This window comes from Chenopodium album, chromosome 8 (assembly GCF_948465745.1).
Source record: "Chenopodium album chromosome 8, dcCheAlbu1.1, whole genome shotgun sequence".
Classification (NCBI taxonomy): Eukaryota; Viridiplantae; Streptophyta; class Magnoliopsida; order Caryophyllales; family Amaranthaceae; genus Chenopodium; species Chenopodium album.
Genome location: NC_137841.1, coordinates 25,895,702 through 26,184,059, shown reverse-complemented (window position 1 = coordinate 26,184,059; position 288,358 = coordinate 25,895,702). Strand labels below are relative to the sequence as shown.

The 288,358-nt window shown below is 35.8% G+C and overlaps 9 protein-coding genes, 4 long non-coding RNA genes and 2 pseudogenes across 20 annotated transcripts; 10 read left to right on the top strand and 5 right to left on the bottom strand.

The window, feature by feature from the left end:
- Positions 1–9,200: 9,200 nt before the first annotated feature.
- Positions 9,201–20,212, bottom strand: LOC145555967 (polypyrimidine tract-binding protein homolog 1-like). Of its 2 annotated transcripts, none has more exons than XM_081617672.1 (10): positions 19,778–20,212; positions 19,395–19,604; positions 16,569–16,631; positions 16,416–16,489; positions 16,111–16,206; positions 12,816–12,873; positions 12,639–12,743; positions 12,472–12,553; positions 9,807–9,919; positions 9,201–9,657 (listed from the first exon to the last, which is right to left on the bottom strand). In XM_081617672.1, the coding sequence occupies exons 1-10, from the start codon at positions 19,958–19,960 to the stop codon at positions 9,280–9,282; spliced, it is 1,362 nt and encodes a 453-aa protein (XP_081473798.1). In that variant the 5' UTR covers positions 19,961–20,212; the 3' UTR covers positions 9,201–9,279. The 2 variants fall into 2 exon arrangements, with proteins under 2 accessions (XP_081473798.1, XP_081473799.1); XM_081617673.1 differs by having other exon boundaries at positions 9,523–9,657; positions 9,854–9,919.
- An 8,176-nt stretch (positions 20,213–28,388) lies between these two features.
- LOC145556921 (small nucleolar RNA R71) lies at positions 28,389–28,486 on the bottom strand (annotated as a pseudogene).
- Positions 28,487–77,467: 48,981 nt separating this feature from the next.
- On the top strand, positions 77,468–77,566 carry LOC145557121 (small nucleolar RNA R71; annotated as a pseudogene).
- A 17,310-nt stretch (positions 77,567–94,876) lies between these two features.
- On the bottom strand, positions 94,877–99,758 carry LOC145641789 (KH domain-containing protein At4g18375-like). Of its 5 annotated transcripts, XM_081692750.1 has the most exons (10): positions 99,625–99,748; positions 98,466–98,553; positions 98,280–98,324; positions 97,735–98,192; positions 96,856–97,281; positions 96,513–96,770; positions 96,146–96,406; positions 95,857–95,921; positions 95,375–95,443; positions 94,877–95,213 (listed from the first exon to the last, which is right to left on the bottom strand). In XM_081692750.1, exons 3-9 carry the CDS (start codon positions 98,302–98,304, stop codon positions 95,398–95,400), a joined length of 1,539 nt encoding a protein of 512 aa, XP_081548876.1. In that variant the 5' UTR covers positions 98,305–98,324; positions 98,466–98,553; positions 99,625–99,748; the 3' UTR covers positions 94,877–95,213; positions 95,375–95,397. The 5 variants fall into 5 exon arrangements, with proteins under 5 accessions (XP_081548876.1, XP_081548877.1, XP_081548874.1 ...); XM_081692751.1 differs by lacking the exon at positions 98,466–98,553 and having other exon boundaries at positions 99,625–99,758; XM_081692748.1 differs by having other exon boundaries at positions 97,735–98,324.
- Positions 99,759–100,876: 1,118 nt separating this feature from the next.
- On the top strand, positions 100,877–103,301 carry LOC145642856 (uncharacterized). Its single transcript, XM_081694018.1, has 3 exons — positions 100,877–102,082; positions 102,269–102,581; positions 102,664–103,301. The coding sequence occupies exons 1-3, from the start codon at positions 100,877–100,879 to the stop codon at positions 103,299–103,301; spliced, it is 2,157 nt and encodes a 718-aa protein (XP_081550144.1).
- A 139-nt stretch (positions 103,302–103,440) lies between these two features.
- Positions 103,441–104,373, bottom strand: LOC145555966 (uncharacterized). Its single transcript, XM_081617670.1, has 2 exons — positions 103,796–104,373; positions 103,441–103,716 (listed from the first exon to the last, which is right to left on the bottom strand). The coding sequence occupies exons 1-2, from the start codon at positions 104,114–104,116 to the stop codon at positions 103,588–103,590; spliced, it is 450 nt and encodes a 149-aa protein (XP_081473796.1). The 5' UTR covers positions 104,117–104,373; the 3' UTR covers positions 103,441–103,587.
- An 8,374-nt stretch (positions 104,374–112,747) lies between these two features.
- LOC145555964 (uncharacterized) lies at positions 112,748–113,748 on the top strand. Of its 2 annotated transcripts, none has more exons than XR_014091642.1 (2): positions 112,748–113,057; positions 113,299–113,748. It is a non-coding gene; the product is annotated as an uncharacterized LOC145555964 (long non-coding RNA). The 2 variants fall into 2 exon arrangements; XR_014091643.1 differs by having other exon boundaries at positions 112,748–113,180.
- A 1,294-nt stretch (positions 113,749–115,042) lies between these two features.
- On the top strand, positions 115,043–115,499 carry LOC145555965 (uncharacterized). Its single transcript, XR_014091644.1, has 2 exons — positions 115,043–115,100; positions 115,204–115,499. It is a non-coding gene; the product is annotated as an uncharacterized LOC145555965 (long non-coding RNA).
- Positions 115,500–115,909: 410 nt separating this feature from the next.
- Positions 115,910–147,548, top strand: LOC145555963 (uncharacterized). The gene is made up of 8 exons (XM_081617669.1): positions 115,910–116,039; positions 142,654–143,336; positions 143,524–143,640; positions 144,023–144,112; positions 144,214–144,283; positions 144,698–144,920; positions 145,213–145,305; positions 147,001–147,548. Exons 2-6 carry the CDS (start codon positions 143,326–143,328, stop codon positions 144,824–144,826), a joined length of 417 nt encoding a protein of 138 aa, XP_081473795.1. The 5' UTR covers positions 115,910–116,039; positions 142,654–143,325; the 3' UTR covers positions 144,827–144,920; positions 145,213–145,305; positions 147,001–147,548.
- Positions 125,296–127,858, top strand: LOC145555962 (uncharacterized). Its single transcript, XR_014091641.1, has 5 exons — positions 125,296–125,587; positions 126,575–126,676; positions 127,190–127,259; positions 127,347–127,445; positions 127,549–127,858. It is a non-coding gene; the product is annotated as an uncharacterized LOC145555962 (long non-coding RNA).
- A 20,075-nt stretch (positions 147,549–167,623) lies between the features above and the next one.
- LOC145555961 (pentatricopeptide repeat-containing protein At5g15280, mitochondrial-like) lies at positions 167,624–171,702 on the top strand. The gene has a single exon (XM_081617668.1). It carries the CDS (start codon positions 167,675–167,677, stop codon positions 171,431–171,433), a length of 3,759 nt encoding a protein of 1,252 aa, XP_081473794.1. The 5' UTR covers positions 167,624–167,674; the 3' UTR covers positions 171,434–171,702.
- A 14,928-nt stretch (positions 171,703–186,630) lies between these two features.
- LOC145555960 (NAC domain-containing protein 92-like) lies at positions 186,631–188,550 on the top strand. Its single transcript, XM_081617667.1, has 4 exons — positions 186,631–186,666; positions 186,855–187,074; positions 187,220–187,497; positions 187,735–188,550. Exons 2-4 carry the CDS (start codon positions 186,882–186,884, stop codon positions 188,248–188,250), a joined length of 987 nt encoding a protein of 328 aa, XP_081473793.1. The 5' UTR covers positions 186,631–186,666; positions 186,855–186,881; the 3' UTR covers positions 188,251–188,550.
- A 4,127-nt stretch (positions 188,551–192,677) lies between these two features.
- LOC145642855 (uncharacterized) lies at positions 192,678–193,427 on the top strand. Its single transcript, XM_081694017.1, has one exon. The coding sequence runs from the start codon at positions 192,678–192,680 to the stop codon at positions 193,425–193,427; it is 750 nt and encodes a 249-aa protein (XP_081550143.1).
- A 73,707-nt stretch (positions 193,428–267,134) lies between these two features.
- Positions 267,135–273,274, bottom strand: LOC145555959 (uncharacterized). Of its 2 annotated transcripts, XR_014091640.1 has the most exons (3): positions 273,115–273,272; positions 268,233–268,737; positions 267,135–267,566 (listed from the first exon to the last, which is right to left on the bottom strand). XR_014091640.1 is itself a non-coding variant. In XM_081617666.1 (2 exons), the coding sequence occupies exon 2, from the start codon at positions 268,665–268,667 to the stop codon at positions 268,296–268,298; it is 372 nt and encodes a 123-aa protein (XP_081473792.1). In that variant the 5' UTR covers positions 268,668–268,737; positions 273,115–273,274; the 3' UTR covers positions 267,718–268,295. The 2 variants fall into 2 exon arrangements, 1 of the variants encoding a protein (XP_081473792.1); XM_081617666.1 differs by lacking the exon at positions 267,135–267,566 and having other exon boundaries at positions 267,718–268,737; positions 273,115–273,274.
- Positions 273,275–281,357: 8,083 nt separating this feature from the next.
- LOC145555958 (uncharacterized) lies at positions 281,358–281,977 on the top strand. Its single transcript, XR_014091639.1, has 2 exons — positions 281,358–281,611; positions 281,817–281,977. It is a non-coding gene; the product is annotated as an uncharacterized LOC145555958 (long non-coding RNA).
- The last annotated feature ends 6,381 nt before the right edge of the window (positions 281,978–288,358 follow it).

The window sequence follows — 288,358 nt, the reverse complement described above, 5'->3', positions numbered from 1 at the left end:
TAATACTTGCATCCTCTTCTCGTGGAACTTGGACTAGTTTCTTTTCATCAATCATTTTCTGAATTAAATCCTTAAATTTAAAACAGTTTTCGATGGTGTGACCCCCTGATTGATGATACTGATAGTAATATCTATATGTCCTTTTCAATGATTCGAATGGTCTCGGTTCGAGAGGTTTGATCTCGCCACTCTCGAAGAGCATTTCGAACATTTGTACATATGGTATCCCAATTGGAGTGTAGAGTCTATTACACTTCTTGGGTTTTTCGGTGACTTGTAGAGGAAAACGCTTTGCCTCATAAGTCGTTCCCATGGATGTGAATTCTCTCTTAGGTTCATCTTTCGAGAGTGGAACCTCGTCATATTTCTTCTGAAGTTCCTTTATAGCCTTGAGAGTTTCACGTAGCAAATGCGATCCCTCCATCATAGACAATGTGAGCGATTGTATGTCTTCTTTACTTGCTGGTTCTGGAAGGCTATCCATGGCATAAAAGGCAACCACGAATATATGGTTCGGAACCACGAAATGAGGATCGGGGATGATGGTACGAAGTGAGTCATGGAGTCACATTCGTCCGTATTGGCCTCTACTCGATTCTTATAGTGAAAAGTGATTCCTGCGATCTCAAAGGCATACAGACAAAATATTCAATTTGCTCCAATCTATTATTATGCTAAATTGGTTGAATATTAATGCAACACATTATTCTAAAATATCGTGATCACTTGATTAAACAACAAGATTAAAAAGGAACCTAAACCGGTTGTCCAAATTATCTTATTAGGCATGATTTTCAATTACATATTCCCTTTAATCATGCAATATAGTGATCAATAAATATAATAAAATAAACATTAACATTGGAAGCAATTTAACAATAATAGCGTTAGTCAAATCAAATATAAAATAACCTAATCATGATACTAGCAATATAAAATAAAATAAGAGTAATTAAATTAATTAATTACTTACATTCAGCACGTTCCTTTAAATTGCTAGATCATGAATAAACTGTTAGTAACTTCAATAAAAAAAATTTAAAGTAAATGAAAATTAAATTAAATTAAAAGTAGAGTTGATTTGGTCCAAACCCTCAGTTATTTGTACCTTTCACGCCTTGGTTTAAGGACGGAACCTCGGGTTAAGTATAGACTCCTTGGAGTGCTTAGGGGAATTGTTATGAAAGAATAAGGAGGCTAGAAATTAGGTTAAAGAGGGAGAAGAGAATGATTTTTGGTGTAAGGTGAGAGAGAATGATTATTGGTACCCCGAACTGCAGAAAGGGGGGTCCTATTTATAGGGAAAATGAGCAGAGGGAACACGCGAACCCTAAAAAGATAAAAAAAAAACCCTAAAAAATAATACTGTGTCACGGAAAAGAGCACCGTGACACAGTGACAGGCACCGTCAGACGGGGGAAGATCCCGTGACACGGGGAAAAACTGAGTGACGCGGGAAATAATTAGGTTACGGGAAGTGAAAACGCGTTTAGGGATTACGCGGAGAAAACACGGAGCAATCCCGTGGCACAGGATGTGCACCATGACACGGGAAGAAATGACGTGACACGGCATTATCCACCGTGGCACAGTGCAGTATGCCGTGTCACGGTGTAAAAAGTACGCGGAAATTACACGGAATATCCCCGTGTCACGGAATGGGCACCGTGACACGGGAAATTGCACCATGACAGGGTGAAAAATCCCGTGACACAGGAGAAAATTGTGCAAAATTACAAAAATGGGCACCGTGTCACGGGAATAAGCCCCGTGACACGTTAGCTTTTGCCGCGTCGCGGCATTTTTGCTGTTGCGCGGTAATTTCAGTTTTTTACCCGTTTTTAAAATAATCATAACTTTTGATCCGTAACTCGGAATAAGGCATATAATATATCATTGGAAATCTTATCATGTCTAATTTCCAACCCAATTAGAATCAAGTCAAAATAATATTTAGATTTTAAGATATGGTCGTTTTAGTGGAAGGGTGTCGGTTTTAGGCCGAGTTTAGTGTTTTGCTCATATCTTTTTCGTTATAGCTCGGAATTGGGCTTATGTTATATGTTTGGAAAGCTGGCCTATCCAAAAAAATAATAATTGGATCAAAATTGTATAGCCATAAAATCAGTTTCTCTCAGTTTTGCGATGTGGACACGAAAAGTGGAAAATAGGTTATGGTTTAGGGAAATGAGCTAGAAATTGGATTGGTTCATGAAATATATTGGATAGAACATGGATTTAAGCACTCCAAAGATTAAGTACTCAACTCGACCAATAATGGCGGTGAAAGGTGTTCATCAACGGGTTTGGTTTTGGGGAGACATTTTTAGGTGTCTACAGCGTCTGGCGCTAGTGTTGGCGCCTGACGCCAACAGCCAGCGTTGGTGCTGGTTCTATTTCACGTGCGCCAGACTCTATTTTGATATTTCTATCTTTTTGGCTAATTTTCTTTATAAATAACGTCGTAAAAACTCCGTTTTCATTCACCTACAACCAGTTCACAATCATCAATTCTCTCTCATTCTTTCTTTCTTTCTTTTTCTAAACTAGCTTTTTACATACAAAATTCCGCATTCATTAGATCTAGAAACACCAAGCCATATTCGAAGTTGCCTTCGCCCTAGACGCGAAAGGTTTAATTTCTGAGGGTTTGGTCCCAAATCTCTTTTTCCATTATTTAATTTAATTGTTTTGATTATTTTCCCTTGAAGTTACTAACGTGTGTATTTTGTTATTAGAAAGAGGTACGAGGCATCAAAGTAAGTACCTTAATTGGTTTTTATTGATTTTATGATGTAGAGTTCATGCTTAGATTGTTATTATGATTCCTAGTATCATGTCTAGGGTAACTTTAATATCAAGTATGATTAAAAGTATGATGCTTCCTATGTCCTTCCTAATATTTATGATTGTTAGTATCATGTTAGGGTTAAAGCTTTGATTTTTAATGTTTAGTGACATGCTAGGGTTTGTTATTAATCTTGTTAGTATCATGCATAGGATCTTGCCATGCTTTAACATGATTATAATTATTATTAATATAATTGTTATAATTATTATTGATTATTTTTAATTATGATTGTTATTATTATTATAATTTTATTATTTTTTATTATTATTATGTTGCTTGATATACATTTATTTATATTGTTATTGCTTGATCACACCTTTTATGCATATTTAAAGGGAATTTGTATCTGTAATCATGCATAATAAGATGATTAATAATCTTGTTAGGGTTAATTTGATTATAATTCAAGTGATCGCCAATAATAGTTTTATTTGTGCATTAATATTCAACCAACATAGATAAACAGGTTTAGGGTTAATCCTATTGATTGCATGTTAGTCAAGAAGCGCACATGAATACGATCAGAATAAAGTAGAGGCCTATTATTAGGGCAAGTTCAATCTCTTTTAGGTTGGATTTGTACCTTCATCCCCGAACCCTATTTGGTTCAAGACCTTATGGAGTTGACGATCTCTTGGATCGTTAAGGGGTGTAACCTTCACCCTGTGAACGGTTTACAAGTTCCTAAAACTTGTTGGCGACTCTTTTGCTCTATCTTCTTCCCTTTTGGACGCCACCGTACTTTAGTGTATGATCACAGTGGGGTTCAAGTTAGGGGTTAATGCTTGAAATTATTCCCTACACCAGCAAACAGATATTGGCGCTGGATTTTAGCTGTAGCACCTGGCGATAGAACTGTCGTCTGGCGCTACAGTTAAAAGTCTGGCGCTAATATTCTGTTCGCTGACGCTAATTCCTACATGCCTCAGCATCTTTCTGTGCTCGATAAATTTTTCCAGTTTTGGGCAGGATTATTTCGGTCCTAGTTGTGAAAGATATTTCTCAAATTTCCTACGTGTAAAATCCTATGTTTTAACTCATTACGGATGGTCTTTCTAATGAGATCTTTTTTATGCATATGACAATAATGTTAATCAAAATTACGCACATGAAATACTTAGAACTTTTCGAGTCTCATCCACTCATTCTAAATCATTGCCGAAATAAATTTCAGGAATTAAAATAGAAATCCTCCCCAGTGGAATCGCCAAAAACCTGTAGGGAATATTTCAAGCGTTAACCCCTAGCTTGAACCCCACTGTGATCATACATTAAAGTACGGTGGCGTCCAAAAGGGAAGAAGATAGAGCAAAAGAGTCGCCAACAAGTTTTTTTAGGAACTTGTAAACCGTTCACGAGGTGAAGGTTACACCCCTTAACGATCCAAGAGATCGTCAACTCCATAAGGTCTTGAACCAAATAGGGTTCGGGGATGAAGGTACAAATCCAACCTAAAAGAGATTGAACCTGCCCTAAAAATAGGCCTCTACTTTATTCAGATCGTATTCATGTGCGCTTTCTGACTAACATGCAATCATTAGGATTACCCTAAATCTGTTTAATCTATGTTGGTTGAATATTAATGCACAAATAAAACTATTATTGGCGATCACTTGAATTATAATCATATTAACCCTAAACAAGATTATTAATTATCTTATTAAAAATGATTACAAGTACAAAATTCCCTTTAAACATGCAAAGGCGTGATCAAGCAATAATAATAAATATAATCAAGCAACATAAAAATCATAATAACAATCATCATAAAAATAATAATGTTAAAGCATAACAATAGCTAGCAAGATCCTAGGCATGATACCAACAAGATTAATAACAAATCCTAGCATGTCACTAAACAATAAAGATCAAAACTTTAGCCCTAACATGAAACTAACAATCATAGATATTAGGAAGAACATAAAAGGCATCATAACAATCATACTTAATATTAAATTTACCCTAGACATGATACTAGGAATATCATAATAACAACATAAGCATGAACTCTATATAATAACATCAATAAAAACCATTAAAGTACTTACTTGGATGCCTCGTACCTCTTTCTAATAACAAAATACACACATTAGTAACTTCTAGGAAAATAATAAACAAAACAATTAAATTAAATAATTGAAAGAGAGATTTGGGACCAAACCCTCATAAATTAAAACCTTTCACGTCTAGAACGAAGGCAACTTCGAATATGGCTAGGTGTATCTAAGTCTAATGAATGAGGAATTTTGTATTTGAGAGAAGGCTAGTTTAGAAAAGAGAGAGAGAGTAAGTAATCAAGAAAATCTTGATGAGAGTTGGTGAAGAAAAAGAGAGAATTGGTGAATGAAAACGGAGTTTTTAGGAGATTATTTATAGAGAAAATCAGCCAAAAAGATAGAAAATCGAAACAGAGTTCTGACAAAAAAAGCCAGATTAGCGCCAAACGCAGACCTTAGCGCCAGGCGCCAAGCGTAGCGTCAGGCGCTACAGCTGGCGTTTGGCGCTGACTAAGAAATCGATGCGTTTTCTTAAAATCAGATAGAAATTGCTGTACAGGAGGATAAAATCGTATTTGCCTCAAAAACGTTCTTTGATTCTGATTAAAACTCTAAAAAGTCAACAAAAGTCAATTTATCAATGCTAATCGAATTAGGAATGAAAAGAACCTTCTAGAAGAATCTAGAAGACTAAAAACATTCCTAATTGCATTAGGAATGATAAATCCATATTAGGCCCTCCTCTAGATCATTGGGCCGCATATAAGGCTCAAACCAGCCCAGTTCAGTAATTTGGCCATAACTTCCTCAATATTCATCGGAATTGGGCTTATAATATATCGTTGGAAAGCTCTTTTCAAGCCCCATCCAACTACACTATTATTGGACCCATATCATGGACCAACTAAACTGGATTGGCTGCTTTCTTAAAATAGGTTTTCAAAAAACAGAGAGAAGAGAAAAGAAATTAAAACTATCCGTAACACTAAACTTTCCACACTTTCACTTCATTCGATTATGATTCGACGTGAAAGGTACTCATCACTGGGTTTAGTTTTGGGGAGACACAAATAGGTGTCTAGACACATGCACCACCAAACCGGCACTGCTGCCAAAACCCACACACACCACCACCTGCCAACACGCACCACCACCTGCGCAAACCTGTTGCTCCCCTGTCCAATACAATTACTAATATTATATTCAATTCTTAATTAAGACCATCTCCATCATAATAATACCAGTTACAACTTTGAATTGGGAGTACATATAATCGCTTTTGTGACAAGCTTATAAGTTTATAAGTTGAAAAGTGACGTGGCGAAATGAAACAAAAAATGTTACACATGGCGAAATGACACTACTTATCTTGGAGTTTTAATTGTAACTAGCCTTCCGGCCCGTGCAATGCACGGCTTGTTCATAGAAAATTGCATTGAGAGATGAGTGAGGAAATACCAATAAATAATTATGAGTGTAATATGTAACTGAAAACATAATTAAAGAAATAAAATTTTGGGACTTTTTAAAATAAGACTTAATAGAAAGAAGATGGAGGGACTAAAATCAAAGAGAGAAAATAAAAAGGTTGAATTAAAGAGGGGAGATGAAGATAAAGTGTTTAATGAAAGAGTAAAGAAGAATTGTATAATTAAAAATATAAAATATAAAATGACATGTGGCACATTGAGTTGAAGAAAATGATAGTGAAGTGTAATAGAATGATGACATATGTTTTTTTTGGTTTGGTTTTTTAAATACTAAGTATAGATATAGATATAGATTTGTTTGAGTGCAGCTAGACACATAGCTCCTATATGTTTACAAAACTTTTAGGAGGGCAAAATTGTAAATTTGACAAGTTTTTGGAAAAAAATTACTCTATAGTATAATTTATACCATTATGTACTATTATCCATGTATAATGTACTATTAAAATATAAATTGTTTGAATAGTACTTTTTGTATAGTATTATGCATTTAGTGGTACTTTTTACCATCATGTTGAATATTTTCCCCCAAATTATTTATCACCCATCACTTATTATACATGTAATAGTACATTTTTCATCTTATATATTTGCTAAATCCATAGAAGCTATGCGCTAATGGTTAATCAATTTGTTTACCAAGTTTATAAATTGGCGTGGAGCTTGCTCGTTTGTAATAACAAATAAATTTTGCTTCAACTATTAAGGAACAAACCAAGCTTTTCATGGTGTTCGAGGATCTTGATGGTTTGGGGATCGACATAAAACATTGAAAGTTTATGAAAGTTAGATTTACCGTCGTATGAGACAGTGACGAGTTGACGACTGACGACCAGGTAAAAAGAATTGTTCGCAGAAGTCACCAAATTTGAAGCAACGGGTTGTTATAAAATACTTGCTTCAAATTAAATGGTCTCGTAAAAAAATAATTAAATAAATAATTGGTCAATTATCTCCTACTGTTTCTTATCAAAAAAATTAAAAAATTATCTAGAGACTAGAGTAGTAGTGCTCAGAATAATTAATCTAGTGAGTCTGGCACAATCCATACGGTTTGATAGTTTGGTTTTGGTTCGGTTTAAAGATGAATCAGTATGAAATTGCTTCAAGCGCCTTATATATTAGTTTCGATTCGGTTCAAATTATTATTGATTTGGTTCGGTTTCGGTTTATTCTTAAGCTGTTATAATTCGGTTCGCTTGTAAACGCTTCGAGTAGTAAACGGTTTGGTGCAGACAGGTTGCGGTTTGTAAACGGTTCGGTGTAAACGGTTTTTATCTGGTTCAACAGTTTCAAGTTGGAAACGGTTTCGGGTTAAAAATGGTTCCGTTCTTTTTCAATTCAGTTAGAAAGGGTTCGGTTATTAAACGATTTAACATTATTCAGATCGATTCGGTTTGATTTCATGATACTACATTATGGTTCGAGCCGATTTTTGGTTTCATAAATCAGTTGTTAATCGGTTCAGTTTTCATTAGGGTTGGTTGGTTTCGGGTAGTTAAATAGTTTGATTAATAATTACTTTATTTTTGTATTGACTTTAATTTGTTTTTGAAAGATCAAAGAATCATCTCATTTTAAAAATTTCGAGAAGTACAATTATACATCATAAGAATTTGATTAGGGCAGCTTTGGTCTAATATAATTCCGAACAAAATATAAAGCACTTCGATGATGTCATCAAAAGAGAAGACGAAGATTATTTATGCTCAATCCATGATTACATAAATAAAAGTCCGGGAAAACAATAATGTACTCCGTAGGAAACATGTGTGTATAATTAGATTTCATTTAAAATTTCTTTTAACGTGATTTTAATCTTTCTTTTACAGTAAACGGTTTGTAAACAGTTCAATTTATAAGCGGTTCGTTCTTAAACGGTTCGTTCTGTAAGTGGTTCGTTTTATAAACGGTTCCATTTGTACACGGTTAGGTGCAAACAGCTTGCGGTTTGTTAACCGTTCAGTGAACACAATTTTTATCCATTGTTCAAACGATTTCAGGTTGGAAACGATTCGATTCTTTTTTTTTTTTTGTTCAGTTGTATTTCAGATCGGTTTAGAATTGTTCGGTTCGTTAATGAGTTTGGTTCTTATACGGTTAAACATATATTATTCGAATCAATTCACTTTCGAGTTTATTAAAATACAATTTGGGTTAGTTTTCGATTTCAAAAAATTCTATTTTTAATCGGTTCGGATTTCATTTGGATAGTTGACAAAGCTAAGTGAGACATATCAATATTTGTTAATTAAGATTATGCTTATTGATTAAATCCTGTTCTTATGTATAAGAGAATAATTTCATGTGCTTTTAACTTTAGTTTTATTTGTTACTTCGATATATTTTGTCCTTTGTTTCTTGTGGAATTGCAACTTAGCTTGGCACATCTGATCTATATTGTATTTCTAACTGTGTGTCCCATATTTGATTAAAAAATTGTTGATTTATTTCCCTTTTTGCCATTTATTTTCTCCATATCTAAGTCTAAGTTGTAAAGATTTCAAGACAACATCCTCCAGTCAATGGCTACAACACATTGTATAATTCCACATAAAAATATTGGAGGAGCTTTCTCTACATTTATAGCGGTTCCCTTAAGAATTATAGGAAAATCATTTATGGAAACATTCAGTAGAATGCTGTAGAAAGTAATCTATTACTTTTTTTTGGTTTTAATTCGAACGAAGGAACCAAACATTAGAAGTAAGCTCCACAGACGGATAAAATTCAATCTTACAGACTAGACAAAAATATCAGTTATTCGATGCCTTACTCCCCTTCTTCGGGGAAGCTTTAGGTGTGTCAAGGAAACCTATGAACAGTAGAAAAGCTGCCTCATTATAAGAGAATCTAAGGATATAATGCAAACTTCACTCCAAAAATTCATATAATAAGAGATACCAAGCAGTTAGATAACAATTTTAAAACAAAAACATGTTTACGAGTGATAAGATGGGCTAGCCCGTGAAGCACCAGGTGCAGGCATTGGCATAGAAGTGCCTGGGGCTGGTGAAATTGGAGCAGAGGCATACGCAGGCATAGGAGATGATGTATATGTCTGACCAGGAAACGTGCTAGGTACTGAAACAAATGTTTGCCTACCATGCTGCATCGATGGGTCCCATGAGGGTGCAGGTGCCGCATGATTCTGAGGCGGTATGTTAGCACCATTACTGTATCCATTTGAAGGATATCCCGCACTTGTTTGAGGGTTCATCCATGGTGCTGCAGGAGCTCCAGGATAACTTGGAGCCTGTTGCACTGCTAGCATAGTGGGTTCTGGGATTGTGTAATCTCTACTTTTGTCACTATGAGCCTATGACAGGGGGCAGAAAAACCACCACATAAATTAAGGATTTTTCATTAGCAATAAATTCAAGAAGCATGCACAAATGAACATAATTCTACAAAGTATATTCTAACCATTGTATTGCAACTCTCTTTAAAACAAAGCACATAATATACCTTTACATTGAGATCAGTATGACGAGAATATGTTAGATGAAGCTTACAATAGCCACCATCATAAATGCAATGTCCTTCCAAAGATTCTTTCGCAACAGAAGCCGTACTAACATCTGAAAAAGAAACAATACAAATACTTAGAAACCTCAATGACTTCCATAACTAGGCAGGGAAGATGCAGGACACTAAAGACCATCAATCTTTTCATAGTAGACCATCAATCTTTTCAATTTTCATAGTGTATAAATGAAGAATTATTAGAAGCAAAGATCACAGATTACGATCGCCAAAGCTAGCCCCCCAAGTTTTATTATTATTTTAATATTATTATTATATAAAAAGCCCAGTGAAAATTCTAACCAAGGAGATAGTTTGAATCAAAAAATTATAATATCAAGACTATCGATATTGTCTTTCCATCCAACTGAATCGATGAAACAAATACTACGTCAGAAACAAGAATTTTAAGACCAAAAAAAGACTTCGATGTCAATAATAATAAATATAAATAATTAAAATTCTACAAGATATAAGCATCAAATGATAAACATAGACACATGGCTGAAGGACAAAGAAGATTGTCTAACAAAGTCACAGAATTTAAATGCATTGACCAAATCATACTAACAACTTGGCTTTTAAGACAATTAACATGCCTGCAGCTCATTCAAGAGACCAGAATTATCAAGCATTTGCCCTTGGAAAAATACAGTTCATAAAAAGGATTATTCCAATATGTTAATTGAACCATACAACAAAGGATGATTGGATGAATCATGAACATCTTCAAAAATTAAAAAACCAAAAAAAGGGTTTTTCTAAGCTATATCCTTGAGATCGTTGAGTTTCTAAGGTGTTGCCTATGCTTTTTCAATATTATAAGCTGGGCCCTCCAACTTAAGGTATTTAATCAACTTTACCTTTGACGTTAACTCAAAGTTAGTAATTCTAAGAAAATGGGAAGTAATAAGAAGCGGATGAGAAAAGAGAAAAAGTACACCGAGAACTTGACATATCAATGGCTGCATTAAGAAGAAAGAAGAAAAAGTAGATGAGAAAGCGTGGAAAAAATGCATAGGGGCCGCCTGAGGGTAATAGCCATAATATTGTCTGGGTTAATTAATTATTATGGGCTTTTAAGTATACCTGGAATGAGGGTAATTATTCGGGCCTGTAATTTATCCCCCCAAAACAGGGGTAAAACATTACACTGCCCCTCTAGGGTAATACTTTACAGGTTAAAAAATCAGCCCAAAAATTACATCATCTCTTTCCTATCTCCAACCTTTGTACTACGAACCTAGCTAAGGCGGCTGAAGCTTTCTCTCTCCTCCTCTCCTCCTTCGAACAAATTGACTGAAGAATTGGATTTGAAGTTGCTTCCCTCTTTGTAAATTGCCCCAAATTGAAGTTTAATTTAAAGGTTAACCATTCTATTTTTGTTATTTAATCTGTGGATTTTAATACAAATCCATTAATTGATGTTTGTGATTTATTCTATGATATGTTATTTGATTTTTGCGATTTTTTTGGTTTTATTTTGTGATTTAATCTAGGTTTGTGATTTAACCCTTCAATTTAGCCATAATTTATGAAATTGAACTAATTATTACTTCAATTTGTGCGGTTTTTGGGATAATATGAAGTAGTTGCCCTGGATTTAATACAGCCAAGCTTGTTAATAATGGACTGGAATTGATTAACCCATTAAAACTCCCAAACCTGATTAATATTAGCTCTTGAAAATCTTATACTCATCACTTTTTCCTTAATAGTTGGTGTGTTAAAAATCTACCCCCAAATGATTACTTGTAATCCAGGCAACCCCTTAATGTCAATCCCCTTATATAATTCTAACTCATTTTGGGCATGAAAATTCTCTATAAAGTGGGATAATCAATAGTTAACCTAACTACTAACGTTGGGTTAACATCAGAGGTTACAATTAAATAAACATCAGAGGTTACGATTAAATAAACATCTTAAGTTGGAGGCCACATCTTGTAATTTTGAAAAAACATGGGCACACCTTAAAAACTCAACAACCACTAGGGCATAGCTTAGACACCCCCCCCCCCCCCCCCCAAAAAAAAAAAAAAAAAAAAAAAAAAAAAAAAAAAAAAAAAAAAAAAAAAAAAAAAGTAACAATCACCATTACTTTCACTTTTCTTTAATTGATTCTGTCCATTCAAACCACAAAATCCCCCCACCCCCACGAAAAAAAAAAGGATGATTTGAGAATGTCACGTCAGTAGCATAACATTAAAACAAGGTATCCATGCAAAAAATTATGTTAATAACATGTTACAATTTACCGCATTGAAATCCCAAATATTATAGAGATGCAGAGAAGCTATACAGCCTAGGAATGGGGTATTACTCCAAATCCAATCAAGAATTAGAAAGAAGTACAGTAGAGCATATATAACGAGGGAGGTGTTTTTCAAAGTGTTTCCTAATAAAAACAGAAATGTGACCTTTTCTAACAGTCATATATCTTTCAAAAGAGGCAATTTAGTTAACTACATACAGAATGTAAGGTCCAAAAAGTATCGCAAATTGGAAGAACAGCCAAATAGATCAAATATATCCCAGAAAAAAGAAACCAACACAACACAAAGATGATAAATTACTTATGAGGTGGTGGGAGTGGGCAATCTCTTACCAGGATACTGAATTAGAGCCTGTGTCTGGCCATTTTTTTCAAATATAGCTATTTTTTGAACAGTGCCAAACGCAGAAAATACCTGTAAAAATCATTTGATAAGCATAACAATGAATAGAACTCGCTTGTAATAACCAAAATGTGATGCTGATGATACAATTTATTACCGTATGAAGAACATCAACAGTAACAGCATATTGCATATTCTCGATTGCAGCAAGAAGTACATTGCTCTCCTGATCTTTTTTAACTCCGTCAGCACCAACAACAGGCTAGACAAAGACACTTAGTCAGCATATCTGTAACACTGTAAGTTAATTCACTTGCATGATATAGAAACGCACCTGAACAAGACCTTCAAAAGCAGTAGGGTTCACAGGAAGGTAAGGATTGGTATAGTCCCTGCAGATACATAAGAAATTTTTAAATAAATTGCACCATTCCAACAGTAGCAAAACCAGATGATTCATAATTTGAGATAAGTGTGAAAGAAAAATAAAATTAAACTGTTTAACATATAAAAAGTAGCATTATCTGGCAGAGCTGAATCTACTCATCTAGTAGCTATTAAAGATACTGAGGTAATGCACATTCATAAAGGGAGCAGTAAATAGGATTTATAAATCATGATCCACTTTACACCTCAAAATTAACATAGCTAGAGAAAAATGCTGCTAAGAGTGATTAAACGAATCCACACACATATTTGAAAATTAGGGCCTACATGGGATTTCATGACTGAAGCGAATTTGCTACAAAAATCATTAGAATTAATACAAATTTTGATGTTATAATGAAATTAAATAAAGTAATTTTCATAGACTGATGATGAGGAGTTTCTAAAAAATAATTAAGATAATACGTTTTCTGATTATACAGCTATATTGCATGGTTAGTAATGACTTGCTTTCTTATACTCTCCCTTGTTTTACAACATTTCTGAAATGAAAAATCTTTGTATTCATCAGTATGTCACAAAATATTTCTGCATATATTGATGTTGGGATGGTCGTTTTAAACAGGTGGTATATCATGTCCTAACTCCTAAAAGTATCCATAAAAATAAGGAATATCATATTTAGTGTCTACTTCAGGCATCAAACCAAACGTTTAAGTGTCCCAAAATGTCAAATACAACACATACTAATTCACGTGAATCATTAAATCAACTTAGCAATCCCACTATATTATTAGCGCTGCATATACTCCCCCATCATACAAGGCATGGGCCTCATTAAATTGAGATGTAGCCAGTTAACCTATGGAGTTTGCTAGACAGTTGCAATATTCAAGATGGCTGCGCTTTCTAATATTGAAGTAATTAAACTGAGAAATAAAATGGTAGGGTAAGTATGCTATAACTTTCTACATCACGCTAATTCACCACTTAACTTAAAATGCTTTGGGTACACCCTAGGTGCTAGGTACATAAAGGCAATGATGTCTTCTCCTCAAGAGACCCCAAGAAGAATGACCTCACTGGGTACAGAGGCAGCAACAAAGTGACAATGATGTCTTAAAATGCTAAATCACCACTTAACTTAAAATGCTATGGGCGAACCCTAGGTGCCAGGTACATAAAGGCAATGATGTCTTCTCCTCAAGAGACCCCAAGAACAATGACCTCACTGGGTACAGAGGCCGCAACAATTCATTAAAGTGACAAATTATGAGGCTAGACTTGTTTGAGATAAAGAGGAGAAGAAAATAGTAGAAACTTGCAGTACAGTTCATGTTTCCTTCAAATTAAATCTTAATCTGACATTATGATCCACAGCTGAGCAAGAGCCCTAATTCTAAAATCACAAATCATAATCATAAGTTGCCCATTATACTATAAACCAACTATCGGCCTTTCACCTTGGGACACAGCTGTGCTTAATCTGACATTATGATTCACAGCTGAGCAAGAGCCCTAATTCTAAAATCACAAATCATAATCATAAGTTGCCCATTATACTATAAACCAACTATCTGCCTTTCACCTTGGGACACAGCTGTGCTGAACACACTCCGTAAGGGTCTATTCTGTTCACCTAATTTTCACTTATTTCAGGTGTAATAAGTTCATAATGTTTTGTTAAGTTCAAATAAGTTCAATTCAGGAAAAATAAGTTCTGATAGGGCTACCCAAATACAAATTACAACTAAAATAAAATTAAAATAAAATCTAATAAGTTCTGGTATGATAAGATAAGTGAAAATTTCTTGAATAGAACACAACCTAAGCCATGAATACAAGCCAATCCCAATTAAGTTCATGAACCTCCGGCAACACTGATTAACATTTAAGTACTATAAACCTGAACCATACACAACAGCACTCAAAATTCTTTCCTCAATGGCTTAATCCGAAACAAATCAACCCAAAATTTAATTAACCAATATAAATTGCATTTTTTACACTATAACAGTCGGATTCCCTTCTTCCTTTGCACCAAAAGGGAAATCTCTAAGAAGAAACCTTTGCATGCCATTTCAATTTACAATCTACTATCCACACCACCAAAAAAAAAAAAAAAAAAAAAACCTAAGTCTCTTGGACTTCGTAGTGGGATTTAGTTGAGTTCAGTTGTACGGGTGATTAGAAGATAAGGTAGTCATCATTATTTATTGTTTTTAAATTCAGGTGAGAGAAAGTAGGGACCACAATGATTTAAACAAGTCAGTACAATAAGAGCCAAAAAAAATGAGGGATTCTAAAAGATTATAATTAAGAGGGCAAAAGGGGAAATGGAAAGTGGGAAGGAGGGAGTAGCTGACAATAGGTCTTAAATCACAAAAATACTCAGATTCTGACACCTATGTGATTCTAGAAGTGAAGATCAGAATATTAACAAAGAATTAAAAAAGGAACCACCACAGCATGAAGACACAAGCAAATTGCTAGGAAAAGTGCAGAGAAATATAAGCCTTAAAACAAACATACATGAAACCAGATTCCCAATGTTAATCTAAGAAGCAAATAAACACATCATCAAAACTTTCCACACAATATCATAAAAGTGCCAGCAGTTCTTTTCAAACATTCTAATATCTAATTGATCCTTAAGCCTCACTAACAAGGAAAAGGATTAGTCACCCAAAATAATCTCTAATCTTAAACATGATAATATACATCATGTGGACCTCCTTAGTGATGTCTGATAAGTGTGATTTGCTCCATAAACAATTTCTTCTGTATCTGTAGTTGTAGTAATTGTAACTAGGCTTCTATGGGTTGAGATCAACATCCCTAGGACTACCTCCAATAACAAAAAAATCTCAGTGTCCCAAGCAATGGAGTGACTCCAGTCACTACAGCTTGTTAGAGAGAGAGAGAGAGAGAGAGATTCAAAGTTTCCATGGATTCTTTAATATTATTATAATAAAGTACACAATTAAAGTTGTTCTACCATGGTAATGGATTGCTTAGAGGCAAGAATCATTTTTACACAGTTTATGTCATAAGAGAAATAAAGACTGGAAATGATCGTGGGGATTCCCAGTCCCTTCACTAAATAATGCTTTTGCCACTTCTCCCATACATGCATTGACATAATAATTTGGCAATACATAATTCTTATAAAACGAAATTTTAAATTCAGCAAAAAAATAGTCAATGAACTTTCTCAGTGATGGATCAGCAAAGTAAAGTACCTGCTCCTGTGTGATTGAAACTTAATATTCAGGTCTGTGTGCGCAGAATATGAAATTCGCAGATTACATGAACTCACATGCTCCGGAAGCAAATACCTATATCAAAATGTTTAGTCAGTATCAGAATATAAGAGAAGAAATTGACAGGCAGAGCAAGTATATAGATATTTTTTTTCCCAAAACACCATACACAATTACACAGCAACCTCTAAATACAGGTTATATACTTGGCAAATTGATACATCATTCACGAATTGAAATGAGGATAAGGAAAGGGAAATTAAAAGGCAGCAATGACCTCATACCTGGGTATACTTCTCCCATCCAATGCATCCTTTGCTGCACTTGCTGTGTCAACATCGCTGAATTGGATTAACGCCTGCCATTCCAAATTAATAAAGTGAGACAATAGCAAAGGGAGAACACTACAGTACAAGGTGGAAGATCAAACTCTTTACCTGAAATCCAGCTGCCTTTTCAAAGGTGGCAATTTTGTGGACAAATCCAAAGGCAGAAAATACCTTTCAAACACAGAAAATCCAAAGGAACAATAACTCAATAAGTATAGGATGAAATAAGCAAATGAACAACATGTGGCTCATCTCGATTCTCATCAGCAACTATGAAATTAGCAATAGACTAGAATCAGGTGCAGAACAAGACCTGTATATTTAAGCGTGACGATAGACCATAGAAAGCAGTATGACGCACATGATTTTAATTCCAAACTCTCTCCAACAAAAGAATTTAAATAAGAACCATCATCATCTGTGATTCAATGATGCCAATCAAAATTCACAATTACAAAGAAGACAGCCTATAAAAATTTAAGGACAGTCAATTACATTGCTGTAGCATAAAGCAACTCATACAGAAAGAACATTCAATATTAATGGCAAAAAAAGAGCACCAAACAACAGGAGGGCAGAAAAAGATACGAACAGGAGGGAAAGATGACAAGAAAAAAGATACTGAGAGAGAGAGTTGATGAAAGATGATGGGACTTTTCCACAAAAGTGAAGAAAAGGAAAAATTAACCTATATGAAAAACTTTAAGTGAGACCAATCTGAATACATTGATCTTCGAGCTACCAGCCTAGCTATTACGATAATTCACCAAATGCTGCAAAATAGATCCAGCCTTGGTGTAAGCAAAGCCATTTTGTGGGCAAAAAAAGCTGAAATTTTGTCCTGGTGCAAGTAGTTTTGATTTTGGGTCTTTTGAATGTATGAGTTTTAAACCTGATGTGCCAAGTATTCTACATACATATGTTCATTTTAATATTGATAAGTCTCACTTCTTCTGAAAAGCATTTAGAGAAGCAATGTGTCGAAGGCATAGGGTACTCAGTAAAGTGCAGTCACTTTGAACCATAGTGAAATAGAAATTAGATCAGTGTCCATAAAACAGAGAGAATAAAGATAACAAGGAACTTAACACTTAAAAGATAAAAAAAAGAATTCAAAGCATTCAAACTATTAGGTCACAGCTAGAATAACATAGGCTTGTTTAAATCAACTCAATTTAATTTATCTTACGTATTTCGTACATATTCAAACATAATAAGTTTTAAGGACAACTTCAGACAAAATTTAATCAAACAAAAGCATGTAATTTAAGTTACTAAAAAAAACCCTACATACCCAAAGAATTCACAAAATGTTGCTGATACATGGGTAAAGATATCATACCAAACAACTCACTTTCCACAACACCCATCCATAGAGGCATCACCAAGCAATATGGTTTACCTCTTCTCATAGACAGAGTCTTTCCTGCTTCAATGGCAATTAGTAACTTCCCCAAAACAAACAATTCTATGAGGCATGACTCATGAGTGACCCGGGGACATAAACTCTGTGGTCTATAGTAAAGCGAGAGGCGCTAAGCAACTTTGGTTGCAGAAGGAGGGGGAGAACGGAGGCAAATGGAAGAAATTAGATGAACAATTTCATGAGGAAAAGGAGCACCTTCTGTTGACAGTCTAATTGTGGAAGACAGGTATCTTTCTCTTTTTTCTACTGTTTCTGTTACAAGAAACTTTATCTCATTTTCTTATCTTCATTTAACACATCAGCACATTGTTAAGGCCAGTACTTACAGCAAATGTTCCAGCTCTCCAATTGGCATCATATTATTTCTTTTATGTATAGACACCACTTCTAACTTTCCCAATCCACACTCTGAGGGCACATACATTGATAATATTAGCTTGAGTTTGTCAAAGAACAAAAAGGGTGAATAACATGATTGTTCATAAGGAAATAAATGTCCCGATCATCTCACAGCTACAAAATTTATGGTACAAAAAAATTTAGGGTTCTGCAATGCAAATCAAAGTGTTTTGACAATGGTGTCTCTTTTGCAATTTATTTTGTGTGTGCTCCACATGATAGCAATGGTAAAAAGTACACAAGAGCCAGGATTCTCTTTAAGTCTGATTAGCCTTCACATACTACCACTATCAGACAGCAGGAAAAAGAAAGACCACGTGATTGCTCCACCAGAATTTCATAACATAGCATAATGTTCTAACTCTCTTCAAAAAGGCTTGTAACTTTTTTATCCCGTACATAATCCTTGGCATCCCATCCTTATGCCATAATGCCTTATCAATACTTTAGTTCTCTCTTTCCTTGATCAGTTGAACCTAACATAAATTGTCAAACTATCAACTTCGAAGCACCCCCTAAATCCAAGGTACAATATGCCCCTAAGTCCCAAGGACAACTAATTTACCAATCAGGCTCATAACATCAAATAAAAGCCTATTTATTTTAAACGGTTTCCTTACCCATTGATATAACAGTAAATATTAAGATCATGTTCTAGACCTTAGAAATATTGTACAATCCTACAATCTAGCAATTACAAAATGACGTAATTTTAATCCGACTATTACAATAGTTATCTCATATGATCATTCGGACAGTGAATAGAAATTTTGACACGGTTATTAAAGATCATAAGGCATTTATAAGGGGTGGGGGACTTTCCTATCTTTTTCAATATAGCACAATACAATACTGTTTTATCACTATACAAATTCAAGCGATTTAGATGTATTCCACATATTACTATTTTCAAAACCTAGGCATAACTATGTTCACAAGTCTAGTGATCCTAAAAACCTAGTGCACAACATATAAATAGGCGTTTCGTTTGAAAGTCAATCATTGACATGACTCAGCAGTTTCAACATATCATCATCAGTTTCATCACAATGTAAAACAAAATGAAGAAATCATTGCATTGAAATTTAGGCCTTCAAGGAAACACTCACCAAGTGAATAACTTCAATAGTCACGTCACCAGGTTGCACCCCTTCCATAGTAACTAGCAACACATTCCCCGGAATGTCACCGGGGCTCTTATTGTTCACGATTTCGTGTCTATTCGAATACTGAATGTACACAGTTTTACCCCGAACTTGCGCCGGTTCTGAAGCCGACGCAAAATACGAAACCATAGAGATAGCCTGATTAAGGTCTGCCTGCAATCATACATCAAATTCCAAAAATAATCATTACACAACAATATTATCATAAATCATCCCATTAATCCCACCTACAATTCAAACAATTTCTATCATACCCACAAAACTTAAAAGCCCTAATTTCACAAATTAACCAATTTAAGACTATAAATTCAAAATTAAACACATACATATTCGACGAAAGCTTGATTACGATTGGCGCCGACATTGCACTTGGTATTGACGATCTTACCAAAGGGTTTACAGAGCTCAACAAGCTCCTCTTCGGAACACTCCCATGGAAGATTGCGCAAGTGGAGAACCTTCGATGGTGTCTGGGTGTACCTAAACTGATGTTGCCCAGAAGATGACATCGTAGAAAAAACTAGGGTTTTCGATGACTTTTAAGATTTCAATTTCACAAAATTGATCGAAGATAGAAAGTAGAGAAGAAGAAATTAGGGGTTTCGTTGGAGTTTTTGGGGGAAAAGGGTTTTTTGATGAACGATGAAGATGAATGAAGTTTGGGTTTGTGGGATGATGAGATAATTTAACCCGCTATCTGAGATTGGGATATTTTCGTCTACAGCTTTAACAGACAGATTTTTCTTTTCTTTTTTTTTTATTTTTTTTCTTTTTTTGAGGGTTGTTTTAATGATTTGAGAGATTCTTATGTAGTGATAAATCGGATGTGTCTAAAGGTAAGGGTAATTTCTAGTTTTCTACCGGTTTGTTACTCTTTGCAACAAAAAAATTTGAAATGAGCTAAATAAAAAAAAAAAAAAAAAAAAAAAAAAATTCACCCAAAGTTGCATTTGTGTAATCGAATGTATAGAAGAATGTATGCTAACGTATTTATAACATGTACAACTCAATCTCTTAGACTGTTTATAAAAAAAACATACAAAGTAAAACTTAACTAATTCTCGTCATATTATTTCATCTATTCCACAAAAGCACTTTACAGAATGGGCATATAGTTTAAGTCTATAATGAGATTTTGAATTTTGTCGACAACTTGGATTTGTTATTGGTGGATGTATATATGTGACGTGAGTAGAATCGAATCGGGCAAATAACTACAAATATCATTGAAGAGGGATATTATGTACCAATTCATTGAAAGAAACTTTAAGATCATTGATGACAACAAGGTTATTGCAAATTATGACTAAGGTTGAAAATTTAATTATTTTCTTTAAAATGAAAGAAGATTCCATTTTAGATAGTCATTGCTTTATAGGATGAGGCAAACCCATTAATAAGATTGGTCACAAAACTTGGTTCCTTCTTTTTACCATAATATAATCCCAAGTTCTTCTTTATTGATTCTCAATTCCACTTACAAATGGTAACACACCCGTTGAAATTTAGTTTAGCATTGTAATACTACTGCTTCTTTATTGCTACCACACTACGGCTTTATTCTTTAGAGTTGTTCTGATCTACTCTGCTGAAATCTTTTATTCTGCTTTGAGCCCAGGAATTCAATATGCTCTACTCTGCTAACATCTGTTATGCTCTACTAAAATCTCTCTGATCTGCCCTACTCTGCTGAAATCTTCACTGCTCTAACAGAAGCTCAAACGAACAAGGCATACCACTACTATGGAATTATTGAGGAATTCAATGTGTAATTATTACTTCGTATTATTATTTGGTTAGCATAGAATTCTTAAGGAATTTAAGGTATGTAATTTAGACTTATTAATCTTGGTTGATTATTATGCCACTGCAAAGCCACTTGAATTTGATGACTATGAGACTATTTATATATTGAATATTTGGATTAACTTGAAAATTCAAGTTTCTCCCATAATTTGGATTCTTTGGATCCATAATAAAGACACAACAATAAAGGGAAAGTAACTATATTATCTTTATATTAAGGTTAAAGATTAATATAAGGAAATTTTGAATTTTGGTATCTCGAAAATAACCCTAGTTGAATTTTCACACCCGTTTAAAACTTTTTTTATTTTGGTACACATCAAAGTATCAAAGTGTAAAATTATAGGTTTTTGGTACCTCAGTCCGTGTTCCGTTAAGTTTTCCGTTAGTGGGGTACTGCCACCTTCCACCACCCTTAGCCCCTCTCTCCCCCTCCCTGTGCGGCTGTCGGCAACCCCGAGAAAAACGACCTCCTCCCAGCCATCCTTAGCCCCCCTCTCCACTTCCTGTACGACTGTCGACAACCCCGAGAACAACCTTCTAGCCACCAAAACACCAATTACCAGGTGCACAACCCACCACAGCAGCCTGTCGCAGCGACCAGGCATGCATCCCAGCCATAGCTGCCTACCATCATGGCCAGGCACGCATCCACCGAACACACTCCAGTTGCCATCACCACCACTCGAAACTCCCTAATTTACCTCCCCATTCCCAAAAAACCCCCCAAACACTCTTCCCCCACTCCCAAAAAACCCCAAACATTTATCCCCCACTCCCGAAAAACCCCAAACACTCATCCCCCACCATCGAAAACCCTAGTCGTTAGCGTTTCGGGGTGGGGGAAGGAGTGATTCGAGGTTCATGGGAGGGAGGGAAGGGTTTTGCGGTGGTTTAGGTGGGTTTTAGGGAAGGGGGAAAACAGGGGTTATGGCTTACATTGGAGGAGGGTAAGGGAGGGGGTGGGGTGGCCGACACCTGAGAAATTTGGCCACCGACAGCCGAAAGCCAGTACGGGGAGGGGGAAAGGTGGCTAACGGGGAGGGGTGGCAGTGGCCGGTGGTTTTTTTTAAAGTTTTTTTTATTTTTTAAAGTTTTTTTTAATAAATTAAATTATTAAATAATTAGATAACGGGCCCCACTAATGAAACATGAACAGAGGTACCAAAAACTATAATTTTACACTTTGATAGGTACCAAAATAAAATAAAATAAAATAAAAAATTTAAACCGGTGCGAGAATTCAAATAGGGTCATTTTCAAGTTACCAAAATTCGAATTTTCCTTAATATAATATAATTTGAAAAGAGTGAAAAACTATCAATAAATTAATACTTCCTCCGTTTCTTTTACTTGCAACACAGCCTTGTGGCACGTGTTTTGAGGTCGGGTTTATGTAATGTAAACGGATAAATTATTCATTATAATTTTTACAAATGATACTTAACCCTATTCTAATCTTCGTGTAAAAATTATATTGATAAAATCGCTCGTTTATCCTCACTAATCATCTCCTAAAACTGCGTGCCTAAAAGGTGTGTTGCAAGTAAAAGAAAACGGAGGAAGTAATAAACATTGACATTCGGGACACTAACTAGTTCACATCAAAAGCTTGTATTGTTGGTGATAGCGGAGTTGGCATCCTTGCCACATCAACTTTAGTTTATTATAACTAATTATATTCTGTTGTAACAGAATTTGGAAGCTTCAAGATTTCAGCTTATATTATTGAAGGGAATATTTCAAGCATCCCAAACTTGAGCCCCACTGTGATCATACACTTAAGCATGGTGGCGTCCAAAGGGAAGGAAGCTAGAGTAAAAGAGTCGCCAACAAGTTTTAGGACGGAACTTGTAAACCGTTCACAAGGTGAAGGTTACACCCCTTCACAATCCATGAGATCGCTAACTTCATAGTAGTCTGGAACCATGACTGGATATTCGGGGATTAAGGTACAAATCCAACCTAAAAGAGATTGAACTTGCCCTAAAAATAGGCCTCTACTTTATTCTTCTCATATTCATCTGCGCTTTCTGACTAACATACAATTAATATATTAATCCCAAATCTGTTTAATCTATGTTGGTTGATTATTAATGCACAAACAAATCTATTATTGGCAATCACTTGAATTATAATCATATTAGTCTAAACAAGTGATGAGTGTCATTTATGGCACTCATTAGGCTTCTTTTAGGATGATTTTACATGGTTTTTGTATCCCTTTTTACTTTATTTTCTCTAGTTTTACTTACATTTTCCTTACTTTGCTATTTCCTTAGAAGTTTTCATATTTTCTTGCTTTTCTAGTATATTTTGCATTTTCTTCTTTACTTGTTTGATTTTCTTTGTTTATAGGAAGTTGGCGAGTTCGAGAATCTTAAGTGTATTCTGATTTGAGTTTTCAAGTCAAGAGAGAGGTCCCGTTTCTCCATTTGAAGCCCAAGAGCAAATGAGTTCAAGAGCTTGGTCATTTAAGTTGCACCTTCATGTCGTGTGGGCATGAAGGAGTGGTGTCGAACCCACCAAGAAGTGCTCAACTTACTGCTTATTGCATCATGGCTCATCCGGAGCTTACGAGGACAAGCTCGGCCTCACCAAGGGACTTCCCTTGCTCTAGCTTCGCGGGCACGCACGAGAGAGGAGCGACCGCGCCAGGCCTATGCGTGGCCGCCCGCGACCCTAGAGCGGCCACACCCCTTCCTTCTCCCTGCTCCATACCCTTTTTGTAGCGGCCGCGCATACTTGTGAGGGGCCGCACTCTTTGAGGTTATTTTTGGAACGTCTAACTAACTTCCTTATAGTTAGTTTTTCTGTAAATAGAATTAGCTAGATTTTTGGAAGAGAAGTGACAGGGTAAAGCCGTATCCCCTAATAAAAAATAAATACGTAAGTCCTCTAACTAAGGCAGATAGGGAAGTAGGGTCGAACTCCACAGGGAAACAAGTCTTTCTATTCCTAATTAACTAATATAATCTAGATTATGAAGTAACCAATATATAAGTCGAATATGAAACTAAACTACGAAGAATGAGAACAAGGAGAAAACAATATATAAAAGGATCTAGGGGATAGGTTCACCAATAAATAATACTCCAGGGTAAAACATAATAATCAATCATTAACATTGCATAAATAACATGATTAACAGGCTCTCGTAATTTATTAATCAATATAGATCTAACAGGCTCTCGCAATTTACTAGATCTAAGTTCCTATTGAAAATAGCCTTTAATATCAAATTAACATCTGCTCGATTCATCAATTCAATATTGCTATACTTTTACAAGCCCTAGAAATAAAACTACTCACACATAATAGAAACTAAACTAATCAAAGCAATAAAGTAAGACATAATTAAAGGAATAGAATAAATAACTAAGATTAAGAGAAGAGAAATAGTTACCAAACAAATCTGGAATTAAGAATGGATTAAGAACAAAAGTTTAAGAGAGAGAGAATCTAAGAAAACAATTAAGAGAGTAAAGAAAGTGTAAAAGGAAAAGAAGAGAGAGAGCTAAAATCGTATTACGGAGGAGTATTTATACTCCGTACAAATCCTAAACTAAAACAAACTAAAACGACACTAATCGTCTCCTAATAAATACACGCGCCCGATCGGGCGCGCCTTTTTGCTTCCTAATACTAATCTCGCGCCCGGCCGGGTGCATCACCGGGCGCCAACCTTAGCTTCTCCCGCCCGGCCGGGCGCGCCTCCGGGCGCCAGCCTCTTTGGCCGGGCGGCTCACTTGGGCCACTATTTGGACTGTGATTGGGCTCCAATTCTTTGGGCCAATCTGGGTTTCCTCTTCCGGTCTTGAATACTCGGTCCAAATGCCCCGGTATCATCTATACCGAGCCCTTAATCACCGATTCGATGGCTCTAACCGGCCCTGGGCTATAGAATCTGGTCGTGCTTCTCCAATGTTCGTGATTGCTCCAAAATATCTCGGGAAAATACTCCAAAAGCATAAATCCCTGCAAAAGTCAACCAAATCTACGAAAACACTAAAAAACACCAATTAGTAATAAAAGTGGCTCTAAAGAGCCAAAAACACTACTAGTTATGACCAAGGGATGGGGGTAAAATACTATATAAAATAGACACATCAAGAAGTTTAGAGAGAAAGAATTAAAACTAGATTTTGATTAGATTTTAGAGAGAGAAACTCTTGATTTTGTGGTATTGTTCTTAGATTTTAGAGAGAGAAGCTTGATAATTGATGATTGTGCTATTGAGATCTTCATACCTCTTTGATGTTATCAAAGTTTTGTAAGAATTCTTTACTTTTAAATGCCATTTGATGTTTGATTTCGTTATACTGTTGAATTTCTATTATTTAGCTTGAACTTGATTGTTGAAGTTGAATTACAATGTTGATGATTAGATTAATGATTTCTTTGGTATTGCATTTCAATTTCACCATTAGTGAGTAGTTGATTTACTAGGGAATGTGGTGAAGCATCTTTTGGTGATAATCTAATGCTAATTTTTGGGGCTTTTGATTGAATTGTTGATGTGATTAAATTGGTTAATGAAACTTGTGCATGTGCTTGGTTTGAAAAGGAGTAGCTAACTGATAGGCTAAAGTCGTAATCACCTAATAAAAAATAATTCCTAAGTCCTCTAACTATGCCAATAGGGAAGAAGGGTCGAACCTCAGGGAAACAAGTTAGTTTATTCCTAATTAATTAAGAGTAATCTAAATTATCAAGTAACCAATTTGTTGTTGTAAAAAGAAACTATACTACGGAGATCAATTTTAAGGAGAAAATCAATAATAAGGAAGCCTAGGGTCACAGGTTCACCAATAATTAATAATCCGGGATAAATCAAATCAACCGATAATTAACATTGCATATATAACATGATTAACAGGCTCTCGCAATTCACTAGATATAAGTTCCTATTGAAAATAGCCTTTAATATCAAATTAACATCTGCTCGATTCATCAATTCAATATTGCTATACTTTTAAATCAAATCACATCTGCTCGATTCATAATCTAATTGTAAAGAATTAAAACAATCCAATAAGAAATTATCATGCAATGTCAATAATCAACGATAATAAATTAACCCTTCATATTAATTATGGATTCCCCAAAACCCTAGAATTAAACTACTCACACATAATTAAATCTAAACTAATCAGAGTAATTAAAGGAAACATGATGAGGATCAAAGCAAAGAAAATAAATAATAAAGGAGAGAAGAGATAGTACCAAAAGAAAGAAATATAAAGTTGCATAAACTAAGAGTTTAAAGACAGAAACAAAAGAGAGATAATTCTAAGAGTTTAATTAAGAGGAGAGAGAGAAAAAGAAAAGAAAAACTAAAACTAAACAAATTAATAAAACTAAAACTACCTAATCTAAGGCTAATCCCCCTAACCTACGTACTACTACTCCTTTAATATCTAATGGAGTAATAGGAAAGTGAGTTTGATAGAAAGTCAAACTACAACTCCTAAACCCACTAAAACTAGTTCCTAAACCGACACAATTATCAGCAAACGAAACCAAGTGACCGGCCCAAAATTGCATAAGCCCAAGAAGTAAGACAGCCGAACTGTTGTAGCAGCCTAACGTGTTGCTGGACACATCAGCCCGATCGAGCCCGTCTATCTGGCAGCGAGATGGGCTTCTTCACGCGCGGGCTCGAGTGTTCTCCTTGGTATTGGATCCTCAAGCTTTGAGCCCAATCTCCTCTTTTTAACTAAACTTGATCATGATATTAATTTGGGACCTCTTCATTTAAATGAGCCCTTAATCACCAAATTAAATTCCTCTAACTCGGTCTTGGATTTAAAGTATATAGTCATAAAATACGTTTCGACTCTAATATCTTCATAGTGGCTCAATAAGCTCAGGAATTATTATAAATCTGCAAATTCCTACAAAATAATACCAACTCTACAAAAGCACTAGAAAACGTATATTAGTAATAAAAATAGCTTCATGAAGCTCAAATAAGTACAAATATGACCGTAGGACGGGGAATAAAAATATATATAAAATAGACTCATCACTAACCTTTAGGATCATGCTAGATTGCATAATAAATTTCAATGACACGAACAATTTATTTGAGTGCTATTATTATCGTTTGATCTCGATTTGTGATTTTCCTATTGAAGTCATTTGTAGAGAAATCTAGCTTGGCCATAGGAAATAACCTTTTGAGTGATTATGATTGCTTGTTCAGAGTTGTTCTATTTTCCCTCGCATCGCGTTGTTGATTGAATCCTCACGAATTAGCAAGATTGTTAGCAAGCATGTAGATCCTAAGTTCCCTAGTGCTTGATATTGAATTCTATTTGATTTAGCTTAATTGAATTGATTCCCATTAGTATAACCAACCCGCCCCCTAGCTTTCGGAATAGCTTAGCATCGACCTTAGCACTCCCTCTTTCCCTTGAGATTCGACCTAGACTTACCCTTTACCTCGGGTTGGTTTAGTTTTATAAATATTGTTTTGGCCGGGAAATCTAGACCCCAACGACCTAGGTGTACCCCACGTTAAAAATGGCGTCGTTGCCGGGGAAGGCATGATGATTGCTATTGATATTTGCTTTGAGTTTTTGTATGCGTAGGGCAAGAGGACGAACTCTAGTGCCATTTGATCCGGAAATTGAGAGAACTATAACAAGGATAAGGGTTGCTAATCGTTCTTCAAGTCCAAGCTCTCCAAGAGAGGAAATTCATCAAGAAAGAGAAGAAGAAGATCGAGAAATCATGGGAGCTAATCCAAGAGTAGCATTGAAGGAGCTGGGAACTCCCGGAGCATATAGATTTGAAAGTGGGATTGATCCACCAACGACACCGGAAAATGATTTTGAGATAAGGCCAGCAATGATCACTTTGATTGAGAGGCGACAATATAGTGGTGCTAAGCATGAGAGCCCTCTCAACCATCTTAAAGAATTCGAGAAAAATTACAATACAATCAAGGTGAACGGGGTTTCTCAAGAATTCATCTGCCAAAAGCTTTTTCCCTTCTCACTTATTGGGCCTGCCTTAGAATGGTTGGACAAGGAGGTGAAGCCTAATTCTTTGAGGACTTGGGATGAAGTTACAAAGGAATTCCTATCCTGTTTCTACCTCTAAAAGAAAAAGACCAAGGTGAGAGCCCTCATTCAAAGTTTTAAACAAAAGCCGAGCGAGAGTCTTTATGAGGCGTAGGAAAGGTACAAGGAGTACCAACGAGAATGTCCTCATCATGGGATTCCAACCTACCTAATCATTCAAATTTTCTATGGAGGATTGAGTCCTCAAGGCAAATCTTGTTTGGATGCCGGTGCCGGTGGCCCTATCATGAATAAGTCGGAGGAAGAAGGTGTGGATTTAATTGAGAATGTGGTGAGATACCATATGGATTAACAAGAAGGTGAGAGAGAGTCGACGAGCAAGAGTTGTTCAACGGTCTATTCAATCGACCATCTCAATGCCATCAATAACTTGTCCTCACAAATTTCAAATTTGGGAAAGGAGATGACCTCAATAAAAGCAAAACTTGAGAGTGATTCCTCACAAACACCTTTTCTTCCATCCCACAATAAGGGGAGAGGTATATCTTCTAACTCTACTCCTCTTTCAATTCAACTTCAAATAATATGTCAAGTGGATGTGTGTTTTGTGATGTTTTTGGGTCTTATGACCACGATTCTTCTAATTGTCCACATGCATTTGAGAGTTGTGATCAAGGTGAGAGCAATGATTGTGAGCAAGTGAAATTTGTTTCCAATAACAACAATGGAACAAGGTTTGATGGTCCAAGACAATTTGGGAATAGAAATGCTCACCAACAAGGGAATTTTGACAGTTATAACAATGGTGGCTATAGAAACCAAGGAAACCAAAATTTCCGAGGTAACTATAACAATCAAGGTTATAATAATCAAAATCAAGGCCAATACCAAAACTAGGGTAATTGTAATAATAAAAATCTGGAGAATTTTCAAAATAACAAACAAAGGGGACCTCCACCCGGATTTGCTCCAAAGACCTAAGAAAATGGTGAGAATTTCTATGCTCAACCTTCAAATTCCAAGAATACCTTGGAAGAGATCATCGAGAACCAAACCAAGATTTTGAACACTTACATGTCGGTGAGTGACAAAAAGTTTAATGAGATGAGGACACACAATAAGATGATTGAAACACAAATATCTCAATTGGCTAACACCTTGAAAGAGAGTGTGAATGCTATTCCTTATTCTTTACCCTCACAAGGAGTTGAACCTAAGAAACCCATGTATTCAATCACCACAAGGAGTGGGAAAGTGCTTGAAAAGAGAGTTTCTAGGAAAACTAAGGAAGATGAGAGGATGAGTGATTCGTGTGAGGAAAAAGAGAATAATTTGTCAAGAAGTGTGAGCAAGGAGGAAGTTCAAGAGAAAAAGAAGAGTGATGAGTCTAGCAAGGTGAGTGAGAATTCTAATGAGAAGAGTGTTGAGAAAAAGAGGAAACAAGATGAGGATTTCAAACCGAGACTTCCATATCCCCAAAAGTTCAATAGGTACAAGTTGGATGAACAATTGGGAGATTTATCGAGATGCTAAGGAAAATCCATCTTTCTATTCCTTTCACTGATGTTTTGGGAGAAATGCCTAACTATTCTAAGTTTCTTAAGGAAATCTTGAACGGTAAGAGAGATTGCAATGCGGTTGAACCGGTGAGTTTGGGGGAGTGTTTTAGTGCTTTTATCCATAATGACTTACCCCCAAAGATGAAAGATCCATGAAATTTCTCCATTCCTTGAAAAATGCACTTTGTGATCTTGGTGCTAGTGTTAGCATCATGCCTTACTCTGTTTTCAAGAAACTTAAGTTAGGTGAGCTTTTTGCAACAAACATGACCCTTTAATTGGTCGACCGTTCTATTAAGTTCCCAAAAGGTAGAATCGAGGATGTGCCCCTCAAAATAGGAGAGTTCACTATTCCCGTAGATTTCATTGTGCTTGAGATTAAGGAAGATGACAACATTCCTATCATTTTAGGGAGGCAATTCTTAGCAACTTCGGGTGCTTTAATAGATGTGAAAGATGGCATGATTACTTTGTGTGTTGGTGATAGTAAGGAGAGTTTTAAGCTCAAGTCAATGCATGAGTCTCTATCTTATGTGCAAGGAATTATGTGCATAAACTCTTTGTGTTCGAATGCTAATGATTCTATATTTGTGTTTTCTACTAACAATATGCTTGTAGCTTGTGATGAAGTTCCTAAAAGTGTTGAACGCAAGGTTGTTACTAAAGAAGACAAGGATTTATCAAAGCTTGAAGATGAGTTTGAGATGCCATTTTGGTTTGATCTTTCTTTGAAGGAAGATTAAAATAGTTTTTCAAGGGGTGAAAATGCGGATCTCAAAGATCCAAGGAAGAAGAGGCCAAGGAAGAAGAAGAGATTTTCTAAGAAATACAAGAGGAAGTTGAAGTCCGAAGAGTTTGATTTGGTATCCATGATTCAAGATGACATGGTTCATGAATGACTTTGCACAAGCTTTGCAATGGTTTTATCCTTTCCACCACTTTGGATAAGGTGGTGCTTTTTGACCCTCCGTGATTTGGAGGAAGGGTCGAGCTTAGGACCTTAAGCAAGCGCTTCCCAGGAGGCAACCCGGTTTTCTAACTTTTTTCTCTTGATTCTATCTTTCTAAATTTCTTTATTTCACTAGTCTTGTTGTTTGGATTAATAGGTTGTAATCATCGGAGTTGGATTATCCCGAGCGAGCTTGAGCGTAGTGGGAACTTTTTTCGTGGTGTTTGGTAAGAATATGCTCGATATTATTAAATTTTGAGAGGAATGGGTAAGGTAATGTAGGAGGTAAGTTAGGAAAAGAGGTGCTAAAATTTAAAGCAAATATGAACTTGGTGGGTTCATTATGGTGCTCTCATTAATTTGGAGTGTTGAACCCACTGAAAATGAATTTAGTTACTGGTTATTTTAGTGGGTTCGATAATCTTGGAATGATAAAGATCATTGTGCCCATACATGAACGCACTAAGAGAAGAAGTTAAGCAAAGGAAGCGAAGCATTATCTTATTAAGCGTGATTACTAGTACAAATTCCCTTTAAACATGCATAAAAGGTGCGATCAAGCAATAACAATAATAATATCAAGCAACATAACAACAATCATCATCATCATAATAATAATAATAATAATATTCAATCTCAATAAAGCATAATAATATTAGCAAGATCCTAGGCATGATACTAACATGATTAATAACAAACCCTAGCATGTCACTAAACAATAAAGATTAAAGCTTTATCCCTAACATGATACTAACATGATATTAGAAAAGAATAGGAAGCATCCCAGAAATATACATGATATTAGAAAATAATAAAGACATCCTAACATGATACTAGGAATTATAAAATTATAAGCATGATTTCTATATCAAAAGAATAACAAAGTAATTAAATTACTTACTTGGATGCCTCGTATCTCTTTCTAATAACAAGATCCACACGTTAGTAACTTCAAGGATAATATTAAATCAAACAATTAATTTAAATAATTGAAATAGAGATTTGGGACCAAACCCTTAGAAATTATCAACCTTTCACGTCTAGGGCGAAGGCAACTTCGAGCTTGTCTAGGTATGTCTAGAACTAATGAATGTGAAATTTTGTTTGAGGGAAAGGTTTAGAAAAAGAATAGAGAGATAATAAGCTTCTAGCTTTAGAGAGAGAATTAGAGATTGTTGATGGTTGTGAATCATTTGAAAACGGAGGTCAAGGACCCTATTTATAGAAAAATAGTCCGAAAACCGATAAAAAAGAAATCAAGTTCCATTCGAAATAAAAGACCTCCTGTCGCGAACGACAGGAGCCAGCGCCAGACGACAGGCACCAGCGTCAGGCGTTAGACTTTGTCGCCTGGCGACAGGCTTGTCACCTTGTGCTGAGTCAGAAATAAAACGCGCTTTGCACGCGAAATCCTCTTCTTAATATGATTAGGCAGCAAATTCCTTGTTTATCAATTAAAACCGGGTTTATCATAAAACATTTATTTTATTCCAAGTAAAACTCTTTAAAATATAATTATCAATCCTAATTTCATTAGAATTTAAAAGAACCTTCTAAATATTCTAGAAGATTAAAATTAATCCGAATAACTTTAGGAAAAATAATTAATAGGCCCTCCTCTAGGTCATTGGGCCGCATATAAAATTCATTTCGGGCCCGATTTAGTATTTTTGCCATAAATTCCTCATTATTCATCAGAATTGGGCTTATAATATATCATTGGAAAGCTCTTTTCGAACCCAAATCCAACTACACTATTATTGGACCGTTATCATGGACCAAACTAAAATTGAATGGCTATTTTCATAAATAGAGCACATTTTCAAAAACAAAAAGAGGGATATTTTAATTAAAAACAACCGCATCACTAGACTTTTCACACTTTCACTTTGTTCGATAATCAAATGACGTGAAAGGTATTCATCACTAGGTTTGGTTCTTGGGAGACACATTTGGGTGTCTATAGTTATAAATAGGCTTAGCTCTTGTAAAATTATCATTCACAAAAATATCTTGCAATAATATCTCCGTGATTAAGCATAGATTGTTTTTCATTTTCTCTTAAAGTTTTTCCAGATTTTACTTCTTCAATCAGAAATTGTCATGTGCCACTATTCAAGGAAATATAATGATGATGCATAATTTTCCTAAAGTAACTGAAGCTTTCAGGTTGTTTGCTAAAGAAGAAAGACAACATGATCTTACTCGAAATGTAGAGAAAAGTTCAGAACAACAGGGTAACCTATCCATGATGGCAGGTAATCTTTGTTTACTTTCTTAAACTAATCTGAAATGCATTTCAGATTAAATAACCTTTTCGTAGTGATTATTTTAATCTTTAGCATCGATTGTAATTGCAACAGAAAGCTTTCCCAACGAATGGTCATTCGATACAATATCCCCCGTTGCCTTAGCCTTTGGTAGTGGTTTTCAATATCGCTGGGGTTGGCCTCAATAATCGATACAAAAAACTACATCCAATCGTGGTGATTATTGTAGCAATTACAATCGCTACAAATGTTTAACTCATTTTCTTCAAAAAAAAAAAAAAAAAAAAACATGCGTATGATCTTTACAAGATTCAAACATGCAACCTCAAACTCTTATATTAAATGTTTCACCAATAAGCTATGACATATTTTATGTGTTATTTGTCAAACAATATTTATATATTTAGTGTTGATTAGCCTTTTCGTATCGATTTTTAGGATTTAGTGGCGATTGTAAATGATACGATTTCTCTAAATTATATAAATATGTAAAAATAGTATGGATATGTATTATTATGTTTTCCGTATCGATTTTATATGGGAAAATCATGGCGATTGTAAAATGATACGACTTCCTTAACTATTTCACAAACATGCTTGCATATTGTAGCGAATGTACAATCGCTACGAAATAATCGCTACGAAAATACATTTTTCTTGTAGTGATGGCTGCTAGATAGTGGTACTTCTGATCATTGTTGCTATGATTTGAATTAATTTTCCACATATAAACTTGTAGAAAATGATAATAGTTTCATCACTATTCTTGATGGGAGTAAAATTGCTATAAAACATATTGGATCTATAGTGTTGAATGATTCAATTACTCTGGAGAATGTATTACATGTCCCAAATTTCAAATATAATCTGATTTTAGTTCATAAACTCTTTAGAGACATGAAATGTGAATTACATTTCACTTCAAATTAACGTTTTCTCTCATGTCAGAAAGGGAAATTGATTTCTCTTGGTAGTGTGAGATATGGTATGTACAATGTGGGTAATAAGTGTAGACACCCAAATGTGTCTCTCCAAAAACCAACCCCAGTGATGAATACTTTTCACGTCATTAATTTTCACGTCATTGATTATCAAACGAAGTGAAAGTGTGAAAAGTCTTGTGATGCAGTTGTTTTAATAAAAAAATTTCCTTCTGTTTTCGAAAATCTACTTTATTTATGAAAATAGCCAGTCCAATTTAGTTTGGTCCATGACAAGGGTCCGATAATAGTGTAGTTGGATTAGGCTCGCAAAGAGTTTAACATTGATATATTATAAGCCCAATTTCGATGAATAATGAGGAAGTTATGGCCAAAATACTAAATTGGGCCTAAAATAGTTTTATGGCCCAATGATCTAGTGGAGGGCCCATTAATTATTATTCCTAAAATTATTAGGATTAATCCTAATCTTCTAGAATAATCTAGAAGGTTATTTTGAGTTCTAATAGAGTTAGGATTGATAATTATATCTTTGAAAAATAAATAATTTGATTTGAAATAAAACAAGTGTTTTATTATGATAAAATCTGATTTAAAATAAACATGGAGTTTAATTACTTTATTATATTAGGAAAAGGATTTGTACAAAGCACGTTTTATCTTTTAATTAGCGCCAAACGAAAAGTCTGTCACCAAATGACGGACCCTGACGCCAAACGTGATGGTTGTCGTTTAGCGCTGGGTCCTGTCGTTGACGACAGGAGCCAATTTTATTACGATTCAAATTCTAATTCTTTTCTATCGTTTTCGGACTATTTTTTCCTATAAATAGGGTCGTATTTCCCATTTTTTATTCATCAACAATCAACTAATTCTATTCTTTCTCTCTCTCTCAAGCTAGAAGCTTATTCGCTCTCCCTCTTTCTAAGCCTTCCCTTTACAAACAAAATTCCGCATTCACAAGTTCTAGACACACCTAGTCAAGCTCGAAGTTGTCTTCGCCCTATACGTGAATAGTTGATAATTTCTAAGGGTTTGGTCCCAAATCTCTATTTCAATTATTTAAATTAATTGTTTGATTTAATATTTTCCTTGAAGTTTTGTTATTAGAAGGAGATATGAGGCATCAAAGTAAGTAATTTAATTACTTGATTATTCTTTTGATATAGAAATCATGTTTATAATTTTATATTAATTCCTAGTATCATGTTAGGATGCTTTAATTTGCTTTCTAGTATCATGTTTAGGATGCTTCCTATTTCTTCTATCATGTTAGTATTATGTTAGGGTTAAAGATTTGATTTTTATTGTTAAGTGACATGCTAGGTTTTTTTTTATTAATCTTGTTAGTATCATGCCTAGGATCTTGCTAATAATATTATTATGCTTTGATGAGATTGAGATTATTATGCTTTGATGAGATTGAGATTATTATGATAATGATTTGTTATTCAATATGTTGCTTGATATTATTATTGTTATTGCTTGATCACACCCTCTCTTGCAGGATTAAAGGGAATTTGTACTTGTAATCACGCTTAATAAGATAATTAATAATCTTGTTTAGGTTATTAACATGATTATAATTAAAGTGATCACTAATAATAGATTTGTTTGTGCATTAATATTCAACCAACATAGATTAAACAGGTTTAGGATTGATATATTGATTGTATGTTAGTCAGAAAGTGCACATGAACATGAGAATAATAAAGTAGAGGCCTATATTTAGGGCAGGTTCAATCTCTTTTAGGTTGGATTTGTACCTTAATCCCCGAATATCCAGCCATGGTTCCAGTCCACTATGGAGTTAGCGATCTCATGGATCGTGAAGGGGTGTAACCTTCACCCTGTGAACGGTTTTCAAGTTCTTAAAATTTGCTGGCGCCTCTTTTCCTCTAGCTTCCTTCTCTTTGGACGCCACCATGCTTAAGTGTATGATCACAGTGGGGATCAAGTGTGGGATACTTGAAATATTTACTACAATAAGAAAGTGATAAAGTCAAGTTTTTCTCAAGATATCAGCTCAAAGTCAACATGCTTGTAAGAAGATGCAAAGCTTTAGCACCTTAGACTAGGGAATTTGCTTTTCAGCCAAAAATTGCTTAGGCCTGAATGTGATGATATTGCTTATACGCAGAACATAGTTTGTCAAGTGTGTCCTGCTGCAAAGCATACTAGGTCAAGTTTTCATGTTAGTTCAATAAAAACATCTACACCTTTTGAATTGTTGCACATAGATTTGTGGGGTCCTCATGTTGTAAAGACTCTTTCTGGTTGTAACCAACCAGTTCTTGACCATTATAGATGATTTTTTAAGATTTACTTGGATACGTTTGTTAAGAAATAAGAGTGATTTAGTTCAGCTTATGACTGATTTTTTAAAATTGGTTCTAACACAGTTTGGGGTTATAGTTAAGTGTGTGAGGTTTGATAATGCTAAGGAATTGTGTGAGGGTGGAATGAAGAAATTGTATGCAAACCTTGGGATTTTCATTCAGACTAGTTGTAGTGATACACCCCAAAATAGAGTTGTTGAAAGGAGGCACAAGCATCTCTTAGAGACTGTTAGAGCACTGTACATACAGTCAAAGATACTAAAGAGGTTTTGGGGTGAATGCGTTCTGAGTGCAGCTTACTTAATCAATAGAATGCCTCTTAAGGCAATTGATTCTGATTCACCTTATTTCAGATTACATAAAAAGGTTCCCCAATGTGTCTCATTTAAGAACTTTTGGGTGTCTTTTCTATTTGTCAACAAGTAAAGTTGGGAGAAAAAAGTTAGAAAGTAGGGGCTAAACCATGTGTTCTAAGTGCAGCTTACTTAATCAATAGAATGCCTCTTAAGGCAATTGATTCTAATACACGTTATTTCAAAATGGCTATTCTAGTTCTCAAAAGGATACAAAGTCATGGATATTGATACATATAATAAGGTTCAGATTTCTAGGGATGTTCATTTTCATGAAAAACATTTTCCTTTTCATCTTTACAAAAAACATGTTTCTCCCTCCTTCATTTATTCAAATGCAATCTACCTACCTGCTGTTGCCACTTCTTCTCATTTACATCAGTTTGAAGATTTAATTGTTCTAATCCCGAGTCAGTTTTCCCTTCTCATTCTCCTTCTCATCCTCGGTCTCATTCTTTTCCTGATTACTCTCCTTTTCATATCTCTATATCTTCTCCATCTTCTCCTTTTCCTTCTACTAATACTGGTACATAGTTAGATTCTGCTTTTGCAGATAAACTTATGGACTTGAGTACATAGTTAAAAGTTGATGGAACCTTAAAGAGGTGTAAAGAAATATTGGTTGCATAGGGCTTCAATCAGAAATATGGGATTGATTATGAAGAAACTTTTAGACTAGTTGTGAAGATGAGTACAATCAAATGTTTGATTGCTTTGGTTGCTAGTAATCACTAGTCATTGTTCTAGGTGGATGTCAATAACGCCTATTTACATGGAGATTTGAAAAAGGAAGTCTATATGAGGGTACCTGAAGGTGATGAGAATCCAAGCAACAAAGTGTGCAGATTGATCAAGTCTATATATAGCTTAAAATAGGCTTCCAGACAATGGCATGAGATGTTAGTGTCTACCTTAGAGAAGCAAGGTTTTATCAAGCGTAAACATAAGTATAGTCTATATTCAGAAAAGATGATGTAATTCTCACTGGCAACAATATTCAGAAAATGGAAGATTTGAAAGCTTATCTTCGCTAGGAATTCAGTATCAAAGACTTGGGAAGATTGAGCTATTTTTTAGGTATTAAGGTTGGATACACTCTTGAAGGGATACTTCTCAGTCAAAAGAAGTTTACAAGAGAATTATTGCATGATTGTGGCTTTGATCTCAACAAGAAAGCTGTAACACCTTTGCCTCATAATGTTAAGCTTCTTGTAGATGAAGGTGAAATATATGGGATTGCTGAGCATTACAGATCTTTGGTGGGGAAATTGAATTTTCTCACAACACCATACATGACCTCTCTTATTCGTGCAAACTCTCAGTCAGTTCTTACAAACTTCAAGAGTTCCTCACATTCAAGCATTACATCATACTCTCAGATATCTTGCACATACAATTGGACTGGGCATTTTACTTAGAGCCTCAAATACTTTGAGATTGTAGGCTTTTTCAGACTCAAATTGGGGTTCATGTCCTGATTCAAGAAGATACATTACAGGGTATTTCCGTTGGATGGTTCACCCATCTCTTGGAAATCCAAGAAAAAAGGAACAACATTAAAATCATTTTCTAAAGCATAATATAGAGGAATGACAACAACATCTTCTGAAGTTACATGGTGGGAGAATTTGCTGGAAGAATTGGGGGTTAAAAACTTGAAGCCTGTCACTCTTGATTGGGACTACTAGTCAGCTCTGCATATAGCAAGGAACCTAGTGTTCCATGAAAGGACAAAACACATCGAGATTGATTGCCACTTCACTCGAGATAAAGTCATGTAAAGGCTTATCCAGCTCATTTATCTTCCTACTCAGCATCAGCTTGTTGATGTTTTTACTAAGCATATTTCTACAATTCAATTTCAGCTTTTATTATCCAAGTTTGGATTGTATCCAGATCCTGCCTTGAGGGTGGAGGGGCTGTTGGTGATAGCTGACTTAGAAGATTTGCCACATCAGCTTTAATTTGTTATAACTAATTATATTTTGTTGTAGCAGAATTTGAAAACTTCTAGATTTTAGCTTATGTTATAAATAGGCTTAGTTGTTGTAAGATTATCATTCACAAAAAATATCTTGCAATAATATTTCTCTGATTATGCTTAGATTGTTCTTCATTTTCTCTCAAAATTTTTCCAGATTTTACTTCTTTAATCAGAAAATTGTCAAGTATATATCCATTTCATTACTTCTTATGTCTCATAAAGACTTTTTTCAAATGGCCACATAATTTTTGTTGATGATAGATTTTTAAAACTTGTTTGACAACTTGGTTTTCATATTAAATAGATGTATTACTCCAAAAATAAACTTGAATATTGTTTTTTGTAGGTAAGATGAAGGGCCCTACCATGCCGGAACCCCTCATGGATCAACCCGACCCGGGTTACCAGGCTAGATAATTTAGGAGAGTGGGGGGAAGGTAAGGGAATCCCACTCCCAAATTGTCACTATTGAAATTGAACCTCCAACCTCATGGTTGGAAGGTGCTCTCCTTTCCACTAGACCAAACTTAGTATGGTAAAACGGGTGCAACACAAGGACTTCTTAGGAGGTCGCCCATCCTAGTACTACTCTCATAAATTTGAGAAGAACTGATGGTAATTACTTTGTACTAGTATAAAGTTTTGCTTTTAACTTGTACATCAATTTTCAAGATTTTACCCGGTATTTCAACTAAATTACGATAAGATCCACTAAAATTTTCTAAACCTAGTCTTACTTTGTTGACATGAAATCATGGTGTTTTGAGATTAGATTGTGCAGTGCAGTTTTTATTTTTAGCGGCAAGGCATAAGCTTGGCCTTGTGTGAAATCAAGATTGTGAGAACAAAACAATGCAAATGGGTGTTTGAATCTCAAATAACACTCCTATCTTTTTGGCGATGAAGTGGGTCAATTGGGGCTTGTGATGACGGCCAAGCTAGTCAAGATAGGCATATGCAAGATTGATTCACGTTTTTTGTATGGAACCTAATGAAATTGGGTGCTAATATGCATGTGACAACATAATATTTATTAAGGTCTAAAAACACACAAGCAGAAAGCGAGGCTACGCTTTGTTCAACACCTTGAAAAAAATGGCTTTCTTTCCACCAACTATTACACACAATATTAACAGGGTGAATTGCCCAACATAGCATAAAAGTTGAATAAAAAAAGAGCATTTCAACATTATACCCCTATAGTATTGGGTTTCATAAGTTGCACTCAAAGATTTAGAAATATAAGTAATGTACCCCACATGTGTAATAATGAGCACACCCCATCCTTTTTGCAATGATTTATATTAACATACGTTAAAAATAATCAAACCACACCACCTCTACTCGACTCCCACTATAACAACCACCACCCCAACTGCCTCATTTCTCCTCTTCCCCAACCCCAACACCCTTTGAGTATTTAGGTTTTGATGGTTGTAAACTAATGATGATTATCTATCTAACGTGTGTGTTAAGTTGTGCATAGAAAGAACAAGTTATGCTTGTAACAAGATAAAAGGAACCAGAGTATTGACAAGTATATATATATAGGAACTTGAGCAATATAAGATAAGCAATATAGGAATTAGAACAATGATGAGTGTTATGGTTGATAAGCATGATGATGGAAAAGGAACCATGAAGGTAACTATGTAAATAGGTGTTTGCATATGTTAGCTTCATGAGGTAAGCACTCTATGCATACATGAGTTGTATATGCGTAGGAGTATTTATGTTGCTTTAAGTTTAATTAGTTCTCTTACTTGAAGTTTGTTTAATTATGAAAAACAAAATTCAAACTAATGTTCTCTTAAGTGTTTATGTGAAGACAGGAACTGACTTAGGTGAAGTCAATTGGTTGGAACATAGAAGACTTCAAGAGAAACAAAAGAGAATGAATAAACCTAAAGCACGTTCTCCGATGAGAACCAAACCACGAAGGAACCTGAAGGTATTCTCTAACGAGATCTAGAAGGAACTTTCGGCAGGATTTCCCACGAGAGTCGGAGCATGTTCCCTAATAGGTACATGAGGTTTTCCCTAACATGTACACGGTGGATAGCTCCCTAATAGAAGTGCAAGTGACAACAAGTTCCAAAAAGGAACCTAGTCTGCAAGTTCCAATAAGGAATGAACAAGAGTGACAACAAGTTCCAGTTTGGAACTTGGACTTGACAAGAGGAAAATGTATGTCGTTATCTACCCTTCCCCCAAGTCAAACTAAATTTGTAAACACCTAACCAACCTTATATGAATATAGGGCAAGTTAAGGGTCGATCCCTAGGGAATGCAATGATGAAAACTAGAGTCTAAGTCAAGCTACCTCAAAGATGGAGTTGAGATTATGGTTGGCACTATGGTAAACTAAAACAAGTCTAATCAAGTAAATCAAAGGTCTAAACACTAGGGATATGGGTTCCACATGCAAGTTCAATGATAATGCTAATTTAGAGCTCAATCAATTAATTCAAGTATTGCAATGGACAAACAATAGTAGCAATCAAGAGAGTTCAAATGCTATCTCCTATAGGCCAATCTAGGAATCACTATGAAAGGCAAATCAAGAAGAATCACAAACAAACCCAATCAATTAGAGCAACTTTCAATTCAATTGTTCATGTCATTAAGAGTTGCAATGCAATCTAGATTAATCTAATAGGTTGATCACTCCTAGTCAAATCAATCACATGCAAAACTATGTCAACCAATTTAATTGCAACAAATCAATCAATCAAAGAGCATCAACTAGCAATTTCATTAATCAAACATGCTTCCCCCTTTCCCTAGCAACTAATCTACTCACTAATCATGGTGAAATTCAAGAACAAATAACTAGAAATTGCATTAATCTTCATTCTATATCAAAATCTAAGAGAAATACAAATATTCAACAATATCAAATTCAAATCCAAAGAAAAACAAGCAACAAGCATAAATCAATAGCAAGTAAGTAAGAGATGAAAGAAGGAAGAGATTCTCACTAATATTGATGATTGAAAATGAAGAAATCCAAACTTGATTGATCAAATGTTGAGTTACAAATCCAAAACCAAGAACTTCTCTCTAACTTCTCTCTAACTTCTCTCTCTAAAACTAAGCTAATGAAATATTATAAAAAAGTTTTATTTCAAAAAGGAATTACAATTCTATTTATAAGTAAAGAAGAAACCGGCAAATCCCGCGGCCTCTCTCGATGAATCCGCGGCCGCGGAGAAATGGGTACAGAACCCTCCGCGGGCTTTCAAGGCAACACCCGCGCCCGCGGCCAAAGATGTCGCGCCCGCGGCTAATCCCCTGCTCCCAAAACTCAATCAGGGGGTCGCGGTCTCTCTGTGATGGAGCGCCCTCTCCAGATTTCCCGCGCCCGTGGAGAGCCCGCGGGGCAACCGCGGGAAGCTCCTGCCAAAATCTTGCAATTTTCTCTTCTTGAGCCCGCGCCCGCGGCTCCACTTACCCGCGCCCGCGGCCTGTTGGAAATACCTTGGAGACCTCTCCGAGGCCTCTCCAAGGCCTCTCTAAGCCCTCTCTAGCCAAATGCTTATTCCTTACTTGGTCATTAAGGCCCCAACTTGATTCCTTTGCAAAGGTGATTCTCCAAATACCTACACAAGCAAACAAAGAAAGGAAATAAAAGGGAAAAGGAGCCAAATGAAAGGAAAACATGAGAAAAACACGAGAACCATAAAGAAAAGAGGAGAAAGAGAAACTAAAGGAAAAAAGGACCAAAAATAAGAGAAGAAAGCATGAAAAAGGGAAAGAAATAACCCTAAAAGACTACCCTATGAGTGCCATAAATGACACTCATCAAATTCCCCCAAGCTAGACTTTTGCTCGTCCCGAGCAAAACAAAGGCTAAAAAGGAATAAGAAGGGCTTATTCGAAGCAAAAAGAAAAAGAGGGGCGAGAATTTACACTAAGACTCACTGTCGTAGGAATCACGGTTGTTTTTAGCTACAACAAGCCATTTAAACCCCTAGATCGCCCTAGAGGACGAGTGATGCTCTCGTAAGGGTATCCTAAGAGTTTACCCATAACTCTCCACCAAATCCCCAAGAGGCAAACCAAAAAAGGAAAAGAAAGAGGAAAAAGGAAACAAAATCTTTACGAAATGGACTTTACAAAGAGACTATAATTCAAATGAATAACAACCTTTCTAAAGTGAATTATGGTATGCACGTTATAAGATACCTAAGGTTGATTGAAACATAAATATGCTAAGCATAGGAACTAGTTATCCCATTCCACTTTCATCCCAAACGGTCTTACCGCGTTCCCCCCTACTAATCTCATGTCTCCCCTTAGTGAGAATCTCATAGATTCCGCGAAGGAACCGGAAAAAGATCAACATTTTGGGCTACTCGACATCTTGATTTCGCATCCCCTTTCCTTAGTCTACAACCTATGATTCCCTCCACCGATGAAAGACTCAACTCCTAGGTCCAAAGGTTTTCCCAAAGGTTGTAACGTAAGGCAAGAAGGGTTAAGGTAGGCTAAAATTTAAAATTTGGTGGTTATCCTAAATTGTGAAGCAAAGACCGGCCAAATCTCAATACCAAACTTAAGTATTCACCAAACAAAAACGTATTAACACCCCCAAGCTTATTCAAAGCAACAATCTACAATCATTAGAACAAAAAGCGCAAGCGCTTTCCCCCCCCCCCCAAGCTAAAAGAAACATTGTCCTCAATGCATAGAGAGGAGAAAGACACTTGAATTTTTATGGTTTTTCTTCTTTTTTTTTTTTGCATTTTCTCATTTATAAATTTGTTTGTATTTTCTTGAACTCCTTAAAATCATTAGTCCTTGCCTTTTTTCAATTCGAACGACTTTTTCAAATATGCATTTATTAACATCCTTGCCTCTTTTACTAAGGACGACTTTTACATAAGCATTTGCCATTATTTACCAAATATAAACAACTCAATTATGTGTACCAATTCGAACCAAATTCCAACTTCATAGACCACAATCACCAAACATTGACCCTTGCTTCACAAAAACCAAAAAGAAGGAGAACGAAACAAAAGGCTCAAGATATCTAATTATGCGGCTTGAAAAGAGGGAAAAAGGTATAAAGGGGTAACAAGTAGGCAAATGTATCCCAAACCAAAAAAAAAAAAGTAAACATAAAGGGAATATCCTAGAAAAAGAAAATACCTCCACGAAAAGTTGCCTTTGTCCTCCCTAGGTAGTTCGGTCACGGTCTTAGGAATCATACGCTAAGATTCTAGATTAGGTTTGCGAAAATCAAGGATCCATACCGCTCATGCAAGAATTTGATGAAAGCTTGAACAAATATACATCTCACATGGTTGTAGCAAAAACTCACTAAGGTTGTCAAATCAAAGATAGGGAGAAACTACCAACATGCCACAAACGAGTAGAATCCGGTTTCATGATCCCCTTAGTTCTAGACAACTATCTTAGCATGCTTTATCCTAGAATCAACCAAACGTAATCTCAAACCGTGCATACCATTATTACCTAGGAAGACTATTATTCAAAAGCAAAAGTCCATTGCATACAAGTCCAATTTTCAAAAAGAGAAAGAGTGAAAATAAAGCCTCAAAAAGTTATGCACACAAACAAGAATAAAAGAAAGGGAAAGAAAAGAAAAGAGAAAATGGAAAACTTAGACAAGGACAAGAAAGGGAAAGAGGAAAAGGGAAAAGATGCAATCATAACACGCTTATCCCAATCGACATACAAGCGGTCTAATGGCAACATCGCCAAAGACCCCAAACACACTAGGTGTTAAATTCATACATCCTCGAACCATTCAACTTCTCCTAAATCTAATCCTAATCTAAGCAACCAAGAAAATGAAGAAGTGAAAATAAAGAGGTAAAATAAGAAAGGCCTCACCAAGCATCCGTGTTAAATTAAAGTACGCAAGGAGTAGGAACGTGCTTCTCCAAAAGGTTCCGCAATCCAAAGCATAGGCTACGAGCAAGGTGAGGTAAAGAAAAAAAAACTATATATACAAAATGAAATTGTTAGTAACTTCCAAACAAAAGCAAACGATAAAACACTTAAACACAAACTATATACAAAAAACCTAGAGACACCATCATCATCAAAATTTTATTTATTTATTTTTTTTTTGTCAAGAAACTCCCAAAACATCATGAAATGAAACAAAACAACAACAAGCAACAAACCAACGAGACCATTAGCAAAAATCCACCAAAAGCCTTATCAAAGACTTCCCACCGAGCCCCAGGTGCCTCCCCAAACCAACATAAAACATCCTTTTTGACCCTCCCCCCTCACAAAATGAAGGCATCGACCACGATGCCTACAAACATGCAAAATAGGGAAGGGGGAGAACAAAAAGGGAAACAAACATGCATAAGGGGACTATTGGCCACTAGGGTCGGCACCATCATCACCCGTATCCCAACCTCCGATGTAACCGGGAGGAAATCCAAAGTGACCCTTGAATATGTCAAGTTGGGATCGGGTCAATTGGTCGTAGGGCTCACGCTGAACAAGGGGCTTGGGGTGATGGGGGTGAACATAGTAGTATGCGGGATCACCCCGATAATCACTCCCCCCCGAGACCCTATAATCATAAGGTGGGAAGTCGCGCCTTGGCACATCGGGGTCCTCAATCCCGGGCCAATATGGGTACGTAGGGAGGTTGTCACCACCCCATGAAGGTACCAGCCCTTGTTGGGGCGACACATAAGGGTAGTTGACCGGAGGTGTGACCTCCCCCCTACGCACACTAGCGTCATACAAGGCGCTAGTTTGATAAGACAAAGTTTGGTGGTCCGAGTACATACCTTGCATGCTCAATTGCATGCGCTCCATGTTGTCTCTCATGGCCTCCATCTCTCGGAGATAAGCATCTCCTTGGAAATCTTGTTGTTGTTGTTGTCGTTGATGTCTCCTTTCTCTTCTTCTTCTTTGAGCATCATCATGAAAATGCTCATGTTGTTGTAGTGGCAGTTGTTGTTGCTCTTCATCATATTCTTCTCCTCCTCCTTCCTCCTCATCCTCATCATTCTCATCGCTCCCATCAATCTCATCATCCTCCTCCATCTCATCTTCAATCCTCCCATTGTCCCTAGGGACCATCCAAATGTTCCTAGCCTCACGAAGGATGGAGGTGGCGGCCGGGTTAGGGAGTAGGTAATGGTGGGTATTTCTCACTAGCCAAGAGTAAGTGCCGGTTCTCCTAGTGCTAGTTATGAAACGCAAAGTGTTAACTTGCTTCAAACTAATCCACGCGTCTTCACTCCTTCCAACCGGAGTGCAAGACTTCAAGAACCCCTCTTGCTTGAAATACGACATAAGACGTGTCACCATGCCCCTACAATGAATTTCCCCCGTTTTGACCCCATGCATTATATCTTTACAACAATTCATGAAGATATAGCCAAAATTAATCCTTGACCCTAACTTCGGCTTGGTAGCCATCCATAACACCATAATCTCCTCTCGAGACAACTTCCCCAAATCTTGCTTATTAAAGACCGAATACCCAAGAGTTCTATGAAGGATCCTAAGGGCCGGATGGATAATCTCACTAGCAAGAGACTTCTTCGAATCAAACTCCCTCTTGTTGGCTATGGTTATCCACCAAGAAACCTCATTATACTCAGATTGGACTAGGGAGATAAGGGGCTCGAAGATATCACCATTGGGGTTGAAACCAAAGGCTACATTGAACTCGGCTAGGTTCATGGTGTGTTTGACATTGAAGAGTTGGAAGGAATTAATAAAGTCGGTTTCCCCCACCTTATTGAACTCAAATGTGGAGAAAAACTCAATGGAAGGCTCCAAATAGGTTCTAGGGATCGACTTTAGAATCTCACCCAAGCTTAGGTTATTTAGAAGGATGTCAAGGTCATTTTCAATTCCTAGCTTGGCCATATCCTCACGAAAGTAATGGCGGGAGGGTCTAAACTTCTGGTCTTTCATTTTGTTATAGATGGGGGTTTGTTTAGACCGGTTCCAAAACTTGAGAGGGGGGAGAGGAGGAGGAGGAGCATCATCTTGAGTTGTGGAATGCGGTTGGGGTTGAGGGTTAGAGGATTGGCCTTCAGAAGATTGGCCGGGGGATTGGTTTGAGCGCTTCTTGCTACTTTTGACTCTTCTTATCAAATCCATTTAAACAAAATTCACACAATTCACAAGAACACAACAAATTCCCTCAAACAAAACAACTTCCACCAAAATTACTCACAACCCTCCTTACAAATCCAACTAAACCACCACAAAACTACAAGGTACCTGTTCCAATCAACACAGCAACCAAAATCCAACAACAAACAACAATATCAACAATCAACCATCAATATAATCATGAATCAATAAGAAAAAGTAAAATCACCCAAATATACCAAATTTCCCATAAATCAACCATAAAACACAAAAATCATGCTCAAAATCAAGGTAAACAAACCAATGTAAAGAAATCAATTGAAATTGACAAGAATATTACAAAGGTTAGAAGTATACCAAGATTGGAGACTCAAATTAAACTCAAAGCACTTCAAAGACCCGAAAATTCCCGAAAAACCACGAGAAAGTAGAGTAGGAGTGATGAAAATGGAGGAATAATATGGAAGAATTTGTGAAAATTTTAGGCAAAACTTGAAGAAATTTGTGAGAAATTGATGTTTTGGGGTTAGGGTTTGAGAGGAGGTAGAGAGAGAAAGGGGAAAAATAAGGAGAAGAAGGGAAAATAAGAGAGGAGAGAGAGAGAAGAAGGGCGCGCCCGGGTTTAACAAACCCAGATCGCCGCACCCTCTCCCGAATCTGCCGCGCCCGCGGCAACTCTCCCGCGCCCGCGGAGAGACCGCGGGGCAACCGCGGGGAGCTCCTGGAATTTTTGTGATTTTTATACCTGACGGGGGGCCGCGCCCTCTCCAGAAAAGCCGCGCCCTCTCCAAAACCTCCCGCGCCCGCAGAGAGACCGCGGGGCAACCGCGGGAAGTCACTGGAATAGATTTCCAAATGAGCTTGAATTTAGGTCGCGCCCTCTCCAAACATGACGCGCCCTCTCCAAAACCTCCCGCGCCCGCGGAGAGACCGCGGGGCAACCGCGGGAAGTCCCTGGAATGAAATTCAATTTTTGCTTGATATGAGGGCCGCGCCCTCTCCAAATCTTCCGAGGCCTCTCCAAAACTTCCCGCGCCCGGGGAGAGACCGCGGGGCAACCGCGGGAAGTCCCTGGATCGAAATGCCTCAATGAGGTGAAGAGGCCCCCGAGGTCTCTCTAAGCCCTCGGGGAGCCCTCTCCCCTGCACTCTAAACTCTTCTTCAAACCCCTTCTTTCCAACTAGTGATGATAATAGGCGACCTACAAAACAAACACAAAACCAATTCAAAATAAAATAAAAAACCAATCAAGGAAAAATAAAAGAAAAGAAAGGAAAGAGAAATGAGATGATAATCCGGGTTGCCTCCCGTAAGCGCTTTTGGTTAACATCGTTAGCTCGACGTGCACCACCATCTCAAGGTGGCTTAAAAAGAATCGTTTTGTGAACAAGTCCAACAAACACTCCATCATAGTACTTCTTGAGCCGATGACCATTAACCTTAAATGAAGATGAGGAGTTCAAAGGAGAAATCTCCACGGCACCATTATCAAAAACATATTTCACTAAGAATGGTCCACTCCATCATGACATGAGCTTTCCGGGGAACAACTTCATCCTTGAATTGTAGAGGAGGACTTTGTCACCTACACAAAACTCCTTTTTCTCAATCAACTTGTCATGAAACTCCTTGGAGCGAGCTTTGTAGGTGCTAGCACAATCGTAAGCATCAAGTCGAAGTTCCTCTAACTCATGAAGATCCAACCACCTCTTCTCCCCCGCACTAGCTAAGTCAAAATTTATTTTCTTGATGGCCCACAAGGCACGATGTTCAAGCTCTACCGGGAGATGGCACGATTTGCCATAGACAAGGCGATATGGAGTGGTACCAATAGGCGTCTTGAAAGTCGTCCCATAAGCCCAAAGAGCATCATCTAACTTGTCCGACCAATCCTTTCTATTCCTTGCAACCGTCTTCTCAAGAATGAGCTTTATTTGACGATTGGAGACCTCGACTTGGCCACTCGATTGAGGATGATATGGAAGGCCGAACCGTTGATGCACTCCATGTTTCCTTAACATCTTTTGGAAGGCGTTGTGAACAAAATGAGATCCGTTATCGCTTATCACAGCCTTAGGCACGCCAAACCTTGGGAAGATGATTTTGTTGAACAACTTCAACACTACTTTGTGGTCATTAGTAGGGTAGACAATGGCCTCTACCCATTTAGAAACATAGTCCACAACCACAAGTATGAATTGATTACCATATGAAGATGGGAATTGTCCCATGAAGTCAATCCCCCAAACATCGAACACCTCTAACTCAAGAATGGGCTGTTGAGGCATCTCATTCCTCCTGGAGATATTACCAACCTTTTGACATCGGTCACATGACTTCACAAAGCCCCATGAGTCCTTGAAGAGATGCGGCCACCAAAAACCACATTGAAGAACCTTGGTAGCGGTCTTGGAAACACCCATATGCCCACCACTAGGGTCCGAGTGGCACATCCTTAAAACACTAGGCACCTCTTCATTTGGAACACAACTCCTAAGTAAGCCATCAACCCCTCGTTTGTATAAGATTGGATCATCCCACAAGTAATGTCTTGCCTCCCTTTTGATTTTCTTCCTTTGGTTCTTTGAGAAGGAGGGTGGAAACTCCCCACATGCTAGAAAATTCACCAAGTCGGCATACCATGGGAGTTCCTTCACCTCTATGGCATATAGGAAGTCATCAAGCATTCTATCCTCAATTGGTGAACCATCATCATGAATTTGATCACCCTCAAGGCGAGAAAGATGGTCCGCCACAACATTCTCCGCACCCTTCTTGTCCCTAATCTCAATCTCAAAAGTTTGCAATTCAAGCACCCATCGAATCAACCTAGGCTTGGACTCTTTCTTGGCAAAGAGATACTTGAGGGCCACGTGATCCGTGAAGACTATGGTCTTGGAACCCAACAAGTAACAACGGAATTTCTCAAAAGAGTGCACAATTGCTAAAAATTCCTTTTCCGTTGTTGCGTAGTTCTTTTGAGCCCCATTGAGTGTCTTGGACATATAGTAAATCACATGAAGCTTCTTGTCTACACGTTGTCCCAAAACACTTCCAATAGCCCAATCACTTGCATCACACATCAATTCAAAAGGAAGATCCCACCTTGGGGCTTGAACAATAGGAGTGGAGATTAGGGCCTTCTTCAATCTATCAAATGCCTTCAAGCATTTGTCATAAAAAATGAACTCAACATCCTTTTGAAGAAGGTCATTTAGGGGCTTAGCAATAAGTGAAAAATCCTTGATGAATCTCCTATAGAAACCCGCATGACCAAGGAACGATCTCACACCCTTGACATTTAACGGAGGTGGAAGTTTCTCAATAACTTCTATTTTTGCCTTATCCACCTCAATGCCTCTATTTGAAATCTTGTGCCCAAGCACTATACCTTCCTCCACCATGAAGTGGCATTTCTCCCAATTCAAAACAAGATTGACCTTAACACATCTTTCCAAACACTTCTCAAGGTTCACAAGGCACTCCTCAAATGAGACACCCCCCACCAAAAAGTCATCCATGAAGACCTCCATTTCCTCCTCCAACATATCCCCAAAAATACTCATCATGCACCTTTGGAATGTAACGGGTGCATTGCATAACCCAAAGGGCATTCTTCGATAGGCAAAGGTCCCATAAGGACATGTGAAGGTAGTTTTCTCTTGATCATCGGGGTGGATGGGGATTTGGAAGAATCCCGAATATCCATCGAGGAAACAATAAAACTTGTGCCTTGTTAGTATTTCAAGCATTTGATCAATAAATGGAAGAGGGAAGTGATCCTTATTGGTGGATGTGTTTAGACGTCTATAATCTATACACATCCGCCAACCCGTGACCGTCCTAGTTGGAATGAGCTCACCCTTCTCATTCTCAACCACGGTCATGCCCCCCTTCTTTGGAACGACATGCACGGGGAAGACCCACCTTGAGCTAGAGATGGGGAATATTATTCCCGCATCCAATAGCTTGGTGATCTCCTTCTTTACTACATCTCCCATTTGGGGATGTAGTTTTCTTTGTCGTTCGATAGAAGGAAGGGCGCCTTCCTCAAGTGTTATGTGGTGTTGGCACAAGGCGGGGCTTATACCTTTAAGATCATCAATTGTGTATCCCAAAGCACCTTGGTGCTTTCTCAAAACACCACATAACGCTTGAGCTTGGCTCACGCTCAAGGATTCACTAACTATCACGGGGTAAGTGGAATGAGGGCCCAAGAACTCATACCTAAGGTGTGATGGTAGAGGTTTGAGCTCTTCCATAGGCACACCATTACCTTCCTTTGATGTGGCCGCTTGCAAAGCTTCTTGGCTTGAGATTTTTAAGCATATTTTCTCATCCACTTCCTCCATACTTCCATTAAGCAATTCCTCATAGAAAGCCACTTCCTTTCATGGTGTACCTACTTTGTCCTTGTTCAACAAAACATTCTCAAGAGCATCGTTAGAGGTGAGCAAGTGCTCATGCATGGAAGACACAACATGATCAAGTGAATCAATCATCATGCAATTTTCTTGAGAAGAACATGGATACTTCATGCTTTCATTCAAATCAAATTCAATGACCTCATCTCCTACCTTAAGGGAAATCTTTGCACTCCTCACATCAATCATAGCACCCGAGGTAGCAAGAAAGGGTCTACCTAAAATGATTGGAATGGTATCATCTTCATCCATTTCAAGCACAATAAAATCCACCGGGAACACAAACTTCCCAACCCTCAATGGAACATCTTCTACCTTACCTTTTGGAAACTTGATTGACCTATCGGCTAATTGCAAGGTAATGTTAGAAGGTAAGAGTTCCCCTAGTTCAAGTCTTTGATAAACCGAATATGGCATTATGCTCACACTAGCTCCCAAGTCACATAAGGCATTATCAATTTGCATCTTGTTAATGGCACAAGGAATGGAGAAGTTTCCGGGGTCTTTCAATTTGGGTGGCATTTTGTTCATGATGATAGCACTACAATTTTCGGTCAAGTTGATAGTCTCCACAACCTCACGAGTCCTTTTCCCACTCAAAATGTCCTTGAGGAATTTGGCAGAATTTGGCATTTGGTTGATCACATCGGTAAAAGGTAGAGAAAGATGAAGTTGTTTTAGCATATCAATGAATCTCCCAAATTGTTCATCCAATTTGTGTCTCATGAATTTTTGTGGGTAAGGGAGCTTGGGTTTCACAATTTCTTTCTCTACTCTCACCTCTCTAGGTGTCTCAACCACAACCTCATCCAATGATGCCCTATCCCCCTCATTCTCAACCAAGGCTTCCTTAGGAATCTCCTTATCTTCACCCTTCCTAGGCAATCTCTCCTCAAGAACCTTACCACTCCTTGTAACAATAGCATTCACGTGTTTCTTGGGATCAAGACCTTGGGAAAGTAAAGAAGAAGGGCTTGCATGATCTTTCAAAGCATTAGCAAGTTGAGAAATTTGATTTTCAAGCATTTTATTGTGGGTCATCATTTCATTGAACTTTTTATCACTAACGGCCATGTTTGTGTTCAACAACTTGGTTTGATTCTCAATTATTTCTTCCAAATTGGTCCTAGGTGAAGAAGGTTATGAATAGGAATTTTCTCCTTGAGTCCTTGGAACAAATCCGGGTGGGGGACCTCTTTGAGCATTATTTTGAAAATTGCCCCTCCCTTGATTGTTCCAAGTACCCCTATTTTAATTTTGACCATAACTTTGATTATGGTTACCACCACCTTGATTATGATTACCACCACCTTGGTTATGATTTCCATAACCTTGGTTTTGATTACCATAATTTTGGCTTTGATTACCATAATTTTGGCTTTGATTTTGGCCACTATAACCTTGATTATTATAGCTACCACGAGAACCTTGGTTCCCTTGGTTTCTATAACCACCACCTTGGTTATAGTTGTCAAAATTGCCTTGGTTTTGGTAATTCCTATTCCATTGACCTCTTTGGTTATAAAACCTTTGAACATTATTATTTGACACATAATTCACATGCTCACTCTCATTGTTATCAAACTCATCAACACATTCATTAGGACAATTACTAGAGTCATGATCATACGATCCACATGCATCACAAAACAAACAACCCATAGGCATATTATGTGAAGAGGGAGGGGGTTGAGAGTTAGAAAGAGTACCTCTCCCCTTAAATTGGGAGGGAAGATTCGAAGCTTGGGAAGAAGAAGAAGCGCTCTCCAACTTGGCTTTGATTGCGGTCATCTCCTTTCCCAAGTTTGTCATTTGGGAGGAAAGGTTGTTGATCGCATTTAGATGGTCCACCGAGTACAATGAAGATTGCTTGCTTGAAGAGTCTCTCTCCCCATCTTGCCAATCTCTATAGTACATCACCACGTCCTCAATAATGTCCACCACTTCTTCTTCGGTCTTTTTCATGATAGGACCCCCGGCCCCCCCATCAAGGCATGACTTGCCTTGGGGACTTAAACCGCCATAGAAGATTTGGACCACTTGGTATGTTGGGATTCCGTGGTGAGGGCACTCCCTTTGATACTCTTTGTATCTCTCCCATGTTCGTAAAGGCTTTCATTTGGCCTTTGCTTGAACCCTTGAATCAAGGCTCTTGCCTCCGCCGTCTTCTTTTGAGGGTAGAAGCGGGACAAGAAGGCCTTTGTAACATCATCCCATGTTCTCAAGGAATTGGGCTTCACCTCTTTATCTAGCCACTCTAAGGATCTTCCTACGAGAGAGAAGGGGAACAACTTGAGGCGGATGAACTCTTGAGAAACTCCGTTGACTTTGATGGTGTTGCAATATTTCTCAAATTCTTTAAGATGGTTCAACGGGCTCTCATTCTTAGCCCCACTATATTGCCTCCTCTCAATTAAGGTGATCATGGCCGGCCGAATCTCGAAATCATTTGCCGGTGTTGTAGGCGGAGCTATGCCGCTCTCAAACCTATAAGCACCGGGTATTCCTAGCTCCTTCAAGGCCACTCTCGGATTTTTTCCCATGCCTTGCTCTTCTTCAATCTCTTCTTCACTTGAAGAACTATACCCCAAGGATCGATTAGCTATTCTTCTCCTTGAGAGAGTTCTTTCGATCTCCGGGTCAAAAGGCACAATGGATCGATCACGAGCTCTATGCATGCAAAACTCAAAGAAAATATTAGTAGCACGGCTACAAGTGTAGCCTAAAGAAACAATATCTTTTTGTAATTTTCAATTAAAATGAAGTAGACTCAACAACAAAAGCTAAGCACCAATAGCATTCCCCGGCAACAGTGCCATTTTGACAAGAGGAAAATATATGTCGTTATCTACCCTTCCCCCAAGTCAATCTAAATTTGTAAACACCTAACCAACCTTATATGAATATAGGGCAAGTTAAGGGTCGATCCCTTAGGAATGCAATGATGAAAACTAGAGTCTAAGTCAAGCTACCTCGAAGATGGAGTTGAGATTATGGTTGGCACTATGGTAAACTAAAACAATTCTAATCAAGTAAATCAAAGGTCTAAACACTAGGGATATGGGTTCCACATGCAAGTTCAATGATAATGCTAATTTAGAGCTCAATCAATTAATTCAAGTATTGCAATGGACAAACAATAGTAGCAATCAAGAGAGTTCAAATGCTATCTCCTATAGGCCAATCTAGGAATCACTATGAAAGGCAAATCAAGAAGAATCACAAACAAACCCAATCAATTAGAGCAACTTTCAATTCAATTGTTCATGTCATTAAGAGTTGCAATGCAATCTAGATTAATCTTATAGGTTGATCACTCCTAGTCAAATCAATCACATGCAAAACTATGTCAACCAATTTAATTGCAACAAATCAATCAATCAAAGAGCATCAACTAGCAATTTCATTAATCAAACATGCTTCCCCCTTTCCCTAGCAACTAATCTACTCACTAATCATGGTGAAATTCAAGAACAAATAACTAGAAATTGCATTAATCTTCATTCTATATCAAAATCTAAGAGAAATCAAAATATTCAACAATATCAAATTCAAATCCAAAGAAAAACAAGCAACAAGCATAAATCAATAGCAAGTAAGTAAGAGATGAAAGAAGGAAGAGATTCTCACTAATATTGATGATTGAAAATGAAGAAATCCAAACTTGATTGATCAAATGTTGAGTTACAAATCCAAAACCAAGAACTTCTCTCTAACTTCTCTCTAAATTCTCTCTCTAAAACTAAGCTAATGAAATATTATCAAAAAGTTTTATTTCAAAAAGGAATTACAATTCTATTTATAAGTAAAGAAGAAACCGACAAATCCCGCGGCCTCTCTCGATGAATCCGCGGCCGCGGAGAAATGGGTACGGAACCCTCCGCGGGCTTTCTGGGCAACACCCGCGCCCGCAGCAAGATAAACCCGCGCCCACGGCCAAAGATGTCGCGCCGGCGGCTAATCCCCTGCTCCCAAAACTCAATCAAGGGGCCGCGGTCTCTCTGAGATGGAGCGCCCTCTCCAGATTTCCCGCGCCCGCAGAGAGCCCGCGGGGCAACCGCGGGAAGCTCCTACCAAAATCTTGCAATTTTCTCTTCTTGAGCCCGCGCCCGCGGCTCCACTGACCCGTGCCCGCGGCCTGCTGGAAATACCTTGGAGACCTCTCCGAGGCCTCTCCAAGGCCTCTCTAAGCCCTCTCTAGCCAAATGCTTCTTCCTTACTTGGTCATTAAGGTCCCAACTTGATTCCTTTGCAAAGGTGATTCTCCAAATACCTACACAAGCAAACAAAGAAAGGAAATAAAAGGGAAAAGGAGCCAAATGAAAGGAAAACACGAAAAAAACACGAGAACCATAAAGAAAAGAGGAGAAAGAGAAACTAAAGGAAAAAAGGACCAAAAATAAGAGAAGAAAGCATGAAAAAGGGAAAGAAATAACCCTAAAAGACTACCCTATGAGTGCCATAAATGACACTCATCAAATTCCCCCAAGCTAGACTTTTGCTCGTCCCGAGCAAAACAAAGGCTAAAAAGGAATAAGAAGGGCTTATTCGAAGCAAAAAGAAAAAGAGGGGCGAGAATTTACACTAAGACTCACTGTCGTAGGAATCACGGTTGTTTTTAGCTACAACAAGCCATTTAAACCCCTAGATCGCCCTAGAGGACGAGTGATGCTCTCGTAAGGGTATCCTAAGAGTTTACCCATAACTCTCCACCAAATCCCCAAGAGGCAAACCAAAAAAGGAAAAGAAAGAGGAAAAAGGAAACAAAATCTTTACGAAATGGACTTTACAAAGAGACTATAATTCAAATGAATAACAACCTTTCTAAAGTGAATTATGGTATGCACGTTATAAGATACCTAAGGTTGATTGAAACATAAATATGCTAAGCATAGGAACTAGTTATCACAATCCACTTTCATCCCAAACGGTCTTACCGCGTTCCCCCTACTAATCTCATGTCTCCCCTTAGTGAGCATCTCATAGATTCCGCGAAGGAACCGGAAAAAGATCAACATTTTAGGCTACTCGACATCTTGATTTCGCATCCCCTTTCCTTAGTCCACAACCTATGATTCCCTCCACCGATGAAAGACTCAACTCCTAGGTCCAAAGGTTTTCCCAAAGGTTGTAACGTAAGGCAAGAAGGGTTAAGGTAGGCTAAAATTTAAAATTTGGTGGTTATCCTAAATTGTGAAGCAAAGACCGGCCAAATCTCAATACCAAACTTAAGTAATCACCAAACAAAAATGTATTAACACCCCCAAGCTTATTCAAAGCAACAATCTACAATCATTAGAACAAAAAGCGCAAGCGCTTCCCCCCCCCCCCCAAGCTAAAAGAAACATTGTCCTCAATGCATAGAGAGGAGAAAGACACTTGAATTTTTATGGTTTTTCTTTTTTTTTTTTTTTTGCATTTTCTCATTTATAAATTTGTTTGTATTTTCTTGAACTCCTTAAAAGCATTAGTCCTTGCCTTTTTTCAATTCGAACGGCTTTTTCAAAGAGAAAATGGAAAACTTAGACAAGGACAAGAAAGGGAAAGAGGAAAAGGGCAAAGATGCAATCATAACACGTTTATCCCAATCGACATAAAAGCGGCCTAATGGCAACATCGCCAAAGACCCCATACACACTAGGTGTTAAATTCATACATCCTCGAACCGTTCAACTTCTCCTAAATCTAATCCTAATCTAAGCAACCAAGAAAATGAAGAAGTGAAAATAAAGAGGTAAAATAAGAAAGGCCTCACCAAGCATCCGTGCTAAATTAAAGTACCCAAGGAGTAGGAACGTGCTTCTCCAAAAGGTTCCGCAATCCAAAGCATAGGCTACGAGCAAGGTGAGGTAAAGAAAAAAAACTATATATACAAAATGAAATTGTTAGTAACTTCCAAACAAAAGCAAACGATAAAACACTTAGACACAAACTATATACAAAAACCTAGAGACACCATCATCATCAAAATTTTATTTATTTTTTCTTTTTGTCAAGAAACTCCCAAAAACATCATGAAATGAAACAAAACAACAACAAGCAACAAACCAACGAGACCATTAGCAAAAATCCACCAAAAGCCTTATCAAAGACTTCCCACCGAGCCCCAGGTGCCTCCCCAAACCAACATAAAACATCCTTTTTGACCCTCCCCCCTCACAAAATGAAGGCATCGACCACGATGCCTACAAACATGCAAAATAGGGAAGGGGGAGAACAAAAAGGGAAACAAACATGCATAAGGGGACTATTGGCCACTAGAGTCGGCACCATCATCACCCGTATACCAACCTCCGGTGTAACCGGGTGGAAATCCATAGTGACCCTTGAATAGGTCAAGTTGGGATCAGGTCAATTAGTCGTAGGGCTCACGCTGAACAAGGGGCTCGGGATGATGGGGGTGAACATAGTAGAATGCGGGATCACCCCGATAATCACTCCCCCTGAGACCCTATAATCATAAGGTGGGAAGTCGCGCCTTGGCACATCGGGGTCCTCAACCCCGGGCCAATATGGGTACGTAGGGAGGTTGTCACCACCCCATGTTGGGGCGGCACATAAGGGTAGTTGACCGGAGGTGTGACCTCCCCCCTACGCACACTAGCGTCATACAAGGCGCTAGTTTGATAAGACAAAGTTTGGTGGTCCGAGTATATACCTTGCATGCTCAATTGCATGCGCTCCATGTTGTCTCTCATGGCCTCTATCTCTCGGAGATAAGCATCTCCTTGAAAATCTTGTTGTTGTTGTTGTCGTTGATGCCTCCTTTCTCTTCTTCTTCTTTGAGCATCATCATGAAAATGCTCATGTTGTTGTTGTAGTGGCGGTTGTTGTTGCTCTTCATCATATTCTTCTCCTCCTCCTTCCTCCTCATCCTCATCATTCTCATCGCTCCCATCAATCTCATCATCCTCCTCCATCTCATCTTCAATCCTCCCATTGTCCCTAGGGACCATCCAAATGTTCCTAGCCTCACGAAGGATGGAGGTGGCGGCCGGGTTAGGGAGTAGGCAATGGTGGGTATTTCTCACTAGCCAAGAGTAAGTGTCGGTTCTCCTAGTGCTAGTTATGAAACGCAAAGTGTTAACTTGCTTCAAACTAATCCACGCGTCTTCACTCCTTCCAACCGGAGTGCAAGACTTCAATAACCCCTCTTGCTTGAAATACGACACAAGACGTGTCACCATGCCCCTACAATGAATTTCCCCCGTTTTGACCCCATGCATTATATCCTTACAACAATTCATGAAGATATAGCCAAAATTAATCCTTGACCCTAACTCCGGCTTGGTAGCCATCCATAACACCATAATCTCCTCTCGAGACAACTTCCCCAAATCTTGCTTATCAAAGACCAAATACCCAAGAATTCTATGAAGGATCCTAAGGGCTGGATGGATAATCTCACTAGCAAGAGACTTCTTCGAATCAAACTCCCTCTTGTTGGCTATGGTTCTCCACCAAGAAACCTCATTATACTCAGATTGGACTAGGGAGATAAGGGGCTCGAAGATATCACCATTGGGGTTGAAACCAAAGGCTACATTGAACTCGGCAAGGTTCATGGTGTGTTTGACATTGAAGAGTTCGAAGGAATTAATAAATTCGGTTTCCCCCACCTTATTGAACTCAAATGTGGAGAAAAACTCAATGGAAGGCTCCAAATAGGTTCTAGGGGCCGACTTTAGAAACTCACCCAAGCTTAGGTTATTTAGAAGGATGTCAAGGTCATTTTCAATTCCTAGCTTGGCCATATCCTCACAAAAGTAATGGCGGGAGGGTCTAAACTTCCGGTGTTTCATTTTGTTATAGATGGGGGTTTGTTTAGATCGGTTCCAAAACTTGAGAGGGGGGAGAGGAGGAGGAGGAGCATCATCTTGAGTTGTGGAATGCGGTTGGGGTTGAGGGTTTGAGGATTGGCCTTGAGAAGATTGGCCGGGGGATTGGTTTGAGCGCTTCTTGCTACTTTTGACTCTTCTTATCAAATCCATTTAAACAAAATTCACACAATTCACAAGAACACAACAAACTCCCTCAAACAAAACAACTTCCACCAAAATTACTCACAACCCTCCTTACAAATCCAACCAAACCACCACAAAACTACAAGGTACCTGTTCCAATCAACACAGCAACCAAAATCCAACAACAAACAACAATATCAACAATCAATCATCAATATAATCATGAATCAACAAGAAAAAGTAACAATCACCCAAATATACCAAATTTCTCATAAATCAACCATAAAACACAAAAATCATGCTCAAAATCAAGGTAAACAAACCAATGTAAAGAAATCAATTGAAATTGACAAGAATATTACAAAGGTTATAAATATACCAAGATTAGAGACTCAAATTAAACTCAAAGCACTTCAAAGACCCGAAAATTCCCGAAAAACCACGAGAAAGTAGAATAGGAGTGATGAAAATGGAGGAATATGGAAGAATTTATGAAAATTTTAGGCAAAAGTTGAAGAAATTTGTGAGAAATTGATGTTTTGGGGTTAGGGTTTGAGAGGAGGTAGAGAGAGAAAGGGGATAAATAAGGAGAAGAAGGGAAAATAAGAGAGGAGTGTTGATGTTTAAAGGTTTTGATGATGAGGAACTTAAGTTACAGCAAACTCGTCTCATAAAGATTCTTCGAGTGTTTGTGTAGCCTAGGTGAAATTGATCTTGGAGATGGAAGAAGTAACTAAAGCTGAGAAGACTTGAAGGAGTTCTTTATCAAGAAAGTTATTCAATATAAAAGAAGAGTTCCCTAACAGGAACTGAGTGCCCTCACAGGAACGTTCCTTTACAGGAACATGAAGATTGCTGACTAAGGTCTTTGGAGGAACTTAGTAAGCGTGGAGCCCAAGTAAACTTACCGGAACAAGAGCGCAGCGCAGCAATGTTTTAGTTAAGATTATCTTCTAGATTCGTTGTTAAATATGTTAAGTAGAATATGCATGAAATTTATTAGAAGCGTGACAATTAGCTTGGCAAATAAATTAAAATCAGAAAAGATAAAAGATAGAAATAGAAAAAGATTTTCTTTAAATATTTATCTTTTAAAATCAGTTTGTTAAAAAGATATTATGCTTTTTAACTCAATATTTCTATCTAATTTTCTGAAAAGATTTTCTTCAAAAGATTTACTTAAAAAAACCGTGTTTTAAGATAAGTTAAGTTTTACTTATTTATCTTTATGAAAACCTACTTTCTATACAAGTAATACTTGTATAAATAGTAGAGAATAATAGGAGTTTAGGTTTTTCGTGAGTTTTATGTGTGAAGAATTTACAGAGCTACAATCGTGTAAGTTTGCCAAGATTTTCACATTGTCATATTAGTTTCGGGTTTCATGCATAGCTTGCCTATCATATAATAGGTGTTTGTACTTGTAATTGGTTGGGGTTATTTGGGTGAAAGAGTATTTTTATTATTGCATACAGTGAGAGAGCTTCTAGTGAGAAGGGGAAGATTTGTACTTTGGGAGTACGAGTGAGTTTGAGTGTGGGACTCAAACTGGGTAGAACAAGGTGTTGTTCTATAGCAAGTTCATTCAGGAACTTGTGAGTAGACGCTTAATTATAATAGGTTGAACTTGGTGTTTGCCCTATTATAGTGGAGATATTTGTGTTTGAAATCCCTAAGGTAGGGTCGAGGTTTTACTTCTAGTTGGGCACTAGAAGGTTTCCTCATAAAATCCTGTGTGCTTTGCTAGTTCCCATTCTGTCACGTTTTATATTTGCAAAATTAGTAATTAGGAACTTATCTACAATTCACCCCCCCTCTTGTAGTGTTCATCTCAATTAACAAGGAGAGAGAGAGAAGAGGGGCGCGCCCGGGTTTAACAAACCCAGATCGCCGCGCCCTCTCCCGAATCTGTCGCGCCCGCGGCAACTCTCCCGCGCCCGCGGAGAGACCGCGGGGCAACCGCGGGGAGCTCCTGGAATTTTTGTGATTTTTATACCTGACGGGGGGCCGCGCCCTCTCCAGAAAAGTCGCGCCCTCTCCAAAACCTCCCGCGCCCGCGGAGAGACCGCGGGGCAATCGCGGGAAGTCCCTGGAATAGATTTCCAAATGAGCTTGAATTTAGGCCGCGCCCTCTCCAAACATGACACGCCCTCTCCAAAACCTCCCGCGCCCGCGGAGAGACTGCGGGGCAACAGCGGGAAGTCCCTGGAATGGAATTCAATTTTTACTTGATATGAGGGTCGCGCCCTCTCCAAATCTTCCAAGGCCTCTCCAAAACTTCCCGCGCCCGCGGCGAGACCGCGGGGCAACCGCGGGAAGTCCCTGGATCGAAATGCCTCAATGAGGTGAAGAGGCCCCCGAGGTCTCTCCAAGCCCTCGGGGAGCCCTCTCCCCCGCACTCTAAACTCTTCTTCAAACCCCTTCTTTCCAACAAGTGATGATAATAGGCGACCTACAAAACAAACACAAAACCAATTCAAAATAAAATCAAAAACCAATCAAGGAAAAATAAAAGAAAAGAAAGGAAAGAGAAATGAGATGATAATCCGGGTTGCCTCCCGTAAGCGCTTTTGGTTAACGTCGTTAGCTCGACGTGCACCACCATCTCAAGGTGGCTTAAAAAGAATCGCTTTGTGAACAAGTCCAACAAACACTCCATCATAGTACTTCTTGAGCCGATGACCATTAACCTTAAATGAAGATGAGGAGTTCAAAGGAGAAATCTCCACGGCACCATTGTCAAAAACATCTTTCACTAAGAATGGTCCACTCCATCTTGACATGAGCTTTCCGGGGAACAACTCCATCCTTGAATTGTAGAGGAGGACTTTGTCACCTACACAAAACTCCTTTTTCTCAATCAAATTGTCATGAACCTCCTTGGAGCGAGCTTTGTAGGTGCTAGCACAATCGTAAGCATCAAGTCGAAGTTCCTCTAACTCATGAAGATCCAACCACCTCTTCTCCCCCGCACTAGCTAAGTCAAAATTTATTTTCTTGATGGCCCATAAGGCACGATGTTCAAGCTCTACCGGGAGATGGCACGATTTGCCATAGACAAGGCGATATGGAGTGGTACCAATAGGCGTACGAGTGCGTTTGAGTGAGAGAGCTTCTAGTGAGAAGGGGAAGATTTGTACTTTGGGAGTACGAGTGAGTTTGAGTGTGGGACTCAAACTGGGTAGAACAAGGTGTTGTTCTATAGCAAGTTCATTCAGGAACTTGTGAGTAGACGCTTAATTATAATAGGTTGTAACTTGGTGTTTGCCCTATTATAGTGGAGATATTTGTGTTTGAAATCCCTAAGGTAGGGTCGAGGTTTTACTTCTAGTTGGGCACTAGAAGGTTTCCTCGTAAAATCCTGTGTGCTTTGCTAGTTCCTATTCTGTCACGTTTTATATTTGCAAAATTAGTAATTAGGAACTTAACTACAATTCACCCCCCCTCTTGTAGTGTTCATCTCAATTAACAATTGGTATCAGAGCACGGTTCTCACGTGCAAGCAGATAATTTTGCTGAGTAAGTTCCTGGAAAGATGAACTACAAGGAGAAACTTGAAGAAGGGTACTCTACCCAACGTCCACCTATGTTCAACGGTAAGTTTTATGCCTACTGGAAGAACAGGATGGAGATATTCATCAAGGCTGAAAATTACCAGGTTTGGCATATAATTGAAACTGGTGATTTTGAAATAACTCAAACCAATGACAAGCATGAGGTAGTTCCTAAATCTATTTCTGATTATGATAAAGAAGATTATCAGAAACTTGAAATGAATGGTTTAGCTATAAAGTATCTACACTGTGGACTAGGACCCCATGAACATAATCGTATCATGGGATGCAAGTCTGCCAAACAGATTTGGGATTTGCTACAGGTAACTCATGAAGGTACAAACGAGGTAAAACGTTCTAAAATAGACTTATTGATGTCTAGATATGAAAGGTTTGAAATGCAATCTAAAGAAACCATAGAAGATATGTTTACTAGATTCAATGATATTATTAATGAACTGAACTCCCTTGGCAGGCAAATTCCTATTGATGAACAGGCAAGGAAGATCCTAAGAAGCCTACCACAAGATGAACGCTGGAGATCAAAGGTCACTGCCATGCAGGAAGCTAAGGACTTCACTAAGTTCAACATGGAACAACTAGCTGGATCATTGATGACTCATGAATTTCATCTGAGTTCCAACACTGAAAGTTCCAGAAATAAAAGTTTGGCACTCAAGGCTGAAGACTCAGAAGGATCAGAAGTTGATGAGGAAGAGATGGCTATGCTAGTGAGGAAATTTAAGAAGATGATGAACAATAGGAAGTTTGACAGGAATAAGAAGTATTCAAGTTCCAGAAACACAACGTGTTTCAAGTGCGGATCAAAGGATCACTTTATCAAAGATTGTCCTGTTCAGGATGGAGAGAAAAGAAAGACTAAAAGCAAGGAGCAATCCAAAGAGTCAAGAGTCTATAAGCCTTACTTCACCAAGGACAATGTTAAGAAAGCCATGTTGGCTGCTTGGGGAGATACAGATTCTGAAGAAGAAGAGGAGGACCATCCATCAGAAGAAACTGCTCATTTATGTCTAATGGCAAAAACTGATGAAGTTGCCAAACTAAAGGAGCTTGAGGCTGAGGTATGGTTCTCTTACAACCAATTAAAACATCTGTCTAAAGAGAATCTAATAAATACTGTTTTGGAAATTCAAGAAGATTTAAAAGAATTGCATAGATCCAAACAGCAAAGTGACAAAGCTTTAGTAACTTACAAAGAGAACAGTGAATGGGTTGATAACATGAAGTTTGATATTCAATACAGGTTCTTCAGTCTGTTTGATGATAATAAAATTTTAAAAGATACCATTGAGAACCTCAAACAAAATAACATACTCTTGAATGTGGAATTGTCTTTGTTAAAACTTACTGTTGATACTCCTAACTCTGAAGTTCCTCCACCTACTGATTATCCGAATTTTGAAAAATTAAAACATGATTTGGAAGAGTTAAAAAGGGATAAGGCACGTCTTGAGGGGGAACTTGAGAGGGCTAGGAAAGGTAAGCAACCAATAGAGTATAGAGTTCCTGAGTGGATCACTAAGGCTCAAACTAAGAATACTGAAGGTTTAGGTTTTAAAAAGAAGTTCCAGAAAGAAAAGAAGTATGTCAACTTGCCTAGTAGCATTGTTTGTTATTTCTGTGCCAATACAGGGCATAAGCAAGCTAAGTGTCATAAGAAAGAACAATGCACTCAGAAGAATATCAAACATATAGAACAAATCTGGGTAAAGAAAAATGAATCAACCCATGTTACACAGGAACCCAAGGAAACCTGGGTTCCTGACTCTAACGCTTAATTCTTCTTGCAGGTTCTAGTGAGGGGGAACAACACTTGGTACCTCGACAGTGGTTTTTCTAAGTACATGACTGGAGATAAAACTAGATTTCTCTCACTGGATGCCTACTATGGTGGAACTGTGACCTTTGGTGATAATATGAAAGGTGATATAATTGCTATTGGCAAGATAGGAAGGTCACGTTCCCATGCTATTGATAATGTATTTTTGGTCGAGGGCCTCCAGCACAATTTGTTAAGTATTTCACAGTTTTGTGACAAAGGTAACTCTGTTAGCTTTACTTCAAATAAGTGTAGAATCATCCACAATGACACTGGGAACATTATTTTAGAAGGAACTCGTAAAGGGAACACATATATATGTTGTGGATCTTAACGAGGTTCCTAACAGCAGTTTAACATGTTTTAGTGTTATTGAGGATGATCCTCTTTTATGGCACAAAATATTTGGCCATGAAAGCTTTTCTTTACTTGATAAACTAAGATCTAAGAACTTAGTGGAAGGACTTCCTTGCATTAAGTTCCGGTATGATAAAGTGTGTGAAGCTTGTGCTAAAGGTAAACAGACCCGAATTTCTTTCAAGTCCAAAAATATGGTAAGTACTAAAAGACCTTTGGAACTCATTCATATGGATCTCTGTTGTTCAATGAGAATCCAAAGTAGAAGTGGTAAGAAATATGTAATGGTTATTGTTGATGATTTTTCAAGGTTCACTTGGGTTTTCTTTCTTGTAAGTAAGGATGAAACATTTGATGAGTTTGTTGCTTTTGTTAAGAAAGAACAGAGAAGAACAGGTAATCAGTTGATACATCTTAGATCTGACCATGGAACAGAATTTGAAAATTCAAAGTTTGATGAATTTTGTGATGAGTATGGTATGGATCACAACTTCTCTGCTCCAAGAACTCCACAACAAAATGTTGTAGTGGAACGCAATAATAGGAGTCTTGAAGACATGGCAAGGACAATGCTGATATCAAGCAAGCTGCCTAGGAACTTCTGGGCTGAGGCAGTGAATACAGCATGTTATATACTCAACAGAGTATCTGTTAGAGCCATCACTAACAAAACTCCTTATGAACTTATGAAAGGGAGAAAACCTAATATCTCTTACTTTAGATCTTTTGGTTGCAAATGTTTTGTTCACAATAATGGTAAAAGGAACTTGGGAAAGTTTGATGAACGTAGTGATGAGGCAGTTTTCCTAGGATATGCCTCAAATAGTAAAGCCTATAGAGTTTATAATAAAAGAACAATGTGTGTTGAGGAGTCTGTACATATTATATTTGATGAGACTGAAAATTTAGTTGATATACAGGATTGTGATGATGATTTCGAGATTGGACTTGTGCGAAAGCAGAATCCAGACGAGGAACCAGCATCATTGCAGAAGCAGCAGGGTGAAATTACAGAAGTAACGAATGCTGAAACAAATGCTGAACCAGAGCTGGAGAATGCACCAGGATCTCCACTTCAAGAACAGACTGAAAATCATAATGAAGGCCAACATGTGGAAACTCCTGAAGAAGTTCAACCTGAGATCCAGAATCAAGTTCCTACAGAAGAACCAATCAACAATAATGAAGAGAGATTGTATCCAATCAAAGATTTCACCCCAAGGCCTTGGAAACACCAGAAATCTCATCCAGTTGATGCAATCATGAGTGACATAACAAAAGGAACTCAAACCAGATCTCGGCTTAGGAACTTCTGTGCATTTAATGCATTTCTTTCTTCCATGGAACCTAAAAATTATGTTGAGGCTTTGACTGACACTGACTGGATTAATGCTATGCAAGCTGAACTAAATGAATTTGAAAGAAATAAAGTTTGGCATCTGGAACCTAGACCTAAAGACAAGAAGTCCATTGGACTAAAATGGGTATTCAGAAACAAGCTAGATGAACATGGTATTATTGTCAGGAACAAAGCTAGACTAGTTGTACAAGGTTTCAACCAGCAAGAAGGAATAGACTATGAAGAAACTTTTGCACCTGTAGCCAGGTTAGAAGCTATTCGTTTACTTATTGCTTTTGCTGCTTATATGGGTTTTAGGCTGTACCAGATGGATGTCAAGTGTGCATTCTTAAATGGATACTTAAATGAGGAAGTCTATGTGGAATAGCCTCCTGGATTTGAAAATCCAGAGTTCCCAAACCATGTCTATAAGCTTGACAAGGCTCTTTATGGGTTAAAGCAAGCTCTTAGAGCATGGTATGAAAGATTATCTAAGTTCCTTTTGGCTAATGGTTTTAAACGTGGTAAAATAGATAAAACATTGTTTTTAAAGTCAAATGGAACTGATATCTTAGTTGTACAAATTTATGTTGATGATATTTTATTTGGTGTAACTAACGAATCTTTGTGTAAGTATTTTGCTGACCTTATGAGTGGAGAATTTGAAATGAGCATGACTGGAGAATTAAACTTCTTTCTTGGTTTGCAAATTAAGCAAACTGAAGAGGGAATTATGATTCATTAGCAAAAATATATTAAGGAACTGATCAAGAAATACAAGTTGGAAAATGCCAAAACCAACAATACTCCTATGGGAATTGCTACTAGATTGGATGAAGATCCATCTGGAACTTGTATTGATCAATCTATGTATCGAGGTATGATAGGCTCACTACTTTATCTAACAGCTAGTAGACCTGACATATCTTTTAGTGTAGGTCTGTGTGCCAGGTTCCAAGCAAATCCAAAGGAGTCTCACTTGACAGCAGTAAAAAGAATCCTTAGATACTTGAAAGGAACTGATGATTTGAGTCTCTTCTATCCTAGAAGTGATTCTTTTGATTTAAATAGTTTTACATATGCTGACTATGCAGGTGATTTGGTAAATAGGAAAAGCACTTCAGGTATGGTACAATTTTTAGGACCTTGTTTAGTTTCTTGGGGTTCCAAGAAGCAAAACACAGTTGCTTTATCTACGGCAGAAGCTGAATATGTGGCTGCAGCAGCATGTTGCTCACAAGTTCTATGGATAAAACAACAGGTCAGAGATTTTGGTATTATTTTTGAATGTGTACCTATTTACTGTGATAATACAAGTGCTATATGTATCTCTAAAGATCCAGTTCAACACTCAAAGGTAAAACATATCCACATTAGGCATCACTTCCTAAAAGATAATGTGGAGCAAGGGAATATTAAGTTAGAATTTTGTCAAACTGAAAATCAAATTGTAGATATTCTAACCAAGCCCTTGAACAGAGAAAGATTTGAGAAATTGAGACTGGAACTTGGAATGATCAAGCTGAAGTACTAGCTTCTGAGGTTCCAAAATATGGCAAAGTCAAAAATATTGTAAATAGAGCAAAAAGAACGTCTACCACAAACTTGGTGTGATAAACATAGCTAAAGTGTCACCGTTGTTAACTACCAAAGGTAAGTTCATTAAATTGCTCAACAGTTTAAGTTATTAAATTTGTACATTGCATATATGTAGAAAGCGTGTTCCAATTGTGTTTTATAGAAACTCCATTCAAGATTAATTGAATTTGGAAATTTAAAATTTTTTGAAAGATTCATCCAGTTTTAAATTTTGAAAAATTAATTGAATTTGTTCAATTAATGACTGAACAGTGAAAAACTTTCTAAATTCCTTCACACCGCTTCATTAATTATAAAAGCAAACTTTCACCTACTTCTTTCACTTCACTGTCACATCAAATTTACTCCCTCTCAGTAAAACTTTGAAAACCCCTTTAAAACCCTTCCTAAAGCTTCAATGGTGATCATTGCTGAATTTGTCTCCTCAGAAGAATCTCAAAGCCCTGAAAACACAATTCAAGAAGAATCATCTCCCTTAGCAATGGTAAACTACAAAGCATCCTCTACCTCAAACCAACCTTCTGAAAACCCTAGAAAATCTCCCCCAAAACCAAAGGAAGTAGAAAGTAAGAACAATCAAGGGGATTCCTCTGTTTCGAACATTCTTCAAAAGCTAAAAGAGTGGAGAGAGAAGAAACGAAGTGAAAAATCGCTTGAAGAGCAAATCGAGGAAGTTGATGATTTTGCTCAAGAAAAAAAATTCAGAAGAAACAAAGGAGGAGGATAAAGACGAAGAAGAAATGAGTGAGGGAGAAGAGGAAGAAAAAGAAGAGGAGAACAATTCAGAAAAGGAAGAATCTGAGAAGGAAGATGAAGGAGAGGAAGTCACTGATCAAACGGAACTTGAATCAATGGCAGAAAGGTACGTAGTAGGACATCGTATTGATGCAGTGTGGTGTAGGAAAGCAAGATTTTTAGAGTTTCTTGATTTGATTAAATTTCAAGGTTGGGAATTTCTATTAACTAGGGTTTCAGCAAATTATTTGTACCCTGCTGCTATGAATGAATTTTGTCAAAATTTTCAGGCAAAATTGGGAATAATAACGAGCAGTGTTAATGGTGTAAAAATTGAATTGGACCTCGAAACCCTAGGTAAAATTCTAAAAGCACCTACTGATGGTTATAATACTTACCTAAAGGGGAAGGGTAGTATCAATGTAGGTAATTTCTTGGCTGGTGATATAGTTGAGGAATTAGGGGGTCAGAGGGGAAAGAAGGTCATGAGTCACAATGATCTTAGCCCTCTAAACAAGCTGCTGTTTAATTTGGTGAAAAAGACTATTCTGCCTAGGACTGCTAAGAAGGGGGAGGCATGTTTAATGGATATGGCTGTAATCTTCTGCATCTCAAAGAAGATTAAGGTGAACTTTCCTTCCTTGATGTATCAGCATTTAGCTCATTGTGTTCCCAGTAGAACAAAAGTGGGGTATGGAGCCATTTTGTCTACTGTTTTTAAAAATGCATGAGTTGTTTTAAAAGGAAGATATGGGGCTTTGAATGAGAAACCAGAAAATGTGATCAATGAGGAAACCCTTGCTGGGTTGAGTCTGGGAGTAGTACAAGGAAAAATTCAAAAATTAGAGAAAGGAGAGAAAAAGAAAGAGAAAGTGACAGGGAAGAGGAAGGAAAAGGCTATGTCAGAGCAGCCTGTAAGGAAGAGTAGGAGGATTTCTGCCAGTGGTGTTCCTCAAACTAGCATGGAACAACCACTGGAGTTGGATGTCGAGGAGAATATCCTTGATGGGCAAGTTGTTGAGCTGACTGACAGAATGGAGAGGGTAGAAAGTCAAATGAAGGACTCTGCTGGAAAGCTTCACGTGCTGACGCTTGAAAAGTTGGTCCAGGAGCAGGGGAAGGAGTTGAAGGAACTCAAGAGGTTAATGCTCAAACAGACCAAGGACCTTCAAGAACAGAAGGAAGTTCAAGAGAAAGAACTTCACAAGGCTCTACAGGAACAGAAGGAGGAGTTCCTAGTGAAACTCAAGGGTATAGAAGAAAAGTTGGAGGCCTCTACACAACAGACAAAGGAGGACTTCAACAAGATTCTGAGTTCCTTGAAACCTAGCCTACCCTATCTCAAAATCATCCTAGCCTATTTTCACTGTCTTAGTTATGAACAAATTTAATTTCTGTTTTTAGTAATTGAACAATTGATTTTGATTGTAAATTTTTAATTGTTCATCTGGATGTTAAATATTTTGGTTTTTAATGAAAAGTTGGAACTTTTGCTTATACTTGTGTGTTTTGTATATTTTGAACACTTCTGCTGTAGAGTAGATCTTACTTAAGGTTGTTTAGCAGCGCTGCCTTTAGTTTCCCACACTCGATGAATTGCTTGTGGGGCTGTTGGTGGATGTTTAATAAACTTGAAAATACAGGACTTTTTGATAATGCCAAAAGGGGGAAAAGAAAGGGCAAACATTGAGGCTGAAGTTGTTCTGGGTTCCAGTTGAGAAAGTATCATAACTTTCTCAGTTTAGTTTACTTAGCTTATTTTTGCTTTTCGTTTTTGTTTTATTTTTGTTTTATTCTGGTATGTATTTATTTTCTGTCAATAAATTAAAAATACAAAAATACGACCTTTTATTTTGTTTTAACTTTCTCAAGAGTTTGCTTAAGTTTGTCATCATCAAAAAGGGGGAAATTGTTGATGTTTAAAGGTTTTGATTGAGGAACTTAAGTTACAGCAAACTCGTCTCATAAAGATTCTTCGAGTGTTTGTGTAGCCTAGGTGAAATTGATCTTGGAGATGGAAGAAGTAACTAAAGCTGAGAAGACTTGAAGGAGTTCTTTATCAAGAAAGTTACTCAATATAAAAGAAGAGTTCCCTAACAGGAACTGAGTTCCCTCACAGGAACGTTCCTTTACAGGAACTTGAAGATTGCTGACTAAGGTCTTTGGAGGAACTTAGTAAGCGTGGAGCCCAAGTAAACTTACCGGAACAAGAGCGCAGCGCAACAATGTTTTAGTTAAGATTATCTTCTAGATTCGTTGTTAAATATGTTAAGTAGGATATGCATGAAATTTATTAGAAGCGTGACAATTAGCTTGGCAAATAAATTAAAATCGGAAAAGATAAAAGATAGAAATAGAAAAAGATTTTCTTTAAATATTTATCTTTTAAAATCAGTTTGTTAAAAAGATATTATGCTTTTTAACTCAATATTTCTATCTTATTTTCTGAAAATATTTTCTTCAAAAGATTTACTTAAAAAAACCGTGTTTTAAGATAAGTTAAGTTTTACTTATTTATCTTTATGAAAACCTACTTTCTATACAAGTAATACTTGTATAAATAGTAGAGAATAATAGGAGTTTAGGTTTTTTGTGAGTTTTATGTGTGAAGAATTTACAGAGCTACAATCGTGTAAGTTTGCCAAGCTTTTCACATTGTCATATTAGTTTCGGGTTTCATGCATAGCTTGCCTATCATATACTAGGTGTTTGTACTTGTAATTGGTTGGGGTTATTTGGGTGAAAGAGTATTTTTATTATTGCATACAGTGAGAGAGCTTCTAGTGAGAAGGGGAAGATTTGTACTTTGGGAGTACGAGTGAGTTTGAGTGTGGGACTCAAACTGGGTAGAACAAGGTGTTGTTCTATAGCAAGTTCATTCAGGAACTTGTGAGTAGACGCTTAATTATAATAGGTTGTAACTTGGTGTTTGCCCTATTATAGTGGAGATATTTGTGTTTGAAATCCCTAAGGTAGGGTCGAGGTTTTACTTCTAGTTAGGCACTAGAAGGTTTCCTCGTAAAATCCTGTGTGCTTTGCTAGTTCCTATTCTGTCACGTTTTATATTTGCAAAATTAGTAATTAGGAACTTAACTACAATTCACCCCCCTCTTGTAGTGTTCATCTCAATTAACAAGGAGAGAGAGAGAAGAGGGACGCGCCCGGGTTTAACAAACCCAGATCGTCGCGCCCTCTCCCGAATCTGCCGCGCCCGCGACAACTCTCCCGCGCCCGCGGAGAGACCGCGGGGCAACCGCGGGGAGCTCCTGGAATTTTTGTGATTTTTATACCTGACGGGGGGCCGCGCCCTCTCCAGAAAAGTCGCGCCCTCTCCAAAACCTCTCGCGCCCGCGGAGAGACCGCAGGGAAATCGCGGGAAGTCCCTGGAATAGATTTCCAAATGAGCTTGAATTTAGGCCGCGCCCTCTCCAAACATGACGCGCCCTCTCCAAAACCTCCCGCGCCCGCGGAGAGACCGCGGGGCAACCGCGGGAAGTCCCTGGAATGGAATTCAATTTTTACTTGATATGAGGGTCGCACCCTCTCCAAATCTTCCAAGGCCTCTCCAAAACTTCCCGCGCCCGCGGAGAGACCGCGGGGCAACCGCGGGAAGTCCCTGGATCGAAATGCCTCAATGAGGTGAAGAGGCCCCCGAGGTCTCTCCAAGCCCTCGGGGAGCCCTCTCCCCTGCACTCTAAACTCTTCTTCAAACCCCTTCTTTCCAACAAGTGATGATAATAGGCGACCTACAAAACAAACACAAAACCAATTCAAAATAAAATCAAAAACCAATCAAGGAAAAATAAAAGAAAAGAAAGGAAAGAGAAATGAGATGATAATCCGGGTTGCCTCCCGTAAGCGCTTTTGGTTAACGTCGTTAGCTCGACGTGCACCACCATCTCAAGGTGGCTTAAAAAGAATCGCTTTGTGAACAAGTCCAACAAACACTCCATCATAGTACTTCTTGAGCCGATGACCATTAACCTTAAATGAAGATGAGGAGTTCAAAGGAGAAATCTCCACGGCACCATTATCAAAAACATCTTTCACTAAGAATGGTCCACTCCATCTTGACATGAGCTTTCCGGGGAACAACTCCATCCTTGAATTGTAGAGGAGGACTTTGTCACCTACACAAAACTCCTTTTTCTCAATCAACTTGTCATGAACCTCCTTGGAGCGAGCTTTGTAGGTGCTAGCACAATCGTAAGCATCAAGTCGAAGTTCCTCTAACTCATGAAGATCCAACCACCTCTTCTCCCCCGCACTAGCTAAGTCAAAATTTATTTTCTTGATGGCCCACAAGGCACGATGTTCAAGCTCTACCGGGAGATGGCACGATTTGCCATAGACAAGGCGATATGGAGTGGTACCAATAGGCGTCTTGAAAGCCGTCCTATAAGCCCAAAGAGCATCATCTAACTTGTCCGACCAATCCTTTCTATTCCTTGCAACCGTCTTCTCAAGAATGAGCTTTATTTGACGATTGGAGACCTCGACTTGGCCACTCGATTGAGGATGATATGGAAGGCCGAACCGTTGATGCACTCCATGTTTCCTCAACATCTTTTGGAAGGCGTTGTGAACAAAATGAGATTCGTTATCGCTTATCACAGCCTTAGGCACGCCAAACCTTGGGAAGATGGTTTTGTTGAACAACTTCAACACTACTTTGTGGTCATTAGTAGGGGAGGCAATGGCCTCTACCCATTTAGAAACATAGTCCACAGCCACAAGTATGAATTGATTACCATATGAAGATGGGAATGGTCCCATGAAGTCAATCCCCCAAACATCGAACACCTCTAACTCAAGAATGGGCTGTTGAGGCATCTCATTCCTCTTGGAGATATTCCCAACCTTTTGACATCGGTCACATGACTTCACAAAGCCCCATGAGTCCTTAAAGAGATGCGGCCACCACAAACCACATTGAAGAACCTTGGTAGCGGTCTTGGAAACACCCATATGCCCACCACTAGGGTCCGAGTGGCACATCCTTAAAACACTAGGCACCTCTTCATTTGGAACACAACGCCTAAGTAAGCCATCAACCCCTCGTTTGTATAAGATTGGATCATCCCACAAGTAATTTCTTGCCTCCCTTTTGATTTTCTTCCTTTGGTTCTTTGAGAAGGAGGGTGGAAACTCCCCACATGCTAGAAAATTCACCAAGTCGGCATACCATGGGAGTTCCTTCACCTCTATGGCATATAGGAAGTCATCAAGCATTCTATCCTCAATTGGTGAACCATCATCATGAATTTGATCACCCTCAAGGCGAGAAAGATGGTCCGCCACAACATTCTCCGCACCCTTCTTGTCCCTAATCTCAATCTCAAAAGTTTGCAATTCAAGCACCCATCGAATCAACCTAGGCTTGGACTCTTTCTTGGCAAAGAGATACTTGAGGGCCGCGTGATCCGTGAAGACTATGGTCTTGGAACCCAACAAGTAACAACGGAATTTCTCAAAAGAGTGCACAATTGCTAAAAATTCCTTTTCCGTTGTTGTGTAGTTCTTTTGAGCCCCATTGAGTGTCTTGGACATATAGTAAATCACATGAAGCTTCTTGTCTACACGTTGTCCCAAAACACCTCCAATAGCCCAATCACTTGCATCACACATCAATTCAAAAGGAAGATCCCACCTTGGGGCTTGAACAATAGGAGTGGAGATTAGGGCCTTCTTCAATCTATCAAATGCCTTCAAGCATTTGTCATCAAAAATGAACTCAACATCCTTTTGAAGAAGGTCATTTAGGGGCTTAGCAATAAGTGAAAAATCCTTGATGAATCTCCTATAGAAACCCGCATGACCAAGGAACAATCTCACACCCTTGACATTCAACGGAGGTGGAAGTTTCTCAATCACTTCTATTTTTGCCTTATCCACCTCAATGCCTCTATTTGAAATCTTGTGCCCAAGCACTATACCTTCCTCCACCATGAAGTGGCATTTCTCCCAATTCAAAACAAGATTTACCTTAACACATCTTTCCAAACACTTCTCAAGGTTCACAAGGCACTCCTCAAATGAGACACCCCCCGCCAAAAAGTCATCCATGAAGACCTCCATTTCCTCCTCCAACATATCCCCAAAAATACTCATCATGCACCTTTGGAATGTAACGGGTGCATTGCATAACCCAAAGGGCATTCTTCGATAGGAAAAGGTCCCATAAGGACATGTGAAGGTAGTTTTCTCTTGATCATCGGGGTGGATGGGGATTTGGAAGAATCCCGAATATCCATCGAGGAAACAATAAAACTTGTGCCTTGTTAGTATTTCAAGCATTTGATCAATAAATGGAAGAGGGAAGTGATCCTTATTGATTCCCGCATCTAATAGCTTGGTGATCTCCTTCTTTACTACCTCTCCCATTTGGGGATGTAGTTTTCTTTGTCGTTCGATAGAAGGAAGGGCGCCTTCCTCAAGTGTTATGTGGTGTTGGCACAAGGCGGGGCTTATACCTTTAAGATCATCAATTGTGTATCCCAAAGCACCTTGGTGCTTTCTCAAAACACCACATAACGCTTGAGCTTGGCTCACGCTCAAGGATGCACTAACTATCACGGGGTAAGTGGAATGAGGGCCCAAGAACTCATACCTAAGGTGTGATGGTAGAGGTTTGAGCTCTACCATAGGCACACCATTACCTTCCTTTGATGTGGCCGCTTGCAAAGCTTCTTGGCTTGAGATTTTTAAGCATATTTTCTCATCCACTTCCTCCATACTTCCATTAAGCAATTCCTCATAGAATGCCACTTCCTTGCATGGTGTACCTACTTTGTCCTTGTTCAACAAAACATTCTCAAGAGCATCGTTAGAGGTGAGCAAGTGCTCATGCATGGAAGACACAACATGATCAAGTGAATCAATCATCATGCAATTTTCTTGAGAAGAACATGGATACTTCATGCTTTCATTCAAATCAAATTCAATGACCTCATCTCCTACCTTAAGGGAAATCTTTGCACTCCTCACATCAATCATAGCACCCGAGGTAGCAAGAAAGGGTCTACCTAAAATGATTGGAATGGTATCATCTTCATCCATTTCAAGCACAATAAAATCCACCGGGAACACAAACTTCCCAACCCTCAATGGAACATCTTCTACCTTACCTTTTGGAAACTTGATTGACCTATCGGCTAATTGCAAGGTAATGTTAGAAGGTAAGAGTTCCCCTAGTTCAAGCCTTTGATAAACCGAATATGGCATTATGCTCACACTAGCTCCCAAGTCACATAAGGCATTATCAATTTGCATCTTGTTAATGGCACAAGGAATGGAGAAGTTTCCGGGGTCTTTCAATTTGGGTGGCATTTTGTTCATGATGATAGCACTACAATTTTCAGTCAAGTTGATAGTCTCCACAACCTCACAAGTCCTTTTCCCACTCAAAATGTCCTTGAGGAATTTGGCAGAATTTGGCATTTGGTTGATCACATCGGTAAAATGTAGAGAAAGATGAAGTTGTTTTAGCATATCAATGAATCTCCCAAATTGTTCATCCAATTTGTGTCGCATGAATTTTTGTGGGTAAGGGAGCTTGGGTTTCACAATTTCTTTCTCTACTCTCACCTCTCTAGGTGTCTCAACCACAACCTCATCCAATGATGCCCTATCCCCCTCATTCTCAACCAAGGCTTCCTTAGGAATCTCCTTATCTTCACCCTTCCTAGGCAATCTCTCCTCAAGAACCTTACCACTCCTTGTAACAATAGCATTCACGTGTTTCTTGGGATCAAGACCTTGGGAAGGTAAAGAAGAAGGGCTTGCATGATCTTTCAAAGCATTATCAAGTTGAGAAATTTGGTTTTCAAGCATTTTATTGTGGGTCATCATTTCATTGAACTTTTTATCACTAACGGCCATGTATGTGTTCAACAACTTGGTTTGATTCTCAATTATTTCTTCCAAATTGGTCCTAGGTGAAGAAGGTTGTGAATAGGAATTTTCTCCATGAGTCCTTGGAACAAATCCGGGTGGGGGACCTCTTTGAGCATTATTTTGAAAATTGCCCCTCCCTTGATTGTTCCAAGTACCCCTATTTTGATTTTGACCATAACTTTGATTATGGTTACCACCACCTTGATTATGATTACCACCACCTTGGTTATGATTTCCATAACCTTGGTTTTGATTACCGTAATTTTGGCTTTGATTACCATAATTTTGGCTTTGATTTTGGCCACTATAACCTTGGTTATTATAGCTACCACGAGAACCTTGGTTCCCTTGGTTTCTATAACCACCACCTTGGTTATAGTTGTCAAAATTGCCTTGGTTTTGGTAATTCCTATTCCATTGACCTCTTTGGTTATCAAACCTTTGAACATTATTATTTGACACATAATTCACATGCTCACTCTCATTGTTATCAAACTCATCAACACATTCATTAGGACAATTACTAGAGTCATGATCATACGATTCACATGCATCACAAAACAAACAACCCATAGGCATATTATGTGAAGAGGGAGGGGGTTGAGAGTTAGAAAGAGTACCTCTCCCCTTAAATTGGGAGGGAAGATTCGAAGCTTGGGAAGAAGAAGAAGAGCTCTCCAACTTGGCTTTGATTGCGGTCATCTCCTTTCCCAAGTTTGTCATTTGGGAGGAAAGGTTGTTGATCGCATTTAGATGGTCCACCGAGTACAATGAAGATTGCTTGCTTGAAGAGTCTCTCTCCCCATCTTGCCAATCTCTATAGTACGTCACCACGTCCTCAATAATGTCCACCACTTCTTCTTCGGTCTTGTTCATGATAGGACCCCCGGCCCCCCCATCAAGGCATGACTTGCCTTGGGGACTTAAACCGCCATAGAAGATTTGGACCACTTGGTATGTTGGGATTCCGTGGTGAGGGCACTCCCTTTGATACTCTTTGTATCTCTCCCATGCTTCGTAAAGGCTTTCATTTGGCCTTTGCTTGAACCCTTGAATCAAGGCTCTTGCCTCCGCCGTCTTCTTTTGAGGGTAGAAGCGGGACAAGAAGGCCTTTGTAACATCATCCCATGTTCCCAAGGAATTGGGCTTCACCTCTTTATCTAGCCACTCTAAGGATCTTCCTATGAGAGAGAAGGGGAACAACTTGAGGCGGATGAACTCTTGAGAAACTTCGTTGACTTTGATGGTGTTGCAATATTTCTCAAATTCTTTAAGATGGTTCAACGGGCTCTCATTCTTAGCCCCACTATATTGCCTCCTCTCAATTAAGGTGATCATGGCCGGCCGAATCTCGAAATCATTTTCCGGTGTTGTAGGCGGAGCTATGCCGCTCTCAAACCTATAAGCACCGGGTATTCCTAGCTCCTTCAAGGCCACTCTCAGATTTTCTCCCATGCCTTGCTCTTCTTCAATATCTTCTTCACTTGAAGAACTATACCCCAAGGATCGATTAGCTATTCTTCTCCTTGAGAGAGTCCTTTCGATCTCCGGGTCAAAAGGCGCAATGGATCGATCACGAGCTCTATGCATGCAAAACTCAAAGAAAATATTAGTAGCACGGCTACAAGTGTATCCTAAAGAAACAAAATCTTTTTGTATTTTTCAATTAAAATGAAGTAGACTCAACAACAAAAGCTAAGCACCAATAGCATTCCCCGGCAACGGCGCCATTTTGACAAGAGGAAAATGTATGTCGTTATCTACCCTTCCCCCAAGTCAAACTAAATTTGTAAACACCTAACCAACCTTATATGAATATAGGGCAAGTTAAGGGTCGATCCCTAGGGAATGCAATGATGAAAACTAGAGTCTAAGTCAAGCTACCTCGAAGATGGAGTTGAGATTATGGTTGGCACTATGGTAAACTAAAACAAGTCTAATCAAGTAAATCAAAGGTCTAAACACTAGGGATATGGGTTCCACATGCAAGTTCAATGATAATGCTAATTTAGAGCTCAATCAATTAATTCAAGTATTGCAAAGGACAAACAATAGTAGCAATCAAGAGAGTTCAAATGCTATCTTCTATAGGCCAATCTAGGAATCACTATGAAAGGCAAATCAAGAAGAATCACAAACAAACCCAATCAATTAGAGCAACTTTCAATTCAATTGTTCATGTCATTAAGAGTTGCAATGCAATCTAGATTAATCTTATAGGTTGATCACTCCTAGTCAAATCAATCACATGCAAAACTATGTCAACCAATTTAATTGCAACAAATCAATCAATCAAAGAGCATCAACTAGCAATTTCATTAATCAAACATGCTTCCCCCTTTCCCTAGCAACTAATCTACTCACTAATCATGGTGAAATTCAAGAACAAATAACTAGAAATTGCATTAATCTTCATTCTATATCAAAATCTAAGAGAAATCAAAATATTCAACAATATCAAATTCAAATCCAAAGAAAAACAAGCAACAAGCATAAATCAATAGCAAGTAAGTAAGAGATGAAAGAAGGAAGAGATTCTCACTAATATTGATGATTGAAAATGAAGAAATCCAAACTTGATTGATCAAATGTTGAGTTACAAATCCAAAACCAAGAACTTTTCTCTAACTTCTCTCTAAATTCTCTCTCTAAAACTAAGCTAATGAAATATTATCAAAAAGTTTTATTTCAAAAAGGAATTAAAATTCTATTTATAAGTAAAGAATAAACCGGCAAATCCCGCGGCCTCTCTCGATGAATCCGCGGCCGCGGAGAAATGGGTACGGAACCCTCCGCGGCCTTTTTGGGCAACACCCGCGCCCGCGGCCAAAGATGTCGCGCCCGCGGCTAATCCCCTGCTCCCAAAACTCGATCAGGGGGCCGCGGTCTCTCTGAGATGGAGCGCCCTCTCTAGATTTCCCGCGCCCGCGGAGAGTTCGCGGGGCAACCGCGGGAAGCTCCTTCCAAAATCTTGCAATTTGCTCTTCTTGAGCCCGCGCCCGCGGCTCCACTGACCCGTGCCCGCGGCCTGCTAGAAATACCTTGGAGACTTCTCCGAGGCCTCTCCAAGGCCTCTCTAAGCCCTCTCTAGCCAAATGCTTCTTCCTTACTTGGTCATTAAGGTCCCAACTTGATTCCTTTGCAAAGGTGATTCTCCAAATACCTACACAAGCAAACAAAGAAAGGAAATAAAAGGGGAAAAGAGCCAAATGAAAGGAAAACACGAGAAAAACACGAGAACCATAAAGAAAAGAGGAGAAAGAGAAACTAAAGGAAAAAAGGACCAAAAATAAGAGAAGAAAGCATGAAAAAGGGAAAGAAATAACCTAAAAGACTACCCTATGAGTGCCATAAATGACACTCATCAGGACTGTGGTTCCATATGTGGAATATTGCCCCAAGATTCAGAATACATCAATACTGCAAGATTTTAAACCAAGAGTTTCAAAGAAACAACATGAAGACAGTGAAATTAAAGTATATCGCTCTAGAATTCATGTAAGTATGTTGGACATAAAAGTCAGTCTGGAACAAGTCTATAAAACCAAGATTGAACTCCATACGGTCCATGAAATTAGAGTTACTGACTTGTTGGGAACTCAAAGACTATCAGAGTTCTGAAACCTAATAAGAACTTAAGTCTACACGTCTTTAAGAGTCGGTTCTAATGATATAAATATTTACCTAATACGTGCATATCTTTTAGGGATTTTGTTTTATAGAATAAATATATTTATTTTCTAATAAATCCCTTTTGGAAAAAGATAAGTTATTTTTGGAAAGTATTTTCAGCAAAAAAAAGTTTTGAATAAAATCTGATTTTATGGTAAGTATATCTTTTTGAAAAAGATAAGCTAGTATATTTGGAAAATATAAGTTTGAAATAAAATTTGATTTTATGGTAAATATATCTTATTATTATTGACAGAATATATTCTTAACAAAAAGATATATTTTTAGAAAACTTATTTTTGTAAAATGTCTTTTAAACATATCTTTTGATAAAACTTATCTTTTACGAAAAGAATGATTTGGGCGTACTACAAATATGCTCATATGTATTCATTCAAAGTTGAGGTTGACAAAGTGTAGTGGTCTTGCTTAATGGTTTAGTCCTTCACTACAAAGGTAATTCAAACCTCCAGGTCAAAGTTCCAATAAGGTTTAGTTTCAATTCATCCAATCATTTCCAGACAGATCTTGAGTGTCCATCATATTAATTTTATATCTTTATTCAGTGACATGTATTTAGAGTTATTCTTTGAGATCTTGTTATTGGGAAAAAGGGTTTTGAGTGTTTTATGTATTGGGGTGTGAGAATTCGTGAGGAGTCTCTTTATCATAATTGTATGAGTGCAAAGTGTAAGATTCTAGGGTGAAGCCGAGTAAGCTTGTAGTTAGAGGTCGAGTGAATAGTACTGCTGTGTGAATCTAAGTCTGGGACTTAGGTTGGGTTGGATAAGGTCATATCGAGTAGCAAGTTTCCGGGTAGGAACTTATGAGAAAGGTCTAATTGTAATAGGTTGTAACTAGGAGTGTTTGGCCTATTATAGTGGATTAGTTTGGTTTGAAATCCCTTAGAGGGTCGAGGTTTTACTTCCAATTAGGCCCTTGTTGGTTTACTCATAAAATTCGCTTTGCATTATCTAAGTTCCCAACAGAAATAAGTTTATATTTCGCGAAAATTAGGCAATAGTAACATACTACAATTCACCCCCCTCTTGTAGTATATCGTCCAGATAACAATTTCCTCTCCCACAACCCCTACAACCACTCTCCTCTCCCTTTCCGACTCTTCAAAACCCCTCTATCTCTCTCCTCAACTCACTCAACTATTCATACCCAACTCACCTTTCTTGCACCAAATAAAAGGTGACCCACCTTAAAGTCCCAATTAAGGATTTCATCTTTAACCCACCTTGTGCTATAGACAAGTTATCGTTCAAGTAATAAAGGAGATCACTCATGTCACCTTTCAATTCAACATATGCAGTATTGTCGGTAACATAATCAAAGTTGTTAATGGTAGGTAAGCTTTTAATAGTAAGACCTATCGATTCAAACTCTTATTAACATGAATTAATTAAACAAATGATATGGTTGCATGACTAACAATAAAGACGTTATCAATTAGAGATCAAAGAATAATCAACCATGAACAATATCACTCAAGAATTATAGTACAAACATGATTCCCAATCCCTAGAAATCCCTATGAATAAAGGGTAAAATTAAGGGCATTGTCAATTTCAAATCCCGGGGGTGATCATGTCTTACATTGAATCTACTATTAAACTTGATTTTCGAAGATGGTGTCGAAAATGGTGGAGATAGGGAAGGAATAATAAGGAGGGGGAATCTTCAATAAAGGTGGAAATTCAATGAAGAATGGAGAAGGAATAACGGAGGATCGATGAAGGAGGAAGAAGTAACGACGTCGTCAATTACTTTAAGATAATGTCAAATTACAGCAATATCACAAATAATCAAGATAATGGATTTTACCCTGTTGTTAATGTAATTGTCAATCAAATAGATCAACTTATATTTTCTTGTTTTATATATACCTTTTGATGGTCTAGTCTAACAAAACACTCAAGGATTTTCATTTGGTGAGTTAAATTTTGCCATTTTTAGCCTAATATTTAAGATAAAGGGTAAGAATTAAAGATAGTAATAGATTAACGAATAATAGTCTAGTATGTTTATGATTTACCTAGCAATTAGTTGTCAAATTGCTAGTCTTGAATGTTTGCTTAGTAATCACTTGTACGTAGTTGTTTTTTAAAAAAGGAAATTTTCATTTTAATAATCCAACCTTTTCCCCATTTTAATCTAATAACCTTACCTTTGATTATTACTTAATAATTTAAGCTTTGGGAGGTCTTCTAATTTTTTTAGGCCAAATTGAACAGTTACCATTTCTTCAAGTATTTATTAATTTTTTCAATTTAACAAAAATATATTAGGGAAAGAGAAAAAAAACCTTGGTCTCTCTCCTCCTTCCCTTAACCACCCCACCCCTTCCCCCTGCCACCGTCCCGTCATACCCATCACTCCCTCACATCCTTTCCCTAGATGCCACCCAACCCCTCAATCTAACCCTCGCTAGCCCCAACCAAATAGTCAACCCAACAACATAGCATCAACCCTAGGTGTAGGGTTTTAGGGGATGGGGTTTGTAGACACCCATTTGTGTCTCCCCAAAACCAAACCCGGTGATGAGTACCTTTCTAGTCGAATCATAATCGAATGAAGTGGAAGTGTGAAAAGTTTAGTGTTGCGGATAGTTTTAATTTCTTTTCTCTTCTCTTTGTTTTTGAAAACCTATTTTAAGGAAACAGTCAATCCAGTTTGGTTGGTCCATGATATGGGTATAATAGTAGTGTAGTTGGATAGGGCTTGAAAAGACCTTTCCGACGATATATTATAAGCCCAATTCCGATGAATATTGAGGAAGTTATGGCCAAATTACTAAACTGGGCCTTGTTTGAGCCTTATATGCGGCCCAATGATCTAGAGGAGGGCCTAATATGGATTTATCATTCCTGATTCAATTAGCATTGATAAATTGACTTTTGTTGAATTTTTAGAGTTTTAATCAAAATAAAAGAATGTTTTTGAGGAAAATACGATTTTATCCTCCTGTACGGTTAAATTATATCTGATTTTAGAAAACGCGTTAAAAACGGGATTAGCGCCTAGCGCTAAGCCTAGCTCCTGGCGCTAATGTTAGCGTCTGGCGCCAATTGTCACGTCGACGCTAATCAAGTTTTATTTGCGTCAGAACTCTGTTTCGATTTTTTATCTTTTTGGCTGATTTTCTCTATAAATAGCCTTCTAAAAACTCCGTTTTCATTCACCAATTCTCACCAACTCTCATCAAGATTTTCTTGATTACTTTCTCCCTCTCTCTCTCTCTTTTCTAAACTAGCTTTTCTCAAAATACAAAATTCCGCATTCGCAAGACTTGGATACACCTAGCCATATTCGAAGTTGCCTTCGCCCTAGACGTGAAAGGTTTTAATTTATGAGGGTTTGGTCCCAAATCTCTCTTTCAATTATTATTTAATTTAATTGTTGTTTTATTATTTTCCTTGAAGTTACTAACGCGTGTATTTTGTTATTAGAAAGAGGTACGAGGCATCCAAGTAAGTACTTTAATGGTTTAATTGATATTATGATATAGAAATCATGCTTAGATTGTTATTTTAATTCCTAGTATCATGTTTAGGGTAAATTTAATATCAAGTATGATTATAAGTATGATGCTTCCTATGTTCTTCCTAATATTTATGATTGTTAGTATCATGTTAGGGTTAAAGCTTTGATTTTTATATGCTCAGTGACATGCTAGGGTTTGTTATTAATCTTGTTAGTATCATGCCTAGGATCTTGCTAATATTATTCTTTAACATGTTTATGATGATTATTATTATAATTATTGTTATGATTATCATTATGTTGCTTGATATTTATTTATTTTTATTGCTTGATCGCGCCTTTATGCATGTTTAAAGGGAATTTGTACTTTTAATCACGTTTAATAAGATAATTAATAATCTTGTTTAGGGTTAATTTGATTATAATTCAAGTGATCGCCAATAATAGATTTATTTGTGCATTAATATTCAACCAACATAGATAAACAGGTTTAGGTTTAATCCTATTGATTGCATGTTAGTCAGAAAGCGCACATGAATACTTTCAGAATAAAGTACAGGCCTATTATTAGGGCGGGTTCAATCTCTTTTAAGTTGGATGGGGATTGCAAAGACCTTTCCAACGATATATTATAAGCCCGATTCCGATGAATATTGAGGAATTTATGGCCAATTTACTAAACTGGACCCGGTTTGAGCTTTAAGTACGGCCCAATGATCTAGGGGAGGGCCTAATATAGTTTATCGTTCCTAATGTAATTAGGAATGGTTTTAGTCTTCTAGAACATTCTAGAAAGTTCTTTTCATTCCTAATTCAATTAGGACTCTTCAGAGTTTTAATCAAGATCAAATAGCATTTTCGATTGAAATTATATTATTTTATCTTCCAGTACGGTAAACTGATCAGATTTTCGAAAACGCGTTGAAATCCAATTTGGCGTCCAACCCCAGGCCTTGGCGCCTGGAACCAGGATTGGCGCCAGACGCCAGCCATTGGCGCCTGGCGCTAGCCACTGGTCCTGGCGCCAATTAGCCAGGGCTGGCGCCAAGATGGTTTTGCAGTCTTCAGACTCTGTTTTGATAAATTATCTTTTTTGGATGATTTTCTCTATAAATATCGTATCAAAAACTCCGTTTTCATTCACCAAGAATCTTCAATTCTCTTCTTCATTCATTCACAAATCATTCACAAATATTCATCTACAATCGAATTGTCCATCAATTCTTTTCATTCAATTTCTTTCACTCATTTCTTTCATTCTTTCTTTTCTTAAACTTTGTTTTAATACAAAATTCCGCATTCACGAGATCTAGAAACACTTAGCCATATTCGAAGTTGCCTTCGCCCTAGACGTGAAAGGTTTAATTTCTGAGGGTTTGGTTCCAAATCTCTCTTTCAATTATTTAATTTAATTGTTTTTATTATTTTCCTTGAAGTTACTAACGTGTGTATTTTGTTATTAGAAAGAGGTACGAGTCATCCAAGTAAGTACTTTATTGATTTATTGATTTTACGATGTAGATATCATGTTTATATTGTTGTTTTGATTCCTAGTATCATGTCTAGGGTAACTTTAATATTAAATATGATTGCTATGATGCCTTTTATTCTCTTCCTAATATTTATGATTGTTAGTATCATGTTAGGGCTAAAGATTTGATTTTTATTGCTTAGTGACATGCTAGGGTTTGTTATTAATCTTGTTAGTATCATGCCTAGGATCTTGCTATGTTTATTATGCTTTAACATGATTATAATTTTAATTTATCATTATTTTCATGGTGATTGTGATTATTTATTATTATTATTCATCATATTGATTATTTATTATGTTGCTTGATGCTTATTATTTATTGCTTTATCACCTTTTATTGCATGTTAAAGGGAATTGGTACTTGTAACCACGCTTAATAAGATATTAATAATCTTGTTAGGGTTAATGTGATTATAATTCAAGTGATCGCCAATAATAGTTTATTTGTGCATTATATTCAACCAACATAGATTAAACAGGTTTAGGGTTAATCCTATTGATTGTATGTTAGTCAGAAAGCGCACATGAATACGAGCAGAATAAAGTAGAGGCCTATTATTAGGGCAGGTTCAATCTCTTTTAGGTTGGATTTGTACCTTCATCCCCGGACCCTTATTTGGTTCATGACCTTATGGAGTTGACGATCTCTTGGATCGTTAAGGGGTGTAACCTTCACCTCGTGAACGGTTTACAAGTTCCTTAAAAACTTGTTGGCGACTCTTTTGCTCTATCTTCTTCCCTTTTGGACGCCACCGTACTTTAGTGTATGATCACAGTGGGGTTCAAGCTAGTGGGATTTTTAAGGCTTGAAACTATTCCCCACAACGAGTCAAGTTCATACCTTGAGTTATGTCAAGTCAATGAGTCAAGAAACACTAAGTCTTAGGTCAAACCTAAAGAAAGATAAGCAAAGTCCTATAGTCAAAGATATAAATGCAGGTACATCCCAACAAGCAAGAACATTCCCGGATTTTTTCGAAAAAAACCGCGAATATGATACATGAGATTCTTCCAAGATAAGAGGAGTTACACGGATCAGTAAATTAGAGATGAAGAGCTTTAATTTACCAAAGATTTGAGCGGATTTGGTTGAAAGGAAACGACCAAGCTCAAAGTTCGGAGCAAAACCAAGCAACATCGGCAGCAAGAGCAGAGTAGGGAAGACCCAACTCCAGCACCAGACGACAAGGCTGCGCTGTCGTCTGGCAACAACATCTGGCGTCTGGCAACAGAGTTCAGCGCCTGACTCTAGATCCCAGCGTCTGGCGACAGAGCCAATTCTTGACGCTATAGATATTTCAGCAGCGACAGAGCTCGAAGCCTCTCAGAATGGTTATTTCGACTTCATACAGCAATTTCGGGTTCCTTGGTATGCCAGTTAGCCCCTATAAGAAAATTGACATGATTAGTAGTCGGCTCGATTACGATTGTAGTAAGTGATTGACCTGACAAAAAAATCGTCTCACTTAGCTTAAGTGCCTAATTATTGGCTCATTACAAGCACCAAATCATCGGTTCAAAAGCAAGCATTTATACGACAATTTTTCCAAGATTGGATTGTCATCCCCAACTGACAATATTTCCAAATATGGATTGCCGTGCATCTTCTTCAACGACAATTTTTCCAAGATTGGATTGTCATCTCTGGCAAAGTTTTCAAGCGTGGATTGTCGTGCTCCTTCTTTGTTTGGCAAGTTTTTCCAAGTTCAAATTGTCATACATTCATGCATCTTTGGCAAGTTTTCCGAGATTGGATTGTCATACACCCAGTTCCCTATGGCAAAATTTCCCAAAGGATTGTCGTAGGTCTCTATTCATCATAAATTTCGGCAAAGGTTCCTCAACGTGGATTGGCATTCCTTTCAATAAGTGGCAAATTTTCCCGAAGTGGATTGTCGGCCAACTCTTTTTCGCAAATGTTCTAAGACGCGGATTGTTAATTGTGGCAATATTTTCCTAAAAGAATTGTCGCATAGCGTTTGCAAATTTCCAAGGTGGAATGCTTTCAAGAGTTATATTCCAAGATGTGGATTGTCAATCGTAGCAAATTCTTATGACAGATTGTTACGAAGCATAGGCAACTTTTCCCAAAAATTGGATTTTGGAAAATTTTCCGAGATACGAATTGTCATTTCATCGTGGCAACATTTCCAAGAATGGATTGTTACGAAGCATTGACAACTTTCCCTAAATCGGATTGTCATACATCATACAAGAGTTGTGTTGGCAACTATTCCCAAAGAAAAGAGGATTGTCATCACAACAAAAGCACCAACATACTGGTTCACAAGCAGCAAAGCGTCGACGTACTGGCATAGCAACATTAAGGATCAACAAGCAGTGGTCTTTTCGAAGACTTTCACCCCGGAAATTGGAGGCTGTTACAGGCGTAGTAGTCTTCAGGCGGTATTCTCTAGCTTGCAGAAGATCGTCGAAACAAACAGCAGGATGGCGTTCCCTAGCTTGCGGAAGGTTATCACAACAACAACACCAAACAGCAGCAAATCGGTTACTTTCAGAGACGTGTGCTCGACGGTGCAAGATACGCGTTTCTTAACTCTTTTATCTGTTTAACTAACGCTAGTTTGCAGGTATCGGCGTTACAAGAATGATTTAGGATCGCAGAACATTCTGAATCATTCTCCGTCCCTATCGATACTTTGACTTTTGTTTTCGAAACCTGCGTTTCTCCAAACTCAGTCAAAGTGGGGGCTTCTGTAGACACCCATTTGTGTCTCCCCAAAACCAAACCCAGTGATGAGTACCTTTCACGTCGAATCATAATCGAATGAAGTGAAAGTGTGGAAATTTTAGTGTTGCGGATGGTTTTAATTTCTTTTCTCTTCTCTCTATTTTTGAAAACCTATTTAAAGGAAACAGCCAATCTAGTTTGGTTGGTCCATGATATGGGTCTAATAGTAGTGTAGTTGGATGGGGTTTGAAAAGACCTTTCCGACGATATATTATAAGCTCAATTTCGATGAATATTGAGGAAGTTATGGCCAAATTACTAAACTGGGCCTGGTTTGAGCCTTATATGCGGCCCAATGATCTAGAGGAGGGCCTAATATGGATTTATCATTCCTAATTCAATTAGCATTGATAAATTAACTTTTGTTGACTTTTTAAAGTTTTAATCAGAATAAAAGAATGTTTTTGAGGAAAATACGATTTTATCCTCCTGTACAGTTAAATTATATCTGATTTTAGAAAACTCGTTAAAAACGGGATTAGCCTCTAACGCCAGACATTAGCGCCTCGCGCTAAGCCTAGCGCCTGACGCTAATGTTAGCGTTTGGCGCCAATTGTCAGCATCGACGCTAATAAAGTTTTATTTGCGTCAGAACTCTGTTTCAATTTTTTATCTTTTTGGTTGATTTTCTCTATAAATAGCCTTCTAAAAACTCCGTTTTCATTCACCAATTCTCACCAACTCTCATCAAGATTTTCTTGATTACTCTCTCTCTCTCTCTCTCTCTCTTTTCTAAACTAGCTTTTCTCAAAATACAAAATTCCGCATTCGCAAGACTTAGATACACCTAGCCATATTCGAAGTTGCCTTCACCCTAGACGTGAAAGGTTTTAATTTATGAGGGTTTGGTCCCAAATCTCTCTTTCAATTATGATTTAATTTAATTGTTGTTTTATTATTTTCCTTGAAGTTACTTACGCGTGTATTTTGTTATTAGAAAGAGGTACGAGGCATCCAAGTAAGTACTTTAATGGTTTAATTGATATTATGATATAGAAATCATGCTTAGATTGTTATTTTAATTCCTAGTATCATGTTTAGGGTAAATTTAATATCAAGTATGATTATAAGTATGATGCTTCCTATGTTCTTCCTAATATTTATGATTGTTAGTATCATGTTAGGGTTAAAGCTTTGATTTTTATATGCTCAATGACATGCTAGGGTTTGTTATTAATCTTGTTAGTATCATGCCTAGGATCTTGCTAATATTATGCTTTAACATGTTTATGGTGATTATTATTATAATTATTGTTATGATTATCATTATGTTGCTTGATATTTATTTATTTTTATTGCTTGATCGCGCCTTTATGCATGTTTAAAGGAAATTTGTACTTGTAATCACGCTTAATAAGATAATTAATAATCTTGTTTAGGGTTAATTTGATTATAATTCAAGTGATCGCCAATAATAGATTTATTTGTGCATTAATATTCAACCAACATAGATAAACAGGTTTAGGTTTAATCCTATTGATTGCATGTTAGTCAAAAAGTGCACATGAATACTTTCAGAATAAAGTAGAGGCCTATTATTAGGGCAGGTTCAATCTCTTTTAGGTTGGATTTGTACCTTCATCCCCGAACTACCAGTCATGGTTCCAGACCTATTGGAGTTAACGATCTCCTGGATCGTTAAGGGGTGTAAACTTCATCTCGTGAACGGTTTACAAGTTCCTAAAACTTGTTGGCGACTCTTTTGTTCTATCTTCTTTTCCTTTGGACCCCACCGTACTTTAGTGTATGATCACAGTGAGGTTCAAGCTAGAGATAACGCTTGAAATATTCTCTATAGGATTTGAGGGTGTTGATTTCAGGGGTGGGGGATTTCGAGATTATTGCTCTAGGTGCAGGTTGAGGGATTCATGGGGAGGGGGGATAGGAGGAAGAAAAGGGAGGGGAAGGGAGACAAGGTGATTGGATTGAGGAAATGAAGGGTGAGGGGTGGTCGAAAAAAGGGAAGGGAAAGTGAAAGGGTTGATCATGTTTCTACAGCGGTCGTTTGAATATGACTACCTTATTATTTTAACGATAAATAATATGAGCGATCAATTTTTTTCACACTATAAATTGGACACAATTAGTATTCTAATTTCTACAATGCAAATATAATTTTTGAAAATTTTAATCAAATATAACATAAATATTTTTCGAGAAACTATATAATAAGAGTAAAAATTACATAAATAAAACTAAAAATTTGATAAACTAAAAAAATGTTCATAATAATATTTATAGCAAAAATAGATTAATATAACTAATTATTTGGATAAAATACGTTAATTATAAACTATAAAATCATTAAAATATTATGATAGTCATATTTCAAATGACCACTGTAGAATTTTCAGTGAAATAGAGGGGCAAGTGAAATGGAGGCTGGAAAGAAAAGGGGGGTTGTCGCCATCCGGAATAAATGGTGTTGAAGAGAAAGGGGGGCTGATATTCTAATATAAGTAAAGAAAAATAGTTATGTTTTTGGACTAATAAAAATGTGACATGTGGCAATGTGACCTGATATATTAAGTTGGTGGTTGGTTTGGCCTAAAACTAAAATACCTCTGAAACTTGGGTTATTCAAGAATACTATGTTAAATCCTGTGCCATGCACAGACGGTGACCTATAGCTATATATAGTTATAGATTATTGATTGAAAACTATTATAATCACAAATTTAGTCAAGGAATAATAAATTATTGATTTGATATTTGCAATTTTAAATTGTAGCTTCTAATAAACGATAAACACAAAAGTAGACAAACAATTTGAGTAATATTCTTTCTTATTGTAAAATAGGTCGCAAATTATTTTAAAATATTGATTTTAGGTTTATACCAAATTTATTTAGAAAGATTTGTGAAATATTTTTTTATTTGAAATATAATTATTACTACATGTTAATATGGAATATAAAAAAAAAAAAAAAAATTGTAATTGATTTGTTTCCTTCATAAATTTTTTTTGTAAAAAAAAAAAAAAAAAAAAAAAAAAAAAAAAAAAAAAAAAAAACACTAAGGACACACTGAAGATGACACGTGTCATTGCTGGTGTGTCTTTTAGTATATATACTAGATGAAGCCCGTGCGATGCACGATTTGTTTGATTTTTTATTTATTTATTTTTTTTGGTATTTATGAGCCTTAAATTTGTTATATATTTAGATAAAATTCCTAATATTAAAAGATAATATATAATATTTAATTAATTTAAACTTAAAAATCTCATTCGCCAATTTTGCTTACATGGCATTTGAATTATTTAATTCTAAAAGAAATTAATAATCTCCTATTTAATTGGCTACTACTAAGATTTATAATCATATATGGCGCGCTAAGAAAATTAGATCCTATGTGGCTCTCTAAAAACTCGGGAAAAAACTCCCCTTTATATATATATATTAGATTATTGATATTGATTGATTATTGTTTTCAATATTTATAGGTTGAATTATTAGAATAAATGGGAAAATATTGGATTATATAAATCATATTTTCTTAAAAAAAAAATTGGTGCGACATATTTTGCAATAATACTGTAATGAATTTAGGGTCTGTTCTCTTCAGATTATTTTCAGTTCAGTTCAGTTCTTAATTTCCTTCTCTTATAAAATATTCAGTTCAACTCTTTTTAGTCAATCAGAACATGCCCTTATGGTTGGCAATACTGGCAAACGTATCGTTCACGTAGTATTCGTGTTCGAAGTTAAACGGGTTGACAAACCTCAACACTAACCCAACCCATTTAATAAACGTGTTATTTCGTGTTGACCCGTATAACTAATCGTGTCGGAAACTCTTCACTCTAACCCACTATTCAGTTGAATTATTAGATTTAAATGGGAAAATATTGGATTATTTAAATCATATTTTCCTAAAAAAAATGGTACAACATATTTTGCAATAATAGTGTAATGAATTTAGGGTCTATTCTCTTCAAATTATTTTCAATTCAGTTTTTAATTTCTTTCTCTCATAAAATATTCAGTTTAGTTTAGTTCAACTCAGTCAATCAGAACAAGCCCTTATGATTGGCAAAACTGGCAAACGTGTTGTTCGTGTTCGAAGTTAAACGTGTTATTTCGTGTTGACCCGTTTCGTGTCGAAAACTCTTCACACTAACCTACTATTTTCATGTTCGATTCATGTGGTGTTATAAATCAAAATGTTAGTTTCATTTAAGTTAATAATCATAAAAAAAAAATTATTAATCTTTTTTCTTAAGTGGGTTGATGCATGTCACAATCATTAACACTAACCCAACCTATTTAATTAAACAGTGTCGTTTTGATCAGTTTAGTTAAACGTATCACAATTCCTTGACATTTAACCCGAATTTTTCGAATCCAGTTTGCATCGTCATATCAGCTTTTTACCAGCTCTAGTTGGCATGTTCGTTGGTACCGTGGTAGTTGCTGTGGACATCATCAGTTTTAATGGCTTTGAGCCAAAAACAATCAACTGTCCATCAAATTATCAATACATGCAACTTATTGTTTTGATTAATAATTCAATAAAATAAGCTATACTAACCATATTACAAACTTCTATTAATTGAAATTGTGACATTACTTCCAAGGCCTCAACTTTTGTGTAAAAATCATGAACCAATAAATCTTTGCTAAATTTTTGTTCTCAGAACTCACATGGAAACATAGGTAACTTGTAAGCTTCCTCTTATTTTGGTAGTGTACTTTCTCAATATTGTGGAAATATATTTTATCTTAAAGTGTAATACTCTGTACATTTTACCATCATACTTTCCTATTCGTTTTCATTAAAGTTTTACCATCTTCAATAATCTAACTACAAAAACAAAAAGTCCTGTAATATGATATTGAAGTTGTGAATTGAAGAATAGAGGAAGTATAATTTATAATTTCTTCAAAAAAAAAAAAAAAAAAAAATGAAAAAAAAAAAAAAGAGAGAGAGTTTTATATCACTTTAAGATTAAAGCTAACTTCATTCTAGAAAAGGTGTAACCAAGTGATGTATTTTGTCTACACATACATCAGTTATCAGCCCCTTAATCTTAGAATTTTAGTCTACATATCCAAATTAACGATAAGCTACCAAGTTAACGATACATTCTTAAGGATAAACGATATCAGATACAAGTTACATTAGTCCCAATTTCTTATTTTCCGTGTTTAGAACAAAAATAATTCACTAAACATAAATTACATTATACACATCCATATATTTATACAAATTAAACTGCATAGCTATGAACAGCCAATAAAATCACCTACACCCTGATTATTCAGGGCATCACATTCTCAATGCAATCGAGCGAACAAATTTCTGTGAATTTCTGTTTCAAATAAAACTTCATCGTTGCCCAACCTCTGCTATATCTCTCAACTCTCACTGATGCACTTCCATAACTTACGTGTAATAAGCAAATCTGAAACTTAAGCCCCATTTTTTTTTTTGGTGAAGAAGAGGGGCAAGCCCAGCTATGCTAATTGCAAATAGCATATACTACACAAAGGCAGGGACTCCAGCAAACATGAAATATTCTCTTCTTAAGCACTAGCAACTCGTAAGGTAAGCGAATAAATGGGGATAATAATCACTTTAAATGATGAGTGCTAAGTGAAAGTGATTAGACTTCAGTAACAAAAATAGACCACCTCATTTTCATTCCCCCATTTATATCGTTAAACAAACGAGCCAAAAAAGCTTGCCCATTGCAGATAAATACACAAAACTATATTCCTCAGCAATCAAAACAATTCCCACATCGTAGGTAGTTTTATGTTATTTGAGAAGAGGGGAGGGCACATATCTCCACAAGGAATCACGGTAGCCGAAAAAGTTAAAAGTCAAGCAAGTTTAAAACATATAATCCACAAGCAAAGCAGGAAAAAAAAAGAAGTAGAACTTAACATAGCCTTAAGCAAGATACAAAATGACACCACTCAAACAAAATCTTCCATCGTAAATCTCACTAGTCTGAAAATTAGGTCTTAATCCCTGGATCCTACTAGAGCTTGACAAAACAAGCTAACCTTTAAATCTCAAAAGGACCGAAAGGTCAATAACATAACATCTTCAAATATACCCTATCGCGCAAAATAACAATTTAGACCAAGGTAGATTCTAAGCAGGTAAAGGATGAGAAGAGAGGTATGGACTAAGGATTATAGAATAGTTTGGAGTATGTTCAACGGAGTTGGGAGAAAGAGCAAGAGAGACGACATAAAGCAACTGTTATCAGCTGCTTGGAACACACCACAGATAAGATAGTCTACCCCAAGTACTGGAGACAATTTCCCAATTGCAAAACCAAAAACAGAGGTCTAATCCTTCTAGATTCTAAATACGAACTTCAGGCTTTTGTCACAGGAATTTACAGCTGTCTACAATCCCACTTACCTTCATCATATTATTGACCCACAGGCCACAACCCTAATGTAGAACATATACACACTCTAAAGCTTGTATTGGATCTCTTATAGCTGTAGATAAACCTACCACTTTCATTACACTTCACAGTAAAGCTATATAATCTTAAAGTAACAGAACTTTTCTATTAATTCTAATAGACATCATGTCTAAAACAATTGCTGCACCCCTCTTTAAAAACATAAAAGAACAAAAACCAACTTTCAGGTGACTAAACCAGCAAAATAAATAAGCCAAAATGTTAATAAATTTGCAAGAGCAACCTACAATTAAATAAGTATGACTGTCGAATAAATAGCACAAAGTCGAATTAATGGCAAAAAGAGTAAAGGTAAATGATGGCAGCAATGAGATAAATGCCGGAAGCATAGCACTGATTAAACTATCAATACCTTACCCAACTACAGGAATTATAAAAACATCAAGGGCTATCTCTAGAATATGATCTGGGTATTAAAGTGCAATGACAACTAAAGGGAAAACACTCAGCACTAAGTTTTGGGAAACAAATAGGAAGATGGAAAAATTATCAACTCAAACCCTATGAAAAGTTACAGCGGTAAACGTTTTCGAACAGTTGAATAACAGTGCAGAACAAACTAAGACAAATCAAGGCATACTGTGGCTACATAGGTTCAGTGGACCGGAAACATAGAAAGAGCTTGGTAAATTTGGTATCATGGACATGGCAAGTTTGATATTGTAGTTCTCCAAATAAATTGGTCTCCTGGACAAAAGCATCAAGGTTGGCCAAATGTTTGTCAAACGCTTTAGATCTGGTCTTCTGGTTTAAGCAGGAGGCTTCGTCAAAGGAGGCAGGAAGCTAGCTTCAGGGCTTCAAAGTTTCAGCTGTTTTAACGGGAATGGAAAGGAAGACATGGAAAACATGAGTATCACAACTCTATACAGGGATTCAGCCTAGGTTAAGCAAACTTTTCCCTACTCTAGATTACCAGAGATTAGAGATACAAAGTATGATTTTGGATAACATAACCCAGGGAACCAGTTACCTGAAGATACCTCTTTGCTAATCTTAATAATATTGTCTCCTTCTGGAGCCTGGAGCCTGACCAGATAACCTGCCAGGAAAATCTTATATTAGAAATTTTCAAAAGGGCATAGAAATCAGCACATCAATGGCTTATACATAGATAGGTATTATGTTCCCAAACTGTAGTGAATAGTGATAAGAAACTTTCATTATGCCTCAGTTTTCAGTAACAAATTATCAAAAGACAGTCTCAATCATTCTATCTTCATAAATAACAAAATTTTCTACATCACAGATTAACTAGTTTAACCCATTTCTCCCCTCCCTAAAACCAACAAAAGAAAGATGCAGCTGCAGGTAAGGATTTATTAAGGAAATAAAACTTACACTGAAGTGTACTGCACTTAAACTCTTAAAGGATATATGTTCCCAAATGAAAAAAAAAAAAAAAAAAAAAAAAAAAAAAAAGGTAAGTAAATGTACAATAATTCTCAATCTTACCCTGAACTACTACGCCCTGATGAATAGCTGCCATAAACACCATAATTACTCCCACTACCAGTGCTCTGCAAATTAGGTTATCACGTGTTATCCATAGCCCAAACAGAATAAAGATGAACAGATCAGATTAACAAGCCATATACAATGCAAGAAAAATGAAAGATGTGATATAATCAAGTCTAAGATTAACAAGCCATATAATCAAGTCCCAGGGATTGAAAATGTGTGAACCGACCAAATTATAAGGTTAACACCCATCAGATCTAAGTGGAACAGGCAACAAATATACCTGTATACCAGCATAGCTACCATAGTGATCAACCGAGGGCAAATCATTTGAGCCACCATATCCACCTGAGTAAGAAAGCCCACGACCATGTCGTTTACTATCTCTACCGTCATATGGCATGGAATCATGATCATCAGGTGAAAGGGGGACATAAGGAAGAACAGGAAGCATCACTTGCCCCTCCTTTTCAAAGAGGTTTGCTCTTAATCGTGACGCAATATGTATAAGAGCAGTTTCAGCTACATCCAGGTCACCAGAGATCTGACAGGTCAAAGATATTTTTTCATTAACATCAATCAACCAATTAAGTGTTATCACTTATCACAAGACAAGCAACATCTACAATTTGCATCATTGCTCTCTTTACCTGCACCATTTCTTCATCATCCGCTGCAACCTTTGGGAGATCATCCTTTGAAAGGATGCGAATGTTAGCCTTTGTAATGTTCCTCATCTCAGTGATAATAGCACCTCCTCTACCAATTAAGCAGCCAATACGTGTTGATGGCACAAGGAGACGGGTTGTAAATGCAACAATTCCTGAGTCCCTCTCAATCTTCTCACTACATCTGGGTTGCAAGCGCCTTGCAGCTTCAATTGTTGGAGAGACTTGATCTTCAAAATACTGTTCAGCAAACATGATATTATCATAAAGATGGCAATAAAATCAATCATCCCAATAAAAAAGCATACACATTGAATTATCTTACCTCCTTCGATGATATTGTTATTAGGCAGTCATCACCTTCAGTAGATGAACTATCAACTTTGATACCTGCTCTAGTCTCTTGTCTGATTTGATTTATGATAGTACCACCTTTTCCAATCACACCTCCAATATTTGCAGTAGGACAGACAAAACGAATGGAAAAATCCTTCATTGAAGAATCTTCCCTCGATGAAACGTAACCAGAACGAGGCCAATCTCCCCTCTCAGATTTGTATCCTCCATAAGAACCAACAATAGGAGCAAAAATAGGAGCACCACCAGGTGCCCCAATGAGTGAGCCTGCTGAAGGATACAGACTAGGAGGTACAGCAGACGTCAGCATGTGTTGTGATCGTGAAGGATTATCATGAAGACGGGAAGCAATCTGGAATAAAGCTTTCCTCACGACTACAGCTTCTCCAGATATCTATACCACATGAAAGCATTTTAAATGAGTAAATAGTTTCAGGGAAAAGGGAAAAAAAATTTGCCAGACCTTAATGTTAAAAACACCTGATCAAGAGACAAAACATGAATATCAAAAACACTAAATTGCTTTTCCAACACACAAACAAGATAATTATTCTTTTTTAAAAAAAAAAAAAAAAAAAAAAAAAAAAAAAAAAAAAAAAAAAAAAAATCATACATAATAGAGGGATGAGAGAGGAAAAGGGTGAAAGTAAAAACAACAATCATCTACAAAAACGTTAAAACACGCTATTTCACTTGAAAAAACTTAGAAAGAGGGGGAGGGGGAGAGAGAAAAGAAAATTGATTAATTTTAACTTGCAAAAAACACACATTTGGACCACATAAATAATCCTAATGTGATGATTCTACCAAAAAAAGTTCTATAAGGCAAATTAGTATCTCAAATTACCTGCAAAAGTTCATCAGTGCTTAAGGCACATGCCGGCAAATGATCATCCTTTAAAATCCGTATCTGAGCACCAGTTTCGCTTCGAATTGTTTGAACTATCTGACCACCTTTACCAATAATACATCCAATCTGATCAGAAGGGACAAGCAGCCGAGCAGTAACATTTTGATTACCTTCAGGCTCATCATCAGCACCTGCATCCTCAGCAATCACTCTGTCATGCACCCTAAAGAGTGCATCCTGGGCTGGACAAACCTGAGAATCCATTTCATCAAAGGAATTTGTTTCTTCACTCGCACTATAAATCGTCACGACCCGCTCATCACATCCTGGCACAGTCTCACCAATTCTGATCTTTGCTTTGGTGTCCAATCTCAATTGTTTGACAATCTCCCCTCCCCTGCCAATAATGCTTCCAATTTTTGTCGCAGGGCACAAGTAGCGGTATACAGTATCATCTGTTCCAATTGAAAAAGGATCTTCACCTGAACTTCTTCGTTTATTCCTACCATTCTCAGAACGATCCAGGGAATGAGCTCGCTTACCGTGATTATTTCTCTGTCCTGCCATTAGGTGAAACAACTTTCTGCCTAAAATTTAAACAGACAAGACAATTAGTTTATGAGGAAGGAAACAAAATTTCTCTCTCTATACCAAATAAGCCACATAAAAGACTTGATAATAAAAAAATAAAAATAAAAAAAGAATCAGCCCATGCCATTGCTTCGCACCTATTCACAACTGAGCCCCCAGATCCACAAAATGTCTGGTAATCTTCAAAGGATGGTATTGTGGCGCCCCCAGAATAGGTCACAATATCTTGGAGAGTAACAAGACCATTTACATTACAAAATGAAGCGAAAATACAAAAATATCAAGTGTTATGAAAGCATAACTTACAAGGGACTCATCTATCCAATCTACTATTAAGGAACAAAATATACACAGCTTACATTGAAAGATTTGTCAACAATTTTACGAAAGTACACTAAATTCTTTTATTTTATTTTTTGAAAGTCCAATTTAAAATAATGTTATTCAAGTAAAAATAAAAATAAAAAAAAAATCCCAAGAATACTTGTGTCACCTCCCAATCTCCCATAACCAGAAAGAAATCATACATCCCATTTAACATAACATCATCTACATACCCTCTCTAAATTTGGAGAAATCAGATAATATAACAAACCCCTTTATAAAAATAAAGGTGAATACAAGATCACACAGAAAAAATTATACGGAGTACAAGCATAATATGGAATGCTGCAACTACCCTCAAAATCTCCCAATTAAAATTAAAGAAGAAGACAATCTAATTAAAGCCTAACTTCACCAATCGAATCGAATAAACTCAGTTCCAGTACATCATATTTGTCTTGTTCTCCTTAAATACATTAAATCATGCGAAAACTCTTCAATGAACTTGCCCCCCAAACCCACAAGGCCACAATAACTAAACAGGGCAGCATACTAAAAACAAACAGAGTATTAATCAAATTATTCATCCCGATGATCAAATTCACCGAAATCAATACCAAAATCGGATAATCAACCAAAAAGATATCTTTATACGTAATCTAAATAACCTTTTGCAAAAACCCTAATCACGATTTTCTGCGGTACTACTACAATGTAAAATTGAAAGCCTTATAACACAAAATTCTCCAAAATACGAAAAAATAAAGACAATAGATTTTGATAAACAAGCACAATATCCTTAAAAATCAGGCCATAAACCCTAAATAATGAAAAAAAAATCATCAAATTGAAAAAGGTCAATCATAAATTCATAAGAGCTAATCAAATTAAAGAAAACCAAAACAACCAAGAATATACTGATCGTAAAGCTCAATTGATTAATTGTTAAGAAAGATGAAGAAGAATAATAACCTTGGATAAGCGACGAGATCGACTTTGAAGAGAGAGAAAATTGATGATGGTAGAGAAAGAAAGAGAAGATTTGATACGCACTCGTGGAATGTAATTCGTCTCAGCATAGACCTCCGAAAACCAAACCCTAATAAGCGGGTCTATTTTACCAATTATATAGGACAAAATAGGAGGGTAGTTTTGGGTTTTTTAACATGAACTAAACTACTCTACCTGCCTATGGACTTTGACTTCTGATAAAATTCTACTGGCAATTTTTTTTTTTTTTTTTTTTTTAAGGAAATAACTTTTTCAACGGGGGTTTTTAAATATCGCCCTCGATTTTCTAACTAACGCCCGTAAAATGAAATTAAATTACGTATTTAACCTTATTATAACGATTATAAAAATAATTAATGTTACCTTAATTTCATACTTTTACTGGACACAAAATTTTTTACCGCTCTCTCTAGTGGTGAACGGCCACCGACCTTCATCGGACAACCACCCCAACCACCGTGAAATCAAACAAATTTTATAAATTTTGCAAAATCAATTTCGTTAGATCTTATGGACAACAACGAAATACCAGAAACACAACCTTTGACGCTTGCCGAAGGCTCGTCGAACCGATCAGAATCGGTACGTTGCGTTAATTTTTTAAAAAAAATCGAAACCCAGAAAACGCCTAGGATTTTCGAATGACCTAGGCTGAAACGCCTAGTTTTTTCGAATATCCTAGGATGTTTCGAAAAAACTAGGCGTTTTAGCCTAGGTCATTCGAAAATCCTAGGCGTTTCCTGGGTTTCGATTTTTCTTTTTTTTTTTTAATTTTTTATTTCACGTATTGGTTGATTGTCATTGGATTTTATACTTTTGAAATTATTATTGTTATTAAAATTAGTTATTATTATTATTATTATTATTGTTATTGTTATTATTATTGTTATTGTCATTATTATGGTTGAAAGTTTTTTTTATAATTAGTTGTATTGTTATTGTTGTTATTACTATTAGTCGTCTTCTTTGGTTCTAACTTTTATTAATATTTATATAGGATTCTGAGTCCGAGGATGGTGACGGTGTGGACTATAGTGGACATTTTTTGACAAACGAAGTGTTTCCGAGTTTTGAGGATGCTGTTCTATGGGCACAAAATGTTTGTCGACCGCTCGGATTTATGTTAGTGAAGGCTTCTTACAAGACCGATCGGAGTGGTTGACCGTATCGATATGTGAGTTGTGATCGTGGAAAAAAGGGCATGATAAGAGACATGATGAACGCGATACGCAAAGACACCAAAAGCAAGACAAACAATTGTCCCTTCAAACTCAAGGTTGAGTATGTCAGAGTAGTAAATGGTTGGAAGCTTAGTTGCTTGAACGGAACTCACAATCATTCTTTGGTTGTTTATCCCGAGGGACATCGACAAATTAGTGGTCTTAGTATTGCTGCTAAGCAGGTAGTGCGTGACATGACTCAGGCACAGGTGCCACCTCGACATATCATGAGAACTCTTGTAGAAAAGTTTCCCGGAGACCATCCTAACATCAGGCATGTCTACAACTGCAGAAGTAAAATAAGAATGGAGCAATTTGAAGGAAGAGAAGTAGTTCACCAGGTGCTTCATTTGGCCAGACAGAGCAAATACCTCACTTGGGTTTTTACTGATTCCAACAATGTGTTGCAACATGCTTTCATGGCACACCCGATCATGACAAATTTGCTTCGCACATACCCGTACGTGATAGGTATGGATTCCACTTACAAGACGAATCGATACGGCATGCCATTCTTTGAGATTGTTGGGGTTACACCGACTAATCAAAACTTTCTTGTTGCATACGCATTCATGAGGTCAGAGTCTCAGGAAAGTTATCGGTGGGTGCTTGAGTGCTTGAGGTTGTTGATCGGTTATCATAGAGAGCCATCGGTACTACTGACAGATAGGGAGCTTGGCCTTTGTGCAGCGTTGAAGAGCGTGTTTCCAAACACAAGACACATGTTGTGTGTGTGGCATATTAACAAAGATGTTGAGGCGAAGGTTACTTCCATGTTTGAAAAAAAAAAGGAGATTGGTGCCAAGTTCAAAAATGGGAGGTGGAGGCTTGTGATTAATGCTACATCTGAAGAGGCATATAACAGAGAACTTGCAGTGCTGAAAACCAAGTGGAGTCGATGGCCGAAAGTGATTGAATATGTTATGGACACTTGGCTCGTACACAAGGAGAAGTTTGTATTGTTTTGGACAAACCAGGTACTACACTTTGGCAATGTTAACAACTGCAGGGTTGAGAGCCAGCATTCAGCATTGAAGTGTTGGATTGACAGTTCAACAGGCTCTTTGGACACGGTTTGGGCTCAAGTGCACTGCTCGATTGAGAACAAGATCATAGCCATTCGTAATGGATTGGAGGCATGTAGAACAAGTCATGGTCAGAAGTACAAGCATAAGCCTTTACATCAGCTGAACGGAAAGGTATCCCACTATTGTCTGTCTATTCTTCTCGGTGAGACAAACAGAATGCGAGGGTTGAGTACGGATATTCATCGACGTTGTGGGTGTGCTCTACGTACTACCCACGGCTTACCTTGTGCGTGCCAAATATATGACTCGATTGCTGCAGGGAAGGGGTTGTATTTTAAGAATATTCATCCATTTTAGAGGACCCTTGTCATTGGAGATGGTGTCGACATTCCTAATATAGTTGATGAAAATGATGAGGATCGAGCTCATTTCCGCACCCTTGTTGATCAGGTTATTGCCAGTGATCCTGTGATGCTTAGGCACATGTCACGAGTTATTGAGGGTGAGATGGATCCTAACTACGATGACCTTCAGGAGCCTAGAGTCAACCCCCGTGTAAGGGGACGACCACCCGAGAATCGTAATAGGCGGGATCCTTCATTTTTTGAGCATGTTGAACGTAGTGGGCGAGAGAATCGATTTAGAAGTAGACCGCCCCCATCTAATACAGGTGATCATCGATTTAAATAATATGTTTATTCATCCTAAATTTTAATTTAACTATATGTCATATTATGTTTTTAATTTTGTAGGTACTGGGTTCGACATGCGCCAATGCAGATACAGCTACGCTATTCCCAACATCATTTGGCCTTACGTCGTAGGTGTTAAGGATGTAATTGGTGATGGAAACTGCGGATTTCGTTGCGTAGCAGATTTATTGTACGGAACTCAGGAGGAGTGGCGATTGGTTCGGCATCAAATGGCAAATGAGGTTGGTTCTCACCCTTGGCTGTACAGCATGATTTACTACGACATATGGGGCCAAGGGGTTGGTTCAGGACTGCAAAGGGAGATAGACCAGATTCGATGGGATGGTGATGCGTGTGGAGAGGAGCACTGGATGGTAGCACAACAAGATTTTTTTGCTATTGCCACATTATGGAATGTGGTGGTGATTTGTTATGGAGTAGGAAATAGACCGTCGAGCTACTATCCATCTACTACTGTTTTGCCGTTGAACAATCGTGGACCTTTAGATAGGCCTTCTGGGGAGTTTGTGATTGGAACTGTTGGTGGATCGCATTTCATTCGGTTGCATATGGAACATGACCACCCACTACCTCCAATTTCACCAATGTGGTTTAACGCTCGACAGACAAGTGTAAACGGGTGGGAGAGAAGGTACGATAGAAGGCTTCAATTGTGGCAGACATTAATCAACTCTTGAGTACCGTTGAGTATTGTTGTGGATTTTGATTCAACTTTATTTTAACTTTATTAATAAACATGGTTATTTTTTTAATTTATTTTAAGCATTTATTTTGTGAAGCAAGTACACAGTCTATTAGAAAATAAAAAAAAATAAAAAAAAACTCAAACATAAATGTCAACTTGATTATTTCCAACAAATGTGTAAAACTTAAATGGCCACTAACAACATCCAAAACATAGTCAACATCCAAAACATAGTCTAATAAAAAAAATAAAGTCCAAGCTACAAATAAATATTACAACTAATCAGCAAGTCCATTTATTGCATTCCAATCAGAAATCACTTGCTCCAACATTGCTCTGGTGTCTCTCGATAGTGTAGGGTACTCACTAAGTGATCGCTGTGCTGTAACCATGAATCGTCCTACCCACTGCATAAACAATTATAATTATATTAATAATAATAGGAAAAATAAATTAAATAAAAAAAACAAGTAATAAAAAACTTACGTAATCAACGTTGGTCCTCTCAGGAAGACCGTGATCATCCTCAACATTAGGAGTGACGATAGGATGACTAACTCTCCTAAACCATGATAGGTAGTCAGGTGCACAAGTATGTCCGCCAGGCGGAACTCTAGTATATCCACCAAGCAGAAGACTGAACGCAGCACCGGGAACAAAACCATTCCACATGCGAGTAGTCATCTGAGCTGAAAAACTGACCCTATAAGACTTAACACTAACTGGTCTATGAGCATCATCAGGCCTAATCATGTCACCGGGAACCTCCTGTATAAACCCCAACTGTCGAACAACTCGACCGGGCATATATGGCTCTATGATGCCTCGATATCGAATACATCCAGTAAACGCAGTCCTAGGCACCTGTAATGCAGGAAAAGCTCCGTACGGCAACCAGCATACCTACAAATTAATACAAGAGTAAATCAACTGTAAATTAAAGCATTGTAAAACAAATAGTATTACGTATCTATTTATACCTCATGGTCACCCAGCTGGTCAAGTCGAGTACGAAAGGACACGAGACGCTGTTGATGCTTCCGCGCCATACCAACATCCCATAACCCTGCACGTGCATATGGAACGTCTCGCGTCAACACACCCTGGTGAGGCCGAAAACATGGAAAGTACTCATATATCCAAGACTGGAGAAGAGTTAGACAACCCGCGATAGAATCACATCCATTTCGGGTGGCATGCCCGAGCTGACGATACAAGTACGCTAGTGTGGCTGAACCCCAAGAGTATCTCGTCAACCTCTCCAGGTTATGCTCCACAAACAACTCAGTGAGAAAAGAAGGGTGGGTACGACAACCGCTCTTGTCAGTAAAGAGCGTGTTACCCAAAAGGACCCACATGTAACCAATGACCTGAACCTCCTCTGTAGTCTCTACAGTACGACACCTATCAAAAATCTGGTCAGTATGGACGCCACCATTCCTATATATGGCAGTCTGAGTCTTGACCTGTAGCTCCTCTGTAGTCAACTGTAACAACTCAGCTGCAAATGTCTTATACCGGTCACTAGATAGATCCTCGGCAACCATATCACCTTCAACCCGAATACCAAGTATGTGGTAAACGTCATGCAACATGATGGTCATCTCACCAAAAGGTAGGTGGAAGGTGTTTGTATCTGGCTGCCATCTCTCCACAAAAGCAGAAATCAGCGGAAAATCAAGGTGGTCGTGCATAATGCTCGGCAGGTGCGACAACCCAGTCTGTCGTATCCGCGTAGCAGTGTCTGCCGTAAATCCCTCCATCCATTCACTCAACAATCTACACACACTAGCTCTAGTATGACACCGCAAAAACCGTCGATCATGCCCGTCCCAAATATATCGAGCAACATGGGCCCCAAAACTAGGAATAACGGTCCCAACATCGGGTCCACCGTCCATCGGCCCCTGAACAAGCCAAGGCGCTACAGATCGAGGTGGTTGTGAACTCGTAAATCTCCCATCAGGACCTCTCGTCACGACAGTCGGCTGCTCCTCAGCATCAGCATCAGCATCATCGTCCTCAGGTCCATCATCATCGTATCTCGAACCTGAACCCGAAACCGAGCTAGTAGTCCTCAACAAAGGATTAGGACCGGCTCCCTCCCGCTCATCCAAATAAGTCCCAGAACTACCCACTTCTCTATCGCGCTCCGGTAAAGAACTACCTTCCCGTATACTAATCCCCGGCCCCCTATCTCTCCTAACCGACGCGTTAATGCCGCGTGATCTAGCATGCCGTGGACCAGAACCCTCGACTACATTCTAAATTTAGAATAAAATGGCATTAAGACTAACAAAATCAACCAACTAATATTTTTAATAACTAACAACTAAATATTCAAACTTTCAACCAAATAATAAACTAGTACACATATCATCCAATTATATATAACAAAATCCAACAAATTTCTAATAATTAACAACTAAATATTCAAACTTTTAACCAAATAATAAACTAGTACACATATCATCCAATTATTTATAACAAAATCCAACAAACAATATTGCTACATTATTCCTTAGTTAATCTTGCATTAGCCGACATAAAGTAATGATATAATACTAGTATCACCATCAACTATAAGAAATAAGAAATAATGACCGAAACCAAACTATCATTACACATTCACGTTAATTCGAGAAATCTAAGGAACTTGCACATAGACTAATCAAATTGCCGATTTTAAAATTTCTATCGGTAAAAAAAAGCTATCTTTCTAGTCAATTTTGGAGTAGGGTAAAGTCAAGACAATCTTGAAGTAACGGAGCAAGCAACATTTAAAATCTAATCAAAACCCATTTTCCTACTCACATCTTTATAGTAGATAAAAAAAAAAAGGATCAACAAGTATAGGAATATAAAAATCAGCCAATAACCATTGCTTATAGTATGAAAATCTGAAAAATGAAAAAGAATCAAGAATGCTCAACAAGTATTTTCATATAGATGAATTCGAAATCATATTTAATCCTCATCAACTATATATCAACACAAACCACCCAAAATATCAACAAAACTTCAAACTAAACATCACGAAAATTCTCAAAAAAAACTTCCAAGAAATTCTATACGGGCATCGAGATAGATAGTAATGGTTGGAACATCTACGAGGCTAATATCTAAAACAATTATAACTCTTAATCAATCCAACAGCACTTAAAGAAAATCCATTATATACAGAGTACAAATATTGCCTACAACGTCATTTCTCAAACACAATACAACTAACTACTACATATTTATAATCCGATTGTAAAGTCATATTAAAATGTATAGGGTGTGAATATATGAGCACAAAGCATAGATATCTCACTACTTTGTTACACGAGATGCTAAAACCATTTATGATTGAATTAAAATTAAAGCATTACAAAAATTAAATCTACACTAACAAATCCCAAAATCAACAACTAAAAACCAAGCAATTGAAGTCCTTCACTTTAGTTGATTAAAACCCAAAAATCTTGAACTTTAGTTGATTATTTAATTTCCAATTTCCAAACAGTTCTTAATAATAATAACAACAACGAATTTACAAATTCAAAGCCAAGCAATTAAAACCCAATACCAAAAAAACAAAAAAAAAACGAATTTAAAAAAAAAAAATAAAAACCCAGGCAAACGCCCAGTTTTTTCGAACAGCCATGGCTGAAACGCCTGGTTCGTGCGTACAACCGTGTGGTTGTACGAAAAAACTGGGCGTTTCACCTCAACCGCCCAGATTTTTCGTACAACCACACGGCTGTACGCACGAACTAGGCGTTTCAGCCATGGTTGTGCGAAAAAATCAGGCGTTTGCCTGGATTTCAGAAAATAAAAAAAATAAAAAAACACAAACCTCTTCTCCACCGGCGATTGACTTGCCTTTGTCCTTCCGCGGCATTATCACGGTGTAGATCGGCGCTCAATCACTGCTCCGGCGCTTTTATCTGCGGTGATAGTGGTGGCGGCGGTGGATGTTGTGGTGGTGGAGGTGGATGTGGTGGTGGTGGTTTGTTTAGAGAGAGAATGAGAGTGAGTAAGGAATGAGGGTTTTGTTGGGGGAGGGAGGTAATTTTGTTTGAGGGTTATTTTTTTTTTTATAAAAAGGGTAAGAATGTAATTTTAATTTATTTTGCGGGCGTTAGTTAGATATTCGAGGGCGACGTTTAGCTTTCCACTTTTCAACTTTGATCAAAATAATCTCAATTTTTAATTATTTTTTAATAATTTGAACTTTGATATAAATTTGCTTAGTCCCAACCGATCATCAAACTTGTTATAACAATTCACCTGACACATGTTAGGACATGATTTGTCAAAAAAAAAAATTTAAATAAAAAACTTTAAATTTAAAATAAAAAAATTAATCTATTACATATTATTAAAGACGAAACCAATAATAACACTTGGCAGCATTGTGTTAAAAATTTTCCCTCCAATAACACTTGCTAAAAAAAATATCCTCCAATAATCGTTGTTTTAAGAAAATTATTACTTTTAAGAAAAGATTTTATCTCAATTATTACATTTGCTTTATATAAAATATAAACCAAACTTTCTAAAATTCATTTTATATGTGGCTTTTAAAAAATAAAATTGTTGAATACTTCGTATAATTTTACATGTGACCTTAGAAAAAAATTCGTTTTAAATAATAATTGAACAACCGCGCATCTATTGCAAGGGATTTTATCCTAGTTAACTAAAAAGTAAAATCCCACAAGTCCACAACCCCTATTCGGTAGCCCAGCCACCTCTCCGGCATTGTACCTCCGTGGCTCCGTGTAGCCCAGGGTCCCTGCCCCCACCTCCGGTCGCATCAAGACCCACCTCCACCGCACCAGACACGGCAACACCCTTCTCCTATTATCCTCCCCACCCCAAAATCACCATGCCGACTCCTAAATCCTTAAAAAAAAACACCTCCCTCACCCGCATAAACCTCGATCTCCATCTCCCTTACCCTCGAAAACCCTAGAGAATAGGGGGTGTGAGGGTTGGGGAAGGAGCGATTGGCGATTTAAGAGGTTGAGGAGGTTTTTCTAAAGTTTTTTAGGGGGTGTAGGGGGTTTCGGGGTGGGTAAATGGAGGTTTAGGGTGAAAGACGACGGCATGGGCGGTGCAGGGGAGGGGGTCTAGAGAGTAGCAGGGTGACAAGTGTCCTGGGGCTAGGCGGAGGTTGGCGGTCGAGGAGGTGGGCAGGTGGTTGGGGCTGATGGGGGAGGTGAAGACGTTTTTTTTTAATTATTTTTAAAATAATTAGTTTTTTTTAATATTAAGTTAAAAACATTTATTTGACTAATCACATGATGACATGTGTATATAAAACTTTTTTCAAAAAAAATTACCTATTCAACAGGTTGCTGGTCATTCGGGACCATTAGAAGCAAATTCATATTAAAATTGAAAGTTGGAATTATTTTGGGCGAATCGAGCAAAGTTGAGATCATTTTTGTCAATTTTTCCTAAAATTAATACAATACTTTTAATTTTGTATAGAGCATATGAAGTACATACGAATATAAAGATAAATTTCATTATAGATTCTAACCAAATTGATTTGATTTGTTTCATTTTGTGAAAATTGTACAAATAAAGTGAGTAGTGTTTAACTAATTCTTACCCCTTACTCGCCATAGGATGCGAATTGGCCGACTTGGTGTAGTTTGATTCAATCCAGTCAAGTTTTAAACTAGCAAACACCCCTAGAACTAACATACTATAAAACTCCGTCCAATAGCTCAAAACCTAATTTTTTTCTTTTTTCTTTTTTTTTTTTTTTTTTTTAATTTTAGGTAGCGATGCCAGTAATCACAAATCTAGCACTACCCAATAGCTATTCTCTTAGTAGTAAGGGTGTAGGCTCAGTGTACCATTCCCCTTCGAACCTTTATACATACTCCCTCCGTTTTTAAATATTTGCTCAATTTCTTCATGCACGGAGTTTTAGGAAAAAATGGATAAAGTAATAAAATGTGGAGGTAGTGGGATAAGTGGAAGAATACAAAATTAAAAGCAAAAGTAGTGGAGAGAATTGAATGAGAGAGAATATGAAGACTACAAGAAAATTGTCTTTTCGTAGCGATTATTTTGTAGCGATTGTACATTCGCCACAATATGCAAGTATGTTAGTGAAATAATTAAGGAAATCGTATCAGTTTACAATCGCCATGGTTTTCCCTTATAAAATCGATACGGAAAACATAATAAGACAAATCCACACTATTTTTTCACATTTATAAAATTATGAGAAATTGTATCATTTACAATTGCCACTAAATCCTAAAAATCGATACGAAAAGCCTTTTCTACACTAGATATATTAATGTTATAAAATATGTCATAGTTTATTTGAAACTTTTAATATAAGAGTTTGAGGTTGCATGTTCGAATCTTGTGAAAATCATATGTATGTTTTTTTTTTTTTTTAAAGAAAACAAGTTCAACATTTATAGCAATTATAAACGCTACAATAATCACCATGATTGGATGTAGTTTTTCGTATCGATTTTTGAGGCCAACCCCGGCGATATTGAAAAACACTACTAAAAGCTAAGGCAACGAGGGATATTGTATCGAATGACCATTCGTTGGAAAAGCTTTTGTTGCAATTATAATCAATACTAAAGGTTAAAATAATCCTATCGCTACGAAAAGGTTATTTTCTTGTAGTGCAAATTATAAAATATGATTTATGTTGGGTCCATTAGGTGAAAGAAATGAATGATATATTGTAAAAGCTTTCCAGATAAGAAAATGGAGCAAGTATTTAAAAACAACCGAAAAGAAAAGTGGAGCAAGTATTTAAAAACGGAGGGAGTACCATGTAGTCCATATTCTTAGCCAGTTGAGTGATCTAATGTCCTCTACTATACTCTAAACCTCTAAAGGGGCTTTATCTAGGTACTTGAGTGCTTGCAAACCCAAATCCTTCCAAACATTTAATGAATGCTATTGTAGGGAATATTTCAAGCATTATCCCTAGCTTGAACCCCACTGTGATCATACACTTAAGCAAGGTGGCGTCCAAAGGGAAAGAAGATAGAGCAAAAGAGTCGCCAATAAGTTTTAGGAACTTGTAACCCGTTCACAGGGTGAAGGTTACACCCCTTAACGATCCAGGAGATCGTTAACTCCAATAGGTCTGGAACCATGACTGGTAGTTCGAGGATGAAGGTACAAATCCAACCTAAAAGAGATTCAACCTGCTCTAATAATAGGTCTCTACTTTATTTTGATCGTATTCATGTGTGCTTTCTGACTAACATGCAATCAATAGGTTTAACCCTAAACCTGTTTAACTATGTTGGTTGAATATTAATGCACAAATAAATCTATTATTGGCGATCACTTAAATTATAATCAAATTAACCCTAACAAGATTATCAATTATCTTATTAAGCGTGATTACAAGTATAAATTCCCTTTAAACATGCATAAAAGGTGTGTGATCAAACAATAACAATAAATATCAAGCAACATAATAAATAATCAAAACAATTATTATAACAATTATAAAAATAATCATAATAATAATTCTAATCAATAATCATCATCATCATGTTAAAGCATAATAGCAAGATCCTAGGCATGATACTAACAAGATTAATAACAAACCCTAGCATATCACTAAACAATAAAAATCAAATATATAGCCCTAACATGATACTAACATGCTATATTAGGAAGAAAATAGGAAGCATCGCAGGAATCAAAATTGATATGAGCAAATCACCCTAAATATCATACTAAAGAAAGCATCCTAACATGATACTAGGAATCAATAAAACATCCTAACATGATACTAGGAATCAAAATAACAATCTAAGCATAAATCAATAAATCAATTAAAGCACTTACTTGGATGCCTCGTACCTCTTTCTAATAACAAAATACACGCGTTAGTAACTTCAAGGAAAATAATAAACAATAATTAAATTAAATAATTGAAAAGAGTTAAGAAAGTTTATACTAGATTTGGGACCAAACCCTCAGAAATCAAACCTTTCACGTCTAGGGCGAAGGCAACTTCGAATTAGGCTAGGTATGTCTAGTGCTAATGTATGAGAAATTATGTTTGTAAAAGGCTAGGCTAGAAAGAGGAGAGAGAATCAAGAAATTCTTGATGAGAGTTGATGAGAAGAAAGAATTAGAAAGAATAAGAATTGATGAGAATTGATGATTGAAAACAAAATTTTAAGAGGCTATTTATAGAGAAAATCAGCCGGGTGGATAAAAAAATGAATCAGAGTTTCGACGAGAATAAAACTCGATTAGCGCCAGACGCTGGTCATTAGCGCCAGGCGCTGAAGGTTAGCGCCAGGCGCCAAGGCGCTAATAATCAGTTTCACGCGTTTTTTGTTTTCATAATATCTTTTGATCCGGAAGTCCAAATAAGGCATATAATATGTCGTTGGAAAGCTCTTGAAGTCTTTTTTTCAACCCAATTAAAATCATATTAAAATATTATGTAGATAAAATGATATGGCCGAAATAGTAGGACGGTGTTAGTTTTGGATAGATTTTCATATCTCATTCATATCTTTTTCGTTATAGCTTGGATTTAATATTATAATATATCATTGGAAAGATAATTTCAAGATCTATCCAACCATATAAAATTTGGATAAAGATTATGAGGTACGAAAGTAAAATCTGAATATATTCCACTTCGTACAAAACAATGATTCTAAAAAGGAGTAGTTTTATTCAATTTCAAATTCTTTAAAACATAATTATCAATCCTAACTCCATTATGATTTAAAATAACTTTCTAGAGTATTCTAAAAGACTATAATCAATCCGAATAGCTTTAGAAATGATAATTAGTAATAGGCCCTCCTCTAGATCATTGGGCCGCATATAAAAACCAAACCGGACCTAGTTTAGTATTTTGGCCATAACTCCCTCATTATTCATCGGAATTGGGCTTATAATATATCGTTGGAAAGGTCTTTTCAATCCCTATCCAACTACACTATTATTGGACCCTTATCATAGACCAAACTAAACTGGAATGCACCTTTTTCAAAAATAGGGTAAGAAAAGAAATATTTTCAAAAACAGAAAGAAGAGATATTTTAATAAAAACATCCTCATCACTAGGCTTTATACACTTTCACTTCATTCGACTATGGTTCGATGTGAAAGGTACTCATCACTGGGTTTGGTTTTGGGGAGGCACATTTGGGTGTCTACAACTATATCCATAACCCTTAAAAGCCAAATTCAAGGTTTAAGGTTGCATTTATTTTACTTTTGCTTATGAACAGTAAAGTACCAGTTATGCCCTTAATTCATGCCTATTTTTTTTGCTCAAAATCCTTATGAACAGTGATTTGGCATCCCTACCCTTGCTTTTTCTTTTTTGTTTCTTTTTTTTTTTTTACTTTTACTTTTGATTTTGTTTTTCCTTTTGTTTTAACTAATGCAATTGGTGCTTTATTGATTTTCCCTATTTCCTAGCTTCCTGTTCCACCATTCATATGAGGCGGTGGTACTTTTTCTCTCCATTCATCTCTCCTCTCTCATACCTCTATTTTACATTTCTCTAGGCAAAGCTCACATCTCCAAAATGGAGCTTACCTCTATTTTCCACTTGATCACATCCCTATCCTCTCTCACACCTCCTTTTTCATCGCTAAATGGAGTAGCAGCACCGAAACCCAAGGGCGGTGGCTCACCAACTCATTCTTCTTCGCACTTCACATGTTAGTATTATCTCTTCTTCGTTCGCGAGATCGCCGTCGATCTATCAAGAATGGTTAGAGGATCGCTCAAAAACCTCCTTTCTAAATCTCTCTCATTCGCCGGAAATTAGGTTAACTCTAAAAAAACACCAATGAAAATCGCTATTGATGCTAGCATGAGCATCTATCAATTCCTTGTTTGTTCCTTTTTTCTTTTTTTCAATTTTATTTTTAATTCGATTCTCATTTTTTGGGTTTTATTGATTTTAATATTTTTGTAAAATTATTAATAAATTGTGTTGTTAATTGTTGTAGATTGTGGTTGGGAGAACTGGAACTAAGATGCTTACAAATGAGGCTGGTGAAGTTACTAGGTATCACAATCTTATTTCAAGAATGACCCTTTTTTGTTTTTTTTTCCTTTTAATTAATTAAATTATTATCATGATATAATGATTGTTTATTTGGCGCCTGTATGGATGTGGGTATGGGAGTGGACTGGGGCGGGAAAGCTAATGTATGATGGTAAGCGCAGTGCTTGATTTTGAAGGTGATGAAGTAATGGCAATAAGGATGTTCATGTTATAGACCTTAGTTGTACTTGTAGATGATTGCATTAATTATGCCACTACTTTAGATGATTCACCCAAAGCTAACTTGGTAGGGTCGAATATGTTCGGCCTAAACAAAGCTCCCTTGGATAGATCAAATTGTTGCTTCCATTCTATTACCCTACTGAATTTTACATGAATTATTGTTTTGCAATCAACATAATTTTGTGCAGAATTCTGTTTATTCTTACAGAAGAATTGAAAAAAATAATTAAAAAAAAAAATACAAAGTTTCAGGTTTGTATCTTTTCTTGATGTTAAAATTAGTGATTCGTTTAGCTTTTGTGATATGGGACAGTTTAATCATTCTTTGTCAAATTGCAACAAACACCCACTGCATACATGCACTAAAGTTTTGGTGTTTATTACTCCATGTATTACTCCGTATAAAATATCCCCCTCTTAATTAACGCACTTTCAATAAACCTAAATGCGCATAAATTAAAGATATATGAGAAGGTAATTATCTTTTATTGATCCTGTCTATCCTTCTCTTTTTTTAGTCGCTTGATGCTTACTTATTGGAATGCTTGCCTCGGTCGTTTTAGGAAGTGGAAGCTGCTGTTGTTGATGGTAATGGTACAGAGACTGGTCATATAATTGTCACCACCATTGGTGGTAAAAATGGACAAGATAAGTAGGTAATATGGGATTGCCTTATATACATTGTAGTAATTCTGTTGTAAACTATGTGCTCTTATTTAAATTATGCCCTTGTGTTTTCAGACAGTGAGTTACATGGCTGAACTTATTGTCGGACAAGGATCCTTTGGAGTAGTGTTTCAGGTAAACTTGGCAATAACTGATTAAAAGCTTTCATCTTTTGTTTGCAAAAACAAATTAACAACATTATATTATTTTAGACTTGAAGCCACCCTGTATAACATTACTAATTTACTAATGTTGGGATGTCTAGGCAAGGTGCTTGGAATCGGGTGAAATTGTGGCTATAAAGAAAGTCCTTTAGGATGAGATACAGCGAGCTGCAAACAATGTGCCTTTTGGGTCATCCAAATGTTACCTCTTTGAAGCATTGTTTCTTTTCCACAACTAGGAAGGATGAGCTCTATTTTAATCTGGTGCTTGAGTTTGTCCCTGAAACTGTTCACCGTGTCATCAGACACTACAACAAGATCAATCAGAGAATTCCATTGATATATGTAAAGCTAAGTTGTACACATACTAGGTATCTGTAGTCTGGAGTTTGATTTTAAAGTATATTAGCCTATTAGGTACTTAAAGTGTTTCTAACTATAGCTTTTACCGACACCAGATCTGTCGAGCATTGGCTTACATTCATGGGACTATTGGAGTATGTCTTTTAAAGTTTTTCCCATTTGAGTATTTTTAGAATTAACTTGTTGTACAAAATCAATTTTTCCTTTTGTTATTCTCATATCATCTTTTATTTTTCTATTGTTATTCTCATATCATCTTTTATTTATTCAGGTCAACCTACATACACACCAATTAAAGATTTGCAACTTTGGAAGTGCTAAAGTCTTGGTTCGTCCTCTTGTTCCTGTTCTAACTTTTTGTGTTCGCTTCAATGTTGTTGATACTATCTTCTCTTTGTTGGCTAAGAGCATATTTTTAATTCTAATGGCAGGTGAAAGGAGAGCCAAATATATCTTATATATGCTCTACATACTATCGTGCACCAGAACTGATATTTGGAGCAACTGAGTACACAACAGCAATTGACATTTGGTCTGCTAGTTGTGTTCTTGCTGAACTGCTGCTTGGAGAAGATTACACTTCAAAGGCCCAAATCATCATCTAATTTTAATCAAGTTGAAGATTCTGGAACCAGTTCTTCTCTATGATTTTCTTTAACTTGATCTAATTTAATCAAATTTTGTTCTGCTTAAATATTGTTAATATAATCTTGTTATTGTTCTTTGATGATTTCTCTCAATTGGTTATTATGATTTATCAATGGGGAGTGAAGAGAAAGAAGTAGGCGGGTGTTTAATCTGTTTATTAAATTGGTGGTGAGAGGGAGCGAGTAGAGTGAGAATTTGACCAAGCAAAAGATGAGTTTAATCATTTTATAAATTTCAATCATTTTTTTATAATGTTTAATCAATCTCAAATGTCATCTCTCTAGGTCGGATAAGCTTTTTGGAAGAATATCAAACTATTGAAGCTTGTGAAAAGCTTTGCGACATTACTCACTCTTATCTTGGTCCTAATGGTATCCCTCTGTTTTTTAAACTGATTTATGATGGAGTTTTTGTTTATTTGCTGAAATTTGATATTTTTGCTGTTTTATTGACTGTTTTTCCGATTATTTTAACTTTGTATATGAACAGATTAACAGGGAAGATGGAGAACTTGAATTGAAACTAAAGTGATAAGTTAAGTGACATTTTATGCTCTTTAGGACCTTTTAAACAGAAGCATCAAGCGAGTTTCACGCTCCTCCAAGACCTTTAGTTTCCGGTATCTTTCTTGTTTATGTTTAATCCATTTCACATGTTTAGTTTGGTGAATTTGAATTTTGGGTTTTGTTTATTTATTTATGTAATTAGATTGAAATCGTGTTTATGAATAGGTATTGTGGGGAATAGTTTCAAGCCTTTAAAATCCCACTAGCTTGAACCCCACTGTGATCATACACTAAAGTACGGTGGCGTCCAAAAGGGAAGAAGATAGAGCAAAAGAGTCGCCAACAAGTTTTTAAGGAACTTGTAAACCATCACGAGGTGAAGGTTACACCCCTTAACGATCCAAGAGATCGTCAACTCCATAAGGTCATGAACCAAATAAGGGTTCGGGGATGATGGTACAAATCCAACCTAAAAGAGATTGAACCTGCCCTAATAATAGGTCTCTACTTTATTCTGCTCGTATTCATGTGCGCTTTCTGATTAACATGCAATCAATAGATTAACCCTAAACCTGTTTAATCTATGTTGGTTGAATATTAATGCACAAATAAACTATTATTGGCGATCACTTGAATTATAATCACAATCAACCCTAACAAGATTATTAATTATCTTATTAAGCGTGATTGCAAATACCAATTCCCTTTAACATGCAATAAAAGGTGTGATCAAGCAATAACAATAAATATAATCAAGCAACATAATAAATAATCAACATCATGAATAATAATTATAAATAATCATTATCAAAATAATAATAATAATAATCATAATCATCATAAATTATAACAATTATAATCATAATCATATTCATGTTAATATTAAAGCATAATAATAATAGCAAGATCCTAGGCATGATACTAACAAGATTAATAACAAACCCTAGCATGTCACTAAGCAATAAAAATAAAATCTTTAACCCTAACATGATACTAACATGAATTAATATTAGGAAGAGAATAGGAAGCATCGTAACAATCATATTTAATATATTTGTTACCCTAGACATGATACTAGGAATATCATAATAAAAATATAAACATGATTTCTACATCATAATATCAATAAATCAATTAAAGCACTTACTTTGATGCCTCATACCTCTTTCTAATAACAAAATACACACGTTAGTAACTTCAAGGAAAAATAATAATCAAAACAATTAAATTAAATAATTGAAAGAGAGATTTGGGACCAAACCCTCAGAAATTAAAAACCTTTCACGTCTAGGGCGAAGGCAACTTCGAATATGGCTAGGTGTTTCAAGATCTTGTGAATGCGGAATTTTGTGTTAAAAAGCAAAGTTTAGAAAAGAAAGAATGAATGTTAATGAAAGTTGATGAAAAGAGATGAATGAAAAGGATGAATGAAAGAGATGAATAATTTGTGAATGAAGAGAGTTGATTAAAACTTAAGAATAAAGAGAATTGGTGAATCTTGGTGAATGAAAACGGAGTTTTTGAATACGATATTTATAGAGAAAATCATCCAAAAAAGATAATTTAACAAAACAGAGTCTGAAGATTACAGAAACACATTGGCGCCAGCCTGGCTAGTTGGCGCCAGCACTAGTGGCTAGCGCCAGGCGCCAATGGCTAGCGCCTGGCGCCAATCCTGGTTCCAGGCGCCAAGGCCTGGGGTTGGACGCCAAAGCGGTTTTCAACGCGTTTTCGAAAATCTGATAAATTTACCGTACTGGAAGATAAAATAATATAATTTCCATCGAAAATGCTATTTGATCTTGATTAAAACTCTGAAGAGTCCTAATTGAATTAGGAATGATAAGACCTTCTAGAATGTTCTAGAAGACTAAAACCATTCCTAATTACATTAGGAATGATAAATTATATTAGGCCCTCCCCTAGATCATTAGGCCGTACTTTAAGCTCAAACCGGGCCCAGTTTAGTAAATTGGCCATAACTTCCTCAATATTCATCGAAATTGGGCTTATAATATATCGTTGGAAAGGTCTTTGCAAACCCCATCCAACTACACCACTATTGGACCCATATCATGGACCAACCAAACTGGATTGGCTGTTTTCTTAAAAATAAAGTTTTCAAAAACAGGGAGAAGAGAAAAAGAAATAAAACTTTCCGCAACACTAAACCTTTCCACACTTTCGTTTCATTCGATTATGATTCGACGTGAAAGGCACTCATCACCGGGTTTGGTTTTGGGGAGACACAAATGGGTGTCTACAGAAGCCCCCACTTTGACTGAGTTTGGAGAAACGCAAGTTTGAAAACGAAAGTCAAAGTAACGATAGGGACGGAGAATGACTCAGAACGTTCTGCGATCCTAAATCAATCTTGTAACGCCGATACCTGCAAACTAGCATTAGTTAAACAGATAAAAGAGTTAAGAAACGCGTATCTTGCACCGTCGAGCACACGTCTCTGAAAGTAACCGATTTGCTGCTTTACTGTTGTTGTTGTTTTGATGACCTCCTGCAAGCTAGAGAACGACATCCCGCTTGAAAACCGCTACGCCTGTAACTGCTTCCAAATTAGAAGATTGCTTCGCCCGAAACTATCCTCCCCGCTGTGATAATATCCCACGTCCAAGGGAATATCATCGAAAATTATTTCCCTTAAAATAATTCTCATCCGCGTTATGACCATCTTCCATGCCTCAGGAATTATGATCGAAGACAACTTCGCCCGAAATTACCTTCAGCTGTTTACGACAACTTTCCGCAAGCTAGGGAATGATGCCGAAGACATCTTCTCTTGAAGTCATCCTCATTTGATGCGATAATTTCCCAAAGGAAAATACCGAAGATCCACGCCTGTCGATCTTTAAAAGTTCGCCTGAACTTTGCTTTTGATATGCCTGTACGTCGACGCTCTTTTGCTTTGAACCTGTATGTCGGTGCCCTTTGCTCCTGAACCTATATGTCGGTGCCCTTTTGCTCTTGAACCTATATGTCGGTGCCCTTTGCTCTTGAACCTATATGTCGGTGCTTTTTGCTAATGAGCCAATGCTTAGGCGCTTTAAGCTTAGTGAGACGATCTTTTCATCAGGTCGATCACTTTATGTAATCAAGCCGATTACCTAATCATGTCAAATTGCTTAGAGGGGCTAACTGGCGTACCAAGGAACCCAAAATATATTGCAGAAGGCCAGCACAACCCCAACAGGTGGCTGGCTGCTTTGGCGTCGCTGAAAAACAATCAGCGCCAGCCTAAAGGCATTAGCGCCAGGCGTTGGCGTTGGCGTCTGGTGCCTAGCACAGAACGTGACGCCAATGCCTAGGGACTGGCGCCAACACGGAATCTTCTTTAAAATCCCGTTTTCTTGCTCTGGTTTGTCGCGAACGCTGCTTGAAGAAACCGAAAGCTTCATTTGATCGCTGCTCACTCGTTTCTCAACCGAATTCGCTCAAATTTGTTGCAAATCAAAGCTCTTTTCATCTATATTCCCGATCTATGTAAGTTTTCCTCAAACTCACACCGATTTTTATGAATTCTTGGCATGTTTATTCACGAATTTCATGAAAATTCGAAACTTATAATGCTCAATTTGCTTTGTTTATCAAGTTTTGTGCCATGAAATTGCTTGTTTATGTTTGTATATTGCCTTGGGAGTAATTTGAGACTTGTTTGACTCAATTTGGTGAAGAAATGAGCAATCCGCCATTGTTGGACCTCTTAAGGTCGTGAAGAACATTGTGACTTGTTCTTGATGTTTTTGCTAGCAATTCTTGTTCAATTTGTCACAATAATCACTATAGTGTTGCAAGAAATTGTTTGATTGCTTGAAAAGATACTGTCATGCTCAATTTGAATTTGTGCTCTGTTTTAGTACTACGTACTCTGTTTTTTTTTTTTGCGAACATAGTATCATGCGGCTTAGGCGAACCTTAGATACTATAGAATCTTAATTTACGATGATTCTGCACAATGTAGCATGGCTAGACAACGAGGTTCAGGTTCACGGTCTCGAAACACTAGACGGGAGCATGAGCCCGTTGAGGACGACACCACACCGTCCACTTCGCTTGGTCGGTTCCCGGAGTGGGATGAGCAGACCTTGTTCTTTGCCCCTGTCCACCACATTTCTGAGAGGGTGAGACGGGGAACCGAGCCTGGGAGGACACGGCATCACGACTCTGGCTGTGATGGTCTAGGCGATTTGTATAGGATGCATATCGCCAGAGACCGAGAGACGAGACTCCTATGGGAGTCCTGCGGACTGGTTGCCTTGTTCGAGACCTCCGAGGCTATGGTCGCCTCCAGCGGGGGTCACCACGTAGTACGCGCTTTGGTGGAGTTCTTCTGGGACACCACCAACACCTTTCATTTTCCATGGGGTGAGATGATGGTCACTCCTACAGACTTCAGTCTCATCACAGGACTGGAGTTCACTTCTGTGCCGCTGCCGTTCGACGGCGGTATCGACGTCTTTTCTCCAGAGGTCGAGGAGTTGTTGGGGCCGATTGCTGTTCGGGCCCGAGCTGAGGTCGAGACGACTCAGTTCAGTGCTAGGGGGATTCGCCGCTCGACGCTGGCAACGGCTCTTGATGACGATGCGACCACCCGAGAGCAGCGGGTGCGCATCTTTGTGCTGATGTTGTTGTCAGGGACATTCTCCCCTGACAGGGGTAGTAGGGCGTTGCTTTACTACCTCCCTGCTGTTCGCGATCTCCGGCGGATCGGGACTTATTACTGGGCCAGCTTGGCCTACACTGACTTCGTTCGCGCGCTGAGGGACTCGTGTCGCCACCGGTCCTTTAGGACGAACGTTGCTTTGTCTGCTTTCTGGAAGGTCGTAGAGGTAAACATTATTCCCTATAAAGTTTAGCCCTACATATTAGTTAGCATTTACTCATGCTTTAGCTTTTTGTAGATCTGGTTCTACGAGTACTTTCCTTCCATTGCGCTGGCGAGACCATCGCCGAGGGGGTATCCGGCGAGCGCCTCTTGGGGCGGCCACCATGTGGACCTGTCTACTGCACGTGTCCGGAGTCGGATCATCTCGGTATGACTTTTAGTGTTTATCTTGCTCTTCTGCGATGTTTTAGACATATTCTTACGTGATTGGTGCTTTTTATAGGGACCTGAGGTAGTATACCGACCATGGGGCGGTTGGACAGTCCCTGGATTAGCCGCACAGTACTCTGCTGAGCGCCGCTGCTTTCTGGGGACCTATGGAGCGGTTGTATATTTAGGGGAGAGAGTTGCTATCCAGCACTCTTCTGATGTTCTCGTTGTTCCTGCCCCTCCGCCGCGTCATATGTTCGACGAGAGAGAGTTATCGAGCATAGCTGAGGAGTCTGGTTCCCTCTGGCGGTCCCATGTGATCCTTGGGCGAAGTTATGCTGAGGAGCTACTTCCTTTGTTAGCTCCAGCCCCTGTACCGGCCGAGGATGTGAGGGTAAGATCTTTAGCTTTTTATTTTTCGCTAAGTAGCCCCCAAGTAATACCTTGCTGATTTCTTTCCGTCTTATCAGGATGGTCCCACTGAGTTCGTGCCACCCCGTATGTCCATCCATTACCAGGGGACGTACGGGCCGATCGAGGAGATGATTTCTCCGGCTCCTGAGGGCGAGCGCTTCGTGGAGCAGTTGATTCCTCGTCACCAGACTAGGGTAAGCCTAGTTTTTTTTAATACAGAATCTTGTATTCAGTCATCATGTATTTTCACTGACTTATTTTCTTGACAGTTCTCACGCGAGGTGGTTTCGGCTATGGCACGATGCATAGATGCCTTCCGGAGCCAGCTCGTCTGGATGAGGAACGCGGCTACCTGTCGTCGAGACGACGCCGTCCGAGAGGTAACTTTTCTTCACTTATTATTTCTGCATTATGCTTCAGTTTTACCTTGTTTCTGATTTAATTCTTTTTGCAGGGTCAGCCGATTGCTTCTCACACCCGTGCGAGGCCTGAGGGGCGGAGAGATCCGGTGAGGTCTAGCTCGAGACGTCGTCGTACTTCGTCAGGAGGTAGAGGTGGTCGTTCCGAGGCTGCTCGAGCCGACGTTGCTGAGGGTTCAGGATCTTCTTCTGAGGGTGCTCCTGCTGCACCGGTAGGAGAGGCTACCTCGGCTTTCAGAGGTGGTGGGATGTACGAGGTTGGCTCGTCATCGCAGCAGCCTCCGCGGTCTCAGCCTCAGGTTGACCTTGGCTGGAGCGGTCCTATTTTGAGTTTCCCTCCTCCTACAGAGACTGGAGCTGGTGCCGAGGCCGGAACTGGCGGAGAGGTGACTCCTCGGACGGCGCAGTTTTATGGCATGATGGGCCTACGTCCTCCGGCGCCGTAGTTTATTTCTGTATATGTATTTTATTTTGACTTTTTATAGAACTTTGCCTTTGACTTGTTATTTAGACACTTTGTACTTTATGTTATTGTAAATTCATTATTATCTATTATTATGTTAGTGTATGTTAGTGTGTGCAAATGTGATAACAATTTTGCGCAAAAATTCCATCATTTTTATTATTGATGGAGGGTATTATCCGACTCTCTCCCCCAAAAAGAAAAATAAAAAAGAAAAATAAAACGGAGAAAAAAGCTGATTTTTTTTTAAAAATTAATATAAAATTCAAAAAAAAAAAAAACTAAAAATAATTGATATATTTAATTAATTAAGAAAAGGACAAAAAAATAATTAGAAGAAATTTAAACGGGGCCATAAAGTCATTAACCGACTCCAATTTAATATCAAAACGCAAACTGAGCACGCGCGGCCGTCCTGCTGACTTGGCGCCAGGCGCTACACATAGCGTGTGGCGCCAAGAGCTGTTGTGTGACGCCAATATCGGGGTTTTGACGCCAATCGACGCTGACTCCGTATTTCATTCAGATTGAAATTCCTCGCAATTTGTGTATAAATAGCCCCCTGCTCAGCCGATTATTCACATAATTCCAGCGAAAAAAATTATTCTTCTCTTTAGAAAAAATAATAATCATGTCTTTAGCCACTAAAACCTTCATCCAATATTCTCATTAATTGTGTCGATCTCTGAATGCTAGAGAAAGAAAAGAATTGGATTTATTTCACTTGAGGGGAATTTATGGCATCAAAGGGGTAGATTTAGACATAGACTTCATACATACCGCTTTAGAATTTTGGAACATTGATACACATTGTTTTAGAATAGGGTATGATGAAATTAGCCCTTTGCCAGAGGAATTTGGTGCTATATTAGGCTTCCCTGCAATAGACCTGGTAGTAATCCCTAGAGTAGATGCATATTACTATAAGGATTTTGAGCGCTTCTTTAACTTGAAGGAAAGGGATTTATCAAAAATAGTAGATGGCGATGTAGTGAACTTAAAAGAATTCGCACGCTATTATTTTGATAAACCGCTTTCTGAATCTTTGCACATATATAGAAGAAGGGCGTTCTTATTCTGCATGCTTAATCAATATTGTCTTAGTAGTGGTAAAATTAACGAGGGTCAATCAATTATAACCACTGTGCTAGAACAAATTGAATCAAGGAGAAATCCAATGCCATTGATAGTTGGAGAGACTATGATTAGTCTAGATGAATTGAAAAGGGACCCAAAAGCACCTCTTCGCGGCTCTCCAATTTTATAACAGGTAGAAAAATAATATTTTTAATTATAGAAATAAAAAAAATAAAAAAAATATTTTTGTATTGTAATATTAATTTATTTGCATTGAAATTTTTTTTTACAGATGTGGCTAATGGAGAGGCTAGGATTAATTAGCCCTCCGGACGACATTGAAAATTATACTCCCACTTGCTTTGTGAGAAGAAAGAAGCGCATCCCTAAAATTGGGCGCCATGGGTGGAGGGAAGTCTTTGAATCACGTGATTTTGCTATCAAGTGGGTCATCCCATGGTGGAAAATAAAAAGGATGGTTGGTGTTAACAAGCAACCTTTCTGCCGTCTTCCAAGCTTGTCTCGTGTAACATATTATTATCCCTGCAGAGTAAAGAGACAATATGGCTTGCTTCAAAATATTCCTTCCGGGGATCTTCGTCCTCCCTATGAGTATCCCGTATCTCAAGAAGTGGATAAATTTGACACTTACTGGAGCGCTAGACCTTTATGGGAAGTGATTACCCAAAAGGTTCCCCCTTCTTTACCTAATGATGTAAAGAAGTGGTTGTTGAAGAAGTCTTCAATTGATCAGGGTAGAACCGATGTGAAGAATCGTCTAGGTGACAGGGTGACACCGGCCAAAGAACGGTTAGGTGCAAGAATTGAGTTCAAAACACCTACAATGCCTAAGAAGAAGAATACTACTAAAGACAAGGGGAAAAGGAAAGCTACAGACAAAAAGGTTTGGGTGGAAAAGAAGCATGGGGTGCTAGCTGAAGGAGAAACAATCTATTCTAAAATTGAATGTAGGTCCTCTAAAGGATGCCTATTAGCTAAAGTAATGGATAAAGAGGAGGAAACAGAAAAGAATTGGAAAAGAGCAAAGAAGGAGAAGAAAGATTAGAACATTGCTTAGCTTTAGATTTATTAGATTGTTATTTTTTATTTAAAGTTAATTTATTTCAGCCTTATTTAAATTCCATTAACAATGTAATTTTGTTTTATTAATGAAATTTTAGCTTTCAATTAAATTGTCACTTTAAATTTATTTTATTAAAGCAATGAAAAACCGAAAAAATTAATTTTCCAGAAATCTTTCGAGTACGGAAGTCGAAAATTTTCCGAAAAACACCGAAATTCGCCCAGATTTTATGACCGAATTGGCGTCAGTAATTGCATATTGGCGCCAGCTATTGAGGTTTGGCGCCAGGCGCCCACTAGTAGAAAAATGTACATTTGCGTCGCCATATTTGCGTCACTCATTCTAAGGAGCGAAGCAAATGTTTATTTTTACCATCCTGTTAAGTTATTTGCGTCGCATGTTATTCAAGAAGCGACGCAAAACTCAAGTGCATTTCAGCTTTCTCTCATTTGCGTCGCTCTTATTTATTAAAGCGACGCAATTAATAAACTTATTTGCGTCACTCATTTGTTAACAAGCGACGCAAATAAGTGATTAAGTAATTTGCGTCACGCTTTTACTACATGAGCGACGCATATGAGCTGTTTACAATATCATAAACAAGGTTATTTGCGTCGCTTTTTTATAATAAAGTGACGCAAATAACTCTTTTGGCTTTAGGTTTTCTGCGTTTTTTTACCTTAGTTTTTCATCACATACGCCTACATTCACTAAACAAAAAGAAAAAAAAACAAGAGTTCTTCAATTCCAGTGAATTGCTACAGCAAAACACCACAAATTCGTCTCTGAAATCCAACAAATTAGGCCAAAAAACTGCGATTCCCAGCAAATTTAACATCTAAATTAAAATTGCAGTCAAGTTGAAGCAAATCCGAGCAATTTCGAGCAAAAATTTAGACCAAAAACCCTAAGAAATTCGAACCCTTAAACCCAGAAAAATTGATTGTTTCCGACCAAAAATACCCAATTTCGAGCAAAAATCAACTCAAAAGCATACGAATTCGAACCCAGAAACTCCAAAAAATTCCTTTTTTAAGATTCATCTGATTTGTGCTTTCTGGAATCCTGATTCGTGTTTTTCTTTGGCGTCCTAGAAATTTTGAGCGAAATTCTGACGGTTACTACAGTAATTCAACTGGAAAGTTCTGGATTTACAGGTATAAACTCAACTATTTCTGGAATTTTACCTGAATTTCTTAAATTGAGTTAAATTAATTAATTAGCTTTAAAACTTCAATGATGTTTTTTATATGTGTTTTTTTTTTAATATTGATTACTCGGTCTATGAAGTATTTTCTGGATTGTAATATTTTACTTGTTTGGGTAAGATTAATAAATATGGTGAATGAAGCCACAGCCAATATACCTGGTTGGGAAAATCTGTAATTACATTATAACACATTCTCTGAGGATAACATACATTCATGGAAATTCTTATATAAAGCATAGGACTACTATTGAGATTTTGTTAAAGAGCAAAGTTGCATATGAAGTGTTGCAGTGGTGCAGAAGATATATGAACAGAGAAGATAGAAAAACGCGATACAGGAGTGACAGTCAGACAGTCCATTCGTGGTGCATAATTGCATTCTTATAAAAATGTGTATGGGTTCTGAAATTTGTGATCAGTGTTAATTATATTTCCCATATTTATGATAATGTTACACTCCAAATTACACCAAAAAAAAAAAAAAAAAAATTACTTGTTTTTTCAATGTGAATAATATTTAAAAGTAAGTGATATTTAATAAAATAAAATAAATAAATAAATAAATAACCTAGGTGAAGTCATTTAGAAGTAAAATTGAAGTTTCTGTCTATCTGAATTGACTGCTTTTTAGTTCTAGCAGTTTTTACATTTACTCCCTTTGTCCGGATGATCGGATTTGGTTGTCATGACTTATGAGCATATAGTCCAATTACGCTATCAACATGACTATTAATTTGGTGATTGGAGTCGGTGAGTATTGGATAATTGTTTTCTTTTTGTTCGCATCGGAGAAGTATGGAAAATCTCATGTGAAGTATGTTTGGGTTTATCTATGGCACCGATCTCGAATACTGCATAGGGAGACTTTTATGTCACATGACAGATTAAGTTGAATCAACTATGTTGGTTTAATATATGTAATTTTTTATGGTAGATTCTTAATTATGCGGAAGTGAATTCCACAAGTTGCTCGAGGTTCTGGTTGTGGACAAACGATTAAGGCGGTAGTACGCATACGAGATTGTCTTCACTTGTGGTATATATATCTGAACCATTCTTTGCAATATTAACTTATTTGTTCTAGTTAATTGGTATAATGATTGTGAACTGTATGAGATTTTTAATTGTGATATAATTGATTGGAATTGCAATAATACTTGCATCATTGGCTTAGATACCTGTTCAGGGCTTACTCATTAGGAGTAAGTCTTGAATAGTCCCCGGTTTGGGACTGTTCTTGAATGTTCTATCTCATTTAGGTGATAACTACTTGAATTGTTTTGGGTCTAAGAAGATCATGGCTCACTATTTCCCGATTGTTCTCTGGGTACATATGTTGATAGCTGATTATCTACATTGTGTGCTTGGAGAACTATAGGGAAATGCTGCCGGATTTTCTTTAGAACCAAACTTTACAAGTAGTTATTAGTGAGATAGGACATTCAAGAATGGGTTAGGTTGGAATGACAAAGTAAGTCTAGTTTGTTATTAATGTAATGATTTTATGTGTGTATGAGTAATATATATATTATTTGTTTCAAATGTGTAGTGCTTTTCGAAGTTTTAAGGCATTAAGTGGACAATCTAGGGGAAGTAAATTGACATGGCATTTGGGACAGGTTACCTTAATTTCTTACCCTAACTTTTAGTTTCTTAATAATTGAAGTATAGCAATTTAATTCAACTTACAAATATATTACATGTAGTGTCCTCAACAATTGGGTGGACGTGAGTGTGGCTACTACGTCATGCGTTATATGTACGAAATACTTGAACATCACCATAGCAGTGAAGATCTTATTCAGGTATGAGTTGTCAAATATTTCATTTTTGTTAGATAAATACAATTTGATGTTAGCTACAATCTTGAATTAAAACTTTCCTCTTGTATATTTGTTGTGTTGATAGGATTTTTCAAGAACTACACCGTACACCGAGGAGGAGATAAATGAGATCCGAGATATTTGGGCAGAGTATTTTATATGTAATGTTGAACTTTAGATTTACCACTTAGCGCATGTTTGACTCTTGTTTTGGATTATAGGCTTGAAATGAAGTAATTTGGTTAATTGGTGTTGGGATGATGAGTATAATGTCTATGATATTGAGATGTAAATTATTGGACAGGTTGTTAATATAATGCCGTCATTCCCAATTTTATGGGTAGGCCAAATTACAAAGGAGACTCTGCCGAAATTTACATTTGCATTATTCAATAATATTGCATTTTAATTTCAATTATATTAGCGTTAGCATATTACTTTATACCTAGGAAAACAGGTACTACAAAAATATACAAGGCAATTATTATATTATAATTAAAAAAAAAAAAATTCACCTCATTTGCGTCACTCATTAAACAAACAAGTGACGCAAATACAGCAATTTTGTATTGTCTACTCAGTCATTTGCGTCACTCCTATATAAACAAGTGACGCAAATAACAAAACATAAGTTTATTGGAAGAGTTATTTGCGTCGCGTGTTTATAAAGGAGCGACGCAAATAACAAAAAAGTTTATCTTAAGAGTCATTTGCGTCGCTTGTTAATAAATGAGCGACGCAAATAACTAAAAATATTTATCAGAAAAGTCATTTGCGTCGCTCTTTTATAAAGGAGTGACGCAAATAACAAAAAATAAGTTTATTTAAAGAGTTATTTGCGTCGCTCCTTTATAAAAGAGTGACGCAAATAAAAAAAAAATAAGTTTATCAGAAGAGTTATTTGCGTCGCTCCTTTATTAAAGAGTGACGCAAATAACAAAAAATAAGGTTATAAGAAGAGTCATTTGCGTCGCTTATTTATAAAGGAGCGACGCAAATGACAAAAAATAAGTTTATCAAAAAAGTCATTTGCGTCGCTCGTTTATAAAGGAGCGACGCAAATGACTCTTATTTGCGTCGCGCCTAGGAGCGACGCAAATGACTTAAAAGTCATTTGCGTCGCGAGCAGTTGCGTCGCTCATAGAAGCGACGCAAATACACTATAAATGAGCGACGCAAATAAGCCTTTTTCTACTAGTGGCCAATTCCATCGTCTGGCGCTAATGGCTGTTGACTGGCGCCAGACTCTGTTCTGTGACGCCAATGATTTTCCGACTTTTTGTTGATTCTGGAACGCGGAGATGTCGAAAAATAAAGTGGCCGCACCCGTAATGGGTTGCCTACGTATCCTTTCCTAAGGAATCAGGCCAAACGTAGCTCTCTTGAGTGTCCTACTCAAGTAATTATGGGTAGTATTTTTTAAGTTGGTCAAGATTGGTCATGTTTGAGAATTCATTGCCATCCATGTCAGTTAATTTTGCTGCACCACCTGACAGGATTGTTTTGACAATGTAGGGGCCAGACCAATTAGGTCTAAACTTTCCCCTTGGATCTAAAACATTTTTCCTTAGCGCTTTTAATACCAAATCTCCTATTTTGATATTTCTTGCCTTGACCTTCTTATTAAAATTTCTAGCCATACGAGTTTGATAGCACTGAGTGTGATGTAGAGCTTCTAGCCGTTTTTCGTCGAGTAGGATCAATTCTTCATATCGTGCCCTAGTCCATTCGACTTCATCGAGTTTACTCTCTAGCGCAATACGTAGAGATGGTATTTCTAGTTTGACAGGTTGTACGACATCCATTCCATATACCAAAGAAAATGGTGTATTTCCTGTTGACGTACGGATTGACGTGCGATAACCCCACAATGCAAAGTGAAGCTTGTCAGGCCAATCCTTATAATTTTCTGTCATTTTCTCGATGATAGTCTTTAAATTCTTATTAGCTGCCTCGACTGCTCCGTTTGCTTGGGGTCTATAAGGGGACGAATGATGATGTTGGATACCATATTTATGTAGCAATTCTTCAAATTCGGCTTGAAAGTGAGTTCCATTGTCACTTATCATTTCATGTGGGACTCCATATCGACAAATGATATTTCTCTCAATAAAGAGTGCTACATGTTTTGCAGTAAGTTTAGCATATGATTGCGCTTCAAACCACTTCGTGAAGTAATCAATTGCTACTAGAATAAATTCGTGGCCTCCTGTCCCTAGGGGAGTGATCTTGCCGATTATGTCAATTCCCCATGTAGAGAATGGCCATGGTGATGTGTAGGTGTAGAGCAAAGATGGAGGAACGTGTTGTAAATTGGCATAAATTTGACACTTAGGACATCTTTTCACGTATTGATGGCAGTCCCTATTCATGGTAGTCCAATAATACCCTTCTCGCATTATTTTCTGGACTAACATTTTGCCATTTACATGATTTCCACAGATTCCTTCGTGGACCATTCTCATTATTCTTCGTGCATCCACCTTTCCTACGCATAGGAGAGCTCGACCTTTAGGTACCCTTTTATGTAGCTCGTTGTCTATGAGTACATATTGAGAAGCCAAAAGTCTCAAGGCTCGTTTTGCTCTTTTGTCAGCGTGAGGAGGGTATTCTCCATTGGTGACATAATTGAGAATGTCTGTGTACCATGGTTCTTCTTCTTGTTCTTCATCTTTGTCTTGGGCTGGGTCGTCATCTTCTATAGCCTGTATATATGCTGGTTTGTGCCTTTTTTCAATAGTTAGAGGCATTTGCTCGATATCCGTGGGAATTCTAACCATTGAGGCTAGTCTTGCCAAGGCATCAGCAAATTGGTTTTCTTCTCTAGGTAGATATGTGTATTCTACCTTCTCTAACTGGTCGGTAAGAGTTTCCAGATAAGTTTGGTAAGGGGCTAGGCTTTCGCTCCTTACTTTCCACCTTTTAGATATTTGATTGATAATCAGAGAAGAGTCTCCGAATATCCTTAACTTCTTTACTCCCAATGCCAGGGCTGTTTCAAGGCCTACCACACATGCTTCATATTCAGCAGCATTGTTGGTAACGTCGAAATCAAGCTTTATTGAGATTGGGACGTGTTCTTCTTTAGGTGATACTAGTAGCACTCCGACACCACATCCCTTTTGGTTTGAGGCTCCGTCGAAATACAAGGTCCAAGTATCATCTTCGGTGACCATCAAATCTTCATCTGGAAATTCATTGTCCTGTATTGGTGTCGAGTCTTCTATTGGAAAGTCTGCCAGAAAGTCTGACACCACCGATCCTTTAATAGCTTTTTGTGGCATAAACCGCACATCAAATTGGGCTAAGTTGATTATCCATCTTGAAATACGTCCATTGAGTGTTGATTTCTCGAACAAGTATTTGAGTGGATCTAATCGAGATACCACGAAAACGGTATGCACCAACATATAGTGTCTTAACTTAGTTGTGGCCCACACCAAAGCGAGGCACAATTTCTCGAGTGGTGTATAGCGTGTTTCGTATTCGAGCATCTTCTTACTTAAGTAATAGATTGCATTCTCTTTGTTTTCTACCTCTTGTGCTAGCATGACTCCCATTGTCTCTTTGGTAACCGTCAGATATAACCTAAGAGGTATTCCGGGAAGTGCTGGCGCTAATACGGGAGGATTTGCGAGATAGGCTTTAATCCGGTCAAAGGCTTTTTGACATTCGTCATCCCATATTACTGGTACATTCTTCTTGAGCTTTTTGAAGATTGGTTCACATATCGTCGTTAGTTTGGATATGAACCTACTTATGTATTGTAACTGGCCAATGAATCCTCGAATCTGTTTCTCAGTCTTGGGCGGTGGCATCGACATGATTGCTTTAATCTTGGTTAGATCTATCTCTATTCCTCTAGAGCTTATGACGTATCCCAAGAGCTTGCCTGAGGTGACTCCAAAAGCACATTTTGATGGATTCAACCTCATATTGTATTTTCTTAGCCTTTCGAAAAATTTCCTTAAGGCTACTTGATGGCCTGGACGGTCCTTTGATTTCACAATCATGTCGTCGACATATACTTCAACTTCTTTGTGCATCATGTCATGGAGTAAGGCAGTTGATGCACGTTGGTAAGTAGCACCTGCGTTTTTCAACCCAAATGGCATTACCGTGTAACAGTAAGTGCCCCACGGTGTGATAAAGGTCGTTTTCTCCATGTCTTCTTCCGCCATGAGAATCTGATTGTACCCTGCGTATCCGTCCATGAATGAGAGAAGCGCGTGATTTGCCGTGTTGTCTACCAGAATATCGATGTGTGGCAAAGGGAAGTCGTCCTTTGGACTTGCCTTATTTAGATCTCGATAGTTGACACACATCCTTACCCTTCCGTCTTTCTTTGGAACTGGGACGACGTTGGCGACCCATTCGGGGTATTTGGATACCTTGATGAAACCTACAGTTATTTGTTTTTGACTTCTTCTTTTATTTTAAGTGCTACGTTGGGTTTCATTCGACGCAACTTTTGTTTTACAGGTTTCATTCCTGGTATTAATGGTATAGTGTGTTGAGCTATTTCTCTGTTAATGCCTGGCATATCTTCATATGACCAAGCAAATACATCGATAAATTCTTTAAGCAAGTTAATTAAATCGGTTCTTTCTTGTTTATTCAATGTTAGTCCGATTTTAACTTCTCTTTTATGAGTTGAATCGTTTGAGATGTCAACTGTTTCAGTCTCTTCAATTACTGGTGTTTTCTTTTCAAGTGTTTCCATTGCTTTAATAATATCTTTATCTTTTTCATCGTTAGCTAAGCAATGTTCGTCATCTTGGGTTAGGGAAGAACACGAGAAGTAAGGAGAATGAGTGATATTATTATACTCTGAGATCATTACATCAAAGAGTGATATGTCCTCAGGGACTGGATCACTAACTATCCTAGGAGAAGAAATAGGAAGGGGAGGCATTATAGCTAAAGACTTAGAAGATTCTAAAGGGAAAGACTCTGACTCTGACTCTGACGATTCTTCGAACATCGGCCCTTGTCCTGTCGTGATGGATATCTCCCTTCCATTCGGAGTAGTCACCTTGATAGTCTTGCGCCACCCTTGCAATAATCCTTCAGCTGGAGTGATTAGCTTTGAGGGGTCGAAGTTTCGCTTTGTAGGACCGTTTGAATGAGTGAGGAGTTATCTTCCTCATAAACTGGCTCATTCTTTTCTCGCCCAAACAGTAATCCCATGACGTTAAAGTCAAAGCATGGGGGTGCTTTCTCCTTATGGACGGGAGTTGGGATTTCATCAGTGAAGTAGCAATCCAAGAAAATCTCGAATCCTGGTTGTCGTATGCCATTTACAACAAATGGTTCGGGAAATTCATGGCATGGATAGTCCTCTCCTTCTTTTATAAACTGACCATTAAGCGTAAGAGGGTACTGATCCATTGGAATTGCTTTCTTTTGAATGCGAGCATCCCTACGTGCTTTCCATTTGTCTTGGGCTCGCTTGAGATCTTTCCGAGTCGGTTCGAAACCAAGTCCGAAAGTATCTAGTTTAGGGAGGCCAGGTGACTCTATCGATTTTGCTATCCCCTTCTTCTTTCCTAAGGTCATCCCAGGGAAGTGTCCTTGTTTCTTCAGCATGGTGTTGATAATCATGTTGGAATGGGGGTCGTGGCAAAGAGATGTCCTTTCATCCTCTTGGATTAAGGAGATTTCTTCGTTAAAGCCCCATAGGTCTTCATCATCTTCGTCGTGCTCCACGTGGATGATTGGATTTTCTATTGATTTGATCCTCATCGGCGAAGCGTCAATAGTGATGGGGATTCCTCCAACTATGGCTTTCACTTGTTGGTGGAGAGATGAAGGGACGGCCTTTAGATCATGGAGCCAAGGGCGTCCTAACAACAGATTGAATGAGGCTTTGATGTCCACTACTTGAAAAGTAGTAGCATGTTCTATTGCTCCTGCCGTCACATTTAGGGTTATTTTGCCAAGAGCTTGACGACGAGTATTATCGTAAGCTCTTATTCCTTGTGTGGACGGAGTTAAATCCTCATCTTTTATGCCGAGCATCCTCGCAGTCCTAAGTGGACAGACGTTAATAGCCGATCCATTGTCTACAAGAGTCATGGGAACATTCATTCTTTTGCAGACTACCGTAAGGTTTAACGCTTTGTAGTGCTTGTCACCTTCCGGGGGTAAATCTTTGTCAGAGAAGGTAATTAGATTAATTGGACTAGGGAGATCACTCGTGAGGAAGTTAGCTAGTCCCTCAGGAGTGGTGTCAGAATCTATCCCGATTTTATCCAAAGCATTCATCACAGCCAACCTATGTTCTCGAGATGTTGCTAAAAGCTTCCATACATTCATCTCAACTTTTGTCTTCTTGAATTGTTTAACGATGTCATTGTCTTCGGTGACAGGTATGGGAACTTGTTGTACAGTAGGCATAGGTTGTGTTGAAACGGGAGGTTGCATTCTCCCGGATCTTGTGAGGACATCTATTGATGAATCTTCTTCAGCCCAAATGTCGTCCGTGGTATATGATACGGAAGGTGAAGGCCCTACTATGTCTTTTAGGTAGACATCTTCTTCATCACTGTCCCATACTCCATTGACAATTATGTCCTCTTCTTGTTGAACTTGGACTAATTCCTTTTTATCAATCATTTTCTGCACCAAATCCTTGAACTTGAAGCAGTTTTCTAGGGTGTGCCCTCCTGACTGATGGTACTGACAGTAATATCTATCTGTCCTTTTTAATGATTCAAATGGTCTCGGTTCGAGAGGTTTGACCTTACCACTCTCGGAGAGCATTTCAAACATTTGTGCATATGGGATCCCAATTGGAGTATAAATTTTATTGCTCTTCTTGGGTCTTTCGGTGACTTGTAAGGGAAAGTATTTTGCCTCATAAGTCGTTTTTACTGGCGTGAACTCTCTCTTAGGTTCTCCATCATATTTCTTGTGAAGTTCGTTCATAATTTTGAGAGTTTCACGTAACAGTTGCGATGTCTCCCTCATAAACAGTGTGAGTACTCGTATGTCTACCTCATTTGCTGGTTCTGGAAAGTTATCTTTGACATCGAAAAAGATCTCTTCTTCTTCTTCTTCGACATTGGTTGCTTTGACAGGCTTAATGAGAGATGAGGGGTCAACTTCGCTTTCTTCATCGGAAATAGCCAAAGTATGAGCTAGAGGTGCATTGTCAATACTCGGTTTCTTACTGGCAGGGGGCAACGACAGCTTGTTACTGTCAATTAGGTCTTGGATAGCTTCCTTAAGCTTCCAACAGCTTTCAGTAGAATGGCCCCTACCTTGATGATATTTGCAATGTGCATTGGGGTTCCAGTTAGGCGACCTCTTCTCAACTGGTGGATCTCCAAATGGTCCAATGGGAGTTATAAGACCTTTTGCATTTAATCGATCAAACGCGGTGTCATAACTCATGCCAATAGGAGTGAAGTTTCTCCTAAATGGTTTCTTTTGTCCTTGGTTGTTCATGGCGAGGACTTCTCCTAGATTAAAGGTGCTAACATTATTTGAGTGGGCGGTTCTGGAAGAAGAGGGATTGTCGCTCTTCTTTCCTTTCCAGCCACTGTTGGAGTTATTGTTGGCAACTTTAGATTTAGCCAAGTCATCTTCAATATTAATCCCAATATCACAAACAGCCTTAAAGGTATGAAGGTTATTCTGATATTTAAGATGTTTTGAATATTTTTCTTGAAGGTTTTTAATGAACAGTCTCACAGACTCTTTCTCACTTGGTACCTCAATCATTTTAGCTGAGGTTTCTCTCCACTTGTTAAAGAAAGATGTGAAGCCTTCATTCTCCTTTTGCTTGAGAATTTCAAGTTCTCTATGGTCAGTTTCAACTTGAATGTTGCACTTGTACCTATCTACGAAAGCGTTTGCTATGGATTCCCAGGTAGAGGTCTTTTCTTTTTCAAGAGAAAAGAACCATTGTTGGCAAACGGTCTCGAGAGATAGCGAGAACAGAGAAGGGAAGACTTTCTTATCGATACCCTTGATACTCATTATTGTTTCAAATGCCCTTAGATGGAAGTAGGGATTGTCGATTGCCCTAAATTTTGGGATGTCGTTGGCACTGAACTTCTGCGGAAGAAGATCTTTATCCACCGAGACCCCTTGGGATGTGAGTTCTTGAAACTTGTAGTCGCTGGACAACTTGCTTAGGCTTTCTTGCATGAGGTCCATTTGTTGTTGCTTCACGGGATCCTCGATCTTAAGTGCGAGAAGCTTCAGTGTCTCAGTTACAGTAGCCAGTTGGTTTTTGAGATCGTTAACTTCTTCTTGAGTTGCCATTATGACTCTTGCTTTCCTCTTGCGGGCTATAGGTTTGTCGAAAAGTTGGACTTGTACGAAGAGGTTATCTTTGATTAATCGTCCTTCCTTTCTTGACCACGCGCTGTAAATTAAGCCAATTTGCGTTTTAATTACTTGACTCGAATCAATTTGACTTTATGGTTTTTATTTTAAAAAAAGGTATGCAAAAAGTATGCATATTTTTAGGGAGCAATAATGTACATGTGTTTAGGGAACTTAAGTATTATTATTGGAGGATTAATATCCGACTTACCCCCCTAAAAAAAATGACGAAAAATAACGCGCGCACACAAGACTCTCTTAATCATGGTCAAAACATGTGTATTGGTGTGTGTATTGAGTGTAAGTGACATGTTTGGACTCTTATGTAAGACCATGGGACCTAGTGCTTAAACTCGAACATTAATTTAATTAAGCATAGTTAATCGAGTTACACAGAAAACTGACTAAATAGACATTAGGTGATGACTCGACAAATAATCCGAACTGTCGGCCAAGCGACAGAACTGGCGTCACAATATGGTGATTGGCGCCAGACTTTTTAGTAAATGTCTGGCGCTACACACCATACAGTGGCGCTACAGGTCAGATTTTGGCACCAAAATTGGAGCCTCGGTCTGGGACTATTTTCGGTATTATTAGTCAACTGGGGTATGCCTAAAGTCGTACTAGGTCAATTCCGATTAAAAGAAGAAAAAACTTTATCGACTCAAATTAATTAATTAATTAATTAATTAGGCAAAGTTCTTTAAGTCATTAATTATAATCTCAACACAAATCAACAAACGGTTAAGAGGAGCATAGGATATATATGCACAACAAATAATGCACAATTAGTCAAGTAAGCACAATATGATGCAATGAGTTCGCAACCTAACCATGGCTCTAGTTCTCTAAAGTTCGGGATATGGTTTAGCCAAATAGGGTTCATGGTTAATTGTCCAGATGCACCGCGTAGAAGCCTAACCGTGAAGGGTTAACGCGTGTGGATAGAACACCGTGAGTTTTTTAGAAAAAACTCACTTCCATGGTTTGGTGAATTCAACCTCTCAGATGTACCCTTTGTTGCCAGGAGCGTTCAATCGGGTAGATAGAGCATGAATTCCCAGAGGGTTATGTCCATATGTAGAACACATATGGGTTTCAGAAAAGTGAGAAAAAATTCAATCAGGAAGCAGGATCGAGCAAACAATACGAAAAACCGGTCGAAATTAGAACGCATATTTCTGGCTCGGTATTGGGGGAAATTGGCGCCAGCAAACAGAGACTGGCGCCAATTTTTAACTGTAGCGCCTGGCGCCAATACTGGCGTCTGGCGCTACGGCTAAAAGTTTGGCACCAAGCTCTGGCCCCTGACGCTACTTCCCACATGCCTAAGCAGCTTTCTGTGCTCAATAAAATCATCCAGTTTCGCGCGGTGTTATTTCAGTCCTAGTTGTGAAAGACATTTCTCAAATTTCCTACGTGTAAAATCCTATGTTTTTGACTCATTACGGATGGTCTTTCCAATGAGAACCTTTTTATGCATATGACACAATGTTAATCAAAATTACGCACATGAAATACTTAGAAATTTTCGAGTCTCATCCACTCATTCTAAATCATTGCCGAAACAAATTCAGGAATTAAAATAGAAATCCTCCCCAGTGGAGTCGCCAAAAACTGTGGGGAATAGTTTCAAGCCTTTAAAATCCCACTAGCTTGAACCCCACTGTGATCATACACTAAAGTACGGTGGCGTCCAAAAGGGAAGAAGATAGAGCAAAAGAGTCGCCAACAAGTTTTTAAGGAACTTGTAAACCATCACGAGGTGAAGGTTACACCCCTTAACGATCCAAGAGATCGTCAACTCCATAAGGTCATGAACCAAATAAGGGTTCGGGGATGATGGTACAAATCCAACCTAAAAGAGATTGAACCTGCCCTAATAATAGGTCTCTACTTTATTCTGCTCGTATTCATGTGCGCTTTCTGATTAACATGCAATCAATAGATTAACCCTAAACCTGTTTAATCTATGTTGGTTGAATATTAATGCACAAATAAACTATTATTGGCGATCACTTGAATTATAATCACAATCAACCCTAACAAGATTATTAATTATCTTATTAAGCGTGATTGCAAGTACCAATTCCCTTTAACATGCAATAAAAGGTGTGATCAAGCAATAACAATAAATATAATCAAGCAACATAATAAATAATCAACATCATGAATAATAATTATAAATAATCATTATCAAAATAATAATAATAATAATCATAATCATCATAAATTATAACAATTATAATCATAATCATATTCATGTTAATATTAAAGCATAATAATAATAGCAAGATCCTAGGCATGATACTAACAAGATTAATAACAAACCCTAGCATGTCACTAAGCAATAAAAATAAAATCTTTAACCCTAACATGATACTAACATGAATTAATATTAGGAAGAGAATAGGAAGCATCGTAACAATCATATTTAATATATTTGTTACCCTAGACATGATACTAGGAATATCATAATAAAAATATAAACATGATTTCTACATCATAATATCAATAAATCAATTAAAGCACTTACTTTGATGCCTCGTACCTCTTTCTAATAACAAAATACACACGTTAGTAACTTCAAGGAAAAATAATAATCAAAACAATTAAATTAAATAATTGAAAGAGAGATTTGGGACCAAACCCTCAGAAATTAAAAACCTTTCACGTCTAGGGCGAAGGCAACTTCGAATATGGCTAGGTGTTTCAAGATCTTGTGAATGCGGAATTTTGTGTTAAAAAGCAAAGTTTAGAAAAGAAAGAATGAATGTTAATGAAAGTTGATGAAAAGAGATGAATGAAAAGGATGAATGAAAGAGATGAATAATTTGTGAATGAAGAGAGTTGATTAAAACTTAAGAATAAAGAGAATTGGTGAATCTTGGTGAATGAAAACGGAGTTTTTGAATACGATATTTATAGAGAAAATCATCCAAAAAAGATAATTTAACAAAACAGAGTCTGAAGATTACAGAAACACATTGGCGCCAGCCTGGCTAGTTGGCGCCAGCACTAGTGGCTAGCGCCAGGCGCCAATGGCTAGCGCCTGGCGCCAATCCTGGTTCCAGGCGCCAAGGCCTGGGGTTGGACGCCAAAGCGGTTTTCAACGCGTTTTCGAAAATCTGATAAATTTACCGTACTGGAAGATAAAATAATATAATTTCCATCGAAAATGCTATTTGATCTTGATTAAAACTCTGAAGAGTCCTAATTGAATTAGGAATGATAAGACCTTCTAGAATGTTCTAGAAGACTAAAACCATTCCTAATTACATTAGGAATGATAAATTATATTAGGCCCTCCCCTAGATCATTAGGCCGTACTTTAAGCTCAAACCGGGCCCAGTTTAGTAAATTGGCCATAACTTCCTCAATATTCATCGAAATTGGGCTTATAATATATCGTTGGAAAGGTCTTTGCAAACCCCATCCAACTACACCACTATTGGACCCATATCATGGACCAACCAAACTGGATTGGCTGTTTTCTTAAAAATAAAGTTTTCAAAAACAGGGAGAAGAGAAAAAGAAATAAAACTTTCCGCAACACTAAACCTTTCCACACTTTCGTTTCATTCGATTATGATTCGACGTGAAAGGCACTCATCACCGGGTTTGGTTTTGGGGAGACACAAATGGGTGTCTACAGGTATTGTTGTATTTCCGTTTAGAGTAGCTTAAAAATTGAAGTTAGTTGGGTAATTAGATTCAAATAATGTAGTATCAAATTGAAAAATAAACTATAGGTTCTTGCTATGGTATCTCTCTAAGGTAATCTTGCAATTCTTGCTATGAATTATTGTTCTATTTTTGAGTATATGATGGTGTTGATGAACATAGTTATGTTGCTGGAAAATTCTATGGGATTTTGTTTAATTGCTGAAATTGATTGATTGCTGATCTAAATTCTTTTTGTTATTTTACTTTGATTTCCTGCATTTTGGTCCGATCTGTTTTTTGTCTCCAATTCAATTTTATTATTATTTCCATTGATTGATTTCTTAGGATTTGGCTTCTGTAGGGAATAATTTCAAGCATTAAACCCCTATCTTGAACCCCAATGTGATCATACAGTAAAGTACGGTGGCGTCCAAAAGGGAAGAAGATAGAGCAAAAGAGTCGCCAACAAGTTTTAGGAACTTGTAAACCGTTCACAGGGTGAAGGTAACACCCCTTAACGATCCAAGAGATCGTCAACTCCATAAGGTCTAGAACCAAATAAGAGTTCGGGGATGAAGGTACAAATCCAACCTAAAAGAGATTGAACCTGCCCTAATAATAGGCCTCTACTTTATTCAGATCGTATTCATGTGCGCTTTCTGACTAACATGCAATCAATAGGTTGAACCCTAAACCTGTTTATCTATGTTGGTTGAATATAATGCACAAATAAACTATTATTGGCGATCACTTGAATTATAATTATATTAACCCTAAACAAGATTACTAATTATCTTATTAAGCATAATTACAAGTACCAATTCCTTTTAAACATGCATAAAAGGTGTGATCAAGCAATAAATAAATATCAAGCAACATAATAAATAATCAAAATAACAATTATAATCATCAAAACAATAATCATCATAATAACAATCATATTAACCATAATAATAATCATGTTAATCATAATAATAATAATTATAGCAATAATAAAATTATAATCATAATCAAAACAATTATGAAAATAATCATAAATCATGTTAAATCATAATAAAAATAGCAAGATCCTAGACTTGATACTAACAAGATTAATAACAAACCCTAGCATGTCACTAAGCAATAAAAATCAAATCTTTAACCCTAACATGATACTAACAATCATAAGTATTAGGAAGAACATAGGAAGCATCGTAACAATCATATTTAATATTAAAATTACCCTAGACATGATACTAGGAATATCATAATAATTCAAACATGATTTCTACATCATAATATCAATTAAAACCATTAAAGTATTTACTTTGATGCCTCGTACCTCTTTCTAATAACAAAATACACACGTTAGTAACTTCAAGGAAAATAACAAACAATAATTAAATTAAATAATTGAAATAGAGATTTGGGACCGAGCCCTCAGAAATTAAACCTTTCACGTCTAGGGCGAAGGAAACTTCGAATATGGCTAGGTGTTTCTAGATCTTGCGAATGCGGAATTTTGTATATAAAAAGCAAGTTTAGAAAAGAGAAAGAGAGAGAGAGATGGTGAATGATTAAGGAAATCTTGATGAGAATTAGCGAATGATTAAAGAGAATGAGAGAGAATTGAAAACTGGTTGTAGGTGAATGAAAACGGAGTTTTTAATACGTTATTTATAGAGAAAATCAGCCAAAAATATAAAATTAACAAAATAGAGTATTGGCGCAACTGAAACAGAGCTGACGCCAACGCCAGCTATTGGCGCCAGGCGCCAATGCCAACGCCAAGCGCCAGGCGTCAATGCCTGGCATTTTGCGCTAACACTGTTTTTGACGCGCTTTCTCAAATCAGATAAATTTTTGCCGTACAGGAGGATAAAATCGTATCTTTTCCTAAAAAATGTTCTTTGATTTTAATTAAAACTCTGAAAAGTCAACAAAAGTCAATTTATCAATGCTAATTGAATTAGGCATGAAAAGAACCTTCTAGAAGACTAAAACCTTTCCTAATTGCATTAGGAATGATAAATCATATTAGGCCCTCCTCTAGATCATTGGGCCGCATATAAGGCTCAAACTGGGCCCAATTTAGTAAATTGGCCATAACTTCCTCAATATTCATCGGAATTGGGCTTATAATATATCGTTGGAAAGCTCTTGTCAAGCCCCATCCAACTACACTATCATTGGACCCATATCATGGACCAACCAAACTGGATTGACTGTTTTCTTAAAATAAGTTTTCAAAAACAGAGAGAAGAGAAAAGAAATTAAAACTATCCGCAACACTAAACTTTCCACACTTTCACCTCATTCGATTATGATTCGACGCGAAAGGTTCTCATCACCGGGTTTGGTTTTGGGGAGACACAAATGGGTGTATACAGCTTCCAATTTTTTTCATCAATGGAAAATGAGATATTGGTTCTTGGTGACTTTTAAATAATGTGTGTGAAATGGGATTAATTAGGGATTTGTGAGAGACATTTTAGAATTAACCAGTGGAATTCGGAAAAAAAAATATTAAAAATGGTAATTTATTTTAATTTAGGAAATTTTGACTTTTACCACCTTCAAATAACGACTTTATTGAATTTACCACCTCCAAAAAAAAAAGATTTACTTTACCACCTCTTAAAAAAATTAAACATCATTTTTACCACCTATTCCTAATTCCGGTGACGGAAAACGCCTGTGGGGCCCACCATAACGACTTGTTTTTGAAATTATCCCCAAATTCTCTCGATTTCCCTTCTATCTAAACCTAACTTCTTCATTTCTACATCAAATTCGTGAAGTTTGAAGTTTTTTTTTTTTTGCGATTTTCTTCATAAATCCTTAATTTGGGTGATCCTTAACAATCCCACATCCTCAAATTATCAAATTATTGAAGATTGTACTCGGCCCTGAATCAATTGAACTGTTCGACGACAAACAGCAAAAAGGTAAGCAAATTTCATGAATTTGTTGTAATTTTTTGCAATTGTTTGCGTGATTATGTTGCAATTGTTGAGTATAATTGAAATTGCACGTTTTGTGTTATTAATTCAACCCCAATTTCATTATAAATAATTAGGGTTCATGTAACTGTAAATTAATTTGGGGGTTTTTGATATTTCAATTGGGCAGTAAAATTAGGGTTAGATTATGATAATTGTGTTCATATACAATTAATTTCAATGCTTTTGTTAATGAATTTCAGAGGGGAATGTCTTCTTTTAGCATATCACCTTCAAAGGAGAAAAAATGCCAATGTGGAGTTCCAATGGCAAGACTTTTTACAGAGAGAAAGATGAAAAATCAATGGAGAGAGAAGATATTACAGAGGAGAGAGAAGATATCGAAGAGGCGAGAAGAAATTGAAGAGGAGGAAGGTGATAAATTGAATAGGGAAGGTGAGAAAGGGAGGAGAGAGAGGGAAATCGTGAGAAAGGGCCCTACAGCCGTTTTCCGACACCGGAGTCCTGATTAGGTGGTAAAACTGAATTTTATTTTTTTTATGAGGTGGTAAAGTAAATCTTTTTTTTTTTGGAGGTGGTAAATTCAACAAAGTCGTTATTTGAAGGTGGTAAAAATCAAAATTTCCTTTAATTTATAAATTTTTGTGTTGTTAATATTGTTTATAGAGCTGAATTGTTGGATGATATTGGTTATAAACTAGCTTAGAATTATAATGAATTGATCTATTAATAAATTAATAAGAATTAATTATATAGAATACGATTGTTGATTGTTGCCATTGATGTTTGGTTGCAGGGTTCTAAGGTGAATATTATTGTGGGGTCTCATGTTTGGGTGGAAGACCCAGATATTTGTTGGGTTGATGGAGAAGTGATAAAAATCAATTGTGAAGAACTTGAAATCAAAACTTCAAATGGGAAGCAGGTAAAAATTAACTATATTTTTATTTTTTGTTAAAGTTGGGATCATTGTTTGTAATATTCATATGTTTCCTAGGAAATGGTAATATAATCTATAGTTTTTATAAAGTTGTGAGCTAACTAAAGTACTCATTGTTATCATGAATGGTGCTCTTAAATTGCCTTTTAATTCTTTCTCTACTCCATTGAAGGCTTGAAGCACGCACTCTGAATCCTCCATTGGTCCAGCTTCTAATAAGCTCTTTTGGCAAGCCGGAGAATAATTTGTTGGCTTTCTGGCCGCCGTCAACCATTTGTTCAACAAAAAGGTTTCTTTACCCCCCCCCCACCTTTTTTTTTTTTTGAATTTCTAATGTTAGTTTTTAAATCCAATATTTTTAGTGCATTTATATTCCTGAATATGATTGGAGCATGAATTTTAAGAACATTAATTTGTTTTGAATATTGTGTGTTGATTTGTGTATAATTAATGCCTTTTTAAATAGCAGTTCATGAGTTTTGTATCCGATTGGACTGGTATGTATTACTACAATGTTGGTCCATAAATTAATTTCGCACTCCTAAATTCTCACCAAAATCGGTTCTGATCTCTCTCATCTGACTAGACCGCACACCACCACAACGCACCGCCAGTTACCACTGCACATTCCTGACCGAGTATACAATTATGTGTATGATTTTGGTTTGCAGCAAGATGACGAGACTTCTCTCATGGCAGCAAGAGGGTTTTAATATCTGGTTGATGAATAACACTTTCTTGTGGATGAACAAGATGTTGATGTATTGTTCTTTGTTCTTTTCTATTGCTTTTTGATGTTTTCTCTTTATCTCTCCTGATTTCAACTATTGAAAAGACTTTTTTTTATGATTTTTGGTTGTAGGTCAGAAGCAAATATAAGGGACCATGCCTCACTAATCATTATCGACCTCACCCAAATCGACTGGGACTCTGTAAGATTTTAATTTTAGTTTTTTATTTTTATTTGTTAAGTTTGTGTAAAAGTTTTACCTTCAATTTCAATAATTGTAATTGATAATTGAATTGAAGTAGTGATGATGAAGTACTAATTTTGGATGGATTTTGATCTGGAGTTAACTATGAAAGATTTATTGTGTTTTGGATACGAATTTTTCTAAGGTTGTGACTCTCTTACTATAATTCCCTTTACATTTCAGGTCACTTATATTCCTTCTTATGGGTTCTACTTTAGATTTTTTTCAAGCTTTTTGGATAATTTTAGAGTCTTGTTTGCTAATTTTGTAAGCCTTTTTGGAATAATATTTGGTAATTTGTAGTAATTACCACCTTTTGTCATTTATAATGCATGTGCCCATTTTGATGTCGTCGTCAATGTCAATGGTTAGGGTTTCAAATTCCAGAATTCAAGCTTCAATACAGTGTTTCTTCTTGTTATAGCTAATGAGGAGATTCCTTTCTCTGCTTTGTCGGATTTCGGGGCGAAAGAAAGGGAGATTGAGAAAAGTATGGAATAGGTTACTGATTTTCCAGCTCGGAGGAGTCCAAACACTCCTTTTCGGGTACCTGTTCTCGTAGTTGGGCTGCATCTGCTCTTTAATATTGGAGTAGGTAACTGATTTCCTCTTAAATCCTGTAGCTGGTGGTTTTACCAACATCATTTAGCTTAATCTCACCTTTTAAATCTAGCTTACTGGAAGAACTCATTACTTGCATTACTTAAACTAAGTTACATTCTTTCACTTTTTTCCAGCTTCCTTAGTAAGTGATATTTAAGTTTCTAGATCACACGTTATTAAAATTGCCTATTAGAGTATCAAGTTTCAGTTTGTAGGACTGGCTTACGAGTTTTCTTATGCTCATGTTGAAATGCAGGCTAAATCACTTTTCTTTTTACTTGCAGAGTGATACCAAGAAGATATTAGCTGTGTCCATATTCTTTGAGACCATGCCATATAGATTGGATGAGAGCACAGGTTACATAGACTATGATAAGGTACTCTCTTTTTGAGACTCATATGCTCCATGTTATAGTGGGGGTGGGGGGATAGTTTTAGGCCCATTTCCTGTTGTATGCCATGCTCTTCTGGTCTCTCTAAGGTAATCTTGCAACTTGAGCTATGAATTATTGTTCTATTTTTTAGTATATGATGGTGTTGATGAAAATGATTATGTTGCTGGGAAATTCTATGGGATATTGTTTAATTGTTGAAATTGCTTGATTGTTGAAATATGATGCATATGATGGTGTTGATGAAAATAGTTATGTATTTTTGGTTTATTTTGACGAGATTAGAAATGGTTTGTAGTAATTTTGCTGATATTTGACTATGCTATTCTAATTTCGCCAATTCCTCAATAAATGACCAAAATTATTTGACTGGGTGTTGCCCGGTGGTTCTGATCTGTTCATATTTTTGTAAGGATATAAATAACCTGAATGCATTCCCCACAAATGGTCCTTATCTGGCGAAATCTCTGGATATCATTATTTTGGCACGATGCTTTACTTTATCTAGGTTCCGTATTCCCATAGATCAAGTGTTAATTGAATTAGACTGAGTAGGTTAGAAAGCTTTCTCTTGAACCTAAAGATGTTCGTCTTGCTTTAATGCTTTGCGGCTTTGTGCAATTGAGATGATGGTCAAGAGTGTATAGTGAGTATTATACCCAAGTACACGCTTTTTATATATTGTTGAAGACCATTGCCAAGCAGTTAGGATAGTTGACTACTTATATAGATAAGACTCATCACAATTATGTCTTACTTGTATAGTTTCGTGGGGCTATATAATACATAGCACTCGGAGCATTACCCATCCAACATAGTCTATCTCCCTCCCTTACTCCCTTTTAAGTTATTATACTCCTTACTCCCTTTTAAGTTATTATACTCCTGATGCATTTTAGATATTGATGAAGCTTTATCTTTATTTCTCCTTCAAACTGAGGAAAGCTCTTATCAATTAGTGCTACCCCACTCCCCAACACTAAAATAAATATGAAGTGAAAATGATTGTTCCATCATAAAGTTATTTAGCACTAAAATCTTAGATGACTCTGTTCCTTGAAAATTAGTGGCCAATAACACTGCTGTTGAAATGTTTGAGGTATATACAAAAATAACCTTTTATTTATATTTTATTTTTTTAAGATAAAGAAATAAATATTTTTGTAATTTTTCTCTTTAACTTGATGCATGGTTCAAGCTTAATCTTTAAACCCTAGAAATAATTATAATGTATGTCCAATAGGAAAACAATTTAATTGAATTTGATTATTATATTGATTGAGTGGAGAAGCAAACAGATAGAAATTTAACTTTTTAAAAAAACCTTTCTCTCCAAAATTTCAAGTAATAAATTCAATGTTGAAATTAATCATCATAATTTAATTTATAAGAGGATTAACATTAACAAATGGTATATAGTAGTTCAATGAATAATTAATGTATTAATATTAAGTCACTAGTGATAATTAAACAAATACAAGTGCAATTCACCACCATTCAATTATATAATAAATCACTAGCAAGTACACACCGTTTTATTACGATGAAAAATATAGATGTGTTCGGTTGCATAAATAGGCTTTCGCGTTATTGTTTTGACACTTATAATGACAAATCAATTGCTAAAGCTCTATCTACGTTCATGTATATTTGGTGGTGACCTCTTTAAAAAATGTACAGGAAGAAGCCCTAGAATGGAAGAGATGCCAGAGAGCGTACGGAGCAGTTTGGGACATAGCAAATCCATCAAGGGGTCCTCTAACAGTGAGGTTCTTCTTAGATGGAAGTGTAAGTAAGAGAGCTAGATGGGTTTTGGTTCCTAAAGTCATCCCTACTTATTGGCGAGCTAGTGCTGCTTTTGATACTTCTATTCAACTTAAATAGATAATTAAGGACTACTTTATTCATGTTTAATTAATTATATATATGCTGGATTCTTAATTAAGATCATGCATCATTGTATGATTTTGTGGAGCAATCCTACTTAATTAAGTATTTTTTTTTGTTTTATTTTAAAAGCCACAATTGGCTTCTTTAATGAGTGAGGGGTTTGTATTGTATATATGTATTGTGTGAGAACCATGCGTACTTTAAATCGTTAGTTTAATTCTGCCATGACTGTAGATCCTTGCTTTTACTTTGCTACTTTATTATTTGGCATAATATGTATACAAAGCATTCTATTGAATTTGATTTAATATTGCACATACCAAAGTTGTATATCTCTACTAATGGGCATAATATGAATATAAAGCATGTGATCAATATAAATTTATCATTTGATTTCCAATTTTATTTAATTTTAGGGTGAAAGCATGACATGTGAGTTTTAACTCAAATGCAAAACAATCTATGAAAAACAAAAACAACATATTTTTTTATAGCAACATCCGTAAAACCCCACTTACAAGGTCACACGTAGATTGTATACTTCATTTGTTTTTAGGAGTGAGCAGCTTATTTTTGATTATTGTTTTTATCTTTTTTCACTTATTTGAACTCAATTTTGTCACAACATATATTATCACACAACAACTTTTCGGTGCAACAAGCCACACCGTGTGGTCGGGGTTACCCAAGTTATTTTGTTAGGGTTTATCCGAGTTATGCAGTCAGGGGTTACTCGAGTTACTCGGTCAAGAGTTAGTTGTAGGGTTCAGATAGGGGTTACTTGAGAGGTTCACTCGGTTAATGGTTTTTTGAGGGATTACTCGATCAGGGGTTTACTCGAATTACTCGGTCAAGGGTTACTCGAGGAGTTTCTCGGTCATGGGTTACTCGAGTTATTCGGTCAGGGGTTACTTGAGTTACTAGGTAAGGGGTTATTATAAGAGTTCGGTCAGGGGTTATTTGAGTAATTCGATAAGGGTTACTTAAAGAGTTCGATCAAGGGTTACTCAGTCAGCGGTTACTTGAGGGTTCATTCAGGGGCTACTTGAAGAATTACTCAGTCTAAGGTTAGTTGGTCAGAGATTACTTGAGATAGAGGAGGAGAGGAAGGGGAGATGGAGAGAAAGGGAAAGGGAGGTAGAGAAACAAGGGCCAAAATCGAAAAAATCATCGAGAGAGAGAGAAAGGGAAGTAGGAAAGTGAAGGGTTTGAAGAGAAAGACAAAGAGGGGATAAGAGATAGGGCAGACCGAAAGATAGAGATTCCAGTTCAAAAAAGAAAAATAATTTAGAAAAATGGGAGAGATAGAAATAATTTAGAAAAAGGCCTAGAAAAAGGGATAAAGGCCTAGAGAAAAGTAATTTAGAAAAATGGGAGAGATAGAAATATGGGTTATGAAAGAAAGAGGATGAGATAGAAAGAGGCTTAAAAAAAGATATAGGGACAGGAGAAATGCAAGGGGGTTGGAAGAGAAATAAATAGAGTGATAAGTAGGGAATAGAACTAAGAGAAAAGGATAGAGAAAGAGTATATGATATAATAATAAAATAAACGAAGGAGAAGGCTCGAGGGAGAGAGAGGGAGTAAGTGCGACCTATAATTTTCGATTATTGTTTTATCTTTTCTCACTTATTTGAACTCGATTTTGTCACAACATAGATTATCAAACAACATTTTGGTGCTGTAAGCCGCATCGTATGGCAGGGGTTACCCGAGTTATTTTGTTGGGGGTTATCCGAGTTATGCAGTCAGGGGTTACTCGAGTTACTCGGTTAGGGGTTACTTGTGGGGTTTAGATAGGGGTTACTCGAGAGGTTCACTCGGTTAAGGGTTACTTGAGGTCTTACTCGATCAGGGGTTACTCGAATTACTCGGTCAAGGGTTTGGGTTACTCGGTCAAGGGTTACTCGAGTTACATGATAAGGGGTTATTTAAGGAGTTCGGTCAGGGGTTACTTGGTCAAGTTACTTGAGGGTTAATTTAGAGGTTACTTGAAGAATTACTCAATCCGAGATTAGTTGGTCAGGGATTACATATGATAGAGGAGGAGAGGGAGATAAGAGAAAGGGATAAGGAGGTAGAGAAACCAGGGCCAAAATATAGAGAATCATTGAGAGAAAGAAAGGGAACTAGGAAAGCGAAGAGTTTGAAGTGAGAGACAAAGAGGGCCTAAAAGATAGGGCAAGTTGAAAGATAGAGATACCAGTTCAAAAGAGGTAAGAGGTAGGCTAGAAGAAGGGATAAAGGCCGGGAGCAAAAAAAAAGTTAGAAATAGGGGAGGGATAGAAATATGGCTTGGGTTATGAAGGAAGGAGGATGAGATAGAGAGAGGCTAAAAAAAAGATATAGGGACTGTAGAAATGCAAGGGGGTTGAAGAGAAATAAAGAGAATGATAAATAGGGAATAGGACTAAGAGAAAAGGACAGAGAAAGTATATATGATATAATAATAAAGAACAAAGGAGAAGGCCAAGGTTTACTTAGAGAAGCTACTGTGTCATGGATTACTTGAGTTACTCTGTCAAGGGTTACTCGAGGGGTTACTCGGTCAGTGGTTACTTGGTCAGGGTTATTTAAGGGTTCACTTGAGGGGTTACTCAATTAGGGGTTACATGAGGGGGAGGGATTACTCGAGGGGTTCAATCATGGATTACTCAAAGGGTTACTAATTCAAGGGTTAGCAATAGCAATAGCAATAGCAAAGAGAAAATAGCAAATAGAAAATAGCAAATAGCAAGCAATAGCAATAGCAAATGGCAAATGGCAAATGGAAAATAACAATGGCAATGGCAATGGCAATGGCAATAGCAATAGCAAATAACAAATAGCAATAGCAATAGCAGTAGCAATAGCAATAATAGCAATAGCAATAGCAATTAGCAATTAGCAATTAGCAATTAGCAAATAGCAAATAGCAATTAGCAAATAGCAAATAGCAAATAGCAATAGCAAAGCCAATAGCCAATAGCCAATAGCAATAGCAATAGCCAATAGCAATAGCAAATAGCAATAGAAAATAGCAAATAGCAAATAGAAATAGCAAATAGCAAGAGAAAGAGCAAGAGCAAGAGCAACAACAAATAGCAAATAGCAATAGCCGATAGCCGATAGCCAATAGCCAATAGCAATAGCAATAGCAATAGCAATTGAACAATAGCGATAGCAATAACAAATAGCAAATAGCAAATAGCAATAGCAATAACAATAGCAATAGCAACAACAACAGCTACAACAAATAGTAAATAGCAAATAGCAATAGCAATAGCGATAGCAAATAGCAATAGCAAATAGCAAATAGCAAATAGCAAATAGCAATAGCAATAGCAAATAGCAAATAGCAAATAGCAAATAGCAAATAGCAATAGCAATAGCAATAGCAATAGCAATAGCAATACAAATAGCAATAGCAATAGCAAATAGCAAATAGAAATAGCAATAGCAATAGCAAATAGCAAATAGCAATAGCAATAGCAATAGCAATAGCAATAGCAAATAGCAAATAGCAAATAGCAATAACAATACAAATAGCAAATAACAAATAGCAATAACAATAGCAATAGAAATAGCAATAGAAATAGCAAATTGCAAATAGAAAATAGCAAATAGCAAATAGAAAATAACAATAATAGCAATAGCAATAGCAAATAGCAATAACAATAAAAAAAAGTGTAAATGGGGTTGTTCAAAGAGAAATAATAAAATAGTCATGTACTCTTACCAAAGAAAGTAGTAGGGGTGAACATGGTCTAGTTTGGTGCGGTTTGAGTCTAAACCAAACCAAACCGCAAAATACGGTTTGGTCAATTTTCCAAACCAAACCAAACCATATTAGTATTGAAACCAAACCAAACCAAACCGTAATAATGCGGTTTGGTGCGGTTTGGTTTGTGGTTTATGATGAGACGACATTTTTTCCTAAAAATTGTCAAATATTAATAAACTTATAATAAAGTTCAAATAATTAGCCCAAAGGGATTAAATTATACTACAATTTTTTAATAAAAATAACAACCAGCTAATCAAGTGCTAAGTGCTAACACAATAACACATAATAAAAATTATACATAACAAATTAACAGTGGAAAAAAAAAATATATTTGTCCAAAAAAATAATTCATACTACATCATACTACATTATAGTTATATGACCTATTGAATTTTAAGTATTGATATTTGAGATTGAGTATAGAGTATAGTAGTATACTGACCGTATAGTTTTCTAATGATTTTTCATGTTTTTTTTTTTTTTTTTTTTTTTTTTTTTTATCTTTTTATAATATATAATAACTATTTTAATTGATTTAAAAATTATATAAATATTAAAATGCGGTTTACAGGTTTACGGTTTGGTTTGGTTTATAAATTTTGAAAAACCAAACCAAACCGCAAACCGTATTTCCCAAAAAATCGAAACCAAACCGTATTTTTCCAAACCGTAAACCAAACCAAACCGCTAAAATGCGGTTTGGTCTGGTTTGGTTACGGTCCAGACCAAACTATGTACAGCCCTAGAAAGTAGTGTTGCAATTATTATGTAACAAACTGTGGCAGCCTTGCAGGGGTTACCTGAGTTATTTTGTTAGAAGTTACCCGAGTTATTTAGTTAGGGGTTACGCAAGTTACTTCGTCAGGGGTTATTTGAGGGGTTAGGACAATGGTTACTCGAGGGGTTCACTCGGTCAAGGGTTACTTAAGGGGTTCGTACAGGGGTTACTCAAGGGGTTCACTTGGTCAAAGGTTACTTGAGGGGTTTGTCGGTAAGGGTTACTCGAGTTACTCATTTAAGGGTTACTCGAGCTACTCGGTCAGGGGTTACTTGAGGGTTTAGTCAGGGGTTAATTGAGGGATTATTCAATTAGGGGTTACTTGAGGGGGATGGGTTACTCGGTTAGGGGTTACTCGAGGGGTTTGATCATGGATTACTTGAAGCTAATTGTGCTCTATTGTCAATCTTACTAATTATTATCAAACTCAATTCAACCAATTATTTATCCTGAAAAATTCAACTTGAGACTATACTTGTGGGATATGACCTTTTCAAGTTTCTTCATGGATCTCACCCTAGCCTCCTCCATCCATATATTTTATATTTAAGTCAAGTTTATATTACGGATTAGTAAAAGATATATTTGATTATATATTAAATGTAGATTATCACTCAAATATACTAATGTGTATAAATTATATATCTTATTTAAAAAAAAATATAATACGGAGTACTACCTCCAGCCACTTTGTTAAGTGTTACATTTAAACGATTTCCAATTCACTATTTTGACCATTAAATTTTTTATTATTTTTTTATATATATAATTGTGCATTAATTTAAATTATACACAGTTGATATATTGAAAAGTTATAACAATTTTAATCTAATAAGATCAAACTTGATAATAATGTGCTTTCTAGCTTATATTTAAACAATTAGACATGTTGTAAATCGTAAATAGCTTATAAATATGTAGATTGTGTTTTCTCTAAAAAAAAAGGAGGAAATTGTGATACAATTATAATGACTTTACTAATTTTCTACCATATGATTTTAGGTATATCATACTTAACTAGCCTTGTGGCCCGTGCAATGCACGGGTTATTCATATAAAATTGTATTGAGAGATAAGTGAGGAAATATCAGTTTGTCATTATATGGTATAGTATTTAATCGGAAACATGATTAAAGAAATTAAATTTTTAGAACTTTAATCGAAAAAGAGGTTTAAATAGAAGATGGAAGGGCTAAAATTAAAGAGAATAGGAAAAGGTTGAATTAAAGGGACATATGAAGTGTGTATGAAAAATAAAGTACTATAAGTTTGATGAAAGAATTAAAAAAAAATGGTGTAATAAAAAATTAATAGTGTAAGATGACATGTGGCACTATGGTTAGAAAAGTGTAATAGAATGGATTGGACATGTGTCTTTCTTAGTTTCTTGGTTATAGTTTTTAAATATTAAGTATAGATGCTATATATAATTCATTTGCTATAATATTTTGTTACAGAACTCCTAAACGCAAAATCTCTAATTTTTAACAAGTTTTTAAACTTTTGCTAAACCTATAAACAAACCATTTAATCAACAACTGAAGTCACAACACACTCATGCATAACATCTGCAAATTGTAAAAAGTTGATTGATATATAATTCTCTATAAACTATAATTATCATTTTTAAATAAAAAGTTCGACACTAATTTTTACTCAATTCATTCTATTATAACTGACACGTTAGACTTTTTTTTTCACTATTTATGATATTAACATTGATTGTAGTTTATTTATTTTACTTTTTTTTTTTTTAATAAAAGTAAGAATTCATATTTTATCATTTAAGTTGTTAAATAGACATTGATGTAAGATTTTATAACTAAAAAATATATATATTTTTTATTGATATTTAATTACATAAAAACTAAGTCAAACTATTGCATCAACATGTATGCAAAGTTTGATTGTGTTAGTTATTCATCAATGTGGGCAGCCACCATAGGGTTACTCAGTTAGTGTTAAGGGTCACTCAATTAGTGATATAGGGCTTACTCTTTTTTTTTTTTTTTTTTTTTTTTTGAGGAAAAAATAGGGCTTACTTATTAGTAAGTGTTATAATGGTTACACTGTGAGTGTTGTAGGGGATACTTTATTTGTTCATTATTTAAGAGTTACTCAATAAGTATAAGAAGGGGCTACTCTAATCTATTAATAAATAGGGGTTAACTTGTCGGTGTCATAGGCGTTATTACTTCTTTTTACAAGCGGCCACACGTTGTGCCAGTCGTATAGAAAATGCGTTATATATTTTGTATATGTCGTTACGACTCACGAGTGATATATAAGAGTAATATGAATTTTTTTTACTTCTCTTATATCTGTGTACATATAATTTTTTTTCACTATTATATACTTGTATATATGTGCAATAAAAATATCAATGATTACATATAATAATAATAATAATAATAATAATAATAATAATAATAATAATAATAATAATAATAATAATAATAAAAAGACAATTAATCAATTAAGGGCAAGCCTATGCATCCTTCTAAGGTCATAAATAGATAAAGGTTACAATTTTTGAAAAAAAAATTACATTAAACAGTGGCTTTTCAGATTTTTAGACATGTAAATTTTTGGATATGGAAGATGCAATATGTGTGTGGTGATGAGGTTGATTCATCATGTGATAAGATTTAGTAGGTGATGAGACAAGATGATTTCATATTTTTATTCTCCACGAGGGAAAGAAAAATATGAGAACTTTTTTTCGCATACATAATAAAAACTATAACAACTTTTTGGTGCAGCAGGCCACACCGTGTGGTAGGGTTATCCGAGTTATTTTGTTAGAGGTTACTCGAGTTATTCAGTCAGGGGTTACTAGAATTACTCGGTCAGGGGTTACTTGAGGGGTTCGGATAGGGGTTACTCGAGGGGTTCACTCAGTTCTAGGGTTAATTGAGGGGTTATTCGGTCAAGTGTTACTCGAGGGGTTACTTGAAGGGTTACTCGGTCATGAGTTACTCGGTCAGGGGTTACTCGAGTTACTAGGTCAGGATTATTTAAGGTGTTCGGTCAGGGGTTACATACTCGAGTAATTTGGTTAAGGGTTATTTAAGGAGTTAGGGCTTAGGGGTAACTTGAGGGGTTACTCAGTCAGGAGTTACTTAAGGGGTTCGGTCATGGATTACTTGAAGTGTTACTCGGTCAGGGGTTACTTGAGGAGTAGAGATTACTTGAGGAGTAACTCGAGTAACCCCTAACCGAGTAACTTGAGTAACCCCGACATTTCAAGTAACCCCTGACCAAGTAATCCCTGTCGCACGGTACAACAGACCACATACAAAAAACTGTGATAAACATATCAAATGTCTATAAAGAGTGTGACTATATTCATGCTATATGGGAATATACAAATTCCTATCTTAAAAAGTTACATGTTAAATTTCAAGTGTTTTAGAGGCCATAGAGAAAAAAGATATGACATTACTTGTGATGTAAAAAATACAATATTAATACAATGATCATGTTGTTTTATAATAGAAATTATTTTTCCAAGCATATATTGAGTTCATAAAGTTTCATATCTGGTTGGCTACACCATGTGGCCAAGATTATTTGGTTAGGGATTACTCAGTCGGTAAAGGGTTATTAGTCAAGGGTTAGTAATTCGATCGGTCAAGGGTCACTCAGTCAGTTTGGGGTTACTCGGTCAGGGGTTACTCGTGTTTTGGCGTGTGTTAGTCATGCCAGTCACACAGAAAAAACGTGTTTTGGCGTGTGTTAGCCGTGCCAGTCACACAGAAAAAACATTGTATATATTGAGTTAGTGGACAAAGTTTAATCGTTTTTAAAATGAGGTGGCCAATGACTCAAGTAGAAATGAGAAAATAAAAATGACTTAATGTAGGGATTGATTATCAGTAGTTCATTGATTGAATTGAATTATATTTAAAAACTTTAAATTCAATTTAAGAATAAAAAAATTATCTTTAAAGTAAATATCATTACTTTAAGAGGTTAAAAATGCATGATTAAGACATCTATGTAAGTAATTCATTATTACTCATTAATCGTTTTATCTTAAAATTTTGTGAATAAATGAATATAAGTAATAACTAATAAGATTTGTAACCCGTGCATCGCACAGGTGCTATGCTAGTTATGCTCTAACCTTGCACACAAAATAATATTGTATCACAAAGTATTGAAGACACATGCTACATGCAAACTATTAAATGTCCTTAAAAGTTAGCAGTTGCACAACTACAAAAGTAAAACCCTGATACTCACTAATTTTTAATGGTAACGTGGTGGCAAATAGACCGGTGGGTGGTGGGGTAACTAAAACAGAGACTGAATATCGAAATAAACAATGAAATGGGTAAATTTTACGTAAAGGGAATGTCCATAAAGTCTTACAGAAATATGGGTGTTACCCGATATATAACATGTGTGGTTTAGCAATCTCTATATATATTAAAACTCATGGCAAGAATTGTATTAATGCCACGTGTTGTTATTCTTGCCACGTGTTGTCATGACTTGATAAATAATGTGGGGTCATGTTATATTAAAAGCGATCATCAATGTTTCCTCACAAAAATTTTATGTTCATAAATTCTAAATTTTTAATTTAACTTATATATATACTTCAATATAATCTCATTCTTTCATTTACCCATCCATAATTCATATAGGTTTTATGTATTTAAAATATGTATTTAAAATAAATAGCAATTTCAAAACTACAACATGTGTTTACCTTGAAGAAATTTTTAATGATATATAAAAATTCCTTTAACAAATAAAACAAACTAATATGAAGTACAAAAGTTAGGTTACTGCATATTTCTTAATGAATTTTGATAATGTTTAACAATAGGAAAATTTAGAAAATAACACCACAAATAATTTCTCAAAACTTAGATTATAACACCACAAAATCTCTAATTTTTATTATAACACCACATAAAAACACAAAACTTTGATTTCACCACCACTTAACGAATTCTTGGATGGAATCTGTTAGTGGGGCTCACTTTCGACACGTAACAATGCTATTTTGGTACAAAAAAATTAAAAAAAAACTTATACCCTAACCCAGCCATATTCCTCCACCGTACCGCCGGCAGCCCTATCCTCCACCCCCGGCAACCGAACTTCCTCCACCGCCGCCGAGACCCCATGCGTCACTGGTAGAACCACCCCAGCTACCCTTCCCTTTCTCCTAATTCAAAACACCGATCCTACCTCTTTTCCACTCCCTGAAAACCACCACATCAGCCACCTCCACCCCTAAATAATCAAAATCGACAAACCCTAAAATTATAATTGTTGATAATTGAACCCTGATTGCTTTCTTGAGTGCGCGTGGTTGCTAGGGAGGTGTGGTCCGGTGCGCGAGGTGGTTACGTGGGTCGGTGTAGTGAGCGAGGTGGTAGTGTGGGTCGATACAGTGCGCAAGGTAGTTGTGGGGGATGCTTTGCTTTGGTGGGTTGATGCGGTGCGAGAGGTGGTTGTGGGGGCTGGGTTGGTTTTTGGGGAGAAGGAAGGGGTTGATTCGCCGGTTTTTGTGGGGGTTGGGGGTGTCCGCGGCTGGGTTTGTGTTGTCGGCGGCTAGGATAGGTGGTGCCGCTGGCGGGGCTTGGTTGGGTTAGAGTTTAACGGTTTTTTTTTATTTATTTTAAACCAATAGAGTATTGACATGTGTCATTTGAGGGCCCTACTAACAGTTTTCATCCAAAAAATCGTTAGTTGGTGGTGAAATCCATTTTTTGTGGTGTTATAATCAAAGTTTTTTTTTTGTTGGTATTATAACCCATTTTTTGTAAAATATATGGTGTTATTTTCTAAAAAAACCTTAATAATATTTACCAAAAAAAAAAAAAATTTAAATTATAAAACCACCAATAAATTTCACTTTAATTTATTATAATTTTTTTATACTAGGGCAGCCAAGTTAACTTCTTTTTTTTAGCTTGTGTTTAGGAATGACAATATCCATTTATCACATGTGTACGTAATTATCACAAGTGTGCTATTAAAAAAAAATAAAATAAAATTATCACAAGTGTAGCTAAAACTTGGCAGTGTTTGGGTGGAACAACAATTACTTTAGTTGTGGACGATTACTGTTTTACATTATGTGTTTAAAATAGGAAAAATTACCCGCAATAATCCGACCTTTTGTCTGTTTGCTGAAAATAATCCCACCTTTGGATTATTTTTTGTTTTATGTTAATATGTTAATTGATGTTTGATTCTGTTTTCATTGAGTAATTTTGGTTGTTTTATGTTGATTGTAATTTAGTTGTTGTTAATTTAGGTATGGGTAAAATTTCCTTGAAAATGTGGCATGGAGGGGTGTTTGAGACAGTTAACAATGGTGGATTGTGTTATAGGAATGGGATGGGGAAAACCTTTAATGTAGACCCTGATGAACTGTGTTCTTTTTACTTGGTTGAGTTGGTTATGAAGCGTGCTAGATATGATGGAAGAATAAAGGGGTTTTATAATTGGTTCCTGGGTTGAGTTTGGTGGATGGTTTGAGGAAGGTGACAGATGATGAAAGTATGAGGGATATGATACAAGTGGCAGAGAAGTATAGGGGGGTGGAGATATATGCCATGCATGATGACAATGACCCAATAGCTTTCCCCTCAGAGATACAAGCTTCTGCAAAAAAAAAAAAAAAAAAAAAAAAAAAAAAAAAAAAAAAACAAACTAGCCCAAAACAGTGAGACCTAAAATACTTCCAATTCAAAGGGGACCACAGGTTAGATCTAGTCCAAGAAAGAAAAGTCAGCATTTGGATACTGTTGAACCTTCCCAAAAAAACCCATGACAGCTCACTAAAGCCAAAAAAAGATGAGCCAAAAAAAGATGCCCTCACTGATACTTTAAAAAAAGATGCTCCCACTGAATATGTTTCCACTCAACCCACCACTACCTTATCCAACCAAAGTTCTTTTAGAGTTAAATATGTTATAAACCCCAGCTCACAAACTGCAACACCTCTTCCCACTCTCTCTTCCACTGTAGCAGCCTCAAACACAGAAGCTAACCCTTTAAATTCTTATGAGTGGGAAGATTCAAGGCCAGATAGCCCCATTCCCATTAATGACCTGATTCCAGATTATAGCACTGAGATTGACAATGAAGACCCTCCTTACAACCCACTGGTTGACAAGGGCAAGGGAGTGAGTTCTAATCCTTTCTTTGGGGAAGTATATACAGATGAAAGTGATGGGGATGAGGACACAGATGGGGAGCAGGCTGGTGGTGCTGATGTAGAAGGAGAGGTTGAAGTTTTAGAGGAGTTAGAGGAAGAATATGAGAGGAAACATGAAGAGATCTTGGATGAGGACTTGAAGTATCAATCTGATAGTGGAGATGAGGAGTACAACATAGCTAGACAAAGGGTTAGGGACACAACTGCCCAGCTAGTTGATATTGCAAGGAAAATACAAGTAGAGGCTGCTAGGGGTTTGAGCATACAAGAGAATCAAGGGAACAGGACAGAGGTAGGGGAAAGTGCAGGTTCTGGAGCTCAGAGTGATTATGAAGGCAGTGATGAAGAAATTCATACCTGTAGGGAATATTTCAAGCGTTAACCCCCTTAGCTTGAACCCCACTGTGATCATACACTAAAGTACGGTGGCGTCCAAAAGGGAAGAAGATAAAGCAAAAGAGTCGCCAACAAGTTTTTTAGGAACTTGTAAACCGTTCACGAGGGTGAAGGTTACACCCCTTAATGATCCAAGAGATCGTCAACTCCATAAGGTCTTGAACCAAATAGGGTTCGGGGATGAAGGTACAAATCCAAACTAAAAGAGATTGAACCTGCCCTAATAATAGGCCTTTACTTTATTCTGATCGTATTCATATGCGCTTTCTGACTAACATGCAATCAATAGGATTAACCTAAACCTGTTTATCTATGTTGGTTAAATATTAATGCACAAATAAATCTATTATTGGCGATCACTTGAATTACAATCAAATTAACCCTAAACAAGATTATTAATTATCTTATTAAGCGTGATTACAAGTACCAATTCCCTTTAAACATGCATAAAAGGTGTGATCAAGCAATAAATAAATATCAAGCAACATGATAATAATCAAAATAATAATAATAATCATCATAACAATCATAAAATTATAATAATAATCATAATAATCATGTTCATAATTAATAATCATGATAATAATAATCATCATCATAATAATAATCATAATAATCAAAACCATAATAATAATAATGATCATAAAATTATAATAATAATAATATTCATAACCATAATCATGAATCATAAAAATAATCATAATCATAATTAATAATCATAAATCATGTTAAAGCATAATAATAGCAAGATCTTAGGCATGATACTAACAAGATTAATAACAAACCCTAGCATGTCACTAAACAATAAAAATCAAATCTTTAACCCTAACATGATACTAACAATCATAAATATTAGGAAGAAAATAGAAGACGTCATACTTTTAATCATACTTAATATTAAAGTTACCCTAGACATGATACTAGGAATTTATTGTTGTCACCCTAAACATCCTAACATGATACTAGGAATCAAAATAACAATCTAAGCATGATTTCTATATCATAATATCAATTAAACCATTAAAGTACTTACTTGGATGCCTCGTATCTCTTTCTAATAACAAAATACACACGTTAGTAACTTCAAGGAAAATAATAAACAAAACAATCAAATCAAATAATTGAAAGAGAGATTTGGGACCAAATCCTCAGAAATTAAACCTTTCACGTCTAGGGCGAAGGCAACTTCGAATTATGCTAGGTGTTTCTAGTGCTAATGTATGAGGAATTGTGTTTGTAAAAGGCTAGTTTAGAAAAGAGAGAGAGAGAATAATGAAGAAAATCTTGATGAGAGTTGGTTTAGAAAGAGAGAGAATTGGTCATTGTAGGTGAATTGGTGATAATTGGTTGTAGATGAAAACTGGTTATCGAAAACGGAGTTTTTACGACGTTATTTATAGAGAAAATCAGCCAAAAAGATAAAATATCAAAACAGAGTTCTGGCGCACAAAAAACCTGATTAGCGCCAACGCTGGCTATTGGCGCCAGACGCCAACATTAGCGCCAGGCGCCAGGCGCTAATGTCTGGCGTTAGGCGCTAATCCCTTTTTTGACGCGTTTTCTAAAATCAGATAGAAATTACCGTACAGGAGGATAAAATCGTATTTTTCCTCAAAAATGCTCTTTGATTTTAATTAAAACTCTAAAAAGTCAACAAAAGTCAATTTATCAATGCTAATTGAATTAGGAATGAAAAGAACCTTCTAGAAGAATCTAGAAGACTAAAACCATTCCTAATTGCATTAGGAATGATAAATCATATTAGGCCCTCCCCTAGATCATTGGGCCGCATATAAGGCTCAAACCGGGCCCAGTTTGGTAATTTGGCCATAACTTCCTCAATATTCATCGGAATTGGGTTTATAATATATCGTTGGAAAGCTCTTGTCAAGCTCCATCCAACTACACTACTATTGGACCCATATCATGGACCAACCAAACTGGATTGGATTTTTTCTTAAAATAAGTTTTCAAAAACAGAAAGAAGAGAAAAGAAATTAAAACTATCCGCAACACTAGAATTTCCACACTTTCACTTCATTCGATTATGATTCGACGCGAAAGCTACTCATCACCGGGTTTGGTTTTGGGGAGACACAAATGGGTTCTACAATACCCCCCCTAATAGTGGTGATGAAGAAGAGTTAATTCCTGGGAGGAAAAAAAGGGTAGGGCTGTTAGTGTCTAAGCATACAGACTTCAGTTCTTTTGTATGGAAGGTTGGCCAGAAGTTTGCCAACAGAGAGGACTTCAAGGATGCAGTTGCTAAGTATGGTATTCTGTAGGGTAGGGATGTTTCTTTTGTTGTGAGCAACAAAAAAGGTCCCAAAGATTGGGTGTTAGGTGCATAGAGAAGTGTCCTTTTTATGTGTATGCTTCTTGGGACACAAGGAGGGCTACAATTGTTGTCAAGACAGTCAAAGGTGAACACACTTGTCAGAGAAACATGAAAGAAACAGGCAGTTGAAATCAAGTTGGGTGGCAAAGCAATTCCTGGATGTCTTCAAATCCAGGCCACATTGGCCTGCAAAAGAGATTCAGGAGTGTATAAGGAAGGCTTATAAGATGTTGGTGACCAGAGACTTTGCCTATAAGGTAAAGTACAATGCTCATAGGCTTTTACATGGGTCAATGCATGACCACTACAACAAGCTTGCAGGGTCCTTAAAAGAAATAGAGAATTGCAGCCCTAGGACAGAAATTGAGCTTGTAACTGACTCAGTAAAACAAGCTGACAAACCTGTATTCCAAAGGTTATTCATTTGTTTTGAGGGATTAAAGAATGGGTGGATGGAAGGTTGTAGGAAGGTCTTGGCAGTAGATGCATGCTTCCTGAAGACTTTTTTAGGGGGTCAGTTGTTGAAGGAGAGAATAACTCCTCTTGGGAATGGTTCTTTAGGAAGCTAGCAAATTGCCTAAGTCTTAGAGAAGGGGAAGGCATCTCAATCATTTCTGATGAGCATGTGGTATGTGCCTTAACTTTAAACAAATTATTTGGTATAGTGTTTATATGGTTTGATTTGTGATGATTTACTTGTTCATGTGTTTTTTTTGCTTAAATTCAGAGTATTGTGAGTAGTGTCTCAATTGTCCTACCTAGGGTAGAACATAGACACTGTGCTAGACATATATTTGCTCACTGGCACAAAAAATACAGAGGAGATGAGATGAAATTGTTGTTTTGGAGTATTGCAAAGAGCTACAATGAGGCTGATTATGAAGAGAACCCGGCTAAGCATGCATCAATCAATGTGGATGCTGCCAATGACTTCAAGTTGCATAGGACAGAGTTGTTTTGCAGAGCTTTCCTCAGTCCTGCAATAAAAACAGATGCAATAACTTCCAACATTGCAGAAACCTTCAATGGTTTCATCATTCAAGCAAGGACCAAACACTTGCTATACATGTCATGTTGGAAGATATCAGAACTTCTTTGATGCAAAGGTTGGTAGTCAAAAGGCAAGCCATGATGAAAGCTACTGGTGTGCTCTGTCCAAGAATTCAATCCAAGTTGGAGTTTGAAAAGACAAAAGCTTCTGAGTGTGAAGTGCATCCTTCTTCTGAAATTCATTTCAATGTTAGTTACATATTGGATCAGTTAGTGGTGAACTTGGATGATAGGAGCTGCATTTGTAGAAAATGGGACATGACTGGCATCCCATGCTGTCATGCAGTTGCCTGCATTTATTTTGTTGGAAAAGAGCCTGAGTTGTATGTAGATTCATCATATTTCAAGGATACTTACATGTCAGTTTATGCAGGTATAACAACTAATCCATTTCCCCATTTCTCTAGTTAAAACAACCTGTATGCAGACTTGTTACATGTTACTTGTGTTTGGCAGGCTCAATTCCACCAATTCAAGGTGAAAGACACTGGCCAAAAGTGTCCCAATGTATTGCTCCACCACCAATCAAAATTGGTCCAGGGAGGCCAAGGAAAAACTGTATCAAAGACCCCCATGAGAACCATAAGAAATCTAGTACAATGACAAGAACAGGGATTGAAATGACTTGCTCCCTCTGCCAGTTTAAGGGGCATAATAAAAGAAAATGCCCCAACAAGGACAATGTGCAGCCAGCTGAACCTGCTCCAAAAAGGGCTAGAGGAAGGCCTCGCAAAGATGCTCAAGCTACACCAGCAACTCAACCCCCAACAGCTAGGATGTGCCACCTACACAAGGTAGTCAGGTTGTGCCATCAGCACTCCAACATCCAAATATAAGTCACTACAACCAAACTGCTCAACCTACCATACTTGGTAGAGGAGGAAGAATGATAGCAATGGGTAGAGGCTCTAGGGGTGGAAGGGGTAGAGGAGATGGTGCTGGGAGAGGTTCTATTGCTACTGGGAGAGGGGCTGCTTCTGGGAGAGGCTCTGCTGCTGGTAGAGGAGCTCCTATTGAGAGAGGTGTTTCAGGTGTTGTAGGTTCTAGCAGAGGTGGTGCAAGTGGGAGTAGGGGTGCTGGAGGTGGCACAAGGGGGTCAGGAAGGGCAAGGGGTGGCTCAAGGGGCAGGGGAAGGAACCAGGTCCTTTTTTCTTCTTATAAACACCTCAATTAGACCCTAAACATGTTTATGTTGTGTGCTTATGTGCCTGAACTTTATGTGTTTGCTGTAGGTTCCACAAGGTGTAGGTGTGTACATTGCACCTGATGGATCAGCCCACACTAATGTGAGTTGCTGTTCATTGTCAAAATAACATGGTTCAATGTTAATAAGACTAAAACCTAATGAAGCTCTTTGTTCTCTATGTGTTTGCAGACCCTTGGCAATCAAAGAAGGACAAGATCATCCATGTCCTGGTTTCAGTGCAGTCAATCAAGCCAAACCTCCACTTTACATCAAGTCAATGAATAGTTTCATGTCACTTTTATGGCTACTATATTAGCCTTAACTATGTTTATGTAAAACTTTTGGATATTGTCTTTTCATCATGTTGGCTGTGTGAAGTCCAACAGTAAGTATACATTGTTAAGTCATGAACCTTATCAAGGTTTATTTTGTGTATGGCTGGGAAACAGTTTCACCCTCTTTTGTTAAACTTATTCAGCTATATGATGATGCATTCAGTCAGAAATTCAAGTATTGTGCAATTCATTGTCAAAACAACTTTCATTAACTCATCAATGTATAGGTCATTACATAACAACTAGGTCTTTGCTCAATACATGACTCAAATGACCAAAAAGCATTACTTAACCAAACTAAACTAACTTAACTTACTTAAACTACCTACAATCATTAAATACATCACAGTCATGCCTTTAAAATCACTATCATGAAAGCAAAGAAAATCCATGAAACAAACAGAGTAGGGGAAAAATTCTTTTCATTCCTTGTAGCCTTCATCAGTTCGATTCGAGTGTGGCAAAGCTCCATTTTTGTGTCATCCAAATCATCCTCTTTATTTCCCAATTTCTTCTCAACCCTCTTCAATTGTCCTTTAAGTAAATCAATCTCCATTTCTTTTTCAGCTACTTGCGTATCTCTTTCAAACACTTGTAATCGTAGGTCATCAATATCTTTGAGGTTAACATTAACCCACTGAAAGAAGCCACAATCACTCTCCTGAAAAAATGATAAATCCCCTATTCAATTAGAATAAAAACCCTAGTTTCAAATGCCTAATTTAATTATCTTAATTAATCAAATACATATAGTTTCGCACAACACATTGAACTTACAGGCCATCTAGGGCATCCATGGAACTTCAACCCCACGTTCTCACCATTCTTAACCGTACGAGTAATTGCTTCCAAACCACACCTGCACTTCAATTTTGGGGAAACCAAGCCAAAATTTCTTGACGACGTAGAACTACTTGAACCATTATGCCTCCTACTAGCAATTTGTGACAGATTTAGCTAAGAAGAAATTGAATTCGAAGATGAAATTCAGAGTATAAAGGGGAGAGCTTTTTTTAGAACAGAGAACGAAGAAGGAAGAGAAATGAAAATTGAGGAGCTGGCAATTTTAAAAAGGGAAATTAATAGGATTATAACCGTTGGAAGCCACGTCATCCTAAAACCGGCTACAATAGGTAAGGTAACCTGTAGGAACCAATAAAAAGATCGGGGAGTAAAGGTGGGATTATTAAAAAATAATCCAAAGGTGGGATTATTTTCAGCGGACGGGCAAAAGGTCGGATTATTGCGGACAATTTTTCCTTTAAAATAAGTGTGTGTGTGTGTGTTTTTTTTTTATTTTATTTTTTTTATTTTATAAATAAAGCCTTACGAATTTAGGCCATAGTTTTAAGGTTTATTGGAACAACTAAAGCATCTAACTTAACGCATAATATTCTTAAACCATAACCTTGAAAATGTTACAAACAAAAGGTTCAAAAGCAACAATTACAACCAAACATTGAGCATAATATGTTGTATGTGGTAGTGTTCTTGTATGAAGAAACACTGTGTACTTATTCATGTTATTGCTAAGCTGTTTTAGTAGAGTCTAGGAAAAGGAAATGGCTTTGATAGCCCACTTTAGAAGCGAAGTCTAGTAAAAGATGTTGTTGATGCAATCTAAAAGTACATTAGCTTGGTTGCCAAGGTGGTAGTTATTACTTCAAATTCTTGCTAGTCGCCGTGTGAAATAATGCATTGAACAATACTAACCTTTTTTTTTAGAAAAAATTGAAAAGAATAATCGCACCTTTGCTCCATTTGCTCAAAACAGGCCAACCTTTGCATATTCTGGGAACAATCCCACCTTTCACCCCTATTTTCTCAAAACAAGCCTTTTTACCTATAACTTGCTTAACATGTTAAATTTATTTATTTATTTTTTTTTAAAACCTCTCTCTAAAAAATAAAATAAAATAAAAATAAATAAATAAAGTTAAAAACAAAAAACCACCTTATCTCTCCTCCCCCTTCCCTCCCTGGTTCCCCACCATGGCCACCAGCCACCACTCTCTCACCTTACCCCACCTCCGTATCCCCACCTCCCCGCTTCCCCTTCCCCAAAAAACTGCAAGTCGCACCACTGACCCACCACCTACACTACCTCCATCCATTTCACTACAAACCCACCACCAACGACACCTCTTATCACCCACGAAACCCCACCCCCTTAAACCCACAAGCACCACTGCATCACAACCGCTACGTACACCACAATTGTCTTTCACCTCAAAACACCAACCACAACCTCGGCCCCGAAACCCCACCCAACGCGGCGACGCCTCACATTCAGCATACCACCCTTCTTTGATGCGTACTCCACCAACCTCACATTATCATTCCTATTAATGGCAAGCAAGGCAGATTGTAGCTTTTATCCACAATTCTAACACACAATATCCAAAAATATTCAATTACAAACTTAAATTAAATAATAAAGGAACAATAAAATCCTCAATTTTTTCAATTACCCACGAAAATTCACATCTACCCGATTTCACAATCAACAAAAATAAATCAAATGTTGGGTAATAAATTAACCATGAACAACAATAATTATCAAGGAAAGGGGAAGATGAGGGTGGTCGTTCAGGTGGCGGGCTTGTTTTAGACCGAAAGGTGAGGCTGGGCTGCGGATGGTGGTAGTCGTTCAGGCAAAGGCGACTTAGTGGTTGGAATGGGTGTCGTTCAGGGGCTGGGCTGAAGTTGGGGAAAATTTTATTTTTTAATTTGTTTATTTTTTATTTTTAATTATTAAAAAATATTAGGCCAATTAGTTAGTGACACGTGGCATATCACTTGCTAAAACCGGTTAACAATATAAAAAACAGGTCAAGGGCTTGTTTTGAGAAAATAAGGGTGAAAGGTGGGATTGTTCCCAGAATACGCATAGGTTGGCCTGTTTTGAGCAGATGGAGCAAAGGTGAGATTATTCTTTTCAAATTTTCCTTTTTTTTTAAAGGTGAAGGAAACATTAAGATTAAGGAGAAATAGGAAAGCCAAGTATATAAATTGTTGGAATTATAAAAAAACTATCAGGTTCCTCAAAAAAAAAAAAAAAAAAAAAAAGTTACAAACTCTAGCAATTCTTGAGCTTGGTTTTATGGGTTTTCTTCTACTCAGGGATGGTGAATAAAGATTAAGAAGATAGAAATTAAAGCGCAAAACTCATTAATGGGTAAGGATTATAAAGGGGTAAGAAGGTAAACAAACATTTTGAAGGGTAAAAAGGTCTGTACACTATTCATAAGAACAACTTTCCACTTTTTTTAAGGTAGGGATACAAAAAATGATACGGGGCATCGCCCGGGCCTAAAAGTAGTTTACTAACCCAAATTCATCCGTAGTCCTTATTTCAAATTCCGCAAACTACCTTCCGAGGCCCTTTAATGCCTTTAGCGACATGACTCTTCGTGCAGCACTAGAATGCTTCAGCGCATCAGCTCGACTCATCTCCGCACCTCCATTATTAACCAGGTCTGTTCTTCTCTGTCACCATTCTTTCCCCTTAAACATCATCAATTCATACTCTCTGCTTTTCTTAGCAATTCCTCATCATCTAACAAATTAAGCAATACCCACTTTAATTCTTCTCCAGTTAATCCCCAATTTGTTGGAAATTTGGTGTTTTCCAAATGTTCCCATTTGTGGGATCATCGAATTGACAACTCTACTATTGCTAGTTCTTCTATAAATCAATTGATTTTGAATATTTCTTATGTATCTCCTAAAACTTGTCGCAAATTTTTGAGGTTTTTAAGTTGGAAACCTGAGGATGTGTTTGAAATTTTACTGGGTTTTCAATTGGGTAGTGAAAATTTGAGTATTGATGTTGAAGTTGTTGAATCTTTGTGGGAGATTTTTAGGAGGGTTGATGATAAAAATGTGGGGTTTAAGCATTTGCCTCAATCTTATGAGGTTATGGCATCTATGCTTGCTAATGTGGGGATGTTTACGGAGGTTGAATCTTTGTTATCGACTGCGAAAGCCCGAGGAATTTTACTGGCTAATGAGGAAGTTTTCAGTCGTTTAGTTGAGGGATATGCTAATATGGGTGAATTGGATAGAGCATTTTTTATGTATGATGCAATGAAGGGGCTATCTTTAGCTCCATCATTGGCATGTTACCGTTCCCTACTCAGCCTTTTGATGAAGGAAGGTAGAGTTGATCAAGCGGTTCGTGTTTATGAGGATGTAGTTGAAGTGGGTTTCAATATAGGTGATGTTGAACCCAAGAATTTGGAGAGTTTAATTAGTTTTCTATGTCGGGATGGGAAGATTAGGGAAGCTAGGAAGCTTCTTAAGAAAATTGTGGTTACTGGATGGAAGCCAAATACAGTGATTTTGAGTAAGGTTGCGGATGTATACTATGTGAAGAAGGATTTCGAAGATCTTTTGAGTTTCTTCGTTGAAATGAAATGTGCCCCTGATATCTTTGTTGGTAATAAGATTATATATTCCTTGTGCAGTAATTTTGGTATTGAAAGAGCAGATTCATTTTTATGGGAGTTAGAGAGATTAGGTTTTGTCCCGAATGAGATAACATTTGGGATCTTCATCAGTTGGAGTTGCCTTGATGGAAAGGTAAGAGACTCCTTTTTTTATCTCTCCGAGATATTGTCTAGAGGCCTGAAACCTGATATGCATTCCTATAATGCACTTATCAGTGGTTTGTTCAAGGCAGGTATGCAAGAGCACGCCCGGGAAATCTTCAATGAAATGATTGATAATGGGGTAAAACCTAATCTTTTCACTTTTAGAGCTCTTTTAGCTGGGTATTCTAATGCCAGGCTATTTAATGAAGTCGAACTAATGATGTCTGAGATGGTAAATCATGGTTTGATTACCCTCCCACATTCAGAAAATCCAATATCGAAAGCGTTTGCTATTTTGGGGCTTAATCCATTGACCGTAAAGTTGAAGAGGGACAACGATGTTAAGAATTTTAGAACTGAATTTGTTGATACTTTGGGGAATGGTCTTTATCTAGACACAAATGTGGATGAGTTTGAGAAAACTGTAATGGGTGTTCTTGAAGATTCTTTGGTTCCAGACTTTAACTTTCTTGTGATGAGGCAATGTAGTGCCAATAATGTTAAAGAGGCACTGCTAATGGTTGATGAGATGCTTCAGTGGGGACAAGAATTATCAATTCCGGCTCTTTCTGTATTGGTAAGATTGCTATGTGAATCAAATTGCCATATCAAGGCAATTCCAGCTCTCCTAGATAAGGTGTTTCAGCATTTTGGTGAGCTAGATCATGAAACTCTCAATTGTATTATCAAGGCTTTAGGTGAAGGGGGCTTCGTAGATGAGTGCAGATTACTTCTTCAAGAAATGTGTGGAAGGCATCTACCAATCTCTAACACAACATATACTGCTGCAATTGTGGCTTTTTGCAAGCTTGGGAGCATGGGTGACATTCTTTACTGCTGGGGTCATGCACGGAAAGACAATTGGTCACCTGATTGGGATGATTTTATCACTATTTTGGAAAATTTATGCCACAGAAGAATGCTTGAAGAAGTGCTTGGGCTTTTTGACATTATGCTGGCAGCAAAACCTGACTTGCAAATTCAAATTTGTGAATTGTTTTTTGAAAAGCTTTCTTCTAATGGCTTCACTTGCGTAGGGGATATCTTGGTTAAAGAACTTAAACGGAAGAATTTTGAGTTGGACCACACTGTTTATAGCCATCTTATTAAAGGCTACTGTCTGGAGAAAAGGTTCTCAGAAGCCTTAATGACATATGATGAAAATCGAGCTGATAATTTGGCCTTGTCTCCAGATGCTCTTATGTTGTTAATCCCTAAGCTTTGCAAGTTCGATAGATTTAAAGAAGCAGTTTCTCTAATGGATGCAGGTTTCAAGGACCATCCTTCGGTCTTGTTCTCCCTTCGCAGTGCCCTTATTATTAGCTGCTGCAGGGCTGGAAAAGTTGCAGAGGCAGATGGTTTATTTCAAGAAATGTTCTTGCAAAATAATCATCCAAAGGGTGAGATTTATAATTCTCTGCTTCAGGCTCGTTGCGAAAGTGGTAATCTGAAGACAGCAAAAGAGCTATTTTGTGTCATGATGAAGAGGAGTATCAGTCTCTCAGTGTTCAGTTACCGGGATCTGATATATCTGTTATGCAAAATGGGGATGTTACATTTTGCATGGGGACTAAAGAATTTCATGGTTGATGGAACTTATACTCCCTATTCCCTTGTACATAACATTTTTACTTCCTGTCTTTTCCGAACAGGGAAACATTACCTTGTTGATGCACTTTTGGATGAACTACAGGAAAGCAGGCAGCAACTTGATGAAGTTGGTTACAATATCCTTATACACGGGTTTTCAGTTTGCAAAGATATGCCTAGGTCAATGAAGTTCCTGAATGACATGATTATTAAGGGCTTTAGACCAAGCAATCGTAGCCTCAGAGCTGTAATACGCTACTTGTGTAGAAATGGAGAAATTCAGAATGCTTTAGAATTGAGTAATCAGATTGAATCAAGAGGATGGCGTCTTTGTCCTACTGTACGTTTTGCCATTCTGGAGGGCCTTTTCTCTCGTGGTAGAACACATCAAGCCGAAAGATTTCTGGCTCAAATCTTTGAGAAAGGTTCAACTTCTGAAACCAGTTACTATAACAATTTAATACGGAACTTCTGTCATTATGGGAGACTGGAAACCGCAGTAAATCTCCTGGATCAAATTTTGAAGAACAGAAGCATACCTGATGCATCCTCCTATGACTGTATAGTTCAAAGTTTTTGTGTGTACAACAACTTGAATTGTGCTATGGATTTCTTTAATGAGATGTTTTATAGGAATCTTAAACCAAGTATAGGGACTTGGGACCTACTGATTCAGAAGTTCTGCAGAAACGGACAAACTAAGGACGCTGAAAGCCTTCTGATTTCAATGATCGAAGTTGGTGAAACTCCTACCAAGGGGATGTACTCCTCAGTGATTGATAGATATCGATTTGAGAACAACCTGTCCAAGGCATCAGAATTACTGAACTTGATGCAGCGACAAGGTTATGAACCTGATTTCGGCACTCAGTGGTCACTTATTAGCAGTTTAAGCTACTCCAATGATCGGAAAAGTAACAATGACAATGAAGGTTTTCTATCAATGCTGCTTGTGAAAAGTGGATTCCCTTCAGAAAATCCGAAGTCCAAACAGAAGTGATGTATGTTCTCTTTTGTAACTTGTTTTCTTTTCGCATCCCACAATGAGTTATAGGACTTTAGCAAAATGTACATATTAGTAGTTTATCTTATACTATGAGAAACATTTGGCTTGCGTTACCGAGCCTGATTACAGATTCCTCTTATAATTGGTTATACAATTATATGATGATTAGTTTATCCCTCCTATGATATTTCTAGTAGCTTTATCATTTAAAACAATTCTTAAGACTTTGGTAAAAATTAAAAAAAAAAAAAAAAAAAAACAAATATATGACAATTCAAAGTATAACTGTATAAGTAGAACTAAATTACAATAGTTAGTACTCCCTCTGTTTCAATTTGTTAGTCCCATATACTATTTTGGGCGTTTCAAAAAGATATACCCATATTGAATGTATTCCACTTTTAACTTAGTTTTTATTTCCTATTTTATTCATATTAAATTCTGATTGGTTAGATTAATTGATTGTGAATTAATGACATGACTCTAAGTAAAGAAATTACTCCCTTATTTATGCAAATATGACTAAAACTTTCCTTAAAAAAATAAAAAAAAATTAAATAAGGCAAAACTACTTATGAATGGTTTTTTAATTTAATGTTAGATTCCAAATATTATCCTTTTCTTATTTTATGTGATTGATTCCATATGGAACTATCATATTGAAACGGAGGGAGTAATTCAGATTTGCTTAATTTGATTGTTGGGCCCTGAATCATGGCCCAATATTATTCATATGTAACATGTTAAACTTCATCATACACTACTCTATAACATTAGGCCAATTTTCCTTTACACATACTATGGTAGTACGTATATAGGATAAGATTGATTATACATTTGATTCATTCAATTATGCATGCGATTAGAAGTTGAGGTGATGGGGCGGTGACATTGCTTTCACCTCGTATTTCTGATGTTAAGGGAGGTAATATAAAAGATTTCCCTTATCTTCCCTCTCCAAAGGCTCAAATGACCCTCTTCTTTCCAATTTAAAAGATTTTAAAAAAAAAAAAAAAAAAAAAAGTAAAATTATGCATGCGACTATACTCTCTCAACATTGATTGTACATACGATTCGTTTGATTCAACCTGATTTTGAACCTCCTAATTGACCTAATGCTTTTGGCATTCAGATATTTTTTTAATACCATAAGTTCATTGAATGTTTGCTCTAAACCAGCTTGCCATACATGCATCAATACCTATATTTTTTTTCCATAAGTATATATGCATATAGCTAGGATATGTATAATAGTCAAAAGAAAAGATGATGCATCTCTCATATGAGTCCAAGGGAGCTGGAAGAATTTATATATCAGTTGTTGCATATAGAGCTACACCAAACATGTAAAGCCATCTAATTAAGAAAAAGAGGACATCGAACCTTAAGCTGGATACTCAACTTTTTACATTAATGTTCATGCACAACTCATTATTGTTCCTACCAAGACTGCCATTGTCCAAATCTGGCCAAACTCGAATGGTGCTATTGTCTCGAGGAAGTCCTAATCAATATCTGATATCGATTATCAAACTTATGACATGTTATTTTTTGTAAATTTTGACATATGTATAAGATTTCACTAAATAAGTAAATAGTACTATCAGATGGTTAAAGGAACATATATTGTGCATTGATTATTAACTAGTGCGTCCAAAATGACTCATGTTGACATCGACCGTAAATTTTAAAGCAAGGTGGAATGACATATAGTGTTAATGCTATAACGCAAAAAAATCTTTTATCTACAAAATTACATACAAGTTTGTTACCATCAATATCATTTATTACCTCCCACCATAGGGTTGTAAGTGTCCATGCATGTCTTTTTTGGCTAAGTTAAATTATATCATGATTCATGCAAATGATCAACATATTTATTTATTAGTTTCATTTGTAACTAACAAAAAATACATTAGGTTCTTCCATTGTTCTAATATAGTCTTTTGTTCACATTAGTTGTTTAAATTTTTGGAGATGTATAATTACTTAATTAGGGACTAGACACTATATTATTTTATAAACTAGAGGCATGATATGCGAATATGCTTTATTTATGATAAACATGTAATCAAAAAATTGCCACGATAACTCTTTACCTAATTATGTTTATTAATACAACTAATAAATAATATAATACAAAAGTAAACTAGCTTGAAATCGCCTTTTACATGGTGGCATACTATGATTGGCTCAAAACTAAGAAATACATGTCACTTTATTGACTCACCTTTCCAATGGAATTCGCTAGAATTAGAAATACTTCACTAAATTAGCAAGGTTGTTTGACAAATGACATGGAAACATAAAATTAAGCAACAATTATTGTAGTTTCTCAATCCAATACTAAAAAAAGTCGTAGATTGTCTTAATACTTTGTAATTAAGTATAATGTTAGAATTTTACTCAAAATAATCTTTATTAAGTGGACGATTTTCATACTCTTTTCTTTATCTATCTCAAAAAAGGTATAATTGGCAAAGATAATCACAAATCATAATTGATTATGGAAAAGTTTATAGCTTTTTTGAATATTATAAAATAGTACTTTGCATATGTGATCATCTGTTATCGATAATCTAATCATGAACGCATAAACTTTCAACAAAGTTGACGCATATATTGATCATGATTTATGAGATTTATACATTATGCTAAGCTTATAACTCAAATATTTTAATTAAGTAGATTTGGTTAGCCTAACTCTTGATTAAAAAGTCTTAAATATACTACTACGTATTAGACCTTCTTACAATTTCTAATAAGCCAGGTGGAATGTTCCTTGTCATGGTCTCATGCTGCATCTTAGGAAACAGGGCCCACCTTTAGCTAGCTCATACTGTAAAGCTTCCATATCCAAAAGCATACTTATTGGTTTTGGCTTTTCAGTAACGCTATGGTTAACCATAACCTTTTCATTTTAATAATTATGTTAACCTAAGTAATCCATAATAGCATGGAGTATTAATATACTCATATCATACATGAGAGTAATCTTTTTATAAATATACCCTTATTGATACATAGAATCTACCAAGTAAACTTGGTGAAGATGGTGGAAACTCACCCTGTTTGTCACAATTTTAAAGTCCACTATCAACATTTGTTTGACAGTAGGGGCCTAGTGTGATTTCCTTACCTTTCCACTCTACTTTCAAGCGATGACTGCTGAACTAAATGACATGCTAGATGTGCTAATATATATAGGGCCTGTTCACTTTAACTTAATTACAGTTCAGTTCAGTCCAATCCAATTCAGTTCAGTTCAATTCAGCTCCAATAAGTTCAATTTAGTTCCTAATTTCTTTCTCTCATATAACATTCATTTCAGCTATATTCTGTTCAGTTTAGTTCAGCTCAGTTTAGTAAATGTGAACATGCCCTGAGTAAGGTTGTCCCAAAAAAAAAAAAAAAAAAAGGAAAATTCACCACTTCAATAAATTGAAAATAGTGTGAGATGGAGTTTGGGGCCAAAGATACAATGCAAATTCAAGGTATTGAGTGACCAATTGCGTTGCAATTGAATGACCAAATTCAACAGGTTCGCATTCATATATAGCTCAGTCAAGAACGGAAAGATCCCTCAGATTACTGCTCTATTGTCGAGTTGCACTAGATTGGGTAGTGCATGGTCATTAGGACTTCATTATTTGCCTTGTTATTACATGCCATAATAATTAATATGCTATGTACATATATGTTCTTTTTTAAAATCGATGATTTCTTTAACTTTTATGTTTTATACTGTATTATCCATATATTGACTTTAATCAAAGGTTATGAAAATAAAGAATGCGATGAATATGCTAAACTAGGTATTATGGTTGAGAATATTAGTATTGCATATGATCGAGTATTTGATACACTAGAACATTAAACTTGCATCACTAAACAAGTGAAATAACTTAACCAACCTATAATGATCGACATACTAGCTACCAAGATACAAATACATATAAAGACAAAATCATGTACAACACACTTGTACATTACGAACTACATACGATATATCACACAAAAAATACTTTATACGTATATATGAAAGTATAAAATACGGTTATACAAAGTGAAAGGAAAACTTAATTATTTGATTATAGCCACATAAAAGTGTACACGTTGGAAGGTTGATAAGTTAATATAAACATGACGGCAGTGTCTAATTACCCGATTTTATTTGGATGTGACGTATTAGATACTAATGTTGACACAAATATTAAATTAAAGCCGTCGGATAATGTTTAATTATGGTTGGATACACGACTAAAATTCCTGAAAAATGGGCTAAAATTGCCACGCGTCTATTATATAAGCAATTAGTTTCCTGAAAGGGAAAGGGTATATTTTAATTGGGTTTTGATCATATTAAGAAATAATTAAGTATAATCTTGATTAGTATAATTTTTAGATCGAGAATGGAAGACCATGATAGTTGATAGTCATGTATCCTTTCCATGTAAAACATGAATGACCACAACGTCTTTGTTAGTTTACAATTTACTTAAGGCGTTCTCTGAGTATATATTCTCGTGCATCAGCAAATGATATAACCAATTTGCAAAGAAAGATAATCTTTACAGCAAATATGAAAGTTATGAGAATTTATAAATAATTAGGAGTTCACGAGATTGTTTCATTGAAAATTTTGTCTTTTTTTCGTTACAACTAGCCTTGATTAGAATGACAAGTGTGAATATGACAAATTAGAGAGAAAGAGAGAATGAATAGCTTTATTATTATTCATCCGTATTTATACAAAACCTACGCTCATAAGATAGGAAATAATATTCCTAAAAGATATACCATATAACCTATATATTCTCTAAATAATATCTTAACATAAGATAATACTAAATATATTATTCTCATAACAATATCTATACGGAAAATATATCACATATATTTTCCGATATATCATATCTCTAACAGAATAAAATGTGATGATCTTTTCCCGTATTTTAATTTAAAGTTAGTCTTTGTATATCAACAGATTTTTCCATATGAAGACAAATAACTTTTATTTGCAAGAAAAAGATGGGCAAAACACAATGATAAGCTTACCAAGCAAAATAGTGTAGTGGGCAATTTGGGTGATGAATTTTTTCTAGCTAACTGATATATATTATACATAAATTACGTATAGCATGACTGCTTGTACACTTAGTTCATTGAATTTTGTTCATTTCATGTGTATGAATGTTGTAAAGGCACTTTAGATGAACCTTTTCTTTTAGATTGAAAATCTTAACGGTTTCTATTAGGAAAGTCTTGGTTGCAATAAGTTTTGAGGGGATTAAAGTTGAGGAACAACTAAAGTGAAAACAAGCTATGAACTTATGTTATATTAAATTTGTGTAATTTACAATGAATATTTTATGTGTTTTCCTTAATTAATATACATCTTGTGTTAAGGATTTATGGTAGTTAGAATTGTTGCAATTTCAAAATCACTATTATTGTCTTAGAACTCTAATAAACTCTTGTAATTAGAGACAAATCAAACTAAATATGTTAGTTTAGGGATCGAGCTGAGTGATGATTAGTTTTGCGGAAAAATCTTTCTATCCTAAACGCCTTGTCAAGCTTACGTCAACAACTACTTAAAATTTAATTAGTATTTTTGGGTTATATATATTACACACACAAAAACAAGTCAAAAGTTTCTATGCATGCATTCTAAAGATTGTTCAAGGAAAATCTCTAATCATCAATTGCAAACTTTCTTAGTAGATAACTTCTCTCAATTAGTTCTTTCTATCATTCAATTTCAAGCTTTAAATTGAGATGAACTTCAATTGGATCCAAATTAAATGATTAATGTATCTAGCTGGTACCATATTTTGTACCGCTTTCTTCTTTTAGTACTTTGTATGTAGTAAAAGTACTTTGATACTTATATATCCTAATTAATTAATAAGCAATGACAAAATAATTGTTTATCGACAATAAGCAAAAGATTAACATCTAATAAAATCAACTTGGTGTATCTTAGTACATTAATTAATTTACGTGGACATTGCTAAGAAAAGTTAGTTACATGAAACTATTGTATGGGAGATAAAATTAGGAAAATTTGTCAGAAACTACACGCTTAATAGTGGTATTTGGAAAAAGCTACCCACTAAAAAAATTTATCAAAAAAATTACCCCCTAAATTTAAAAAGTTAGAGTAGCACTACCCATTTACATTTTTCGGCGAGAATATCTGGCGCATGGGCCCACTTTTTCATTTTTTCTCTGAAAAGACACGATGCAATGACAAATTGGATCTTAATTCGTAACCCTAAGATAACTGTTGAAACTCATTGTAGCCCACTTGTGAGTGTCCCACATTGGAGAAAGAGGAGAGGTGGTTCCACTTTATAAGGTAGAGGAGTTACTCCTACTATTGCCAATTGGTTTTAGTATGGAAGTTCCAAAGCCTTGTTTGTGGCCCAAACTCCCCTCCTCTTTGTTCGGGTTGCTCAGACCCATTTCATATTGTTTCGAAATTTAACATGGTATTAGAGCCCAGGTTTGTTGGGCCGTTTATAACTGGGCATTTGTCAAGCCGCTGGTTAAGGGGCCTCTATTTGGATGTTCATTCCCAAAGAGGATTTATATTGTACCTTCTGGTGTGCTCTAAGTTCTAAGGACACTCACAAGTGAGAGGGAGTGTTGAAACCCATTGTAGCCCACTTGTGAGTGTCCCACATTGGAGAAAGAGGAGAGGTGGTTCCACTTTATAAGGTAGAGGAGTTACTCCTATTATTGCCAAATGGTTTTAGTGTGGAAGCTCCAAAGCCTAGTTTGTGGACCAAACTCTCCTCCTCCTTGTTCGGGTTGCCCAGGCCCATTTCACATTGTTTCAAAATTTATCATGATAGAGAATATACATAGAATATTCTCATCCTAGGTTTAGGATATATTTTGTATAAGATTATATTTGATATTTGTACATATCTTATAGTTACCTAATATGATTAGGTTTCTCATTGTAACCCTATAAATAATGATCAATGGAAATCACTCTAACCAAGGAGTTTATATTATCTGACATGGTATTACAACTTAGGTTAGATCTTGGGATTGTTTAGATCTAAAATTTTCTCTTCCCCTGCCGGTGAGTTAGAAAATTAAACCCACCGGCGGGATTCACAAGCAATTACACAAAACACACTTTTTTTTTTTGCTTCCGCGTTTTAACTATGGAGTACGATGGTTGACCATCACCGGCAACCCCTCTTATGCTCTAACTAATTACCACTACACATAGGAGCTTTGTGCACCACCTCTACCTCTTGGTTCTCCACCTAATACGCCACCTAGTTCACTCATAGTCTTCCTTCTTTAGCCTAATCTGTGAGTGAAATGCAATCTTGCATAGCGTATCTGATGACTGATAATAGTCTTGGATGAGCCAGACCCACGAGACGAACCACCCCCCCCCCCTTTTTTTTTTTTTTTTTCCTCAATGTCGTTGTTGGCCTCCACCACCTTAGTTACATTGTAGTCTTGCTCCTGACCCCTTCCTAACGGAGGTCTTCTACTTGGCAGGAACCTTGTTCAACTACACTACAATAACTTAAAGGGAGCAAGTGTTGGATTTTTGGCACTAATAACACTTTTAATTTTATTTTTTATTTTTTTTACCTTTTCAAATTGTTAATTTTAATTATCATAAGTACATGCGGTGGAATTTGTTATTCTCTAATCCAGCCGCTACTTAGCTTGTTTTAATTTGGTGGAATTTATCTTGTTATGAGGGTCAATTTTTTTTTAAGAGGTAAACACTTCCTAGTGGTTAAGTGGTGTGGGATTTAGGCTATCTTATTTGTTTTTTCTTCATCTGTGATTTCCCGTAGTAGTGTACTGTCTTCTTCCCGATGATGGTTTGATCCCTTAGCTTCTTCTTCTCTGGATCTGCAACTTAGCCCAAGTCTGTGTGCGGCTCTTCTCCTTCTCCTTTGGCCTAGCAGTGCTTATCTCTACTCTACGTAGGTCGTGGTTGTTGCTTCTAATCGTCATCACCGGCACATATCTACTACTTCTCTTTTGATCATGGGTTACCATACTATCCTTACCGCTCGATGAGTAATTCAGATCCAGTCCGAGCATCCAATTTTCTCCCGCTCCGACTGCGGGGGTGTGATAGAGAATATCCATAGAATATTCTCATCCTAGGTTTAGGATATATTTTGTATAAGATTATCTTTGATATTTGTACATATCTTATAGTTACCTAATATGATTAGGTTTCTCATTGTAACCCTATAAATAATGATCAATGGAAATCACTCTAACCAAGGAGTTTATATTATCTGACAATAACCAATTTGAATTAAAAGCAACAAATTCAACCAATTTCAAATTATCCCCAATTTCTAAGAACCCAAAATTTTCTAATCGTTACACCCTAACATCAAAATTAGTAATTAATGGATTAAAAGAAAAAAATTACCTATGAATTGCATACCCTACTTGTTTTCACTTCTTCAATTAGGAATTTTCAGAAGAAAATTTGAAAAAGTGGGCCCCACACGTCGGACTTTCTCGCCGAAAAATGCAAATGGGTAGTGCTACTCTAACTTTTTAAATTTAGGAGGTAGTTTTTTTGATAAAATTTTTTAGTGGGTAGTTGTTTCCAAAAACCCCTATTAAGCATGTTATTCCCGACAATTATTCCATAAAATTACCTTATTTGTTTAGGCTTCGTATGTTATAGAAAATAAATAACATTCCAATATGCAAAATAATGTGATTTAGATATTTAAGTGTTCTTTGTTTTGACATTGTTACAATAATATGTAAATATGTAAACATTTAGTTTTGGACCCAAGCCTACCACGAATCCACGATAAATATAGCTCATGTATTAGACTATTAGTGTTTTTCTTGTTTTTTTGGGATTAAACTTGTTATTAGTCCAAATATTTATTTTATATAATTAACATTGTATTTATTTAAACCCCAATACTCCTAGGGTGTCCCTATAGTTTATTAATCCTTTCATCTCTAAAGTCATGTTTTGAATGAATGAATGAATGGTGATTGCTCAACAAAATAAAAATTAACACATGTATAGGATGAGAATAATTTCCTTCATTTCAATTAATCGCAATAATTTGACTGACATATGTGTCAATATACAATTTTGACTATTATTATTTGCAACTATAGATGAGTAAAAAGTATAATAAGTAGATAAATGAACACATTATAAAGACTAATCCACAAACTCCTTACATGATAACATTTGATATGTATGTATTGGTAGAAAATATACTAGTTAAAGCAAGTACATAATACGGAGTACAATAATACAAAAGTCAAATTGTTGCTTTAAATTTGAAACAGAGGTTAAAAAAGAAGAGAGACAATACATTTGGGTGATGCTAAGGAAAGTGATTAATCTGTAAACTATCATAATCCAACTAAAGGTAAGGTTATACTTATATGCATATATGAAAAAGAGAGTCGTTTTCAATATTTCTTTTTTGGGAAGTTTAGTAAATGAAAATTCAAGAGGTTGTTTTTGTCAAATTTTCATGATTTAATTAAAATGGGTAATTGAAGATATTTTGTTATATCTTCATTAAGATTTTTTCTTCTTTTTAGATTAAGATGTTACGTTTAATATGGGACTATATTAGCTCCCGTGCGATGCACGGATATAGTGAAAAAAAGAGTTATATAAAACAATACTCCATTAAAAATAAACATAAATTAATATTCCATTGGGTAAATGGTTGTCAAAAAGTTTATAAAAAAAAAATTGTGAAACCGTTCAAAAAAAATAAATAAATAAATAAAATCGTGAAGAGTTATTTGTATAGTATTCTGCATTAAATTATTTTGTAGTCAATATTTAGTTTTTTTCCATAAAAAAAATGTAAAAGAGAAAAAAAAAGTTTTGGTGGGAAAAAATTAAAGGAGAAGCTGACACGTGTACAACATGAATAAATGAAAGATGTCCGCGGTTGCTACTTTAGTATTAGTTATAGATAGATTGCACTTTTCGAATTAATGTCCAAATTGTGCAGTTTAAGTTTGAATTAAATAATTCTTATACATTGGTTTGTAGAATTTTTTAATAATAAATTATTTTATAATTTTTTTTCCAACCTAGTTTAGTTAATATGAGGATTTGTAAATTTTGCACAACACTAGCTAGTTTACATAGTCTAGTGTTATTTAAGTTATTTTCTCGATGTTGTAAAGAAATATAACGGGTGTGTATTGTAAACTTATTTTCACTAATTTTAAAGAGCAAATCCATGTTTATAATTATCTAGGGGTAGGTATTTTAATACATTCAAGTATGTGTTCAAGTGTTTAATACTTTAATGTAATTGCAATTATATGTAATTGTAATTCCCTCTCCTCTCTTCTAAGTAAGATGTTGTCTTTTAATTAGTAAAGTAACAATAATGTTATTTTTTTTTTGAAACAAGTAACATGTTAAATTAAAGGCATGTTCTGATTTACTGAACTAAACTGAACTGAACTGAAATGTTTATGAGAGAACGAAGGAAATTAAGAATTGAAATGAAATGAATTGAATTGAACTGAGCTTAATTGAACTTAAGCTGAAGAGAACAGGTTCTAAGTCAATTAATGCCATTTACTTTACATCCCTGATGTCAACTATACAAAAAGCAAAGGAATTAATTTTTTTTATTGACATTGCATGAATACCAAACCAATTTATTACACTATTGCCATTAGATAAATGTTAATTGTTTATTAAAGCGAGAAACTTAGATTTTTCTATATTTTAAATAAACATTTATAAAAAAAAAATAAGTTTAAATTAGCATAGATGGATAAGAAAATTAAATATAGTTTCTTTGAAAATTTTTACAGTAGTCGTTTGAAATATGACTATCAGAATATTTTAATGATTATATAGCTCATAATTGACAAAATTGCCCATGTGACATATTTTTAAATTAAAAAGTAAGTGTGAAAAAGCAAGGGTAGGTTGGGCATTTGTAGTGTGAACATAAATATTTTTTTTCCTAAAGAGGAAATGGTGCAATATTTGTGAAACTTCCTAAAAAGGCAAGTGGTGCAATAATAAAAGAACGGAGGAAGTATATTGTTTTATTAATGGTATTAAGGTGTATTATCAACATTTTTTTTTATTTATCAAATTTTTAATTTCATTTAGGTAGTTTTTAATTCTTATTTTAAAGTTTCAAATTTAATATTTATGTTGTAAATATTATAAGAATAATTGTGGTTATTTTATAACGTGAAAAAATAAACCGATCATATTATATATCATTAATAAAATAATATGGTAGTCATTTTTCAAAAGACCGCTATAAAAAATAAATAATGAATGAATGTTAAATAATGAAAATAATGTTACAATTATTTTGTACTCCCTTGGTTTTAGAACAAGTGATATAGTTTGACCAGAATGAATCAATGACAATTATTTTGTACTCTCTCTGTTTTAGAGCAAGTGAAATATGTATTAATACTAATTTAACGCTATTTTATATGATAATATCTGTGTTTAAATTATAAAAAATAATCAAAATTATAGTGGTAAAATGTTAAACAAAAAGACTTGCGTGGACCTGGTCCACAATAATATTATTGTGGACCCGAGGTCTATACACACGCAACTGACTTTATATTGAACATAGTGACCACTATTTTTAACATAGTAACCTTATTTTTAACCTAGTAATCTTTATTAAAACTACTACAACGTTTAATAATATTTTGAACTTGAAATACGATGCTATTACCCTAATTTTAACATAGTGACCTTTATTATTCATATTGATCAGTATATAAAATATTTCATTACAAAAATAACCACTTAGGCCTATATATTACCAAAATGATTTTTATTTCAATATAGTGACCTTTTTTTTAATTATAGTGACCCTTTTTTTTATTAATAAAACAACCATACTTTCTCTAATGTTAGTGGTCCACAATAAATTAGTATGAATCAGGTCCATTTAAGAATTTGTAAATGTTAAATCACTATTAATTATTTTGAAACAGTGAAAATACTAGATATGAGAAAACAACATATAAATAAACAAATAAAGAGTATGAGCTAGAAGAAGAATAATCAATTAATTGACAAACAAAACTTGATTGTAGCTAATGAATGGATGCAAAGAAGAGAGACAACAACAAGCCCTTGCAAAGTTTATGTTGTCTTATTCCATCACTTGTTCATATTATGGCCCATATTGCTTGATACCGTCAGCTAGATATTGGGATTGGTCTAATTTTTATTTATTTAATTAAAGAGTATGAATTTTTTGGGGGTCACACATTATTTTTAGGCTACCAATTATAAGTGGCATAGTGGGATGAATTTAACCATAAGATATAATACGTTGGTGGGTCGTATTCATACATGCGCATCTTCATTATTTTAATCATATTGCTCATGTGAAAAATTTATTTATTTTTTCTTCTCCTAATTTTATATTTAGGAATTCAATTACTCAATTACCATTGTTAGACTTACCCAAAGAAGGATAAGTTCTCCACATAGATGAAAATTAGAAAGTATAGTATAATAATTTGTTTTATTTATATTGAAGATTAAAGAATAATATAAAGTAATATGATGTGGAATTCATATTTTTGAAAGGCAAATGGTGTATATATGTAGTAAATAAATGAAAACATGCTGAATGGCTGATTATTCTAATGTGATGGATGCAAAGAACAATTGAAAAATTGACTTGGTAAAGCTAGCACATAAGTAACTAACTAAAGACCCAATTTTTACCAAGGACGATGGTCTGAAATTGAACTTAATGTCGAGTTAAATAGATACAAACTCTGCATGAAATTAGCTAGATTAAAAGTCGTGAAGTAGTATTAGTTGAACCTACTTGACAAAATTAGAATTAAATAGAATGATTCGAATCAGGCTCGAGAGTAAAAAGGCATGAATAAAACATGTATCTAATTAATATGAGTTAGGGCCTGTTCATATTTACTTAATTTCAGTTCAGTTCAGTTCAGCTCAGCTCCAATCAGTTCAGTTTAGTTCAGTTCAGCTCCAATCAGTCCAGTTCAGTTCAGTTCAGCTTCTAATTTCCCTCTCTCATAAAATATTCATTTCAGTTTAGTTTAGTTTAGTTCAGTTCAGTTCAGTTCAGCTCCAATCAGTTCAGTTCAGTTCAGTTCAGCTCCAATCAGTTCAGTTCAGTTCAGCTTAGTTCAGTAAATGAGAACAGACCCTTAATCACTTGTTCTTGAAATAAAATTGATCTGGGTAGAAAAATCTAATCAAATTTAATGTTAAATGTTTTGTGTAAAAATTTAAATGTTTAAATTTCATTGCATGAAGTCTTTTGTTAAATTGTAATTGAAATATTCCTCTTTTCATATAAAAGAACTTATCATTACAATACACTATACATTAATAATTAATTATTTTATAAATCTTTTTCACCCTCAATTTTTAATTATTTTAGTGTTGACCCAACTTGATCGGTAAAATGAATTGACCTAGTATGGCTTGATCCAATACTATCCAAGCTCGATTATATTTTTTTAATGGTTAGGAGAAGGCCCATTTTAGTTTGAGAATTATAGGGATTCCCTCTTAGAATGAGTTTTGGTGAGATTCAACCTCTGACGTCAAGTCTGGAAGTCGAAGAACTAGACGATTGCTCTATCATCCTATCTATTTTCCATGGTTATATAATTTGTACCAAATACAATAAAATAACTAAAAAGTTAATGAATTTACTACATGTTACGTTCTCAATTAAACAGTACAACCTATTTCGCACATTTGCATATATAAAATGTAAAATTTAAAAAATGTTACATATGAAGTATATCGGATTTTTTTAATTTTTTTAATTTTTTTTGTAAGAACATGTAAGTTTAGGTAAGGGAAAAATGTATCCAAATTCTAATGGTGTAAAGATAATAAAAAATAAATTTATTTTCAGTTTTCTTCCATTATGTTGCAATCCCATTTCCATTGATTGTTGAAGGTAAAGAAAGCAAAGAAAAATAAAAAACAATTAATACATAGTGTGGGGGGAACGAATTAACCCATTTGTCATTCTATAATTAGATCACACCATGAATGAGACGTTGATTTTGAGCTATTAAGAAGATAACAAATTACAATCAAGTGAATAATAGCCTTTTTTTATATGTAACGAACAACATAAGTGTAATGATGTAGCAATTTCAGGTCTTAAATACAACCTTTAATTAATAAAACTTTAACCAGCTAAATTAGTTGACATCCAGTGCACGGATATTAACCTTTTAAAGCACCCCTTGTACACTTCTTCATTTGATTAGTTTATACAATTAGATATTATTACAACATGTATCTCACACAATTTACAATTAACTCCCTTGTAAAAAGGTCTAAAATATAAAGACTTGACTAAGATATGCATTTGACAGTCCCACATAGAGCTAAATAGCAGTTAGCAAAAGGCTAATGAAGTTGAAATTTGTATGTTAACCGTGGGAAATGGACTCTTCAAGTCTTGTTGTTAAGGTAGTAGTCGTTTTCTTAGAGCTTTCCTTGGAGTATAATGTCCTCATCAAACATCATATATATCATAAAATAGAAGAATATGCTTTAATTTTTACTCTATTTTGTTTGAAATTTGACACAGTAGATGGGCTTTGGTTAAACAACAACAACTAATTACAATTCTTTTTTCTTTTATTTAATTGTTTAAATTCATTTATTTTAGCAAGAGGTAAATAGAGCTCACAAAATACTCATTTATTACACCAACTTGGATAAAGTTCACTTTATTACATTATTATAAGTAATAAAGTGATTACTTTTGCGGTAAATACGCGGATTGTAATCTCAAGTTCAAGCGTACATTTTACGCTAGTAAATATACAAAGTATCCTCTACAATTACTTATCAAAGTCATTTAAGATACAGACGATGAGGTTTTCCCGAACCTTTTTCTGTATACGCGTCTACCAGATTATTAACCTTCATTATCATACTAACAAAATTAATTACTAATCTCCCTAAAAAGAGATGAAATGATTCTAGTCAAATTAAGAAAGAAAAGTTGAAGTAGAGGATAGAGATAGAAGGTTGAAACAATCTACCCAAGAGAGAGTTGCGTTACAATTCACGTTTCTTTCTTTCTTCCTCTCCAAAAACCTGTATTTAAGGGTGTTTTGTTGTGCTACCATACCTCTTTTCTTAACACCTTTGCCATTTCCTAAATCACCAAAAAAAAAATATATCAAAGGTTTTATTCTACTCCTTAATTTCTTAAACTCTTTTTCTTATTATTTCCTCTGTTTTCCCCTGCATTTACCTTGCTATAGTTTCTTGTTTATACAATTTCTTCCATTGTTTAAGCTTATTTCATGTCATTTTTTAATTGAAAACACATTACTAAAACATCTTTGTGGGTTTTTTTTTAATTATTTTTAGAGCGTTTTTGCAACCTTGTTTAGCGAAATGGAGATGGATAATTATTCAACGATTACTATAGAAGATGAGAACATGGAACTACCACCTGGCTTTCGCTTTCACCCTACCGACGAAGAGCTGATCACCCATTACTTATCAGAGAAAGTCCTTGACAGCAACTTCAGCACAATCGCGATCGGAGAAGCAGATTTGAACAAGATTGAACCATGGGATTTACCAAGTGAGTATTCAAGAGTCAAGAGCAATCTCTTAAGATTTCTTTATTTTTTTTCTTGTTACCATTTATGATATAAATGCTTGTTTTTGGTGTTAAGAAAAAAAAAATGTTGTATTAATTCAAAATGGGGTTTGTTTTGATGAATCAGGTCAAGCAAAAATGGGGGAGAAAGAATGGTACTTCTTTGTTGTTCGTGATCGAAAATACCCAACTGGACTAAGAACAAACCGAGCAACCGAGGCTGGTTATTGGAAGGCCACCGGAAAAGATAAGGAGATCTTTAAGGCCAAAGTTCTTGTTGGTATGAAGAAAACCCTGGTTTTCTACACTGGAAGAGCTCCTAAGGGTGAAAAAACCAATTGGGTCATGCATGAATATCGATTAGAAGGAAAATTGTCCAAGTACAATCTCCCTAAAAATGCTAAGGTAATCAAGAAACAAAAAAGCATTCCTCTAATTTCCCCTGTTTTTCATGATTTTGAATCCAAAAAAAGAAAATAAAATAATAATAATTCAAGTCTATTGTCGAGTATTTGATATGGGTACTTGAATGAAGTAACAAGTTTGTAAACTTTTTTACAGTCGATATTTATCAACCTTTACATGTTAATTGAGTAAAACTAACTTTTTTTTTTTGTTATGGTGTTTTGTTTGAATGGACAGAATGACTGGGTGATCTCCCGCGTATTCAAGAAGAGTTTGGGTGCAAAGAAGCCGGATTACTTGGAGGTGGTGAGCCTAGAAGAGTTACAGCCAAATTTCCTGCCACCTTTAATGGACTCATCACCTTACAACAATGGTGAGACGACAAAGGCCGTGGATGCCAACCCGTCTCACGTGACCTGCTTCTCCTACCCATCTATGGTTGAGAATCAACAATTCATCAAACCAACAAAGCAAGAGGAAACTACTACTAATAACAACAACATGTTTGGCATTGGCAACAACATCCCTTGCTCCCCTCTATTTCGAACCTACTCTAGAACCTCGCTTTCTAACATGTTATTAGAGCCAGAAATGCCCGACTTTCAATTTGTTGATTCATTGTTTACACAAGATCAACCCATGATGAAGCTTCTACTCGAAGGCAAAGAATCCAACCCTACTAAAGAAGAATTATCTGGCATTCATATGTCTTCATCTGGTATTTCAAATCATGATATTGTTAATAATAATTAAATTGGTCCATTTGACCATGATTGTTTATGGGATTATTGAACAATTAGAGATGATTTGGCATAAATTATTGGGAAGGGGAAAAAAACTAAGTATTTAAATTAAAAACTAGTCTTATGTATAGTTTAATAGAAAGGGGTAAAATTTAGGTCCATTGTAAGTGTATTTTCTATATGTTATAGGAAAAAAACTTGCTCATCTTTTAATCTTCAGTTAATTTATTTGAGATCACTAACTGTAGAAAATAGATTAATACACAATTTACTGCTTATTTTGGCAGGGAAATTTATTATTGTTCAACATTATACAAGTATAATTTTATTGTGTTACAGTATTCACTTGAATAACTGTTACACATTTTTTAATTTAATGTGTTTGTCCTACTGTCCTAGAGTAATTTGAATACTTTTTTAAACGGGAATCACGAACAATATCCGTAAAATGCTTGAAGATGTCTAATTTCTCTCTAGCTATGCCTTTATTTATTTTTATTTTTTTTTTGTTGAACATATTTTTTTCTTTTTACTTATTAAATATGATATGCTTATCTATTGTCCATCTCATCAGAATGAATCGACCTATTATTTTAATTAATTAGCAAAAACATTGCGCATTAAATTAGCAATTAACAAAGGTAAACCTCTAACTAAAATTAGTTAAGCATTGTAGAAGCAAAAAGAGTTGATTCTATTAAAACTAGTTGTTTATTTTTGTCTATTTGAATTAGCAGTTTTATTTTGGACAAAACTGTCATTTTAATCAGCTGTTTGGTCCAAGTTAAGATCGCTATTTTAATTTGTGGTTCTGCCTAAATCAATATTAAAAAAAAAAGTGTTTACAATAGGGGCATGATTAGGGAAACTTGACACATTATAGTATTTTCTATTTTCTTTAATATTCAAGAGAAATTGAAAGGGTGCTGTGTTGGGTGTACCCATATTTCATCATAATAAACAATTGTCAAACACATTGACACATGATTTCAAAAAAAAAAAAAAAAAAAAAACACATTAACACATATCCTTAATTTAATGGCCAATAAATTAGTGCACAATTGCTGTAATTAATTAGCTAATTAGCCAATTTCAAAGTTAATATTTTTATTTCAACGAGTAACTTTGGTTGAATTGATTTAAATTGCAGATTATAAACGTGATTTGGTTGATTAGTTAGTGACAAACACCATCTTTTCTGGCCTTTTGCTAGCAATGGATCAATCAATCAGTTAAAAATTACGGCGTGTTAGGCCAACAACCGCCAACCGGTGAAGTGAGTTCATTGCAAAATTTTCGATTTTACATGGGCTTAGAAGTTTGGTTTTTTCACACAGCTATGACTGCGAAAATCTGATATCATAGTATTTGTTAATACGGGTTTAAGTCGCACCTATTATTAAGATAGATAGTCTACTTCACAAGTCTAGTATTAACTCCCAAAACTATATCTGGTAGTAAGAGTAGTGACTTTTTTAGCCTTATAAGATATTTAACTTCTTTTTATTTCTTTATCAATATGGAACTGTAGGCGTCGCTCGAAGTGCGCCTACGTTAAAAGCATGTGTGAATATGCTTGGCACTCATAGGAAGTGGGAGTTGACATAATACGATTAGGGACAAGGAAAGTAGGGAGCCGCCAACAAGTTTTTAAGGAACTTGTAAACCGTTCACGGATCATAAAAGGTAACCACGATTAAAGGGACAACGATGGGCAACAACGATTAACCCGTGAAGGTTACACCCCATTCATAATCCATGAGATTACTAACTCCATATGGTTCGGAACCACGAAAGGAGGATCGGGGATGATGGTACGAAGTGAGTCATGGAGTCACATTCGCCCGTATTGGGCTCTACTCGATTCTTATATTGAAAAGCACTCCTGTGATCTCAAAGGCATACAAACAATAATATTCAATTCGCTCCAAACTATTATTTAACTAAATTGGTTTAATATTAATGCACACACAATTCTAAAATATTGGTGATCACTTCAATTAATAATAAGATTAAAAGGATCCTAAACCGGTTGTCCAAATTATCTTATTAGGCGTGATTTTCAATTACATATTCAATTTAAACATGCAATATGGTGATCATAACAATTATAGAACAACATTAATATTAAAACCAATTTAATCACAATTCCAACAACATAAAAATCGTTAGAAGAATAATAATAATAAAAAGAGCATGATCCTTACTTTGAATCTGCTTGTTTGCAACTACAAAATAATAAACGAGTTAGTAACTTCAAGGAAATAATAAAACCATAATTAAATTAAATTAAATAAGATAAAGTTGATTTTGGGGCCAAACCCTCAAACAATTCTACCTTTCACGCCTTGGCTTAAGGATAGAACCTCGAGTAAAATATGGACTCCTTTGAGTGCTTGAAGAAGGAATTTTGAAGTGAAAAGGGTAGGCTAGTGTTTAGGCTAATAGCATAGAAGAGAGAAAATAAAAATAATAAAATTCTCGGTCGCCCCGTACATCAGAAATGAGGGGGTATTTATAGGGAAAATGTGCTGAGGGAGCACACGGAACCCTAAAATGATAAAAACCCTAAAAAAGTATCCCGTGACACGGTCAGACTGTACCGTGACACGGTCAGACTGTACCGTCAGACGGTACACATTCCCGTGACACGGTACACTTTTGGAGTGACGCGGGAAATTTTCAGAAGACGGAATGAAAAACGCGTTAAGGGTTTACGCGGAAAGGACACGGAACGTCCCGTGTCATGGCAGACCTCCCGTGTCACGGGAAGTCCCACCGTCAGACGGGAAGGGTTCCCGTGACGCGGTGGAGTTCTGCCGTGACGCGGGAACTTCCAGTCCATTTTTCCGTCTAAATTCATTTTTAACCCTAATTTCTTTCGGCTTTTTAAGTGCCGATTGATAATTTCGGGCTTTTTTCTGACTTTTATTATTCGGGCTAAAATAAGAAAATAATTAAATAAAATAAATAAAATGTTTGGGCCAAAAATAAATAATAAAATAAAATAAAAAGGTTTGGGCTTAAAATTAATTAATAAGTTTGGGCTGAATTTAAAACTATGCTTTGACCAAACATCAAGACTAATCCATGGACCTTTTAATAAAATACGATTTTTTAAGCACTCTCGGGATTAAATACTAAACCCGACCAATAGTGGCGGTGAAAAGTTATTTATCATCGGGTTTGGTTTTGGGGAGACATTTTTAGGTGTCTACAGGAACACTTACAAGTATTGTTTGAAAAAAGTATACTTCAAAATATTTTGTCGACTGCTAAGGTAAATTTTTGGCCATCCCCATTTTTAACCCAAGCGGAAGAAACCATGCTTTCGGCTTTGGTAGTGGGCTTTTAAGATTTTCCCCTTGTCTCTCCTCCATTTGTTAACCGGTGACAGAGCTAGATTTGACCGCACCATCTGATAGACACCGTTTATGTTAGACCTTATGCCGATAAGGTCATCTGTGAGACAATGAGTGTTACCTTGTCTTAGAGTCAGGCTCTATAGATAGTACAGTGGATGTGTTTTCATTCAAAGGGGAGTGTATAGGCTTACACTTGAGGGGTTATTCAAAATTACAAAGTGCGAGTGTTGTTTGTCTCACCTTAAAAAATAAATCAAAAGACTTTTAGTTTATAATCCAAGCGCAATACTTCTATTGGCAATTGGTTTTAAGATGGAACCTCGCTTTGAATTCTAATAGTAAGCTTCTCTCTGTTGGAAATAATGCAAAGAAAGGTTTCTTGTTTTTAGAGGAAAACTCTTTGTCCCACATTGGTGGGATAAGGAAGGTTTACTTGGTTTAAATATGTGTGTTTGTATTTTGATGTTTGAAGTGCTTTCCCTATTGTTGTGGGCTAGAAGGGTGCATCCCCACGCGCGCGCCGCCGCCGCCGTCCGGCCGGTTCGGTTCATGTTCGTGGCATGTGCGCGGTGTGGTGGGGCTACCTTTATCGTTCAGTTACGAAGCCCGCAACAACATTTGACTCAGTTTTTTGAACGTTTGTAACTGTCCCTGATTTTACTCACACGATTTTTTTTGTGGCTTGATTTTCTCCATCAGTTACGATCTTCTTCCTCTATAAAACTGATTTTTCGTGGCTTTTGAAAACATACCAAAAAAAACAATTTCCTTTCTCTTTCTCTATCCTTCCTGTTTTCCTCTAAAATCAGTTCTGAGCATTTTGTGAGTTCCTAATCTCTCCTTTTGAGTGCACATTAAGAAAGATCGTTGTGTTAAATCTTGGGGGGCAACGCCATCTCCGATTGCACCATAGTCGGGGCAAATTTTGCTTCTTAGACAGTGTTCTAAACACGTCACAACTTTTCACCTACATTAATCAAATTCGGCCCACATTTTAATTTACATTTTTCCTGATTTTACAGTATCTTTTCCTACAATTTAGAAGCAAAATTTTCTACTGTAATTTCAGATTATGAAATTTTCAATTGCAAAAACCCTTCCCGATCTCTCTAAACTCGAACCCCTTGATGGGACCAATTACAAACGATGGTCTCAGAAATTGCTGATCTTTTTTGAACAATTGGAGGTTGATTATGTCCTCCTCCAAGACTGTCCAGTCTGCCCAACTGCAACAACATCTCAAGCTGGTTCTGCTCAAGCCTCCACTGCCCTTGAAGATCAGATCGCGAAGTATGAGAAGCACAATAAGTTCGTTCGAGGTCACCTTCTTAGCCACATGTCCAATCCTCTGTTCGATCTATTCATCACCAACAAATCTGCCAAATCTGTTTGGGAGACTCTTGAGAAGAAATATGGGAATGATGATGCGGGAAAGAAGAAGTATGCAACGGGAAAGTGGCTGAAATTCCAGATTGTTGATGACAAACCGATCATGGAGCAAGTTCATGAGTACGAGAATCTGGTTGCTGACATTTTGGTCGAGGGTATGAAGATGTGCGAGGTGCTGCAAGCCAATGTTCTGATCGAGAAGCTGCCTGATTCGTGGTCCAACTACCGCAACCATCTCAAACACAAGAAGAAGGATATGTCACTTGAGGAGCTCGTCGGTCACATGAAGATTGAAGAAGCCAATCGCCTTAAGGATAAGGATTCTTCCCCTTATGAACTTTCTGTTAAAGCTAACATTGTGGAATCTTCTGTTCCAAAACATGACAGGTTCAACAAACAAAACAAAGCTGCTGCAAATTCCAAGAAGAACTAAAATCAGAAACCTCTTGGAGTTCAAAACAAAAAGAACAATAATTTCAAGAAAAACAACAAGTCAGAAAAGAGCAATGGTGGCTGCTATGTATGTGGAAAGCAAGGCCACAAGGCATGGCAATGCTACAACCGCAAAGATGCATCCAACAATGGGCAGAAATCAGATCAGAATAAGAACCAAGCCCACATTGCAGAAGAGACAGATGAAGTTATTGCTGCCGTGGTTTCAGAAATTAACCTTGTTGGCAACAAAGCAGAGTGGGTAGTAGACACAGAAGCCACAAAACATTTTTGTTCTGACAAAGATCTTTTTTCTGATTTTACAGAATTTATGAATGCTGATCAAGTTTACATGGGGAGTTCTAGCAGCTCTGAAGTGCTCGGTAAAGGGAAAATTCTCCTTAAGTTAAATTCTGGAAAATCTTTGTCTCTGCAAAATGTGTTGTATGTTCCTTCCCTTCGTAGGAATTTAATTTCTGGTGCACTTCTTAACAAGGCTGGTGTGAAACTTGTTTTTGAAGGTGATAAGTTAGTTTTATCTCGTAATGGGGAATTTGTGGGAAAGGGATATTTGTCTGGTGGGTTATTTATCTTAGAAACTGTATTTGTTGCTGATTCTATTAATAAAGCTTCTACTTCTGCTTATATTGTTGAGACTTTTGATATTTGGCATGCTAGATTAGGACATGTAAATTATGATTCTATGAAACGCTTGCAAAACATGTCGTTAATTCCTAGTCTAGTTTGTAATGGTCATAAATGTGAAATTTGTGTTGAAGCTAAATGTAACACCCCAATAATTCTCCCTTTTCCAAACCACTCACTTTAAATAAAAATAGAGGAGAACCATTGGCATGTTACCGCCACGTGTTAAAACGTTAAGGCTTTATCAAAGTATTGCAGCGGAAAACCAAACATAAGTCTTTAAAATAATATAATTTAGAAAACCAATAAGTCAAAGCTTACAAATTGGAACCATAAAGGCCCTTATTTAAAACCAAACCAATAATCAAAGTCCCAAAACATAATTAAAGTAGTAAAACATAAATAAGTTCAACACAAAGAACGAATACTCTCAATCACACCAATCCCTTCTTGACAATGCGTATGTCAAATCACCGAACTTCACATCATCAAGCTAACCTGTGCAATACTGCTCCCCAATAATACAAGTGTAATAATTGGATCATCACAGGGTCGTCATTGAAAGGCGAAGGCCATGACCAAAAGAAAACACACAAAAGCACGCAATCAGCAAAGCTGAGTACATACAAGCTACAACGCACAAAACCTAACATGCTCAACTAATTAAAGTAAATAAACATACAACTTGAATTCATTAATCAAGATTCCACACTTAAACAATTCAATTGACTCAACATACTTTCTAACCAATTCTAAACACTCGACTCTTTATATTTAATTTAATTAATTTAGTTTGGAGTAAGCAATAGACGAGGTTGTCCAATCCACCAAATCATTTTGGTCCCAAATGACCATTTAAAATAAAAGTTTAGCGCGATGCAAGAATGGGCGCGACTCCATTCTCACAAAATTAGTCTAGGATCCCATCTAACTTTCATTATAAAATAAAATGTAAATACCAAAAGAAAAGAGGGCATGTTGATCAAACAAGCCTCAGAAAGCCACGGGCTACTACCGTGTACCCCAACCCATAATTGTCAATACTCTAGAAGTGCACGATTTTCAGAGTTTTATTGCTCATCCATGTTTCACTTTACGTGATTACAATTTTAATTAATAGCCGACTCATTCAAGAAGACCATACACAACAATCATACATCAATTCACTTTTAATCTTATTTAGGACAATGGTGATCACATCACAAGTTGACCTTTAAATTCATTAAACTTCCAAATTATCCAAATTGTTGAACATAGTCAACCCACCTAGCCCTTTCGGCTTAATCCACTTTTACTCAACATACTAACAAGTCATGCTTGATTAATAAATAAAATAAATAACAACCTTGTAGAATAATTAATAAATTCATTCCACTTAAACCATTCAATTCCAATCCTTTAATAATCCAAATGTGGTTAACAAACCAATCCAATAAAATTATGCTTGTATCAACATTGCATACAAACAATTAATCCAATATAATTCAACATACTTGCATCCATAATTCCATACAAACATAATCAATTCACCAAAACATGTCTCATAAATATAAGCACATGCATAAATCAAATGTATAACCAAACAATTTCCATCCAATTGTTCTCTAATCATGAAACTAAGTTCTTTTCTTTGGTACCTAAACATGATACTACTTACAACGAAGTAGACATGTACGTACCTCGTGTAAACAATTCGGTTGGCCACTTAAAAACTAGAAATCACCTTCAATAAACTCCTCTCCTAAACCAAACAATAACATCTCAGTCAACACCCAATCAATCAAATTTACAACACTAACTTACTTTAAAACCTTCAAAATCCAAATCAAACAACACTTTAAAACCCTCCCTTTAGTTAAAATTAAAGGCTTATATATAGTTCTTTAAATTTTCTTCATAAAAACCTTAAAATAAATACACTCTTATACATGAAATTACAACAAGTTTAAAGTTTAATAAAAATCTTAAAATTATTTAAAAACCTCTAATAATCTCCCTTTTTAATGGGTGATTAAACCCTCTTTATAAAACATCAAAAGTAGTACTTGGGAACTATTTCCAGCACTTAAAACTTCAATAAAAAAAATATACATTTATGCTTAATTAACTTTAAACATAATTAATTTTATTAATCAAACTCAAGGATAATATTTTAAGTATAAAAAAACTTCGTTAAAATCAAAAACTGCCTGAAAATCATATTTAGAGGCTGAATTTGGCCACGAGAGGGTGGTGCTCACTACCAAAGTTAGTGATTCTTTCTTAAAACGTTGTTTCCACATGGAAAACACTACTTTTTTTGTCAAAATCGGATGAGTTCATAACCTGATCGGGATTAAAACGGGATTAATATTAATGAACGGAAATCTTAAAATTAAAACACGAATTTAAGTGTTCAAAACAATCTGGAATTAAGTTAAACTAATTAGTACTTATAATCACCAAAATTTCAAAACATCATTACTATAAAAGCCCTAAATCAATTGTTCATAAAAACCCTAAAATTATGATTTTCAATAATTAAAAACCCTAGGTTATAAAATTTACAAAATCTGAAAATTATGACACTTATAAAATCTGAAATTATAAAGTTTAATCATCAAAATACAACTTGATACTAATTAAATTACTTTCAAACAATAAAATCATCCATAAATCAATAATTATAATTATACAAATTAATAAAACAAAGGAGAGAGAAAATAAGACTAACCTTTTTGTGTGGGAAATTTTTTGGGGATTCATGGGGTATTTATAGGAGAGAATTGTAGGGTAAATAAGAAGATTGGGCCTCATAAAAATAATGGGTCGATTAAGTAAACAAATGGGTTAGGCTTGTGTGATTGGACATAAATTGTAGAATAAAGGTGCATAAAATAATTTGTTCAAATAAACTTCGACCCAGATTAATAATTTGAAACTTTTGAAATTAAATTATGAAAAATAACAAATAAATATTATAAGTAAAATAAATTTTCATTTATAAAATATTTAAAAATACGGGGGATTACAATACATTCCAAGAAACCTTTCAAACCTGTATTTAGTAGACAAACTGAATTGCTTGAATTGGTTCATACGGACTTAGCTGACTTTAAGAATACCGTAAGTAGAGGCGGCAAACGGTATTATATTACCTTTGTTGATGACCATTCCAGATATACCAAAGTGTATTTGTTAAGGACCAAAGATGAGGCGGAAAACATGTTTTTAATTTATAAGGCAGAAGTTGAGAATCAATTGGACCGTAAGATTAAAAGACTTAGGTCTGACCGGGGGGGGGGGGGGAGAGAATATGGAACCACCTTTTTAAAAGGACTTTGTGAGAAAAATGGAATTATCCATGAACTTCCTGCTCCCTACACTCCCCAACAAAATGGCATTGCTGAAAGGAAAAATAGAACTCTTAAAGTGATGATGAATGCCATGTTAATTAGTTCTGGTTTGCCTGATAATATGTGGGGGGAGGCTATTCTTTCTGCTACTTATGTGTTGAAAAAAGTACCTCATAAAAAGCTTGACAAAACTCCCTATGAACTGTGGAAAGGCCATGTGCCTAACCTTAAATATTTGAAAGTGTGGGGGTGTCTTGCTAAAGTTGCCTTACCTTCCTTTAAAAGGCAAAACATTGGACCGAAAACCTTTGATGCTATATTTGTTGGTTATGTTGCAAACAGTGCAGCTTATAGGTTCATGTGCTTAAATGAAAAATCTATATGTGAATCTAGAGATGCGGAATTCTTTGAACATATTTTCCCTTTGAAGAAAAATAATTTATCTCATGATGTGGCTATTCCTGCTCCTTCACCCTCTTTTATGCCTGTTTCTTCTCCTGTTGTTCAAAATGATGATGTTGTCCAACCTAGGAAAAGTAAGAGACGTAGAACTGAGACTAGCTCCGGTCCTGATTTTTTGACTGCCTTTTTAACTGAACTCAATGATGTTGATGAATTAGATGAACTTGTTGTATGTTATCATTTGTTTGATGATGAGCCTAAAACATTTGAAGAGGCCATGAGATCAATTGATGCTAGTTTTTGGAAAGAAGCTGTTAATAGTGAAATAAAGTCCATCATGTCTAATCATACGTGGGAACTAGTTGATTTACCTAAAGGTAGTAAGGCCATTGGTTGTAAGTGGATCTTTAAAAGAAAACTTAGAAATGATGGTACTGTTGAAAGGTATAAAGCGAGACTAGTGATTAAAGGGTTCACACAAAAATTTGGTGTTGATTTCTTTTACACTTATTCACCTGTGACTAAGATCGCCACTATACGTGCTTTACTTGCATTAGCTTCTAGCTATAATCTGATTGTGCATCAAATGGATGTAAAAACTGCTTTTTTAAATGGCGACCTAGAGGAGGAAATTTATATGGTTCAAACTGAGAGGAGGAAATCCCTGTATGGGTTAAAACAAGCCCCAAAACAGTGGTATGAAAAGTTTCATAAAACCATACTCAGTTTTGGGTTTGTAGCAAACCGTGATGATACGTGTGTGTACTAAAAAATGTTTGGATCTGATTTTGTAATTGTCTGCTTATATGTAGTTGATATGTTGATTTTTGGTACACATATTGATGTTATTAATGAAACAAAAGAATTTCTTTCCTCTCAGTTTGAGATGAAAGACTTAGGTGAAACTGATGTTATTTTGGGTGTTAAAGTTACTAAAACTAGTAATGGTTTCTCCTTGTCTCAATCTCATTATGTGGAAAAAGTGTTAAAGAAATTTAACAGTTATGATGTTGTGCCTGTTAAAACTCCTTATGATGCTAGCGTTCACTTAAAAAAGAAATATGGCAATAGTGTGTCACAAACTGAGTATGCTAAAATAATTGGGAGTTTAATGTTTCTTATGAACTACACTCGACTTGACATAGCTTATGCAGTTAGCAGACTTAGTCGGTATACCCATAACCCTAATAGAGAACATTGGAATGCTCTTAGACGCCAATTAAGGTATTTTCGTGGCACTATGGATTGGGGATTGCATTATGTTGGTTTTCCTGCTGTTTTAGAAGGATATTATGATGCAAACTGGGTGTCTGACAATGATGAGGTAAGTTCCACTAGTGGATATGTTTTCACTTTATGTGGAGCAGCTGTGTCTTGGAAGTCTTCAAAATAGACTTGTATTGCCCGGTCAACTATGGAGTCTGAGTTCATAGCCTTGGACTTGGCCGGGAAGAGACGGAGTGGTTAAGAAACTTATTAGCAGATATTCCATTGTGGGGGCGACCTGCTCCACCTATTTCTTTACATTGTGATTCACAGGCTGCTATTTGTATTGCCAAAAACAGTGCTTACAATGGAAAAAAGAGGCACATTCATGTGAGACGTGAGTCTATGAGGACTTTGATAGTAAGTGGTGTTATCACTATGGAATATGTAAGATCTGAGAGGAATCTAGCATATCCATTAACTAAAGGACTAAATAGAAGACTTGTCCTTGATACGTCGAGGGGAATGGGTCTAAAGCCCGTTAGTTGAGTAATTCATGGTGGATACCCGACCTTGTTCACACAAGGATTCATGTGGACTAATGAAACCATGGAAAGATTCATAATTGTACACTTCCCATTCCTATGACTTGTACATTTACTGAGGTTAAGCTTTTAGCTTTTAATAAATTCTTAGCCCAGGATTTGGGTGGTCCTAATGAGACGGACTTGATGAATTCACCGCTTTGATAATGTGAGGTTGAGCTAAGGCTCTTAATGATTTCATATCCCAGGGTTTGGGTGGTCTATGTGATAGACTTGATGAAATCACCTACATGGGTGTGAAGGTTTGGCCACCTTCTATGAAAGACTTGGGCAGTCTTTCTAAAGCACTCGTGAGCATCCCAAGTTTAATGGCCGATTTTGGTGGTTGACTTTTATCGCGGAACTCGCAAGTTTTAAGGTAAGATATGTGTTATTAGGATCTAACTTCTAAGTTGAGTGAGTTCCAGATTCGTTCACTCGCTTAACAAGGAGTTGCCTAATTTTCACTATGTATTGGTTCAATCGAAAGATACCAGAACTTAAGTATCAAGCCTATTGAAATGCTCAGAACAGGGTTTTTGTTTTTAAAATCTTTTCCTTCGCATTTGTGGGGGATTGTTAGAAATAATGCAAAGAAAGGTTTCTTGTTTTTAGAGGAAAACTCTTTGTCCCACATTGGTGGGATAAGGAAGGTTTACTTGGTTTAAATATGTGTGTTTGTATTTTGATGTTTGAAGTGCTTTCCCTATTGTTGTGGGCTAGAAGGGGGCATCCCCACGCGTGCACCGCCGCCGCCGTCCGGCCGGTTCGGTTCGTGTTCGTGGCACGTGTGTGGTGTGGTGGGGCTACCTTTTTGGGCCAAGTCGTAACTGACGTTCCAGTGTTATGAGATCGTTCAGTTACAAAGCCCGGAACAACCTTTGACTCAGTTTTTTGAACGTTTGTAACTGTCCCTGATTTTACTCACACGATTTATTTTGTGGCTTGATTTTCTCCATCAGTTACGATCTTCTTCCTCTATAAAACTGATTTTTTGTGGCTTTTGAAAACACACCAAAAAAACACAATTTCCTTTCTCTTTCTCTATTCTTCCTGTTTTCCTCTAAAATCAGTTCTGAGCATTTTGTGAGTTCCTAATCTCTCCTTTTGAGTGCACATTAAGAGAGATCGCCGTGTTAAATCTTGGGGGGGGGGGGGGGGGAAACGCCATCTCCGATTGCACCATAGTCGGGGCGAATTTTGCTTCTAAGATAGTGTTCTAAACACGTCACAACTTTTCACCTACATTAATCAAATTCGGCCCACATTTTAATTTACATTTTTCCTGATTTTACAGTATCTTTTTCTACACTCTCCAGTCTTAGGTAAGCCAAGGTGTAGAGGTAGAGGATTCATTAGGCGCACGTACTTGCAATAGGATTAGATTCCACTTTAATTATTTTTTTTATTTTTTTTTTTAAATACCATGTTTATATTTTGTTACCTTATGTCAATAATTAATACTCCTTTTTTTTTCATAAATTGCACACATCCCCTATGATAGGGATGTCCTAAAAATATTTCAAGACACCCTATGTCAAGGATAGAGTACTCTTATTAATTAGGTGTTTAATATCCATGACAAGAATGAGATTTTAGAAGTTTGATTTTTTGGTAGATTTATCAATGAAATGTTTTTTTTAATATACCTTTTCCATTTTTATTAGTTATTCCTCCTTCAATTCACTAGTTATCAATGATTTTTTTTTAGATTGTTATTTTTAACTTATTTGGCAAAGAGAAGATGAAACAAAGAGTGCAAGATTATTAGTGAAGGATCATGGTTTTCTAGAGTCTACAATTACGATTTTTGCAAGTTTTTTGCAAATTCATAAATAGGGTACATGAATGATCAAATTAAAAATCAGTTCAAATTGAAATATGGACTAGACGAGAGTTGGATAATTCTCCACGTTGCGAATTGTAACTTTTCACTCTTCGATCCAGTTTAGTTTGAAATATTTCTTGTACCACACCATATTTTATTTAAAATTATACATAAGAACCTTTACAATGATTAATTTTCTCCTTCAGTACATTTGGAATATTTTTGCTTTATGAGTGCATTTATATTAGGCTAGCAAAAAAAGGTATAATAATTAGTTTTCTTCTAGGAAAATATATGAAAAATTAGAAAAATTCTTAATTCGTTTCTGAATCTTAAACTTCAAATATCTAATTTCTAGTTTAATCCGTTCAGATCGTTCTTAAAATGGTGAAAAACCTTGCTCATAAAATAGGGATAAGTTAGGCTGAATTCATTCAACTTATTTAATTTCTATTTTTTTATACGATTGATTAGTTCGAAAACTTAACAAAGTGAATGTTCAAGAAACTCAAATTAAATATAAATTAATATAGGTAAATAAATTTTAATGAGTACAAAATATATACTTAATCTCAAATAAGTTTAGTAATTAAGTTAATATATTCAATTCATATTGCTAAAAACCTTGTGTATAGAACACAAATTTAATTTATACATCTACACATAAAATTAGTGTTCGTAAAGATGTGTATGATAATTGAATCTTAACACACCTTCAGTACACTTTGAGAATTATAAAGTTTAGATGGTTACAAAGTGTTGCTAAAGCACATGGGAAACCAGTGGTAAATTCCTTAATTAAGAGATTTGAAAGTGCCATTGGTACTCAACACTAGGGGTTTGATTTATGTACAATAACAATTTATACGTTTATCTTTAAATTTTTCTCAACATTATAAGGGACTCGTGAAAACTGGTTCTGCACAACGAAAACACTTAAATAATGAAAGCAATAAAGAGCATCATAATTTACCAAGGTTTGGCTTAACTCAAAGTTTATGTCCTCCCTACCTAATTAATCTTATTAATCTCCTCATCTAAAAATAAAAATTTGAATTACAATTATTGTTTGCCTATTTGAGTTAGAAAATCTCCTACACCTAACTCTAGATGTGTAAAGTTTCACACTTGACCTTATAAGCACTTGTAATTGAACTCACAAATGCTACCCAACCTTTACACCCGCGGTGATTCAATTACAAACACACAAGCTCTCTCAATTATGCTTACTCACAATGCTTAGGTAAGAGACAATGAAAAATTTAACAATTTGTTTTCCAAGAGTATTTGAGCTTTACGAACGAAAGTCTAGATTTTTGCGTGAAAAGAAGTTTCTCAAACTAGAAACGTAATTGTGTTAAATAATAATGGTTGGGAGATGAATTATTTTGTTACCTAGAAAATCCTTAGAGCAAACGATACTTTTCATAATACACAAATTGTTGTAGACTCCTACTTTTGGTCTCATGTCCCGACAGGAAGTGCATTGATGTTATAAAAACTCGTTCTTCATGCTAAATCAAAGTTGAAGTGTTTATGGACTTTAAAATGCAGTATGAAGTAAGTTAGAACCCGTATTTGAGACCAAATTAGTTTACAACCTAGTCCAATTACTAATTAGGCCTAAAAAAAATTCATACATGTTTAATCTTGATTAATAATGGACCTAAACACGTTAAATGTAGTGATTGGATCAAATGGATCTTACATTGTTGGAAATCAAGCCAATTGGAACAATTAACCACCCAATATCCGTCCAAGGACTATACAAATTGGTAGCCCTTTCAAATAAATTTCCAACGGTATATTATAAACTCAATTCTGAGTTAAAACGAAGAAGTCATCATCAAAATACTAAATCGGGCCCTAAAACCGACACCGTTGCACTCAAACGGCCATATCTTTTGATCCATAACAGATTTTAACCTAATTCTAACGGCATTAGAAAGTAGACATTTATATATTTCCAATGATATCGTATAATCCAACTTCTTAATAAAAAGTTACGGAAGTTTTAAAAACGTGTTTTCGTAAAAGGCAAACCGTACAAAGTTGCGCGTGCCAACCGCCCACAAGTCCCAGAGTTGCACTCGGCACTCTAGCACGACTTTGAGAGTTGGGCGCAAAACCTGACATCGCGGCTCTAAAACCCTAAACCTAGATTCCTACTCCTATAAATAGGGGTCTTTGTTAGCCGTAATCACAATAGAAAATCAGAATTTAAAAACCCTAGAATTCTAAAACCCTAATCTTTCAAGTTCTCTATTACTATCGTACTACTTTTCTCCTTTTTTCTCAAATACTCTTCAACCCTAATTTGTTCCATTGAAGTCCTTAGAGGTACGAAGAAGAAGGGAAGTCCATAAATGCATAAAACTAAGGTCTAGCAATAAAGGAGAATATAGTTAGTTTCCTAAGCACTTAGTTAAATCACTTTTTCTTTCTTGATTAATTAACTTTAATCAATTAATTAGTGTTGTTTGAGCACTTTGAATAAACTCTAATTAATTAATTTCACATAGTATCTTGTGTTAGTTAAAGACTAGAATTGAAAATTTAAATTGTTGCTTTATCAAATAAGTCAAGGCGAATATTGTTTATTTCTTGTTCCTTTCACGAATATAATTAAAAAAAGAATAACAACATTTTTTGCTATGTAGACCTTTTGTGATTATTGCTTGTAATAAAATCAACTAACTTAGTTTTTAGGAATCATGTTGCATGTATTATTTGGTAATGAAATCATTGCGATTTTCAAAGAGAATGTTTTTTAGTACCCTCGTTCCCCAACTCATTTATGGTTTAGTAGACTAATTTGGGTATGGGTAAACTTATGATTTATGCTAATTATCCCTTGAAAATGAATTGGGATAAAGGTATGAACGAGGTTTATGAGTTTTCCTAAAACTCATTGGCGACTCTCTATTGGTTTCTTATAAAAAAAAATCATTGCGATTCTCAAAGAGAATGTTTTCTAGTACCCTCGTTCCCAAACTCATTTATGGTTTAGTAGACCAATTTGGGCATGGGTAAACTTATGATTTATGCTAATTATCCCTTGAACATTAATCGGGATAAAGGTATGAATGAGGTTTACGAGGTTTATGCGTTTTCCTAAAACTAATTGCCAGCTCTCTATTGGTTTCTTATATTAAAAAAAAGTAATGACAGACTCAATTCTAATTCAAGGTCTCCCAATAAACAGCCAGGAATTCAAATTCTAAACTTCCCTAAAAGGAGTAATATTCTAGGCATTTAAAGGTCCAAGGGCATAGGGGAAGTGGGATCCCCAACGACGGGTCACCCTCCTCACAATTGCACAATGGAAAGTACCTAGTTATTATTCTGTTTCCATAAATAGATCTAGAATAATAATCCTAAGATATATGCAAAAAAACATATATCCTATTATATATTCAAACTCTTTAGACAGTAAATATTCCTCTTGTAAAAATATACATTGCAGATAGAATCCATATCCTTTGAATAATTTGAATATTCGCCAACTAATAGACCACGTTAAGAAAACAATCTTTTTGTTTTAATTGACCTAGCAATATCGTGGGTATTGGCTGAAATATTCTTGGTAATTAAAAGTTTTACAACATTTAACTCCCTAAATAGAAAACAATTCACCAATTTACTTAACTATTCATGCACACACTTAAAAAACAACATAACTAGACTAACTATGACAAAATATTATCCAAGTTATTATCTTCATGGTTCTTCAAGTCTTGAAGTTTTCTTTGATTGAACACTTCGAATCATTTTCTTATTTCTTTTCATCAAGAGGGATGAAAAACTTTAAAACTCAAAATAGCTATTATAGCACATAAGCAACAACCAACTCATAAGTATTTATCATCACTTTAAATTCTAAACAAGATTACTTTGGCTTTGTAAGGAAATATATTATTACATTAGTGTAACAAAAAATACATTAAAAAAAATATGATCATTTAATAAAGGAAGTGTGTTATTGTTACATATAAAAGTACATTTTTAGGGAAGTAGTCTTGGTTCCAACTAATAAATCAATAAATTCATATGCTATGTGGAATAGTTTAGTTGATGCATTTTAATTATTTATTAGATGCTTTATTAACTGTAAGTTAATTCTATTAGGAGATATATTTTAACATTATTAAACTCACTTAGTTTCTCAAATGTTAATTATAAAACTGATTATAACTAAAATTATCTTCAATTTAATTATCTTGTACAGTGTCTTGCTTAGTTTAAATTTAATAGAATTTTTCTTATTTTATTGTTGAAATCTCCATTTATCATTCCACTAGTACAATAAACTCATAGTTAACAAGCATGTTGTTGAATTAAAAGGGTTTTAAAATCTATTGTGAATTTTTTTTGATAAGTTTCTTAAATCCACGAGTTTGTCGTGGTGTTAGGGAAAGGTTCACAGTTACGCTGTGGTATCTTGCTTTCCATGTTTGCTGCAATGGTATCCTGCTTTCCATGTTTGCTTATTGCTTGCTTTTCACGAGCAATGCGGAATATGAACGTTAAGGAAAGACTCACAGGTAAGACATGGTGTCCGTTAACATATTTGTTTCTTGTACGTTTCCTTTTCTCTTCTCTTGGTCTTGGCATTTTAGATTTCATATTTATTGTTCATCATCCCTTGTAAAAATATTAAAAAAAAATTAGTTTGATATTTTTATAACTCCCATTATCCTAGTGTTTATCTTCATTTATTTTGCGGATTTTTTTTTCTTTTGGTCAGTTTTCGAGCGGAAAGGTGATGATTATTTCAAGGCTTTATGGAGTATTAAGGGGAAATTATTCATCCAATATATATACTGAGGTGTTCCCTGTGCTCATTAATGACATTTTTGTAATTCCGCAACTTTTCAAACTGATTCTTAGTTTTTTTTTTTTTTAACTTTTGAGCCAATTAATTTACTTTTTTTAAAGGTAATTTAATTTACTTTATGACTGATTTAATTTATTTTTACTAATTTTTCATTTACTTTTTAGAAAAAAATTGAAAAGCTACTTTAGAAATTTGAAATACTACGAAAATGTCATTAATGACATGGAAAACATGTGGACTGTCCGATTAACATGACCTAAGGGCCTAGAGTTCCTAGTTCTCATTTTAGCTTTGGCTCTTATATATATATATATATATATATATATATATATATATATATATATATATACACATACACATATATACCCCACACACACACACACACACACACACACACACACACACACACACACACACACACACACACACACACACATATATATATATATATATATATATATGAGACCACATCCCTTATGTGAGAACCCTATTATATGTGAGGACTCATTATAACCGTTGGATCAATTACATCCAACGACCACAATTAAATCCCGGTCAAACAAAACTCCTGCATTTTTTCTCTCCTCCTTCCTCTTCCACACGCTATTTTCTCTATCCTCACTCAATTTCTCTGTTTTCTAATCTCTTTCTCTCTGCTATTCTCTCTGATTTTTCATCACTACTTCTTCAATCTTCATCAATCCTTTGTCAAGGTGAATTTATTGTTTATATTTTCGTGTTTTTCAATTAATTTTAGGTCACATTCAGTTACATTCATCGTTGATTTTCGTTTTATTTTCGTTTGATTTTCGCTGATTTCAACTCACATTGTTTATCAATTTGTGTCGATAATGTTTTACTTTGTTTTTTTCATTGATTTTAGTTTTATTTTCGTTTTTTTGAGTAGTTATCAAGTTGATTTTGCCTTATTTTCGTTATTGTCCAGTTTTTTCGTTTTTTTATACCTAGAAATCACTAATAATTTGTGCTATTATGTTGATTTTAGTTTGATTTTAGGTATTTTATTTATTTTGTGTATTTTAATTTGATTTTCGGTTTACTTTAGTTCTCAATTATGTTTTATTTTCTGGTTTTATCTTATTTTTTGTTTGATTATAGCTTTATTTGAGTAATTATTAGTTGATTTTAGTTTTAATTTTGCTTCAGTTGAGTAATTATCTTACATTTTCTTTGTTTTTTTTGGAAACCTAGAAGTAATTGCTATGGATTCTGCAAATGCAAATGTTCCTCAAGAAAATACAATGTATGTGTTTCTGCTCATTTTATTTTTATTATTTGAGTTATTATTATTTTTGTTGTTGTTGTAGATTAGTTGATGAGTTGTATTACTTGTATGGGAGTTCTTGTAGATTAGTTTATGAGTTATATTTTTGTGATTAATGGTTCATGGAAGTCTTTGGATAAAAATCATTTGCATTGTGGAGTTGCAGTGATGAGACTCATGGAAACATACATGGGTTGTGCAAAGTGGGATCCTGGTTTGAAGAAAAATAATGTAAGTCTTTCAGATTAGTCTCATTAAATAATAAGATGTTTTGGTCTATTTGCTTACTTGTTCATTTCATAAATGAACAAAGAAATGTTTGCTCATTTCACAAATGAGCAACTAATTCTTTGCTCATTTAAGAAATGAGCGATTAACTTTTTGATTATTTGCTAAATGAGCAAGAAATTACTTGCTCATTTATCAAATGAGCAAAGAAATGTTTGCTCATTTGACAAATGAGCAAGGATTTACTTGTTCATTTCATAAATGAGCAAGGATTCCTACCAAATGTTACTTTAATTTTGAGGTCTACGGTCCATTAATCTAGCAATACCTTAGGCCATTGCCTTACAAGTTACAACAGAAACTTGTGGTGTTACTTTTACTGGTCACTGAGGAAACTTGTGATTAGGTTGTTGGACCTTACGCATTAACGCAACTTGATTGATTTTAAATACTTAACGGGTTCATATTTCTGCTACTGTATATGGTTTGGCTCATCAGAGAATGATGATTTACATCTGAATTATGGAAACTTGATGCTTTATTGCTCGAGGGTGTTGTTTGTTAGTGACATTAATGGTTTGGGCATGCACTTTTGTAGAAAAACTTGAACTCCTTTGCACTGTAGTTTCTGGAGAAGTTTTTCTTGCCCAAAAAACAGTTTTGCAATAGATTGCAAAACAAAACCTATTTTCATAGTTTTTTACTTCAGTGCCTTCAAATAACCGACAAAATCTTTGTACTCCGACTCATTAAGTTTCTGTTGGACCTGCAAGGTCAAGAGAAAGCATTTGCAGTGAGCATTTATTCCATCTTAGATCATAAACCAAATTGCTCTGAGCCCATTTGTTGTGTAGAGAAAACATGAGAATTCCTGGATATTACCAATGGTTAGCTTGGCCTGCAATAAAGCATGATAAACGATACAAAGCAAACAGGAAGTCGTCCTTTTCATTGTTGAACTTTCAAAATGCAAGCCTAAAAAAATACACTATTGCTCATTGTTGTGGGTTAATTGAAATTAGTTTGAGCCCTTAATCCTTTCAGTTACTGCTTATAAATGTTAATTGAAATAAATGTTTGTTCATGTTATTGAAATCTCCTTAATTGTATAGGGTTTGATTATGTTATTTGTTTTGCAGCTGATAATCTTGGTTAAACTTCGTGAAAAGTACACCCTGGGAATAATTACAAGTGAAGTGAACACTATTCAATCTGTTAAAGAAATTTCTCAGAAGAAGAAAAAGCAAAGTAAAGTTTATGTTGCTGACAAAGAAGAAAATGCTGAAAAAGAAGAACCTGAAGAAGAAAAAGTTCAAGGAAGAAAGAGCAAAAGACTGAAGAAAGCTGAATGTTAGGGAATTAAATAGTTAGTAGTGATGATTTGTCTTTTTTGGTTTAGGGAATTGGGTAAATTAAGATTTTATCTACTTTTAAGTAGTCTTAAATGATGTAAAACTGATTTATAAACAATTTTTACCAACAGAAGCCTACCCTTTTTTATTATAGTGATGATTATATTTGAATTAAAATTCAATCTTTTGTTTGTTTTTACTTCACATACCTTGTTATATACAGCCAGTGTTCATTTGAAATATTCGTTCATTTGTTAAATGAGCAAACAGATGCTTGCTCATTAAATGATAGATCAATGAATTCTTGCTCATTTGATAAATGTTCAAAGAATTTCTTGCTCATTTGATAAATGAGTAAGGAAATGTTTGCTCATTTCACAAATGAGCAACTATTTTTGCTCATTTAAGAAATGAGCATTTACCTTTTTGATTATTTGCTAAATGAGCAAGGAATTACTTGCTCATTTGATGATTGAGAAAAGATATGTTTGCTCATTTGACCTGAGGAGAGCTGATTTTGGATCGGGAGATGAAACAAGAGTGCAATTGTTCCAAGTTCATATAATAACTAATTTGCTCACTTTCCAAATGAGCAAATAATTATTTGCTCATTTGACAAAATGAGTAGTTAACTATTTGCTCATTTGATAAATGAGCAAGGACCTTGCTCATTTGAAAAATGAACAAATATTTAGTCACTCATTTGAATATGTTCTATTTTCAATTCAACAATATTTGCAAAGCATTAAACTATGATTAGTACAAAATTAATAATATATTATTAAATATAAAAATTCAACAAAATCTTATATGTATATAAAAGTACCATTACACTTTTTTTTGGACAATTTCTAATATCATGATGATTTAATTCACCACAACCTCTACATAATCTCTTCTTTTTTTGGTTTTGTTCTACAACCTTTTCTTTTTCTCCCTTAAGCCTTTTTGCACTTCTACCTCTTGTTTCAACATTTGACACATCAATCTCAGTCGCTTTCTTTTTTGAAGTCTCTTCATTTGATACATGAACTCCAGTCCCTTTATTCTTTGAAACTTTTGGAGGTTTGACAATTATTTCAGTTGGCACACTAGCTCCAATCAATAGCTCAATGTCTTGCTCTTTGTTTTTTGCACTTCCAGCTGTTGTTTCATTATTTCTTGCAATCCTCTTTGCTTCTAAATCCTTTCTTATTCCTTGAAGATTTATCACAAGGTCTTGAATATCTTCATCTTTGCCTTCTTCCAAACTTACACAAGTGTGTATCTCTGACCATAAATCATTTAACAATTTTTTCTTGTCTATTATATTAGCACATTGCTCCAACAGGTTTCCTCCCAAGTCAAAAATTGGTTTCTTTAATGCCATAGTAGTCCACCTGTGTAGCATATACCGCTCAGGAATGGTTTCAAACCTTTTTGCTTTCCAAACCCAAATCATATGTCTACATGGAATTCCTTGCCTATAAAATAGCTTGTAAGAACATGTGGTGTCATAGTTAGTTGGATTAAACACAACATCAAATGTTCTAGTCCGATTTCCTTCACTTACTGTTGCAACTTCCAATTCATTTTCGTTCTTCATTCATCAACACCACAAGAAAAACAAGCAATTTCAACCTCGTATTGAAATTCATGAAAGACAGAGTTAGTATATAAATGTGAGGCATGCTTTTCTATCCCTAGTGGTGTTTTGCACTGAGGATATTTGTGCTTTGAATCATTATCATTCTGACCTTGAGTGTGTCTCTGGGCATCAATTACAACTTCTTGAGGATTGATTAAGGAGCAGAAAAGTTGTTTTCACTTTCGGATCTTGATGTTGTACGCATTATTCCTCCAAGGAACACATCTCTGAAATAGGCCGGAATCCACTAGTCTCTTATCTTGTACATATAACCTAACCACTCATGTTGTTCCAAGTGGTACTCAATCATCACCTTGTTCCACCTTTCTTCAAACTCAGCGGGTTCAATTTCAAGGTGCCAAACGCAAGCACATAATTTTTTTAGGAAACCAGTTTCTTCTTGCATGATTGATTTCTCCACCTTATCTGGTAACCTTTTCATTATGTGCCACATACAGAACCGATGTTCAGTCTTCTTAAACACACTTCTAACAGCAATTTTCATTGCTGGATCCTGATCTGTGATCATACAATTAGGTTCATTCCCACCCATTGCCTTGAGGAATGGTCTGAACAGCCATTCAAATGACACGATATCTTCCTTTGCTATGAAACTAGCAGCAAAATTAATGCAATTCTTATGATGGTCAACCCTTGTAAATGGAGTAAACACCATGTTGTACCTGTTTACACATACAAAATAAAGTTTAAATGAGCAAATAATTTAATACTCATTTGAAAAATTATCAAATAATCGATTGCTCATTTGTCAAATGAGCAAATAACTCAATGCTTATTTGTGAAATAAGCAAACAATTCTTTGCTCTTTTGTTAAATGTGCAAATAATTGAATGCTCATTTGTCATATGAGCAAATAACTCAATGCTCATTTGTGAAATGAGCAAACAATTCAATGCTCATTTGTCAAATGAGCAAATAATTCAATGCTCATTTGTCAAATGAACATGCAATTCAATGCCCATATACATACTCTTATCAAAGAATATTAAACTTATGGGGATATTCAATTTTCACATAGAAGTAATGAAAAATTAAACTAATTTTATTTAAAACAAAGTCATTAATTTAAGCCATAGCTAGTAATAACACATAAATGAATTACCTATTGGTTTGGTATGTGGTATCAAAGGATACCATATCACCAAATAGAGCATAACTCTTTTTACAAAGGGGGTCTGCCCACAATGCTCTACAAAGGCAATAATCTTCATCCATCTCAAAATCAAAGAAAAAAGCGCTCCACATTAGCTTTTTGTTGGTAAAGTTATCCACGAACATTTGAGCATCACTTCCTTGAATGTATGCTTTTAAATCACTATGAAAATTTTTGAAATCTTCCTTAGATGCACCAATGTTTTCATATCCTCCAACAATTTCCTTCATCATTTGAAAAGTTGTAACGGGACCAATATTCACCTATTTAAAGAACAAAATAGTTTATCACATGAGCAAATAATTCAATGCTCATTTTTAAAATGAGCAAACAATTCAATGCTCATTTGTCAAATGAGAAAAAAATTATTTGCCCATTTGTCAAATGAGCAAACAACTTTTATTAGAACATACAGAGAATTCATGAAACATAAGAGAATTTGAAACATAAGAGAATTCATGAAACAATTCAATGCTCATTTGGCAAATGAGCAAAAAATTATTTGCTCATTTGTCAAATGAGCAAACAACTTTTATTAGAACATACATAGAATTCATGAAACATAAGAGAATTTGAAAGTGTTACCTTAGAATTATTCACAATTATTTTTTTGTGTAAAATGTTCATTTTCCTTCCTTCTTTTTGGAATAGATTGCAGCTAGGTGTATAAAGTGCATGAGTATGTCCCTCATGAAATTGTGTCACTATGAATGTGTTATCATCACAATGCTTTAGGACAATATGTGCCTTGCACCCAACACGAGTAACGAGTCTCTTCCTTTTGATTGAAGCTTTTTCTCCATTGTTTTCCCCTTCCTTGTTATTTAAATCTTTTTCTACATAGTCTTTCTTTTCTCTTTGTATCCTTCCTTATTGCACAAGATATACTGATATTTCAATTCTTTGCTTCTTCTTTGTCTTTTAGTTGTAGACTTCCTTGTATTGAAACCAGAAGCAAATGCATAGCCTTTATAAAATTCAAGGCCCTCTTCAAGATTATTAAACTTTATCCCTATAGCTGGTTTCAACTCATTGGGGCATATTGGATGCCATTCTTTTGTTCCTCCAGGAGTGATCAAAGGAGCTACTTTAGGAGAATCTACTATTGTAGGAGTAGTTGGCACATTTGTGATGGTACTTGATTGACTCTCAACTTGTTCGTTGTTGCTCATCATTTGTGAATATGCACCTCCTTAAACACACTTAAACACACACACACACACACACTCTCTCTCTCTCTCTCTTTCTCTCTCTCTCTCTTTCTCTTTCTCTCTCAATAATTAGAACTGAAATCAGATTCTTAAACAAACTTACACACACACAGATATAGATACACACTTACACACACACACACACATACACACACACACACAATAATGTCAGAATCTATAATTAGAACTGAAATCAGTTTCTGAAATCAGAATTGTAAGTAGAAAGAGGAGGGGGCAGGGGGGGTAGGTTTGCTCATTTGTCAAATGAACATGCAATTCAATGCCCACATACATAAACTCTTACACTCACTCACACTCACACTCACACTCACACACAGACACACTGTTACACTTATTCACACTCACACAGACACACACACACATACATACACAATTCTGTATACTGAGTGTTTTTACCCGAAACACTGAGTACTTATAGATCCTTGAATTACTTATGAATGTAATTAATATTTGCTAATTTTAATTGTGGTTACCTAATTTAAAATGTTCTATTATACATATTTAGGTTTGCTCATTTTAATTTATTTGCTCATTTTAAATTTGATTGAAAATAAGAACATAATAACAACATTCAATTGAAAATAAAAACCTACTAACAACATAATATGAGCATTCAATTGGAAATTTCAGAACATTTTTTATTATAAGTTTAATATGACGTCATTACAATCACTATCAAGTTTAATCTGATATTATTAAAATCTCTATCAAATCAATCAAACCTAAATAATTGATTCAATTCAATCAAATAATTGATGCAATTAAACATTCAATTCGATTATTGTAATTCGAAAATTAACATGTAATTCAATTTGAAAATTAACATGCAATTCCAAAATTTTCAGAGATGAAAAATCAAAATATTTTGAACATTTAGATTAACATGCAATTCAAAATTAAAAGTACGAACAAACCTCAATGATGGATGAAAATGCGACCGTTGAAATTTGCAGAAAGAAACCGTTGAAATTTGCCGAAAGAAGAGCATACTTAGTGAATCGCCATTGATAAGTAAATCGCCATTGATGAGCTTTGATTTGCAGACAGAATAGAGGAGAGAGATAAATTAGATGCTGAAAGTTAGTTACACCTTATGTGAGAACAAATCTCAGCCGCTAGATTACATGAAATCCAACCGCTGAGATTATAAGCCTGCCTAACAAACTAACTTTCAGCATCTAATTTATCTCTCTCCTCTATTCTGTCTGCAAATCAAAGCTCATCAATAGCGATTCACTGAGTATGCTCTTCTTTCGGCAAATTTCAATGGTTTCTTTCTGCAATTTTCAACGGTTTCTTTTTGCAAATTTCAACGGTCGCAATTTCATCCATCATTGAGGTTTGTTCGTAATTTTAAATTTGAATTGCATGTTAATCTGAATGTTCAAAATATTTTGATTTTACATCTCTGAAAAATTTGGAATTGCATGTTAATTTTCGAATTGAATTACATGTTAATTTTTGAATTACATTAATCGAATTGAATGTTTAATTGCATCAATTATTTGATTGAATTGAATCAATTATTTAGGTTTGATTAATTTGATAGAGATTTTAATAATATCAGATTAAACTTGATAGTGATTGAATCAATTATTTATGTTGTTAGTAGGTATTTATTTTCAATTGAATGTTGTTATTATGTTCTTATTTTCAATCAAATTCAAAATGAGCAAATAAATTAAAACGAGCAAACCTAAATATATATAATAGAACATTTAAAATGAGGTAACTACAATTAAAATGAGCAAATATTAATGACATTCATAAGTAATTCAAGGATCTATAAGTACTCAGTGTTTCGGGTAAAAACACTACGTATACAGAATTGTGTATGTATGTGTGTGTGTGTGAGTGTGTGTGTGTGAGTGAGTGTAACAGTGTGTCTGTGTGTGAGTGTTAGTGTGAGTGTTAGTGTGAGTGTGAGTGTGATTGAGTGTAAGAGTTTATATATGTGGGCATTGAATTGCATGTTCATTTGACAAATGAGCAAACCTATCCCCCCTGTCCCCTCCTCTTTCTGCTTGCAATTCTGATTTCAGTTCTAATTATATATTATGAAATTATTGTGTGTGTGTGTGTGTAAGTGTGTATCTATGTCTGTGTGTGTGTGTAAATTTGTTTAAGAATCTGATTTCAGTTCTAATTATTGAGAGTGTATGTGTGTGTGTGTTTAAGTGTGTTTAAAAATGTGCATATTCACAAATGATGAGAAACAACGAACAAGTTGAGAGTCAATCAAGTACCATCACAAATGTGCCAACTACTCCTACAATAGTAATTTCTCCTAAAGTTGCACCTTTGATCACTCCTGGAGGAACAAAAGAATGGCATCCAATATGTCCCAATGAGTTGAAACCAGCTATAGGGATGAAGTTTAATAATCTTGAAGAGGGTCTTGAATTTTATAAAGGCTATGCATTTGCTTCTTGTTTCAATACAAGGAAGTCTACAACTAAAAGACAAAGAAGAAGCAAAGAATTGAAATATCAGTATATCTTGTGCAATAAGGAAGGATACAAAGAGAAAAGAAAGACTACTGTAGAAAAAGATTTAAATAACAAGGAAGGGGAAAACAATAAAGAAAAAGCCACTACTAGAAAACAGCTTAATTCCGACGGAAAAATTCCGTCGGAAGGTGTCGTCGGAAAAGTATTTGTAGGAAAATTGACGGAATTTAGCGTCGAAAGAGGTTTTTCTGTTCTGGAAAAGTCCGTCGGAAATTTTCGACGGAATCCGATTCCGTCGGAAATTTATTAAAAAAAACAAAAAAAAAACCCGCACCACCAACCCCCACCACCAGCTACCACCCCATACCACCAGCCCACCCAACCAGCCCCCACCGCACACCATCACACTCACACCGACACCACCCCACTGCACACCACCACTCGCACCGACACCACCACACTCGCACCGACACCACCCCATTGCACACCACCACACTCACACCGACACCATCACTCACACCGACACCACCACACTCGCACCGACACCACTCCACTGCACACCACCACACTCACACCGACACCACCACACGCACACAATAACCCCAAAACACCAAACTTCGCAAAACCCAACCCAACCCAACCCAAAACCCAGCCACCCCTAACCGAGCCCACACTACCCACCCCTAACAAATCCCCACCAAAACCCACACCACCCTGACCGAATACACTAACCAAGCAACAACCACCACGAAAATCACCATAATACGACCCAGACCACAGCCACCACCGAAAATCACCCAAATTTAGATCCACCACCACCGAAAATCATCCAAAAATTAAATAAAAAATCAAAATTAAAAATTAGAACATACCTTAAGATAAAAAAAACTTCGAAATTAACCACGAACTTGGTTTAACAAGGCCAAATTCGACCACGAAAACCCTAGATCTAGGATTTTTATGGTCGAATTTAACCTTAAAACCCATTAATTTGACTAACATCACCATAAACGACATAAAAGGAGGAGAGCTTGCTTGAGAAGAGAGTAAGGAGGAGGAGGAGAGGAGAGAGAAAGCGTGAGAAGCTAAGGAGGAGGAGGAGAGAGAGAGCTTGAGGAGAGAGAAAGGGAGGAGACAGAGAGCGTGAGGAGAGAGAAAGGGAGGAGAGAGGCGGATTGTGAATGAGGGGGGGTTGGGGCGCCGTTTTAATATTAGGGTTTTGGGGTTTTTTCCTTTTTTTTTTAAAAAAAATTAAATTCCGTCGGAAACGGGTTATAATCCGTCACAAATTTCCGACGGAATTTAATTCCGTCGTAAATTTACGACGGATTTTCAATCCGTCGTAAATTATACCATTTCCGACGGAATTTTCTATCGGAAATGGTATAATTTCCGACGGATTAAAAATCCGTCGTAAATTTACGATGGAATTTAATTCCGTCGGAAATTTCGTATTTTCCGACGGATTTTCTTGTCCGTCGGAACGGTTCCGTCGGAATTAAGCTGTTTTCTAGTAGTGAGCTTCAATCAAAAGGAAGAGACTCATTACTCGTGTTGGGTGCAAGGCACATATTGTCCTAAAGCATTGTGATGATAACACATTCATAGTGACAAAATTTCATGAGGGACATACTCATGCACTTTATACACCTAGCTGCAATCTATTCCAAAAAGAAGGAAGGAAAATGAACATTTTACACAAAAAAATAATTGTGAATAATTCTAAGGTAACACTTTCAAATTCTCTTATGTTTCATGAATTCTATGTATGTTCTAATAAAAGTTGTTTGCTCATTTGACAAATGAGAAAATAATTTTTTGGTCATTTGCCAAATGAGCATTGAATTGTTTCATGAATTCTCTTATGTTTCAAATTCTCTTATGTTTCATGAATTCTCTGTATGTTCTAATAAAAGCTGTTTGCTCATTTGACAAATGGGCAAATAATTTTTTTTCTCATTTGACAAATGAGCATTGAATTGTTTGCTCATTTTAAAAATAAGCATTGAATTATTTGCTCATGTGACAAACTGTTTTGTTCTTTAAATAGGTGAATATTGGTCCCGTTACAACTTTTCGAATGATGAAGGAAATTGTTGGAGGATATGAAAACATTGGTGCATCTAAGGAATATTTCAAAAATTTTCATAGAGATTTAAAAGCATACATTCAAGGAAGCGATGCTCAAATGTTCGTGGATAACTTTACCAACAAAAAGCTAATGTGGAGCGCTTCTTTCTTTGATTTTGAGATGGATGAAGATTATTGCCTTTGTAGAGCATTATGGGAAGACCCCCTTTGTAAAAAGAGTTATGCTCTATTTGGTGATATGGTATCCTTTGATACCACATACCAAACCAATAGGTAATTCATATATGTGTTATTACTAGCTATGGCTAAAATTAATGACTTTGTTTTAAATAAAATTATTTTAATTGCTCATTACTTCTATGTGAAAATTGAATATCCCCATAAGTCTAATATTCTTTGATAAGAGTATGTATATGGGCATTGAATTGAATGTTCATTTGACAAATGAGCATTGAATTATTTGCTCATTTGACAAATGAGCATTGAATTGTTTGCTCATTTCACAAATGAACATTGAGTTATTTGCTCATATGACAAATGAGCATTGAATTATTTGCACATTTGACAAAAGAGCAAAGAATTGTTTGCTTATTTCACAAATAAGCATTGAGTTATTTGCTCATTTGACAAATGAGCAATCGATTATTTGATAATTTTTCAAATGAGTATTAAATTATTTGCTCATTTAAACTTTATTTTGTATGTGTAAACAGGTACAACATGGTGTTTACTCCATTTACAGGGGTTGACCATCATAAGAATTGCATTGATTTTGCTGCTGGTTTCATAGCAAAGGAAGATATCGTGTCATTTGAATGGATGTTCAGATCATTCCTCAAGGCAATGGGTGGGAGTGAACCTAATTGTATGATCACAGATCAGGATCCAGCAATGAAAATTGTTGTTAGAAGTGTGTTTAAGAAGACTGAACATCGGTTCTGTATGTGGCACATAATGAAAAAGTTACCAGATAAGGTGGAGAAATCAATCATGCAAGAAGAAACCGGTTTCCTAAAAAAATTATGTGCTTGCGTTTGACACCTTGAAATTGAACCCGCTGAGTTTGAAGAAAGGTGGAACAAGGTGATGATTGAATACCACTTGGAACAACATGACTGGTTAGGTTATATGTACAAGATAAGAGACAAGTGGATTCCGGCCTATTTCAGAGATGTGTTCCTTGGAGGAATAATGCATGCGTACAACATCAAGATCCGAAAGTGAAAACAACTTTTTATGCTCCTTTATCAATCCTCAAGAAGTTGTAATTGATGCCCAGAGACACACTCAAGGTCAGAATGATAATGATTCAAAGCACAAATATCCTGAGTGCAAAACACCACTAGGGATAGAAAAGCATGCCTCACATTTATATACTAACTCTGTCTTTTATTAATTTCAATACGAGGTTGAAATTGCTTGTTTTTCTTGTGGTGTTGATGAATGAAGAACGAAAATGAATTGGAAGTTGCAACAGTAAGTGAAGGAAATCGGACTAGAACATTTGATGTTGTGTTTAATCCAACTAACTATGACACCACATGTTCTTGTAAGCTATTTTATATGCAAGGAATTCCATGTAGACATATGATTTGGGTTTGGAAAGCAAAAAGGTTTGAAACCATTCCCGAGCAGTATATGCTACACAGGTGGACTACTATGGCATTAAAGAAACCAATTTTTGACTTGGGAGGAAACCTGTTGGAGCAATGTGCAAATATAATAGACAAGAAAAAATTGTTAAATGATTTATGGTTAGAGATACACACTTGTGTAAGTTTGGCAGAAGGCAAAGATGAAGATATTCAAGACCTTATGATAAATCTTCAAGGAATAAGAAAGGATTTGGAAGCAAAGAGGATTGCAAGAAATAATGAAACAACAGCTGGAAGTGCAAAAAACAAAGAGCAAGACATTGAGCTATTGATTGGAGCTAGTGTGCCAACTGAAATAATTGTCAAACCTCCTAAAGTTTCAAAGAATAAAGGGACTGGAGTTCATGTATCAAATGAAGAGACTTCAAAAAAGAAAGCGACTGAGATTGATGTGTCAAATGTCGAAACAAGAGGTAGAAGTGCAAAAAGGCTTAAGGAAGAAAAAGAAAAGGCTGTAGAACAAAACCAAAAAAAGAAGAGATTATGTAGAGGTTGTGGTGAATTGAGTCATCATGATATTAGATATTGTCCAAAAAAAGTGTAATGGTACTTTTATATACATATAAGATTTTGTTGAATTTTTATATTTAATAATATATTATTAATTTTGTACTAATCATAGTTTAATGCTTTGCAATATTGTTGAATTGAAAATAGAACATATTCAAATGAGTGACTAAATATTTGTTCATTTCTCAAATGAGCAATAATTCCTTGCTCATTTATCAAATGAGCAAATAGTTAACTACTCATTTTGTCAAATGAGCAAATAATTATTCGCTCATTTGGCAAGTGAGCAAATTAGCTATTATATGAACTTGGAACAATTGCACTCCTGTTTCATCTCCCAGTCCAAAATCAGCTCTCCTCGGGTCAAATGAGAAAACATATCTTTTCTCAATCATCAAATGAGCAAGTAATTCCTTGCTCATTTAGCAAATAATCAAAAAGGTAAAAGCTTATTTCTTAAATGAGCAAAAATAGTTGCTCATTTGTGAAATGAGCAAACATTTCTTTACTCATTTATCAAATGAGCAAAAAATTCTTTGAACATTTATCAAATGAGCAAGAATTCATTGATCTATCATTTAATGAGCAAACATCTGTTTGCTCATTTAACAAATGAACGAATATTTCAAATGAACACTGGCTGTATATAACAAGGTATGTGAAGTAAAAACAAATAAAAGATTGAATTTTAATTCAAATATAATCATCACTATAGTAAAAAAGGGTAGGCTTCTGTTGGTAAAATCTGTTTATAAATCAGTTTTACATCATTCAAAGACTACTTAAAAGTAGATAAAATCTTAATTTACCCAATTCCCTAAACCAAAAAAGACAAATCATCACTACTAACTATTCAATTCCCTAACATTCAGCTTTCTTCAGTCTTTTGCTCTTTCTTCCTTGAACTTTTTCTTCTTCGGGCTCTTCTTTTTCAGCATTTTCATCTTTGTTAGCAACAAAAAATTTACTTTGCTTTTTCTTCTTCTGAGCAATTTCTTTAACAGATTGAATAGTGTTCACTTCACTTGTAATTATTCCCAGGGTGTACTTTTCACGAAGTTTAGCCAAGATTATCAGCTGCAAAATAAATAACATAATCAAACCCTATACAATTTAGGAGATTTCAATAACATGAGCAAACATGTAAAAGTAACACCACAAGTTGCAGTTGTAACTTGTAAGGCAATGGCCTACGGTATTGCTAGATTAATAGACCATAGACCTCAAAATTAAAGTAATCATTTGATAGGAATCCTTGCTCATTTATGAAATGATCAAGTAAATCCTTGCTCATTTGTCAAATGAGCAAACATTTCTTTGCTCATTTGATAAATGAGCAAGTAATTTCTTGCTCATTTAGCAAATAATAAAAAAGTTAATTGCTCATTTCTTAAATGAGCAAAGAATTAGTTGCTCATTTGTGAAATGAGCAAACATTTCTTTGTTCATTTATGAAATGAGCAAGTAAATCCTTGCTCATTTGTCAAATGAGTAAACATTTCTTTGCTCATTTGATAAATGAGCAAGTAATTTTTTGCTCATTTAGCAAATAATCAAAAAGTTAATTGCTCATTTCTTAAATGAGCAAAGAATTAGTTGCTCATTTGTGAAATGAGCAAACATTTCTTTGTTCATTTATGAAATGAACAAGTAAGAAAATAGGCCAAAACATCTTATTATTAATGAGACTAATCTGAAAGACTTACATTATTTTTCTTCAAACTAGGACCCCACTTTGCAATTCATTGCTGGATTTCATCTCCACTACATTAATCATCTGTTATTCTTTCTTTAATATGTCCTTTAAAACCATTTTTCCTTTGTCATTAGAAGATCCTGTCTTGAAACTCATTCCTTTATATTGTGGCTATGTAGAACGACCAACAACTCCTAATTGTGCTGGCCCTACTGCATCTTCGTCACCACCAGCAACTCCTAAATGTGATGCCCCTGCTGCATCTTGCTCACCACCAACTCTTAACTGTGCTGCCCCTGCTGCATCTTGGTCACCACCAATAACTCTTAACTGTCCTGCCCCTGCTGCATCTTTCTCACCAACATTAACAGCAAAATCTGTCTCAACAGATGTCCTGCTCAACAAAATAGTTATCCTTGATGTCAAATGAGCAAATACTTAGCTACTAATTTAACAAAATGAACAAAAACTAAAATGCTCATTTCTCAAATGAGCAAATAGTTAATTGCTCATTTCTCAATTGAGCAAATAGTTAAATGCTCATTTGTCAAATGAGCAAATACTTAGTGCTAAAATGAACAACAAAACATAAAATGAACAAGTTATCAACTACTTTCAAAGTTGTGAAGAAGTTAGAGAACTTGTTTTTAAACTCAAATTCTTTCTCACTAATATCTACTTTAAGACCTGATGTGCAACATAATGAAATAACTTCTAGGCTTCTGATGTGAAAAGTCGAACAGTAAAACGCCTTCAAACTATCAGCTTCTTGGCTTCTGATGTGAAAAGCCGAACTAAGTACACGACGAAGTTGGTAGCTTTGTGGTGACGATAGTAATAACATTGCACAGGGAATTTTGATTGTGAGAATTTCTAAGACAAACAAAAGAGATGAGAGCCCTGTACTCCCATCTTAAACTGTTTTTTTTTTTTTCCTATTTGCTTTCACATACAAGTATTAACCTGTGACAGTTTTAGATGTATTGAAAATTACTTCCCAACATAATCTACAACTTTTTATTGCTTGTAACTGTCAATTAAAAAGCTAATATTTCATAAATGAACAACAAAACATAAAATGAACAAGTTATCAACTAATCTACAAGAACTCCCATACAAGTAATACAACTCATCAACTAATCTACAACAACAACAAAAATAATAATAACTCAAATAATAAAAATAAAATGAGCAGAAACACATACATTGTATTTTCTTGAGGAACATTTGCAGAATCCATAGCAATTACTTCTAGGTTTCCAAAAAAACAAAGAAAATGTAAGATAATTACTCATATGAAGCAAAATTAAAACTAAAATCAACTAATAATTACTCAAATAAAGCTACAATCAAACAAAAAATAAGATAAAACTAGAAAATAAAACATATTTGAGAACAAAAGTAAACCGAAAATCAAATTAAAATACACAAAATAATTAAAATACCTAAAATCAAGCTAAAATCAACATAATAGCACAAATTATCAGTGATTTCTAGGTTTCCAAAAAAACGAAAAAACTGGACAATAACGAAAATAAGCAAAATCAACTTGATAACTACTCAAAAAAACGAAAATAAAACTAAAATCAATGAAAAAACAAAGTAAAACATTATCGACACAAATTAATAAACAATGTGAGCTGAAATCAGCGAAAATCAAACGAAAATCAACAAATGTAACTGAATGTGACCTAAAATTAATTGTAAAACACGAAAATATAAACAATAAACTCACCTTGACAAAGAATTGATGAAGATTGAAGGAGTAGTGATGAAAAATCAGAGAGAATAGCAAAGAGAAAGAGAGTAGAAAATAGAGAAATTGTGAGGAGAGAGAAAATAGCGCGTGAAAGAGGAAGGAGGAGAGAGAGAAAACGCAGGAGTTTTGTTTGACCGGGATTTAATTGTGGCCGTTGGATGTAATTGATCCAACGGTTATAATTAATCCTCACATATAATAGGGTTCTCACATAAGGGATGTGGTCTCATATGATCCCATTTCTACATATATATATATATATATATATATATATATATATATATATATATATATATATATATATATATATATATATATATATATATATATATATAGATAGATAGATTTATTATTTATAAAAAAAATCCTGTAAATTTTATTTTAATTACCAAAAATTAGTTTTTACTGAAAAAAATAAATTTGATAAGAAAATTTCATTTTTCAATATAAAGTAGTTTTCAAAAGTAATATAAATTTTAGTTAGAAAAATAGATTTAGTTTGAATTGGTGAACATTTATGTTATTAGGAAAACTCACATTTGCAATTCATATTAATAGTTATAATTTTATTTAAATATACTTCTTTTTCTTTTAGTTGTAATAATTATCATTTTACGTTTTTCAATGTGTAATTTCAATTACTTATAAACTTAACCATTAGAATGTAAAAGTTAAAAAACTATAAAAATATGATATTATGATAATAAAAATTAAGACAAACCTAACTCTAGTCCTTACCTAACAATGTTATTTCTTATGTAAATCATTAAATAGTTTTAAAGTATAATGGGTTAATAGTTAAGAAACCATTACAACAAAAAAAAGGAAGTAGATAATTGGATATGATTTATTTCATAAGATTTTTTAACATCAATTTGAACTAAATTACAAGAGACTCTCGTCAAAAATTACAAGAGACTTAGTTTTCGTTTGGAAAGGATTATTAAGATAATATTTTGAATATCTAATGTTGAATTTTAACTGTTGAATTTTATTTATTTGAAAAATAAAGAATAAGTTTCCATGTGTCAAAATTTAGTAATGTTCCTCGACCCAAGGTGTAACACCCTTGAATTTTTCTCTATTTAGATACTAGAATAATATGTATAAAATGCTATAGAGAGAATTTTGGGCATGTTACCGATACGTGATTATGTAAGCTTTACTTTTAAAATAGTTACTAAATTACTAAATTTGGTAGCAGAAGAAAATTGAACTTATTAATTATAAAAACCTATAAATTTTCCTCATATCCTTATAATAAAACTTATTTATCTTTGCTAGCAGGATGCATTAAGTGAGGTGAACTATGAAATTTCACCATAAAAATCACAAATATTAATATTCATTTTCCAATCAGGACCAACTAGAAGCTCGTTGGTAGCCTTATCAACTCGACTCGTAGCTAAAGCTAACAACGAGTACGACAACAACAACATAATTTTTTTGACAACATAATTGAACTTCTATTTCTTCTTTTCACATAATTGAAGCTTTGGAATTTTTCACGCCAACTTCTTAATGTATTTAACCTCATTTGTGTCCGATTAAAATAAAAAATAATGCATTCAGTTCAAAACCCAGAAACCATGATACTAAAGGATTTATGTCTTCGTCATGTGCAATTACAAGATATACAAATGGATCAAATTATGGAGATAATTAAATTCGTACAATTGGGTCGTTGTTATATCATAGCTAGAGGTACTAATGATCTTTGGGCTAGTAAAATTGGCCAAAGCCCATTTAGACGGATCCTATAAGGTCACACAAAGGGCCTAGATCGAACACGAGAGGACGAGGCCCATGATGGGCCTCATCCCCTAGCATGGCCAGCCATATGGAGGAATAAGAAGGGTTTTTAGCTTCGTGACTTAGTCTAATTATAATAGGATTATAAATAGACTAAGTGCCTAGAGTTTTTAGTAGTGCAATTCAGTGATCAGTTTGATCAAACCCTAATTAGCAAATAGAGGTGGCCAGTGGGCCGGGTTGGACCCAGCCCACCCTGACCCGCACGGCTGGTGGGTCAAATGGGTCCAGCCCGGATCCGACTCGGCACAACCCGGCACAACCCGTTTGAAAAGGTGGGTGCGTCATGGGTCCAAAAATTCTAGGCCAGCCCATTTCGACCCAGCCCATTTTGACCCACATGATTCGGCCCAACTCGTTCAACCCATTTTGACCCACGTGATTCGACCCACCCAACCCACGAACCCACCCAACCCGACCCATCACGCACGGCCCACCCAACCCACCAACCCGCACAACCCGCCAGCCCACCCAACCCGCCAACCCGCACAACCCACCAACCCGCCCAACCCGCCAACCCGCACAACCCGCACAACCCGCCCAACCCGCCAACCCGCACAACCCGCACAACCCGCACAACCCGCCCAACCCGCCTAGCCTAACAGCCATATTCCAAATAATTTTCAAAACTAACGGCTACTTTTTTTTTGAATTTGATGAAGAATGTTAACGGCTAGTTTTTTTGTATTGTATGATCATCCCCTCAATTTTTCCTATAAATACCAATTCCATTTCATTGAAATTTCCACACAACTCAAGCTTTCTTTCTCTCTTACTCAAAAATTCTTAATTGTTCTCAAATTCTCAAGTGTTATTTAGTGTTATATAGAGTTTTATTTTTGTTAAAAAAAAATCTCCTTACTATTATTATTAGTATTCTTAAGATTCTAAAAAAAAAAAAAAAAAAAAAGTTCTTCTCCATATTATAATTAGTAATCATAAAAAAAAAAAAATGGGCTCAAGAGGAGGAATGGGAAGGAGTCAAAGTGGTGGTCGAAGTGGTGGCCAAAGGAGTGGTGGTGCAAATTTTTCGTATGAAATTAATACGGAAAATTTAAACCAATTTGTCAATGAATATGGAGATTATGGTTTAGGAGATGGGCAAAATATTCAAACGTCTCCACCACAACATTTCTCCCACCAATCATCGAGTTCAACTATGCCACCTCCATCACAACCAACATCTCAACCTTCATCTCAAGGTAATTTCTAATTTAATTTTTATTGTTATGAATATTTGAAAAAAACTATTATTAATGATTATAAAGTTCGTTTAGTTCCAATTTTCTATGATTTATAATTACCATGAAAAATGCGTTTAAATAATTATAATTAAAATATTTAAAATTTAAAAGCTTATTTTCATGAATAGCGTTTAAAAATTAATTTCAATAATTTGATTTATGAAAGGTGGTGGCGGTGAAAGTAGAGGTCGAGGACACACTTCTTGGGTGTGGAAACATTTTGACGGTGTTGACGTCACACCCCCGGGATGGCAACCCGGTCAACCAAAGAGGTTCACGTATACATGCCTAGTTTGCAAGGCGCTAGGTGCAAATGACAAGTCATATAGTTGGAAAACGGGAGATGGAACCGGAACCTTTAGTCGGCATTTGCAAAATAAACACGACTTGTTCGAAAATGGCCCCCGTCCTTCGGGGGGTAAGTTGCCCGTCCAAACACAATTGGGTGGATACATGAGCCATCTACCAGGCGGAGGTACACCTTTCCATTATAATAAAGATAGAATGATTGATGAAATGAGTACTTTAGTTATTGCTAATGAATACCCTTTTAGTTATGGTGAAAATGCAAATGTTGAGCATTTTAATAAAGTTGCATTACAACCTGCATTTACTCGTGTCCCCCGAAACACCCTAAGACGTTATACACAAACTTCTTATTATAAATATAGGAGTGGTTTGATTGAATTATTTCGTACTTTTGATGGTCGTGTTAGTTTTACAAGTGATACATGGACTTCTAGTATGGGCGAACCTTTTCTTTGCATTACTGCTCATTGGGTGGATGATGATTGGTTTATTCAAAAACGTATACTATGTTTTCAAGCTATGGAAGAAAGGCATACCGGTTTTAACATCAAAGTTCGTATTTTGGATTGTTTAAAAGAATTTCACTTGAATAATAAAGTTTTTTCTTTGTCTCTTGATAATGCAACTGCAAACACAAAGTGTATTGACTATTTGAAAAATGACTCCGAGTTGCATTTGTTGTTGGGTGGTAGTCTCTTGCATGTTAGATGTTGTGCTCATATTTTGAATTTGTCTGTTCAAGAGGGTCTCGCTGAGTTGCAACCATTGCTAAACCCAATTAGAACAGTTATAAAATGGATTAGGATAACTCAGTCAGTTAGACGAAAGTACATAGCTATGTGTAAAGAAAGAGGTCTTAAGAAAAGACAATGGTCTATTGATACCCCTACCCGTTGGAATTCTACTTTCAATTTGTTGAATGATGCTATAAAGTATCGTGATATTTTGACCCAACTTTACAACGAGACTCGTGTTGATCCTACTGAGTTATTAACCGAAAGTCAATGGACTAATGCTTCTTTTGTTCGTGATGTTTTAAATGCTTTTGATAGTGCAACTCATATTTTCTCTTATATCTACGAGCCTAACATTCATTTAGTAGTAATTGAGTGTGTTAAAGTTGTTCACACCATCGAAGAGCATATGAAGATTGATGAACTTCGTCCCGTTCTTGATAGCATGAAACGTAAGTGGCATACTTATTTTAGTGAATTTCCAATTATTTATGGAATTGCTGCTATTCTTGACCCCGGTGTCAAAGCTGAAGGTTTGGAAAATCTTTTAGAATTTTATTATACAAGTTTAGGAATCGATTATGATGTTAGTGAATATATTAACAAATGCAAATCTGTTTTGGGAGACCTTTATGATCATTATGCATCTATTTATGGTTTTGATTTAGCTACACCAACTAATACTAGTACTTCCGATTCTAGATTTGGTTTTCTTGATAAAGTTATGAAAAAAAAACACAAAGCATCTACATCATTCTCATCATCATCTTCTTCAACACTTGTTATTAATGATTATTTGTCATATCAACATGAGACCAACAACAGCTTTCAAATTATAAAATGGTGGCAAGAACATCAAAAAAGTTTTCCTATATTAGCGAGAATTGCAAAAGATATACTTGCAGTTCCCGCTTCATCAGTTGCTTCCGAGTCTGCTTTTAGTGCAGGTAGAAGAGTGTTAGATGAAAAAAGATCTCGCTTAACTCCGGAAAGCATTCAAATTTGTGTTTGTAAGAAAGATTGGGATCAAGCTGAAAGAAGAACTCAAGGTTTAAAGCAAGACGAAGACGATGAAGATGATCCTGTGATGATATTGGAGTCGTCAACGGATGATGCAGCTTCCGGGGATGATGATGCAACAAACATGGGTGGCTAGAAAAGTCTTAATCAGGTACGCTAAGAACTACGTGGGCTTTGATTCTTTCGGGATACGTAGGCAACTTATTTTTCGAAAATTAGAATTTAATTGAAAAATTAAATTTTAATTTTCTAAAGATAGGTCCAAGCCCCCCTTCCTCCCCCAAATTCCAAAATAAGTACAATATAAGAACTACGTTGGCTTTGATTCCTTATTTTGTGATATAAGGATACGTAGGCATCTTAATTAAGAGCAAGCCATCAAATTGTTAATTTTGTAAAAATTAAAACATCACACACCCCATTTAGCCGTTTCACCCACCCGACCCTAACACACGAACCCACCCGACCCTAACACACTAACCCAACTCAACCCAAACCCACCCTTTGACCCACCCTAACCCATGAACCCACCTCGACCCACCCTAACCCACCTCGACCCACCCTTTGACCCACCCTAACCCACGAACCCACCTCGACCCACCCACGACCCGTCTAACCCACGAACCCAGCTCGACCCACCCACGACCCATCTAACCCACGAACCTAACCCTAGTGTGTCCAACTTCTCCGACCCAACCCACGACCCGGCCCACCCTACCTAACGTGTGTCGTGTCGTGTGTCATGAAACCCCAACCCGCGACCCACCTAACCCTAACCCAGCTCGCACGACTCGCACGGTGGACACCTCTATTAGCAAACACGAGCCTAACCCCTCTCAAACTCCCTTTATCTCCTCCTCCCTCGACGTCGGTGTTGGTGGTTCGTGGTGATTGGTTTAGTCCATCAAAGGTGGTGATCGCGGTTTTCCTCTTTTACTTGACTAATCTAGTATTGTAGACGGCTTTTTTAAATCCCGTGGACTAAGTAGAGGAGAAACGCTTGGGGCTCTATTCTCTCCTAGATTTGCCTGTCGAATTGCTACGTGGAATTCACGCTTCAAAGGTATGATTATGTGTCTTGTGTGTTATGCATGCGATCTTGGGATTAGGTGCTTTATGAATACGATTCATGTTTTTCTGCTTTATAGTACCTATGAACTTCTACAGTTACTTCAATATAGAGATTTGAATGGGTTTGTGGGTTTTGTTCCTTTTATTGGTTGGTTTTGTGGGCTTATCATCAACAAATTCATCGTTAATTGGATGATTTTTCTTTATGAATTAGACGAAACTCTCGTCAACAATATGTGATTTTGTGGGTTCTGCTTCTTTCTTCTTTGATTGGATGGTTGTAAGTGGATTTGATTTTATTTTTTTAACAAATTTTCTAAAGTAAAGGACGTCTCACCAATAATTAGATGAATCTTGCCTCACCTAATACTTTGTGATAAAAGAATAAGACGCACTAGAATAAAATAATACTAAAGCAATTAAAAAACATAAAAAGAAAGTTTCAATTACCACATTGTAGACACCCAAATGTGTCTCCCCAAAACCAAACCCAGTGATGAATACCTTTCATGTTATCTGATTATCGAACGACGTGAAAGTGTGAAAAATCTAGTGATGTGGTTGTTTTTATTAAAGTATCTCTCTTTCTATCTAGAGGAGGGCCTATTAATTATTGTTCCAAAAGTTGTTAAGATTGATTTTAATCTTCTAGAATAATCTATAAGGTTCTTTTAAATTCTAATGAGATTAAGATTGATAATTATATTTTAAGAGTTTTATTTGGAATAAAATAAGTGTTTTATCACAAAACCTAATTTTAATCTGATCAACGCGGAATTAGCTGCTTAATCATATTAAGAAGACGATTTCATGTACAAAGCGCGTCTTATCTTTTAATTTAATTAGCGCCAAACGACGGAGTTTGTCGCTAGACGACAGAGTCTGTCGCTTGGCGCTAATGTTTGTCACTTGACGACAGATGCCAGTTTTATTCCGTATAGAACTTAAAGTATTTTCTATCGTTTTCGGACTATTTTTTCTATAAATAGGGGTCATATCTCCCCATTTTAATCATTCACAACTGTAGTGAATATTTCAAGCATTACCCCAAACTTGAACCCCCACTGTGATCATACACTAAAGTACGGTGGCGTCCAAAGGGAAAGAAGCTAGAGCAAAAGAGTTGCCAACAAGTTTTAGGAACTTGTAAACCGTTCACGAGGTGAAGGTTACACCCCTTAACAATCCAGGAGATCGTCAACTCCAATAGGTCTGGAACCATGACTGGTAGTTCGGGGATGAAGGTATAAATCCAACCTAAAAGAGATTGAACCTGCCTAATAATAGGCCTCTACTTTATTTTGATCGTATTCATGTGCGCTTTTTGACTAACATGCAATCAATAGGTTAAACCCTAAACCTGTTTAATCTATGTTGGTTGAATATTAATGCACAAATAAAACTATTATTAGCGATCACTTGAATTATAATCAAATTAACCCTAAACAAGATTATTAATTATCTTATTAAGCGTGATTACAAATACCAATTCCCTTTAAACATACATAAAAGGTGTGATCAAGCAATAACAATAAAAAAGCATCAAGCAACATAATGATAATCATAATAACAATTATTATAACAATTATAAAAATAATCATGTTAAAGCATAATAATAGCAAGATTCTAGGCATGATACTAACAAGATTAATAACAAACACAAGCATGTTACTAAGCAATAAAGATCAAAACTTTAACCCTAACATGATACTAACATGAATATTAGGAAAGAAAATAGGAAGCATCACAAGAATCACATTTGTCATATTTGATATTAAAAATTATAGTTGTTACCCTAAACATGATACTAGGAACTTATTGTTGTCATTATAAACATCAAATTAAGAAAAGCATCCTAACATGATACTAGGAATCAAAATAACAACCTAGACATGATCTCTATATCATAATATCAATAAATCAATTAAAGCACTTACTTGGATGCCTCGTATCTCTTTCTAATAACAAAATACACGCGTTAGTAACTTCAAGGAAAATATTAAAATCAAACAATTAAATTAAATAATTGAAATAGAAATTTAGGACCAAACCCTCAGAAATTAAAAACCTTTCACGTCTAGGGCGAAGGCAACTTCGAATTATGCTAGGTGTGTCTAGTGCTAATGTATGAGGAATTTTGTATGCAAAAGGCTAGTTTAGAAAAAGGGAGAGAGTTGGTGATTGAAAAAGGGGATATATGACCTCTATTTATAGAGAAAAAAAAGAGGGTCGAAGAATAAGAAAAGAATCCGAATTCGAATCGAAATAGAACTCGATAGACAGCAGTTTTTATGGATTTTGTTTTTATCATATCTTTTGATCTAGAAGTCCAAATAAGGCATATGATATGTTGTTGAAAATCTCTTGAAGTCTACTTTCCAACCAAATTAAAATAAGATTAAAATCTTGTGTAGATAAAAAGATATGGCCGAAATAGTAGGACGGTGTCAGTTTTGGATAGAGTTTCATATCTAATTCATATCTTTTTCGTTATAGCTCGGATTTAATATTATAATGTATCACTGGAAAGATAATTTCAAGATATATCCAACCATATAAAATTTGGATAAATATTATGAGGCACAAAAATAAAATCTGACTGTCTTTGAACATCTTTTAATTCGAATAGAATTAGGATTTAAGAAAAAGGAAAGTTTTTATTTAACTCAAATTCTTTAATCTTATCTTTTCAAAAAGGATAATTAAGATCTTTTAAAAACTTATAGAATCTTCCAATTAATCCTAATTAGTTTAGGAATAGGATTAAACCTTTGGACCCTCCACATGATCATTGGGCCGTAGGTAAGATCCGGTTTGAGCCCAGTTTAGTATTTTGGCCATAACTTCTTCATTATTCATCGGAATTGGGCTTATAATATATCGTTGGAAAGGTCTTTTCAAGCCCCATCCAACTACATCATTATTGAACCCTTATCATGGACCAAACTAAATTATAACGCACGTTTTTCAAAAAATAGGGTAAGAAAAGAAATATATTCAAAAACAGAAAGAAGAGATATTTTAATAAAAACATCCTCATCACTAGACTTTTCACACTTTCGCTTTGTTCGATAATTAAATGACATGAAAGGTATTCATCACTGGGTTTGGTTTTGGGGAGACACATTTAGGTGTCTACAACAACTATCATCTCTCTCTATTTTCTCTCTAAAAGCTAGAAGCTTTCTCTCTCTATTCTTTTTCTAAACCATCCATCTCACAAAATTCCACATACATTAGTTCTAGACACACCTAGCAATGTTCGAAGTTGCTTTCGCCCTAGACGTGAAAGAATTATAATTTTTGAGGGTTTGGTCCCAAACCTCTATTGCAATTGTTTAATTTAATTTTTTATTATTTTCCTTGAAGTTACTTACGCGTGTATTTTGTTATTAGAAAGAGATACGAGACATCAAAGTAAGTAAATACTCTAACTATTCTTTTGATATAAAAATCATGCTTTAATTATTTTAATTCCTAGTATCATGTTAGAATGTTTTATTGCTTCCTAGTATCATGTTTAGGGTAATAACTAGGGATGTCAGTGGGGTGGGTCAAGTGGGAGACTCGCCCCATCCCCGCCCTAATGGGGCGGGGGTGGGTCTTGGTTTGTCGGGTGGTGGGGCAGGGATGGGGATAAAAACCATACCCGCCATGGGTTGATGGGGCGGGGTGGATTTTAAGTTGTACCTGCCCCATCCCCGCTCCGCCTCACTTAGTACCTGCCCCATCCCCACCTTATACTCACGTCTATATATCTTTAAAAGAAAAATTATATGATTCTATACTATTTTATAAAATAATTACGTGAAATAAAATGTTAATTATAATACTTTGTACTGTACTTATATTATAAATAAAAAGATGTGTAACTTTAAGAATGTTTTTTTTAATTATTATAATCGGTATTAATTATGTAGGATTGTGTATTTGATAGACGGAGATTAGGTGGGTCGTGGGTGGGGATTAGGAGGGTCTTTGGTGGGGATGGATATCCAAGTGGGGGTGGAGCGGGGATGGTTTAGGAGTTGTACCCGCCGGGGCGGGGATGGGGATGCATATTGGACCCGCCGCGGGGAAAGGGGATGGGGATAGATGGGTATGAAAATGTTAGGTGGGGATGGGGATGAGAAGGCCAAAATCCAACCCGCCCCGCCCTATTGACATCCCTAGTAATAACTAAGATTTCTAATATCATGTATGTTTATATGATGCTTCCTATTTCTTCTATTATGTTAGTATCATGTTAGGGCTAAAGATGTGATCTTTAATGTTTAGTGACATGGTAGGATTTGTTATTAACCTTGTTAGTATCATGCCTAGGATCTTGCTATTAATACTATGCTTTATTGTTAACATGGTTGTTATGATGATGATGATTATTATTGTTGTTGCTTATTATTATTATTATTATTATTGCTTGATCATGCCTTTTGTGCATGTTTAAAGGGAATTTGTACTTGTAATCACTCTTAATAAGATAATTAATAATCTTGTTTAGGCTAATTTGATTATAATTCAAGTGATTGCCAATTATAGCTTTGTTTGTACATTAATATTTAACCAACATAGATTAAACAGGTTTAGGGTTAACCTAAAGATTGTATGTTAGTCAGAAAGCACACATGAATATGAGAAGAATAAAGTAGAGGCCTATTTTTAGGGCAAGTTCAATCTCTTTTAGGTTGGATATGTACCTTCATCCCTGAATATCCAGTCATGGTTCCAAACCACTATGGAGTTAGCGATCTCATGGGTCGTGAAGGGGTGTAACCTTCACCTTGTGAACGGTTTACGAGTTCCCAAAACTTGTTGGCGACTCTTTTACTCTAGCTTCCTTCCCTTTGGACGCCACCATGCTTAAGTGTATGATCACAGTGGGACTCAAGTGTGGGATGCTTGAAATATTCCCTACAGTTTTTTGGTGACTCCACTGGGGAGGATTTCTTTTTTAATTCCTAAAATTTATTTTAGCAATAATTTAGAATGAGTGGATGAGACTCGAAATGTTCTAAGTATTTCATGTGCGTAATTTTGATTAACGTTATTGGCATATGCATAAAAAGGTCCGCATGGGAAAGACCATCCGTAATGCGTCAAAAAAATAGGATTTTACACGTAGGAAATTAGATAAATACCTTTCACAACTAAAGTCGAAATAATGCTGCGAAAGCCTAGAAAATTTAAGAGCAGAAAGCTGACGAGGCATGTAGGAATTAGCGCTGAGAAAACAGCGCCATCGCCAAGCGATGGCTCTGTCACCTGACGACAGTGCCATCGTCTGGCGACAGGCACTTTTTTCTCGCGCCGAATTCTTCTAATACCAAGCCAGAAATCTACCTTTTTTATTTCGACTAGTTTTTAGTACTATTTGCTTGGTTTTACTTCCTGATTGAGTTTTTTTTTCTTTTTTTTGAAACCCATATGTGTTCTACATATGGTTATAACCCTATGGGAATTCACGCACCATCTACCCAGTCGAACGCTGATGGCAACGAAGGATACATCCGAGTTTGTTGAATTCACCAAATTGTCGAAGCGAATTTAACTCGCGGGGTCCCATCCACTCACGCCAACCCTTCCAAAGGTAAGGCTTCCACACGGTGAATCCGGACTCATAACCATGGACCCTCTTTGACTAACCCATATCCTGAACTTTAGAGAACTAGAGCCATGGTTAAGTTGCAAACTCATTGCATCATATTGTGACTATTTGACTACTTGTGCATTATTTGTTTGTGCATAACCTATATGTGTTTCCACTAACCGTTTGTTTGACTTGTGAATGAGTCTAAATGAATTAATTAATGATTAAGGAACTTCGCTAAATTACATAATTAATATAAATGATTAAAGTCTAAATAAATTGATTGAACTTGACTTAGTACGACTTTAGGCTTGTCCCTTTAGAGTAAAATACCGGAAACAGTCCCAGACCAATGTTCCAGCAATGGCGCAGAAGTTTGGATTGTAGCACCTCGCACTAGTAATTAGCGCCAGGCAACAATGTTGTCGTCTGGCGCTGGTCCTTAGCGCTTGGCGACAGTCTTGTTGCTCCGGCAACAGTTCATGTCTTTGCTCGAGTCTTCACGACGAGTCTAATTAATCAGTTTATTTAATTAGTTTATTAATGACAATAGTCATGTTTAGTCCTTAATGAAGTCCAGTCACATAGTTTAGTCCCATGGTCATAACACAAGTCAAACATGTCACCTACACTTACTAGTCTTAGCACACACTTTGTGTATATGTCATCATGACCATGTCTTAGGTTCATGCATGAGCCGTTATTTCCGTCATTCAAGTTGGGGGCCTATTCTATTTCTAATTCTCCCATATTTCTCTTTCACCCATATCATTCTTATTTTCCTTACATGTTCTCTTCCCATCTATTGCATGTTGAATAGAGCTTGAGTCAAAATACAAAAAACATACCCCCTAACTTCTCTTTCTGCAACGCTTGATTGAGGTGAGAAGAGTGCTTAACCAAGAAAACACTTTTTGTTAAAGTATCACTCTTTGATAGAAGAAAAGGGTCGTAATAATGGCTAGTGAAGAAGAAGTTTTCTTAAGTAATACCGGGGATAACTCGTCAAGTCTGGGAGAGGACGTTTATGAACTACATAATATTGTTGTCATGCTTATGGGTGCAATAGAAGGACTAGCAAACCGGATAATTATTATTGAACAAGGCTCTCATTGTCAAGACTGAAAGGACAAAATGGAGGATCACTATTTTTCCTCTTCCTCCCGTCAAGGATTTAATGAAAAGCTCAATGCTCCTAAGCCGCGGGCAAAATGGACCATTGATGAATACACACCAATAGGAATGACTTATAGAGAAGTTTTCAACTACATCCAGAGCCAAGGTCTCATTCACCCTATTGGTCCAATTCCAGATCCAGTACCTGAGAGACGGTCTTCCAATTGGGACCCAAAATCCTATTGCCAATATCATAGAGGCCATGGTCACACCACTGAAGAATGTTTTGCCCTCAAGGATCGCGTTCAAGACCTCATTGATTCAAATCTCCTTCATGTTCCTCCAAGCAACAAGAAGGCCAAGATTAGTAGCAATAACAACAGTGGCTAGAAAGGAAAGAGGAACGACAATCCTTCTTCTTCCGAAAACACCTACTCTAGTAACGATGTTGGTACCTTTGACCTCAATTAAGTCTTAGCCATGGATAATCAAGGACCTAGAAAGCAACTAAGAAAGGAATTCACTCCTATTGGGATTAGCTATGATGCTGCTTTCGATCGACTCCATACCAAGGGACTCGTTACTACCATTGGACCTATTCAAGATCCCCCACCTGAGAAGAGGTTGCCTAGTTGGGATCCAAATGTACATTGTAAGTACCATCAAGGTAAAGGTCATACTACTGAGAGCTGTTGGAAGCTAAAAGAGGTCATCCAATATCTAATTGATGATAACAAGCTTCCTACACCTCTAAACGGCAAGAAGACTAGGTGATGATAAAACAAAAGACACGAGGCGAGCTTCAACGACAAGATCTCGTGACCTCTTTTTTCTATTTTCTTTTATTCTTTATTTCCCCAATAAGTCTAGCATAGGTACCTTTTATTTTCCTTAGATTTTATTCTTAGAATTTTTACCCTTCACTTTTTAAATAAAATGAGAATTTATTTTCTTGTATATGATCATTGCATTAAAAAAAAAATCTACACCGAACTAAGCACAAGGTATACTTATGATTAGAGGCACCCCTTGTAGCCATATCATATTACCTGTCACCCTTTAAAAATATAAATCCTTTCTTGGAAAACCACTTTGAGCCTCATCTAACGATAGACCTTTCTTTCTTCGACCTACATCTTCCTAATCTTGGGATGGGATGGTGTGCAACTTATGCAATTTTCAAAGAAAACAAACTTGAGTAATTTCAAAAAATTAAAATAAGCAAAAACAATAAAAGTGTGCATAAGGGCAAGTGGTCCAATGTCATTGATATGAACATGTCTTTGATAAGAACACATCTCAGATTGCGTCTCTTATCGAGTGCTTGGTACCGTGCTTGAGAAACATGAATGCCAAGTGAGTGATAGACCGCATGATCGGTATTGCCCACACTTATCAAAAAATGCAAAAAGCATAAAAGAGAGAGCAAAAAATAAACAAAAGAAAAAGAGTGAGGAAACCTCAAGCATAAAAATGTAAAGATTTCAAATGCAAGATTGCACACCTTGGAGGCTTATCTAGGGTCTTGAGCCTTCATCCCCTTCTTCTTCAACCTTTAGCCTAATCACGTTACAACCCTTCAAAGACCTCTTTGAGGTATACACATACTTGTGCGAGGTTCGGCTAGAGCTACGTTCGGCCTGAATTCTAACGGATACGTAGGCAACCTCACATCGAGGTGCGGCCGTAATATAAATACATTCATATTCATATTCACACACTTACACCATGATCGTATCAAGGAATTTCCAATGATCATCCCTTTCCATTTAGAGCTAGACCTGGGGGCTTGATCCCTACATCATTAGCTTACCCAGCTTCAGAGTCACCATCATTTGACTCTTCTTGAAATAATATTTTTCCATACCGTTAGCCTTTGCAGCCTAACTTTAGTATAACTTTCACACACGTCAGAGATACGTGCCCAAATGATACTTCCCTTAGGAACCTTTTGTCATGAAATCTAAGATTTCTAATATCATTTATGTTTATATGATGCTTACCTATGAGTCTTTCCTTAACGTTCATACTTCCCAAATGATATTACTAAGATTTCTAATATCATGTATGTTTATATGATGCTTCCTATTTCTTCTAATATGTTAGTATCATGTTAGGGCTAAAGATGTGATCTTTAATGTTTAGTGACATACTATGATTTGTTATTAATCATGTTGGTATCATGTCTAGGATCTTGCTATTAATACTATGCTTTATTGTTAACATGGTTGCTATGATGATTATTATTATTGTTGTTGTTGCTTATTATTATTGTTATTGCTTGATCACGCTTTTTGTGCATGTTTAAAGGGGATTTGTACTTGTAATCCCGCTCAAGATGATTAATAATCTTGTTTAGGCTAATATGATTATAATTCAAGTGATCACCAATAATAGCTTTGTTTATGCATTAATATTCAATCAACATAGATTAAAAAGATTTAGGGTTAACCTAATGATTATATGTTAGTCAGAATGCGCACATGAATACGAGAAAAATAAAGTAGAGGCTTATTTTAAGGGCAAGTTCAATCTCTTTTAGGTTGGATATGTACCTTCATCCCTGAATATCCAGTCATGGTTCCAGACCACTATGGAGTTAGCGATCTCATGGATCGTGAAGGGGTGTAACTTTCACCCTGTGAATGGTTTACAAGTTCCTAAAACTTGTTGGCGACTTTTACTCGCTTCCTTACCTTTGGAAGCCACCATGCTTAAGTGTATGATCATAGTGGGACTCAAGTGTGGGATGCTTGAAATATTCCCTACACCTATTTTCCTTGTGCATTTGAACGCCCTTATCATATTTTTCTCAACAGCCGCCCACGACTTCTTTCTCCTCTTCTTTAAAACTTCCCCCCCCCCCTTCTCCATCTTTCTCCTCAGATCTGGTTTAGAGTTCTCTAACCATAACTCCAATACCTTCTCTAATTAGAGAACACCCATCCTGTTATCAGTAAAAAAAAAATGTGCTAATTTGGAGCTTCAATAATGGCAAGACCACAACCAACTAAGAAAAAAAATTGAATTCGATCTCTCTCTCCCTTGACGATTATGGTTGTCCAATTTTCTATTCAGGATGTCAGAAGTCACATTCAATTTCGTCAAGCAGGTCAGTTTCTCTTTCCTCTCCTTGATTTCATATAAACATCGATTTCTTCAGAATTAGACTTGATTGTCGAATTTATATGAGCATCAATTTTTATTTGGAATTTGTGATTGCGAGGGTTGAGATTTTAGGATGAATTTCTATTAATTCATTGTTTATTATCATAATTTGTTTGTTCTTCGTCTTTTTCCAGATTTTTATTTTGTTCATCTGATTAATTTTTAATTAATGATTTCTTGTGTTTGTTCGGATTAATTTCGAAATGACGTATAGTTTTGTGATCAATTATTTTTTTGTTTTGTTGTTATAGGTTAGATGATTTTTCTACTGTTTTTTTACGGTATTAAGATTAAATTGATTTATTGTTAATGATCTATAGTTTTGTGATCAGTTATTGCATATATGATTTAATAAATTATTGGTTAAGATGTTTTGTTTTTATTATCAATGTATCTTCTACATATATAACTTTTTCTGTTTGTTTATTTCAACAGATTAATTGGATATAGCGGAGAAGAAATTCGTATGAATCTACACGGAATCAATTTACAGTATCATGTTCTTCGATTTTTTCGCTCTTGAATTGTATCAAAATGTACTTGAGATGTAATTAAACGAATACAAAGGATAATAAATTTTGTTTTGATTTGGTATTTGACTTTGAGTTTAACGATTTCAATTTAATTTGATTTATAAATTGATGATGTAGATTAGTTCATATGCAACCTACGTGTGATCTGTGCAAATTATTATTATTTTTTTTTAAAAAAAAAGAAGCAACAAAGAGAACGGTTATCTTAGCCAACTGTTCTCTTTTGTTCTTTTTTATAAGCTTATGAAAAAGAATAGACAACAGTTATCTTTTGCATATAGAACGCCTCTTGTACCCGTTCTCTATCACTAGCATATAGAATGCCTCTTATACCCGTTCTTTAAACTTTATACATCGCTTAGCAGAAGAACGTCTCCGAGACATTCTATAAGACCTATTTCAACAGTTTTATTCCCTTTTTTGTAGTAGTGACTTTTGCCAAGTTCCCTTACACGACCCTTCTTGTTGCGACCACCCACAGTCTCCCAATACAACTCGTTCGGACTCCTCTTAATCCCTAGAGTGGTTGCTTCTTCAACCTTCTTCTGGTAGGTCTCCTACAAGATATACATTATACAAACCTATATTCTTTAAAAAAAACTACCAACAACATAAGTTATAAGTAGTTTAGGGTGTTTATGACTTGCAATCACATAAAAGAAGCTATTTTCTAAGTTTAAGGGATTATTTTCATCAAAATAGATCCAAGTAAGGCGAAAATGCCTTATAATTTGCCTATTTTCTTCATTTATTAACTAATAAACTCATTTTTTCTCAAATAATTCATATTTTAAGTATTTGAATGTGTCTATGACTTGAACACGCTTAACTAGACCAATTACTTAAGTTTAGGAACCATTTTACTCCAAACACATCCGAAAATGGCTTAAGTGACTTCTAGTTTGCCTATTTTCTTCATTTACTAACTAATGAACTCATTCTTTCTCAAATCATGTCACTTTTACATAGTTATAGGTGCCTATGACTTGTAATCACATAAAAGAAGTTATTTTCTAAGTTATAGGGATCATTTTCATAAAAATGCCTTCTATTTTGCCTTTTTATTTATGTCACTAAAATAATAAGTTTATATACTAAATTATATTGAATTTATTACCGCAATTTGCTTGGATTTGGCATTAGCACGCACTGGTCCTTTCCCAGGGACATCCTTGAAGTGTGTATTCACGAAAAGCTCATTCACAGTTGGTAACTGGCCGTAATTCTTTGCCGCCTTTGAATGTACATGCACCAAAATAGATTTAACTTGTCATTTCACTATCATCCACAATTGACTTCTATTTCACTTTCCTATTAAATAAACTTACCATCATTTTTGCATGATGTACAGATGAAATTGAACCCTAATAGTGGGTTGGTTCAACTACATTGACCATGGATCCGCCTCTTATGTTCTTCTTGTTTTGTTCAGACTGCTTCTTATAAGTCGGATCATTGGCAACAATGTCCATCATCTTCTTATGGACATCCTCATTCAGCTAGTCTGACTTGCCGCCTTTCATCTTGTGTGTGATTGTGTGGAACATGTCTTTTAGCCAATATGCGAACTTGGATTCGAAGGTTTTTTTAACATGGTCGTTCAACTAAGGGTGCCTATGTGCATTGTTTCTGCAAATGACAAACTTTTAGAGTTATCAATCACAACTCCATCAATACATTTAGTAATACATGTATAAAGTAGAAAATGACATACGCTGAACAAGTTCCACCAATGCTCCTTCGTTGGTGCATCAACCTCTCCGTAATTCCTCCAAGGCTATTGATAGTAGCTTGTTAGGGTACCGGAGATGCACTTTATCACCTGACCATCATCAAACCTACATTTAACGTGGAACAACGATGTTACATGATCATTAACAAAAATCAAATATGTAGAACATGTATGTTAGAGTAATACATAGGGCATTGCCTTATAAGGGGAATATAAGTGCAAGTAATCACATCTACATTCATACCATTGCGTAGCAGGGTCTAATAACACCAACTCAGAAGCCTGTGAGCCCTGTTGCCCCTGAAGCTGTTGCTCATGATATTGTATCTGCATTTGTGTTTGGGTGAAGACGGGATCCTTAGGGTCACCCTAATGTTGGGCCTCCGCTTCCTCCATTTCCTCATCATCGTCATAAATCAAAACACGAGCTTTCTCCTTCCCTTTTTTTTCTTCGACGTTTCTCCTTTTTTCCCTCTCGCCATTACCTCCTGAAATAATTGTTAGTAACATGACATGATATTATTAAAATTACAAAATTAGAAGTATAATGCGATGTAACAAAATTAAACATTGTACGACAAACTCATCTATTGATTTTACAATAACAACCAAATTCTCTTATTGATTTTACAAATACAAGCAAATTTTCATATTCATTACTTTCATCACTATCACTAGTGGTATCATCATTACTACACTAGTAGAAAATACGCAATGGCAAGCAGTTCAAACCCCCTAATGGCAAGCGATTTTGAACCACATGGGTTTAGGGGGCTTGCCATTAGCCATTTAAATGGCTAGCGGTTCAAAACTGCTTGCCATTACTAGAGAAAGGGCAGCGGTTTTGGCGCCAAACCGCTGCCCATTATGGGTATAAAAATAAAAATAAATAAATTTTTTTTGTTTTTTTCATATTAATTGATACACAAACCAAATATATGTAAAAACGGTGATATTTTTATATATTAATTGTTGTAATATTACATTTCAATAAAAAAAATAGTACAGTAGTAAAAAATAATTATAATAAAAAAACGTTAACACTTTTCTAAAAAAACAGCCATCCCGTAACTTGTTGCTGCTCTCGTTCCACCAGCAGCCACCACCGACGCGCACCACCGATTAAACCACCTGCACATACAATTAAAATGAGATATGAAATTATGGTTTTTAAAAAAATCTAAAATTTTAAATCTATTTGAAACACACACAATCACCCACAAATCCGAAATTAAACCCACAAAATCGAAATTAAAATCCGAAATTAAAATTAAAATCCCAAAATTTTCACCCAAAAATCCTAAATCAAACCCACAAAATCGAAATTAAAATTAAAATTAAAATTTTTCACCCAAAAATCCGAAATAAAACCCACAAAATTGAAATCAAAATGAAAATTATAATTTGTCACCTAAAAATCCGAAATCAAATCCACGAAAATAGAAATTAAAATCGAACTCAGAATATAAAATTAAAATCTTTCACCCAAACATCCGAAATCAAACCCACGAAAGTCGAAATCAGACCCATCAAACCCACAAAATCGAAATTAAAATTTTTCACCCAAAAATCCGGAATCAAACCCACAAAATCGAAATCAAAATGAAAATTATGATTTGTCACCCAAAAATCCAAAATCAAACCCACGAAAATCGAAATCAAAATTAAAATTAAAAATTTTCACCCAAACATTCAAAATCAAACCCACGAAAGTCGAAATCAAACCCACAAAATTGAAATCAAAATAAAAATTAAAATTAAAACTCACGATGTTGTTGTTGGTGTTGCGGGCAGATTATGCTCGGTGTTGAATTTGATGTTGGATGCTTGGTGGGCGTTGACCGGTGGTTGTAGTGGAGAAAGAGAAGGAGATGAAGAGAGGAGAGGAAGTGATCGAAAATGGAGGGGAGAGAGGAGAGAGAAGGAGGCGTGAGAAATGAGGGGATAGGAGAGAGAAGAAAGAGTCTGAGGGGAGGAGAGAGAAGGGGGCGTAAGAACGAAATGAGGGGAGGCAGGAGAGAGAAGAAGAGGCGTGAAAATAAGAGAGGAGAAATATAGGAACGCACCTTTTAGGGTTTTTAAGCAAATGACAAGCGGTTCAATGTCCAAACCGCTTTCCATTTACATTTTGGCAAGCGGTTCGCGCCAAAACCGCTTGCCAATCAATATTAGAGGTTTTTTTACAAAAATTGGCTAAATGGCAAGAGGATTTTTAAAACCTCTTGCCATTTGGGGCTTCCCATTACTTATTTTCTACTAGTGCTATCATCTAAAAACACATCGATGTCATCATCCTCGTCACTATCACTAGAGTCGACTCTAGATTCATCATCTTCTTCACTTGAGATAATTAAGCCATCATCATCATCTTCATCGTCATCCTCAACTATGTCGTAGTCAGGAATGTCATTCGGTGGACAAAGCGTTGCATGTACATATAGGGACGATGCCTGCAAAAATTCTAAGTCCACCGAAGCATCAACCACTGACCTTGCTTGTGTGTTAATCACAGCCCACCATTGAACTCGATCCCATTTTAGGCTAGGGTAGGATGCGTAGTTGTAGGGAATATTTCAAGCGTTAACCCCCTAGCTTGAACCCCACTGTGATCATACACTAAAGTACGGTGGCGTCTAAAGGGAAAGAATTTAGAGAAAAAGAGTCGCCAACAAGTTTTAGGAACTTGTAAACCGTTCACGAGGTGAAGGTTACACCCCTTAACGATCCAGGAGATCGTCAACTCCAATAGGTCTGGAACCATGACTGGTAGTTCGGGGATGAAGGTACAAATCCAACCTAAAAGAGATTGAACCTGCCCTAATATTAGGCCTCTACTTTATTCTGATCGTATTCATGTGCGCTTTCTGATTAACATGCAATCAATAGGATTAACCCTAAACATGTTTATCTATGTTGGTTGAATATTAATACACAAATAAAACTATTATTGGCGATCACTTGAATTATAATCATATTAACCCTAAACAAGATTATTAATTATCTTATTAAGCGTGATTACAAGTACAAATTCCCTTTAAACATGCATAAAAGGTGTGATCAAGCAATAACAATAAATATCATCAAGCAACATAATAAATCATCATAATTATAATAATCATCATCATAAAATTATAATCGTAATTAAAATAATCATGTTAAAGCATAAGAATAGCAAGATCCTAGGCATGATACTAACAAGATTAATACAAACCCTAGCATGTCACTAAGCAATAAAAATCAAAGCTTTAACCCTAACATGATACTAACAATCATAAATATTAGGAAGAACATAAAAGGCATCATAACGATCATATTTGATATTGAAATTACCCTAGACATGATACTAGGAATCATGATAACAACATAAGCATGAACTCTATATCATAACATCAATAAAACCATCAAAGTACTTACTTTGATGCCTCGTACCTCTTTCTAATAACAAAATACACACTTTAGTAACTTCAAGGAAAATAATAAAACAACAATCAAATTAAATAATTAAAATAGAGATTTGGGACCAAACCCTCATAAATTAAACCTTTCACGTCTAGGGCGAAGGCAACTTCGAATATGGATAGGTGTATCTAGTGCTAATGAATGCGGAATTTTGTATTTGAGAGAAGGCTAGTTTAGAAAAGAGAGAGAGTAATCAAGAGAATCTTGATGAGAGTTGGTGAAAATAGAGAGAAACGGTGATTATGGATGATTGTAGATGAATGTGGATTAAAATTGGTGAATGAAAACGGAGTTTTTACGACGTTATTTATAAAGAAAATTGGCCAAAAAAGATAAAATATCAAAACAGAGTTCTGGCGCACATAAAACGATGTTGGCGCCAACGCTGGCTATTGGCGCCAGACGCCAACATTAGCGCCAGGCGCCAGGCGCTACAGCTGGCGTTTGGCGCTTATCTGGAAATTCACGCATTTTCTTAAAATCAGATAAAAATTTTCGTACAGGAGGATAAAATCGTATTTCCCTCAAAATATGTTCTTTGATTTTAATTAAAACTCTGAAAAGTCAACAAAAGTCAATTTATCAATGCTAATTGAATTAGGAATGAAAAGAACCTTCTAGAAGAATCTAGAAGACTAAAACCATTCCTAATTACATTAGGAATGATAAATCTATATTAGGCCCTCCCCTAGATCATTGGGCCGCATATAAGACTCAAACCGGGCCCAGTTCAGTAATTTGGCCATAACTTCCTCAATATTCATCGGAATTAGGCTTATAATATATCGTTGGAAAGCTCTTGTCAAGCCCCATCCAACTACACTACTATTGGACCCATATCATGGACCAACCAAACTGGATTGGCTGTTTTCTTAAAATAAGTTTTCAAAAACAGAGAGAAGAGAAAAGAAATTAAAACTTTCCGCAACACTAAACTTTCCACACTTTCACTTCATTCGATTATGATTCGACGTGAAAGGTACTCATCACCGGGTTTGGTTTTGGGGAGACACATATGGGTGTCTACAGTTGTATACTTCGGTCACTTGATAAGATGATACAAAGGGATCATACTTGGGGTATTTCTTAGTATTTGATTTATTTAGACAAGCTTGTATTGTTCATGTATGTTCATACCCCTACCACAATCCATCCAACTACACTTAAACAAAATAGTCTTGTACTCTTTTTTCAAACAAGTGTAAACACGATCAATTATGTCGTCTAGAATGCCAAATTACTCTCCACCATCCTCACTAAACACACACACACACACACCATAATTCATCGTAGACTTGTATTTGCCATGGGAATATGTATGTAAATTAAATCCACCAACAAAAATCTACCTCCAAGTTCGAACACGCTTGAAAGGACGCATGCACAATGCTTATAGGACATCCAAATTTGGTTTTTCTTCAACCACCTATTAACGTCCCAATTCATGAATTAAATAAACTAAATTGCAAGATCTATAATTCATATTTAAAGAACATCTAGAACGTTTCTATCACCTTGTGATGAAACCAATTAGAGAATTCAGCTTCACATTTCTCCATGACTTCTTCTCTACACAGATAAGGTCATGTACTAAGAACATAGTCCTCAAACTTCCTATTAGGTCAATGACGCAAGAGTATTTAGTATCTCAACCATTAAAAATGTTCAGAACTTTGAATTCAACTCCAACCTAAACACGTATACCTTTTGTATTCACCAAGAATTCCATTGTTCCGTAACATTAACAAATGAGCACCCTCAAGTTCCTTTTCATCTAAATACCAAGTTTTACCCTCAGTTGAGACACGATCGCTATCCAATGAGAACAACTCTAGTAATTCAGTGTTGTCCAATGTGGATTCCACGTCGACATTCACATTTCGACCGAGATCTCGTGTTTTGTGTCAATTGATGCCTAAAAGTAATTTGAGCAGAAGCTTGTTGTCTCTTTGGTGAGATACGCATTTCATATGGAACCTTTAACTCGAGCCTTGTTCCTAATTTTTCGTTTCAAGTGATTGTGGAAATTGCAATTATATTTATATAAATAAATGTGTAAAAGTGTCATGAAAAAGAATGATTTGTAAGAAAGAGGATGTGCAAGGGTCTTTGATTTACCTTTCGAAGGGATACATCCATCTATATTGAACAGGACCACATAACTTGCTCTCATATGGAAAATGAATAGGTAAATGCTCCATATAGTTGAAGAATGCAGGAGGGAAAACCTTCTCAAGCTTGCAAAGGATTTCATCTATGTTTTACTCTAATTGCTCCATGTCACTAACTGTATTGTGTAGACACACAAATCACGGAAGAATTGACTAATCTCTGAAACTGCATTCCAAATATGGACTGGGAACAATTACGTCATAGGAGTGGGCAACAACCTCTCTATGAACACGTGACAGTTGTGACTTTTCATTCCGTGAAGCTTACATGCTTGCAAATCTACGCATCTACTCAAATTGGAGGCGTATCCATTAGAAAAACAGTAGACACCTAAAAATGTCTCCCCGAAACCAAACCTGATGATGAACAAATTTTCACCACCATTATTGGTAGGGTTTAGTATTTCATCCTGGGAGTGCTTAAAATTCATATTCAATCAAATTCAATTCATAAACTCAGTCCTAATGTTTAGTCAAAGCATAGTCCAATTTTTATTTTGGCCCAAACCTTTTTATTCATTTCATATTATTTATTATTTTAGCCCAATCAAAAAATAAGAAACGAAATAGCCCGAAATTATGAAACGACGCTTAAAAATGTTGAGCGTAATTAGGGTAAAAGTGAATCTGGACGCAAAAATGGAAACAAAATCCACCATGTCACGGAAACAGATGTTGCGACACAGGAAATCTTGCCGCGTCACGGCATATTTTCCCGTGTCACGGTGCCCATTCCGTGACACAGAGTTATTCCGTGTTTTCTCCTCGTAAACCCTTCACGTGCTTTATCCTCTGTAATTCAAATCTTTCCCGCGTCACACCAGATTGCACCGCGTCACACTAAAGTGTACCGTGTCACGACTTACTTTGCCCTGTCGCGGTGTGCTTCTGACGTGTCGCGACATTATTTTTTAGGGTTTTTATCTTTTTAGGGTTCCGTGCGTTCCCTCATCTCATTTTGCCAATAAATACCCCCTTATTTCTGTTGTTCGAGGCACCAAATCATTCTCTCTTCCTCTCTTCTACACCAAAAATATCATTCTCTGTCTCTGTCTCTCTCTCTCTTTCTCTTTCTCTCTCTCTCTCTCTCTTTCTCTTTCTCTTTCTCTCTCTCTCTCTCTCTCTCTCTCTCTCTCTCTCTCTCATACTCCAAGCCTTAAACCTATATTTCTAATTACATCATTTCTTCCTTAAGCACTCCAAGGAGTCCATACTTAACCCAAGGTTCCGTCCTTAAACCAAGGTATAATTGACTGAGGGTTTGGACCAAATCAACTCTACTTTTTATTTAATTTAATTTCAATTTGATTAATATTTTTATTGAAGTTACTAGCAATTTATTCATTATGTATCAATTAAAAGAAGCGCGCGAAATGTGAGTAATTAATTAATTTAATTACTTATTTTATTTTCTTATTGCTAGTATCATTGTTAGGATTATTATCTGATTTGACTAACATTTGTTGTTGAATTTCTTCCAATATTAATGTTTATTTTATTATATTTTTTGTGATCACCATATTGCATGTTTAAAGGGAATATGTAATTGAAAATCATGCCTAATAAGATAATTTGGATGACCAGTTTAGGTTTCCTTTTAATCTTGTTATTAAATCAAGTGATCACAATATTTTAGAATTATATGTTGCATTAATATTCAACCAATATAGATTAATAATAGTTTGGAGCAAATTGAATCTTTGTTTGTATATACTTTTGAGATCACAGAAATCACTTTTCATTATAAGAATCGAGTATAGGCCAATACGGGCGAACGTGACTCCATGACTCACTTCGTACCATCATCCCCGATCCTCCTTTCGTGGTTCCGAACCATATGGAGTTAGTAATCTCATGGATTATGAATGGGGTATAACCTTCACGGGTCAATCGTTGTTACCTATCGTTGTGCCTTTATCATGGTTGTCTTTTATGATCCGTGAACGGTTTACAAGTTCCTTAAAATCTTGTTGGCAGCTCCCTACTTTCCTTGTCCCTAAGAGTATTATGTCAATTCCCACTTCCTATGAGTGCCAAGCATATTCACCCACTACTAGAAAAAGGCTGATTTCCGACGGAATTGTTCCGACGGACACGAAATTCCGTCGTAAACTTCGGAATTTTCGACGGATTTTTATTCCGTCGTTTATTTCCGACGGATTTTAACATTCCGTCAAAAATCCGTCGGAAATTTACGACGGAACAAAAATCTGTCGGTATAAATACACTTTCCGACGGAATTAAAATCCGTCGGAAATTTCCGACGGCAAATTCCGTTGGAAAATTAATTTTCCGTCGGAAATTTCCGACGGAATATTCCGTCGGAATATATGATTATATATAATAAAAAAAAACCCGGCCTTTTATAATCTTCCAGGGTTTTCTCCTCCTCTCTCCAACTTCTCTTTCATCTGCCTCCTCTCTCTCTCCAACTTCTCTTTCTCTCTCTTCCGCTCTTCTTTTTCTCTCTCTTCCACTTCTTCTCTTTCTCTGTTTCTCTCTCTCCTCCGCTCCTTCTCTTCCTCTCTCCTCCTCCATCTTCTTCTTCTTCTTCTCTTTCCTTATTTCTCTTCTATTTCTTGGGGTTTTTATGGTCAAAAATCGGCATTAATGGTTTCTTTGGTCAAATTTGACCATGAAAAGTGTAGATCTAGACTTTTCATAATCGAATTTGGCCTATTAAAACCAAATTTCAAGAATTCGAAGCCAATTTCAGTAAAAAAAAGGTATGTTTTTCGAGTCTTCTTTTTTGTTTTTGGTTTTGTGGTGGCTTGGTGCCGTGGTGGATTCGTTTTTATGGGTTAGGTGGGTTGGTCGGTTTTATGGGTTAGGTGGGTGGTCGAATCTGGTGGTTTGGTTGGATGTGGTGGGTTTTATGGGTTAGGTGGGTTATAGTTAAATGGGTAAGGGTTAAATGGGTTAAGGTGGTGGTAGATCTGGGTTATTGGGTTAGGGTCGTGGTGGGTCTGGTGGGTGGGTTAGTTCGGGTTAGGTGGGTTAGGGTTGAATGGGTTAAGGTGGTGGTGGATCTAGGTTATTGGGTTAGGGTCGTGGTGGGTCTGGTGGGTGGGTTAGTTCGGGTTAGATGGGTTAGGGTTAAATGGGTTAAGGTGGTGGTGGCGGCTTAGAGTTTGGCTTAGGGCTTGTGGGGTGGCAGTGGGGGTTGGACGTGGTGGTGTGTGGTGGTGTGGGGGTGGGGTGGGTTTTTTTTTTTTTTGGCTTGTGGGGTGGCAGTGGGGGTTGGACGTGGTGGTGGGTGGTGGTGTGGGGTGGGTTTTTTTTTTATTTTTTTTGGTAGAAGTTTCCGACGGATATTCCGTCGGCATTTTCCGACGGATTTGGTTTCCGTCGGAAATTTACGACGGACTTTTCCGGGCCCCAATTTGTCTTCCGATGCATGATTTCCGTCGGAAATGTGTTTCCGACGGAAATTTCGTCGGAAAAGGCCATTTTTCCTACGAAATGTTTTCTGACGACACGTTCCGACGGAATTCCGTCATAAAGGGTGTTTCCGAGGAATTTTTTCCGTCGGAAAACGGCACTTTTCTAGTAGTGACCACATGCTTTAACGTAGGCGCACTTCAAACGACGCTGACAAAAACGCAACCGTTTAACCCACTCACACAACACTTTTCTCTAAGCCTTGTCAAGAGCGAATGGCGCTTTTGGCATGAACTATTTTCCTCTATCGTCCTCCTGAAGATGAAGTTGTGGCCGTTTATAATATTTGGCAATGTCATTTCAAGCCGATGGTGTGTCATATGTATGCTTTTTCACATCCAATTATAGTGTGAATAAACTAACGAAAAAATTTCTTTTCAATGTGCATGCATCCAAGTTGTGACGGATGAGCAGATGCTTCCAATAAGGAAGCTCCCAAAGCATGCTTTGCTTGAACCACCGTTTTTTGGCTTTTTGAGGCGTTTCAGTGCCTTTGGCCCATCTATTGCCCTTGGAAGGTCTCTCGCACATTCCCACGATTCCTCTCCTGACATGATGCGTGGTGGTGAACCTTTTTTTACTTTGTTTTTACAAAGTGTAATTTTACGATTTCGAAAAGGGTGATCTGTTGGAAGGAATTGATGATGGCAATCAAACCAAGAAACTTTGCCACCATGTTCATGCTAAAATGCTTTGCTTTTATCCATGAAATAAGGACAAGCCTTCTTACCAGCTGTGATCCAACCAGACAACATACCATAAGCCGAAAGTCACTAACGGTCGTAACGGTCCAAAGGATGGCTGCTCGAAGATTGAAATTTTGTTTCCTCGAAATGTCATAAGTATTTGCGCCAACTTCCCATAATTGTTTCAACTCTTCTATTAACGGTTCCATATACACATCCAAGTTGCCTTTAGGGTTTTTTGGACTTGGAACGAGCAACGAAAGGAACATAAATTGTCTTTTCATACACATTAAGGGAGGCAAGTTATAAGGGGTCAAAATGACAGGCCAACATGAATATTGTCCCCCAAACTTACCATGAAGATCAAAACCATCCGTACACAAGCCAAGTCGAACATTACGAGGCTCATTGGAAAAATCTGGAAAGCAACTATCGAGGTGTTTCCAAGCTTCACTATCACTAGGGTGCGCCATTGTGCTTTGAATTCGAGGATTTTTTTGAATGCCATGTCATTTTCTCCGAAATATTCTTGGTTGCGTAGAGCCTTTGCAGCAACCTAGGTGTGATCGGGAAATAAAATAAAACATTTAAAGGCTTTAAGCTACCTTTAGAAGTGTTCTTGTATCTGCTTCTACCACACACCCTACATGTAGATAACTTAGCATCATCCTTCCAAAACAGCATACATCCTTTCGGGCATGCATGAATCTTTTCATGATGCAACTCCAATCCCTTCACAATCTTCTTCACCTCATTGAAAGTGTCGGCCATATGGTTGTTGTTAGGAATCGCTTCATTCACCAAAGAAGCAAACCCATCAACACATATGTGGGGAAAATTATACTCGCACTTAAGACTAGTAATTCTGGCAGCCATCTCTAACACATACAATGTAATTCCTTCGTATAATGGTTGTTCAGAAGCCTTCAAAAAACCGAGAAAATGTTGTGCATTAGGCTCCTTCTCTGAGGAACCCCCAGCCTCTTCGGAATGCCCTGGCCTTGATCTTCATTATAACCAAAAGCATCGAAAACCATTTCACGATATTCAATCATTTGACTGTCATTCAGGAACTCCTAGAAACCCTTCCCCATGACACATCCACTCATAGTAATCAGGTACAAAAACCTTGCGATACAAATGAATTTTAACCATTTCCGTATCCTAAAGTCGTTTGTTCTTACATTTAAAACATGGACACCTAACTTCATTCGGGTTGCTGCTCTCGGGATGATCTTCCACGCATTTAAGGAATTCATCTATGCCTTTCACAAAGTCCGGATTAATAGAATGCCCAACCTTCCTTTTATACATCCAGCTACGTTCTCTTCGTTTCATGATTACAACTTCAACACAACTCACGCATATGTATAATCACATTAGTCACAATGCGTATTGAATATTCATTATCCATCAAAATGTTATGGAAATGCAAATGAGATTATAAATAATGTCCAAAGGTCTTTATCACTCCAACCTAACCCATCCTTAGACGTTTAATCTCTCTATTGAATGTATGCCAGGTTTTAATTCTATGGAAAATTCGGCAGCATTTCCCTTGAGTTCTCCACGTACACGATGTAGGCTATTAGATAACCCGTCATATGTATCAAGAGAACATTGTAGAGAAATGACAAACCAGGATATTCCTTAAAATCAATAACAAGGCATACATTCACCACCTAAGTGAGAATAAACGTACAAGGACAGTCCCAACCGGGGACTATTCAAGACATACTCTTAATGAGTATGCCTTGAACGAGTTTCTAGGGAAATGATTATGGAAATGGTTCATTTAAAAATATATAAAGTAAAGAACACATCCATTGTATTAAACAAATATATTATAATCATAACTAAATTGATAAAAACAATTAGTGTTCATAATTAAAGTCAAATAAACTAAACTAACATATTATTTTATCAAAATAAACTAAACTAACAAATATTTTTAACTAAATAAACTAACATACATAATTAAGATAAAATAAATTAAACTAACATATTATTTTTATCAAATAAACGAAAATAACAAATATTTTAAACTAAATAAACTAACATACATAATTAAAGTAAAATAAACTAAACTAACATATTATTATTATCAAAATAAACTAAACTGACAAATATTTTTAGCTAAATAAACTAACATACGTAATTAACGTAAAATAAAATAAACTAACATATTATTTTTATCAAAATAAACTAAACTAACAAATTTTTTCAACTAAATAAACTAACATACATAATTAAAGTAAAATAAACTAAACTAACATATTAATTTTATCAAAATAAACTAAACTAACAAATATTTTTAACTAAATAAACTAACATACATAATTAAAGTAAAATACACTAAACTAACATATTATTTTTATCAAAAGTAACAAATATTTTTAACTACATAAACTAACATACATAATTAAACTACAATAAACTAAAATAACATATTACTTTTATCAAAATAAATTAAACTAACAAATATTTTTAACTAAATAAACTAAAATACATAATTAAACTAAAATAAACTAAACTAACATATTATTTTTATCAATATAAACTAAACTAACAAATATTTTTAACTAAATAAACTAACATACATAATTAAACTAAAATAAACTAAACTAACATATTATTTTCATCAAAATAAACTAAAATAACAAATATTTTTAATTAAATAAACTAACGTACATTATATTAATACAAACTAAACAAACATACATAATTATATTAAACTAAACCAAACTAAACTAACATATCATAATACTACACATTCATTTCAAATATTTCAACATATTTAAACATAAATATAACAAACATGTATTACTCTAAACCAAAAACAAAAATAAACTAACAAATTTCTACATACAATTACTCACTAACATCTCATGTATCAACTAAACTAAGAATTTTATGGTTTATAATGTCACTAACCTCTAGATGTGCACTTTTTCTTGACAGTTAGACCAAGAAAATCCACAAATCATACAAATAAATAAAATTGAAAACTAATTTATTGTTTATGAAGTGAGTTTTAATTAGTGTTAAAAAAATTTAAGAAGGCAAGACTTACCACCAGCTCCACAACAGCGGGAGGTTGAAGATGGTGGTGGATCTAATCGCATAGCTTGAAGGTGGTGGTGGCCTCTGTCAAACCAAAACTGGTTATTAGGGTTTACCAAAAATAAAAACAAAAAAAAACAAAATACTTATTTAGCTGCGGCCCGAGAGAGACAAGGCGACTGTGGTTGATGCCGGTTAATGGTGGTGGCTGGTGGACGCCCTGTGGTTGGTTGTGGTTAGGGTTTACCAAAAAGCAAAAAAAAAAAATCAACCCAAATACACTTACAAACGGCGGGCGAACGGGAGGAGAATGGCAGGGGAACGGCGGGGGAACGGAGGGCGAACGCCGTGGGAACGGAGGGCGAACGACGGCTTGAACTTCCTCTTTCTCACTTTCTTTTTTTCATTTTCTGTGTTCCCTTTTTTCTCCGTTTCGTTAAGTCAGGAATTCGAGGAATTGTGTTTTGTTATTACAAATTTCCGACCAAATTAAATTCCCTCGGATATAATAATTTTCGAGGGAATTAAATTCTATCGGAAATTTTTCGACGGAAAACGGATTTTCCGTCGAAAACACCATTTTCCGACGGATTTTTTCGAAGCACAATTTTTCGTCGAAAATTTCAAAATTTTTGACGGAAATTTTGGTCCATTAGAAATCACCCTATTTCTAGTAGTGAAATTAGCTTTAGCTCTAGAGATTGAGGGATATAAAAATATTCTAAATCTTGGTCAATTTTTAGTCATGGATAAGTATTTGGGTGCCCTTATTAATTTTACTTCAAGGAAGAAGCTGACATTACTTTTAAGTTAGCTTATATTTCTAGAAATTGTGAGAGGATGGATATTAATACGTTTTGGTAATTGTTGGTTGTAGAAGAGTACGAGTTGAATGACTTTTTACAATAGTAGCGATTTTGGAATTATACCAGCCCCCACCCCACACCACCCCAGGCCCCTCCCTAGCCCACCAACCCTTACCCTGTCCCCACCTCACAACCACTTGCATCCTGGCATAACCAGGCCTACCCCACCATCAAAACACCACCACTAGCCCCCACCCCCACACCACCCCACCCCACACCACCAGCCCCCCTGGTACAACTAGCCCTACCTTACCATCAACCCCTACAAGATTAAAAAAAAAAAACGAAAAATAACCAAAATAATCTAAAGAAACAAATAATAAAATTTATAAACTACCATTATAATGACATCAAAAATTAAATACAATTAGAATATTTTTTATAAAAAAAATAAAACTAGATCTGTAATATAACCTAAACTAAAACAAGATCTGGTGTTGCACGGTGGTGTTGTTGTGATGGTGGTTGTTGCTGCACGGTAGTGTGTTGTTGGGTCGTTGTTGTTGTTGTGCGATGTTGTTGTTGATGTTGGTGGTTGTTGTTGTTGATGATGATGTTAGTATTGGTGTTGGTGTTGATGTTGGTGGTCGTTGTTTTTGGTGGTGGTTCTTGTTATTGCGGTGGTTAGTTTAGGCGTAGGTGGTGTGATATAGGAGGTGGATTGGTGGTGGTTAGAAAGAGAGGAAAGAAGAGGGGAGAAGAAAGAGGTGAGAAAGAGAAGAAGAGAAAAGAGAAAAGGAGAGAGACAAAAGAGAAGGGGAAAGAGAAAGAGGAGAGCCTCAAAATAGAAAAGGGGGGTTGTGGTTTAGGGTTTTCTTCGTATGTTTTTTTAATTATATTCGAATGAAATTTAAATCTGTCGAAAATGGTAATTTATGAAAAATCCGTCAGAAATTACATTGTAGACACCTGATTGTGTCTCCCAAAAAACCAAACCCAGTGATGAGTATCTTTCACGTCATTGATTATCGAGTAAGGTGAAATGCTGAAGGGTCTCGTGAATTTCCATTTTTCAAAAATGTTTTAATCTAAAAAAATTTCATTTCATATTTCTACAAAATCATTTATTTGGTGTCTTATTTATGAAAAACGTCCAAACCGGTAGATTTTGGTCCATAATCTGGGTCCAATAATGTGTAGTTGGATAGGGTTTAAAAAGAGCTTTCAAACGATATACTATAAACCTAATTCTGAGTTATAACGAAAATGTTATGGCCAAAATACTAAACTGGACCCAAATCGAGCTTTATATGCGGACTCAATGATCATGTGGAGGGTCCATTAATATTAATAATATTTTTAAAAACCATTAGGATTTATTTAAAATATCTAGAATTATCTAGAAGGTTGTTTTAAATTCTAAAGGCATTAGGATTGATTATTGGCTTCTAGAATCTTCTAAAAGGTTATATCGAATAAAACAAGCATTTTAATAGATTTAATTTTGATTTAATAAAGGATAAGTACGGATATTCGACTAACCCAATTTGATTGGAATTCGAATTCCGTACGAATCTTATCTTTTAAAAATCATCGCGCAACGATGAAAATATCGTGACACAAAGAAGCCATCGCGCGACACGAGGAATTTATCGCCACGTGATGAATCTATTTTACACCGGATGGGATTCAGATCGTTTTTTTAATCGTTTTCGGTCGTTATTTTTTTTCTATAAATAGGGTCGTTTTTCTCCGTTTTGATTCAACAACAATCATCATCTCTTCTCCCCCCCTAAGCTAAAGCTTATTCCTTCTTTCTCTCTCTTAATTTTCTAAGTCAAGCCTAGCCACATAAAAATACATTCTCTTTAATTTTTCTTGATTTGATCATCATTCGTCCTTCACTAGACTCGAATACACCTATATAAGCTCGAAGTTGCCTTAGACCTCGACGTGAAAGGTTGATAGTTTTGAGGGTTTGGTCCCAAATCTATATTTTAATTTGATTTGTTTTTTTGTTTGGTTTAATATTTTATTGAAGTTTACTAACATGTGTATTCTTTTAATAGAAAGAGGTACAAGACTTCAAAGTAGGTAATTCAATTACTTAACTATTCTTTTGATATAGAAATCATATTTATAATATCACCTTAATTCCTAGTATCATGTTAGGATGTCTTTATGATTCCTAGTATCAAGTTTAGGGGATTAACTAATAAATCTAATATCATGTCATGTTTCTAGTATCATATTAGGGTTAAAGCTTTGATCTTTAATATTTAGTGACATGCTAGGATTTGTTATTTATCATGTTAGTATCATGCACAGGATCTTGCTAATATTATGCTTGGAGAATTATTATGATGATGATGATTTGTTGTGTCAATTATAAATATCGATGCATGATTATTCATGATATTATTGTTATTGCTTGATCACGCCCTCTCTTGCAGGTTTAAAGGGAATTTGTACTTGATATCACGCTTAATAAGATAACTAATAATTTGATTTTAGGCTAATATGATTTTAATTCAAGTAATCGCCAATAATAAATTTATTTGTGCATTAATAATCAATCAACGTAGATTAAATATGCTTAGAATTAATTTATTGATTGTATGTTGATTGAAAAGTGTGCACATGAATATGAGAATAATAAAGTAGAGGCCTATTTTAAGCGGATTCAGTCTCTTCAGATTGGATTTGTACCATCATTCTCGAATATCCAGTCATGATTCAGGACCACTATGGAGTTATCAATCTATGTGATCGTGAATGGGGTGTAACCTTCACACCCGTGGATTGTTTACAATTTCCTAAAACTTGTTGACGACTCTTTTGCTCTAGCTTTTTTCCTTTTGGACGCCACCACGCTTACATGCATGATCACAGTGGGGCTCAAATTTGATGTTTGAAATATTCCCTACAGTTTTTGGCGACTCCGCTGGGGAGGATTTCTATTTTAGTTCCTGTAATTTATTTTGGCAATTGATTTAGAATGAGTGGATGAGCTTTGAAATGTTATAAATATTCATGTGCGTAATTTTGATTGACATTGTAGCATAAGAATAAAAAAGGTCCGCATTGGAAAGACCATCCGTAATTGTAGACACCTAAAAATGTCTCCTCAAAACCAAACCCGATGATGAACAACCTTTCACCGCCATTATTGGTCGGGTTGAGAATTTAATCTTTGGAGTGCTTAAATCCATATTTTCATTTCATAAACCAACCCAATTCCTAGCCCATTTTCCCAAACCATATATAACTTATTTTCCTCTTTTCGGGCCTTTAAACCCAAAATAATTCATTTTGTGTCCTTTAAAACCATTCATTTCGTGTCCTTTTTATAAAAACGTTTTAACCAGTTTATTTTGGTCCATAATCTGGGTCCAATGATTGAATAGTTGGATGGGGTTTGAAAAGATCTTTCCAAAAATATATTATAAGCCCAAATCCGAGTTATAACGAATGAATTATGGCCAAAATACTAAACCGAGCCCAAACCGAACCTAAGTCCACCTTACCTACGACCCAATGATCATGTGGAGGGTCCAAAGGATTTAATATTTTAATCTCATTCCTAAAACAATTAGGATTAGTTGTAATCCCTATAAGTTTCTAAAAGATCTTAATTATCCTTTATGAAAAGATAAGATTAAAGAGTTTGAAATTGAATAAAACTTTTCTTTTTGAAAGTCCTAATTCTATTCGAATTGAAAGACGTTAAAAAATAGTCAGATATTATTTTTGTGCCTCATATTTTTTATCCAAATCATAGATGGTTGAATATCCCTTGAAATTATCTTTCCAATGATATATTATAATATTAATTCCGAGCTATAACGGAAAAGATATGATTGAAATATCAAACTCTATTCAAAACTGACACCGTCTCACTATTTCGACCATATCTTTTATTCAACAAAATATTTTAATCTGATTTTAATTGGGTTAGAAAGTAGACTTCAACAGCTTTCCAACGACATATTATTTATCCTATTCCGTTTTCTGGATCAAAAGATATGATAAAAACAAAAACCGCAAAAATTGTTGTCTATCGCAAGAGTTTTATTCCGATTCGAATTCTTATCTTTCTTGATTCTTTGACCCCTCTTTTTTTCTTATAAATAGAGGTCATATCTCCCCTTTTTCATTCATCAACAATATTGATGACAAAATCATTCTCTTCTCCCTCTTTAGCCTAAATACTAGTCACCCTATTCTCTCAAAATACTTCCCCTAAGCACTCCAAGGAGTCCATACTTGACCCGAGGTTCTGTCCTTAAACCAAGGCATAAAAGGTAGAATTAACTGAGGGTTTGGACCAAATCAGCTATACTTTTAATTTAATTTAATTTCCATTTGATTTATATTTTTATTGAAGTTACTAACAGTTTATTCATGATGTAGCAATTCAAGGAAACGCGGAAAGTGAGTAATTAATCACTTAATTACTCTTATTTTTATTCTTGTTGCTAGTATCATGATTAGGCTAATTTATATTTGATTTGACTAACAATTTATTGTTAAATTGCTTCCAATATTAATGTTTATTCTATTATTATTTATTGATCACCATATTGCATATTTAAAGGGAATATGTAGTTGAAAATCACTCCTAATAAGATAATTTGGACGACCGGTTTAGGTTCCTTTTAAATCTTGTTGTTGATTAAAGTGATCACTAATATTAGAATCATATGTTGAATTAATATTCAACCAATTTAGCCTAATAATAATTTGGAGCAAATTGAATCTTTATTTGCATGCCTTTGAGATTACAGGAATCACTTTTCACTATAAGAATCGAGTAGAGGCCAATACAGGCGAATGTGACTCCACGACTCACTTCGTACCATCATCCCCGATCCTCCTTTCGTGGTTCCGAACCATATGGAGTTAGTAATCTCATGGATATGAATGGGGTGTAACCTTCACAGGTCAATCGTTGTTGCCTATCGTTGTCCCTTTATTCGTGGTTGCCTTTTATGATCCGTCAACGGTTTACAAGTTCCTTAAAAACTTGTTGGCGGCTCCCTACTTTCCTTGTCCCTAATCGTATTATGTCAATTCCCACTTCCTATGAGTGTCAAGCATATTCACACATGCTTTAACGTAGACACACTTCGAGCGACGCCTACAGTAATGCATAAAAAATATAGGATTTTTACACGTAGGAAATTAGGAAATATCTTTCATAACTAGAATTGAAAAATTTCTACGAAAATCGAAAAATCCTAAGAACACAAAAGGTTGTCGAGGAGTTTAGGAACTGTCGCAAGACGTCGCGCCGAGTTCTTCCAACACCGAGCTAGAAATATGCCTTCTTGTTTTGACCGATTCTAGTACTATTTAGCCAATTTTACTTCCTGGTTGATTTTTTTCCTTCTTTTTTGAAACCCATTTGTGTTCTACATGTGGCTTTAGCCCTTGGGAATTCACGCTCCATCTACCCAATCAAATGCTCCGTGCAACGACGGGTACATTCGAGTTTGTGAATTCAATAAACCATGGAAATAAGTCTAACTTGCGGGGTCCCATCCATACGCGCCAACCCTTCCAAAGGCAATGCTTCCACGCGATGCATTCAGACTCATAACCATGGACGCTCTTTAACTACCATAATCCTTGAACTTTAGAGAATTAGAGTCATGATTAGGTTGCAAACTCATTGCATCTTGTTGTGACTATTTGACTACTTGTGCATCACTTACTTTTACACACTTACTTGTGATTAAACTAACCGTTTGTGTTTACTTGTGTTTATAAATAAAGTCTTAACAAACTAACCAATGAATAAAGGATTTTGCTTAATTAATTAATTAGAATTAATAAAATCTAATTACACTCGACTTAGAAAGACTATAGGCTTACCTTTTCGAAAGGAATATCGAAAACAAGTTAAAACTAATGTTCCAGTCTCGGTGCTGAAGTTTGACTTGTGACGTAAAGCACCAGCTTCCATCGCCACGCAATAGAAATATCGTATAGCGATGGGACTGACGCGACGCGATAGTTCCATCGTTGTGCGATCGTTTGGTTTCTTTATGAGTCTTTGCGTCGAGCCTAATTCACATAGTTAATTATTTTAATTAATAACCGAGGTCCTAATTTGGTCTTTGTTTAAGTGTCATCACACGAGTCTTAAGCATGTCACTTTCACTTGCTAGTCAATGCACACACTTTGTATATATGTCACCTTGACCATGTCTAGAAGTCTTGTGTGCGTGTTTTCCGTCATTTTTTTTAGAGGGGTAATCCGAATTTTATCCTCCCAACATAAACCATGTTGCTTGAACCTTGATTTGATCCCCATACTTGATTCCCAAAATATGCAACCATTTTTTTTTTTTTTTTGCATTTCTTAAATCAATAAAAATTAAAATTCAATACGAGTCGAGTCATTAAAAGAGTCAATGTTTTAATATTACAGCGAAGGGCATCTAGTCATGGACAACACCTTCTTTCAAGTAATACTTTTTTATAGACCAATTCGTCGAAGAAGATCGTTCAGAACAAGGGCCATTCAAGAAGAATTCCATCATCTTTAACATACTGTGAATGGACTTACTGAGATGTTTCAGGGGCTTGCTACACAAGTCAATGATCTTAGCAAGCAAGTGCCAGTCGACACCATCAAACGCATATAAGAAAGCTTGAGTCAAATGTCTAATGACTACAAATTTCACGGGATTAGATCCCAAGGGGTCTTAGTGGACAAAGAACTTCCGTAAAAGTTCAACACTAATGACATCCCTAAGTTCAAGCCAACTGACAATCCTTACTTTCACTTAAGGGCTTTCGAGACAATTATAGATATTAAAGGAATTGATAGGATATTTTTTCCTTTCTATTTTCCCACTTTCGTTCTCTTGAAATAGAATGTCAACAATGTTTTTTCTCTTTAGACAAAAAGAAAGATTACTGTTGGGAGTTTATCACGAATGCCTTTATTGATATATACAAGTGTAAAATTCAAGTGGAAACTGATCATAGAGAGCTTGAAATCTTAAAACAAAAAGAAAATGAGGGATTTACCGCTTTCTATAATAAGTGGAAGGAAACTTCCACTATGATGATTGAAGTCCCTATTGAAAGGGAATCTGTAAGAACGTTCATCAAGAACCTTCAAGACAAGTATTCGAAGCATTTAAAAAATCAAAATAATTTGAATACTTTCAAGGCTGTTTATAACATGGGCATTGATATTGAAGATGATCTTGCAAAGCAGAAAGCTACTAACAATAACAGCAATGGTTGGAAAGGAAAAAGGAATGATAATCCTTCTTCTTCCAAGGCCACCCATTCCAATAACGTTAGCACCTTCAATTTGAATGAAGTCCTCGCCATGAACAATCAAGGGCAAACAAAGAAATTCAGGAGAAACTTTACTCCTATTGGAATGAGCTATAACACCGCTTTTGACCGTCTTCATGCCAACTGACTCATTACTCCTATTGGACCTATGCAAGATCCACCCGTTGAAAGGAGGACAACTAGTTGGAATCCAAATGCACACTGAAAATATCACCAAGGTAAGGGGCCACTCTACTGAGAGTTGTTGAAAATTAAAAGAAACCATTCAAGACTTGATCAACAACAACAAACTCCCATTGCCTCCTACTAGAAAGAAACCAAGTATCAATAATGTTTTACTTTCAGATTCTTTAGCAATTTTTGATAAACAAGATCCTATCGTTCCATCACTCCTCATTAAGCCAATAAGAGAAGTTCATGCCATAGAAGAAGAGGAGGAAACTTTCTTTGATGCCATGAGCGATTTCCATGAAGAAGCTAAGCCTTTTAACTACAGGTCAATGGGTCGCCAATAGAGAAGAAGTGAACGCCCTTATGAACACATTAGATGAAATAAGGGGAATGCTTGAAAGTTTCTGCAAGCAAGCAGAGGAAGCCCAAAAAAGACGCACCCTTGAAAAAGAAAAATGTACTTCTTTCTCAAGCATTGCTGAAAGAAAACCATTTACTTTTAACGTGGTTACACCACCAAGAAAGAATGACCAACTCTATATACCCATTGGTGTCCTTTACAAAAAAATGTTCAATATGCTCTTCGAGTTGGAAAAAATTAAACCTCTTGAGCCAATACCATTTGAATCCCTTAAAAGAAGAGACAAATTCTACTACATGTACCATCAATCTGGGGGGGCACACATTAAAAAATTGCTTCAAATTCAAATATCTTGTCCAAGGATTCATAGATATTGGAAAACTTATCCCAACAATGAAAAACTTCTTGGAAAAAAATGTCAGTATTAATGAAATTTGGGACAGTGATGATGAGGATGTCTACCTCAAAGACATGGAAGAACCTACACTTACTACAATCTACCCAGTCGATGATATTTGGGACGAGGAAGACTCTCCAATCGATTTCCATATATGATCAGGAAGGTTGCAACCCCCAGGCACGAACGCACCTATCCCTACTACTCAACAGATTCCAGTACCCCTCATAGAAGACAATGATATTGTCAAACAACTCAAGAAAACTAAGGTTGAAATGAATGTGTAGAAGCTTCTAGCTTCATCCCATGGACATGGAGTCGCAGTGATGGATGCTCTAGCCAAAGTAAGGATAGATTCTGAGAATACTCCACGGGGTTTAGCAAACTTCTTAACAAGTGATCTCCTAGTCCCATCAATTTGATCACCTATTCTGACAAGGATTTACCCCAGGAAGGTGACAAACACAAAAAAGCCTTGAACCTCACGGTGGTCTTTAAGAGAATGAATGTGCCAATGACTCTTGTGGACAATGGGTCAACAATTAATGTTTGCCCACTTCGAACTACAAGGATGTTGGGGATAAAAGATGAGAATTTGTCTCCATCCATGCAAGGAATAAAAGCCTATGATAGCACTCGTCGTCAAGTTCTTGGAACCATCACCGTGAATGCCACCGCAAGAGTCATTGAACATAACTACTTTTCAAGTAGTAGACATCAAAGCTTCATTCAACTTATTGTTGGGACGCTGCCCTTGGATTCATGACCTTAAGGTCGTCCCTTCATCCCTCCATCAACAAGTTAAAGCTATAGTTGGAGGAATTCCTGTTACAATTGATGCTTCCCCTGTGAGAATCAAGTCAGCTGATAAACCAATATATCATTAATGTGGAGCACGATGAGAATGATGAAGATTTATGGGGCTTTATCGCCGAAGAGGTCTCTTTAATAGAAGAAAATAAAAAGACCCTTCTCGACTACAACCCCTATTCAAATCTTATAGTTAATGCTATCCTTAAAAAAATAAGGGCATTTTTCTGGAATGACTCTAGGAAAGGCGAAAGGGATAGCTAAGCAAATGAGACTACTTGACCTCCCTAAATTAGATACTTTTGGACTTGGTTTCGAACTGACTCTAGAAGATCTTAAGCGATCCAGGGAAAAAACCAATGCACGAAGAATAGCTCTCACCCAGAAGAAGGCAATCCCAATAGGGAGCGAATGTAACTCCATGACTCACTTTGTGCCATCATCCCTGATCCTCCTTTCGTGGTTCTAAAGCATATGGAGTTAGTAATCTCATAGATTATGAATGGGGTGTAACCTTCATAGGTCAATCGTTGTTGCCTATGGTTGTCCCTTATCGTGGTTGCCTTATAATGATCCGTGAACGGTTTACAAGTTCCTTAAAAACTTGTTGGCGGCTCCTTACTTTCCTTGTCCCTAATCGTATAATGTCAATTCCTATTTCCTATGAGTGCCAAGCATATTCACAACATGTTTAAGTAATCGCACTTTGAACGACGCCTACAACCGTGTACCCCTGAAAACTTTTAAATGCACCATATATCCTTGAGGTTGAAAAACTGCACCAAATGCCCTTAGGCTCACAATAAATGTTAATTTTGTTAAATTGAGACCCTATGAATCAAATTCTATTAAATTATTAAAGTTTAATGCTATTATAATGCTAAATCATTTAATTTTAAAGTAAACTTAATTAATAAAACAAATTTTAACATCCAAAACTTTAGGATTTAGAATGATCGACGGAATTCAAATTTTGATGTAATTTATGATTTTAGGCAGTTTTACTACATAAATATAAATTACTAAAAGTGAGCCAATGTGTGGGCATGATTTTAGTTAGATAAGTTAATAATATGTGCATTTGTAAGAGGATTAAGGTATTTGGTGCAGTTATTTACAAACCTAAGAGGTACATGGTGCATTTAAAGGTTTTCACAGGTACGGTACATTTTTTTAATCCTTGGGATCATACGGAACAATTTCCCTAATTTTTTAACCCCTTTTCCCTTACTATACTACTCCGTAGAACAAAAAAAAAAAATCAAACAAATTGGTGTGTCTGTTATCTAATTTCAAGGCTACATGGGTCGGACCCTGTGACCCATAACCTAGCTGGGCCCATTTAAGTTTAACTTTGACCCATAACCCAGATCCAACCCGTTGAACAAGTCTACTTAAGACATCCTTGTTAGAAACTATTCTTTCCTTCTCTAACTAATTACTATTTTTTATTCTAATCTTATACAAGTACTCCCTCCGTCCCTTTTTTACATTCCTACTTTTCTTTTTGGGTATTCCAAAATTACATTCCTCCTTTCCTTTTTTATTAAGTATTTTTTTTTTTTTCAAATATCCCTCTTTTTTGTTATGTAATTAATGTTCACTCTTATTTTCTCACTTTTAATTTTTCACTCTTACTTTCATATTCTCACTCATTAATTTAGATGAATATAATTGCTTTTTAATTTTCCAATAAGAACATGTTATTGGTCCTTTTTTCTTTTGCAAAGGATTGATGACATGACATCATTAAATATTAATATATCTTTGTTTTACTGAAAAACATCATTTAATGTTTTGTATTTCTTATTGTGTTTTGTATTATTGTTATTTGTTTTATTCTTAGTTCCTTTATTCCCGTGTGATTTTACAAACAGAAATGTAAAAAAAGGGACGGAGGGAGTATTAAATTAACATTATCAATTTTGGTAATTTTCTCTATCATATTCCCTAAAGGGAAAATCTCCAAAAATGTAAGAATGTACTCTTAATATTTACTCCACACTAATTTATTTTTCTTGAAATTTTAAATACAAGTTTATCTGCTAGATTAACGAATTTTGTTAATCTGGTGGCAACTTCTATAAATATATTAAAAAAAAACGTGGTCATTTTTTGTAACTTGCATTTAGGAAATTACACAGGTACCCCTCAACTAGTACATGAAAAGACGCACATACCCCTCTACTGATACTTGAAAAGACGATTATAATTTGATTATCTAGAAGATAAAGTGGTCACAGTTCTTTGTAAAATGGTTAACAGTTATAATTAAACAGAGGGAGTATAAACTACAAGGGAAAGGGAAAATTGAACAAAGAGAACAGAGAATATAACAAAATACATATTCACCTTCGAATGGTTTTTGGTGGCCAAAACCAAATTAATTGTCGCTCTCAAGTCCCAACTTCTGAGCGTCTCAGTTACAGGCTCAGTGCACTGAATTGTACATGTTGCAGTTAGCTTACAATTTATTTCATATTTTCATTAATTATTAATTTGCTAAAAGCATAAAATAGCTCAATGGTAAAAAGTGAGAAGATTAAGTTACCAATTCGTCGCACTATAAAGGAAATACGTATATAAGATGTAACAAAAGAATCCCCAATGCTGAAGGGCAGTGACATCTGAAGCAGCCAATTCGTCCAAAACAGCAGCTTCAGGCTGAGATGCTTTCTCAAACTCCCCCAGAAGTGAATTTCCAGACAGATTTTCATCAATGTTATTAATTACTAGAGGTACAAGTATAATGACAAATCCAGGAATAAAAATGAATTATTGCAATAGAAACGTCAAGCAGATGAATAAGCTCTCTTCATTTCCTTATATACACCTCATTTTTGCATCAAAATCATTTATACATTCTCAAATACAAATAAACTGTAGAATACAATAAAGCCAGACTTGGAAATTTGGAATACTTGCTAAAGCAACTGTTAAAGTAATATTGAACGAGCTTCAGAAAAAAAAATTCTACAGCGATTGTAATCTATCCATACTCACAATGTCAAGGAACCCAGAGAAGAAACCTAATCAGTACAACAGCGAGAGAACTCAGAAAAGAAACCCTGGCTATGACTAGTCAGGCACTATGGTCTGCATTGCACCTAGAAATTTGGATTTTTTATGACAATTTAGGAAGTGCCTAGCAAAATCAGTTTTTCTTCATCGGCAACATCCTAAATGAATTCGGCAAGGTCACAGTAATTCCATCATCTCCATGTATGATGTATCTGCATATACAATTGATCTAATGTCACAAAAGTGTATGCATTAACACTGCAAAAGTTAGGGGCAAAAAGTGTTCGTCAATAGTAAAATTAGAAACCCAGATTTTTCATATTAGAATAGTTGGACAGCCATTCTTACTGCAGGCACAGTGAGTGAGTTAATTGTGTACAACAAATTACGGAGTATGAAATAAAAAAATTGCATAGTACTTAAAGAACACTCCTCGTTTACTGTTTCAGGCTCATAATTAATGACGACACAACACAAACAATCCATTGTCTAATTACAGGACCTTGAGATAGATTGACAGCCCATAATCATCGGCCAACATTTAATAACACCACACAAATGATATTATTTCAGCATAAATGAATTTTGGATCTGCAGGCATAAATTTTTTGGCTTAGACTTTACAAGGTAACAACCTTATACCCCTAAGCTACACCTCTGTCATTTGCTTTTTGTCTATGGGCTAGCAATGCCCATAAAGCAAAGGGGACTAGCCGAACAGGGGAGTATATCAGCTACAAGGTGGCTAACAATTTCCATAACTTTATGATCCCTCTTTTATGTTCTTTTTTCCTTTCAATTGCTAAAATTACTGCACCTGATATCAAACAGTTACACTTGTAAAAATAAAAGACAAACAAAGGAAAGGAGGGACTCACAGGAGACCATATGGAGATCCAAACTAACCCAGCTAAAACAAGTAGGTAGCTTTAACAATTTGCTTAGACATCATCATTTCTGTCTTCAAGTACGACCTTAACGCCATTGTCCTTCAGTGCGTTCACAACAGCCCACACCTTGGTACGATTTTTAAAGCCTTTTTTCTCCACCTCCTTGTTCATATCAACATGGATCCCTCTTCCTTGTCCATGGTCAAGACCTTCAACCTTTAATCGCCTAGCTAAAACTTCTCCTACAACAGTTGCTGCCTTTGCATTGCAAGACCGACCACACTCAAGTGAGCTTTTGAGAGCATGCTCAACTGTAGAAGCAGTGGCAATAATCTTCCCATTGTTCCTATCTACTACATTTGCTGTGATGTACTTCAAGGATATAAACAACTTTAGAACATATCTCTTCATAACAGCTGCCATCCTTTGTTCATCCAGGTGAGCTTATACTATGTTGCTTTGGCAGTAAACCCCTTTGTTTCAAGCTAGATACCTGGATGAGAAAAGAACAAGAAAATCAAGGAGGATTTAACAAGCATATATATCAACAAATTAATGAATCATTCAAGACAAGCAAGCAGAAAACAATCAAATCGAGAGTGCACACAAAACTATAGGAGTGAATAACTGACCATTACAAAGGACAACTAAGAATAATAGAAGATAAAGAGTCATTTCAAAATTTTCAATCTACAACTTTCAGATAAGATAGTAGTCCGATTAGGTCAGCAAATTTCACCAAATCAAGTCATACAATATCCAATTTAACACAATAAGCAATAATCAAGGTTGTCGAGAAAAGATTCCTACTTGTCATTGTAGAGGTCCTTAGGGGTACTGAATTTGTTTTGTGTGTAGAGGGATGGGCTATGTTACTCAGGTTGGACATGTACACATGTCCATTGTCCGACTTGGCTTTATGAGTGAATTTTTCATGCGTCCAATGGGTTGGACATGAACATCTTGCTGTGTCTTTTTGGATGTAGTAGCTCAGCACCAAGAGGGATTGTGCTCTTTACAGTACACAACCGTCACAATTAGACCTGGTTATTGGGAGGGTTGGGGCGGGTCAGTAATGGGGCGGGTCACTTGTAATTTTTAAAGGGTCAGGGTTGGGTCAGGGCCAAAAGGGTTAGGGGCGCGTCAGGGTTTGGAGTAAAAGTAAAACGGGTCATTAATGGGTCAAGAAGTCGCAGAGTGCCAGAGCAGGCGGAGTACAGATTACTCATTTCAATATTTCTTCTTTATAATGTAAAGTTCCATAATTGTTTAAAAAAAGAAAAAATCTAACAACTACATCCCAACACCAGGTCATTGCAAATCGTTTTAATAGCAAAAAAATACACTCATCAACTTATATTGTAGATTTGATTGTTAATGATTTTTAAATCTAAATTTTTGAAGTTGATAATTCAAAGAAAGAAATTGGATTTTTAAAATTATTAAGAAAAGAATCTTGAAGAAGGATTTAAGGTTGAGTAAAGTAATAGCAGGCGACGGATCTTACACATCGATGAGAAGATGACGACGAAGAATCTTCCGGCGAAGCAAAAGGTTTGTCACTGTATATCTGTATTAAAGAGAGGAGAAGGAAAGGAGGAGAGAGAGAGTTCAACTTTTATTTATTTAGGTGGCCCTTTTAAGGACCCTATATCTATTTTCATTTTTATAGGGTTGTTCACAAGAGCCCATTAATGACCCTTTTAGGAGAAGCCCTACACGAGCCCTGTCCAGTTAAATAATTAGAGGGTCATAGCCCTTTTCATTTGGCCCGACCCTGGTGCCCATTGGACTACCCTGTCCAATAACCAGGGCTAGTCACAACACAGTCAACCCAAGTAATATTATATTCCTTTTTCTTACCACTCAAATAACTAAATTTCTATGCGAATTTTATGTTACTCCTCGGTCCCTGTGGCCTGCAGATGTTCATTAAACTAACATATAACTCTATACAAACTCCATTATCACACCAGATAGCCTTAGTTCCATGATTAATGCAACCAAGGAAGAGTGTTGTCACTTCAAGTCCTATTTAGGGGGGCCTTTGGTACGAAAATTAGAAACGGAATGGAAACGAAACAAATAAAAGGGGGAATAGGAATCATTTAACCATTATCTTTTCATTTGTTTGGTTTAACCATAGAAAGAAATCACTTAACCTAACTTCCTTTCTATTTGTTAAAGGAGGGTAAAGGGTAATTGTTACGTTAGGTTTTAGAGAGGTAAAAAATAGGTGGAAACTGGAAACCATTACCCCTAGGTAATGGTAATCTATACTTAGTATTTAAAAACACAAACCAAAATTGACACATGTCATCATTCTTTCTCACCTTTCTTTATTCATTCTCCCTCCTTATGTTTTCAAAGAAATTCTCTCTTCATCTCCCCCTTTATTTCTCAATAACTTTTATATTTTGTAATCTTTATTTTAATTCAATAACAAATTAAATTTCCTAAACTTTCTCCTCTTCTCATTATTCCATCTATCAATTCAATTTATTCACATTCATAATTCATTTCTTTAATTTGACCCCTTATCTTCCCCCTCTTCTTATATAAATACAAATTTTCAATACAGATTTTTTCACACTCATTAAGTTTCAAAAACTAAAAAATTAGAGAAACGTCTCTCAAAATTCTATGTGAAATTTCTACAACAATGAGGATGATGATTGAAAAGGAAAATATTGAGGTGGCAAGAATACTATGGAAATTCCATAGGATGACATTTTTTGCGTGTCATGGGGCTTTAATTTTGAAGATATTAAGCACAATATAAGAGACATATATTGGTAAAGACTAAAGAAAAATATCATGCCTTCACATTTGATGTAAAAATTGTAAAATTATATTAAGTGTTTGGTATTTACAAAGTAGTTTTTTATACAAATTGTTGATTAATATATCATGCGATAGAGATATGATTTTACGATTTTAAGCCATTTTTTCTACAACTATTAGTCTATTACCACTAATTCATAAAATATTATAATATGTCAAAAGACGATAAAATAAATTCATTCAAATAATTTGTAAAGGGTTTTTTTTTTTTGGTGACAAGATAATTTGTAAAGTTTCAAATAAATTTATAATTTAAGCATAACCCGTGCGTAGAACGGGTCCAATAGCTAGTTGTTACTCAAAGCTTCTAACCAAACACTTAGCAAAGATCACTTAGTAAAGATAATGATTTAGTAGAATCCGTTTCCAAGCAAAAAAATCCCTTGCCAAACATGCTCTTAGAATCATTCCTGAACAACCTTTGATTCAATCCATCCACCTAAGTACATTGAGTTGTAGACTAATATAAGCAGTGCCAGTGGACTTAATACGTATATCAACCCACTATGAATAACATATTAACAATATTAGTTTAAACTACTTCCAGATCTACAAGTCTACAACATGTACTTTCAAAACCAATTTTACTCTTGGGTCAAAATCTTACAGCTATATTGCATAATGCCAGACATCTACACATTAGCTCAGCAGTTAAATTCAACCTTGTACAGATAAATTCCCAAAACATTAATTCTCATTTAACAGACTTGTTCTCATCAAGCATTGGGTTTCAGCTCAATAATTATTAAAAGATGCTGATCCCCATAACAACCTGGTAAATTCAGATTATTTAGCAGGTATCAAAATCTGAAATTCCGCCTAACCAATTCCGAATTTCATTCCACAGGTACAGAACTCATACGAGAACACTAAACAGTTTCTTCATAAACTCGAAAAACTTCCCTGCTTTTTACATAAGAAGTTAACTCACCTCTATCCAAGGATTTTCCATGAATTGGGCGTTTAGCATTTACAATTCTCTTCTCTCTTCTAGCAGTTCCAAGTTTAGGTTAATAAAAAAGGTTGAAATTATCTAAACTCAATACGAAATAATTCTAAACTTCTACTCTACTCTACTAGTCTACTCTACTCCCTCAAGATTTGTCAACAAGCCCAACCCTGAGTCTACGCAAGATGGACAGCCACCTTTGGCCTGTGACAACTCCATTCTCATAGTTCTCTATTATTAAAGGGTTGTAAACAAAATCCTGCAACACAAAACCCAATATGCAATGATTCTAAACTTCTACTCTACTCTACTCTACCCTAGTCCCTCAGTCACTCGATTTCTATTTCTTGATATCAAAATGAGTGAAGATTTGTCAACAAGCCCAACCCTTAGTCCGAGCAACATGGACGGCCGCCTTCCCGTGGTAACAACTCCATTTTCATAGTTCTCTAATATTAGAGGGCTATAAACAAAATCCTGCAACACAAAACTCAATATGCAATAATTCCAAACTTCTACTTCTACTTTACTCTACTCTACTCCCTCGGTTACTCAATTATTATTCCTTGATATCAAATGAGTGGAGATATGTCAACAAGCCCGACCCCAGGTATGGGAAACATGGACGGCCGCCTTCAGCCCATGACAACAACATTTTCATAGTTCTCTAATATAAAAGGTTGTAAACAAAATCCTGCAACATCTCAGCAGCCAAACTTTGACTCAATTATCAAACTAAACTTGAAAAATCACGTTAAATTCCACTTGCTCAAGAATATGAATAGCAAAATTCTAGCAACGAAGTCGTTAGTAATAATCTTTCATAAGTTGAGTAATTTTAATTAGTAGTTCAAAAATCCACCCTAGAATAACCCTAAATGATTATACAGACAATTAGCATTAACAATTGACAGTAGATTGAGAAATTGATATTTCATAGTTAAATCCTAAGATTAAAGTGTTGTGCAATACATTAGAACCAAATTTGATTCATAATTATAGGGATATTTGATTCAATTATCGATCTCATAATTTCAGAGATATTTGATATGATAATAACAAATACAAACAACTTACCTTAGAAGTTGCATCAATGGGGGATACAAGAACTAGATTCAACGGAGAACGCTAACTGCGCTTCAATGGAGAACGTTGAGTGCCCTTCAATGGATATATGAGAGAGAGCAATTCTATGGATCCCTTATGACTCGTCAGACCATCATCACTCATGGAGTCCTGGTATAAAAATTTATACCACCCCTCTCTCTAGTACTTTCTCACTCTTGCTGTCTTTCGCGTCATCTATACCACAATACAATATATTTCTTCAAAAATCACCCCACCCACGCTATAAAAAAAAAAGTTTACCAACACACTTTTACTATTTATAAAGTTAATTAAATAAAAATAAGCAATTTAGGTAGAAAAAAGTGAACTTGAAAAATTATGAACAATTGTAATTTTTTCATAATTTTTGACTTTATAATTTTTTCTTAAAATGCAATTGAAAAAAAATTAATAAAAGATGTATGACAATTAGCCCACGTGACGTGATATGGTTGGTTCATGTTTCACGTGGAATGCAGTAAAAGTTTACCATGGAATGGTATATACAATTTGATGGTATAATTTTATGCCACCAAGGTAGTAAAAATTTGCAACTTTTGGATGAATATTTACACCGTGGTATAAAATTATACCACGAGTGTTGATGCTCTCAGGGCCGTCACGGTTATTAAAGGGATAGATCCGTCTAATAATAATACATTAAATAAATGGGTTGAGTCTTTATGTGATCGTCCAATTATGGGATGGCGCACACCTTTTTAAGGGTTTAGAGTACGAATGGAGTATTACTTTAAATTTACACTTCCTTTTCCCAAATACAAGGGTAGCTAACGTGCGCGATGCGCGTGCCATGACTAGTCATATCCGGAATTTCTTTTGATTTAACCTTACATCACAAATTTAATGATTGGCAACATAATGAAATAAAATATATATATATAAATATATTGAGGGGTATCAATGTCCACACATTAATCTTAAGAGTTAAAAATGAAGAGGTAACAATCATAATGAGGGTAAATTAGTAAATAAACATTTTAAATGGTATAATTATCCAAACAAAAAAACTTGTACATATTAATGAGGGTATGTATGTAAATAGAAGGGTATAACAAGCATAACACTATTCATAAGAATAATCTTGTGTTTTTTATAAGGTACGTAGGGATTATCATCACACACCAAAGCTTGTACAATTTGTATTAAAAAAAAAAAAAAAAAAAAAAAAAAAAAAAAAAAAAAAAACTTGTATAAATTGTTTGTAAGTGTTTTTTTTTTTTTTTTTTCTAATTTGAAAACGACTAAAATTACATTAATTAAACTGAGTTTACAACAAACGAAAGGAAAGTATGGTAACATAAGTTAATCACAATTTATCATGTGTTTAGGATGAGTTTTCCTCAAAGAAATGTGGTTAGGATGACTGTTTTGTCATGGCCATTATGGCAAACTAATAGTGTCGTGTGAAGTGTGAACTATGCAATTGTACAAGTAGTGTTAACTTTGTGGTTTCAACATCAGTTGACGGTCACCTACATTTTATTATAAATGCAGTTGCAGATCCTAGCAAGTGTAGAACTCACTTAGTTAATTGTATGAGTTGGTTAGTGTTCTGTGTAAAATGGAAATTGTTAGTGAATAACTTTGGAAGTGACAGCTTTAATATCCTATATAATCAGATGATATTACCCCCTTGTTTTACAACACACCATGAAACACTAGTAAAATTAGAAGAAGAAAAAAATCTAGAATATCCTATAAAATAAGATGATAGGAACTAGGGTCATACAAATGCTTCCTCATTGCCTCAATCACCACCAGATTATCACTCTCAATCTCAATGCAACTCACACCCTTGCGTCTCGCAATCTTCATGCCCTAAAGTACCGCTTTCACCTCTGCAAACTTAGTCTCTCATTTTTCACTCCACTACACTGTAGCTCCCCAAAGCACCACCCCCTCACTATACCTGTAAACTGCACCCAGCCCCATCTCCCCCAAAACTCAGCATCAACAATAATTTTAACCACTTCAGATGCCGAAGGAGACCCACCCACAAATACACTCTTTCCACCCATCAATTCCCCTTATTATTCAACTTTCCCACCTCACGCCCCTTCGTATTAATCTTCAAAGCATAAGCTGCAATTTGTTCAACATTCGGATTTTCACCCTCAATCATTCATTTGTTCCTTGCGCCCACCATAGCCCAACACATGGTAATTAAACTCACCATTTCCTACCCAAAATTACCAAAACAGTGCTCCCACCAGTCACTCATACTACAAAGAGAGTGAGACAAAACACAGAATTATTGCACTTACTCCAAATTGTTTGAGCTAAGCTGCAATCTTGACACATGCATGACAAATTCTTCTTCTCTCTAGCAAACACCACAAGCTAGTATCCAGGGCACAAGCTAGTAGCTAGGGCACAAACTAGCTACAAAAGAAATTAGCTTTATAATCTTATGTAGCCCAAAAAAGCTAATTTGCTAATTAGCTTACTATTGGAGTTGCTCTAATACAACATCGATTCCATTAATTGGATACATTTTAATTTTACACCATAGTGTCTCAACTAGTCCAGCGAACACCTACCCAAACCTTAACTCTAACTCTCGAACCCCACTTATGTGGCGAACTCCCAACCAAAGCCCAACCCTTACTCTCAAACCACACTTATGCGGCGAACTCTCACCTAGCCCTAACTAGCTGATTCATCGAACCCACACAACTCTCACCCACCCTAGTCGGCACGAACCTATGATCACCCAACCCTCCACACCAAACCCGACACTCTAGTCTTTTAAAAAATTATTTATTATAATTTAAATTAAAATTAATTTTTTGTATAAGTTAATGTTAAGCTATATTTTATTTTTTAATTAAGACAATTCTTATTTAAATGAGAGTTCATTATTGTAAGATTGTGTACATGTTAGTGGACCATCTCAACCAAAAGCTTAAGCTTATGGTTAAGGCCCAGGAATATGTTTTATACTCTATAATCACTCCTCCTCACATGAAAGGCCCTTTGGGCTTGAAATGTGGATGCAACACAGGCCCAACCATACCTGGTGCGAATCAATTCCACTTTGAAGGAGGGGCGGATGAGATTCGAACCCGTGACCTTTGTGTCACGCTGGCTCCGATACCATGTTAGATTGTGTAAATCTCCTTGAGAGATGCATTCCCATTGCTTCAATATAAATAGCAAATGTACAAGAATAATCAAGAGTCTCTCTACATAATTACACAAATAATAATTACAGAATATGAAGTGTTTCATATTCTATCAATTATAGTATAAGTCAAATGATAACTTGTTTGACTGATCACAAATAAAATCTAATACTTTAAATATTTTATGGAATATAGACATCAATGTTACTTATTTTTTAATTTATTAACGTTGAATTAATATTGGAAGATCACCTAAAGTTTGACTTATTGTGGTTATTTTTTTCACTATTTTACTGTATTATCACTAGTAGAATAAACGTAATGGCAAGCGGTTCAAACCCCCTAATAGCAAGCGCTTTTGAACCGCATGGGCTTAGGGGGCTTGCCATTAGCGATTTAAATGGCAAGCGGTACAGAACCGCTTGCCATTACTAGAGAAAGGGCAGCGGTTTTGGCGCCAAACCGCTGCCCATTATGGGTATAAAAAAAATTTGGGTCTTTTCCACATAAATTGATATATAAACCAAACATATGTAAAAACATTAATATTTTTATTAATTATTTGTTGTAATATTACATTTACATAAAAAAAAATATTAATACAACTAATAAAATTAATACAACTAATACAAATAAAAAAAATAAAAAACTCATGTTCCAGCCACGACCAGCAACACCACCATCCAGGACCACCATCCAGGACCACCACCCTCCACGACCCCCACGAGCAGCCACCACCACCAGAACCCCCAACTGACCCCCACCCACCAAACCCTCACCGAAACCCATAACCCCACCACGACCCCCCACCACCCCTCACCCACCAGAACCACCAACTAACCCCCATCCACCAAAACCCTCACCGAAACCCACCAGAACCCTCACTGAAACCACGACCCCCACCCACGACCCTAACCCAAACCACAACCCCCACCCACACGACCAGACCCCCAACCAAACCACGACCAGACCCCCACCCAAACCACGACCCCCCACCCACCAAGACCGTACCCCCACCAAAAATAAATATAAAATCGAAATTAAAAAAAAAACAAAAAAAAACTTGACCCACCTTTAAAAAAAACCCCATCTAGCCCACCACGACCTCCACCCAAACTAGATCCCCGCCATGAAAACGCCAATTTGGGCTTGAAATTATGGTTTTAAAGGTCAAATTCGACCTAAAAAACTTGAACACCCAAACGCATGCACGAATTTGCTTGAAATTGTACTTGTAATTTACCCGAAATTGTCCTCAATCTGCTCGAAAACTTGGGGTTTTGGTTGAATTTGCTCTAAATTTTTTGGTTTTGGTTCGAATTTGTGGAGATGAGAAAGAACAAAGAAAAAAAGAAAGTGAAAGAAGAAAGGATCGAAGGAAAGAGAAGAGGAGAGAGAGGAAAAACGTGAGAAAAAAAGAGGAGAGAGAGAGAGCACCGAAAATGAAAGAGGAGAGAGAGAGAAACAAAGGGAGGGGTGGGCAGGTACGGTTTTAGGGGTTTTTTTAAATGACAAGCGGTTTGGGGTTGAACCGCTTGCCAATATATCTAATGGCAAGCGGTTCAACCCCAAACCTCTTGTCATTTATATATTGGCAAGCGGTTCGCGCCAAAACCGCTTGCCATTCAATATTAGAGTTTTAAAAAAAAAAACTTGGTAAATGGCAAGCGGATTTTTAAAACCGCTTGCCATTTGGGGCTTCCCATCAAGTATTTTCTACTAGTGTATGTTAGACTTTCCTTTTACTTATCATATGTATATTTTAATTCTTATGATTTTCTATTTTACACTAATATTAAAATGACAAAAAAGGCAAAAAACAAAATGGTGCATTATCAAACCAAGAACGAATTTTTTTAGTATGCAGTATCATTAAATATCTAGTCATTGAAATACATACTTATGGATTATTGATTAGTCATTATTCATCGATTATTACTAATTATTTATTTAAGTAAATTTATAAAAATATAATATTTAATTATAATATAAATCACAAAACAAGGTTAAAAGAAAAGAGTGAATAGTAAAAATGTCCAAATAATGGAATTAAATAAATAGAGAAAATATTCAAAAAATTATATAAAATTATTTATGAATTAACAAATTACATAACTATTTAATAATTATAAAAATAAATGATTTTTTAATAATCATTTTTGGTTAGGGTTTGGTGAGTCTCACTCACTGCGGAAAAAACCCGAGCCAAGGATCACGCTTGCAATAAATAATATCACTAATGCATAAATAAATTTAAAAGGGCAAAATAAGAAATTTACCTTTGGCTCGTGCTTCGCCCCACAAATTGGGCTCTTACTTGAGAAGCTTAGCCCCGAAAATACGAAAGCCTCCGACGGAAAAACACCCGCAAAAACAACTACCAACTTTTAGGTCCGTTACCTCGAGGTTAGCGAGGTCCGACCAAAACCCGAGTATTATGTGAGTTTAAGAGTTTTTGCTAATGCAATGCTCTATTGAACTCCTACTCAAGCACTCTTCCCAAAAACCCAAGATGGGTATGTATAGGCAAGAGGGAGAGTGAGAATTTCTATCCTATCAATGTGGGAGCATGAAATTCCACAATTTATTTTAAAGCTAAATTAAAATAAATAATCAAACTAATAATAAATCTACAAGTGTCACTATCACATGTAAAGGGAAGTGAGGACCACTTGGAGAGTAGGGGACCATACTTACTCCCCACTCCATACTCTCCTTGTGCCACATGTCCCTCACCCACTTGCTTCCCATTTGCTTCCCATGAGTTTCGGCCCTGCTACCTGTGCCTTAGGCCCAGCCGTAGCCCAACCGAAGCCCAGCCCCGCACTTGGAGTTGCGAGCTGCTGTTGTGGCTAACAAGCCATGCACTCCAAGTGCGGGCTGCTGCTAGCATGTCGCGCACACCATGTGCGGGCTGCTAGCAGTTGTTGCCTTGGTGTGGTTGGGGCTACTAGCTGCTGCTATGCACGGTGCGCTACCACGCACCAGCCAGCCACCCTTGGATCGGCATGGTGCGCATGCTATCCACCTGTGCTAGCATATTATCCCCCAAGCATTCGGATGCTCGAGGCATTCGGATGCTAGGGGTATTTTGGGAATATTGTTGATTTATTATTATTTTGCGCGTCACGCGTCGTCATTTACTATTTTTTACTCGACTTCCGACGCTCTAAACTCGAATTTCTGATGTCTAAATATTTAATACTCAGTCGACTCATTAATTTCTTCCGAATTAATTCGTCGAGTTGGTTTGTTAATTGCTTGGGTGTGACCCGAAGGGTTCAGTCAAGATTAAGCTATAATATTAATTATACATTAATATTACTGATCGGAAGCGGCCTCCACCTAGGCATTCCGATCACTTGACCTTACTGAATATATTAGCTTTCTAATAATTCTGAACCCACTATCAGAATTACACTTGTTCGAAGGACACCATTCCTTTCAATTTTGCCCTGGGCCTCCAAATTGTCAAAATCAGCTATGTTGATGATTAATTAAAAGAAGAAAAGACAGGCATGTACTCAGAGGATATATTAATCCCCAGAATTACACTGCAAATAGACATTCACAACACATGGTTTAACTACATGTTTGTGTTTAATCAAAGGATATACATTAATCCCAACAAAAAAAAGGCACTTGAATAATAAATTCAATAAATCATAATAATTCAGTTAATCAGTTTAATTCAATAATTAAATTCAATAATAAATTTAATAAATTGAAAATAATAAATGGATGAAATTAGGAAAGGCGAAACTTAGAAGCCGATGAGAAAGCTCACAAGCAACTTCAATGGAGGAAAGGAAGCTTACACGCTGCTTCAATGAAAAATCCAGGAGAGAAAGCTCACAAGCTGCTTCAATGGAGGAGAGAAAAAATAGGGGAAACCGAGGAACTCTGGTTAGGAAAGTGAGGAAGTCAAGGAAAAGGTTTTTTTATTATTATTTTTTGAATAAAAGTCAGGGAATTCATTTTTTTCTGGCTATTTCACCAAATGTCAATAACCACTTTAATAGTTCACCAAATGCCATCAAAGTTTTCAAAATTCACCAAATACCACCGAATTATTAAAAAACTCTCCAAGTGTCATTACTAACTAACGGCAGTTAACTCCGTTAGTCATTAGGGTTTAATCATGACACATGTCATGAGATGATTGGTTCATTCCAATCATTCACTTTAATTAAAAAAAGTAACATTTTTTTCTAGATTTTCGTGACGAAAATTGTCCAGGTAAAGTTTTACGGTCATTTTGTTCCTTAAAGAATTCAAATTAAGCTCGTAATGACAAAAAAATAACGTAAATGCCCCGTTTTGTGTGTCGAGAAATATCCGAGTTTGCATGTCGGTTTTGTCACGAACAATTTTTGTCACGAAAATCTATTAATTAAAATAAATGATTGAAATAAACCTATCGTATAATGACATGTGTCATAATTAAACCTTAATGACTAACGGAGTTAACGGTCGTTCATCATTAATGACACTCGATGAATTTTTTGAAAAACTTGGTGGCATGTGGTGAATTTTGAAAACCTTGATGGCATTTGGTGAATTATTAAAGAGTTCATTAAAGAAAAACAGAACCTATGAAGAGTACAAAAATTAAGAAAATTACAACCCAGCATATTAAACCAAACACGTAAATAGGAATGGGAATCCTTATAAACCATAGTATAACACCAATGATGACCACCATAGCATAACCACATGTGATGATCGTCATTGCTATAACACTATTGAATTTGGTGCCAAGAACACCAAGAAAAATTTACTTGATCTGTAATGTGGATCGAGCATTGCCAAACTAACCAACAGGGCCATTTTTTGAGATTTCGGAGGCCTTCGAGAGAAATAATATGTTGGGGCTAGGGATGGCAATGGATCTGTATTCGACCAACGGATATGGATCTTGTAAAATTGGACCCGACGGATCCAGGTCAGCTACGGATCCTACCCTAAAAAAACGGATTTGGATACGGGTCTGACTTAAATACCTGTATTCGGATCCGTTTACCCGTTTTTTTAAAGCTAAAATTATTTTAAAATACAAGCCCAGCCCACACCCCACATGAGTTGATCTCTTTCTGACTCTTAACTCTATCAAACCCCCAAACCCTAAAATCTCACACACCTCTGACCTCTCTAACTCCCTCTCCTCTCTCTTTGTCTCTCCCAAACTACTCCACGAATCCACCGCAGCAACTCTGCAAGTGACTCCAACAGCCCTCTCCGGCAACCGTGAGTCTAACACTCCAACCCATCCTCTCCGACGACCGCAAGTCCACAAGTAACTTACAGTGCATTGATTTGGGGTATGTAGTTTAATTAATGCTTAAATTCTATACTTTATGTTTGGTTTTATTAAAGCTATTTTTGTCATGGTAATGTTTTATAATTTATTTGTTAGGATATTATCCAAATGAGTAGATTTATATGGTTGTTGCTCACTGTTCATTTTTTCAGTAATTGCGTGTTTTGGATTTTGGATGCTCACTGTTCGTTTTTTCCATTTTCCAGCCCTCTTGGTAGTTGGCCCAAAGGCTTCTTGAGAGATGGATTCTGGATGCTCATCTTATTTCACAAATTGTTGTACTTGTTTGTATTGTATTAATGGATTATTGAGATTTGTATAAGTGGTCTTGTATTAATGAAGTTTGAAAGTTGAACCATTGTTTTAATTGAATACTAAATTTTTTGCTTAAAAAATAGGTACAATGTGCAAGATCCGTTTGGGACCCATATCCGTAGGATCCAACGGATATGGATATGGATCCTCCTTTTCCATACCCGACGAATCCGGATTGGATATGGATCTAGGGTGCAAACATGGATCTGGATATGGATCTATTCAGATCCGGTCCATATCCGACCCGTTGCCATCCCTAATTGGGGCCCTATATGTATACTTCACCAGTATTCTAATAATTGCACCACTTTCTTCAAAATATCATATTTTCGGTTAAAGTGTTGCAATAGAATTGAATGAAATTATACTCCATATAAATAAAATGTACACAAATTTTTAATATTGGGAGAAATTCTTTTTATTACTTTGAATTAATAGTCTATAGAGCGTTTGTATAATTTAAAAACTTTTGCAACAAATGAAATTGATCTCTTGTTTGCATAATTTTAAAGCTTAGCATTTTTGCTTTTTTAACAAAATTTTGGGTCTCTTTGTCAAAAAAAAAAGAAAAAAATGGGTTGCAATTATACATAAAATAGTGGGCTAATTGATAAATATTGTTCTAAAAGTTAACGTATGAATAATAACTTATAGAGTATGTTGTATTTTATATCTAATTTCATTGGGTGTTTGAGGGAATTATAATTTTTTTTAAAGATATAAAGAAAAAAAAATAGTGTGTCCTGATTTATTAAAAAAAAAACTAAATAAATAAAATAAATAATGTGTCATGATGAAGATAATAATGATCAAATAAGAAGACCTCATTTAATAAGCAAAAATAAAGCTTTAAGTTTTGAACTCACGACCTTATGAGAAATAAAGGAACTATATCTAAGCCATCAAGCCACTAGGCCACACAAAGTACTACCATCATATTTGCACAATTAATTTATATAACTAATAAACCAGACTTAAGAGCTGAACAAATTGGGGCCTTTTTGGCCGTGGGCCCTGACAGGCGCCCCGACTGCCCTGGGTCAGATATGGGCCAGCTAACCAAATAACTCGAAATAGAGATTGTAGTTTGAATGCAGTGAGGAGAACAGGAACTTGCCAAAACACAAAAGCAAATTTGAAGTGGAAGCTGCTAAGAGTAGAACCAACCGAAAGACGAATGCGCTCTAATGAAGAAACAAGAACCCTTGACACCACTTCACTCCTAAGGACACACAAAGCATAACTACTTCCTAGGATTCTAGGAAGACAACTAAAAGAGTCATGTTTTTAAATGACTCTATCATAAGAAACCTTACACGTTGCAAGTTCTCTACTAATGACAGTGGCGGATCTTGAAAGTTTTTCAGGATCAATAATTTATATGGAGTTACATAATTTTACAACTTAAACAAGACTACAATTAAATAAGCATATGAAAGTCATTTACAAATTCAATAATACTGAAATACAAAAACTTAACATTAATGTTATAGTAAAATAAAAAGGTAAAAGCTAACGAACGTCTCGGAGGCGTTGGATAAATAACTGAAAGTAGAAATATTGAATAAAAATGAACATTAATCGCACTAATTAACGCACGATTTTGGTATGAATCCCTAAATTAATACTCTGTACTACTTTAGTAAATATTTTAAATGTTTATCTAATGTCCCGGGGCGTTTGTTTGCAAGATCCAAATAAAAATTTAACGAAATATTACTGATTTTTGTTTGCAGTTTTAATTGATGTTTTTAATTGCGCTCCCTTGAAAAAAGTGCATTACTTCATTTTTATTAAATTAATGGTTTGATGGGCGAATTAAAAGAGAAAGATTGGGGAGTTTTTGTGGGTAGTGTGTCGTCACTAATTTGTTGGAAATTAATTAGATAGTTGTTGTAGTCCTAATTATTTGGCTTTCCTATGTAAATAGAAAACTACTTCGTAATATGTTAGTTTAGTTATGTCTTTTCATATTACTATATTTATTTTTTCTCCAAAATTCATCAAGGGCCAAGCCCCATTGAGTCTCTTCAATGATCCATCCATGACTAACCGAGAGTGCAAGAAATTGGAGAATTTTGCTTACCCCAAACATTAAAGTTGTGGGATGATAAGTGTATTCGATCTTCTGGTTGTTATCATCCCATTGTTAGTGTTTGTGATGACAAAGTCGGTTAGGGAAGAGGTTGAAAGAAAGCAAAATAACAAACATTGAAATGAATTTTAGAGCAGGTTACAAATATAGACACGAACTTGTATAATTGATACCAACTTGTTAAAAAAAGAATGAAATTGATATAAAAACATTAATACTCGGGTTAATTGCACATCAATCGTCTATGTAATCTTTTTCCAACAAACACAACCTAATATACTTTCAAAAAAAAAATGCAGTACATATAAAGAAAGCATTTTGTAAAAGCATTCGACACGCACAACATTATTTCGACCAATAAAAAAAAGGGAATTCATATATATATATTTTATTTTAGGATTTAAATATCAATCACCATATAAGTAAAGTTAACGAATGAGATTTGAGAGATTAAGTAAAAATCTACGAATAGTGATTAGAATTTAAATTATTAAAAAACAAAAAAAAAAAAATATCTTTTTACATTAAAGATTTTGAGATCTATTTGAGGTATGTTCGCGTATTCGGTAATTATTTAAGTATGTAGAAGCATGCTAGAATTTGTTTAATCAATTTCAAGTTAGTATCATGACAGGTATATATTGGTTGGAATTATTGGTTGGATTGTTGTTGGTGATTGATTTGTGGAGTATGAATTATTTGAGGTGAATTATTGATTGAAACTAACTATGATGGCATGTTGAATATGAAACTGTAGACACCCATTTGTGTCTCCCCAAAACCAAACCCAGTGATGAGTACCTTTCACGTCGAATCATAATCGAATGAAACGAAAGTGTGGAAAGGTCTAGTGTTGCGGAAAGTTTTATTTCTTTTCTTTTCTCTTCTCTTTGTTTTTGAAAACTTTATTTTAAGAAAACAGAAAATCCAGTTTGGTTGGTCCATGATATGGGTCCAATAGTGGTGTAGTTGGATGGGGTTTGCAAAGACCTTTCCAACGATATATTATAAGCCCAATTCCGATGAATATTGAGGAATTTATGGTCAATTTACTAAACTGGGCCCGGTTTGAGTTTTAAGTACGGCCCAATGATCTAGGGGAGGGCCTAATATGATTTATCATTCCTAATGTAATTAGGAATGGTTTTGGTCTTCTAGAACATTCTAGAAGGTTTTATCATTCTTAATTCAGTTAGGACTCTTCAGAGTTTTAATTAGATCAAATAGCATTTTCGACTGAAATTATATTATTTTATCTTCCAGTACGGGAAATTTATCAGATTTTCGAAAACGCGTTGAAATCCAAATTGGCGTCCAACCCCAGGCCTTGGCGCCTGGAATCAGGATTGGCGCCAGACGCCAGCCATTGGCGCCTGGCGCTAGCCACTGGTCCTGGCGCCAATGAGCCAGGGCTGGCGCCAAGTTAGTTTTTCGATCTTCAGACTCTGTTTTGAGAAATTATCTTTTTTGGATGATTTTCTCTATAAATATCGTATCTAAAACTCCGGTTTCAATCATCAACAATCACTTTATGAATTACCAATAATCAACTCTCTCCATTCACAAAATTATTCATCAACAAGCATCAATTATCATCTACACCGATCGTTCACCAATTCTTTTCATTCTCAAGTTTTCATTAATTCTTTAGCATTCTTTTCTAAACTTCACTTTTTCATACAAAATTCCGCATTCACAAGATCTAGAAACACCTAGCCATATTCGAAGTTGCCTTCGCCCTAGACGTGAAAGGTTTTAATTTCAGAGGGTTTGGTCCCAAATCTCTATTTCAATTATTTAATTTAATTGTTTGTTTATTATTTTCCTTGAAGTTACTAACGTGTGTATTTTGTAATTAGAAAGAGGTACGAGGCATCCAAGTAAGTACTTTAATTGGTTTTATTGATATTATGATGTAGATATCATGCTTAGATTGTTATTTTGATATTCCTAGTATCATGTCTAGGGTAATTTTAATATCAAATATGATTGTTACGATGCTTCCTATATTCTTTCTAATATTAATTCATGTTAGTATCATGTTAGGGTTAAAGATTTGATTTTTATTGTTTAGTGACATGCTAGGGTTTGTTATTAATCTTGTTAGTATCATGCCTAGGATCTTGCTATTTCTATTATGCTTTAATATTAACATGAACATGATTATGATTATAATTGTTATAATTTATGGTTATTATGATTATTTATGATTATTTATTTATTATGTTGCTTGATATGTATTATATTTATTATTTATTGCTTGATCACCTTTATTGCATGTTTAAAGGGAATTGGTACTTGTAATCACGCTTAATAAGATAATTAATAATCTTGTTAGGGTTAATTGTGATTATAATTTCAAGTGATCGCCAATGATAGTTTATTTGTGCATTAATGTTCAACCAACATAGATTAAACAGGTTTAGGGTTAATCCTATTGATTGTATGTTAGTCAGAAAGCGCACATGAATACGAGCAGAATAAAGTAGAGGCCTATTATTAGGGCAGGTTCAATCTCTTTTAGGTTGGATTTGTACCATCATCCCCGAACCCTTATTTGGTTCATGACCTTATGGAGTTGACGATCTCTTGGATCGTTAAGAGGTGTAACCTTCACCTCGTGAACGGTTTACAAGTTCCTTAAAAACTTGTTGGCGACTCTTTTGCTCTATCTTCTTCCCTTTTGGACGCAACCGTACTTTAGTGTATGATCACAGTGGGGTTCAAGCTAGTGGGATTTTAAAGGCTTGAAATTATTCCCTACAGTTTTTGGCGACTCCACTGGGGAGGATTTCTATTTTAATTCCTGAATTTGTTTCGGCAATGATTTAGAATGAGTGGATGAGACTCGAAAAGTTCTAAGTATTTCATGTGCGTAATTTTGATTAACATTGTGTCATATGCATAAAAAGGTTCTCATTGGAAAGACCATCCGTAATGAGTCAAAAACATAGGATTTTTACACGTAGGAAATTTGAGAAATGTCTTTCACAACTAGGACTGAAATAACACCACGCGAAACTGGATGATTTTATTGAGCACAGAAAGCTGCTGAGGCATGTGGGAAGTAGCGTCAGGGGCCAGAGCTTGGCGCCATACTTTTAGCCGTAGCGCCAGACGCTAATATTGGCGCCAGACGCTACAGTTAAAAGTTGGCGCCAGTCTCTGTTTGCTGGCGCCAATTTCCCCCAATACCGAGCCAGAAATATGCATTCTAATTTCGACCGGTTTTTCGTATTGTTTGCTCGATCCTACTTCCTGATTGAATTTTTTCTCACTTTTCTGAAACCCATATGTGTTCTACATATGGACATAACCCTCTGGGAATTTATGCTCTATCTACCCGATTGAACGCTCCTGGCAACAAAGGGTACATCTGAGAGGTTGAATTCATCAAACCATGGAAGCGAGTTTTTTCTAAAAACTCGCGGTGTTCTATCCACACGCGTTAACCCTTCACGGTTAGGCTTCTACGCGGTGCATCTGGACAATTAACCATGGACCCTATTTGACTAAACCATATCCCGAACTTTAGAGAACTAGAGCCATGGTTAGGTTGCGAACTCATTGCATCATATTGTGCCTACTTGCCTAATTGTGCATTATTTGTTGTGCATATATATTCTATGCTCCTCCTAACCGTTTGTTGATTTGTGTTGAGATTAAAATTAATGACTTAAAGAACTTTGCCTAATTAATTAATTAATTAATTAATTCGAGTCAATAAAGTTTTTTTTTCTTCTTTTAATCGGAATTGACCTAGTACGACTTTAGGCATACCCCAGTTGACTAATAATCTCGAAAACAGTCCCAGACCAAGGCTCCAATATTGGTGCCAAAATCTGGGCTGTAGCGCCACTGTATGGTGTGTAGCGCCAGACATTTACTAAAAAGTCTGGCGCCAACCACCATATTGTGACGCCAGTCTTGTCGCTTGGCCGACAGTTCGGATTATTTGTCGAGTCATCACCTAATGTCTAATTAATCAGTTTCCTGTTTAATTCGGTTAATTTTGCTGGCAATAATGCTTAATTGAATCAATATTCGAGTTTAGGCACTAAGTCCCATGGTCTTACACAAGAGTCCAAGCATGTCACTTACACTCAATACACACACCAATACACATGTCTTGACCATGATTAAGGGAGTCTTGTGTGCGCGCGTCATTTTTCGTCATTTTTTTAGGGGGTTAAGTCGGATATTAATCCTCCAAATAAATAATAATACTTAAGTTCCCTAATCACATGTATATTATCGCTCCCTAAAAATATGCATACTTTTTTTAAAATAAAAGCCATAAAGTCAAACTGATTCGAGTCAAGTAATTAAAACGCAAAC

Bases quoted from the DNA above. Each gene is read 5' to 3' on its own strand.
- LOC145555959 (XM_081617666.1), bottom strand. From the start codon at position 268,667: ATGGCAGCTGTTATGAAGAGATATGTTCTAAAGTTGTTTATATCCTTG.
- LOC145555961 (XM_081617668.1), top strand. From the start codon at position 167,675: ATGCTTCAGCGCATCAGCTCGACTCATCTCCGCACCTCCATTATTAAC.
- LOC145555966 (XM_081617670.1), bottom strand. From the start codon at position 104,116: ATGCCCGGTCGAGTTGTTCGACAGTTGGGGTTTATACAGGAGGTTCCC. The intron at 103,717-103,795 runs GTAAGTTTTTTA...TTGTTTATGCAG, and splicing joins AGAGGACCAACGTTGATTAC to TGGGTAGGACGATTCATGGT.
- LOC145642856 (XM_081694018.1), top strand. From the start codon at position 100,877: ATGATGAACGCGATACGCAAAGACACCAAAAGCAAGACAAACAATTGT. The intron at 102,083-102,268 runs GTATCCCACTAT...CATCCATTTTAG, and splicing joins TACATCAGCTGAACGGAAAG to AGGACCCTTGTCATTGGAGA. The intron at 102,582-102,663 runs GTGATCATCGAT...TTAATTTTGTAG, and splicing joins ACCGCCCCCATCTAATACAG to GTACTGGGTTCGACATGCGC.
- LOC145641789 (XM_081692747.1), bottom strand. From the start codon at position 98,304: ATGGCAGGACAGAGAAATAATCACGGTAAGCGAGCTCATTCCCTGGAT. The intron at 96,407-96,512 runs GTAAAGAGAGCA...TTGACCTGTCAG, and splicing joins ATGATGAAGAAATGGTGCAG to ATCTCTGGTGACCTGGATGT. The intron at 95,922-96,145 runs GTATATTTGTTG...CCTAATTTGCAG, and splicing joins GTAGCTATGCTGGTATACAG to AGCACTGGTAGTGGGAGTAA.
- LOC145555967 (XM_081617672.1), bottom strand. From the start codon at position 19,960: ATGTCATCTTCTGGGCAACATCAGTTTAGGTACACCCAGACACCATCG. The intron at 16,632-19,394 runs GTGAGTGTTTCC...TGTGTTTGAAAG, and splicing joins CTATTGAAGTTATTCACTTG to GTATTTTCTGCCTTTGGATT. The intron at 12,874-16,110 runs GTACTTTACTTT...ATGTATCTGCAG, and splicing joins TTTCAATCACACAGGAGCAG to GGACTATACCAATCCTTACC.
- LOC145555963 (XM_081617669.1), top strand. The intron at 143,641-144,022 runs GTTTCTTTACCC...TTTGGTTTGCAG, and splicing joins ACCATTTGTTCAACAAAAAG to CAAGATGACGAGACTTCTCT. The intron at 144,284-144,697 runs GTAAGATTTTAA...GTCAATGGTTAG, and splicing joins CCCAAATCGACTGGGACTCT to GGTTTCAAATTCCAGAATTC.
- LOC145555960 (XM_081617667.1), top strand. From the start codon at position 186,882: ATGGAGATGGATAATTATTCAACGATTACTATAGAAGATGAGAACATG. The intron at 187,075-187,219 runs GTGAGTATTCAA...TTGATGAATCAG, and splicing joins TGAACCATGGGATTTACCAA to GTCAAGCAAAAATGGGGGAG. The intron at 187,498-187,734 runs GTAATCAAGAAA...TTGAATGGACAG, and splicing joins ATCTCCCTAAAAATGCTAAG to AATGACTGGGTGATCTCCCG.
- LOC145642855 (XM_081694017.1), top strand. From the start codon at position 192,678: ATGAAATTTTCAATTGCAAAAACCCTTCCCGATCTCTCTAAACTCGAA.